Raw genomic sequence first — 288,358 nt, 5'->3', positions numbered from 1 at the left:
ACAAACAACTGCAACCCTTCTCGAATACACACAAAGAATTACAAAAATGGAGAAAAGCCTTCTAACTTGGCTTAATGATAAAGTAGCAACCAGAGTGAGGCATATTGTAACAGGTATAAAAGAGCCCCAGTAGCGTTTCTTGACACACTTCTGCTGAATAATTAATTTGTTAGAGTGACAGAGAGAGGATGTGCAGCCTTTTTCATAATGGCACTCGGTTTTGTCTTCATTCTGTCCTCCACTGCTACCTCCAGCAGGTTAAGAGGATGTCCCATAACTGAGCCTGCCTTCTTAATCAGCTTGTTGATTTGGTGGGCCTCACTTAATCTGATTTTAATAGTTCAGAGTTGTAAAACAGTTAAATGATGGTACTGCTCACATTAAAGAAACAGAGTCTAAGAAGATAGAATCTGCCTTGCCTTTTCTTTAATAGTTCCTCTGTGTTACTGGACTAGCACAGCTTGACACTGATGTGGTCCTCCAAATCACCAACTCTACATCCTCTTTCTGAACGGTGATCGGGCATAGAGGCTCCTTCATGCTGTGAAAATCTATAACCAGTTCCTTGTTTTTGCTGATGTTAACATACAGAATCATCCAGAATTTTTGTATGATGATCAGGTGGGGTCTGGCGGCTGTGGGGCATCTGTTGGTGAAGAGAGATTTACTGATCTTGACTAAGCTGATGATGCTGTGATGTTAGCAGAGTCAATGGAGTCTCTGATCGAAAGATCGAACGAGAAGTCTGAGTGTCTAGACTTGTGAGTGAGGTTACATGAGGTCACTGAAAAGGAGTGTGTGGCGCTCCTGATATCTTTGCAAAAGGTTGAAGGTCCACATCTTTAGAGTCCTGGTGTTTCCTGTTTTGCTATATGGTTGCGAGATATGGATGCTATCCAGTGACCTAAGATGAAGACTGGACTCCTTCAGTACTCTGTCTCTTCGGAGAAACTTTGGGTACCGCTGGTTTGAATTTGTGTCAAATGAGTAGTTGCTGACAGAGTCCCAAATGAGGCACATTAACTGCATTTGTAGGGAGCATCAATTACAGCACTATGGCCATGTGGCGTGATTTTCTGAGGGTGATCCAGCTTGCAGGATCATTATTGTTGAGGACCTGAGCAGCTGTGTCAGGCCAAGGGGATGCACACGTTACACCTGGCTGCGGCAGATAGATGGTCATTTCCAGAGTGTGGGAATGGACCACGTGTCAGACTGAGGGGTTGACAACCAGGATCCCAAGCTGTTCTGTCATGTGGTGGGTGAAGCAATGTGCTGTACCCGTGCATGCTTCCCAACCTGACCTAACCCAAGATACAGACAATTCTCTTTGTATCAAGAAACAAAGTTCTCCACCTGACCTCTACACTTTGTCTCATCTCCTTTATCTATTCACACAATAGTATATATATATATATATATATATATATATATATATATAGATTGCAGAATCGCCAGAAAATTTCTTAGATAGGCCATTATCTAGGACACTTTTAGTTGATCCACCTGCATTTTCCTTACTCCAAAACAGTGATGGTTGTCTCAAAAGACACTGGAGAAATCAGAAAACATAATCCTCACTGTGCTGCCAGATTTGTCTAGATGAAAATAAGCCTTATGGAGTGCATAATTAATGGCATCTTCCACTGCATTCTTTACCTGACAGGCAAACTGCAGTGGTCCCAAGTGGACTTTCACAAAGGAACACATATAGTCCAGGATCAGCTCCTTGAAGATCTTTATGATGTGTGATGTAAGTGCCATTGCTCTTAAGTGATTAGGTGAAGAGGCATCTGCATTCTTTGTAACTGGAACAATGCAGGAAGTTTTCCATAATGTTGGCATTTTCTAAGCCTTAGTGACAAACTGAACAGGTGAAAGAAGACACCACAAAGTTGTTCAGCTCAGGACTTAAGAACTGAAGGACTTTCCTACCCAGTTTATCATGAGTTAATGGACAGCCCATGTTGATGCAATAAAAATGGCATGGAAGAGACTGGTCATTAGAAGAGGAAATTATGGTAGGAAGGAAAATCTGTTACAAAATTGGTTTAGGCTGCTAGCTTTGTTCTCATTCCCTTCCAGCACCTGATCACTAGATTGCTCAAGTTCAGTAATTAAGTATATTCAATTCCAAACATCCTTCATGCTATGCTGAGTGTGTTTGCTTTCTATTTTAGCTAAGTAAGCTGCCTTCCTTTCACTCAGCTTTTTCTTCAGCAGTCGCTGTGTGCCCTTTAGAGCCTCTATGTCACCAGATTTGAAAGCTTTTTTCTTATCATTCAGAAGACATTTGAGCTCCTTAGTAATCCAGGGTTTGCTGTTTGAAAAGCTGTGCAGTTTTTACAGGTATGATAAAAACACCAACAGCTACAATAGCACTAAATATGACTATGAAAGATACATAAGTCCATTAGTATTGGATATTTATTAGAAATATTAATTAAACAGTAAATGCATTTCAAATGTTTGGAATAGAATTTGTGTGGATACAACTGCCAAAGATCTCAAGGGATTCAATCTTCATAGGCTGAAAAGAATAAATAAATCACTTTATATGGGGATTACTTTTAGCAAGGTGCCAGGGTTCTCATTCTGGCTCAGAGATCCAAATTAAGTGCTAAGTAGAATAGAATTTTAAATTAAATAAAGTTTGTTATACTTTGTAAATGCACATAAATTGAATATTGTTTTTACATTTTTAGCAATAAGTCAGACATTTTATTTTTTCTTATTGTTTATGGTGAAGTATAAGCTGGCATGTTATACAAGAAATCACTCCAAGAATGAAGCATAATCTAATCAAACATTATTAAGGTCACAAATCTGTCTATAATATGTATGGCAGGAGAAGACCTTTTTTTAACATTTTTTTTTACATTTTCAGTATTTGCTGCGATAGAATTCTTGACACATTTCACCACTTTAATGCTCATACTGTATGTTCTTAGAGGTTTTTGCAGTAGTTGTGAAGAGATATAGTATTAATTTACTATATTTCCTAATTCTGATGCGTCATAGATCAATTTTGTTTGCTAATGTCAAGTCAAATGTGATGATTACATAATGAATCACTTAAATGAAATAAACTCCTTTAAACACAAATAACTTACACATTGCAAAATATAAATGTAACTTGTGTCTAACAAATTGAAAAATTGAAATAATTGCAAAAATGTTTTTTTAAGTTACCTTTAGGAGTTCTTCAATAAGACTCATGCATTAATCAATCTAACATTCACACTACCATTCTTAGAAAGATAGCAGTGATTTACAGTTAACTACTAGCCTAACATGCACATGTTTGCAAAGCAGAAGGAAAACAAATGAACTCAGAGATAAACCACTTCCGACACTCAGAGATTGAGCAAATTCCACACAGACAGTAACAAGGCTGAATCCAGACCCTGTCTAATGTGGAGAGAGTGAGAGAAAGTTTCCTTGTTTTATTTGAGAGATACAGAAAAAGAGTCAGGCAGGCAAGGTTTGATTTACTAAGACAGCAATATAAAAAATAAATAAAATAAAGGACTGTTCAAGTTATGAATCATTTAACAGGCAGAGATTCCAAAGACAATTTAACCCAATAAGAATTTAGAGTAGCAAAAAGTGAAACAGATTAGATTCTTAAATTTGCAAAGCAAAGAGAAGACTCTAAGCAAACCTGGAGTAGATCTCACATATCTTTGTTATATATCTTTTTTTTAATATCTGCAACTTACTTGTGCCTATTTTAAATGTATGCTATTTGTTTTTTGGATTTTTAAAATATATTATCATTATCACAATCACATTTATTCAACATAATTTTAGGATCTTTGGTTTTCATTGTCATTGCCAATGCATACAGTCATGTTTTTTATAGTTACAATGCCCATTGCCAGTGACGTGACACTGAAGATGCAGAATGAGCTATGTCATCACATTCTGCCTATTTAAAATAGTGGTGCACAGCTTATGGCTTGCTATTGCCAACTACTAAAAGCACATTACAACCTACACAGGCCCATGTTTACACTAATTACAATGCCCATTGCCAGTGAGAGCATGCACAGAAGACTGCACTCACCACAGCTATGCAATCATCACACCTCTGCACTACACTGAACAAACAGTGGTGCACAGCTTTATGGTTAGCTATTGCCAATCCTGCTAAAAGCACCTGAGTTTTCAACCTGCTAGGCCCAAAATTACACTTTTAAAGTCAAAGGTTGGTTGAGAGCATGCACAGATTACTGCAGAGATGAAATGTACAAAATCTGGCAATGCAAAATAAAGTATCTTTAAACATAAAGAATGTATTCAAATAATCAAAAAAGAATCCAATTAATAATATCCAAAAACAGAAGAATTGATCCAGAACCTGACTTATCAAAGAAAAGAAATACTCACAAAACTCCACTAACAATCATTAAACCCCCACTGGGACCTCCATTCTGGTTTTTACATAAAGAAGGGTTGCAACTGCGACGTCAGTGTCACTACCTCCTGGGGTTCCACCCACAAAAAAACAAGGAATGGCAGAGTATTTAAAAACACTCTACATTAATATGAAATAATAAACATAATGGAAACAACATAAAAACATGAAAATTAATAATTCAAAAATACCCTAAATAATAATAAAACAAAAATATACTTAAGCTAGTCAATAAACCTTGGCTGAAACATAATACAACCTAGCCTTTGATCACTTCTGTCAAAAAGACATTGTTAATGATGGTTAGGGACAATTTCACTGCTGGAGTGCACCGATCACAATTTTTGATGGTACCTCGGTTTCTTTCACATCATATTTTTCTGTGGAATATTTTTTTTTTCTTTAAGTGCACTTTTTTTTACACACAATGCTGCAAACAGTCATGACAGCCATGGCATCATGCATGGCATTATACACTCATGAGATCACCTCAAACAGCACACAGCATTGCAACTGAGAAAACAAAAAGGGTACCGAAGATTATGTTACTAATGTAAACTTCAGAAAATAGATAAAATCAAATAACAAAATGACTTAAATCATAAAAATATAAACTCAAAAAAGGCAAAGATAGAACTAATCCCTGCGGATGTGTGAAATATATGTAAATTGATTGTAGTGTTAAAGTGATGGATTGCCCCCATTTTTCAAAATACTATGAGTCCAATACCTTGAGGCGAGTGTGGCAGAAATGGCTAAAAAGCCCCTGTGCTGTTGGTTCAAGAGTCAGGGGTGAGGAAAGTTGTTGCTTTTGTGTATATTGCAAAGTGTTGGCTGCTTTAAAGTTATGTTTCAACCTTATTAAGCCAGGGTGCCTCCTAGTTTTAGGGAGTGCTTCAGCACTGGGGTGAGAGATAGATTTTGGCAAGTACAGAGCCATTTGATTATTTACCAGAACTACTTTTTTTTTTCTTTCCATTATTTTCCTTCTTATTTGGCAGCTTTGGACTATCTATATGTTCATCACCCTTGCTTGAAACTACAGTGAATGAAAGTTTTAGTTATTTATTTAATTTCTCCTTTTTGGATATGACTACTTTGTTTATGCTTGATTGCTGCATATTATTTTCATGGATTGTTACCTTTTTTATAGCACCTTTTTCTTGTTGATTTTTTTTGTTCTTTTTCTCACAAAAAAATGGTTTCTAAATACTTTATGCTTAATCTGTGTTTTAGGGTATCCTGAGCGCCATGCGCTTATGAACTACTGGCGGACACTGATGTATGCTAGTGAACCATGACAACCTTCAGCATCATCTTGTTTTGCAGTTTGGTGTTAGATGTTTGCACTTGAAAAATTGTCTTGCCATTCAATATTCCTAGCTCAAGCAAAAATAGTTTAATGTGTTGTCATACATGTGTATATAGGGGACATCTTAAAGACTCCTCATGTTTTGATATTTCCACCCTGGATGGTCGTGCTGATGAGGTGTTCACTGTCATTGACTGGCTGTTCTTTTTTTGCCCACAATTCTGAGTCTCGTTCCCAAGAGTACCCATGAGCCAGTTCAGTTTCCCCCAGTGGCTCCTTTTACCCAATTACATATAATTACCCATATAGCTGAAAGCCACTGGAACCATCCAGAAGGAAGTGAAAGCATACTTGAGAACCTGAAAAAAACTTTGTTTGCACCCTTGAGTTCTTGTGCTTTTGACATCTTTTCCCACAGTACTGATTGGGGTTCTCCTTTCGGAAACCCCACATCTTTTTCTTTGTAACATTCTTATTTTTGAACACTCTACATTGTATGTAAATACAAGCTTTGCCTATGTTCAAATATATATTTATAGTAAATATAGAAAATATACAGTACCTATAAAGAGTATTCAGTACTTTTATTGTCATACAGCACTGAATCAAACTTAATTTAATTTGGCTTGTTTGACACTGATCAACAGAAAAAGACTCTTTAAAGTGAAAGTGAAAACAGATATTTGCCAAGTGGTTTAAATAAGTTACAAATATAAACAACAAAATAGTCAATCACATAAGGATTTACCTTTTTTAATCTGACACACCAAAATCATCACTATTGCAGGCAATTTTAGAAGTCACATAATTAATCCTGTGGATATCACCTGGGGTTTGTTTCCTGCCTTGCACCCTGTGTTGACTGGGATTGGCTCCAGCAGACCCCCATGACCCTGTAGTTAGGATATAGCTTGTTGGATAATGGATGGATGGATATCACCTGTCTGTATTCAAGGGGTTTCAAATGATTGTGTATAAATACACCTATATCTGGAAGGTCCAGCTTGTGCTGAGTCAGTATTATGGCCTAACCTACACAGTGAAGACAACAAAACACTCCAAGCAACTTATAAGCAGACCAGGAGATGTAGACAAGAAAATCACTCGGAATGCAGTTACAGATAATTGATTGTTAAGAAGTAGGAGGCACAAATATAGTTCTGCCTAGAACAGTCTGCCCCCAAAAATGAAAGAAGACTAGTGAGGTAGGCCACTAAGAGGCCTATGATAACACTAAAGGAGTTACAAGATATGGTGGCTGTGGTTAGAGGGACTGTGCATAAAACACTGTCACACACGTGCGATTGGGAGGCAGCTAAAGGGCCTGAATAATAGTAGTGTCATGCCAGACCAAGGGGTGGCAAGCTGCATGACTTTCTCTCTAGATTCCCTGCAGACCATGGGAAATCCCACTAGGTCCCGGCGCCATTGATAAAATCACTTCCGGCACCAGCGCCTTTGATGATGTCACTTCCGACAACGCCCACAGATGATGATGTCACTTCCGGTCTTGAAGACGTCACTTCTGGGTCCAGCACTATTGATGATATCACTTTCCACTCCCGATGACATCACTTGTAGTTTCAAGCCCGATGACTTCACTTCCTGCACTGGCCTTTAAAGCTGCCGTATTTTCACCATCAAATCAGTTCTGGTTTTGACTCTAACCTGTGAGTATCTCAGCAAAATTATCCATTTGCAGCCAGAGCATTATACGGGTGGCTGCACCAAATCTTTTTTATCTCTGGTGGTTGCTTTTGTGACAAACACATAAGTAAATTGGTGTTCCATCAGTAGTAGCTTTATGGGAGAGGGGCAAAGAGAAAACCACTGTTAAAAATAATCAAATCATCAGAAGACACATGGGAGATTCTGATGTTTGCTGGAAGAAATTTCCATGCTCTGATGTGACAACAATTGAGCTTTTTGGTCATCAGACTAAATGCCATAGCTGGAGTATGCCAAACAGTGGAGTGGACATTATCAAAACACATCTGGAAAACTTATGACAGTAGAGTAAAATGAATCCTGGAAGAAAACCTCATATCATCTGCAAAGAACCTGCACCTTACAAGAAGATTTGTTTGCCAGCAAGACAACAGTCCTTAAACATAAAGGCAGGAATGGCTTAAAAGCAACAAGGATAACATGCTGGAGTGGCCAATTCAGACTCCAGATCGTAGTCCAATTGAGAATTTGTGGCTGGACTTGGCCAGGCTGCTTACTCACAACCCCCATGAAACCTGACAGAAATAACACGGTAAAACAGGATTCACAAAGATCACACACTTCTTCAGCAATTAACATTACATTTGCATTTTTTGATATAGAAAAAGCCTGGAGTACTTGAACAAAACTCATGCAGAAGTGAAAAGAATTTGTAAACTTCACCACAAGCTGTAAATACTGTGAGGCATTAGTGCTAGCCCATTGGAGTACCTAAATTATAGAATAAAAATATATTTGATTTTCCTAGGACTTAATGTTAAATATTAAGGTTAACTCATATAAACACTGCTAATGTGTATGGTATATAATAAAAAAACTAAAAATCGATAGTCATTTGGAAAAAATAATCAATTTACGACCTTCCATTACACTGATTGATTGAGCATCTGTCAGAAAAAATGTTTGGTTTTAGATAGCCAAATGTAAGTGGTGTATACTTAAGTGAGGAAAATTAGTGGGCATTGGTGATGACATCATGTGAAATGGTCCGGAATTAAAAAAAGGTTATTATTTAAGCTGTAAATGGCAAAGCACCACAACTACAATGTGCTGACTGACAGGACAACAGATTAAGCACGGAGCGTTTCATTAACCCAGCAGCTACAGTATTTTAGGAAGATGTTGACACTGTGCCAGCACATGTCTTTAAATCATTTTGCAGATTTATGGGCTTATTTTAGTGACTGGGGCAAGAGTTATTGCCCTTGCTTATATAAACAAAGATGGAAATATTAAAACAAACTGCTATAAATTTTCTATCTATAACCATGTGGTCTTGTGTTGTTGTGGTAGCTACTGAGATGACAAGCTGCTTTGGCAACATTGTTCAAGCCTTTAGCCCTTCAGCTATTTTTGTTTATTTTTTCTGTCACCTTTGTGAGGCCATAGCTGGAAGTCAGCTTTGAGTCTTTCAGGTCAAAGCACAATTTCATTCGGAGGAGTTGCATACATGACAAAATTACCAGCAGGCACTATTGACAGTTTGTTAACTGATTCCTATGTTCCATTTCCCCTGAAAATGTAAGATTTACTGATCAGCATTGAACTTTAATATATTTGCATGAATGTGGAGTGAATACTAGGACTTAACTTACATTTTTGTTGGATGTTTATCATTCAATATACTGTACAGTATATAATTTCATATTTATTTGAGTGTTTACAGTTGAAAGGGGAATTGATTACATGAAACCATATCAGTACCTCCTGAACACTTCACTAAACTGTAAAGCTTTAATAGGTGGATATCATTCCAGAGTTTCTGAAATGTTAATGCCAAAACTACATATAAATACTGAAATTTCTATTTTATGATTACTTATTTTTATCGTCAATCTTGCATTTTTGCTACGCATGTTGGTTTACTCCTTTTCTTTTCAACTGCATACATTAAAAGGACTTTTAAAGTGAAATAATTCAAAGCCTTAGCATTAAATGTTTAATTATTGTTATGGGTGGTATAGTGGTTTAGTAGCTAGGGCTGGTGCATCTTAGCTCCAGAGTCCTATGTATTAATCCTAGTTTGTTTTGTATGTTCTCCACATGTTTGTGTGAGTTTTTCCTCTAATTACCCCATTTTAAATATAAAACTTAGGTTAACAAATACTCCAAATCTTCACTAGTGTGAAACTGCATTAGATCAAGTGTCCTTCAGATGTTAAAGAGTGGAAGGTAACATCAGAAAATGAGAGCTGAGCAGAATTCAAAGTCAAAAGGGAATGTAGAGGGAAAAAACCAGGAAGTCAAAAAATGTGTCTAAAATCAAGTGGGGAAAAATTAATATTTTAAAAGGTAAAGATCAAAAAGGAAAACTACAGTAGGAAATCAATGAGTGCCTAACCAAAAATTGGTAAACCAAATGCAAGTAATCAGTTTGAATTATCCCAGAGCTGGAACACTAGAAACTATAAGTCCCCATCTTAAACAGACAGAGTGTGATGCTAAAATACATCAACGCTTCTTCCATGTCTGGACCCATTTATGGCTTCTGTTGACCTGGCATGATTGGTGGAGAGCACTTCCGGGTTGTCTGAGAACCAGGACACTCCTCCCCTGACAGTATTCTTGAAGCACCCAGGGACCCCAACAGGGTTACACTTTTGGACTCCCATTTCCCATGAACTCCTGTGGATGTCCAATCTGACATACCTCCAGTGAACCACTGCCACCAAACATATGGGGGATGGAGTCTTCTCTTCGTCCATCCCCTGGCACCTTCTATCTTGGCAAGAGGTCATTCTGTACTCTCTGACATGGCACATACAATTAATGTACTAGTAAGTAATGTATCACAGTTTTTTTGCCTTCTAGGTAGTTGCCTAAATAATAAACCCTCAAAATGAATATGACTATGTTACTTTCATTCTATATGCAGGTATAATAAATACTGTATAGGATTAACCTATGTATTTGTAATATAATTCCCCAGTACACTACACTATGAAACAACCCATTTGTGAATGTCATTAGGCATTTATGTCCATGCCTTTAAGATAATAAAGTAGGTATGTAAGAATCATTGCAGATGTTTTTCTATAAAAGGTTACATTACTACCATAGCTCAGTGACCTGCTGATAAGAAATTAGCCCTTGCTCTTGTAGTGGTGGTCATAGTGCAGTATTCTGATCATTGTATTTCTCTTGCCTGGCCTGGTTTTTCTTGTGCATCATTTGCAGAGCTAATAGATGACTTGGGATGGTAGAATTTGCCATGGTTCGAATTGTTGACAATAATTTTTAAACAATTGTGGAAAAACATCTGATCCCCAATCCTGCAGTGTTCTTGTACACAAAAGCACTCCAGACTCCTGCAATATGCAAGATTTTATTTAACTAAGGTGCATTACAGGAGCATAGCACACGTTTTACGTATATCGTGCTGCAAATTGCCATTATGCTAATATTTCTTTGCATGACCAAGGCTTTTATAGGGTATTCTAATTATACAGAGGCTTCATTAACATATACCTGATAAGCACACGGAATTCATGTATGGAATTCTAAGACAGTCTCAGCCTTGTTATATGATAAGCTTTTGGCATTACTCAAGGACAAAGACTGTACAGCTGCAGCCTAGAACAATAATAAATGACCTTGTGAGCCCAAGAGTCCAAAATGCTAAAGTATTACAAAAATATTTCTCTTACACAGCATTCCAGTAGAGTGAGGAATAGGATGCTGCTTTTTGGCTTGTGCTTTGTCTAAAATAAGAATATCACTGACAATTTCTTTCTCTCTTTATTTTTTTATTTACAGAATTCAAGCAGCTTGGGATGTGTTCAAAGTGACATGTCATTGCAGTATGTTTACACTTCAGTAGTGAATGTTGTGGGATGTTATCAGAAACAATTATTTCTGGTATTCTTTATCTTGTGAATATGGCCTTTAGCTTCAGTATTAAGGACAATGATCTCATGCTGTCACTTTCCAAATTTAAAGAGTGTACTATAGCTGTCAATATCTATAAGATAGCTGCCTCTGGGTCAGTATATTGTAGTTACCAGATTAATCTGCCCATAAATAACAAAAATAATTATGTTTTTTTCTTCAATTTTAATGTAATACTGAGTGGAAAAGCAGAGGCACTAAGACACAAAGCAGCCTTACATTTAAAACAGGAAAGATCGATAAAAAAATATGTCAGAACACGGTAGATTTAATGTATGGTCAGTAACATTCCAAATTTAAACAAAAATATCTTTATTTTTTTTTTCTGAATACTTTCTAAATAGTTTACAGTTCACTTAGAATTAACTGCTCCATGTATTTTTCAAATTCAGATAACAACATGAGAGGTTTGTTTTATTGTGTTAGAAATAGTAGTAGTATCATCTGTACAGAGTGACATAAAATTCTTACTTCATTGTCCAGCCAACATTTAACATGTCTCCACTCTCAAGTTTGGCAATAAACAAGAATACAATACTTAAATTCATTTGATTTATTAGAAAACACAATTTACTCCTTACCTCTGTTTCCATAACACTTGTTCAGTTATGCTTTGATTTCCTGAAAACTTCCTGTTTTATCAATTATCATGAAACTTACTAACCTCTTTCTTAATGTGGGGTAGAAAGAAATGTCAAAACCAGCGATTTAATGGCTATTTGTAACCTCTTACCTGTCCCGTGGTCTGGTCCCCAGATATTTTACCCTACTGACTTCTAAGTGGTGGCTGCTTGGTTAACTGGGACTGTGTTCACTTTCATTCCTGTTCTTTACACCCCAGTTTACCAATAATATAGCGCTTCACAAGAGTTTCTTCTCATGCCTTTAAGGGACCTCAATTAGACAAGGAATGAATAAATTAGGTTCTCGGGACGCTAGTGACAATCAGACAGAGACATTGATTTAAGCTTTTACTTAAAAATTGTATTTATTTGCATAAAAACCATTAACAGCAAATATATAGTGATACAAAGAATCATACAATACATGTATCTTAACTCTTCATTCATTCCAAGTAGTAATAACAAGATGCTAATGACCATTCCATTCCCAAATGCTAAATTTATTGTGGATGGTGTGTCTCAAGCAAAACAAAGACATAGAGAGTTTTTAAAAGCAGTAGAGGCAGGGGTGCTTTGGCTCTTTTGAAAAGTGTCTTCCTTGCCCAAAAATGAACAAACACACAAAACATCTGGCATAATGATTATGTTGACATGATTTTTTTCAGATTCTCACAGCATAGGAACATGATTCTGGTATCATTATCCAAGGCTCAAGGATAAATCTCTCAGATTCAAAGGTAAGTAAACAGAAAGTATGAAAAAAAAAGTGCCTTCCAGTTTTGTTTTATAACTCTCCCAGCATGCACTACATTGCTTTTCAACTTGACAAGACTTCAAACTAGAAGCAAAAGGCCTCTTACCTGAACAGTTTAAAGTATATGCTGTACATTTGTGGTGAAAAGTCCTGAGAAAAAAGAGTGATGGCTAGTCTAATGTCAATTTGCGGTACACATGCCATGTAATGATGTCACATGTCTAGCAAAAACTTTGACTACCAGAGGTCAATGACACCAATAATGGGAAGTGACTGAGAAAATAAAATGTTTTGAGCAGCATGTTTTTATTTACTTAGTATTATTCCTCATATGCAAGCATACTGCTTATAAGGTCTTCTTCTTCCTCCTCCTCTTCATCTTTTCTCACTTCTATGTGTGGTCAATGTGCTTGATCAACCTTCTCCCCAGTCAGACCCCTTACTCTGCTTTGTCCTCCTTCACATTTGCTCCCACTTTTGTTGTACCTCTGTTTGTCTCATTTCTCATTCTGTCCTTTTCTGTAATTTCTTAATGTGGGAGAAAGAAATGTCAAAACCAGTGATGTAATGGCTATTTGTAACCTCTTACCTGTCCCACGGTCTGTTGGGTATCCAAGATATTTAACCCTACTGACTTTTAAGTGGTGGCTGCTTGGCTAACTGGGACTGTGTTCACTTTCATTCCTGTTCTTTATACCCCAGTTGACCAATAATATAGCACATCCATCTCAACATTCTTATTTTTACCATATGTAACTTCTCCTGCTCTCCCTTTACTGCCCATGCCTCAGCTGCATACACCATTGCTGGTCTTATGACTGTTATAAGAACCTTAACTTTAACCTTTGCCTTAATTCTTTGATCACACAATACTCCTGATACCTTCTTCCAATTGTTCCATCCACACTGCTCTCTATAGTTTATTTATGCATCTAATTTTCCATCTGAATGGGCTGATCCTAGATATTTACCATACTTCTCACTGCAAGTTAACTTCTGAATCTGGATCATCAACAAACCTCATATGTTTTGTCTTCTTACTATTTATCTTCAACCGTCTATCTTCCAAAGCCCTTCTTCATTCTTCCAACTTCCTCTTCACTTCCTCTTTTCTGGTGTTACACAACACAATGTTACTAGCAAAAAGCATACACTAGGAATATTGGTCTTTTAACCCATGACTCAGCCCATTTATAACCATATCAAAGAGGTAAGAACTTAAAGAAGATCCCTAGTGCAAACCAACTCTGACTGGGATCTAGACTACTTCCCCAACACTACTTAGTATCCTTCATAGATATCTTGTACAATTCACTTATACTTCTCTGGCACTCCTTTCTCTCTCATGCACCTCGAGACCTCTTGACATGGCACTCTATTATAAGCCTTCTCCAAATCAATAAACACCAAATATTTCTGTTTTTCTCAATGCTTATAAGGTATCATCATAAAAAATGTTTTTTCAGATTTGAAATGAATTCAGGCTACTACAGAGATCTTGTATGTTTGGTTCCCAAATCAAGCTATTCTTACTTCTGTCCATCCTGACTGGGTGCATTTGTTTAGACAAAGGGAAGTGCCATTCTTGTTGAATTACTGTTCAATACATAGAACGTTTTTCATCACCTAGCATATTGCTAATCACAGGATGTGTTTGTGCATTCATGCCTTTACTCAAAGATATTTCAACAAAATTCACTGACTTTCCTGAGAGTGCAAAAATGTTTGCCTGGTCAATGGATGATGGTAAGGCTGCCTTTTGTAATTGCAAACATATACAGCATGTGGCACCAGAGTATTAAAAAAAGAGAATCTGTTTCTTTTCCCGAGGCATTCATATATCATCAAAAATGAAGGTGGCATGTTAAAATCAGTAGTGCATGAAGCAGAGCTGTGGGGAGGCAACAGAAAAGTTTACTAGCATTTACACAGGTTGAATGATGAAATCTAAGAGACAATGTGTGATTCGCCTTTAGAAAAATGCTTTGAAATTCCTCGGGCTTTGTGAAAGAGTATATAGGCTGTAATGTATAAGATGTGCACCAGGGCATAGGAAGATTTTAACTTGAGTCTCTTTGGTAATAAATTAGTTATTGGATTCCCTCACAGGTATAAGGTTTATTTCATAAAACATTAATTTCACTAATATGTGTTAGAGAACTACACAGATTTGTAAAATGGCTACTCTTTTCAACTGCTTTTAAAATCTTAAATATTTAAAGGGTAGTGCATGAAACTGCTGATGTAAAAGATGCTATCCTTACATCAGAAAGAAAATGCATAAAGCGTCATTTCCTTGTGACTACTTAGAGCTGTTTAGCAGGTTTAAATGAAATGATATTGAAAAAATTAATTCATATTGTAAAGTGTGAATCCCTATCTTGCACTCCAAAACATGAGGCTGAGTCTGAGTACTTTAGCAAAACCAGCTTTATTCAGCTTGAAACAGGAAGAGCAAGTTATTTATTGTAGTGGGATCTACCACTCTCCTATACACAGACACAGCAATCAGGCAGGGTCATGGCCAGGTTAGTAGCCAGGTAATACTGTTCCCTGCATTTATAATGTTCCTTGCATCACCCATCGATGACAGGTGCTTATAGCGCGACTGCGGTTGGCTCAGATTTTCTTCTGCGGTGAGCCGCTACAACGCTGGGAGCCCATGGTTGCCCTGGTGATGGGTAAACTGTCTTCCACGGACGCGCTGATTGCTCTTATGGATGCTTTTCAGTGTGTCGTCTCATTGGGGAGAGACCCAAAAGAGTTTAGAGACCTTACAATATTATAAATTACAGGTTAGACCAGTGGTTTCCAAACTCGGTCCTGGGGACCCACTGTGGCTGCAGGTTTTTGTTCCGGCCAGATTCACGATCGGTGATAACAACTGATCTAATTTAATTGCTGGTCTTTTTTACTCTTCTCTTATTCTGCATTCAGAAAAAAAACACAGCAGTATGGTTCTTACATTTATAAGACACAGCGAGAAGTAGTGTGAAACATTTTGAAAATAATGTAACATGATTGTCAATGTAATTGTTTTGTCACTGTTATGAGTGTCGCTGTGATATATATATATAGCAAAATACCCGCGCTTCGCAGCGATGTCATGTGTTAGAGAAGTTATGAAAAGAAAAGGAAACATTTTAAAAATAATGTAACATGATTGTCAAAGTAATTGTTTTGTGTATTTGGTGGCAGCGTGACTAAGTTATTTTCGTCTAGCTGCAACAGAAAATGTACCACGACGTCTGACACGCCTCCTTTTTACTGTTTTCTCACAGCTTGGATTGCTGCTGTCATATATATACACACACACACATACATACATACATACATACATACATATATATATATATATATACATACATATCTTCATATCTACATATCTATATACATATCTACATATACACACATTATATACATACCTATCTACATCATATATACAGACACATACATACATACACACACACAAATTATATAATTTAGTAATATTTCTGTTTTTTTCTAAAGCTATAAATGCTTAACTCTCTTTTATTGTTTTCCTATTATTTTCCCCTTTTCATGTGTAGTTTGCTCCCTTCATTTAACCCTAATAATGATAATTAACAACCAGCATAGAAGGCACCCAGGATGATGAGCGCTGCAACGACTTCAGTGTCAGACCCCCGAATTAAAAATAATCAATTAAATAACCAGAACACCTGGAAAAGCATAATGAAAATTTGGTTGAAAATATTGTTAAAGACTTAAAAAAAAAATCTTACATATTCCCCATATAACTGCTTATTACATTTTAATAAAAATCTACCAAACTTAGTTTGTAATTTCTACATTGACTCCAAAATACAGAAACCGCAAAATAATGACACACTTAATTAGGTTAAGAGACCAATGAAAAACGGAAGTTGGTTAGAACAAAAACCTGCAGGATTGAGTCTGGGAACCACTGGGTTAGACTATTGAAAGCAGATGACAAGGTGGTGTAGAGGTAGCACTGCTGCCTCATAATATGAAGAACAGGTCTTCCCTGCGATGAGTTTGCATGTTCTCCCTATGTCTACGTTGGGTGCTGCACTTTCCTTCCACATTCCAAAAAAATCCAGTTTAGTTGGATTGGCTATACTAAATTGTCCAGGGTGTAAGTTTACCTTGCGATGGACTGGTAGCCTGTCCAAGGTTTGTTCCTGCTTTGCACTCCATTTTAGAACCCCCTTGTGACCTAGTTCATATCTAGATGGGTTAAAAATAACTGACTGACTGTTAAAAGCTGTCATAATATTAAGTTAATTCAAATATTTTCAAGTAGGTTTTTCAAGCAATGATTTAAAGATTCTCAGTATTCTAGAGTAAGAGTCAATAAATACAGTTTCATTACAAAGTATTAATCTAATAAAATGAAAAAAAAGTCAATTGTAAGAATTAAAATGTATCATTATTCCAAATTTATTTGAAGCCACAGATATTAACTGATGTATCCCTTTTTTACTTTCCAGTTTTCTTTCACAGGGTATGGCACTTGCTAATGAATTATAGGATATTTATTCTTACTTGTAATTAATTAAGTTGTTTCTGTATAAAACTGGTGGTCATATATATTGATATTTTTATTTCTGTTGTAAACTGCACATTAAAATGGCAAAGGAAGCTTGAGAGATGTACTGTATAAGCTCCACTGTAATAATTTTCAGGCTCATTACATCAACCTATCAGTCACAGTCACATCTTAAACTGATGTTCTAAAGTCATTACCATTTTGATAACTAGATATGAGGCTGACAGAACTGATACAACAGTAAGTTTAATTACCCTAATCTAATGCAAAGTTCACCAAGGGGAAAAACTGCATGTGAATGGCTATACTTATCCTGCATATATTATGGGTTGTGTCAGAAAATGCATAAGGATGGGATGGTTTCACATCAAAATTAAACATAAAATATTGGTTATGCTATTAATCGACTAAATGAAACACATTCAGATTGGCATTAGGTTTATTTTATATGCAGTTCTAGTCTGCAAGGTATGTCCGTGGGGATTTGATTGTCATTATCTAGGACACATATTCATGGATGCCCCAATTGAAATTGTTGCTCCAATTAAGTGAGAGATGCTTTGCCATGCAATAAGTATTGGTTTGTTCTTTGCTATGCATGAAGAAATACTCAGAGGACATGAATAAAAAAAAATAAAATTATAAAATCTACATAGTAAAGAGTCAATGGAAAGCATGGTGACGTGGTGCTGAGCACTGCTAACCAGGGTTCACCTTCTAATTCAATCCCTTTTAGTGTAGTGTGTCCATATTATTCTTACATTGTTGTGCTTTTCTCTGAGTGCTTTGGCCTACATTCCTTGGTCAGGTGGAAGTAGGAAGATTCCCATTAGTAGAGAGCTTGACACCAGGAAAAGGAGATTCTCAATGTATAGTCTGATGTACAGTAGCTACTGTCATACAGATAATTTCTTATCGATGTCCCAGAATTTGAAATATAGGGATCCACTGAACTTAAGTGTGCTTTGGAGTTAAACCATATAATTCAACTTGTTGTGTGGCAGAAAGAGTTACCAATTAAACCGACTCATGGGAGTGAAAGGAAAACTGCAGTAAGTGGAGAAAATGTATTCCCAATCATCTGAAGAATGTGAAAGCAGGCTGTTCATGGGCTGAGATTTTAACTCAGGACTGTCATCTGTAGTTGCCAAGGAAAGGCATAGATTGGCTTTGACCCACTCTCAACAGGTAGCCATACAGGTGCAATTTGTTTCTTTTGGATGAGCAGATTGAATTGATATGACTTCAAGTTGTACAGAGGAAAATGTTCACTCTTATTTGCATATGAATATCAAATGACTATTCTGTTGTTTTGTCATTTTGGAGACTTTAGTATCAGTGCTTAAAACAGGAAAGTCCAACTTGGAAACTTCAACACTCACGGGGAGAATGATGGAGTTGCCTGGAGTAGTGTGACTGGGGAATGGTGTACTTGATTGAATATCAGCAGTACATTGTTTTCTGTGCTAGGCACATGTTCTCTATAGAAGACACTGTGATTGAACACAAAGTTTCTCATAAGTGTACCTGGTACTCTTATACCTTGGGATAAACATCAATGACTGACTTTACAGTCATGCCGTTTGATCTGTGGATGTATGTTCTGGACACTGAGGTAAACAGATGTGTTAATACGTCAATTGATATTATGTTGGTGGTGATCTGGTTAGGACTGATGGAGTGCTTGATGGATAGACCTGGGAGACCCAAATCTGTAATGAGGGTGTGTTCGAAATGACTAGTGGTTGCCTCTATTCTGTTACTTCTTGGGGAATTCAGGGAGATTATACCTGAACTAACCATGCTTGAGACCCATGTTGATGAGGAATGCGCAAAAATGTTGTTCGCACCTGTCATGGCAGCATCCCTGGGACTCAATGGTGAATGGCAGCATAAATATATGTTATTAGGTTAAATAAAGAAGCCTTCCATTGATTCTTAGAAGGGATATTTTCAGATTTGACTTAAGAGTGTTTATAGGCCAGAAGGGCAGCGGCTGCAATAATTAAAAAGCTCCATGGTGACAGTGGTCATGTCATGTCATTTTCTAACCCACTTAATCCTAATCTAGGTTTAGATGCAAGTCAAACAACCCCAGGACAGACACTATTCCATTGGGAATAGACACATTTTAGGGATGCCAGTCCACCTAACTTGCATGTCTTTGGACCGTGGGAAGCAGTTGGACCACCTGGAGGAAACCCATGCAGACATCGGGAGAACATGCAAACTCCACATAGGGAAGACCCAGGATGTAATCCCTGGTTTCCTTATTGTGAGGCAGCAGCATTATCACTGCAACACCATGCTGTTGTAAATAGTGGTTGAGATTCAAATGAAAATGCTGAAAAGCCCTGGATATTGTTGGGGTGATGTGTTACGTGCATAGTTATGTGCATAGTTGACAGCAAAAGAATTGTGGAATCAGATTGGCAAGATGACGGTGACAGAAGGATGTTTTCCAGGGAAAGCCAATGCCTGGACACTCCATCCAATAGTTGAACCTGAAATCCAATAGGAGTAATATGAATTCAAACTCACCATGAAGAAGTGAACAAGCTGCTGCAGAAATATTTAAGGAGTCATCAGAGTTTATAAATTCTGTCTACATTTACGTTGTGTACCAAGAATAATATTATTACTGTGTATATTGTAGAAGGTGCAATAATGGTATGGAGTTCTAGGGTCAATGCTCTGGTCTCTTTGGTCCCAGTGTTTTTATGATGAGAGCTGTTTTTTACATTCTTGCCATTATGTCAGTTATTCAGTGTGGGCATTGGAATCCATTGAAGAAACACGTTACTTGAGAGTCTTCCTAATGTATGGGCACTGGCCAGGGGCCCCAGGAGCATGGGGGCCCATGATGTTTCTGGTGCCTAAGTATGTTTTTTTTTGCTATCAAAACAGGGGCCCCAGTGCACTACTTTGCCCAGGGGCCTATGATGCTGTTAAGACGGCCCACTTATCTTCACTTTCCGTGTTCATGATTTTCAAGGGCAGGTTCTGAAGGAGTAGCCCAGGTTTAGAGGGTTTCCATTTCTGCTGTTTGCAGGTGATGCTGTCTTCTTGGTCTTATCTGAGTGTGATATCCACTGTACACTGGAATGGTGTGCAGTTATCTGTGATGTGGTTAGGGATGACAGTTAGCCTTCAGGTTTAAGGTCATGGTTCACTCTGAGGAAAAAATAGTTTTTTTTTCCTACAGGTAACAAGTGAGCAGCTACAATCAAATGGAAGAATTCAATTACAAGATCTAGCTCTTGAGACATGATGAGTTAAACAAGTAAGTTTCAATTAATGAAGCTGACCCTAAAATACTGTATTTTGGGGGGAGTTTTAAAAAAGTTTTTTAGGTGGAAAACAAAGAATATTGCTCCCTAAAGCCAAATTCATGTTTACCTCCTTTCTTTTCTACAGCAATGCAATGCATGAAATCTGTCAGACACTTGTTAAACCAATTCGCTGTATAACTCTCATTCACATCACTGTGGAGTTGCAGGGCATTTTTTTGTAAATATTACGTGCTGCATATGGGTCATGTGAAGAAACACCAAAATTTCCCATTATACACTTTATTAGTTTTTTTTTTTCATAGAAATATCTAACAGGAAGCCCCCATAGTGTCATGGCACCCCATTAACCAGAAACCACAATTTGCTATTTCTTGATTTCCCGTAAAAGAGGTTAAAAAAGATTTGGGTTTCTTTTCTGCTTCCAATGTAGCTATAGGATGAGGATCGCCAAGATTGTTATCATTATTGACAAAGTAGAGATTGTGCTACCAGAACGTGACTGTCAATGAGACGGCTGATGTCAAAAGGTCAACTGAAAATTGAGCTATTTCTGTTTTTGAAGTTTACAGAGCTGTATATAACACTTTTAGATGCTCAACATGTGTTGAGTTGGGAGTTTTAGGGAGAGGTTTATATAATGTAGTTGACATGCAAAATCCATGTCAAGACTTCATAGACAGCTTTGTGAACTTTTGTTTAATTAATACTTTGTTTAGGAACACTATTACAGACACTTCACTGCTTCATCTACAAGGCGATGATGACAGGCAAAATACTTAACCATTTTCAATAGTGTGGAAGAAATAAACTGGAAATATATTAAAGAAAAATTAGTTCCCAACTAACTTTCAGTTAGGAACCAAGCAAAAGGAAACTTGTTCAATGTGTCTTTAATTTCTTTTCATGAAGATGGAGCATCCCGTTACAGCAGTCTACTTAGGGATAGTACCCTGAGCAGTGGTTGTCAGCAAATGGTCACAGAACACATACTGAGAGAGTTATCCTTATAGATAACTGAATATGAATAACAGTGCCAAATTAATGCTTACACTGATTGGTTCACTAGCTTGCATACACCCTGATTGGTTCAATGGCTTGCATACCCAAATAAAAGTCTCATTACTACTACATTCTTGTCCTTTAATGTCTAATAGTTCAGCTCTTATTCTTTTATGGCAGACTGTGTATGTGACAACTGGAAAGTCATTCTGGGTACATGAAAGAACATTAGCCAGTTTCTTGAACCATTTCCTGGAACATTCTATTTGTTTACTTGACCATTTCAGCAGTTTCTTCATGTTATAAGACAAATTTATATATTTTTAATGTACACTGCACACCAAAATGATGATGCCTAGAGTTACTTAAGAGATAACAGAATAGTGTTTTAATTGGAGCTGCTATGTTTGGGTTAGTGTAGCTGCCTAATGGATCGAATGTTTGGGTATGAACCTTCTTTCTGGTTGTTGTCTGGGGAAGTTGCACAGTGTCTGCTTCAGTGTTTTTCTAGATATTTTGTTTTTCAAACACATGTATGTTAGTTTAATTTCTGATTCCAAACTGGACTTGTTGGTGTGTGCTTGGATAGGACCTGCAATGGACATGTCACATTAATGTGGGCCCCTACCTTGTGATCTCTGTTACTTGAATAAACTCTGGAATTAAGAGGAATTAAGAATGTTAAGCCATGTTATTTTTCTTTATCAAGTTATATTCAATGTTAAGACAATTTCAAAGAAGACTTCTTTATAGGTCACAGAAGATGGCTAAAATAGTGGTCTAGATTTGTAGATTCAATTGGCCATGCTTTTAAACCAGTTCTGGTAATCTGACAAGAATCAGTTCAGTTTTGCTAGTATTTTCATTTTCAAATATATAATTCCAGTTATTCGGGCAGTGACACCTTTGAGGCATATGGCGATATTCCATAAACCTAGTATGAGAGTAGACATCTAAATTCAGCTAACATTTGGATGTGAATATAGTTTGAAGCTGGCTAGAAAGGAACACAACTTTTGACCATTCATTTCCCAGTGTGCTTGACGTTTAGCAAATCACAAGAAGATAACATTAACATTATTAGTTATATTAAGAATGCTTCTTCTACCATAATTTTTGTGAGTGATGTCAAATAAGTTTTATTTATTATTGCTATATAAAAACAGACATACTGTTTACACAATTTAATTTTAAATTACCGTGCATTTACATTGAAACAGATGTTGGATTTGTAATTATGTCAGTTAGTTTTTCTAAACTGGTGGTTTTTGGCAGTTGGATCACACATTAATCATACGTAGTGTGTTTCAAATGTCTAGTTTACAGTATAGTAAATCTTGCTAATTATACTGTGGTCAAACTTATGCTGTAACTCAAAACTGGAATTCAGACATAATAATATAATATACTGCATGCACAGTGTAGTTCTTCCATAAATATAATAGTGATTCAAAGCAATTGACTCCTGCAGAACTATACGAGTTACTTTTGCTAAAATACTTGCAACATTTTGTTTTTTGATATATACACAAGAAAGTTTGATTTGACATTTTACTTTCTAGTTCTGTGTAAACCAATCTTTATGTTGCCACTGAGTCAGAAAGTGGATGCAGTTATTTTGTGAAAAGTATTTGCAGCCAAATATTAACTACTATTACTATACCACTTTAAATGACATCAACTGCAGAAATCGGACATGAACAGAGTAGTTAGTATTTTATTTCAAAATACTAAAGCATATACAGTGCCCTTCATTATGTTTGAGACAAAGACTTTTCCTAGATTTACTCCTCTGCTCCACAGTTTAAAATTACAAATCTAACAATTCAGATGTGATTAAGGTGCACATTGCAGACGTTACTTTAGGGGTATTTGCATACATTTCAGCATCATCAATGTAGAAATGACAACACTTTTTATACACAATTTCCCCATTTCAGGGAACCATAATATTTGAGACAATTGGTTTCACAGGTGTTTGTGATTACTCTGATGTGTTTCATTTGTTAATTAGTGTAGGTATATGACACCTAAGCTTGCTTCTACCTACAGACTACCTTTGGAGTCTGTAGCTGCCATTGTTCAACATTAGGACAGGTGCTGTGACAATGAAAGTCAAAGAAGCCATTATGAGGCTGAAAAACAAGAATAAAACCATTTGTGAGATCGGTAAAACCTTAGGATTACCTAAATCAACTGTCTGGAATATCATTAAGAAGAAAGAACTAATCGGTGAGCTCAGTGATTGCAAAAGGACTAGTAAGCCAAGGAAAACCTTGACTGCTGAGGACAGAAGCATCCTCACTATGGTAAAGAAAAAAACCCTTTATGTTCCTTTTACTTTTATGAGCAACAAAAGGTCTCTGGACTACAATTCCCAGATTCCCCTGCGCTATTACCTCATCGCAGCTTGGCAAGGCACGGGCAGGAGGGGTCAGTTCTTCAGATGCAGACATGCTAGTTAAATGGAATAATTTTACAGCATTTTTGTTAGCGTAGCATTTAGTGATTGGAGCATGGTGTTTTTTTTTTTTTTTTTGTTTTTCTCTTTTCAGGGGGACTTTGGGATGATGGTGGGAGCCTTGAGAGGTGGGACATTGGAACGAAATTTGACAACTGTCACAGATTACGGTCAGATGCTTGAGGTGTTAGATGCTTCTTCTCTTTGTTACATACTTATTCTTTTTGCTCATTTTTATTTTCTCTGTGAATAGGGTTAATCAGAACATTGTATCATGGAGCATTTGGTCCATGAACACACTGTAGAAACAATCGAGTATAGCTGACTTCCTGTTTAGGATGAAATTAGACATCTTTCTCTAAGAAACCCCCTTGTTACCCCATGATATTCTACAGACCTCTCAGTTTCATGAGTACTTAGAGCCCAAATTAGAAGAATTTATCTCCATTAATATTGCAGCTGCTCAGAATCCAACATTTCCATGCCTTGCCATCAAGAGTATCCTTTGTGATATCACAATTCATTTTGCTCATGACTTTATGCACAAGTCCCGTCAACTGATCTTAAATTTAGAAACTCGCCTTTCTCATTTAGAATGTTCTCACCCTAATGTTGTGGCTCAAAGACATGAGGGATTTTTTTTTTGCCAATACCAGAGCAGAATTGATTGACTTCATTGCATCCGGGCTCGTTATCATATTTCATGTTCTAAACCAAGTACATTTTTGGTCCTTAGACTGAAAAATTGTGACACGTCTTCTTCTATTCTGACTGTCAAAGTCAGGGTGGGACTCCTTACTAATAACTCTCATGAAATAAACAAATGTTTCTCTCAGTTTTATTCGAATTTATATAAATCAGATTCCACTCCTCCCTCTACAATTACTGACTCCTTTCTAAAGAATCTTTATGGCTTTATGGTTTTGCTTTGACATGCACGGCTGCCACAGGTACTGGCACACTTATCTTCAGTGATGATGTAACTGCTGACAATAGGTGACCAATGAGTTCTAAGGTGTACAGAAACAACTTATCTGCTCAAATTCCAGTAAATGCCTCTAAACTCATTGGATGGCACTTCATCCTACAACAAGATAATGTTCCCAAATATACTGCTAAGGCAACACAGACATTTTTGAAAGCTAAAAAAATGGCGAAGCCAGTTACTTGGTTTAAATCTACTTGCTGAAGAGAAAATGTAAAGGTACAAGCCCCCAGAACAAACAGGACATGAAGATGGATGCTAGAGCCTTGGTAGAGCATCATCAGAGAAGATACTCAGCACCTAGCGAAGTCTATGAATCACAGACTTCCTGCAGTTATTGCATGCATGGGATATGCAACAAAGTACTAAATACGGCTGCTTTAATACACCTCACATTGCTATGTCCCAAACATTATGTAGCCCTGAAATGGGGGACCATGTAGAAAAATTTCTACATGATGGGACTGAAATGTATACAATTAGCCTAAAATGAAAGTCTGCAATGTGCACAATACAGGGGGTCCTCGGGTTACGACACAGTCCCATTCCTACAACAGTAATGTAACCCAAATTTTGGTGCAAGTCGAAACACACCCTAGCCTAAGTCACTTACCTATCCTAACACATTTGCAAAATCATAATCTAGAACATAAAACATAACTAAGCCACAGTAAAAGGAAAATGACATAAATATATTTTACTGTACACTGTAGTGTAGTAACAGAAAAAATTAGTGTAAAAAAAAAAATCCTTACCTTTATTCCTTCTCACGTCTCAATTTTTTTTAAAGTATTTATTGGAGTGAGTGTTGTAAATTCGAAACGTCATATGTCGAGATGTTGTATCCCAAGGACCCCCTGTAATCACATTTGAAATGTTTGATTTGTAATTTCAAACTGTAGAGGGAAGGGGAAAATCAAAGAAAACCGTGTCTTTGTCCAAAAAATCTTGGAGGGCACTGTAGGTGTCACATCACAAAAAAGACAATACCACATGATTTCCTCGAAATGGACTGTTGTTTCCTTGTTCACCATGCTGCCAGGAGAGGTTCAGCTCTTTGTCACTGGATTTTATTAAATTTGGGAATGTTAAATTATATTACGCGGTTATGTGTTCCTATGAATGTTTTACACAAATGAGAATTTCTGTTTATACAGCAAAGCCAGCAATATTTTTTTGACTTTTTTTACTGAGCAACATAGTGGTGATGTGGTTTGTACTGCTGCCTTACAACTCTAAACTAATGGTTTTACATTCTGACACACTGCCTATGTGGAATCACAATACTAAAATATGCACATTAAGTCAACTGATGATTCTAAACTAACTGAGTGTGAGTGACTGAGGGTGCGACTAAATGTGCCTTTGTAGCAAAGTACTGTCCACCCAAGTGTTAATTCAGTCTTGGTAACCCTGCCACTGTAAAGCTAGAGCCTCCTGTGACCCAAATTCATAAAATAAATACATGAATGTCCCAATACTTATGAAAGGCCCTAAATATACTTATAGGTGGCACATTATTGGATAGGTGGCATGCAACCACTTAACTCAATGTTAATGTTCCATGTTGGGAATAATCAGAATATCTAATCTGCTAATTAAAGCAGTGACATATTTAAGTTATTTCTGATGATGTGAGAAGTTTTTTTTTTGTATAGCTCAAAATCACACAACAAATGCCCTAATGGGCTCCAACAGGCCCTGTCTCTTGACAGCCCCCCAGCCTTGACTTTCTAAGAAGACAAGGGAAAACTCCCAAAAAATTATAACCTAGTAGGGAAAAAATGGAAGAAACCTTGGGAAAGGCAGTCCAAAGAGAGACCCCTTTCCAGGTAGGTTGGGCATGCAGTGGTTGCCAAAAAGAAGGGGGTCAATCCAATACAATACACAGAGCAGAACACAAGTCATCCTCAATACAGTATAAAAATAAAAATGTTACAAGTTCGGAGCAGAAATGTTCAGAAAAATAGTCTTGGGAAAATAATAAAAGCTTTGGAGAGATCAGACATTGTTAAATTTAACTGTACTCTAAATATTACTATGTTTTATTCACCATCTGTGCTTCAGTGGCACATGCTTATGTGTGGAGTCAATGCCTGATGTACAGCAACCTCCAACTGTGCTGTGTGTGATAAGTTACATCTGCACTAAGAGATGTGCCAAGAATCACCTTAACATGCTGAAACTGACCTCTGAATGACATTTGTCTGTGTGTAAGTTTATTCAGCTTTTTAAGCAAGCAATGCCACTCCTGTACAAAATATTGTCTAGTGTAAATTTAATAAACAGACACACAGACAATGGCCTAGGTTGCTTCTGCTAAAAGAGGTGGTGTCATGGTTAAGATTCTCTGTCAGCCTATAAAAATGAAACCAAAAATGCATGACTTCTTGAAACTGTGATAAAGGTGGTTAAGAAAGCACCTTGACCATATATGCATTTCAAAGTAGTAAGTATAATATTGAGGGTATGGAATTAACAATTAATAATATAAACCTTTTGATGCATAGTAAAGACAATTAAATTAGAAAATTTAGACAATACATCTGTACCCTATATTAAGATACTCCTCTTAACAATTGAGCAAGCTGGATATATTATAGAGTATATTATTAGATTGCTTTAATTTATAGAATATGCATTTATTATTAAGTATTGTTTAACTGCAGTTCATTTTCATGGGACTGCATTTAACATTTTAGATTTTTTACAATTTATGTTATAACCTATGCTTAAATCCCATTTTGACTCAACATTTTGGTGTCACATGAGAGGAACCAAAACAGAAGTAAAATGTTTGAAGTGAAACTTAAAACCAAACTGTATATAACTGACAGACATAATATCCTTAGTGGCCTTTATACAGAATACAGTTTATCATTATTAAAACAGAAATACAAAAATTTTAACTTACTGTAACAGACAATGTTTCGTTACTTGTAGATTACAGATTTTGCCAGAAACAATTTAATAAAATTTAAATCTACACAATACATACCTCTTTAATATTAGACTACAATTTAACCAAGATTTGTCCATGGGAAGGTTAAGTGAAATACAGGTTTTGAAAACTGCATAAACATGTGGAACATGTAGGACTGGATAGTATAGTTTATGTGGAACTGATGAAAAATTTCCTCAATATAAAGGTTGTTTTGGAAGTATATTTTGTATCTTATAAATAAACAAACACTTAATGATAAAGATGTGGCCACATTACATGAAGTCTAGTATTGCCCCGAGAGCCCATTGAAAGATTCATCAGGTTCTTCAGGACAGACAGGAACCTATTGGATTAGGACAATTTGATAATTAATGAATGGACAGATGAACACCATGAACAGTGCAGAGATCTAAATGAAATGAAGCAATGATTTCTTGATCTCAAATGCTTAATTTTCATTTGACACATGAATAAGTTGGAGATATGAAACATTCATGAACAAAACAATTTATATAAATGTCATTAGTGTGCTTTTGTGGATGCAGCTTCACAATTTATACAGTATAATATGATATTGAAATGCATCATGAATGTTGTTGGTGCTCTATTAACTCTTCTGGGACCCTAAAGGTTTTCATTAATTCATGAAGTTCACAGAAACAATGCCCCATCATTTGGAGATTTTGTTTCTGTTCCATATTAAGGCCATGTCACATTACATGACTTTTCAGTCACAGACTTCATTTACATAATCTTAGTGAGTCAAAACAAATGTGTTGCTTGACATACTCAGCAGTTCAGTCCAAGCAGTCTGCGTCTTGACAAGCAAGTTTGATTTTGCCATAAGTCATAGGGTTGGGCTCTTGTGTATTTGAGATTTGACAGCCAATGAGCTCTTAACCAGAAGTACAATACAGCTATATGGAATAAGGAACATGGGTGCTTTGGACCTCTAAATCAGAAGAGAAGCTCGTCTGTCTAATGTCTTGTGTTTTATATACCACATCCTCTGTCAGGCAGCATGTCATTGACTGTCATAAAAATGGTTGACCTCACATTGTTACTGCAGCTCAGTGGTGTTGAATCCTGCATTGGTCACTGCCTGTGTGGATTTTTCACATTCTTGCCATGCCTTCTTGGGGTTTTCAAATGGTAGTCCATCTTTCATCATAACAAATTCACTTTAAATTGATTGGTATCTCTATATATCCCCAGTATGAACTAGTGTAATTGTTTTCATGGATTAGAGGGCCCTTTTGAAGACTACTGGTTAATTCATACTTTGTTCCTGCCTTACACCCAGTTGTGCTAGAGAAGGTTCTAGTACCCTGCAGTCTTTAAACTCAACTAAATGGGCTTAGTAAAAGAAGGATGGAAATATGCGCTGATATGAACAGAATCCTTATTTTTGCAAGTGATATATAATGTGCTTGCTAACAAGACCCAGTTCTCAAAAATAATCTACTGTAGTTGTCTAATCAGAAAAGTAGTCAATCAAATTATTTTAAATTACACAAATATACAAATTGTAAAAATAAAACCTGAGCAAAGCTCTTACTGACACTAAATATGGTTTGCTTTTCCAGTTCAATTATCCGTAAGACATGTAAGTTTTTTCTTCACAATGCTTACTGTGTACAGGCACGATTTCTGGTTATGTAATTTTGTAGTAAAGTAAATAAAGAGAATATTGCAGTTGTAATATGTTGGTTAGGGCACTGGACAAGCACAAATTCCTAAATTCAGTCACAATCACTGAGCAAATCCCATAATCTGCCACAGCTTCAAGCGAACAAGTACATTACCCATTGTGAAATATCAGAAAAGCACTGTTGGATGTTGATTATAATGGAAAGGCAAAGTATAAAGTGATGGCACAATATTTAGCTCCACTGCTTCACTACCTTTTTGTCTTGCATTTCATAATGCATTATCAAGTCTACAGTGTTGAATACATTCACAGCGTTTAAAGGCCACTAGACAAAGTACAGTCTGCAAGTAATTTACATTTCTTGAAGAGGTGTGTTATGTGGTTACTTCTGTACAGTACAGTCTCCTACTGAAAAAAAAAAAAAATTTTTAAGAAGTTCACTTGAAGTGACCCATCTGTGTTCACCCTGGTGGCATGGAAAACTCTGAATCCCAGGTATTCTGACCAGGAAAAACTATTGGAAATGAATGGATGGGTTATTGGATAGATATTTTAGAGCTGACCTGTGGATCAGTCTGGTGAAACTATGGAAGTCCTTTATGTTACATACAGCATGACCTCCTACTACATATTTCAGTGGATAGGCAATCTGTGGGTTACAGAGAACAACAAGGAATTGTACAAAAAATAAAAATAAAAACAATTGTATTGCTTGGCGAAAAATGACAGAGCGCCTTATATGCTTGACACCACCGTTCAAATGAAAGATAACACCCCCATAACTTCTGTTTTTCATAAACCAAAAAACAGACAGGCATACCTGAGAAGGCATAGCTTCCAACCCAAGCATATAAAGCAATCCATCACTAAATAATGATGGCACACTGAGAGATGTATTCCCAGAACCTCACCTCCTGGCATATAGACAACCAACAAATCTGCAGCAACTAATTGTCTGAAGGTCCCTGAGTGCCATGATGCGATAATGGTACATCTTCCTGCCTAAAAAACATGTAAAACGTGTGCTCACATTTTTAATATAGATCGTGTAGTTATACCACATTGTCGACTAGAACTTCGCATAAAGGGATCATTTTCCTGCAGATCATCTAAAGTGGTCAACCTAATTCCTTCTATGAAATATCCCAACATGGCACTCTATGCGGGAGAAACTGAACAAACACTCCACCAAAGAATGAATTTACACAGGTTCCACATCAAGAATGGCAATAGGGATGTTTCTATAGGAGTTTATTCCAGCAGCCATGGACACTGTTAGAAGGACTTTAAAGCCACAGTGCTTATGGGCAAATTCAAAACACAGCAAGAGGGAAAGGTATGTGAAGTTGAACTGATGCTATAATTTAACACATTACAACATGGTTTAAATAGAGACAAGAGTCACCTCTCTGACTGACCTAAAGACCCTGACTGCAAACTCACATTGTATGGAAAACTTATCAAAATCTTCTAAAGACTTTGTTAGGACAGTTATCTTATCCAAAGATCTTGACTATACATTGTTCTCGTCTCTTGCTAAATTAATCTTAGCCTTAAGACATCTACTAATTTTTTACATTTAAGATGTCTCACTTAAAGGTTTTCCAATGTTATTTGTTCTGGTGCATACATAAACACAGGGAACTCCAGTTTCTGTATTACATCTTGCCTGAGGAAGTGGCCTGAGTTGCCTCGAAAGCTTGCATATTATAATCTTTTTAGTTAGCCAATAAAAGGTGTCATTTTGCGTGATTTCTCATTGCTTTCATAATGGCTAACACAGTCAACATCCTACTACTAGAGAACAACAGAGAAACATTATGCTCTCTGCCATACAAACAATTATTTGAAATAACAAGAATTTTTAGGAAGGTTTATATAGATTTTTATAGCAACAGATGCAAAAGTCAATAGTGAAAAACATATTACAGAATTTTCTTTTTCTTTCTTTCTTTCTTTCTTTCATGCATGTGCAAACCAGTGACACACCTTGAATTCCTACTGCTTTGTTAATGGTACTTTCCACTGAAAAATGTTCATCTTTAAAACCATTTAGTAAAGATGACAAGTCATATGTGCTTCACTGCTGTCTTGTTATAGTATTCAAATAATCTCACACATTATAGTTTTTGGAACTTGCTAGCTTTTGTATGACTAAGATTGTGGAATTCTGATTGACAAATTAATTTAAGGAAAACTGTTCACTGAATTTCATGTTGTCAAGTATAAAAAGAGTACAAGCTCCAAGAAACTCAGCTATCACCGTGCCAACTTGCTGAAGCTTTCTGCGCTCTGAGCCAGCATTGCTAAATTCACTCAAACAAAAGTCAGAATGTGAATAATGAAGCAGGCCAGGCTGTGCTGCTCTCTTTTGAAAGATATCTATAATTATGATCAATCAAACAAGCACACTTAAAGGAGGAATATTTGGATTTTCAAACCCTGCTGAGGCTGGCTAGTGTTTTCGTAACAATTTCTGCAATCAAGATAGTTAATAATAATCTTTAGCACATGCATATCACAATGCACAAATGTATCTGGTGTATTTAGACTTCATTGTGACAAACATTGACATCAGACTACATGTATATGGAAGCTACAACTTATATGGGTCCCTGAGTCTTAACAGTTATTCTATTTATTTTAATAATGTGCACTTTAGTGAAAGATTTGATCTTTGGCTTTTTCAGCATTACTAAAATAAACATTGACATCAAAGTATTCATTTTCCCTGCTGCTGAATGTCATGTTGTATTTTATCAACATGAAACATAAAGAGTTCTTTGCAATATATGCTTTTAGATATTTGACAGACTATTCTGATTGAAAACCCTTTTTCTCTGAATTCATTATATATGATATTTAATGTTCATGAATATGTACCTGCGTGACTATCAATCTGACTACATTCTAAATAATGTAAATTCCATTTTTTCGGATGTGCATAAATGTAATCCTATAGTAATATACATATCTGTTATTTTTTCATTTAATGTTTATAGGTACATCTCCTCATTATTGATCCTGCAAACAGCCAATTATTTGCCTAAAATTCAATCTACTTAGCATGCAGAAATTATCAACAGGTTTAATTGTTTCAAATACAGTACATAGCGGAAGATGTGTAATCTAAGCAATCTAGACCATGGCAGGATTGTTGGTTACAGAAGTGTTATTCAGAACACACCATTCTGGGATTTATATGCACTAAAATCTCTAGATATTACAGAAAATAGCACAATAAGCAAAAGATATTCAGTGAGCATTAATTCTGTTGGTGATAACACCTTTTTAATGAGATCAGATAGAGGACTCATTCAAGATAAAAATGAGACCACAACTACTCAGATTGTAGCTCTTTACAACAGGGGTGTAAGTTACCGGCCTCAGGCCTACGGGAACCTGGGCCAGGTACAAGCCATCATTGCTACAGGGTGTAGCCACAGCGATATGGTGAAAAAGCATAAAAGAAACAGACAGCAGTGACAAGTCTCAGATCATACTTCTGTGTTCTACTTTATTCTCATTTACCTAAAAATATATAAATGCGTCAATCTCTGCATAGATCAAAATGATGATCAGTTGAACAATGGTGCATGACAATTTCCTCTGCAGAACAAATAGTGTAAACACGTTTACTTTGGTTGAACAATGGTATTGTGATCAGCTATCAAAAAGTACCTGTCCCCAGGACTCATTAGGGTATACACAATTTAATCTCATAACACTATGCACCTTTAAGTTGACAGACTACAGCACCATGAAACATTCATTATCTCTGGCTATCTCTACAGGATGACGATGGCCTGTGTGCCTTTGAATTGAGGAAGAACACCGGAGCACCTGGAGGAAAAACACGTATACAAAGAGAGAACATGCACTCTCCACACAGAGAGCGCCTGGGGCTTGAACCTAAAACAATAACTTTCAAAAAAGGAATACATTCCTGAGGTATATCACTGCCTGTGGAAACGCTTAATGTAAAATTTAATAAAGATGAAAGAAATTTGTGGGGTGCAACTCGAGGATATGAAGATTTTTGAAAGGATACTATGAAAGGTCTCTCAATTTAGTCACTTGACATATGGTGCTGGATAAAGTAGTTCAAAAATTACTTAATTAATGCATCTCATTTATCTTGTCTTAAGAAAGCATTTTTCGAATAACGTTTTTAAAATAAGCTCTACCATTGTGGGATATTGAAAAACAAATTTTAACTTGGATAATTAATTATCAGTGTTGCCTTTGGCAATACCGGTAATTAATCAAATAATTCCACAAGGCTCCTACTTTATTTACTGTATCTCACCTTTCTCTGTTGTAGGAGAGGGTCTTCATCCTTTAGACTTATATATACTCAGTTATATAACTGAGGCACAGTATTTTTAAAGAACAGAATAATACAATGTATTAATAAACACAAAGAACAGAATAATACAATGTATTAATTAAATACAAGGGATATAAAAGTGTTATAAATGCATATATATATATATATATATATATATATATATATATATATATATATATATATATACTGTATATATATAGTTGTTTAAGTTTATTGATTTTATTATAATCATTACATACAAATAGATCAATTTTTACAAAAAATAGGATTGAAAACAAATCATCCCCCACCCATGAGAAACAGAGCATGACCTACAGAGTAAAACTTAAAGCTAGTAAAAATAAATAAATTGATGAGTTTAATGAGCGGATAAAGATAAATGGAGAAGAAAAAGAAATGGGAAGAGAATCTGCTTCCTAAAGTGCTTTAAGAGCTTATTCTAAAATAGTATTGATTAGATCCTGCCAGGTTTTGAAAAAGTTCTGCACAGATCTTCTAAGTGAGAATTTGATTTTTTTCCAATTTCAAATAATAGAAAACATCATTTACCCACTGACTTAAAAGAGGAGCGTTAGGATTCTTCCAGTTTAGCAAAATACATCTGTGTGCCAATAGTGTAGTGAAGGTAATCACAGTTTGTTTGTCCTTCTCCACTTTAAGCCCATCTGGAAGAACAATAAACACAGCTGTTAATGGGTTAGGTTGTTAGATTGTGACACCAGGCTGTCTGAAAGGCATTTAAAAACTTTGGTTTAGAATGATGTTAATTTGGTGCAGGCCCAAAACATGTGACCCATTGAGACTGGAACTTGATTGCTGGATCTTGCCCTGGAAACATTTTGGACAGTTTTAAGCAAGACAGATGTGCATAATATATCATTTTGAGTTGAATAATTGTATGCTTTGCACATATGCAAAGAATTATTATTATTATTATTATTATTATTATTATTATATGGAGCTTGAGTGAATTCTCTGCATTGCTACCTTCCACTCTTTTTCTTTTTCTGGTCTCAGAATGAATTGTAATAAAAGTGTACTCTTTCTAGTGAATTCTCGAGCATATAATATTAGATTAGATACCCTACCTTTTATCATTGCAGAACAGTTTAAATACCTGGGGTAAACATCATAAGTAAACATAAAGCTCTTTATCAAAAAAATTTCGCCATTTGAATGGAAAAAATTAAGCAAGACTTGCATAGATGGTCAACCCTTCATCTCACTCTAGCTGGAAGAATTAACACTGTTAAGATGAATACTCTTCCTAAGCTCCTTTTTTTATTTCTAAACATTCCAATATACATCAATAAATAATTTTTTAAGCAATTAGATTCAACAATAACCTCATTTATTTGGAACTCAAAACATCCACATATCTAAAGAGCGACCCTACAAAGACAAAAGGCAGAAGGTGGCATGACTCTACCTAACTTCCAGTTTTATTACTGGGCAGCAAACATACAAGCTATAAAAACCTGGACACAAATAGATGAACATACACAGGCCTGGTCCGCAAATGGAACAAAAATTTTGCAGTACTTCTTTATATTTCCTGCTCTGTGCCCCAATAAATGCAAGTTTTCGGCAATATACTAATAACCCAATTGTGCTTCACTCACTTAGAATATGGAAACAATGTAGCATTTTAAGATAGAGAAGGTTTTATCTGTGGCACCTCTGCAAGAGAACCACCTGTTTCAACCTTCGCAAACATATGCAGTTTTTAATATGTGGAAAAATTTGGGATTAACTTGCTTAGAGGTCTTCATATAGACAACGTCTTTGCATACTATGAACAATTACATTCCAAATTTAACATTCCAGCTACACATTTCTTTCACTATCTTCAAATAAGGAACTTTGTTAAACAGAACCTGCCCAATTTTCCTTATCTTGCACCCTCATCCATGCTGGAAAAAATATTGCTCAATTTCAAGGACACTATCTCTGCAATATATAAAATTATTTTACAGTCCCTCCCTTTCAAAGATCCAATAGGAGACTGGGAACAAGATCTCTCAATTAATATATCAGAAAAGGAGTGGAAAATAGCAATGCAGAGAATTCACTCGAGCTTGGCAGGATACAAGAGGCTGTATCTGATATCGGCTTTCCGTAACCACTGTTTAATGTTGTAAAAAGTGGCACGTTTAGGAGCTGTTGACGGCGAGAAATCAAGGAAAATATGAATGTGGTTATTTTCATATATAATCCCTTTTTTCTGTCTGAGCAGTGACATTACATTAAACCTAAATTGTAATCTCTCGAAGCGAACAATTGGAGTCCTAGATTTAGAGGTATTTGATCCACGTATGCAATAAGCTGACGCTATCTCGGTATCTGATTTAAAGCCCTCTCCAAATATTTTTGAGAATAGTTCAGCTACGAGTTTCACTGGGTTTGGACTTTCACGATTCTCAGGTAGACCTTCGATTCTAATATTACTCCTTTTGCATCCATCTTCCAGAGCTGCAAGTCTGTCTCCAAGTTTTTTGCATTCGGAATTCACAGCTGTAGTTTTTCCATCAGCGGTAGATGTTGTTTCAATTCGAGTCGTGAATGACTACTTAATGTCTTCCAGCTGAACAGCAAGTGCTCTCAATTTGGACGCATTTTCCTGAATGTGTTCCTTAATTTTTCCCAGCATACCTTTAAAGGCTGCATCAAAGCAATTATATATACGTTATTCCAAGGCTTTATTATCCTGCCGCAGCTCTTGCAGCTCCAGCCGCAGCTTCTCGTTTGTCTTCTCTCTTATCTTGAGCAAATCATTTATTTCTTTATATTTTTCTGAATGTTTTTCTTGAGCTCATTCTTAAGGTCATTTATGACTGTGACAGTTGCAGTGGCAGTGTTGTAATCACCTTCAGTTCTGACAGATCGTTTCGGCTTTCGTGCTCCGTGGGTGAAGTGGCAATCCCCATTACAGCCGATGCTCTCTGGCTTGCAAGGAATAGATTAAGGCGTGGAGTGCAAGGCCATTTCCAGTTTCAAGTGATCTTCTGGAATTGGCAAGCTTTCGTGACCTGCATCACTTGCACCTTTGCGCCCATTTTCACTCTCGACTGGAGATGATGGAGTGGAGCGGGGTCCTGGGAAGTCTGTCCTTTCGCCTGCCTGTTCCTGGTCAGTCTCTGAAAGGTCGTACCCTGCACTTGGACTTGATGCCTGTCTAGACTTGGATGTATCTTTAGGTTTCTTTCCCGTTTCTTTCTGACCCCCTTTCTTGTTACTCATGTTTATATACTGTAGTAGAAACTCCTCGGGTTGGGTAAATACAGGAAACCTCGGGATAATAAGAAATAAGAGAAATAAGAAAAAAAAATAAAGCCGCTGCTAACAGAGCTCCGCTTCAGATGTCCATCTCCCGTAACAGACATAAAAGAATGGACACAAATGGACTAGACAGCCAAACATATAATATATAGAACACATATATGTCTTCTACTTTGTCTTGGCACAGATAAATAGTTTTACAGTACAAAGTCTTTAAAAATTATGTCTGATGTTGTGTGGAGTTGGTGCTTTGTTGTTGGTCAAGGTTCAATCATAGAATTCTTCTTCTGTGATGCTGTTTTGTCATCATTCTTTCTGTTGCTAGGCCCTTTGCTGTGCCTTCTGCAATTTAGGGAAATGCATTACTCTTTCTGGCACAAGAGTTTAGATGCTGAAATTCCCTTTTTGAAGTGATGGCTGCTTCTCAGCCTTCAGACGGCTCACTGTTTAACTTGGAAAACTGGATCTCAGCTCTCTGGTTCACAAAGAGAAGAGTCTGTACAATTCAGCTCTCCAAGAAGAGCAGCTTAGTACTTCTTAGGTTTCAGAAGGTCATTTTGCATGTTTCCCACTCCCTGAGAGAATATTCTCTTAACCTGTCATTCTTTCCCTCTGTTTTCTTCTTCATTTTGAGAAATGGGGTGCATGTTGTTTTTAAGGAAGTTTTAACCTTCTGTTCTTCTATCCATTCTAGTTGTCATCCCTTGAATTATAGGTCTTTGTTTTTACTTGAGTTGCATTTAGCACTTTCTAAATTTAACAGGGGTGGCATGGTGGCGCAGTGGTAGCGCTGGTGCCTCGCAGTTAGGAGACCCGGGTTCGCTTCAAGGGTCCTCCTTGCGTGGAGTTTGCATGTTCTCCCCGTGTCTGTGTGGGTTTCCTCCGGGCGCTCCGGTTTCCTCCCACAATCCAAAGACATGCAGGTTAGGTGGATTGGCGATTCCAAATTGGCCCTAGTGTGCGCTTGGTGTGTGGGTGTGTTTGTGTGTGTCCTGTGGTTGGTTGGCAGCCTACCCAGGATTGGTTCCTGCCTTGTGCCCTGTGTTGGCTGGGATTGGCTCCCGTGACCGTGTGTTTGGATTCAGCGGGTTAGAAAATGGATGGATGAATTTAACATTCTGCACAGGGACCTCTGGAGAGATGTCAGTGTAACTCTGATGTATGACCTTTGTTATCAGATCAAGAGCTGCAGGATCCTGGTACAAGCTGGAGTTCAGTCACTTAATTTGGAATGCAAGTAGAGCAAAGTGCAGCTGGATGTCTACATCACTTTCAAATTTGCTTTCTCAACAGACCTGATATGCGACTAAAACCCAGCAGAATGGGCAATACCCACTTTGTCCTATACCATTAACAATATATAGTATTTTTCTAAATGAGTCGGCAAATAGTTTAATACAGGTTTACCCTGGGTTTCATTTAATGGTTCAATAAACTGAGTAATAACAACAACATTTATTTATAGCACATTTTCATACAAAAAGTAGCTCAAAGTGCTTTACATAATGAAGAATAGAAAAATAAAAGACACAGTAAGAAAATAAAATAAGTCAACATTAATTAACATAGAATAAGAGTAAGGTCCAATGGCCAGGGTGGACAGAAAAAACAAAAAAAAACTCCAGACAGCTGGACAAAAAAATAAAATCTGTAGGGATTCCAGACCATTAGACTGCCCAGTCATTCTACCTAACATAAATGAAACAGTCCTCTTTGGATTTAGGGTTCTCACGGAAGGACTTGATGATGTTGGTCACGTAGACGTCTGCCTTTTAACACTAGAATTACCAGAGCCTACGAAAAAACTTGTAAATCCGTCCCACCTTAAATTGCTTCTTAAAATTGTTCACAGCTGTCCACCAGCATCTTTTGTCATCTAAATGTGCTAATAAAAATCAGGCTGCAAGCAGCCGGCTATTCTATCCCCCCACCGACTTAGAACGTGCACAAACTTCTCCCAGCTCATGCCTTGATTGATTTTCTGGGAGTGAAGTGGAGTTTTAGAGTGGAAATAATAGATCGTTGTTTGGAACACATGTATTTCATGTCTGTTCCGTTTCTACGGTAATCTGTGTAAACACATTCTTAAAACAGAAATGTTTGTTATATTCTACTAGTAGATGACAAAATGTAGGCATAAACTATATAATGTATGAAGCCTGAAGTATCAAACAAATACTTTCACAAAAGGTACAAATCTAACACAACAATTGCGCTTTTATTCAAAAATATAACTGCAGAAACAAAAAGCCGCCTTAACATGCGACATTGACACCCATTTATTATGACTGCCTCTGTGGCGCGATAGAGTCAGCTGCTGACTGGGAATAAAAAGGTCACGAGTCCGATCCTGCACCATTCCATTTTGAGAAGTAAACTGCTCTTAGTCTTACTATTTTAGAATAAAAACATACACTTGATTTCAGTCTGTAACAGCCGGTGTAATTTATGATACTTGTAAAGGTTAGCTTTGGGTTTTTTTTTTTAGTCAGTTTTATTATCTCAGCCGCGTTCACGAGCCCAAACACACCCCACCCCCACATCTGACACTGCTGTTTTCACATAGACGCACTGTAACAGAGGTAAACTCAGCTCCCTTCTACATCGGAGCAAGAATGCACATACCATTGCTTGCATACTAAAGTGTCAGCAGGCACTTTTCGTGGCATTACACACATTTTTGACCATGCCCTCTGCACACTACTTGTGACTTTAGGCTTTAGGAAGTAAGTAAATAAATAAAGGTAAATCATGTCATAAAATGATTTCTTCAAAACGTCGAATGTTATTTATTTGGCACGGACATGTCTGCATGCACTTACAGTCCTCATGTACACAGGCAGACAATACAGATGCCAAACACGAAACGATCCAGGACAAAACAGGTAACCCAACAGAAGGCAGGTAGAGAGACGGGAACTTGAAACACAAATTACAATAACTTTTTTTGCTTTTGGTCACCGTCCCCCTTTGTAAAAGCAACACTGACATCCTTTGACCCCAATAGCCCCAGAACCCTCAGCAGAAGACCAATCAGAGCTACTGCAGGGACTGCTGAGAGTCGCAGTTTCAAATTCTATTGGCTACTTTCACCATCCTAAGCCACATTTCCTCTACAATTGCTTCCTGTTCTCTCTACAGTACAGTATTGCCATGAAAAAAAGCCATAAAAATTGTGGTGGATATTTGCAGTTTCCGCTAATAATTATTAGATAGGTTCTAAGGAAAAATCCGCGAATGACTGAGGCCACGAGCTGTGAACCGCGACTTCGCGGGGGTCTACTGTATATATAAAATGTATAATATATACAGTATATATATATATATAGTAATATATATATATACTGTATGTATATATATATATATATATATATATATATATATATATATATATATATATATATATATATATATATATATATATATACTGTATGTAGAAGCAACAGTCTGTGCATATTTTATAGGTAGAAATCCATAAAGGGTGAAAATGAATCACATATCTTAAAATAGTCCTGAGCATTCGACACCTATCAGGTATTATCATTAGAGGAAAATGATTAGACATACAGGTGTCATAGGCAATATATAACAAATGCCAAGGCGATGGTAGGTGGGTATAAGAGTGGGTGGATTGTAAGGTGGGGTTCAGAGGGTCTTAGTCATAGTAAGCATTTTTTTTTTATTATTTGGCCATTCTTCTTTTTAAGCCAGCATATGCTGGGTTCATGTCCAAGTGTATGTTAGTGGCCTTTTCATTTGATAGCCACAATTCAGCCAGTTCTCTGGCACTCTTAGTATTTACAAAGGGGTGGGGGAGGGTTTGTTCCCCATGGAGTCTATAGCACATTGGAGAGTGCAAAAACAAAGAGCTCAGCAAAATGGCTTTCAAAACTATTGTTTATTTCCAGTACAGAAATTCAACATGTTGGTAACATAGCTTTTTAAAAATGTATTTTTTCAGTACTGGTATACCATGCAACCCTAGAGCAGACAGAGCATTGAAGTTCCATTGACAAAAATGGAATATCATAAAGCAAAAATTGGATTTTAACACGTAGTCCTTTATGTATTTTGTGAGTTGAAGTCCCACCAACAAAAGGACACTGATATAGACTTAAAAAACATAGTGTGATCAAGAGGAAGTACAGGTAGCCCCCAGGTTATAGACATCCGACCTTTGACTTATGAACGGGGCTTCAGCTGCGACACATGCGCCTCAGTAACTGCTGCTCCGTCATCTTCGGCCTGGGGACGCTGCAAGCGGTGGCTGGATGGAGGCTGGAGGGGGGCAATTTCATTGCTCACACAGTGTAGTGTTCCTCGGGCGGCTGCCATTGGCAAGCGGTTTCACTGCCCGTTCACCACAAACGGCTGCCCCTTTTGTTCTCAGTGGGTGGCTGGTAATGCTGCAAGCGGTGACCCGGTTGTTGCTGAACGGAGGCCATTGCGGGTGAACGGGGCAGCGGGGGGTAGCATTGTAGTGTGCCTCGGATGGCTACCTGTTGAATGGGGGTGATGGTGGGCGATTCTTTGTTTCAGTTAGCGGATGCTGCAGGAACCATACTGTAGTGGAGGTGAATGTGAGGTGGGCTGGTGATGAACCACCCCTCACCATCCCCATTCATTCTCAATAGCAAGCCTGCTTGTTCTGTTACGCACATAGCAGGAAGTTGTCTCTTGTCAGTACATCAGACGTGTTGACGATGGGTGCCTTCCTGCTGTGATAGTGTGTACAGTGCTTTGCAGAAGAGCTGACCTTAACCTTTTGTCTTCACCCTTCAAGAATGTCTCTGAAAAACAAATCTGATGCAAGTGCTGGTGATATAGTAAAGAAGAGAAAAAATATCACCATTGAAAATAAAGTAGAAAGAATAAAAAGGTCAGAGAGACTCCATCATTTATTGGCAGAGCATTTGGTTACAGTCAGTCAACAATAGCATTTATTAAAATAATGTACCTGTTCCGACTTACATACAAGTTCAACTTAAGTACAAACCTACTGTCCCTATTTTGTACGTAACCCGGGAACTGCCTGTAATATGTATAAGAAAAGCATGCTGGGAGGTGATGCTCAACCAATTCCTAGAAGCTGACATAATAGGAAAATAAAAGCAGAGAGTAAATGAAAATTCACAGGAAAATAGCATTGTGCCAGAAGAATGGAAAATATATATAATGCATGGAAGGCCTTCAGTGTCCAGTCCATATCATTATTTTCATCAACAACAAACAGACATGTAAATGCATGTTCAACCTAGATGGCCAGTCTAAACAAATCTAAACATACCCCTGGTAGCGTTATAATAAGGGTACTGATATACTGATATATTTTATGATAGTACAGTACATCTACAATAAACCTAGGATACAATGTTAATCTTTTGGAAAAAGGAAAATTCAACCCTTTCTGTGATGTAACCATAAGCAACCAAAAATTAAAGTAATTTCATACACATGTATTTATAGAAATTATACACATGTAAATTCATGCATGTGCATGTGCCTATAAACATACGTGATCCCATGCAAACTTGTATTAAGACTAATGGTTACACAAATACACATACAGTATATTTAATATATTAAATTTCAATATATTAGCTGAAAAAGTGACCAGAAAGAAAATAAAATATATAGTCTCAGCAAACATGCAACAAGACCAAGTTACAAAATGAGTCTTCTTTACATTGCCAAGACATTATATAACTCATGTTCATGTTTTAAAGAATGTCATGATTAGTATTTTTAGCTCTTTTTCTCCCTCTTCAGGATAACTAATGTATAGAATTAGCCATTAACTATTACTTTCAGTTTAACTGGAAATCTGATTTCAGCTTTGTGCAAGCTTTGTTTGATGCTGTAAAATGCAGCTCATTTTGCAGCAGTTGAAAGAGAGAAATCTGGGAATATGTTCCTTCTATATCTATCTTCAAACACTGCTAAGTTATCACAAAGAACTTTGCATGCAGATTCTAAAGCACTTGCTTTAAGTCAGCAGCATTCTCCGTTTTGTTCATATGTTCCGTTTAACTCCATCAATTTCTGCTAGATTTTCTTGTAGATTTACATCAGAGTTATTGCTTAATACTAGAATTACCAGAGCCTACGAAAAAACTCGTAGATCCTTCCCTCCTTAAAACGCTTCGCACCTCTCCATCAGTGTCTTTTGTCCTTTAAATGTCTTGATAAGCAGCAAACAGCAAGCAGCCTGCTATAACATCCCCCACCCTGCACAGTTTTCTCAGCTCAAGTCTGTTTACCTGCATGTCAGTTGCTTAGAGTTGTATCGAGTGAGAAGTCAAGCAAAATGACACCTTTTATAAATACTATATCGTTATTTGGAACACTTGCATTTCGTGTGTGTTCCGTGTAAATAACGTTCTATATAAACACATCAATAAAACAGAGACGTTTTCATGTTTTAGTAATAATTGACAAAATGTAGACATGAAGTGTATAATGTGTGAAGCCTGAATTCCAAATATCAAAAAGAAACACTTTCACAAAAGGTACAAATATAACAGAACAAATGCACTTCCATTCAAAAATATACTATAACTGCAGAAAAACAACCCGCGTTAGATGCAACATTGACACACAGTTGCTATGACAGCTTCGGTGGTGTAATGGTATCAACTATTGACTGGTAATCAAAGCTTCATGGGTTCGATCCTGGACGAGTCTGTTTTGAGAAGTGAGCTGCTCATATTCTTACTATTTTAGAATAAAAACATACATTTGATTCCAGTCTGTAACAGCCGGTGTAATTTATGGGTCTTGTAAAGGTTAGCTTTGTTTTTTTTTTTTTTTCAGTTTTATTCTCTCAGCCGCGTTCATGATCCCAACTCCCACCCCCCGGCATTTGACACTGCTGTTTTCACATAGACATGCTATAACAGAGGTAAACTCAATTCATGACAACGGTTCTACATCGGATCAAAAATGCACTTTTGCCATCGCTGTACTTTGTATATGAACATGGGAAGCTCTGCATTCTACTTGTGACAGTAGGAAGTAAGTAAATAAATAAAGGTAAATGGGAAAATAACATTTGATCTGGCTTTTATGTAAGTAACATATAAATGTTAATGTTTTGGGCACATGCACCGTCCTTTGTATGTAAGAGCCAGATCGAACTGGACATTCTCTGATCTGGAGGGATAAAAGCTGACACACAAACACTGGTGAATCTACCTTCTTCGGATCTCACCATCACTTTATTTTTTTTTATTCAGTTTTATTGAGTGTTCCTGCTGCACTGAATAAGCTCACGCTTTCTGGTGCACGATATCGAAGCAGCACAGAGAAAAAAAAGAAAGAGACAAATATATGAGACAATGGGTATAAAATTAATCAGAAAACACCATCGCACTAATGCCATATTATTTGAAAACGAACAGTGTCAGATCGGGTGTGAATTTAAGCTGGCACTGTTACTTAGAGTCAGATCAGGAGGCGGGGGTGTTAGAGCGTGATCATCATTGAGAGAATAATACTGGAGCGTAATCAGTACAGCCCCCCAGTATTATTGTCTGAATCACGTTCAAGTTTCCAGACACACATCCCCCCTTCTGATCTGACGCCGTTTTCATATAAAGACGTGGTACAAACTTGTTTTGTTACACCCCCTCTTTATTTGAAAACCGTGTCAGATCTTCTGCGCGAATAAGACTGGGAAAACTGTGGACATAGATGTGAGTGTTGTGCGTGACCGAGAATGACTGTGGATGTGAATTTTTTTTATTCAGTTTTATTCTTGAGTGTCCCTGCTCACACTGAATTAATAAGCGCTTTCTGATCCATGATGTCAAAGCTGTATTGACAAAAAAAGAGAGACTTAGGTATATATGACATTTGAGAATTCCCTGTAAAACAGTGTCAAATTTTGCCAGGGAGGTGTTGTGGGAGCGTGAACGTGAGTGAGAATAAAACTAAAAAAGAGAGGCAAACTTTAACAAGTACTATGCATTTACAGCGGCTGTTACAGACGCAAATCAAATGTATGTTTTTATTGTATAATATTAACAATAAGAGCAGCTCTAAACTCAAAACGGTAAACATGAGAAGCTGCCAGCATCCATCCCACAAGCTCTTGATTGGGAATCAGCAGTTCTTAGCATTGCACCATGGATCATAAGGTGCATACTAATTCAGTGTGAGCAGGGAACCTCAAGAATAAAACTGAATAACAAAAATTGACATCCATAGTCATTCTCAGTCACACACAACACTCACATCTATGTCCACAGTTTTCCCAGTCTTGTTCACGCACAAGATCTGACACGGTTTTCAAATAAAGAGGGGGTGCAACAAAACAAGTATGTACCACATCTTTATATGAAAACGGTGTCAGATCGGAAGGGGGGCGGTGTGTGTTTCTGGAAGCTTGAACGTGAATCAGACAATAAAACTGGGGGGCTGAACTAAATAAGCTCCAGTTTTATTTTATCAATGACTATCATGCTCTAACACCCTTCTGCCGCCTCTCCTGATCTGACTCTAAGTAAAAGCGCCAACGTAAATTCACACCTGATCTGACGCTGTTCGTTTTCAAATAATATTGCATTAGTACGATGATGTTTTCTGATTAATTTTATACCCAATGTCCCATATATTTGTCTCTTTCTTTTTTTTCTCTGTGCTGCTTCGATATCGTGCACCAGAAAGCGTGAGCTTATTCAGTGCAGCAGGAACACTCAATAAAAACTGAATAAAAAAAAATAAAGTAACAGTGAGATATGAAGAAGGCAGATTCACCAGTGTTTGTGTGTCAGCTTTTAACCCTCCAGATCAGAGAATGTCTAGTTCGATCTGGCTCTTAGATACAAAGGACAGTGCATGTGCCCAAAACATTAACATTTATATATTACTTACATAAAAGCCAGATTGAATGTTATTTACCCATTTACCTTTATTTATTTACTTACTTCCTACAGTCACAAGTACAGTGCAGAGCTTTCCATGTACATATACAAAGTACAGCGATGTCAAAAGTGCATTGTTGATCCGATGTAGAACCGTTGTCATGAGTTGAGTTTACCTCTGTTATAGCATGTCTATGTGAAAACAGCAGTGTCAAATGCAGGGGAGAGGAGTTGGAATCGTGAACGCAGCTGAGAGAATAAAAATGAATAAAAAAAACAAAACAAAGCTAACCTTTACAAGTATCATAAATTACACTGGCTGTTACAGACTGGAATCAAATGTATGTTTTTATTCTAAAATAATAAGAATACGAACAGCTCACTTCTCAAAACAGACTCGTCCAGGATCGAACCCGTGAAGCTTTGATTTTATTCTAGACTATACTGCGTGGTGCAATGCTAAGAACTGCTGATTTTCGATCCGTGCTATATAAAATCATCACATTCAAATATTAACAATTCCCACACACCCTTTCTACATTCACGACATGTGTACTTGTTGCAGTGTACACATCTCTCTGTGCTATGGTTTCTATTACACTGAATGAGCACCTGACATTGTACTTTCTTCCTTATATAAATAACATTCGAGTATAGCGCGTCTCAAAATAAATCACATTCGAGTATAGCGCGTCTCCAAATAAATCACATTTGAGTTATAGCGCGTCTCCAAATAAATCACATTTGAGTTATAGTGCGTCTTTATGTGAAAACAGCATTGACAGATTGGGGGGGGGATCGTGAACGCGACTGAGAGAATGGAACTGAATTTAAAAAAAGCTAACCTTTACAATTATCATGCATTTACACTGGCCTTACAGACTGACTGAAATCAAATGTATGTTTTTATTCTAAAATAGTTAAGTACATGCAATATTATTTGAAAACAAACAGCGTCAGATCGGGTTTGAATACACGCTGACGCTGTTGCAGAAGGCATCAGCTTATTCAGTGCAGCAGTTTCAACGCACAGTACATGCAATATTATTTGAAAACGAACAGCGTCAGATCGGGCGCATATTCAAGCCCGATCTGACGCTGTTCGTTTTCAAATAATATTGCATTAGTGCGATGATGTTTTTACATATATTGTCTCTTTCATTCATCTTGCTGTTTGTAATCAGTGACCGCGTGTTTTTTCCCCGATCTTGCCAGTTCGCACATGTTGCTGTATGGTGCTGTTTCTTTTGTACTCCAGGACATGCAGAGGACAGAATAGTACAGAGCAGTAAGTTCAGCGTTATATGCAATCAGACAGACAAACAGGCAGAGAAGGCACTAGATCTATAAATAAACAGGGAAGGCACTGTATAATAGATATATAAAAAACAGCTAAGGGGATAGATATATAGATAGGTAGGAAGGAAAGGCACTATATGATAGGCAGACAGGGAAGCTCCTATATAATAATAAAATTACTGTTATTACTATATAGATAGACAGGGAGTTCAGGCAGGCAGAACGGCGAAGGTTAAAAATAAATAAATTTTATCCCCAGAGGGGAACCTTTACAAGTATCATAAATTATACCGGCTGTTGCAGACTGAAATCAAATGTATGTTTTTATTCTAAAATAGTAAGACTAAGAGCAGTTTACTTCTCAAAAAGGAGCGGTGCAGGATCGAACTCGCAACCTTTTGATTCCCAGTCAGGAGCTGATTCTATTGCGCTACACAGGCAGTCATAATAAATGGGTGTCAATGTTGCATGTTAAGACAGCTTTTTGTTTCTGCAGTTATATTTTTGAATAAAAGTGCAATTTTTGTGTTAGATTTGTATCTTTTATGAAATTATTTCTTTGATACTTCAGGCTTCAATATCACAAGACCAAACTGGATTTATTAGGGGCCGACACTTATCTTCAAATCTTCGACGCCTGTTTAATGTAATATACTCACCAACTAAATCAAACACCCCAGAAATATTATTATCATTGGATGCAGAAAAAGCATTCGACATGATTGAATGGAAATACCCTTTTACTATTTTGGAGAAGTTTGGGTTTGGCCCGAACATTTGTGCATGGATTAAATTACTGTATACTAACCCAGAAGCTTCAGTTTGCATCAATAACATTTGCTCAGACTACTTTAAACTAGAACGTGGCACAAGACAAGGATGCCCTTTGTCACCACTGCTGTTTGCAATTGCCATTGAACCACTGGCAATACATTGTCGAAATACTGATCAGATAAAGGGGATTAGCAGAGAAGGACTGGAACAGAAAATCTCATTATATGCAGATGACATGGTACTGTATATATCGGATCCAGAAAATTCTGTGCCTGCAGTCTTAGCAGCACTCACAGAATTTCAAAAGCTCTCTGGTCTCAGAATTAATCTGATTAAAAGTGTACTCTTTCCGGTGAATTCTCAAGCATATAATATTAGATTAGACACCTTACCTTTTATCATTGCAGAACAGTTTAAATACCTAGGGGTAAACATCACAAGTAAACATAAAGCTCTATATCAACAAAATTTCGTCGCCTGCATGGAAAAAATTAAACAAGACTTGCATAGATGGTCAACTCTTCATCTCACACTAGCTGGAAGAATTAACACTGTTAAGATGAATATTCTTCCTAAGCTCCTTTTTATTTCAAAACATACCAATATACATTAATAAATCGTTCTTTAAGCAATTAGATTCAACAATAACCTCATTTATTTGGAATTCTAAACATCCACGCATCAAAAGAGTGACCCTACAAAGACAAAAGGCAGAAGGCGGCATGGCTCTACCTAACTTCCAGTTTTATTACTGGGCGGCAAATATACAGTCGATAAGTACCTGGACACAAATAGAAGAACATACACAGGCATGGACCGCAATAGAAGTAAAATCCTGCAGTACTTCTTTGTATTCCTGCTCTGTGCTCCAATAAACACACGCTATCGGCAATACACTAATAACCCAATTGTGCTCCACTCACTTAGAATCTGGAACCAATGTAGAAAGCATTTTAAGACGGAGAAGCTTCTTTCTGTGGCACCCTGCAAAGAACCACCTCTTTCAACCTTCACAAACATATGCAGTTTTAATATCTGGAAAAATTTTGGAATTAACTTGGTTAGAGATCTTTATATAGACAACGTCTTTGCATCCTATGAACAATTACATTCCAAATTTAACATTCCAGCTACAAATTTCTTTCACTATCTTCAAATCAGGAACTTTGTTAAACAGAACCTTCCAGATTTTCCTCATCTTGCACCCTCATCCACGCTGGAAAAATATTGCTCAATTTCAAGGATTAGACTCCATCTCTACAATATATAAAATCATTTTACAATCCCTTCCTTTCAAAGATCCAAGAGGACACTGGGAAAATGACCTCTCAATTAATATATCAGAAAAGGAGTGGAAAGTAGCAATGCAGAGAATTCACTCGAGCTCCATATGCGCAAAGCATACAATTATACAACTCAAAATTATATATCGAGCATATCTGTCTCGACTAAAACTCTCCAAAATGTTTCCAGGGCATGATCCAACCTGCGAACTGCAACCAAGTCCCAGCCTCACTGGGTCACATGTTCTGGGCCTGCACCAAATTAACATTATTCTGGACAAAAATTTTTAATTACCTTTCAGACAGCCTTGGACTCACAATCCCTCCTAACCCATTAACAGCTGTGTTTGGGGTTCTTCCAGAGGGCTTAAAGTGGAGAAGACAAACAAATTGTGATTGCATTCACTACACTGTTGGCACGCAGACTTATTCTGATAAACTGGAAGAACCCAAACTCTCCTCTTTAAGTCAGTGGGAAACTGATGTGTTATATTATTTAAAATTGGAAAAAATCAAATACTCAGTTAGAGGATCTGTACAGACTTTTTTCAAAACATGGCAGGATCTAATCAGTAATATTTTAAAATAAGTTTATAAAGCACAGAGAATTTATTAATTTAGGTATTTTACAAGCCTTAAATTTTACACGTTTGGCTTGCTCTCTCTCTCAGGGTGGGGATCGATCTGTTCTTAACTAATTTTTTTTGTAAAAACTTGATTGCTATGTATTGATTGTAATAAAATTAATAAATAAAAAAAAAAAAACTATTACAAAATTGAAAAAAAAAAAAAAAAGATACTTCAGGCTTCATACATTATATAGTTTATGCCTACATTTTGTCATCTACTAGTAGAATATAAAAAACGTTTCTGTTTTAACAATGTGTTTACACAGATTACTGTAGAAACGGAACAGACATGAAATGCGTGTGTTCCAAATAACAATCTCTTATTTCCACTCTAAAACTCCACTTCACTCCCAGACACTCAATCAAGGCATGAGCTGAGAGAAGTTCGTGCATGTTCTAAATTGGTGAGGGAATGGAATAGCCGGCTGCTCCTAGCTTCTCTTTATCAGCACATTTAGAGGACAAAGGACACTGGCGGAGAGGTGTGAAGGGATTTAAGAAGCGATTTAAGGTGGGACAGAATTCTAGTGTTAATACCATTGCACCACCGAACCTGTCGTAGCAACAGTGTATCAATGTTGCACCCTAACGCGGGTTGATTTTCTGCTGTTATAGTTTTGAATGGAAGCGCATTTGTTCTATTATATATGTACCTTTTGTGAAAGTGTTTCTTTGATATTTGGAATTCAGGCTTCACAAATTATACACTTCATGTCTACATTTTGTCAATTATTACTAAAACATGAAAAACGTTTCTGTTTTAACGATGTGTTTACATAAATCGTTGTAGACAAGGAACACACATGAAATGCAAGTGTTCCAAATAACAATATAGTATTTATAAAAGGTGTCATTTTGCTTGACTTCTCACTCTATACAACTCTAAGCAACTGACACGCAGGTAAACAGACTTGAGCTGAGAAAACTGTGCGTGGTGGGGGATGTGATGTGATAGCAGACTGCTTGCTGTTTGCTGCTTATCAACACATTTAAAGTACAAAAGACACAGGTGCGAAGTGTTTTAAGGTGGGACGGATCTACGAGTTTTTTCCGTAGGCTCTGGTAATTCTAGTGTTAAAGTACCCCCTGATTTTTTTATGTCTTGGTTCAGATAATCTGTTCTGCTATGTCTTCCTGCTATATCCTTCTTTATATCCTTTGTGGACTATGGCCGGACATTCATCCTGGCCAATACCCCCAGGCCGCCAGATGGAGCCCTTCCTGCAGCATGGAGGTGCACTGAATTCTAGCAGTGCATCATGGACAGTGGAGTTTTCCTATACAGCCCTGTTGGATAACGTTGGGGCCGCCAGGGAATGCAGCAGGGAGAACCAGAGATCTGTATTTTCCTTACAACCCGGAAGTACGTCCCAGTCACATGGACATGACGTACTTCTAGGTTAAAGCAGAGGAGTTTTTACCTGACCCGGACTATAAAGGACTCTGGGAAATCCCAGACGACAAGCTGAGTCGGGTGGCAGGGTGACAACGCATCTGGGAGAGTGGAGGATTGATTATTGTTATTGTGTATTGTTATTGATTTATGCATATAGTGGAGTAGAAGGTGCTTTGTTCACTGTACTGTCCTAATAAATATATTTGGACTTTTACCTGGTGTCTAGCATCTGATCTGAGGGTTCAAGGGGACGACAGCGCCCCCTATCTGTCACACCTTTATCATCATTCATATTATGGTATGGTAGTAATGGGTAATCAATACCTTCAACTCATATAGCTTGACTTCATTTCCACCTTCTTCATGCACTGAGGTCAGAGTTTTGTTTCCAGTTGACTCACAGGGGGTGTTGATAGCAGGGATAAAGTGGCCATGCTCGATTCAGATATGCCACTCACTTCCATTTGTTGTCAGCCAGAATGAATGCTGCATTGTGAGGTCCTGGCTGATCCATTCCTTTTCTTGTCTCTTCAAGTCCATGCTTTGGCAGGCTGAATTTTGAACTTGGGATCCCATGGACACAATTCTAATGTGTTTACATTGCTTGTATTGGATTCTCATTTTTTTATTGTTTGCAAATTTTATCATTTTATGTGTATGTTATTCAAAAGGTATTCTTGTGTTATGTGAATTCTGGACTTCCATTTTGGTCATTTTGGCAAATGGTCACTAGGCACATGATGCACATCCTATCAGACACAATACATCACTTCAGTTAGGATATACAAGACGGCCATTTATATGGCAACAATGTTCGTACATATATACAGTATATACATAACATGAAAAAAGTTTCTGTTTTAGTTATGTGTTCAACATTTCTTCTTTGCATTTCCTGTCATCCTACATTTATCCAGATCATTGTAGACACAGAACACAAATGAAATGCACGTATTCCAGATAAAAAATACATTATTTGCCCTATACAATTACCTGACACCTCACATTGAGATAAACAAACTTGGGCTGGGAGAACTTTACGACTGACTTCAGCTGTGTCAGTGGGGGAAGGGATAGCAGGCTGCTTGCTGCTTGTGCTGATTAACACATTTGCAAAACAAAGATGCTGATGAAAAGGTGCAAAGGAATTTTAGGTAGCCCAACATTGCCATTTTTTCGTAGGCTTCAGTGATGCTAATGTTAAATACCTTCTGCATATCGTATCGCAGAATCAGGCTCTGACCTGTCAAATTTGTAGGGCATGAAAATGAAAGGGGGGACCAGCATCAGCCGTTCGAAGTGCTGAACATGTTTGTATAGCTGATGTGCCTACGCCAGTGTTCACCATTGAGGACTGCCACTTACGATGACAAGAGGTACAAACTAGATTTTGTCACACTGCGACTGCTACTGCTGCGTGAAGTCAGCCAGGCAGTTGGTCCATCACGTATTCATCGAGCTTCCCCCGCTCCTGCTAGGGACACCGAACAGGCGCCAACAACAGCCACGGCACACAGCAAAAGACGTTTTATATTGATTCATGTGTGAAACCATTGCTTTGTGTGCTTTTCAGAAAATTGAGTTTTTCGGAAAAAATATTCAGCCCTCAAAGAGTTAAAGAAGAAGACTGCAAGTGCAATTGGCCAAAATGAGTTTACTCTGCAGGGTGGCTGGGCTCTTCCTGAGAGACAGGGTGAGAGGCTTGGAGTAGAGCTGCTGACCCTCTGAAATTGAGAAGAGCAAACCAAGGTGGTTTGGGCATGTTATACAGATGCCTCCAGGGTGCTACTCTGTGGTGGTTTGACAGGTATGACAAGCTGGGACGATACCGCGGGAAAGATCCTTGACGTGCTGGGAGGATTATATCTCCTAGATGGCCAGGAAACAGCTTTGGATTCCACAGTATGAGTTGGCAAGTGTGGCTGAGGTCAAGGGTTGAATGAATGTGTTATGTTCTACCAAAAATATGGTGGACAACAAAAATGGACTAATATGGAAAATAAAATAACAAACATAGACAAAATGCTGTCTGAAAATCACAACATTTTTTATTCATATTTTTGGTACATATTATAACACACAGAAAAAGTCAGTATTGAATGCTTCATATTAATTACCAGTGGACATTCCTTATGTATATATGTTCCAGGATATCTGAAGAGGTTTGTTCATTAATATTTTGTGGTCCTGAAGATTAACAGCCAATACCTGAAAAAAATGGAATGCTTCATAGGATATACTCCATTGCTCTGAATGTACAGTACAGTGTAAATAAAATATAATGAAAAAATCCGTCTTAATAAAAATTTACTGTAAATCAGTGTACAAAGTTATAATAAAAGCAACATTATAATTACTTTAGGTAAATGGTAGTTAAACAACAGGCAGAAATGAGGCCAGCTAAACAAAAAAGCAAGTGTCTGTACTAGGCAAAAAGGTAATATGTACAAGATTTGATGATTTTCATGATATAAGTGGTGAAACATAAGCTGTAGCTGGTAATCTCTAGTTGCAAAATAAAATGTGGTTGCTGCTACATTCTTCTTTTAATATGACACAAGGAAAAGGAGTTAAGAAGTCACTGCATAGTTGCAGGTACAATAACCGAATCAATAATACTGTGGTCTAATCACCAGAGGATATAAAACAAAACAGAGACAGTATTGACATTAGCCAAGTTATTGCTGTGAAAAAATCACTATTAATTGCATCAGAGCTATATCCAAACTCTAAGATTTAACTTTTGCTGGATCTGATGCTCAGGCTTTCCATTGGAGTTGCTTAGCTAGAAATGCAAACAGGTCATTAATCTTATCCTAAAAGGATTACAGTCATTTTACTTACCTCTGTATCAATATTATGGGTGAAATTGAGACTACGTATTTCTCTTCCATCATAAACTGCATTCACCTCCTTGATGAGAACGTTTCCTGAGCCCCAAACATTAAGATGTCCTAATTGTAACTGTCCTGCAGTGTTGCTTCCACTGTCATGTTGGATATTATTAAACAGAATGTTCTAAAATAAAGAACAGAAGAAGAGGACCATATTCAAAGATCATGAAAATAATTAAATGAGAACACTAAAGAGAAAATTGCTCATTAGACATACAGTACCTTGTTCACGGCAAAATCGGCAAGAAAGTAGTCTCCTTTTTCATAGGTATCTGCACAGAAAAATGCAAAGTTATACAAAATATTTTAACTTTTCTAATTACTTAAGTATGAATTGTCTTTAAAGCCTCCACCATTTTGCAGTTTTTCTTCTACGTAAAACCGTGGTTTGTTTTCTGTCTTTATGTGCTTTACAAACTTTAAAACAAAAAAGCTTTATTACTGCACTTACTATGAAGTAGAAATGGTGGTTTATTATATGAAAGTTTGGTAGAGGCCATATATACAAGGGGAACTGGAATAAGGAAGAAAAAGACTGAGAGATAGTAAGCATAAACGGAGCTACAAAAAATATAAAGAAATCAATAACCGAGAATGTGTCTGAACCAAATTACAAAAACCAAATCACAAAACCAGAATCAAAGTCAATATGAACAATGTAAAGTTCTTACACTAGCTTGTTATGGTTGCCTCATGTAAACATGTCAGATAAAGTCTGTTATGATCACAAAGGCACATGACTACATGACAACATACAGTTAGGTCCATAAATATTTGGACAGTGACACAATTTTCATAATTTTTGCTCTGTACGACTTCACAGTGGCTTTGAAATAAAGCAATCAAGATGTGATCGAAATGTAGACTTTCAACTTTAATTTAAGTAGTTTAACAAAAATATTCTATTAGACTTTTAGGAGTGACAGACATTTTTCTGAGTACACCCCCAATTTCCAGGGGCTCAAAAGTATTTGGACAATTAACTGACAAGTTGTTCTATATCCAGAGAAGAGCAGTTCCCTCATTATATCAATAACTATTAAGCAGGTAGAAAGTCTTCAGTTGATTCTAAAGTGTGGAATTACATTTGGAAGCTGTCACTGTGAACTCATGATATGAAGTCCAAAGAGCTGTCCATGCAAGTAAAAACAGTTCATCATTAGGCTGAGAAAACAAAACAAACCCATTAGAGAGATAGCAGAAACATGAGGAGTGGTCATATCAACCATCTGGTACATTCTTAAAAAGAAGGAACACACTGGTGAACTCAGTAACACCAGAAGGCCTTGGCAACCATGAAGATAACTGTGCTGGATGATTGCAGAATTCTCTCTTTGGTGAAGAAGAACCCCTTCACAATATTTAGCCAAACTAAGAACACTCTCCAGGAGGTAAACCTGTCATTGCCAAAGTGCACAATTAAGAGAAGAGTTCATGAAAGTAAAGACAGAGGGTTTACCACAAGGTGCAAAACACTTGTAAACATCAAACATAGGATGGACAGATTAGACTTTACCATATTTTTTTTTTAAAGTCTTTCCAAGTCTGGAACAAATTTCTTTTTGGACAAAGGAAACTAAGATCAATATGTACAGTATAAGAATGAAGGAAAGAAAAGGCTATTGAGAAGAAAAGGAATGGCTCATGATCTGATGAGTATCACATCATCTGTGAAACATGGTGGAGACAGTTTTATGGCATGATTGTGCATGGCTATGAATGGAAGTCAGTCACTGGTATTAATTAATGATATGACTGCTGGCAGAACTATCAGGATGATTTCTGAAGTGAACAAGGCTGTACTGTTTGCTCAGAAACAGCCAAATGCTGCAAAACTGATAGGACAACGCTTCACAGTACAGATGGACAATGAGCCAAAACATACACACTGTGACAGTAAACCAAGTGCGTTTCAACACAAAGTGGATTATTCTTCAAAGGCCAAGTCATTTAACTGACTTTAACCCAATTGGACATGCATTTCAGTTGCTGAAGATAAAACTAAAGGCAGAAAGTATAACGAAAAAGCAGCACCTGAAAACAGCTACCGTAAAGGCCTGGCAAAGCAACAGTAGGGTGGAAACCCAATGCTTGGAGATGGCCATGGATTCAGACTTCAGGCAGTTATTGACTGTAAAGGATTTACACCCAAATATTGAAAATGATCATTATATTTATGATTATGTTAGTTTGTCCAAATACTTTTGAACCCCTGGAAATCGGAGGGCTATGCAGAAAAATGGCTGTCATTCCTAGATGGTTTATATATTTTTACTCAACCCTTTAAATTAAAGCTGAAAGTCTACACTTCAATCACATCTTGATTACTTCGTTTCTAATCCATGTGATGGCAATACAGAGCCAAAATTATGAAATTGTGCCATTGTTGTGTCACAAATACTTAGGGACCTGACTGTATATGACCCTTGTCTGGCCATCAGAAACAATCATAAAGCAGCAGTAACCTGATAAAAGAAAAAATAAACAGAAAGAAAATATGTCCAGAAATTTTGGAAATGGGATCAACCACAACAAACAATACAATTTTAGGATGACTAACAGATTTAAAAACGTGTGGCAGAAAATTAACTTTTGCTTTAAATAAAGTATAGAAACTTCATCCATTCCTCTTTCAAAAATTTTCAAACAAGTTATGGCAAATTATATTTGACGATTAATGTGATTATTTTTTGCCCTGTTTTATATTCTATGAGTTTTTAGTTATTTGACTAATTTCAAAACATAACTCTGGCAATTAAATCAAATGGCTAATAGATTCTTGAAATTCAAGGGTGGATAGCCTCACATTTTACACCTCTTAAAGGCTCCATGTTATTTGAACAGAGATAGCTGTCTCTCCACTGTTAACTGATAGGTATTGCTTTATAACTCAATTAGTTTGCTTTCATGATACTGTACAATACAATGAAAAGCATTTGCTGTTAGTCCTGCTGCAACACAGGCTCAAAAAGTTAATGATATGATACATAGCACCATGAAATAATGCAGCAGGGCAAAGATTATTAAGCAAGCAATAGCAATGAAAAATATTTTAGCATGGCAGAGTGCCTACCAGCATTGACTCAACAGACTTTTGCTCATTTCATTGCACTTTAAGGTAGTTCGCTATCCATAGAAGGACAGCTTGCTTTAGCTACACTAGAATGGTGACAGTGTGACTGTAGCAGGATTGCACTCTTTAAAGGCTGGCAGTAAAGCTGTCCATGTGAATAACTGAATGCCAGGTCATACTGCTGCTGAATCAGCACTAATGTCATTCCCATTCATTGTATACAATTTTACACTACTGAATTAATACAACTAAAATCTTGTTGTCCACATTGGTAATCAACAAAAATACAAATGAAAGAGGATTAGAATGTGGTGTCAACTTCGTACTAGATGTTTAGTCAAAGCTAGGTCTCTAAATATTGATTTGAATTATTTTGCTAAAAAGGATTCTTCCCATTGGCTTATTTAATACTCTACTCCTGGCTTTATAGGGAGGCAAGGTCCTTTTGTGCATTGTGTAAGGTTAAAAGTAGCTTCAGTGCTGTTTTCACAGTTATTGAGTGCACTGCATATCATAATGACATTGAGTGATGCCTTCTTCCATCCCACAAATAGTACATACAACTGCTAACTGTAGTAAATGAAAAAACATAATGTAGAAGGGTGCTATGGACAGAGCAGCTACATCATACAATTGGAGCATTATGTAAGGCAAAGTATAAATGCGTGTTTGAAATCTGTTATCACTTATATACAAAGTGATGAAGTTTTTAATTATTATTTTGTCGAAATAATTGGGGCAAATTTAAGATGTATGGCTTGTTCTTGAACATCAACATACAAATGAACTTAGTTTACTGTAACTTATTATGTGACCTCTGAAGAAAATTAATTGAACCAGGACCTATTTAGTTGCATTATAGCAAAAAAGTGAGTACTTATCTACTCTGTATATATGAAATCCAATTTTGTAGCACAATTTTATGTGACATTTCTATGTCACTTTTTGTCATGCTTTAAATCTGGCTTATTTTAAAACCTATTTATGTTTGGTATCATTCTTTTCAGAATTTATCAAACTTTAATGTGATGTTGTTAGATTTTCAGATTCTTATTCCATTTTTAAATTATAAACTAAAATATCAAGAACTCACGTGTACGGGCTTTTAAATGTTCGAAGCGCTGCTCGAGATGCAGATCACACAATTAATTTTGCACTATCTGCAAAATGTTCTCACATTGAAATTATATATATTGTAGCAATGGACACTTCTTCCTGATTGGATGCTAGTGACATGAAAGTGCGAACTGTGATGTCACAACAGTAACCACCTGCAGCACAGTTTTGAGTGGTGCCCCTTAAAAACACAAGGATGCTTTAGTGCTTAATGGTAGTTAATTTATGAGCTACCTTGCTTTTTCTCCCTTTTTGCAAATGTGCTATCCATAAGGTGTCAAATGTTCTTTCATATACCCTCTCAGGTATTTAAGTAATAACAATGCTCATTTCATGACATGCTAGTTGATATTGGTTTGACAATGTTAGACCTGTGAAGACTTTGGCACAGCTTCATAGCAAAGGTCAAATGCTGGTCAAATCACAGCCAATGTTCTTCTTTTACTAACATCTATCAACACCACCTTTCCTTCACTTTAAGGTCAGACTTTGTGAAGATCCTGGGTTTCTGTTACGGAGAGGGTGTGGCATGAAGATTCTGTGTCCTCAGAAAAACAAATTCTCCAAGTAACTTTATATGGCTTTAACTGGAGCTTGATAAAGTATAGAGTAAAACAGGCAGTAATTTACAAGGAGCTGTACTGGGGCAAGACTAAACTGGTTGAGAATTTAGATATTGCTAACATTGTTTAAGGAACACCACCTGCAATGAGATCAATCCTAACTACAGGCACCAAAGACTATCCACAAACTCATCAGAGCCAAGAATCTTTATATATAATATGCTACTGTGGCTATCCATTCGTCTGTCCAGGATTTTAAATCACCAGTAGCTTGCACACCGTTTGAACTATTGACCTGAAATCTGGTACACATATACTATGTGACATCTGCTATCCACTTTTGGGGAGATGATTGACCTCCAAGGTTATTCTTTTTATTTTATTTTATTGTATAATTAACTCTTGGCAGCGGCCAGCTGGGTGGCCATGCGGCGCATGCGTATGGGCGCCGTTCTCATCCCTACCACCTTCACTGTCACTTCCCCTACCTCTTCATATCTTAAATCATTCTTGAGACAGATTGAAGACTTAAGTGCCAGCTTAAGTGAAAAATTAAAGAAAATCTACTAAGTAACTGCAACACAAACACTGACTTAATCAGTTTTAACATGAAAAGATGCTGATGGAAGAAGAGAAGAAGCACTAGAGTGGAGAAAAGAAAAGCTGCCCAGGAATTAGCAAGCGCATCAAAATCTGAGCAAATGAATGCTAAACATACTGAGACAGAGTATGAAAACTATGAATGCTCAAGTTAAGTGTATTCACTGCATATTATCATGCAGTGTGCCATCACTGGTACTACATAATGTGTTAGCATAATCACTGCTACCAAAGATAAAAAATCTTTGTGAAAACATAGCTTTTGGAAGACACAACTACAGACAAAAAGATCTAGCATGGGTAGTTTCCAGTGAATGATTTCCCTTCAGTATTTTCATATCAATGCAACTAAAGATATGGCCCAGGGTGCATTACACAGTAAGAAACATCTCTGTACCAAATTTTGGAATGTTACTTTGCACAGGCCCTGTTGGACACCCTGGAACAAGAACCAAAAAGAACATGTGTCAAGGAATGATATAGTGCACAAAGTTTTATTGTCTAATGAATAGTTTTTGATATATGTATATATTCTATGCATTTTGTATAAATATTATTCCCTAAAGTTAGTGTTAATATTCCTTCAAAAGATATTTTTGATACTCCTCCAGGTGTCTTCTTTACAAGTGACTAGGAGCTCGATAAGGCAGGGCATTTCCTGTTTCAGACAGGAAGCTGGCATGAAATGTCAGCATAGTGGGAAAAATGTATAATGGGTGGAGTATCCTGTCCAGTACGGTTGGTGTTCCCTTTTCCAATAAGGAAGACAAAAGAAGTCAGGGGCAGTGGGAGACTGCACTCCATCTGCATGTCATTTCTCAGTACACTTTATGGTACCCTTGGTGAGCCCTATTTAGACACCCACAGGGCAACATGGGCATTATGGTTCCATAGGGATGCCCTGTTGGGTTCCATCGGTGCCACTGTGGTAGGTGTGACAAGAAGGATCCCCTATCTTCAGGTGATTCTGCCCAACCTGAAAGTTCTTTCTGAAGACTATGGTAGTACTCTGAACCCCAGTAATACTCAAGTATTAGGTTTAAAGGGAGTCCTCCATGTTGCCTGGGGAGTAAGGTGTGGAAGAGAGACAAAACTCACTGGAGAGACGTGAGAAGAAAGAAAGAAGAAAAGAAAGAAGTATGTTATATAGTAGAAGAATCCTGTGATAAAAGTATTTTCTTTTTAATAAACATGGTGATTTGAACCCCGGACTCATGTTTTGGTTACAAGGGTTTGGGGCTCAGGCAGCCTCCTGGTGGCTGCAGTATATAAAGTATATTATTGACAACTATTATTATATTATTGGCACTAATGGATACAATGAGGCTATTAGAAATACACTGAATACATTAGAATTAAAAGTCAAGACGGAGGTAAAAAGCTTAGGGGTAACTGTTGACTGCAACCTGAATTTTAAATCGCATATTAATCACATCACTAGGACAGCATTTTTTCACTTAAGAAACATAGCTAAAGTTAGACCTCTTATATCATTGAAAGATGCTTAGAAATTAGTTCATGCGTTTGTTTTCAGTCAACTAGATTACTGTAACGCACTCCTCTCAGGACTACCCAAAAAAGACATAAATCATTTACAACTAGTGCAGAATGCTGCTGTTAGAATCCTAACTAGGAAAAGAAAATCCAAGCACATTTCTCCAGTTTTGATGTCACTACACTGGTTACCTGTGTCATGCAGGATTTACTTTAAAATTCTGCTTATGGTTTATAAAGCCTTAAATAATCTTGCCCCATCTTATACTGTATATCGGAATGTCTGACACCTTATATTCCAAATCGTAACCTTAGATCTTCAAATGAGTGTCTCCTTAGAATTCCAAGAGCAAAACTTAAAAGGAGTGGTGAGGCGGCCTTCTGCTGCTATGCACCTAAAATCTGAAATAGCCTGCCAATAGGAATTCGCCAGGCTAATACAGTTGAGCACTTTACAACACTGCTGAAAACACACTATTTTAACATGGCCTTTTTATAACTTCACTTTAACTTAATCCTGATACTCTGTATGTTCAATTCATCATAATAACTATTCATGGTGGCTCTAAAATCCGTACTGACCCCTACTTTCTCTTCTGTTTCTTTTTTCGGTTTCTCTGTGGTGGTGGCCTACTCAAAGCTTCATGATGCTCCAACAATGATGGATGGATTAAAAGTCAGAAGTCTACAGGACCATCATCATCAAGTCCTTCCGTGAGAATCCTAAATCCAAAGAGGACTGTTTCATTTATGTTAGGTAGAATGCCCAGAGGGGAATGGGCAGTCTCATGGTCTGGAATCCCTACAGATTTTATTTTTTTCTCCAGTCGTCTGGAGTTTTTTTTTTTTTTTTCTGTCCACCCTCTGCCATTGGACCTTACTCTTATTCTATGTTAATTAATGTTGACTTTTTTTATTTTCTTACTGTGTCTTTTATTTTTCTATTCTTCATTATGTAAAGCACTTTGAGCTACATTTTGTATGAAAATGTGCTATATAAATATATGTTGTTGTTGTTGTTATGTTGTAGCATTGGACAATTACATCAGCCAGAGATGAGTCACCCATAGTAAGAGCTAGAATTCCATCACCAGCGGCAGGGGCACCTCTTAAAATTGCAAGACTACAAAATTGCATTCTTTTTCTATTTTTGTGTGGCTTAGGTTAGTGGTACCTTTAATGATAGCATGCTATTAAAAGAACATAAAATGAAAATACATCCATTGGATCAGCGCTGGCAGGTGCAGTACAGCGCTACTGTATATACTGTATATTGAAGTAGGACAGGATGTTGTACAGATGCCTCAAGAATTTAACTGATGAAATTTAGGTACAGATTTAATTCAGCAAGGTAAATGCATCATAACACAGATGTGCTTGAGAGGCAGGCTAAGAGCTTAACCAAAGACGGAAAACAAGAGCAGGTTTATTTGAAGTGCACTAACCTTTCCTCTCCCTCTCCTACAGATCTCCCAAAGAGAAACCAGCATAAAGCTCCACTCCGTGTTTCCCTTTCCTAACCACGCCTTCTACCAAGGTCACTTCCAGCCTCAATTACTGGACCTCACCTCTTCCTTCCTGGCTACTATAAAAGCCTAGCACCTTTCCTTTTTAGTTGTCCCTTTTTGGACACTGAACCAGGTGTTATTCTGGAGCCATTTATTGCATTTGTGAATTTTGTTGCATTGTACGCTGTACAATATATGGGGCAGTTCCACAAACCTTTTTCTGCCTTCTTTGTGTCTTTACAGCATGTATGCAAAAGCTGTAGCTGAAAACTGATCCATATGAAGAACGCAGGTTAATTTAGAAAACAATTCTTATACATACCAATGCTGTTTCCATCATCCCAATAAAGAGAACCTTGAGCAAATCCATTATCGTCCAATGCAACTGTCAGACCCATCAAATTCTTTCGACTATAAAACAAAATAATACATTTTATTTTGAATTTTAGATAAAATTTTGATACCAAAAAGTAAACATTAGTTTCAATAAATAATTTCTATTAGGAATTTATTGAAGAGTTGGGTTTACTTATATAATTCTATTGCAGATTCTCATTCTGCTTAGCTTACTTTCCATGTAGGTTTTTTTTCAGTCCACAGATATGATTTCATGCTTATTGGTACTCATAAATAGTCCTGTTGTAATTGGAAATGCATAAACTATATGCATGCATCATACAATAAAGTGGCAGTTTATCCACAGAAGGTTCTTGCTTTTCATTTTTTGCTTTCTCATTAAGTTGTGTCCCCTTATATACATGACTTTAACTAAGTGGGGAAATAAATAGATTAATAAGCTTATTAATACAATATTTGTGCAAACTGAACATATTTGCCTTCCTCAACCTTTCCTTATTAAGTTACCATTCAACAGTTGTTCTACTTGGTTCTTGCCATGGAATGACATAGCCCCCCCGGATATGAAGATTGATGTGATCCAAAGGTGTTGGCATGTCTACCCATTGACCTCTAATTCCAGTGGAACTTCCCTGAAAAAAAATAATATGAAAAAAAGAATAGGTATTAATATTAACAGTATTAATTTTCTAAATAAATGTCTTCACTAAGTACAGTAGTTGATTAGCCAGTATAAAGACATAAAAATATATAAACATATTAATAAATGCCACAAATCTAAGGACAATATTTTAAAACAAATGTAGTAAAACTTAATTTAAATCAATAAGATGAATAAATCTTATATGTATTAAAACAGGAGAAATAGCATGAAATTAAAATTTAACCTCGGCCAAAAACCATTTCACACAAGAAGATTGATAGTCTTTCACATGGCAAATTTAGAAGATTTTTCAGTAAGTTAAGAGAAAATGATGTGACTCCTAATAAGCTATGAGTAAAGACAAGAAGAAAGGCAATCAGTCATGAGGAACTATCAGTTGATTGGTATTATCCTGTTAAAAATTAAGTGACTTTAGATTTACTTCTAACAAAATATAATGCCTTCTTCTGCATAGAAGTTTGAAACCACTGTTTAATCTTTCCAGTGAAAATACTTATTTCAATATTATATCTATTTTCTACAAGTCACATCAGTTGACTTTATTGTGAAACATTAATGTTAACAGTTTTCTGAACTGTTCTCTGATTGTGGCAGTGTGGTGCATCGGTTACCACTGCTGCATGCCAAAACATCTATACTTAAATCACATGGCTGATCACCATCTATGTGGAATGTGAATGTTCTCCCTGATTCAGCATGGGGTTTTCTGTGGTTATTCATTATTCAAGTTTTACTTTACACACCAAAGACTTTAATGTTAAATTTTGTTTGAGTATAAGTGTGGAAATATATGTGCCCCGAAATCGAATGCTGCCTATAGTCCTACACAACCCAGGGTTGGATAAAGTAGATTTGAGAATGGTATGGTTTGGGGCAATACACATTAAATATAAAAAATGGTCATAGAACTTTCTATTTATTTATTTATCCTGTAATCCAGTATATATGAAGAAGTGTGTCCTCAATCTTCTTCTTTCCAGCCAATTTAATATTTAAAAAAAAACACTACGCAGCCCTATTCTGGGAACAAATTTATTTCAATACAGGTACTTATTTGTGGAATATGAAAAAAAAATAGTTAATCACAAACCTTCATCCACCCATTTTCTATTTCACTTATCTAGTTAAGGGCTGTGGAGATTTGGTGCACACACTGGCGACATTCGTGGCATAATAGGAATCGTTCTTGGATACAGTGCCACTATACACATGCTCACACTTACTCACACAGAACTCAGACGAGAATGATCTTTTCAATTGAAGACTTGCATCCTCCTCATTCATTGATCAGAAGTCCAAGAAACTAATAGCTCACTAATTGACTACCATGGTACTTCATTTCATATCAAAATGCAGTGAGTGATCTGAGTGACATGAACAATTAAGAAAGAAAAACGAGTGAAAACATGAAGTGCTTTATCATCAGAAATATGGTGCTGTGACTTAATAACCAATGAATGGGAGAAAAGGCAGCTCTTAGATTCAAAAGATATTTTGAACAATCACCCCAGTCATTTACAAGAGGATTTCCCAGAAGTCATTAATTTAACATTTCAGGCCAAAATGCATGTGTTTGGAATACTATGAGTATATGACTAGATATCTCACATTTTCATTATGCGACACAAGTAAATCTTTTTTAAATGGCTATTTTGATATTGCTTGTTGTTTGTTCATTGTTGGTCCCCACAGAAGCCTATGATATCCAGATACATATTATTGCCATTCTGTGTAAAAACATGACATAAAATGTTTTTTCTAGTCATCACTGCAAACAACACTGGGTATGTTACAGAATAAAAAGTATTATATCTGAGTGGAATATCCTTTTAAAGACTGAAAAACAACAGATTATGCATTATGAGGTAAATATATAAACAAACAATTTACAAATTGCTTCCAGGCTGCCAAATTGGGGTTATGTATGTGAAAAGACAGTTAAATGATACGTAGGAACTTATTCTTGTCTAAATTAGCCTGATTTATGTTTTTGGGTCCAAACCTAACAAACTATTAACACTTTGGTTTGGGAAATGACACCTCTTTGTTTCCATTCCCCCTGTGAAACTACCCACTAACAATGCTAGCAAGATTAACAAAGCTTCATAATATTTTATTCTGAAAAAAATCAGGAGTTTGCAGATATCTATACACATCTTTTTTTTGAAGCAGTGTGGGTTTTCACAGGCTCACTGAGGTAGATCGTTCTTTTCTAAATTGTCCTCTCTCACTGAAACAACTTTTATTAGTCTGAGGAAGCAGAAAATGTAAAGCCCTGATGGAATTTCTCTAGAAATTCTTTGGAGCTTTTATAAGCAGAGGTTTCATCCTCAATTCTTAATGTTGAGTTCAGTGATTGCCACCACACTGGTCCTGATTAAACCATTTGATGTAAGTAGGGTGAAAAGGAAAGAGAATGTCCATTGATTCAGGAAATCGTATTATTAAAAACTGGAATTTGGTATTGTCAGTTGAGGTGGGGCCCATGGACCCCTCCATCTGACCTTTTATTTGTTATACTTTTAATGCATATAATTTGATTGCTCTTAAACTGCATTAAAGTAACTTAACCTTAAATGAAGTGTAGTAGATGGATGAGTAGGTAAGGAATGTGGGGGAGTTGCAACCAAACTATGTTCAATGGAGAGACCCCCAGTCTCTACCAATTAGGGTAGAATGCTTGATACATGACCATCTTTCATTACATGGGAAACAAAAAAGTAGGGTAATTTTAGATAATATTTGATGCCTTGTACAGAAATAATGACCATGCCAATATTTTAAAAGAATTATTGAAGGAATGGACCAGAGGAAAGTGGATTGCTGGCAAGAAGGTTTTAAGGGGTATATGATACACTGACTTTAATTAATTTTGTATCTTAAAACATGTTCATTAGAGTCAAATCACCTAAAGGACTCGAGGGCAGATCATATGGGGAACTGACAAATAAAAAGTAAAATATCAGTATACAGTGACAGGAGATAGCATGTACGACCTGTGCAGGGGGATAGCCAAGACATTAAGGAGAGGCTGAATGGAACAGGAGGTAGTGTACAATCTTGTGTGGTTCCTTTACAGATTTTGAAAGGATTGGAAATGTCATAATTGGCAGGAATAATAGCAGCTGGGTAAGAATAAAGAGTTGCAATCATGTTAATGAATTCTGTTCCCAATCCTATAAAATCCAGTACCTTCCAAAAATTGTCCAGTTGAAATGGCCAAATTCCTTTTTACCATTTAAGAAAGTAAGTACAGCAGGTGAAGACAGAGCTGAAGCAATGCCTATTATATAGAGGAAGCAAAAAGTAATGAGACCTGATAAATGGAGTCTAATCTATGTGGAATAATTTATGTAGAACCATTTGGAGGCAAGAATTTATTCAGTGCATTCATGAAAGAAACTGTGTGGATGTTTGAACCTGTTTCTTCAAAAGAGTAATAAGGGTCATGTTAATTGAAGTGTTCATATCTGTGGTGGCAGGCTGGTTTATTACATGAGCTTACATGGACTTAAGTCCAGGAGGCTAAGAAAGAGGGGGGTGTGGGTTTGGGGCACATGGCTATGACAGAAAAAATAATGACCTAAACACAAAGGTTTTCATATTCTTCTATTGTGTATCAATTGAATGTGTTCAATAACAATTTGATTGCAAAAAAGACATAAGTTCTTGGCAAATTTTGTAATGTATTTCTAAGTATGTAAAGTTTTTTAAAAATCATATCACTTTCATTTATAAGAAACAATGAAAAATAAATGCCTGGAACTCAGTGGATTTTAAAGTGTGTTGAGCAAGGGAAATTATAAGGGTCTCCTGAAGTGGTTCACTGTTCTGTAAAAGCATGTGTAGTAGTGGAATATAATGACACACAGTGCTTCAGTAACACGTTGTCACTCTAACACTTCTATTCTGATATTAGGTTCAATACACACATTCGTTTTTTCAGATTTGTGCCCTCACTCATTCTTTCAATTATCTTTAGACATATACTTGTTATGCGTATGCCTTATTATCAATAAAATTATAATAATCATAAGGCTAAAAGTATGCACTTTTTTAAAAAAAAATGAAATAGAACAATAATAAGCTGATTTTCTAAAGTATGGATTTACATGCTTGCTTATTGAAGATGTGATCTCAATTATTCTTTTACATATACTTGGCATGTATATATCTTATTATAAATAAAATGATAATAAACCTAAGGCAAACAGCGTGCACTTTTTAAAAAAGTGAGAAAGATCAAATAACAGGCAAATTTTGTAAAGTATGGATTTACATGTCTGCTTATTGAAGGTGAGCCCTATTCACTGTTTGTTTTGTGCTGAGAATCTCTGGCCCATGGCAGCTTAAAACCTGTTAAACTTAAATGACTTTAGAAACAAGGCATACCACACATGCTAAGAAAAATAATTGAATTCTTTTGTTGTAAGAACAGCAAATTACATGATCAGCAGGAAATCTTAACTAAAGAAAGGAAAATTTCTGATAAAGAACAAATGGTGAACAAAATTTACAATTGCAGAAACCCTCAGACAACTGTCGAGAGCCTTGTTCGTCTAGCTGCCGTTGCAATAAACAAAGTCATGCAAGGTGATAAGATGAAAAAAAATCTCCTTTTCTGTGATATGTTTGATGATCTGGCACAAGACATTAAAGGTCAGCCGATTGGATGTGTCTTGCAGTGCGAAACATTTGCTAAAGGAAGAAATTAAGCAAGTGTTATCTTTTCTGCCAAGCTATACAAAAATACCTAAAAAAGATAAGAGATTTCTTTTACCTTTCAGTTTTCTCACTTTCACCACACCACTCATTGAAAAGCTGGGACAAAATCATGATGTACTTTTTAGCTTTTACTGTTTTTTTTTTTGCTTTGATTTAGATTATGAACTGCTCTTTTTGTTTTCATGCTTCCCAAGTTGTTTATGCAGTTGTCATTTTGTTTGCATGCTGCTCCATTTCTATTTGTTATTGCACATGCAATTTGTTTTTGTGCTTTCTGATGTGATTTTTACATTTTCTGATTTGTTTTTGAAGTTTAATTTTTTTGATTTGCTTTTGCGTTTCCTATTTGTTTTTGCACATTGCAATTCAGGGCCACTGCAGGAGTGCCATATATGACCTTCATGATACAAGGGAGTGCAGAAGTAAAAAAGAATTCCTGGCCTAATTGGCCAATTTGAGATTAGTTCCCAAAGTTTTTTGGTTTTTATTTTTCCTTGTGTTTTGAAATTGTGAGGCTGTATGTAGTTTATAAAGTGGAATATGTTTTGTTTAGGTTTGCGCTCAACAATTACTTTGTTTCAATTTCACTTGTCATATCAATAGTATATGCTTGATTTTCTTCATCCTATTCTGTTATCCCCTCCAGTTGTGTTATCAAATGGATTTGGTGTAAGGGGCACAGGAACTTCATAGCCCTTTCCTTTTCACCCTACTTACATCAGAGTATTAACACTCTTGGAGATGCATTTGAGGACACAGGCCACTGTACATTCCAAATCCAGAGATCCAGATTATTTATTTCCTTCTCCTTTTCTTTTATCTTCGACTGAGATCAGTTCTAAAGACATATCATGTCCATTTCCCTCTTCATCCACGCATTTTGTTTGCTCATTCCATTTCTCTCATTAAGAAAACAGTAGCCACCTTATATATTGCCCTGCACGTAGCATCTGATAAATCTTTCAATTTAATTTCAATTTGGCAACATGATCTACAGTTCCATATTAACCAATCCATTAAAAAAAAAAAAATCACACTGTCGTCCAAAATCCTCAGTCATAATCATATCCAATTGCAATTTGTGCATTTGTGTGTATCTTACTCCCTAGCACATTGCTCCTGATCCCTTTTGTAAATTCCATTAACTAAAAGTTCTCAGTACTTTTCTGTACAAGTTTTGGAGCCATCCATCTATGTCTCCCCAGTGGTCCTTTGTTGCCAGTTCCCTCTATAATTTTTTATTCTTGTCACTGATTTTACCTTTTCTCTTCACATCTTTCTAATCCTGGATCTTTCATCCTTCTCTTCCATTCAGTATAGATTTTATTTTTCTACGCATCATCGATGCCGTGCTGGCTCTGCCCTTGCATGGGAGAGTGGCTAACCTTGTTTGCTTTGACTACTGGAAATCATCTCTTTACAGCTTAACTCTGCTTGAATTTTTAACCATTAAAATCAATGAGTCATTCAGCGTTAATATTAAGTGGCACTCTGATGTCAGTCTGGTATGCTGCAAATAATGAGAATATGATGTCTTTAAATCTTTCTTCTTTTATTCTTTCTAAATAATGTCCTCCTCTTTAGCTCAGCTTTGCTCCAATCTCTGTGTTTCATTAATTTTTAGCACTCACAGAATGTGGGGGTTGTCAGCATGGGGGAGTGAAAAGTAGGTGCTGTAGGTGATTTCTTCTTTCTTTTTTTGAACTGTTTAAAACAAATTCTGTCTACTTATCTTATTGAACTGGTTTATTTTATCATTGTTTTCAATAAAAAATCTGATCCTAAAAAAGAAAAGTGAAGTGGAGCCAATGACTATGTCTAAGACTCAAATCAAGACTCCTGAAACTGTAAGGTAGGTGCGTTAACCACTAAAAAAACACGCTTAGTCTAACTGCACTGTCACTCAGATCCAAAGTCTTTTCCTGCAGCATCAAAAGTTAGATATTGTGGCGGATGGCCAGGGCCCATGCCCAGCTGGGACACCCCTTCGACACTTGGTCCAGGGGAACAGCCATAGGCAGTATACTACTTCCCCCAGAACACTTGGTGGCAGCCCCTCTGGGTTGCATCGGGGCCACAGACATGGGACTTCGGAGCTTAGCCCTATTGGGCTCTGTGGCCACCGACAGGGTGAGTTGCACAGCTTCCTGAGCCTGTGTGGGCGTTAATACAGCCACATCCGGAAGTGCAGCCACATCTAGGTCATCAGTCACTATATCACTATAAAGGGAGCCAGCAGCCACCATCTGGAAGCCAGAGTCGGGGGGAGGAGGAGGAGGACAATGCTTGCCAGGAGGAGTGGTGGTGAAGACTGTATTTGCTTTGTAATTGGACTTGTGTGCTTTGTAGGACTGTGCTAGGGCTGAGGGACACAGGGAAGATGTGGCCCCCAGCTGAAGAAAAACAGTGTTTATTTTTATGTGTGCTTCCGTGTCTGTCTGTGTCGGGTTCGGCGCCTACATAGCACCTTTGTCACAATATAATGCAATTATGGAAGGGACAACTGCCCATTACTGGGTACACTCACTTATACAGGGACAGAGTAGAACTGCATGTCTTGAGGAGTGAGAGAAATGCCAGATGATCCTCATTTTTGTTCAAATAACAACAAAAAGCAAAGTAGTTTAATAACAACATTTGCAAACAAAACAAAACTCAATAAGACATTGCCCTACATTACATACTATATAATAAGGATTTTACCTGTATTAATAAGATCATTAAAAGGAATGAGATTTCAATATTTCTTGAGCTTTTCCATCTCTTTCAAAATCCATGATGCTCAGGATTAATGGCATTTCTGCATTAAGGGATACTGGGCCATAGCTGCGCCAGATGTTATATGCAAAATAACTTGTTATTAAACTTTTTAGAGCAACCCTCAGCTTTGCCTTCTGAAGTGATTTTTGATCAATTTTTGTTTCATACACACAATGTAATTACTCACCCTGAAAAGTATTGCTTCTGGTAGTATGTGAATTTTTCGTCATACAGGAAGTCTGTTTCTGGCTCAGGGAATGGGGCAATTGGTCCAACAGTGTTTTCTATACACATGGGAATGTGTGTGTGTATGAGCAATTAATTTTCCAATTTTTGTGATGGGGCTTGAAGGTTAAGTAAGGATTACCTGTGGTCATTTCTTTTGTAATCGTGTGTTTGCCTTTCCAGTTTGAGTGTTTCTTATAAATGAAAGCGATATTATTTTTTAAAAACTTTAAGCACTAAGAAATACATTACAAAACTTAAAAGAACATATGACATTTTTGCAGTCAAATTGTTATTAAATATGTTCAATTGATACACAACAGAAGAATATGAAAACCTTTTTGTTTAAGCCATTATTTTTTATGTCATAGACATCTGCCCAAAATCCACACCCTCAACACCTTGAACTTAAGTCCAAGTAAGCTCATGCAATGAACCAGCCTGCCACCACAAATATGAACACTTCAGTTAAGATGACCCTTATTACTCGTACGAAGAAACACGATAAAGCTCTTTCTGAATGTTCAAACATCCACACAGTTTCTTTCATGAATTCACTAGATAAATTCTTGCCTCCAAATGGTTTTATATAAATCGTTCCACATAGATTAGACTTGATTTACTAGGTCTCATTACTTCTTGCTTCCTCTATATAATAGGCACTGCTGCAGCTGTGTCTTCACCTGCTGTACTTATTTTCTTAAATGGCAAAAAGGAATCTGACCATTTCAACTGAACAATGTTTGGAAGGTGCTGGATTTCATGGGATTTGGAACAGAATTCATTAAATGATTACAACTCTTTATTCCTACCCTGCTGCTATTATTCCTGCCAATTTTGACATTTCCAATCCTTTCAAAATCTGTAAAGGAATCACACAAGATTGTCCATTATTCCCTTTTCCATTCAACCTCTCCTTGAAGACTTGGCTATCCATTTTGCCAGAAATCCACTCTCCTCTCCTCTATTTCTATTCTATTTTATTTTGTACATTGTAAAACAAATTCTGCTTGCTTATCTGAATGGATTGGTTAATTTTATCATTTTTTCCAATAAAAAAATATGATCCCACAAAAGAAAAGCGGAATACTTAGAGGATAGTCAATGACGGTGTCTAAGATTCAAACCAAAAACTGTGAGGTAGCTGTGTGAACCACTGAACAAACATACGTAATCTAACATTTCCAGTTTGAGTGTTTCTAAGGTACCAAACTCATATAGGCAGAAAACATCCAGTACCATTGCTCCTTTATAGGTAGCCAAATGAATTTAAAAAAGGAGATAGATATCAAGACTGTGCTAAATTTGAAAAAGCACACGAAGTAAGCCTATGTGTGCTCCTTCCACTTCATGGAAAAAGAGACAGCAGTATGATGCTACTGGTTAGAAACCTCTTGCAGAAAGAACAAGGTTTGTAGGTCGAAAATTGTTTTTCAAGTATTGGTTGGCCTTGCTCTGATCAGCAAACACCTGTCTGCATGATATTTAGATATTTATGTTGCCAGACTTTGCAGTGTACAGTTCGTGTGTTACAGTGTGTGTTGTCTACTTCAACTTCCAGGTCATTCCAAACCATTCAATATTATGTTGAAATGTTGCCATTTCAATTTGAGTAGTTCACTACAAATATGTTTTTTAGACAAGAAAATGGCTGCGAAAATCTCACTTTGCTATTACAGCATTTCATTTTATATGACTGAATTTTGTTAGATCATAGTGATAGTTAGGATGCGTCAAAACATTCCAACTCTCTCACATGATATAACCACATTCTGCATTCCAGGTGTACTTGTGCATTATTGCAGATTTTCTAGACTTGGTCTTGGTAATTGTGAAAATTAAGCTTCTTTGAAAAAGTCTTTCTTCATATACATGAATATCTGTAAAGCACTTTTTCACATGACATCTTATTATTAGGTAGAAAATTATATATGATTCACTAATACACTATTTATAGGCATTATGTTTCTCAATTAATACTTTTTATATTAAGATAAATAGTAGTACACAATAGTAAACAATAGTAGTAAAATAACATTTTTACTAATAAGGCTATTTAAATGTTACTTACAGTATAGTAGTCATACCAGCGTGCATCTGGCATGTACCCATGGACATCTCTGAGACCCTTAAATAAGGACATTAAAAAATATATGTTTATTTCTTGTGTATATCAAATATAGTGATTATAATGTTATAGTTCACAAAAACTACATGCATTTAGATGTGTTGAATTTTTAACTTAAAGAAATAGTAAGTGTAAATATTTTTAAATTTACAAAACACTACGTGAAAATTATGTTACTGCTTTACCATTAATAACCTTCTAGTATACACCATTATCACTTTAATGTATGTACTTAATACAGTGTAATAAAAGGAAACTGTTAAACCTTTTAAAAAACAGCTCTATTTGACCATTTAGCCTGTACATTACTAAATATAAATTATGCTCTCAGACACTTGTCAAATATTTATATGGGTAACTGAGGTTGAAGGCCATTTTTCAGTCTTTTAAAATATCTATTTGTAAACCTTCACACAATTCACACAAAAAAAATTAATTATTGCATTTATATATTGTCTTCTCTATAAAAGAAAACTAACAGCAGTCATACCTCATCCATTGCAGGGCTTATTAATAAAGCTGGACCCCACATGAACTGCTTGTATATATCCCATGTGGTTTTGTCTTTAAAAAATCTATGGACAGAAAAATATTTAAAAAACATTTGTTTGTTTATTTGGTTATGCATCACAGGTCATGATTTTATAATTGTCAGGAATGTACTGAGTTTGTGTTTTCAATTTATGTAATGTCAAGTTGAAGAGTGGCATAATAGTTATTAGGTGGCACAAAAATCTTTTTATCCTCTGAATTGCCAAAAATAAATGAGTATCACAATCAATGCATTTTTTAGTGCTGATTTTCACATTTTCATTTTAAATTTGGGCCATAGTTGATCAATTTCCCGATAAAAGCTCAATTTAATAATTTGGTTTCATACTGATGTATTATAGAGTAAAACTTTTATTCTGTCATTCAATCTGCTTGAACAGCACTATGTTTAACTGTTCTCCTAAAACACCACAATTAAAGATAATGGCTGTAGAACTTGAAACATGCAGTAGACTGGGTGAAATAAGTATATTTCAAATGTCAAGCTCAAATACAACACAATTTCAGTATTTAATATTTATAAAGTAAGAATAAAGCATATACATACTCATGAAGGACAGGTCGGATCACCGTGCTGCCTTGGCTGTGTGCTTGAAATAATAAAGTATAAAGATACGGGAGCAGAGTATATCGAATTCGAAGGACCTTCCTTGAATTGTTTGCAAAAGTTTCATCCCAGGCTACTGGATCTTGTCTCTGTTGGAAATAAAATGTAATAAAATTCTTTAAGAATTGCGCTTGTCTGTAGACAAAAGAATTTATACCAAGCTGTGTTTTATTAACTAACTGCACATGTTATGGAGGAAATCAAGAAATACAAAGATAATTTATTTAAAAGGGAATCAAAGCAATGAATCTATGCAGGACTCAGGGTATTTTTTTCTGCTTAAATGTTTTGAAAAACATTAACATTTTTCAACACTGATGAATCTTTTAAATTATTATAATTTATGGGAACATCTGCTGTCTTCCTTGTATACCATCACTGAGTTTAGGAACGGTGGTTGTCAGGTAAGTTCATTTAAAATTACTTTGCCGAGTTATACAATGCAATATTTTAAATTCCTTGAAATGCATATTATAGCAGTAGAGCTATATTGTGTCATATTTTGAATCCTTATATACTACAAGAAAAAATAATTATATTACTGTTGATGCCATGGTGGTTAGCACAGCTGCTTCACATGTTGACTTGACCCCAACTATGAAGAGTTCTTTCTAGGTAATTCAATTTCCTCCTGTATCCTACAGAGGTGCAAATTTGATTGACTGATGGTTCTAAATTGACCTATTATGAGGCAATCACTTCTATCTGCTGTTCCACAGGGAACAGGAGCCTGAACTAGAAGCAGCAAACCGTAAAGCAACCTGCATATGTCCTACTCAGGATAGGCCAAGAAAAGTGACAGTTTAAAGTGAGTAACAGTGAACTTCATATTGTGCTGTCTGAAGTAGTCTGGCCATTCACCTTTTTTAAAATCTCTATTTAGCACTGCTCAGTTTCTCTTTTGTGATGGTAAAATACATTTTTCAGAAGGGAGCTGAATAACTGTTTCCTTGCAATTTTGACAATTAGAAGAATGACAGATTGCATCCATATCGAAATATAAGAGTCAGAAAATATTTGCCTATGCCTGTGATTTTCTTTATAACATTTTTAACTTGTAGGCAAAACAAATAGTCTGAAAACTAGTCACTTGCTTGGCTGAAAAAACATTTTCTTCTAGTGTGTTCATGGTACTTTTTTACCACCTTTCTTCTGTTTGAATCCACATTTGCCCAATGCTAGTACACAATAGGTGTGTAGCTTAATGAATAAATAGACAAATGTTTACTTGCTTGTTACGTTTTATGGCTTTTTTCAGTTTCCTGATTTCAAGAAATGTGATAATGTCCTTAGGCATCATAAGTGTTACGTGATGGTTCACCCAAATCCATATTATGGACTTAATATTTTGTACATTTTCTGGATTTTTGCTGCTGTCAGTGCTAACTTAATTCCAGCTCTGAACCTATTCTCAATTGCCGGGCCATAGAGGCTAGAAGGGATTCACTAATGCGGTTTAAGATTCAAACATTCAAAGGTCAAAATTGCTAGCTAGAAAGAAGCAAGGCTTCTGTAAACTATTCTTTGAATTACACTAAGCAGAATCAATGGGATTGCGCCCTGTTATTCTCTTCAGGCAAAAAAGCAGGCATGTGTAAAATAGCTTACTGAACCTAACTAGGAAAATAAAACACATAAAACTTAAAAAGCCAGGACAGCAATCTTAATTCATGAGCAGACCTCAATAATTTCTTTTATCAACTTGAACTTGTTTCTTGAGGCTATAGCCATGTGTCCAGAAGTAAATGTATATATTTTTCATTCATTAGACGCATTTTACTTTTTTCAATGATTATACATGATCTCAAACTATAGCAGGAAATTTTTAATCCTGGATATGTCTCTGGTGCTTTCTTAGAAGTGACCATAGTAACCTATCTAAAGACCAGCTGGCAGGGTCTGTCTTTTTGTTTTTGTCATTGTCCTTCAGAACTCTCAAGGGATCTTTGGGCAGTATTATTTTGTGCCAGGTTGTGAATTTTTATTGATATGCTCATGTGTGATGAAGCCATTTTCCTCTAGGGTCCGATCCAGTTTCTGTTAGCTGTATCACTTTCTGATATTAAGTGTTAGGTGAAGCAATGTGTCCTCAATGTTGGCAAGTACTGACTTTGACTTTTTACAATATGTATGATTTTAGCTCTCTTTAACATAATTCATTTGTTGTACTTTTGAATGAATTAGTGATATTATGGTACATTATGTGTCCTTATGTTACATTTATTATAGGATACATGGACATTATCTTTCTTTCTGTATGGTTTAATTAACATCTGAATAATTTAAAAGAAGGTTTTAAAAGGTCTGTGTTTGCAGTCATAAATCTGTGAGATCACACTTTGTGCCGGAAGAGGGCAGAGCAACAGCACACTTTTTATTTCCTTAAAGTATAAACCCAAAACGGTTTTGCATACGCCGTTATCCTTAAAACACCTAACCTTGGAAAGCTAGAAAGTGTTTTAGGCCACGTAAAAGTAAAGATGCCATTCCAATTCAACTTATGTAGTTAATCAGACCATGATCTATGAGCAGTGCATACTTTACAGAGCAAGTATTTCCATTTCGTTTTGCTTCTAACTGAAAACATTAATTTGACAGTATTAGCCTTGAAACAGCTTTTGCTGCATAAATAGTCCATTAATAAAATTTAACATGTATGAGACACTGTGAGAACACTTGCAAAAGCAGCTCTAGTTACAGAATGTTACTTTGCATTTGTGTATATATACTTTTTTTTTTTTTACTTTTTCTGTAAACCCATAATCATCATTGCACATTTTTATAAAGTAGCACAACCAATGTAATGTTATGGTTGTACTGTTTACTGAAAAAGGAACAACACAATTAGATTATTATGAAATGATTAAACAGCATTTGAACTCTTAGATTAAAAAAAAGAACTTAAGCTGTATATATACACACCACAGAAAGCAATAGTGCATGAATGGTGAAGGGTATTGTGCTGTAACATTCAGAATCATGCCAGACTTGATCATGAAGTGCTGTTGATGCCCTTCTATCTGATTAAAATGCTTCCAGATCCCCTGAGGCTTTTACAACCATACTCAGCCAATTAAGCAATTAGCATGCAATTATCAGCTACCAGTGAGCTGTGCTCTGCAGGGCCCAAAGGACACTGAAATATACAGTTTTTAAGACCCTGCCGGAATTAAAACAAAAATGAACTACACAAAATCAAATTAAATATTTACAAAAATACTGTGCCTTGGAACTGCCCCTGTAGGGGAAGAATCACTCTTCTTGAGTGTTAAGTTTACTTTCACATATTATTATGATATTGAAAAGAATGTTAAATATACCTCTTTTAATGCAGTATTTGCACCCCATCTTCAATCTTTTTTTATCACCGGTAAGGACTAGAAATTATTGCTATTGTTACTTTATCACTGTCAGACTTAATTTAACTCTTAAAAAATGTTTTATTGATGTTGATTTTATGGCATATGTCTACATAAAAAGGTTCAGAAACAAGATGGACTTTAAAATTTTACACAATACTATTAAAAATATCTTATGTTAAAAGAAGGCTATCAAAAAGTAAATCAGCTGAAGTTACTAGATATGTAGGTATGGTATGACAGTGCAGGTCGGCTCCATCACCTACTCCCGTTCTGGGAGCCTCTTTTACCTGACAGCATCAATAGTCATGACCAGATGAGCCAGCAGATGGGTACACTCACACAAAGCAAGGGGATGGTGAAAAACTGCAAAAGTGTTTTTTATTAAAAATCCAAGTCCAAAACAAGGCGTGGCCATCTACTTCCTCCACTAACCATGGAGCAAAATGCACTTATGCATCCTGCATCTACACATGGCGCAATTATTTATTTAAGATCGGAACAGTGCCACAGACAACACGTTACAGTCCTGTTTGAAGGGAAATGAGAACAAAACAAGCAAGCTTTAGCAATGTCTTGACAAACAAAGATTTTAGGTTTTATTAGTGAAAGGAAATAAACAAAAATTAAATTTTTTAAGAGTCTAATGTCGGAAAAGAAAATTTTGGTGATGTCCAAATGGCAAGAGAAAACCCTAGCAAACACTGTCAATTGTAGTGATGGCGATGAAAATGCTAAAAAATCTACAATCATTCCATCGCCAAATATCGAAAGATAGGCCAAGGTCCCAGATTTGTGTGATTCACAGGTCACCATATGAATTGGTATTAACGTTTCCAACTTCTGTTATAACAGGTAAGATGAACAGCTTTGCGGCTCTTTAGTACAAAAGATACAGTATGTGGCTGGAACGCATGATATTGAAAGATGCAATTTTGGCAAATTTACTATTATCTTACAAGGAATGGTAAAAACAATAATCTGTCTGTTTGCTGTTATATAATGCAACAGGTCAAAATTCTAACAGATGTTATTTGGGTGTTTGTGCCTTGCAATGACCTCGTATCTTACACTTTTCAAAAGATGGGCAGTCATTTTAATTTCATCATTTGTAAACAGATTTAAGTTAATGTTAACAAAAATGATTCAAGTTACATATGCAAAAAAGGACAAAAAAAAAAAAAATCATGACACTGTTTACATTATGTTGTGATGTGAAATTTTTCATACAAATTGATAAATATTTTGTATGTCTTTATTTGTAACTTAGACAAAGCAATGTAATATTAGTGTTACATTATTGATAATAACAACAATGGTTTGATGGTTTAAGAACCCCTTCACCCCTTTTAGGTATTTTATGACAGGATTGGGGGAAGTGCCTGTGCCTCAAACAAGTTTGCTTAATATTTCTCTGCTATACTCTCTAAGTCAACCCCCACAGAAAAGCCAGGCTGCCTAACTTCCAAGCTTTACCTTAACATATGGTTTGAAGGGCAGTTGTGAAATTGTTCTATCCCCCCATTGGTCTGAAGTATGGCTGTTTGGAGTTTTTAAGTACCATGATGCCCTACTGGCTCTAGGGGTTGGACAGAAAACCTACAAATTTGCTTGCTTTACCTCACCCTCTCTCTCTTACCAAACTGATGAAAGACCATCACACATCATGAACTGAAAATGACAGCACAACGAAGAGCACAGCTCGGCAACCATATTGAGACAGGCATGTGGCCTGTTCTGAAGAAAGCTGACCACAAAATGATGCCTTAACTAGAGACATTTTTAAGTAAATAACAAGTCTGTGTGCTGCCTGAAACTACACATCAACATTTATCAGGTTGTATGGTTGCCAATATTCAAATGTACTTTGCATATTGTTATTATTTATTAATTTTAGCAATAATACATTATTTAAAGTGTAATTTAACTCCTGCTGGTCTTTTACAACCCCTAATCGCCTGAGCTTATGGATGTAGAAGGGAAGGTGGGGAGAAGTTATATGGTACAGTATTTTATAAACAGTGGTAAGTCTGTGAGATTTCAGGCATTCTGACAAAGGCTACATATTAATAATACAAAAAGGGGAAAGTAGAGTAATATATGAAGACAAAACCCATTAGTAATATATACTTAATAGAAAAAATTTGGACGTGAGCATCAGTAGGCTTTGTGCCATAGGAACCAAGTTACTTGAACTATTCTATAACATTTCAGTATTTACTGCTCTGATGCTGATCTTTCTGATCATAAAATATAGGGTGGTCCAGATCTATTTATGCAATTTTCATTACGCTATAACTTAAGTTTATTACATAGAAAATCACCCGAAAAATCCCGAACCATTGAGAAGTGTGCGAACTGACGACATGAAGAATCGTCTTTGCGCCGAACTGGAATAGTCCCTACATAAATCAAAGTCATCCAGACAATCTGGATCTGCATAATTAGATCTGGACCACCCTGTAGGTCATTACAACAGCAATTGACAAGAGGAATTCATAATTAATTGCAGAATTACAGTATTTGAGGGTTCCTCTAGAGTGCCTTTTTCTTTTGCACGATTTGGCTCAAAAATGAATCAGCACATCATCATCTCATAACAGGCTTAAGTCTTGAGTTTGGTATTTTTCCATCCATTTTTGACGAATCTAAAGCTTTTGCTTCTCCCCCATAGACGAATGATAGACACTTGGAATAAGCTACCAAGTACTGTGGTATACAGTAAGACTTTAGGGACTGTCAAAACAAGACTTGATGTTATTTTAGAAGAATTAAGTGGATAGGACTGAGGAGATTTGTGGGGATGAATGGACTGTTCTCCTCTAGATTGTTCTAATGTTCTAATGAAAAACATCTGTCAGTGTCTGTTGGAGGATTGAAAAAGCTCTTAAAAGTATCAGCGTGTTATTTGCTTCCACTTATTCTGCCTCCTTTAAATCATGTAGTCATATCCTCAAAATGCTTTCATTATCATCTGTTTCTTGAAAAATATTTTAATTATTATTAAACATTTGACACAGGTCTGCTACATAATACTATATCTGGTGACAAAAAAAATAATCTATTGGTTCTTGTACAATTCTACCAACATGTTGTAATAATTCTTTTTTTATGTTTTAATTTTATTGATTTTATTGTAATCATTCCATACAGATAGATCAATTTTTACAACAAATAGGATTAAAAACAAATCAACCCAGCCCCCACCCCTGAAACTCTAATAATTCAAATAGTCACAGTTGTTTTCCTTATTGCACAGTATGCACTAATCAGTTTTTGATTGTATCACATATCTGAAATACAGTTTCCATATGTGGTTTAGTATTCTATATCTTAACAATGTAGCTTGCAAAATGATAAAACAGTATATACAGTAAATGAAGAAGTACTATAGGGAGCAACCAAGGCACTGTGTTTGTACAAGCCAGAAAACCTAAGAAACCATTCTACAAACAGAAAGTTATTTAAAAACTGTTTCACTTGGCTCCTGCAGTGCAAGACATAGCATAATAATTCTGTATCTGCAAGTGGTTCACATCTGTATGGAATGTTTTGCTTCTAAAAGATAACTTACCTGGTGTTTCATGAAAACATTAGTCTTCAGAGACAGCTAATACTTTGGATGAAACCACTCGCACAAATAAATTGTTCCTTAAAATCATGACAGCGCTGCAGCTGTAGGAATCTATCAAAGCAGCATGCAGCAGTTTTCATTTTTCAGGTTTTTGATTATCATCTTGTCCCTGTTAGGAGTCTGGAAACTCTGTGTTATTCATTCCTCAACTGCAAAGCATTAAAGGACTGTTATGCTATTAATTTCTCTGTAATTATTATGCTGTGTCTATTCAATCATTCAGACTCATCAGAAAATGTAATAATTTCTTCTATTATTATAATGTGGTCCCTCCTACAGAGGGCCAATTGAAAATGTTTCATGCTCATAAACAGATGGCCTGAATGTTCTTGTCTTCAATTTATTTAGAATTTCACTTGTGAACAATTCTTTAAGTTTGGTGTGGCTTTCTTGTTTGCAATATCACTGGCAATGAACTGATAAGTTGGCATGAACTCTGCCCTCTCTCCATACTTTCAGAAAATGATCATTTGTGAATATCTGATCTGCCCAAGAACATCTGTAAATCACCAGACTTGGCTAGCAAATAACATTCATTGGACATGGATATGCATTTCTACTTTTACTCAAAGAGCACCTCTAACAGATAGAAGGGCATATGATGACAAATAATGTGAAAGAAGCAAAAACTTAGACCTGGCTTAATTAAGCAGCAGGACATTAAGTGACGATGTTTTATTTAGTGCTGGTCAGAACAAAACAAAAAAATAAAAGTCAAATCCATTGACTAAACATAATTCATGACAGACAGTTGCATTTAATGATTTGGAATGTAAATCATTTTACCTAAAATAAAATAGATGTGTGCTATGTGTCAGTGTCAGCTCTAACTGTCTCCCAAGTGAAATATAGTAGAAGATCAGTGTTTTGAAGAAAGAAATTCACAAGCATATATTTCTAGAATGATCAGAGTTATCTATCTGAATATAACATGTGTTGTTTAAAAAAAAAGACTAGAAACAAATATCATATATTTTAAATAATACATCTATACCCACAAAAGTATGACACTGGATAAGCAAAACTATATTCAATGTACTGTAATTTTCACAACATATGAAAACTAATGTTTTCTGAAAATATATATTTCTTTATACAAGAATTATGTATGTCTTCTTTGTTCAGTACCATAATTTTTGCAATACTGCAGGCCTAAATGCTATCTGCACTTTTGTAGCACCTATTTATATAAATATGTAAGAAACATGCACAGAATAAAACTATTCTCCTTGATCATCAAAGAATCCAGGAATACAATAATCCAGACAGAAAATATATATTTCATTGATTATGTCTCTGGCTTGCAGACAGGTACAAACTGAAAATGGAAATAAATATAATCTGTTACAACAGATATGAAAACACAAGTGTAACAGTAAATTAGCACAATTGTTCTCAAACCAGATTTCAGTCTTATGTTAACAAGGCTGCCACTGAATTTACTTTCAGAGAAATATAGATGACTGAGGGAAGGCTCAACTATTTAGCTTCTGCCCAAGCCTCAATTCTTTTTCCTCACTTAATTAAAAGTTATATGGTTGAGCATCCACATTTCAGCTTAGGTAGTGAAAAAAATAAATGTATTTCTGGCCTGAAATTAAATATTAAAAGGAAAAATGGTCACTAAGGACCATGTACTGTATCTCAGAATGGAGCACTGAAGATTATAACATTTTTATGGTCTGTGGTATAAGAAAAATGCACTTCTCATGAGATCCCAGATGAGTCCGCAATACCTCTTTATAGTTGAAGACTTATTTATCAAAGTTTGCATCTGTAACTGTACACTTATATATTTTGTGCACACTCAAACACGAAGCATACATACAGTAGTGCATGCCAATATTTATTCAACTTCCTTAATTATAATAAAAGCCAGTAAAAGAGATCTAAGATATTAAAAGTAAATTAAGTTATGTCAGTCTACTTCATACAGTACATTGATCGCTGCAGAAAATGACATTCTAAATGCTATTCCATATTCCCTTTTCTGCATTCAGTAACACACCATCTTAAAGGCATTTAAAAGCAGAAACATGTTTTTTCTTACCTTCACCTCAGTTGGCATTTAATAGCTAAGGCACCAGAGACATACTGTGGTCTGTTGTCATGTGTTATATATAAGAAGTGAAAATAGTCATTATTTGCCTATACTCTATTTTTCTCAGAATGAAATTAACCACCCTCAGTTTAATACCAGGTTGAAGTACAGTATATTGTCATGTTTACACACCTACTTGCAATCTTATATATAAATGTCTACGTGTGGAAGTGTGTGTCTCTGTCTGGCCCGGAAGTGAGAGGTGGAGTTGGGGTAAGGGCTCCACCTCCGAGATTACGCAACCAAGGCCAGCACGTCGTCAAAACGAAACCTCCAAAGAAAGTCACTCACTTAGCAGTGAGCACATCGGCAAAACAGTATCCCTTTTACTTTTCCTCCCACTGCTAATCCAAAAGTGAGGCGAACACGTTGGCAAAATTAAACCTCCTAGGAAAGGTGCCCAGAGTAGTTAATTTCAATTACCTGAAATCTCTACATTTACATTTTTTTTCCGATGATTTCAATAGTTTCTAGGACCCTGGGCTTTTTACAACACGGGCTTACTGAGCTAGTTATTTTATAATCCACAGGATTTGTAGTGCAATTAATCAGGATAAATTAAATCAAAATAAATGCACACACCTAACCTCACTCATGTAGGTTGAGCTTAAATTTGCCAGTCAGCCTGATATGCAATCTTTGGCATGTGAAAGGAAACATTCAAACATGAAGAGATCATGCAAACTCAACAAAGACAATACCAGGAATTGAACCCTAATCAATGAAGCTGTGAGGTAGCAGTATTAAACATTGTACAATACTTAAACATTTCTGTGATTACAATTACCTTAAACAATGTTGATAAAAATCCAGTAAAGACCTCAATGTTGCTGTGCCATCTACTTACTTTACTTCCTTTTCCATTGTGATTTCTTGAATATGGGTAGAAAGCTCCAACTTGCATCCAGCGCATGCACATTTCATAGGTTGCATCTTTGAAAAATCCACAAATGTCAGCGCCAGTCTAAAAACATTTTTAAAATAATTTTTAAGGAGTATATTTGTAGTATATATAGAAAATACCAGATAGTTATACATTCACAAGTAAAATTTTCCACTTACATAGGATATTCCAAATAAACTGAATTCCATCATACCTGAAAAGATTAAGAGAGCTGTTAACATACAATGTACAATTTTATTGATGTTTGTTAATATTATTACATCATATACTAGACTAGCAGACCACGTGCGGTTCGCTGCAGTCGCTGTAGTTGGAATAATTATATATCTACATGCGACTTATTGAGCTTCTTTATATACAACATTTTTGGTTTGTCCTCCTTGAGCCAAAATATATAAATTTTCTCTATGACTAATTCGTGAACATGCTACATAAAAAACAGAAACGGGAAAAACGGCAAAACTGCCGAGAACAACAGTAAATAAGATAAAGTAAAAGTCTACCAAACACTAAATGAGATAAAGTAAAAAAAAGGGCAACAGCGCCGAGAACAAGAGTAAAAACCAACAGTAAATGAGATAAAGTAAAGTCTACTAAACAGTAAATAGATAGATAGATAGATAGATAGATCTACTAAACACTAGATAGATAGATAGATAGATAGATAGATAGATAGATAGATACTTTATCAATTCCTAAAGTACAAAAACAAAGTAGAAAGTAACAGTAAACCACAACACCGCCGTGTCTACTAAACACTAAGAAACAGTAAGTAGAAACACTAAAGGAAAAAATACTATTCAGTAAGCACTGCGTCTAGTAAACAGTAAATCAGTAAAGGAAAGAGGACTAAACAATAAGGAAAAAGAATGGCAAGACCGTGACAGCTGCGGAGCTTAGCTTGGAGTGAAATGAAGGGAATGAAATGACGTGAATGGGAGGGGAGATGATCACGTGACTCCCCCACCCGCCTTAACTCTCCATCCCTCCACAAACACACAAACACTGTCTCTCGGATCCCAACTGTCCTTTATATAAATCAGTAAAGGAGAGAGGACTAAACACTAAGGAAAAATAACAGCAAGACAGCGTCAGCTGCGGAGCTTAGTGGAGCTCAGCTCGGAGCGAAATGAAGTGAATGAAATGACGTGAATGGGAGGGGAGATGATCACGTGACTCCCCCACCCACCTTAACTCTCCATCCCTCCACAGACACACAAACATAGTCTCTCGAATCCCAACTCTCCTTTATATGTATAGATTAGTCTCCCATTTAGGAATTAGCTTAATATGTTTTTAAATATTATAACATGAATTTCACACTGTAAGCAACAAGACAGAAGAGAAGAAATGAATGGCCTAAACTTTGTGTTTTTTTTGTGATCAGCACTTTATCAAGTAAAGACAAATTGACAGGATATATCAATAAACGGACATAGCATATAAAGTAACCCAACCCACCCACTCCCACCCAGCCTGACTCAAGGGATAAAAAAAAACAAGGAGTTACAAGCCAAGATTTACACAACTGAGCAGCAGCAGACCAGGATTCAATTAATTTGTAAACTTTGTTATATTCATATAATCATGTTCTAACAAAGAACTGCCAAATTACTATTATGTCAAATACGTCAATGTGGATGAATTGCTTTGTATGAGTGTAACATACAATAATGACAGTCAAGTTGCAGTATGATAGATAGATAGATAGATAGATAGATAGATAGATAGATAGATAGATAGATAGATAGATAGATAGATAGATAGATAGATAGATAGATAGATAGATAGATACTTTATTAATCCCAAGGGGAAATTCACATACTCCAGCAGTGATAACAATGAAGGTAAAACAGACAGACAATAATTTAGTATAATATTAACGTTTACCCCTGGATAGAATTGAAGAGTCGCATAGTGTCGGGGAGGAACGATCTCCTTAGTCTGTCAGTGGAGCAGGATAGTGACACTAGTCTGTTGCTGTAGCTGCTCCTCTGTCTGGAGATGATCCTGTTCAGTGGATGCAGTGGATTCTCCATGACTGACAGGAGCCTGCTCAGCGCCCGTCGTTCTGCCACGGATGTCAAACTGTCTAGCTCCGTGCCTACAACAGAGCCTGCCTTCCTCACCAGTTTGTCCAGGCGTGAGGCGTCCCTCTTCTTTATGCTGCCTCCCCAGCAAACCACCACGTAGAAGAGGGCGCTTGCCACAACTGTGTGATAGAACATCTGCAGCATCTTATTGCAGATGTAGAAAGATGCCAGCCTTCTAAAGAAGTATAGTCGGCTCTGTCCTTTCTTACACAGAGCATCAGTATTGGGAGTCCAGTCCAATGTATCATCCAGTTGCTCTCCCAGGTATTTATGGGTCTGCACCGTCTGCACACAGTTACCTTTGATGATCACGGGGTCCATGAGGGGCCTGTTCCTCCTAAAATCCACCACCAGCTCCTTGGTTTTGCTGGTGTTAAGTTGTAGGTGGTTTGAGTCGCACCATTTAACAAAGTCCTTGATTAGGTTCCTATACTCCTCCTCCTGCCCAATCCTGATGCAGCCCATGATAGCAGTGTCATCAGCGAACTTTTGCACATAGCAGGACTCCAAGTTGTATTGGAAGTCCAATGTATATAGGCTGAGCAGGACCGGAGAAAGTACAGTCTCCTGCGGTGCTCCTGTGTTGCTGACCACAATGTCAGACCTGCAGATCCCAAGACGCACATTCTGAGGTCTGACTGTAAGATGGTACACGATCCATGCCACCAAGTAGGAATCTACTTCCATCTCTGTCAGCTTGTCCCTAAGGAGCAGAGTTTGGATGATGTTGAAGGTGCTAGAGAAGTCCAGAAACATAATTCTTACAGCACCACTGCCTCTGTCCAAGTGGGAGAGGGATCAGTGTAGCATATAGATGATGGCATTCTACGCTCCCACCTTCTCCTGGTATGTGAACTGCAGAGGGCTGAGGGCATGGCGGACCTGTGGCCTCAGGTGGTGAAGCAGCAGCCGCTCCATGGTCTTCATCACATGTGACATCAGAGTGACAGGCCAGAAATAGGTTGTGATACCTTTGGGAATGGGGTGATGTAAGATGTTTTTCCAAAGCCTCAGGACTCTCCCCTGTTCCAGGCTCAGGTTGAAGATGCGCTGTAGAGGACTCCCCAGCTCCAACGCACAGGCCTTCAGCAGTCATGGCGATACTCCACCTGGACCCACTGCTTTGCCGGCACGAAGTCTCCTCAGCTCACTGCTTACCTGGGCTGCTGTAATTGTGGGTAGGGGGGAAACTCTCTCCTATGCTGGTATGCTGGCTCCTATGCAACCCCTCAATGTTCTCACTATAAGATCCCTGCAAGATATCCCAGTCCGTAGTTCCAAAGTAGTCTCTCAGAGCCTGCTCTGCCTCAGGGGACCACTTCCTGAATGAGCATGTGGTTGTAGGTAGCTCCCTCACTCTTGGTTTGTAGTGAGGCTAAAGCAGAACCAGGTTATGATCTGCATTCCCAAGCGCAGGCAGCGGGGTGGCACTGCATGCGTCTTTAACATTTGCATACAGTAGGTCAATAAGTCCTATTTCCCCGGGTGTTACAACCAACATACTGGGAGAAGGCAGGTACCTATGGAATGGTACCTAGATTAATCACTCTTGGATGTGTTTGATCTAAAGTGTTAACTACATTACTTTAGACTTCTCTGATATCTCATGAACTTTGAAAATCTAAAAACTAATAAAAATGGAATTCATACTGAATGTTTAAAGATTACTTGTTTAAAAAGCAAATTTGTTACTATTTAAAGGCAACCACCATCCGGGATGTTTTGTTTTCAATTTATGTTACTCAGGTACCATAAATAAGGACTTGCATCCCATTAATTAATTCTGTGATCTGAGGGTCATGATATGTTGTTTTGAATTAGCTTGTAGTATCAAGTGCATTTTTTCTCATTCGTCACCTAGTTAAGTTTTTTTGATTTGTTTTAATACTGTGCCTATGCAACACATGTCATAGAATTATGTGATTCATTTGAAAAACTCAGGGTCACGGGAGGCCAGAACCTAACTTTATAGGGTTTCTGTCCATCACAGGACTAACTCAAACAACCATATGAGTTTATAATTTTCAATTAACTTAACACACACACAACTCGATAAAACACTACATGATTAGGAAGAACAAGCAAAATCTACTTAAAGCATAATTCATGCCAGTATGCATCAAGTGTCTCAGAATTACAGTAATCATAGGAAATGCACTAAAAGTTTGATTAGGAAAAGAATTTGTCCTACCTCAAAGGGAAACATGGGAAGTTTGTAGAAAGTGTCCAACTTCCACTCCCACTGAGGAGAATGGAGTTGACGTTTGAAAATTAATGAGATCATAATTTTATGGCACCCTGTGCCACAAAATAGTGTTCATGGTGACATTTTGTAGTTTTCTGATACCAACACTAAGGCTTCACCACAACGTTAATAATAATATTCAAAACAGTGGAAGAAGAAGATTAAGAAGAAGAAAAACATAAGATGGAATACTGCACTAAGCTGCATGTAATAGTTGTAATAGTTTGATCACTACAACATCAAGAACAATACTGTAAGGAGCATTGAGATGGAAAGACTTAGACACACATACTGAATTGGACTTAATCCTGTGTGACAGATTAGGGTTTTCTCGCACCCTTGTACCCTCAGACCACACGCCAGACACCATATAAAAAGTCCAATTATTATTTATTATAATAATAATGTGCACAAAGCACGCTCCTCTCCACAATTCTCAAATAAACAAACAATACTCAAATAACCAATCCTCCACTCCCAGATGCTTAGCCACCCTGCCTCCCAACTCAGCTCGTCTGTCTGGGATTTCCCACAGTCCTTTATACTCCTCGACCCGGAAGCGTTTCACCCTCTCTGTCCATGTGACCTGGAACACTTCCGGGTCAGATAAAAAATCCTTTTTTCTTCACCCAGGAAGCACATCGTTCTCTTTGTCCATGTGACTATGATGTACTTCCTGGGCGTAAGGCAAATAGTCTCTGGGCCTCCCTGCAGTGACTCCTGGCAGCCCCCATGGTATCCAGCAGGGCTGTGAATAAAGACTCCAATTCCATAATGCCCTGCTGGTCTTCAGGGCACCTCCATACTGCAGGGAGGGCTCCACCTGGCGGCGTTGGGGTATTGGCCGGGATTAACAGTCGACCATACATCACACCTGATAACACCCACGGCACTCGGGTCTCAATCCAGGTGGTTCATAGTGTAGTGGGTGCAGCAATGTGCTATCAGCGTATGCTCCTTCTGCTATCAGGTACTTTTTTTAACAATAAATGATCCATAGTCATTACTTTCAGAAGAATCCCATTCCTGCTGTTATGGTCATAGGAAGTGCATTGTAAAGTTGCTGTTACTGAATAGTCAAAGCTATTAAGCCACATTCGCTCTTTCGGTTTTCCCAAACATCTTCTAGAGTCGTGTTCCATGTTCTTCTCCATAATCGCCTTGAATCATCTGCAAGTCTCTATTTATCTAATGCCCTAGGAGTCTCAGCCTATCTTCTTAAGCCTTCCCAGGCTTATAAAGCGTGACATGAATGCCCCAGGGGTTTGTGGAATGCAAAGCCCATTATACCTGCTTGACATTTTGCTGACAATCACCCATTCTGCTCCACTTATCTTCAGGATAATATGCTGACTCCTACAATGTAGTTTCCATCAATGACCACCTATGTATTGATACTGTGAACCCGCTTGTGATTCACATATGAGGGCTCATCCATGCTAGGGAAAATGTTCTTTATTTGCATGCTGATTAGCATTAATGCAGCTTACTTTAATATTAATTCACACAGAATCATGAGAATTGTATGAATCTGCGTATTGCCTCGCACATTATTAGGTCGTTTGAAGTTTAGTGCAAAAATGGAAAAATGGTTAAAATGGTAGATACCCAAATCACACCTATTACAAACCTGTATTTCCTCTTTGGCTAAAAGAATACTGTTACTAACAGTTTCTTTTTTGTATTACAGCACATGGCTTTTCTGCATTGATGTAGCCAATTGCATGTAGATACATAGGTATGTTACAAATTCTATGCCATCTCTGTTAAATTGATATCTTTTTATGAATTCATTGTTATTCAACATTTCCAAAACATCTAGCAGTTCCTAAAAAGTTTGTTCACTAAATTAGGACAAATAATAAAATGCTTTTATTCCTACTCCTAAGAGTGAGACCAAATTTACGTACATCACTTTGCGATTTTTGAGCCAGTTAGGACTGTTTTCCTACTCTGAGATGCTTAGAACCATATTGATTGGCTGCAGCACAGCATTCAATAGAGCTCTATAATCTGTACGATATAATAACAACACACTTGTGTGTTTTACTTCTTTAAGAAATGCACATAGCTGTGTTAAAAGAATCTATTCTTTTATTACCTTTCATCTTTCTACTATATTTCAATGTACTTTATTGCTTTTCATTTTATTCATTAACTGCTTAAATATACTGTAGTAGCAATAACAAGTGAGCAGACCTACAGTACATGAAAACAAAAGTGCACCCTATTGTTTAGGACAAACTTATTCTTTGTCATCAACAATTGTAATTTGTTCACCTTTAAGTCACGTTGTTTGAAAAGAATTTTAAAGAAATAACATTCCAAAACTAATTTAATTTTTCAGAAGATACGTTCTTCTTCTTTGTAAATGAAATACTTCTCAGGTGCTTCTGAAAAAAAAGTACACTTCCTAGTATTGCAGAATAGACAGCAAAAAGAACCTAATTACAAAGGGAATTCATGTATAGGTAAGAATTGGCCTTGTGTAAGAAAACCGGTTAATTGACTACTCTAAACTGGACTGGTGTGAGTGAGGGCATAGGTTTGCCCAGAAGATGACCGAAGCTTCATCCAGAGGTAGTTCCTGCATTATGTCTAATGCTGTTTTGATAAGCACCCTGCAAATGTACCCTCAGATTAAGCAGGTATGCCAAATGGTATTTTCTGCACATCAGTTGTGATGATGTAGATACTGGATATGATATAAACTATCTGGAATATTAATGTGCCCCAGGACCACTTTATTACAGCATTTCATCACACCTGTTTTTAATCTTTAAGACAGTCTGCTTTGGTTTTCTTTGACTCCTGGATAATGGCTTTATTTTTAAAATGGGTGGGAACCTTACATTCTATGAAGGAAGTATTAAACATGTAAATAGAAATGCAAAGAAATTGATCACTATGGGTTTTTCAAACACACCTTGACTCTCCATCTGAATCAGCTTTTACATGAACATTTACTCATTAAACAGACTTTTCTGTGCCATCCATTGGGAAAACTAAATGCAATGCAACAGGAACTTATGTCTTGTGCTTTTACAATCAAGTGAGTTTAGAAAGCATTAAGTTTATTCAGGGGACAAAATGCATCAGTGACATCTCTGCATTAAGGGCAACTTGAGAAGCAGATGGCATTATTGTACAAAAATTAAATAAGAAGTGAATCGTTTCAGTATAGCATATCATTAACACGTTTATAGTGAATTCAGCCATCATCGTCCCATTTTTTCCAATTTTCCGTGAAATTCTACTTGCTGCATGTGATTTTTTTTGTGCTTGCCACCAACAATCTCTGTTCTAGACCTTTGCTCATATGTGCTTATGTTTAGTTCCACCATGAAGCCTGAAGATTACAGCCCTGATTGACTTTTTGTGACACAATTTATGAGGTACATGTATTTGCACAACTCACTATTCTGGAGTAGTCATCATCATTATTCTCTATAACATTTATTAATTATGTACAATACTATTTAGAACTTTGCTCAATGATGAAAGTTCAATTTTTATAAATATTTATTGACATTTCTGACTTTGGTGTTTAATATATGAAGGTGATATTGAGATATCTTTTAAAATTGTATAGCAAAGATCTTCATTAAAAGATCTTTATTTCATGTGATATTTATGGCAGTATTTGGCTGATATTTTATTATCACTGGTGGATGCTTGTAGCATATATACAGTATGAAACACACCCTCTCATATGAAACACTCCCTCACTCTCTCATGATGCTGTAATGTTATATGGTTTCTTTCATGCAGCTCCAGTGATTCATCAGTACCATCAGTACTCATTACTCAACTTGGTCATCTAAACCAAGGCAGGATCCTTCCAGAGACATGCTGGATCCACTATTTCTTTTACTCTCTGTCTCTCATACACATGCACACACACACACACACACACACACACACACACACACACATGCACACATACAGTACAGACACATGCATATGCACTTCACCCCATCCAACAGTGTCTCATTCTCCCTCTACCTTCCAGATCAATCCAAAAATGCAACTGGTAAACATCTGTATAAGGTCTCATATTCTATGTGTTTCATCGTTTCTTTTTAGGATATGATATGATTGTTTTCAAAGGCACACAGTTGTCCACTCATTTCTTCATAAGTCTGGCTAAAACTTGAAAAGGTTTAGGAAACATCACTTGTAACACTAGATCAAAAGTCCCCAAATATAACAATCATGAGAATTAATGGCAAAGACAAAACTTGTAAAAAGGCTACTTAAATATTTTGGGCAAATAAAGCAGAGATGGTGCAGTGTTCATTTATACCATCTAATAACTGCAGGAGACTGGACTCAAATCTTAGCTCAGTCACTTTCTGTGAAGGGTTTGTGTATCCGTTCAGTGCCTGTGTGAAGGTGGGTTCAGTAATGAATGGAATGAAGCAAAAACAGGTTCATACCTGTATATTGCAGAAGCAAGGCTCACTTGATAGATAGATAGATAGATAGATAGATAGATAGATAGATAGATAGATAGATAGATAGATAGATAGATAGATAGATAGATAGAGAGATAAACCATGTTGAAAACAGAGTTGCTTAGTATATCAAATAATGGAAATGATTTCATTCTGAATAACTGAAGATTCTGAATAACAGCAGGAATTGTTAGTAATATGAATTTCCAGGGTCAGAAAAAAGCACCTGTGATGGACAGCCGGGTCCCATGCCCGGCCAGGATGCCCCTGCTGCATATGTTCCGGGGGAGCCACCATGGACAGCTCAATACCTCCCCCGGGACGCTTGGTGGCAGCCTCCCTGGCCGATGTTCGTTTCTCAGTCTCCTGCATGGCTCCATGGGACATGGAGTCCTTCACAACCTGGGAGGGAGCTGGGGTGGCCGCTAGGGGGTGCTGCAGAGACTCGAGAACCTGGCTGGACGAGTCATCAGCCCCACCTGGAGGTGCAATTGGGACCAGGTGGTCAAGCACCTGGATCACTTCCGGGTGGGCTATAAAACGGGCCAGCCTCCACCACTGAAGAGCCAGAATCGGGAGGAAGAGGACGAGGTTGCCTGAGAGGAGTGGTGGTGCCAGCAGAAGGATTGCCGTGTTTAAAGTAAGGTGCTTTGGGACTGTTTTAAACCTGTGGGGTTCACGGGGAAGACGTGCCCCACAGGGGAAGAGTGTTTGAACTGTGTTTAAGTGTTTGGGACTGTGTTGGGCCTGTGGGACACGGGGAAGACGTGCGCCCACGGGTGAAGAGAAAATAAAAAGATTTCTGTTCAATTTACACGTGTCTCAGTGTGAATCTGTCCCGGGTCGGGCGCTTTATATAGCGCCTTATTCACACACCAAATAACAAAATTACAACATATCCAAAAAGCCTGTATACAGGTGCTGGTCATAAAATTAGAATAGCATGACAAAGTTGATTTATTTCAGTAATTCCATTCAAAAAGTGAAACTTGTATATTAGATTCATTCATTACACACAGACTGATGTATTTCAAATGTTTATTTCTTTTAATTTTGATGATTATAACTGACAACTAATGAAAGTCCCAAATTCAATATCTCGGAAAATTTGAATATAAATTAAGACCAATGCAAAAAAAGGATTTTTAGAAATGTTGGCCAACTGAAAGGTATGAACATGAAATGTATGAGCATGTACAGCACTCAATATTTAGTTGGGGCTCCTTTGGCCTGGATTACTGCAGCAATGCGGCGTGGCATGGAGTCGATCAGTCTGTGGCACTGCTCAGGTGTTATGAGAGCCCATGTTGCTCTGATAGTGGCCTTCAGCTCTTCTGAATTGTTGGGTCTGGCGTATTGCATCTTCCTCTTCACAATACCCCATAGATTTTCTATGGGGTTAAGGTCAGACGAGTTTGCTGGCCAATCAAGAACAGGATACCATGGTCCTTAAACCAGGTACTGGTAGTTTTGGCACTTTGTGCAGGTGCCTGGTCCTGTTGGAAAATGAAATCTGCATCTCCATAAATTTTCGTCAGCAGCAGGAAGCATAAAGTGCTCTAAAACTTCCTGGTAGACGGCTACATTGACCTTGGACCTCAAAAAACACAATGGACCAAACACCAGCAGATGACATGGCACCCAAACCATCACTGACTGTGGAAACTTTACACTGGACCTCAAGCAACGTGGATTCTGTGCCTCTCTTCCTCCAGACTCTGGGACCTTGATTTCCAAAGAAAATGTAAAATTTACTTTCATCAGAGAACATAACTTTGGACCACTCAGCCGCAGTTCAGTCAAGACGCTTCTGACGCTGTCTCTTGTTCAAGAGTGGCTTGACACAAGGAATGCGACAGCTGAAACCCATGTCTTGCATACGTCTGTGCGTGGTGGTTCTTGAAGCACTGACTCCAGCTGCAGTCCACTCTTTGTGAATCTCCCCCACAGTTTTGAATGGGTTTTGTTTCACAATCCTCTCCAGGGTGCGGTTATCCCTATTGCTTGTACACTTTTTCTACCACATCTTGTCCTCTTCGCCTCTCTGTTAATGTGCTTGGACACAGAGCTCTGTGAACAGCCAGCCTCTTTAGCAATGACCTTTTGTGTCTTGCCCTCCTTGTGCAAGGTGTCAATGGTCGTCTTTTGGAAAACTGTCAAGTCAGCAGTCTTCCCCATGATTGTGTAGCCTACAGAACTAGACTGAGAGACCATTTAAAGGCTTTTGCAGGTGTTTTGAGTTAATTAGCTGATTAGAGTGTGGCACCAGGTGTCTTCAATATTGAATCTTTTCACAATATTCCAGTTTTCCGAGATACCAAATTTGGGACTTTCATTAGTTGTCAGTTATAATCATCAAAACTGAAAAGAAATAAACATTTGAAATACATCAGTCTGTGTGTAATGAATGAATCTAATATTGTTACGCCTGTTTATTGCCCCCTTTGCTGGCTTTGCATGAAGTGAAATCGCTGGCTGGGCAACAGGTGATATTAATCACTGATTAAGCCTCTGCGAGTGGTCCCGGGTTCAAATCCCGGACAAGCCCCCAATTTTATGTTACGGCTGGCTCGTAAGTCGCAACATAAAACTGGCACAACACCACATTTTTGGGGAAAACTCCATTTATTTACCCAAAATAAGAAAAGTTTACATAACAATATACAAGTTTCACTTTTTGAATGGAATTACTGAAATAAATCAACTTTGTCATGACATTCTAATTTTATGATCGGTACCTGTAATTTATAACCTTACAGAAAATAATATCTGCATCTGTTTGATTATACATAAAGATAGAAATGGAAAAATTCTGGATGTGGTCTATTGCAGATATGAATAGGTTACTTTCAGAAAATGAAAACATATTAGAAATGTCTGTCAAGCTCATAATCCCAGAAAAAAAATATTTGCAATTTTGTTTGATTATAAGAATGATTAATCTTTATATGATAGAATAATACAACAAAGCCTTAAGAAGTATTCCAAAGAGGCTTAATACTTTTCTATGAGCTGCAATTGTAAATAAATTTTACCTCTTGAAAAGGCCAACCCCTGGTCACACATGTACGCACATTGAGCACTCATACTAGAATTCAGGGATTAGATAATTTGGGGGTAGCTAGGCTTAGCACATACTGTATTGTATCACATGTCATGATATTATAGCACCTCATACAACACTGAATGAAATGTATTTATTTTTTGCCTTTTCCTGTATTTTATTCTGCGATCACTTTGGGAAATGAACAAGCTCATGAATAATAAAAAAAAAAAAATGATGGCTGAAATTCTCCCTTAATAGAAAAGTACATGATGGTGAAATAGTAAACAAGAAGCGGAATGTGGGAAAAATTCCCTAAATATCAAAAGCTATGGAAAATTTAAATAGCTTAGCAGGTGATTGATTATTTTGCCATGAGCAGAAGATGATGGGGAAGAGATTAAATTAGTCACAACATACTCAGAAAAAGTTCAAAAAAATATCATGTGGCTGTAGTTTGTTGTTTGTCCCATTTAAAAATGTGGGTTGAAGAGGGATGCAAGAATGCCGCACAGCTTTAGTTATGGATAACACTGAGGCCATTTACAGACTTTTTGGGGCCACTGATTATCAGAACTGGAACCAAAAAAGTTTCATAACAGACAAAATTGTGATTTATTGTTAATTGATATATAGCTTACGTAACTTACCTGAATTATATACAGTATAACATGCTTTAGTGTATTGATAAAATGAACACATGACATATTGCTCAAAACTGAATCTTGCAAACTGCAAGATATTTAGCTCTGGTTGACATATTATCTTAAAATCATGAAAACTTAATTGAGCAATGTCTGAATGTAAGCATTCACCTCACCATATTCTTGCTCCATTTCCGTGTAAGATCATACAAACTACTTTTGTAAAACTGTACAAAGCATATGATATGTTTGTCGTATTTTCCTAGTATGTAAATGTTAAAAAATTGGTGAGAATTCTGCCTTCCCAGTATTGTGATTATGACATAGTGGGAGGCCTAATGTACCTCAATAATCCTTACTGATAGGGATCCTGTTAAGACTGGTCTAATGAGAGATACCAGACACGGAATATTCCATTCTTGGCCCACCTGATAATATCAACAGAATGCAAAGACATTCTTGCCCGAAAAAGGAATACGACAACCTAATAATGGAGTTTGAATGTGAGGGCTGAGTAGCCAGGTGAACTATATAGTCTGGCCAGGCCTAATCCAAATAAAAGTTGCATGTAGTCACAGGTACAATATTAGGCAATAGGCAACAGTGGGACGGAGCCAAGCATACTTGACTTTGGGATGTGGAAAAATTTCTCTGTTAGGCAGGGAGGTGAAGGTCTTGCAGGAGGGTAATTTGGGCAACATATTGTCAGACTAACCTTTGCATATGATATTGGTTTTCAACTATACATCATAACCAAAGGTTGCTTGTCTCCAACTCTGGAGATAATATACAGGAGAGGACCCAGCCAGGTGTAGGATACTCACAAGCCCTAGTTTGGTGCCAAACACTTGGATTTGCAAGCATGCATCAAAGAACTATTCTGAGTGTTTTAAATAGTTTTTAGAAACTCTGGATTCTGTGCTTGACAAAGTGCTATACACTGTAATCCTACTAGGAGACATAAACACTCATTCTAACTATTAATAAAAATGTCTGGGTAGGCTTGATTGGCAGGAACAACTTACCTGATTTGTATCCAAGTGGTGAACTATTCTTAGATTTATGTGAAAGTCTTGGATCCTTCACAATGAACACCATATTCAAGCACAAGGAAGCTAAAACGTGTACCTGATACTAAAGTACATTGGACCAAAAGTCTTTATGACCAGAGGCTTTATATTCTGGACACTCACATAAAACAGTGATGTTGAGCTGTGAGTGTCAACGAATAACCTCTTGCTTCTGATCTGGCTCAGACAGAAGGAGAACTAAACATATATGGAAAATGCAGCTAGTGAGTGTTTGTTAGAAACAACTAGCAGATACTTCTGGTTGGGATGAGTCAAGCTTTCACCTCTGGAAGAGAATCTTGCCTGCATTTTGGGAGAGGTGAGGGAAACAGAGTGACTAAAAGATTATTGGTGCCTGTTATGGTGACTGACTGCCCTAAGACCTGTTGGTGAACACCAGTCATAAGGTATTCTGACTTGTTGAAGAAATAAGAGTTGCATGCAGTCGTAGCACATGGGTCTCCAGAACAGGACAGAGACACACTGGCACACGGAAATGAAGAAATTACAGCAGTGGCAAAAGTGAAATTCAGAATGTGGGTGAGTTTGGTTAGGTCGTGAAGAATGATGTTAAGACATCCTCAAAAGGATTCTGGCAAACCATTTAAAGACCCACGAAGTGTAGGCAGGACATCACCTAGATAGCTCTTTGCAATGTTAGGGAAACATTATCCTCGACTATTGTTGAGAGTTAGAAGGAGCACTTAAGTAACTCCTGTACCTGGTGGTTATGCCCTTCTTAGATGAGGCAGTGTGAGAATCCGAAGATGGGGCTAGCTCCATCTCAATGGTGAAGGTCAATGCAGTGAATACAAAAACACTGTATTGATAAGTGATAAATGTAGTGTGAAATCTGACCATAACTGCAGAAAGCACTGGATACTGTTGGGGTGTTTTAACTACCAGATCTCTTCAGTGTTGTTTGGAAGGTGAAGACAGTGACATGGCAGACAAGAATGTTGATCTCCATTTTTAAAAACAGGGACAAGGGGGTGTGTTCATTTTACCAAGGGATCATACACCTCGGCTACCCTGAGAAATGCCTGAGTACTGGAACAGAGGTTCCAGTTTATGGGGCCTCTGGTTTGCATCTGTTCAGTCTAGAGAATATGTTCCCCTATTGGATTTATTAGACTGTAATCTCCAGCATGCACTGGAACAGTGTGCAGCGGATAGTGATGCATCTTGGGTGTGAATCAGCATATCCAAATCAATATCATGGAAAACAGTTGCTTGTTCCCTTCTGTTAAAGGGCGAAAAGCTGCAACAAGTTGAAAAGTTCATGTAAGTTTAGATTTTAAGGTTAATTGATAAATCACTGTAGTTGCAGGTGTTTACAGATAGTTTCCAGAAAGTAGAAATTAAGACCTTGAACAAAATCTTTGATTTGTCAGTCAGTCTGGATCCCTATCCTCACCACAAGTTCTGCATAGTGATCAAAAGAATGAAAAAATGAGTCTAAGTAAATGAAACGAGGTTCCTTTACAGGAATGCTTAGCTCACTTTTTGTGTGATACTTATCACACAGGAGGACCTGTGATAAGTCAAGTTCATTGGCTGTTGAAATAAAGAAAATGTAGAAACAATCACTCAGCTTATCACGGACACGGGAAAAAAAATATTACAAATAGTTTTCATTTACTTGTTTTAGCGCCCCTTTATAGATAAGAATGGCAGCAGCACAAAGTTTCACCAACAGTTTGCGGGCCACAATGCTCAAAGGGCTGCTTTGGGGCCTACAGATGATCCAAGAGCAAGTCATGGGGCTTGAACTAGCCGACGCCATGGCACACGTCTGAGGCCATTTTTCGAGCATGCTCACAGTTTCTATTGGCAGAAAGTGGAGGCACTCTTCCATAACTGCTGCAGGAGAGTAGGCGAAAGTGTTACATTTAAAATCAGAGGAACAGGTCAGAAAGACAAAGAGCTCAGTTTCAGAGTAGCTGGTAAAGGGAATTCACACATGTGGTAAAGAATGGAAATGAAAGCGAGTGGAAGTACACAGCACTCACCTAACAGAGGCTGAACGGATAGCCATCACTTCACCAAGACAGACAGGTACGCATGCGCGAGTGCAGGAACTTTTAAATAGGGTGGACTGCACCTGAGTAAGTGTTCACGTACTGTGCACGTCCTGACAGGGGTCATCATTTGACCAGGTCTTCAGGTTTAAGTGTAGATCTGTGCTACTGATTTTCTTAGTTTAGTAGTAGGGATACATTACCGACCTTTGTGCATGTAGTAGGTGCTTAGTTTTCCATTTTTTAGATAAATTTTTCAGTCTGTCCTTTGTGAACTATCTTGTAGTTGGACAAAGGAGGAGGAAGAGTTTGTTTTTTTCCGTTGTTGTACTCACTGTAAATATTACAAGCAGCACTAAATTTTCTTTTTGGAACTGTCTTTGCATTGAACTTTGTAAATATTTTTGCAAGGCATTTGTTTCTAAAATAGTTTAGACATTGCTGGAATAAAACAGAATCTTGTTATTGAATAGTCTTTTTCAGTTTGAGTCTCTCTTACTCCATCCCCTGGTTGCTCAGTTTTGTCTACTGACACCCCAAGTCAGGAGTTGCACAACAGTGTCCTTACCCAAAGTGTCACAGGACCCTGGGGCAGAACATCCTACCTTCAGTTCAAGATGAGTCAGATGAAGTGTTTTGGGCAAATACTTAGAATATCCCTTTGCACCTCCCACAACAGATGTAAGGGCAAGGCCCACTAGGGCAGAAAACATAGGGACAGACCCAGCAGATGCTGGATAACATCTCTCAGTTGGCACACATGTTTCTAGAAATTCCCCAGAAGATATTAATAGAAGAAGATGAGGATAGGGTTTATTGTTAGGCATGTTTTTAACACAGTCCTCATCAGGATAAGCAGAGTGAAAAGGATGAAGATGAAAGTGAATTAACACAATTATGCTTATTTCTTTAACTTTAGTTGTACTTGTTATGTGTTTATAAATAAAATAAACTTGAGGTTAAAAGGCCATTGTATACCACTGCATCTAAAAAGGTTCAGGATATGCTCTTTCTTCTCGGATAAAAAAATGCATTTTTTTATCTTTGTTTGATTGCACTATCCTTGAGTTATGGAGTGTGATGACCTTGTTGTATTTCCTGTACCTGAATTTCTGTATTCTGTAAATCAAATCAGAACTTCTACACCAGAAATAATATGGTATTACTGTGATACTTGTATTATGACACTGCCAATGTGCCAATCCAATTTGCACTTATAGCTACTGTGATAACAATTTAATGAGCCTCATGTGTTTAGGAAACTGATATTCAATGGCAGAAAAATGATGGGAATTGCCTTTATTTCTTAAAAAAATTATATTTTATTATTAGTTTTCACATATTATACTTCACAGATCACTATTGCAACTCCTCATCCAACTAACGTCACATGATTTTTATTTATTTGATACATCTTTAATATGGCAGAAATAGTATGATTTAAATACAATTTTAAATCATGAAAATATCCATATTACTGTGAAAAAGTACTTAATGCAGGAAAAATGTGACTGCTTTAAATTTACCTAGTTTACATATCATTTTTTTTCTTTTATAGCAATAAATTGTACTTAGAATAGAAACCTAAAAAAAAATTAATACCTGTCTTTAAGATCCTGAAATGCAGTGAGGTGACATTTATATATAAACTATAAAAAAAGTTTCTCCTTGAGCTCTTCCTTGATTTTAGCACTTTTTTCATATGTTTCCCTAACACATTCACTGCCACTCATTCCTGACCTCCTCCTGATACAATTGTCCATGTTGATGTTTTCACAATAACATGACAGCAGAAATTTGGCAGGTATGTCACTCTTGTAATTTAATGAACGGAAACCCCGAAATTCACAGTTATATTCTCATGATGATATCTTTATTGTGAAGCAAATTCTATATTCCGTTTTGACAGGGAATGTTATATGTGCAATGCATTTTTGAAAAAGCTGTATTTTATCTGGGGTAAAGAAATTATGAACTTGAGGAGATAAATCATTCCTCATTGTAAAACAAAGAGCCATATTTTATGTGTGTCTACATTTGGTGCTTAGTCTATTTTTTAGAAGCTTGCCGAAAGCAAACACTAATACACCTGTAATTATTCTGATCCAAATATATTGCATTCAGATTAAAAGCACATATTTTACAGTGGTATGCTCATTTTTTAAACATGATATTGGTAAAGTTACAGGGGCAATGATCCAGTGAAATGGTTTCTGAATGAATTACCAAGCAGCAGGAGAGTCTGTGACTCATTCATTTGGCAAGGTGATTAACAATTCAATGTCAAAGCAAACAAATAGAATCTGGAAACAACTGCTTTGTTGACGGTGTCATGATGCAAATTGTTATTGTAATATATTAAAATTAGAAAAAAAGGACATACCAATAACAGATTTGTAGATCTGATCCCAAGCCGCTGTGTTATCACCAAGCCAGTGACCTACCCACTTTCCACTAGATGGAAAAGTTGATCGGGTGACAACTATTCCTCTCTGTCCTGTCACCATGTGCACAGCACTGTTTCAGTAAGGACGAATAAAAAAGAAAATTTGTAATGAGATGACCATGGCATCCTCTATCATTTTTATTAATAAAGCCTAGTGAAAAAACAAGTCAACTGCCCAGATTACCTGTACATTTACAGAATTAAAAAAAACCCTCAAGGAAACGTCAGTGCTTACTCATATGTTGGCTTTGCGTGGGACCAGCCATAAAGGTTATGTACATCGTAGTGTCGAACTGGAGTTCCGTCTTGTAAAGTCTGTTCACTTTCCATGCACAATGTTTTATGGGATAGTCCTAAATGTTTTGATTCTAGAGCTAAAATAAACATTATAATGTCAGAAAATACAAATATGTAAAATCAAAATACACTATATACTGTCGTTCTACTATTCACTTACGTGGCATGTAAGGTGGGTTATTTAAAAGATTATTACTGCAACCACTGGTTGATCCATGCACAAAACTCGCTGGCTCATTCATGTCCTGAAAATAAAAAGCAATAACTGCAATCAAGTTTTGGCCCACATCTTTGCAGAATTGTTGTAATTCAGCTTTATTTGAGGGTTTTCTAGCATGAACCGCCTTTTTAAGGTCATGCCATAGCATCTCAATTGGAAGGTCAGGACTTTGACTAGGCCACTCCAAAGTCTTCATTTTGTTTTTCTTCAGCCATTCAGAGGTGGATTTGCTGGTGTGTTTTGGGTCATTGTCCTGTTGCATCGCTTCAGCTTGAGTTGACGAACAGATGGCGGACATTCTCCTTCAGGATTTTTGGTAGACAGTAGAATTCATGGTTCCATCTATCACAGCAAGCCTTCCAGGTCCTGAAGCAGCATCACACTACCACCACCATATTTTACTGTTGGTATGATGTTCTTTTTCTGAAATGCTGTGTTCCTTTTAGATGTAACGGGACATTTGTTCCAAAAGTTCAACTTTTGTCTCATCAGTCCACAAGGTATTTTCCCAAAAGTCTTGTCAATCATTGAGATGTTTCTTAGCTATAATGTTCTTTTGCTTAACAGTTGCCCAGTCTCTTTCTTATGTGGAGTCGTGAACACTGACCTTAATTGAGGCATGAGGCCTGCAGTAGATGTTGTCCTGGGGTCTTTGTGACCTCTCGGATGAGTCGCCTCTGCGCTCTTGGGGTAATTTTGGTCGGCCGCCACTCCTGGGAAGGTTCACCACTGTTCCATGTTTTGCATTTGTGGATAATACTGTGGTTCGCTGGAGTCCCAAAGCTTTAGAAATGGCTTTATAACCTTTACCAGACTGATAGATCTTTTAACAGTAATTTATTTCTGTGCCAGTCATAACCTGTTGAAGACAAGTAACAGAAAACATTTAAAATGTTTGCTATCTCTTGCCCTGGCTGTTCTTTCAGTGTCTTTCATCAGTATTCTTGTGTGTCCGAACCTCTATTGCCCACTACATCCTCTCATTTGCATTCCTGTAAATTTCTGCTTCTCAGACTCTGTCTTTTGGAAGCACCTTGTCTTGTGCTAACAAGAAAAAAAAAGCATGTATCCTCTTATTGTTATAGTTTGAATCTTGTATTCACAGTCCATTATTCCCTTCTTCAATAACCATCTTTTCAGTGGCGAAGCCAGCACGGAAGCAGATAGGTTAGTGTGTATTCATCTCAGGCTGAACTGAGACGGACATGACAAAAAAAATTATATTTAACAACACTCTGGTACATCCTAATATAAAGCATCATAAATAATATAAGACAATTCAGATTTGAAGTTTAAAAAGGACACATGTAAACACATCACATCAGCATAACACTATTTTCCGTCATACTCTCCTGCTAGAAAATATGAGAGCACACATCAGGCACATTGAAGTGCACAAAACAGAGAGAAAGAGTTTTCTTTGCTTTAACTTTGATTCCACTCACATACAGTACTTATTTACTTCAAGCCAACTGAACACTACACCTGGTCAAGCTTGAAATGGCAAAATACATGAAGAAGAGCAAAGTAACTAGGTGGAGAGAGACAGATCAGCCGGTTAAGAAAGCAACTCTGCAAATAATACAGAAAACAGTGCGATCGATGCAGATGAAAACTGTAATAACAACAGAGAAATAAACATTGCAGCAAATAATTAAAAATTAAACTGTCAGTGGCCCATAACAACTTAACAGTAGTGACAATGCTAACTTAGCACACTCGTTCAGATTTAACACTCAACAAAGGTACTCCACCGATCTACGCAGGTTTTAAAATCAGATTCACACGCCTATGTCATAACAGCTTTCAAAGATCATATGCTAAATCTCTCAAACTTGTGTGTTTTATGTGGTGAGTGTGGATTACGATTGTGTGGTGGTAAGGGTGTGCTGCTTGAGGCGAGTCCAATAATGAGTGTTCCCCCCCAAGTTCAAAAGCCTTGCTTTATCATTGTTTCTCATCACTACCAAACCTTTCTTTCAGATGGCATCCTTCACGGCTCTAAAAACCGAACAATATGAGGAAGTAAAATCTGGGCTGTAGTGTGCATGGGGAAGAACATTTAAATTGTGATGTTTTCATACTTGTGTGTGTTTGTTCACTGTTGAGCTAAAGGAAGGTTTCAACAACATTTTTTGTGATGTCAATCTCTTGTAACATTTTTAAGAGATTGTATTTACAGACTCGGCAGTTTTGATCATGTGGCAAAATGTCTACAAAACCATGTCTTCAGCAACCAAAAAAAACAGTATCCATAAAAGTCAGCGTCAATGGACTTTCCCAGCTGAAGGGGAAACCTTAGAATTCTTATAAAAGAATTTTTTTGATAATGCCTTACTATCTTTTGATATCTAGCTGAAAATGATAAATGTGTTTTGTTCTATGATGAGAAATCTAAATCCTCTTAAAGACAGCGAACATCTCAACCCACCTCTTTCCACCAAGTTGAGCCCAACTTGCAAAAACTTTATCGAATATCCTTGAGGCAAACAGGACATTTTAAATTAACAAAAAGAATATGTTTAAAATATCTTGTTACTTTTGATTGAAGTGTATAGAAAGTGTAGCAAAATGTTACAGGAAACCCTACTACACATTAACAACGAATACCTTTAATTTCAAAATGAAGGATAAAAGTGTCAAAAAGAGTATTTTTTACTTATTCAAACATTCACTATTCACTCAAATGATTTAAAATGTGAGTTAGCAATACTAAAAACACAAAGAATACTGCTAGGTTTATTTACTGATACTGTACATGTTCCATTTGGCTATGAGCCCTACTGTGCTGTACCCTCTGCTCACTCCAGATTATCTCTGAAATTCACACCTTAACTTGATTTTGGTCAATTTTCAAGTAATTAGATGAACTGTGTTTGTGTACACATTGAAAGGAATGCATTTAGCAGCCATACCACAGGCACTTTAGAACACGTAATCCACCTGAAGTTAAGCATGTTCATTCCTGACCAGTACTGCACTTGGATGGGAGACCAGCTATGAAAAGCTTGGGTTTCTACCAGAAGAATTGTTGGCCCTGTGATCTGTGAGTGGATCTCAATGCCTTAGTAGAGTGATGGGAACACAGTGCTATAAATATGGTGCCGTCCTTCGGTTGAGATATAAAATGGAGGTCCTGACTCTTTTTGGGTATTAAAGATCCCTGGGCATCCTTCATAAAAAGCTATGTGTATTTCGATTTCCAGGCTAAATTGCCCACTATGGCCCAGTCGTTCTGGCTCCCCAATCATTCGCTGTCTCTAATTGACCACCTCTCTCATGTCTTAATCAGATATTGTAATAGCTAATGTGTGGCAAGCATACTGGCAGAAAATTACAGCCACTGCATTATCCAGTTGGATGCTGCACATTGGTGGCGGATGAAGTGGCTCCTCACTCTCTATGTAATGTGCTAGTAGTAAAGAATGTAAAGAATTATAATTATTCATGAACATTTTATGTTTTTTTTCTAATAGTATTGTATAGGTAAAACAAAAGGTAGCTGCTCTCTGTTTTCTTAAGTGTATTAGTGGGCAGGATCTTCATAAAAGATGATTATTAAAATTGTCCCATTCCTACATTGATCAGATATAAAGAAATCAGTGAAAACAGCATATTCTATGCTATTCTTTAAAATAAATGTTTCAGTTAGAAGGTGAAATTTATCAAATAGTTTGAATCACATCTAAATATTTATAATGCTTACAATCCATAGGCCATCAAACTTAAGGGTTTTGTTGTAGTAGTCTTCAATTTCTTTGTGCCACCACTGAGCAGTTATATTCCGGAAAAAGTCTGGAAAGGCTGCGTAGGCTCTATAAAGCTGTACAAAGAGATTTGAAAATGATATACATTTAATGTTGAATTTCATTATGGATATAGACTCTAGCAATGTTAAACAGTACATGATATTTACATTCCTACCTGCACCTGCATTTCCCAGTCTAAAGATTCATCAACCACAACACCGGGTATATCTGGCCAAACCTAAATATTCAGAAAAGAGCATGCTTTAATTAAAACTTACATTATAGTGACTAAAAGTAAAAACATATGTTATGCATCATGTTTTAATTCAAGACTATTTTTTGACTGTGAGAACATTGAGCTGTCAAGCTGCCTAATTTTTCTCACAATGCTATTGAAAATGCACCATCTTCAACAATCATTTAATAATCAACACAGGCACTTCATTAGTAATACAATTAGAATCTAAAGACAGGGTATCTTTCAAGATGCCAAACTCGCTGCATTTAACTGTACTGCCACCAAATCAGCCCAGTCAAGTATTATGTATCAGGAAATCACTTTCCTAATGTTGAAAAGCTTGTTGTTGACATAAACTATATTGATTGCCACAAATAAGTGATGGTTAAACATTGAAATTTAGACAAAAACTATTTAACTGCCTGGTAGGAAAAAACTGAAATCAGATCCATGACTAAAGTAAACTTTAACTTGCAGAAAATCCAGTATCACCTTCCTAACATTCACATCTAATATTTACTTGTATAACATGACATTAATAAGTACCAATGAGGACCATACCCTTTAAGCACTGGAGGCAATTATAGCTCTTTATCTTATAGTATATGCTTATAATAGGCTATTCAATCTCCATAACCTAAAGCCACTTTACACTCAACAGACTACTAACAGCCTTTATCATCAAACTGCCTATTTTTCTGACATAATGAGGAACCCTTTTCTTCCAAGGGCAACTTCCAACTTATCTCATACCAAAAACAAAAACGAGGAATTTAACATTAGTGAGCCTCTTAACATCACCAAACTGCTGAAATTTTTACTAAACAAATATGAGATCATGAAAAGGTATGAGAAAATATCAAATCTAGCATTAGCCTTATTTTTGCACAGCATACCTTTCCCCAAACTATGTTATTAGTGCCCGGAAATTTGATGAAGACATCGTCCTGAATACCTCTGGAAAATGGCAAATATGGTTTTGTTTCATTGCCAGAAATTGCTGGATCCTGATGAGACAATGTAGCAAAAAGATTAGATCAGTCATTTGTTAAAACCAAATTAAACAATGAAACATTTTTTAAATATGAAATAAACTAATTAATGTTTTGTCTAAACCAGGGGTGGGCAAAGTCAGTCCTGGAGAGCTGCAGTGGCTACAGGTTTTTGTTCCAAACCAGTTGCTTAATTAAAATACAATCCTTGTCCATTATTCAATTTCATAGCTTGTTAGTGCTTTAACTCTGCCATGTCAAGTCATTCTCATATCCTACATTTTTTTCCTTTCTAAGGATATCATTCAAATGATTTGAAGTCTAAAACAGATGAGTAATTCTTAGTCCTTCACTTTTATCTCTTCACTTTCCTTCCAAGTATTTAATTAAGCCAAATAGTGCACACTAATAAATACACACAGGTGTACAGTAAATGGAAAAAAGATAAATGGAGAAATGCTGGTCTTTGTTGTCATTTGCATGTTATTGCAAATTAGATGCAATAAAAAAGCAAGACAACAGCAGTCCTTCTATATAAAAGCAGTCGGGATTGTCCTTCCGTCCCGTGAGTGCTACGCAGGCGCGGAGTTTCACACACGCCCCGTCCATTTTGCAATGCACAATGGGATTTGTAGTTTCGTTTTTCCAGGTAAAAGATGATTTTCTACTCCAGACTGTACGATATCTTCTTCTTATTTCTTACTATATAAAAGCGGTCGGGATTGTCCTTCCGTCCCGTGAGTGGAAAGCGTAGCGGTATTCCGCTTATCACAGACTTACTACTTGCAGCTTGCGGTACGAAGCGACATGATGTGAGCAGAGTTCTGGTGCTCCCATCGTTCCCTTGCTTTTGTGCGCGATGTGCTGGAAAAATAGACAAAATTATGTCTCTGGAAATAATTAATGAGTGAGACAACTAAAATGAAGCAGAAGTGTTACTTGAGCAATAGGTGCTTCTTATTAAGAAACTGGGTTGGAACAAAAACCTGCTGCCACTGTGGCTCTCCAGGAATGACTTTGCCCACCTTTGGTTTTTGAAATAACTATTTTAGTAACACGTCTGACTTTTTCTGAATTATACAGTGATAAGTGTTCCATGCAACTGTGCTGATTTTAAATAAATAATTGTGCCCAAGCGTGCTGGTTGGGAATGAGGTTTAGATATGTGTCAACAAGCTTTGTTCTGGTGACGGTTTGACTGCCTTGCTGATTGCGTATACACATGCGAATACGAGTGTCAGTCAGGTGTTTCTTTAATGCCTCAGGGGGAGCACCGTCTCACACTCGCGCCCATTAGGTAGGTGATATACTGTAAAATAGCCATCACTGCAGAGAAGAGGATCAAAAAGAAGTAAAAGAACAGAGAAGGAAAAGGTCAGAGGTTAAATGAGGGAGTTGAAGGCTGGAACACGAGAGTGCCAGTGCAGAGGAAAGCAGGCAGGCAGCTGGGAGGAGAGCCCCTCAGAGGACTGTAGAGCCGATACTTGAGCTGAAGTGGATCGTTTCTGCTGAGCGTGTTCAGGGAGCTGGAGTGCGTGCATCCTTTCGTGCAAGACTGAGAAGGGCAACAAGATTTGGATAAGGGAGGCTCAGTGGGTACACCCTGCAGGGACTACATATGGCAGTAGGGACCCAAGCCTAGAAGAAATGAGGTTCGGCACGGCACCCTGCTAGGGCCACAGATGGCTGAAGGGACCTGAACCTGGAATTGAAGGCTTGCTGTGCCTGTCACTTGACGGTCTCCTCTGCTGCTAGGTCCTGTGCGGGGTAAGCAGAGGAGATGTCAATTTTACAGGAATACACTGGGGACTGAGATTCTAGAAAAGTTTCCCGCCCTACAGATTTTAACCTTGCCCTTAGCGATTATTTATTTAAACTGATTTTAACCACCACTGTTTAACATTTTTTTTATTCATTGAAGATTGCACTGAACTGTTTTGAACACTGTTTATTTGGAATTGTTATTAATGAAAGTACTATTCACTTTTCCACCTACCCCTTGCTGCATGAGACTGTGTCCTCATTTACCCGGCTCATCTCGGTTATGATTATCAACGGTGGCAGATTCAAGAGGCTCCCAAACAGAAGTGGAAGTGTGTTTTCTGCGACCCGACATTTGCGCGATAGACATGAGCGCCGACAAAATAGCGCAGATTAAAACGTGGCGTCAAAATCGCGCCGACAAAATCACGCAGACAAAATCGCGAAAGTTTAATTAAATATGAATTACTAGTTTAAAGCATATATAATAATGTTAATTTTAGAAGTCAATATTATGAGATGCAGCATGCCATCAGCACGGCATGCAGATAGTCCTTAAGATCATGCCCTGCATATGTAGGAAGAATTGCAGCAAGACGTCTTGATAGTTGAGTGTATTTAGACTTGCTGGATGCCTGACTGCTGGTAATTCCACTTTGTATACGACGCGTTATGCCAATCCTCGACTGAGTTATTTGTTTGCGGCATGCCATCAGCAGTTATAACAGTTATAACCTAGCACATAATGTGTACATAATGTGCACGTACGCGTCCCACTCTCTTGGCCTCTCTCGCGATTTTGTCGTGGCAATTTTGTTGGTGTGCATTTGTCGAAAACCAGTTAGCGGGTTTGTCGGAGCTCATTTTTCCGTCGTGGTTTTGTCGGGGTGCATATGTGTGCGCTTTTGTCTGTGAACCGTGTTGCCAACCCACACCGTCACATAAATAAGGAATTTAGTTAATCAATTAGCCATAATGTTATCCTCAATTTACATGAGATCTACTGGTAAAAAATGTAGATGGTGAGTCATGTAAGTATGTTCTGATTCAGGTAATATTTCAATGCATTTTCATCAGAAATAGGAATACCAATGGAAAACGTGGTTCTAGGTGAAAGCAAAAGCAACTGTCACATATAAAGAAGAGCCTACAGTACACTAATAAATCTCAAGTTATGCTTAGGATAATTTCCTTATATTGATCTATAAAATAATATAAAAAGGAACTGTTGATTTCTACTTCGCAAAAGTTATCATCAACAACAATATTTTTATAGCATTTTTGCTGGTGGGGTTCACAGCAGTATCTTACAGAGTTGGAAAGGCCAAATTTTACAAACACTAACCTCAGTTCTATTTAATCAGTTCTCAAGACCAGCTTGCCCAGATGAGAGATATAATCCCTCCAGTGTATCCTGAGGCTACATTCGCATCTCCTACAAGGTTCAGATTGAAATGCCACAGCCACTTCAACTACCCAATTTGATCTGTAAAAGTGGTTGCTTTTTATATTTCTGTGGGCTATAGGCATCATTGTAAAGCTTTAAAAGACTGTGAAACCCTAGCTGTACAAACACTTGCAGATACTTTACTTTTCCCTCATCAGGTTTTTCCCTCACATTTTGGTTTATATACACAGATTAAAAATGCTTTTGTTCAGATAAAAATGAAAGATTACTCTTCCATGTATAACACCAACATATGTTATAGTATTTTTCTTATAGATCATGTGGCAGATGTTAAAGGATTTAAGCCATAAAATAGGCAAGGGGTAATCAATTGTGTGAATATTGTTAAAAAGTACAAAGTTAAATTTGTAATCATGAGGAAAGTTGTAAAGCTGAAATTCAAAAGACTTTTTGAAGTAAACTCAAAGTGTAGACTGAAAAGCACCTGCATTTCTTCATTCTTAAATAGAATGGCAATCAGAAAGTCACAAATTGGCTCATGGTCATTGAAACTGGTGCACTATTAAATTAAACTGTGCCAGTGCAATGGAAAAGCAGAAAACGTCATCAGAGGTGTGACAAAAATAAACACAAGGAATCTAAACATGAAAATATTCACAACATGCGCATATTACTTAATGTTTTTAGGTCCTTTTTCTGTATCACACTTGATTGTTCAAAATGAGAAGATAATCTTAACATACTATGATAATTGTTTTCTAATTTTTTACACTCTCCATCTTGGCTCATCAGGCAAGTAGAAACTTTACATATAGGCATCTGAGCTTCTGTTTTACCTCGCATAATCGATACTAATAAAAGGCAAATCCCTCACTGACTGACTGACTGACTGACTCACTCACTCACTCACTGACTCATCACTAATTCTCCAACTTCCCGTGTAGGTAGAAGGCTGACATTTGGCAGGCTCATTCCTTACAGCTTACTTACAAAAGTTGGCAGGTTTCATTTCGAAATTCTACTCGTAACGGTCATAACTGGAACCTACTTATGTACATATATACCAGCCATAGCCTGCAGCTCGGTCGCCGTGTGAGGCAGTGTTGCGTCCCTCATAGTCACGCCTCCCACGTAATTGAGTGCCTGCCCATATAAGGCCGTTTGTCAGCGGCAATCCAATAGAAACACTATGCCGCTCACGTGAACTGACTGTGAACGCAGTACGCAGACAAAAAGCAACGGCTCCAAAGAGCGCTGATCAAAAAACGCATTACACAATTGAGAAGGCAGCAAAAGAATATGAAGCAAGTGACGCATACAAGCATATTCATAAGTGCAGCTACTGCGGAAACAAAGCACAGTGTAAATCGTAAGTTTAAATTAAGTTTATAGACACGCTCATGCTGCCGTTTCTCATGCCTACGACAAATACCATATTTGCGAGATACAAGTTTAATGAGAAGACACAAGGTATAAACGAGATTTTGGATCACTTTGTAACGGAGTTAAAATTGCTGCAGCTCGAAACCTTTAAGTGCCGGGTCTTAGCTAACAATAAATAAAGCCGTGGACATCGCAAGATCACACAAGAGAGAGGCTCACGTGAACTGACTGTGAATGCAGTATGAGTGATCACTTCAATGAATGAAACCTGTTCAAAAAACGCATTACACAATTGAGAAGGCAGCAAAAGAATATGAAGCGAGTGACGCATACAAGCATATTCATGAGTGCAGCTACTTCGGAAACAAAGCACGGTGTAAACCTAAAGTTTAAATTAAGTTCATAGGCAGGCTGCCGCTGGCATTTGTCATGCCCACAACGAATACGATATTCACAAGATACAAGTTTAATGAGAAGACGCAGGGTTTAAACGAGACTTTTGATCACTTTCTAACAGAGTTAAAATTGCTGTAACAAAGTTTAAATTGCTGGTATGCCAGGACCAGCTAACATTAAATAAAGCCATGGACATCGCGAGATCGCATGAGATAGCAAAAGCACAGCTGAGAAGCTTTGATGCATGTACTCCGAGCGGCTCACGTGAACTGACTTTGCAGGACTGGGTAAGGTTAAATTAAGTTCATAGACACGCTACCGCTAAATATTCGCAGGCAAATCCACAACTTAATACCGGGAATGCCTGTTAAACATCTTAGATTCATAAGTACCGATTTGGGTAGTTCAATGAATGAAACCTGTTATCTTTACCACGTTTGACAAACACGGAATATAACTTGAACACAACACATCCTCCAAATACGAACCTGATTGAAAGAAATAATGATAATCAAATCCTTGATGACTGCAACACTCATAACAGTGACAAAACTATTACATTGGTATATATACTGTATATATATATATATATGTAGATATGTATATATATACAGTATATGTAGATATGTATATGTATATATGTGTGTGTGTGTATGTATGTGTGTATATGTATGTATGTGTGTATGTATGTGTGTATATGTATGTGTGTATATATGTAGATATGTATATATATGTGTATATGTATATATATGTAGATGTATGTGTATATATATATGTATATATGTATATGTACTGTATATGTGTATATGTGTATATGTATATATATGTTTATATGTGTGTGTGTCTTTATATATATATATATATATATATATATATATATATATATATATATATATATATATATATATATGACAGTAACACTCATAATAGTGACAAAATAATTACATTGTCAATCATGTTACGTTATTTTTAAAATGTTTCCTTTTCTTTTTCATTACTTCTTTAACACACTACTTCTCCGCTGCGAAGCGCGGGTATTTTGCTAGTATGTTATTATAAGTAAAATACTGATAATGTGTTATTATAAGCAAGAGTTCCGATTTTTTTTAGATAATGCTTTCAAATCATCAGTTACTTCTTTAGTAGTGGCAAGTGAGTTGTGGTAATGGCACAACAGACATGGAAGAAGAATAAGCTTCTGCACAAATAATTAGATAAAGCCACTGTAACCAACAGTCATGTATGACTTTACAGGCAGGTATAGGGGCCAAGTAGGCATTGTTTTATGTTCCTTTTTATATTTTGTGTTCTTATAAATCATACCTTCATATTATGTTTGCATTAATAAACCAGTATTTTTGATACAGCTGAGTTTGGTGCCACTTTTTTCCATTAACAGTTATCAGACATTAATAGGGCACTTAATATGCATTTGAAAATTACATGCAACCCTTAACACTTTATGACTTAATGCACTGATAATAAAGTGCAACAGTAATAAAACAAAACTATGGAAAACACAATAAAAGAATACAGACTATTGTAATGTTTTAAATATGTGAAAAACAAATCTTCATATCAAAACATCTCATTTTTCCAGAAAAGGACAAAAAAGATATTAATAAAAGCTTACCAATATAATAATTATTCTCATTCCCTCACCCCTCATTTTATTGATCAGATCAGGAAAACCTTTAAAATCTTCACTAAGAGTAAAATCCAGTTGTCTCTCCATGTAATCAATGTCAGCATATTGCACATCCTGAATAATACAGGCAAGAAAAAAATGCAGTGATGCAGTTAATCATGAACACATTATCTTTTCAAGACCTTTAAAAGTTGACTAAAGGCTTGACTCAATTTCTTAAGCAAAAGACAATTTTGGAAAGGGAACAATTATGTAAGATTAGGATAAAAAAAACTTTTTCTGTATAATACAGTGGCATGAATAAGGTGGATCTGACTAAATTGAAATAAGAGTGAAAAACAGCCAATTGTCATTGTTAAATTTTGAACTGTAGTGTCTGATTCTACATGTGGTTGTTGGAGAGTGCAACAGTGGTCAGTACTGCTGTGTCCAAGATCCTGCCTTGGAAATAGTAATAAATGTTTTGTATTTCACAGGGTCTCATGTGTTTTCTGACTCACAGAGGAGAAGGTGAGGAATCTTTTAAGGTTGATTTTGACTCGCAGCTGTGGAACATGGCTAATTACGCATCTGTTTGGTTGCCATACAAAATTAGTCTTGTGGCACAGTGGCGAGTGAGTGCACAGGGACCAGTGTTATATATTCAGTTACAGTACTCATAATTTTGTCATTATGGTAAGTTAATCTACCCCTCAAATGAAAATACCGCAAGTTTTTTTAAACACACGTGGGGTGTAAATACAGACAGGTTAGTGACATCAAACATGAGCAAAGCAGATTGTGCAGCAAAGTAAAATGTGAAGGGGAGTACAAAGTCATGTGTTAAAGTTCTACACATAGCTGCTACAGCTCTGTGATGCCTTACTGGCCTCACAAAGCATCATGTGGTAGTAGTAAAAAAATGTTCACTTTAAGCTGGCCACAACAAATTTGCTGTAAAAAACACTTTGGCAAATTCTGCAGATCAACACTAGTGTGTAGCTTGTATGTTCTCCCTGTGCCTGTGTAAGCCTTCTTCTGACACCCTGAAAGACATGTAACTAAGGTTAACTGGTGGGTCTGATTTAGCACCTGATTGGGTGACCATATGTGTGCACCCTGCTTAGGGTGTTTGCTGCCTAGATAGACATAAGCCCGCAGCCTCTCTGAGTTGGATTACGCAGACCTGAGAATTTTTGCACACTATGAATGTAAAAACTATTTTGGACAAATGTCCTAAAAAATATTGTGTATTTCCTTAGAAAAATGTTTAATGTATTTACTATGCTTTTTGTTTAGACTAATCTAGTTATAACTTGCTGTATTATTGTTTGAAATTATCCTTTCTTTTGTTGATAACTTAAAAATTAAAAAGTATATGAAAGAAGGCACACCAGCATTTCCACTTCCTCTGGCAGCTATAGAAGGCGATCTTTTCTTCACCCCAATCTCACCACACCATTGAGAGTGTTCTGATCAGCTGCATCACTGTCTGTTTTGGTAACTATTATGTATCTGACTGCAAGGTCCTACACATGGATAGTGCACACAGCAGAAATGACCATTGGGACCTCTCCATCCTCCATTAAAGACACCTTTACATAGCAAGGAATTTTCAACAAATACAGTATTGTGGTTTCTTTGTCCTACTTCCTTCTTGCAGAAGATACTGTAGTATCCAAACTAATTCTTCTACCTTTTGGCTGTCTCCACTCTGTACAGTTCCCCTGTCTTTAAATCTGCTCCTAGTAGCTTATTTATATGCAGTACATTTGTTACACTTGTCATTACTGTTGTTTTTTTATACAGTAATCCCTTGCTATATCGTGCTTTGACTTTCGCGGCTTCACTCTATCGCGGATTTTACATGTAAGCATATCTAAATATATATCACGGATTTTTCGCTGGTTCGCGGATTTCTGGCGGACAATGGGTCTTTTAATTTATGGTACTTGCTTCCTCAGTTTGTTTGCCCAGTTGATTTTATACAAGGGACGCTATTGGCGGATGGCTTAGAAGTTACCCAATCAGAGCATGTATTACATATTAACTAAAAATCCTCAAAGCTATAAGATATGCTTCCCGTGCGGTGCTCGATTGTTTGCTTGTCTCTGCCTCACTCTCACCCTCTCTGACATTCTCTGCGCCTGACGGAGGGGGTGTGAGCAGAGGTGCTGTTTGCACAGAAGCTGTTTGCCTAGTGGATACGAACGCACCTCTAAAAAATGCCGGACGCTTTATCGCGGTGCTTCCAAAAACACACTTATTGATTTTTTGATCAAAAAAGCTGTTTGCTTTAATCTCGCTCTCTCTCTGACGTTCTCTGCGCCTGACGAGGAGATGTGAGCAGAGGGTCTGTTTGCTTAGAAGATACTGACGCTCCTCTAAAAAATGCCACGGCAAACTTAAAAGCACACATATTGATTTTTTGATTGTTTGCTTTTCTTTGCGAGCACTCTCTCTCTGAAATTCTCTGCTCCTGAAGAGAAGAAGATATATTTGCATTCTTTTAATTGTGAGAAAGAACTGTCATCTCTGTCTTGTCATGGAGCACAGTTTAAACTTTTGACTAAAATGTGTTATTTCATGTCTAGAGGGCTCTAATAATGTTAACAGTGTGGGAGAGTTTCTAAGGGCTTAAAATATATAAAAAGAACCATACAAACATATGGTTTCTACTTCGCGGATTTTCATCTATTGCGGGGGGTTCTGGAACGCAACCCCCGCGATCGAGGAGGGATTACTGTAATTGTTATTATTTATTACTGTCTATTTCAAATTATTACTGTCTATTGACTTATCTATTATTTAAATATCTATTTATGGCAGAGCATAGTTCTTTACTCGTCTTACACTTGTCTTGTGTTAATGTATATATTGCACCATGGTCCTGGGAACTGCTGCTGTGTATTTATGACATGACAATAAGGCCACTTGGCTTGAATTGATAAAGTCTTTATAAAATTAATATTTTTGTTTAGTTAAAATATTTATAATTAGTAATTAATCTTTCAGCTGTGTATCAAATAAATTTACATAAAAATAAAAATAAGAAACAAAAAATTGTGGTTATTACAAGTGCTACAGTACTACAAAGCTATACACATCATTTCTATTCTGACAGTTATTTCATTCATTTACGTAAAAACAAAATTTTAACAAATTTTATTGGCAGTTTTTAAATTGTAGAAGTTAACAAATAAATCCATATTTGGTTAAAATGTAATATATTTAATAATCCTTAACTATTTATTTAAAACCTAAATAAACTATTAATAAATCACTTACATATGGAATGTCAGCTTTTTTCATGTCTTCATAAAGCTCTGAAATTTCAGAATCATTCTGATATCCATAGCGGCAAAGTTGGAATCCCAAAGACCAATAAGCTGGAAGAACTGGTCGTCCAACAAGCTATTAATGAAAGAAACATTTGTTTATGTTAAAATGTTAACTTTTTATTGTATTTGTTTTTTTCCCCCAAAGCATTTTAATAATGTATTGTATATTGCTCCCGTGGGCTACTTACTGCTGTGTATTCCTGTACAACCATTTCTGGGGTTGGTCCCAAGACCAAGTAAAAATCTAGTATACCTCCAAGTGTGCGGTATGTCAAGGCGGGTGTAGGCTGGAGTGTTACATCTAATAATTAAAAAAATACGAAAAGACAGAAAAAATAATGAAATTACACAGTGAAAGAACTGAAGGCAATACAGAATATTCCATCCATTCATTTTAACCCAAATAGTTGTATATAGGGTCATAAGGCAGAAATTACACCTATTCTAGATGCTAGTCTACTGTAGGTCACAAATGCTTATACTGGGCTAACATATGCTGTAAGTATTAATCAATTAAAATTGCACTGAGTGATATGTGGGAATATAAGTGCAGTAATGTAGCAATAAGCTGGAGCGCTCTGAAAAGACCTCACGCAAAAACATGCAAAATGTGCACACTCCGTACAGACATTGCCTGGGACTCTTGAACTATGAGACAGTAGTGTTAACTATTAAACATCTGTGTCAAATAAAAACAGCACATTACCTGTATATATAAAACAGAATGTCTGTCTGTTTGTTCCTTATACAATCCTATACCCTTTAACTAATCTGGACCAAATTTAGCATAGTTGTCCTGTAGTATCATATGGATAAGATAGACTACTTTAAAAAAAATGGTACACCCGGAGTCCCAATGTGTCTTTTTTTCCTTGTATGCTACAGTTTGCAGACCAGTGACATGAGCAAGTGAAACCTTTGAATAGACTGCAGCCAGACTATCAGACAAAACAATTAGAGCTTAACATTACTTACCTGGGCAACAGCGCATGCTGCTTCAATCTACTATAATATAAAAAGTAGTATTGACCGCTTTTGCAGGGGGGTGTTGAGTAAGGCTTGGTCAAGAATGAAAGTGCAACACAACACAAAGGAGAATCAAAGGGCTGTTGCTGTCATTTCTTCATAATTTGAGCACTACGAACTGTCCTCTTTAAACTAAGATGACGAGAAAGACGTGACATTATTTATGGTTAGAACCCAGCAAAGAGTTACTACAAATTTGGAATCCAAGTGGACCTGAAAACCTGAAAAGAACAAATTCTCGACTCTCTGAATACATCACTGGATGTGCACTTCCTAACTTTCAAGATATCTACACTAAGTAATGTTAAACAAGGGCAAAGGAAATTCTCAGTGATACCAACCATCCCAGCAATTGCCTCTTTTCTATGCTGTGGTTAGGTAAACACTCCCATTTCCTAAAGCCTGGTCTAGAGAGTCTGGGAAGGAGCTTTTTCTCACCATGTGAGAAACCGTTGTCATCCTATTTTTCATGAGAAACTGTTGCACACTCTATACTGTGTGGGCAGGAGTGTTGTGAGGCAGAAGCCACTTGCCTGATCGCCACAATTTGGGTTGTTTTCTCTGCATTGCATCACGTAATCGCTTGAGCACTTCTAGGATGCCGCTTGGTCAAATGATGCAGAGGGCAGTCTACTACACACACCTTTAGGCAAATGTTGGAACTAACACCCCTCCAGACTCCAGAAAAAAATTCTCATTATTTTTGGGTGCCCCCTCATATTTATAATTCTATATAATATAATTTGTACAAGATACTCCTTTTAATATTACAGCAGACAGAAGCTGAAAGTGGGAAGTTGAGTATTTGTTCTTTTTGGGTCCAATTGGATTCCATAATTGCTTTGCTGTAATTGGTTGCTGGGTTTTAACCATGAATGGTGTAATTTCTGACTCGTCCTCTTAGTTCAAGGTGGACATTTCATGGTGCCTAAATTATTAAGAAAAGACAGCAAAGAAGGAATTAAACACTTCAATTTTCCTTTGCATTGCTCTGCACTTCCACTCTCGATCAAGCCTCACCCATCACCCCCCATGCAAATGCGTACAATACTAGTTTTTATATTACAGTACATAGAAGCAGTACATGACATTATTGTTAAGGTTTAGTAATTTTGTCTGCTAGCATGGCTTTAGTCTGTTGGAGGTTTCACTTGCTCAACGCCAGCAGGTGGCACTGGTATACAAACTGTAACAACACAGGTTAACAAAAAAAAACAAAAAAACATTCAGACTCCAGGGCTCACATTTTAAGTTCCAATGTAGTCTGTCATTTACTGTATGGTTCTTGATTAAAACAAAGCAACATTTTGCCCAGATTGATCAAACGGAGTAGAACTGTACAACTTGCCATGAGTCAGCAGGTGGCACTAGTCTGCAAATTGTAGCACACCAGAAAAAAAAGTAAGTTTTGTCTAGAAAAGTTTTAATGTCCTTAATTTTTCTTTCCAACTGGGCACTCAGATCCTTGTCAATAAATTTCATTCACTGTTCAGTGTGACTGTCTGATGCATTCGAAAACGAGATCTACTCTCAACAGTAGACATGCAAATGCCTTTAATCATGCAGTCCTTCAACATTGTCCTTCTCTAAGATGCCTACTGTGTTTTGTGAATTTTTATGACAAGATGTAACTTGCTTAAAAGTGTGTTCTCTTGAGTGGTTAACTGACAAATAAAAATGTGCTGATGACTCTAAATTTGGGGCTTGCATAGATAGCTATTTTTTCCTTTCCTGTGTAGACAAGTTGCTAGCATAATTAGCATGCTTATTTATGAAGTTCTTTCCAATGTTGTTCTCTTTGAAGATGCTCCCCTAACATACAAGCTACACTGTTGTAGAGCCAACTAAATGAAACAATTATTTCTGTTTGAAAGAATGACAATGCTTATGGAGGAATGAATGTGCTTACACTACATAAAAGAGGCCACATAGTGGAAATTTACTGAACCTAATGGAATTTACTAAAGGATAGTACTCTACAGGGACCGAATGAAAGATATTTTAAGGAAAAAATGTCCAGTAAGCTTGGTTAATATTTTAAATGACAACAAGCCCAATTAACCCATGGAGAAGGCTGGATCCATTCCAAGGGCCATAGCTTGTGTCCTAGATTGTGGCTCCACTTATTTCACTCCATGCAGCATCATTTCACTGACCTGAACTTTCCAAAATTGCTATCTTCTCTTATTCAGTTGGGATGCAGCATAACTAAATAGACTTTAACTGATCCTTAAAATGTTTTTATGTGCCAAAACAGAATAAAACATTTACAATTACTACTCAAAAGCATCTTTAGAAAATTACAAAATCAGTCAGTCAATTATTTTTTTTTTAACCAATAAACTACACTTTGAGGAAATGCCATTCATTAAGTATTTGCTCCTTACCCAAACCTTATTGTTGATGCAATTAGCAAAACATAATAAAACAGAGATTTGCTGTACTAGATATGCTGAAAAATAAAGTAAGGCCATTGCAACATATCCTACATATCCTGAGAGAACCTAATACTGCACACTGTATAATAGAAAAAAGCTACGCTAAACTGTAAAGCATTGATCAATTTTATAGCCATTGTACAAAGTGTCTGGTGCCAGTGCTACTCTCATAACAGCAGTTGAGTCTCAGGGAAACACATGGTTCCTCCCTGACAGATCATACTGTTAAATTCAACCTCATCTGCGGCTAGCAGATGTGAGCACTTGTTTTACTGTGTGAGCTCAGAAGTGAAAGCAATTTTTTATTCCATTCCCCAACAATATTGCTTCTTTTATGATGAAAGCAAATGCTAAATCTGATAGAGCACACATTTATTTCCCTCACTTCGATTAAAAAGAATAAAGGATCTCTAGGAGATGCTTTCTCACTTTGTATGACCCATTTGAACATCAGTAAAATAAAGCTGAACGTGTTTCAAATGGCACACAACCATTGTTCCTTTGCAGCTCTTGAAAGCATCTCAGCTTACTATTTGGCACACTAAAGGGCTTATACATTATATGCTACAAATGTAGAATACATAATCTTTTAATCATTAACGATACTGAGAAACTGGCATCATTTCACTATAGATAATGTAAAGCTGGATTATTTGACAAGCTATACAAACCTGAATGCAGACAAACTACATGTGTTGATTTTAAATTGGCAATTACTAAGCAAAAGGCAAAGCAAATTATACTATTTACCAATTAATAGTAATAAAAAATAATCAAAATACACTGTAAACTCCACACTCAACTGTAACTAAATGTTGATTCATCCAATATTCTAGCACAGCAAAGATGCATGGAATCTTCTATTCAAGTATCACCATGAACAATGGGATTGAAGCCCATTACAGAAAAAAAAAAAAAACAAACTCTTTGGACGTACACAGGTCTGCATTAACCACACTTGTAATACAAATCTCTGCCAATGTGCCTTTTTTTTTACTGCATATCAGCAGCCAGACCTTGGTTTCATGTAGTCTTACAGAGCTCCACATTCTCTTTCCATAGTAATATGGGCATGAGCTTGTCAGAGAGAGAAAATTCAGATAAAGGTACGACTCTACTAAAGGATCCTCCATCCATCCATTTATCCATCCATTCATTCATTTTCTAACCAACAGAGAAATACCCAATAAAAAAGCAACTTGCTTTTATCATAGTGGATCGTAGAGCTCACCTTTTCTCTACAGCAGAAGATTTCCAATATTCAATGAGCCATTTACAAAAAAATGTGTAAATGCCTTACAGATTTGCACGTTCACTACAGCTTTAATTAGCTGTATCAAAAAATAAGAACAATTTAAAATCAAACTCACAAAATAAATATTTTGCTCCCTTAATTACTATGAAAAAATATATTGAGTGGATTAAACTATCTTAATATTGGTATTAGTCATTCATAACTAAAACAAAATCTGAAACACATGAAGACGTCGAAAAAGCAGTTTTTATGTGATTCAGTGATGCTCATTCAAGAAACATTCCTATTAATGCGGCACTCATTCAAAAAAATTGAGGTTTGTAAACTCTCTTGGGACCTCCCCCAACTAGACAGCACGCCGAAGAGCATCCCGAAATGTGATCTCCGCGTTTGTATGGGGCAACAACAGGCTCACAGCTATGCTGCGTCTCTCTGCCAAAGTAAACAGAAAAGATCTCGATGGGTGATGCAAGGTTAGGAGGATGTACATTGTAAATGCAGATAACAGGATTACTTGGTCACTGACCTGGCCACAACCCTGCCTGACTGCTGTGTCTGTGTATAGCAAAGTGGCAGATCACGCTACAATAAATAACTTTGCATTTCCTGTTTCAAGCTGAATAAAGCTGGTTTTGCTAAAGTAATAAGACTAAGCCTTGTGTTTTGGGGTGCAAGACAGGGACTTATAGAGCAACCCTGATTTTATATGATTTGCTTCTGTGGCGCTTCACTGCACCTCTGTGAGCCTGCTTTTGCCCTGCCCCAGCAATGGACAAACAATCTTCCACAGACGCTGCAATCGGACTTCGGGACGCACTTCAGGGTGTCGTTCCCGTTGAGTGGGTAGTGGAGGTGGGGGATCCCCAAAGAGTTCAGAACCCTCACAATATGAACAAGAAGAAAAGGATGATTTGGCTTCTGATTGATAACTATGCTGCACAGAACATGCTTCCACGTTTAGATAATGTTTGTGTTCAATTCCTCCCACCCAATTGCACAGCAGTGCTTCAGCCATTGGATTTGGGCATCATTCGCACCCTGAAAGTGTATGATGGCAAGGAAATGCTGAGAAACATTCTCATCAGCATAACTTGTAGGCAGGAGGAGATTAAAATTAATGTGAAAGAAGCTATTGAAATGATTGCAAATGCCTGGACACAAGTTAAAGAAAGCACTATAATAACAAATACAGATTCTCATTACAACGAAATTTTCGTTACAACGATATATTTTTTAGGTCCCTGGGAGTTCATTGTAACGGAATTTTACCTGTATATTCATTCAAGATAACTGTCTAGTCTTCACCACACAAATAAAAAAAAAATATATAGTAGTTTTAACCCACCTTTAAATAATTTTCAACCATTTTAATAACATCACAGATCAGAATTGTGGGTGCTGTGTCCCGTTGTTGAAGCAGTCGCAACACATGAAACACCGTTTCCTGTGTCTATGAATCGCATAAAACTTATTGATTGATTGATTGATGTGAGAGGCTGCTATGAAATATATAATGCACAGGTAATATTGTCACTTCAAACATTTTTAAAACAAACAAAAAGTATCCTTGCAGAATCAAGGTTGTATGGATGGAACATTTGCTGTTATGGCATAGTCTTACTAGCAAATAACAAGAACTATTTTAACATAGTTCATGCTAGACAAGAAAAATACACATGCAAACTTTACTTTATACAGTAAATATAGCTATGTGTTTTGGTTGGTGTTGCTGTTTTGCAGCCTGGGATGAAATCTTAGCTTGATCATTGTCTTTTTGTAGTTTATGTATTCTCTCCATGGCTTACAGTAGACTGGCACCTAATGCTGCAGTCAATGCTCAAACATAACGTTATATAACACCTATAGCAGTACAGAAACTGCTACCTTATTTTTAGATCATAGTCTTTATTTGTGTAATAAGAATGCCGGTTCAATGCTTAGAAATGCTGCCTGATGGATCAAGTGTCCTGCATTACAGTCCTGCATCTGCAAAATGTACATGGATTTTACTCCAGGTACTGAGATGATCTCCCCATATACCAAAGGTATCTTCATTGTCAACTGTAAATTGATCCTGTGTGGGTGTGTGTGAGTGAGAAATTACAATCTTTCTGGACTAGATTCCTGCTCTATACTAAATGCAGCCAGAATAGGGTCTGGTCCCCATGACCACTATGTGCGTTGAGTTGCTTGAGAATGGCAAGCTGACAAGATGGCTGATAGTGTGCAACACAGAAACAGTCATTTGATGCTGTAGAGAAGCACTGTAGACTCCAGAGAAGATTCATCAGCTCCTCATTTGCCATAAGGAACTTAAAGAAGAGAAAGCACATTTGCACATCGTTCAAGAAATTTCTCCTGCTTCAATTTATTTTAGTTGTACTAAATTTGAGCTAGTGACACTATGTTGTAACCACGTCCTTGTTTTACATGCTCCCATTCACAAAGCTGCAGTACCCCGAAAAGAGAACGCCTTTGCAGTTGACCTGTATTTTCCTGCCATGATCAGACTGATCCACTCAGTTCTGCTACAATCTTTGCTGACCAGCAGTGGGTGATATTGTAGCCCATTAAAATCAACTAGAAAATAAACCAGACTTGTAATACTGTGGAAAACAGCAGCAGTTTGGAAACATAATAGACAGTGCTGTATTGTTGAGCATAAACAGAGAAAAATTTAATGAATCCACTATGAAATACTGAAGGCTCACCTTAAATACACAATATTAAAGTTCGATGGTCCTACTTCTCCAAAGTTAGAAATAATAAATCCAAGAATCTTACTTTCATCCATTTACCACTTTTGACACCTGGGCTCAGTTAATGGAATGCATGTTTTAACCATCCCTTTTCTCAAACTAGCCCCAGTAACTTTCCATCCCCCATGATGCCTCAGTGATTCTCCCTCATTGACAGCTAGGATTAGTCCAATCCTCACCCAGCTAAATAGTGCAAACATTTACACGGTACAATGTAAAATACCTACTAAATTGAACAATGCAACAACTACAAAAATAGGTCAAAATAATAAATTGCCCAGAGTGTTCCAGTGCTCATTTGTCTTATCCAAGAGTAATGGAGAAACCCTACTGACAATCTTACAGCAGCATGATGCTGAAACTCTTTTTCCCTGTTTAAGTGAACTCTTCAAAATGTATGCCACATTACCTGTCACAACAGCCTTAGCAAAGTGCCCATTTTCAAAGTTGAAACAGGTGAAATCAAAACTTTGCAATAGCTGTGGTGAGGACAGGCTTTCTGACCACCATTGACCAATCTGAAGTTATTGATATATTCAAACAGATGTCCATGAGGTATGTCTATGTTGATACCAATCCAGAAACAGCTTAAAAAATGAGCAGAAAAGAAAAAAAAAGTTCTTTCCATACTATTATGTAGGGTACATAACAATCTGCTTTATGTTTTGTAAGCTTAAAATTATTATTTTTTTTCATTTTAGTTAGAGACAAGCTTTTAGGTTTTTTAAAAAAGTTACTTTTTGATGCATTGAATCATTGGTAAGATTGGTTACTACACTGACCAGAATGATTAGACTTGAGTGTAATTATATTGTAGTCCAAGAAATTATTTTGGTATGGACTTTTGTTAAAATTCTGGAATGTGCCCAAGAGTTTTGCATCTGCCCCTGTGTAAGTCTCTGCACGCCTCTGCTCCTCAAATTTTACAGAGGCACCATCAAGAGTGTTCTGACCAGCTGAATCACTGCCTGGTTTGGGAACTGCAGTGTCTCTGAGTGAAAAGTCGTACATGGCATAATGCACACAGCAGAAAAGATCTTTGGAACCTCTCTACCATCCATTAAAGACATCCTTATCAAGTATCTAAACTAGCTCTGCCAGGTTTTATAACAGTTTCTACCCCTTGGCTGTCTGGACCCTGAACTCTATGCTGCCTACATTCCTTCAGATCTCCTCCTAGTTGTTTACCTATATACAGTACATCTATTACTACTGTTATCTTTATTATTGTTATTAGTGTTATCGTTAATTTATTTATTACTTTCTATTTTAATTTATTATTATCTATTAATTTACCTACGCAAGATTGCATGTGTTTGCAGAAGAGAGTTGCTGAGTATATTGGGAGAAGGATGCAAAGGATAGAGCTGCCAGGGAAAAGGAAAAGAGGAAGGCCTAAGCAAAGGTTTATGGATGTGGTGAGAGAGGAAATGCAGGTGGTGGATGTAACAGAACAAGATGCTGAGGACAGAAAGATATGGAAGAAGATGATCCGCAGTGGCAAACCCTTACAGGAGCAGCCGAAAGAATATGATTATCTATTAATTTACCTATTATTTATCTATTTATAGTATAGTATACTGTAGTATAGTACAGTATAACATAGTTCTCTATTTGTCTTGGACAGTGTTTATCTATAGTCCTGGGAAAGATTATTTTGTGCCACTGTATGGTACAATACTGTGTATGGATGGTATGACAATAAAGCCACTCGACACTATAGAAACTGCTCTCATTAAAGGAGTTCATGACTTATACAGTACCTTAATACGGAGGCAGATAATAATGTACATTAGTTCTTGTTCTTTTAAATTTGACTGTCTTACACAGTCTTTCTGGCAGTGGATTGAGTTGATTACATTTTTATGTAACAATAGAAATTATATGTCAGAAATCCATGATAGTAGGTATGGTGTGGCACATGGACCTACTTTGGGTCCCTTATTAGACTTAATTTATATGCTCTTATTAGGCCCAATCATCTTGAAACATAAAGTGTATTGTCACAGTTATGCAGATGACACACATATTTATCAATAGTGCCAGATGACACTTGGGCTCTAAATTCTCTGATTCAGTGTCTTACTAGCATCACTGAATGTATTATAATTTCCATTATTATTCACTTCAGACTGTTGCTAAAAACAATTCACAGATGTCAACTTTCTTTGTAAATTTAATTTACTTGACATGACATAACTAAACAGTACATCAATAGGCACAGAGCATTTAAATATTCAAAGAGATATTCATAGGATATGTTTGATAAATGTAATATACATATGAGACAGAAGAATTATTAACAATTATAAAACAAGGCAAGACAAATCGCTCTCAAAAATAAAAGAAAGGAAAACCTTTAGAGAAACCAGAGAACTTATTCTTACTAAATAAACTTTCTAATTGCAATCTAAACGTTCTCAGGTTTTCAGTTCACTTTTGGTAAAATGTCATGTTATTTGACAATTCTCTTTTTAAAAAAATCACACTACGTGCTGCTTCTTTCCTACTTGCCCCACAATCATCTATAGGGAGCATATGACTTTGACTCTGACCCTGAGTGTGTCATAGCCAATTTCTTACATAATGTCAATTGCATAAATCATGGACAAGTTACTGCCCACAAAACAGTTTGTAAAGAAGTATTGAAACAGTAGAACAAAATAATATCCTAAAACCTGCTTAAACCAACTCATAAGGCAGAAGCTTTTGTTGTCTTAAGCTCTAGAGTGAAGCCAGGCCTTTCACTGTAAACATACAACTTTAATTTTTGCCATTTGTGCACATTGAGTTTAATGATCTCATGTATTAATGTAATGTAATGTTAATGCATGTATCACTTAAAACTATAACCCAATTTCAGTTCATAAAACTACTTACAAAGTCCTAAATCTGAGCTCTTCAACCATTAGTGTCTTAATTATAAAATACTTGCCATCTTTTATTGGCTCAGTTACCAATTTATTCTTTATATTGGTGGGTTTCAAATTTAATGTAGTGTGTGTTTTGCTTCCACACTTTACTCTTTATTAGAATTTTGTATTAAAAGAACTGTATGTATACAAAAACCCTCTACTTCTCTTCATCAAGGGGAGGGGATCAAGTACTGCATACAATACCCTCCATGAATTTATGAAAAAATAAGCATATTATCCTGTTGGTTGAAAGTTGTTAATTCCTTATTTGTTTGCTTTCTATTGGGCAAAGTGATTTTATTGCATCAGTTTCATTCTGAACTTTTAAGTGATAAATTTGTATTCCAGCGTATAATGTTAAATGAAATAGAGTGGTTCCAGTTTTCCTCCCAGAATTTAAAAATTTCAGACCCTTATGACATTTTCTAATGCAGTTGTCAATGTTTACTTCATGAAATGTTAGCTTCTTAAGACAAATTAATAATATAGTGCATTTAAGATTTACATTTTAGCTGCTAGTATTGTAGCTCTCACCACAGTGGTATCTATAAGTATCACTATTAGCTCTCCACACATTATTTAAAGGAGCCATACAGTATAATGAGTTTGGCATTTCTGGTTATTTGCCCTAACTTCCTTTTAATTTTAATTAGGTGTATTACTTTCTATGTGTTGTTGTCAAGTGTTAAATGTAAATATTCTATTTACATATTTTTTAAATTAATTGCTTATTTGGGAATGGTGGTGTTGTGCAGTTTGCCAAATTACAATTACAAACTAGTTTGATTCTACATTGGATTATCCTTGGTTAACACTTTGCATTTTTGTTAGTTTCTTCAAGGCCTTTCCATTTCCACTCACAATACAAAGACATGCTGTTATGTTGGACACAGAGTCTAAAACTGACGATGTATGTGTGTCAGAGTATCTGTGTGTGAGAGTATCTGTGAGTCTGTCCCAAAATGGACTTTCATACCAACCAAAGCTACTGCTACCAACCACCACTACTGCTAGAATATCTTGTGGTCCCTCCAACCCTGTATTCAGATAATGGTGAGAGAAATAGGAAATATAAATCACGTCTCTTAATTAATTAATCAATCAAATTCCAAAATCTTCACTGAGCTCAGCGTGGGCATATTTAAATGTAAAATCCCATTTTATTTAAATTGCTTTGGATTCCCATAGTGCCTGGTTTGCCCACTTTTCACATAAAATGCAGAAATTTCTAAAAGCAGTTGTAAATAAATAGTTCTAATGCTAATGTTGAATTGCCAGCAGCACACTATTTTATAGCTTCCAAGACAACAAATACCACTAAAACAGTGTTTCAAACTTTTTGGCAACATACATGAACAAAAAGAACATCTAGAGCTTAGAATCTTATTCCGAGGGATGCAGGAATTTGATATCAGTGTGGAAGAAGCAATACTGGCAATTCAAATATATGGAAGGAAGTCCAAAATTCAGGTATAGATGATGCTACTAAGTCCCACATCTTGGAGCTTGATAATCAACTTTGATGGAAATTAGTATTAAAGGAATACCCCATCCAAATATTATATTTTTTTTAAATGTTTCTTACCACATGTGGTTTGTAGTGATGGCAAAGAAAAAAATGTAATATCATGTTTTCATGTAGAGCTTGTACTTTATTGGAAGCAAGTGGTGACCAACACAGGAAAACAGCAAATAATATCAAAACATTCATGAAAACATTTTCACATTACTCGAGTGGCATAATTCAAACCAAGTTATCCAATCATATTCTTGAAAGTTAAGGCAGGACTTTTGGACAATGCATCTGTATCTGGAAGAGAGGCGTGACTTCAGATCAAAAGTGTGAGTTAATTTGACTGTCATTTTTACAATATTTAAGCAAAATATGCATGCATTTTGCATGTTTTGAGTATACAACCAGAGGACTTATGCATCACAAGTAATGTGAGTTTTTTTTCATGGATGTTTTGATATTATTTTCTGTTATCTGGCTTTGGTTAATATCTATTTCTGTTCAAGCATAAACTTTGTTAGCTCCATTCTAAATCAAAATATGAGATTAAATTTTTTTACAGTCATCATTACAAAGGACATGAAGTAACACTTCATTTTTGGGTGGAGTATTCCTTGAAATGCTAAGCTGTAGTCTGCAAACAGGATTTTGCATAGCAGTTTTTATTATCAAGGTGTGCCAGGATAACATGAAATAAAACAGATATGGCACCCTTTGTGTAACACGCTACCTGGAATGTTATGTTTAATCATAATATGTTTAATGTTATCTTTCTGAAGAAGGAGACCATAGATTTTTTAATGACATATAAAAAACCTATTCTACAATGCCAGCTCAGGGTATTCAACTAGTAATGTTATACTGTAATGTTTACTCCTATATGGTGATGCCTCTGAATAATTCAGGCCCAGCTTTAACTTCCTCACTCATTCAAAATATATGTAGAATTAACACTGTCACTGTACAGTAGTTTTCATAAACTAGAAAAAGCACTTTGATATAAAAAGCACTACTAAAAAAAGGACAAGTAACTGATATATTAAATTTCAGCATTGTTGTCCACAACAAAAAGGCTCTTATGATTTCCTCATTTGAATGTCTGATGTGAAAAATGTACAGCTTTAGCATTAATTTAGTGGTTGTTACCTAAATTCTACTCTCTACTTGAACATAATCTTTCCGAACCAAGTTAGTTTCCCCCGCCCCCTACACATGAATCTAAAATATGTTCATTTTTGTGATGCTGTGAAGTGTTGCCAGTAGTTATCAAGGATATGAGAAGCATTGTTTTAGTTCACATTTTGTAACACAGTGAGGAGTCTTTTGATATTCACTGCTAAAATGCATTCATTTATTGATTGGATATGTTTTTGATTCTACTAAATTAACATGCATTTGGAGGCAAATAACATCTTCTTAGAATTATGGAACCAGATCTGGCTTGAGGAGATCCTCACAGAATTCAGCACGTGAGAAAACCAGTGAGGGCTGACACACTTTTGCTACAACAGGACCCAAATGAGAGAAAATATACTGTTGAATGCCTCTGCTACTTAAAGATGCAAATGAAACAGCCTAAAAAAGTCTTTTAGGATCTTATATGATACAGAAGTAAATAATTAAACTGAGCACAGTGGTTTGCATTAGAGACATATTTATAGTTTAAACATTTTTAACATCCTCATTTATACTAGGTGCAGAAAGGTCTCTTACCCATTGCATTACTGTTTAGTAATAGAACTCCATGTGCGTTTGCATCTTCTTCCAGTGCCATGTAAAATGGATGACTACCATAGCAATTCATTTGATACTAAATAAGAGAAAAATGATAGAATTAATACATTTTGTAGGTAGTTTAAATTGTTTTACCACAACTAAGGCAAAACAAAACTTTTTTATTTAATTTGTTTCTTTGTTAGAACCTTTTCAGCTCCTAATCAGTACAAGTTCTACTAGCTTTATAATAACAATGGTATTTGTCTCCTTTGAATGATCATAAGCCTTACATATTAAATATCTTGAAGAAAATGTATGATAATTACACTGGACATTTTTAGCTATCTCCCTTAGCTATGCCCTTTGAACACTTCTTTTGGAATGCTCGGAGAAGGAACTTATGTTCTTCTGGCAGTGGTGTAGCGTGGGTGTCAGCTGCCCGGGGCGGAGGAAAATTTCGCCGCCCTCTTATTTAGGTATTTCAATTTAAAAGACTAAAATATACAGTAATTCTTTGCCGGCCCCTAAAGTGCCGCCCGGGGCGGGCCACCCCTGCCGCCCCCCCTACGCTACGCCACTGTATTCTGGGTATCTAAAAAAATGCAGAATAGCGAAATAAGATCTTCTATAGATTCCATCTATGTTCAGATTCAAAACATTCTTACCTGAGTTACCAAAGCACTGAGAAGAAAATTAATTCAAGCCATCAACAGAAACAAAGGATACATTTGGTTTTATACTGTGGAAGTGAAATGATTGATACTATCAGAGGTACAACAAAAGTGGGAAAGATATCTAAGAAAGTACAAGAAAGTAGGTTGAAGTGGTAAGGACGTGTGATGAGGAGAGACAATGACCATGTTATCAAAAGAGTGATGTGAATGAAGTTACAGGGGTAGAGAAAATGAGTGAGGCATAAATTGGAGGTGGATGGATAAAGTAAAAGAAGGTCTAAAGGAAAAGGAATTGACTGGTAAGGAGGTACAGGACCGAGCTGTTTGGAGAAGATCGATCAAGCACATCAACCAAGAAGAAGCTTTGGAAGTGAAATGATCAAGGAGGAATAAACATAATCTGACTATGGAAGAAGGTTTAACAATACTGGGAGGTCCAGATCTAATTATGCAATTATGAAAAGGCGAACACATTGCACCCACTGTTAAACTGACAACCGTCTCCCCGACATTTTGGAATGCAGGGCAGGTGCTGCCATCTATCGGCAACAAAAATCATTTTTTTGTGAATTCTCTATGTAATAAACTTAATAAGTTATAGCGTAATGAAAATGGCATAATTAGATCTGGACCACCCTATACATGCGTCAATTCTGAATTTTGTGAAAAAGTTTAATTAACTTGATATATGAACTCAGGAATTGTAATGCCAAGTGGATTTTTCTAGTTGAAATAAAGCCACCAAATATTCTGACAGCCTCCGAAAAGTTGTTCTAAAGAGCCTGAATTAATTACTTTTTTCTGTCCCTGTATCTGTTATGCCACCATATTATTTTTTTTATGGTTTTATGGGTGACTTCTGTATAAAGGGCTTTGTTCATATTCTCTTTGATAGTGAAGAAAGAACTTCATCATTCTGCACAACATGTATTTAGACAGTACAGTATTTAGGTCATGAACCTTATAAAACTAAATAAAAAAGTACTATTGAATAGTATCATGTGAATTAATCAACAATGTAAACCTAGGTAAGTATAAATGTAAGTATCACATGCCCTGAGATGTAGCTCAAGTTCAAGTTTACTGTCACATGCACACAATACATAGTGCACATGTACACAGTACAATGAAATCCTTACTTGTGTATTTCCAGTTGACAATATTTCAAAACAAAATGACACACACCAAAAATGTATAGGTAGCCTGCAATACAATATGTATAATATATACAGTACTTGTATTTGTTTCTACATATATCAATATATATTGCGTGTGCACATTGCTTTTTATGTTATATTATTTCTTATAATATTTTAATACTACTGGCTGTTTTGTAACCTTATGAACTATTAACAGATACTTTCCAAAATGTAATGGTGCGAGTGTCAATTGCCCTGTACCATTTATCAGATTGAAGGAGCGAGAAAGGCAATTATCCATATTTAATTATATTGTGTCTTTCTTAGGCAGTGGATGTTGTGCATGTCCTGAGCAGAAGGCAGCTGTGTGCTTATATTATTATGTGCCACCTTCATCATCCTCTGAAGGGCTTTACAATCTTGATTCAAAAAGAAGCCATACCAGGATATGATGTCGATTAACAAGCACAGATTTCACTGAGAAATGATAGAAAAATGTGAGACATCTGAGTATACAGAGGCACTGGCGAGTCTTTTTGAGGTGTTGTGTCCACTTGAATTCATTACTGATGGTCACCGCAAGAAGTTTAACACTGCTCCGCCTTTCAACGGAATTTCCTTCTAAACAGATGTCAGTGTGGTCTGCCTTCTGCATTCTAAAATCTATGACTGGCTCCTTGGCTTTGCTTCTATTAAGGATGTGATTGTTGCCCTTGTACCACTGATTCAGTAGGTAAACCTCTTCTCTGTAAGCTGTCCCATTGTAGTTTGTGAACAGGCCTATGATGGTTGACTCCTTGGCATATTTAATGATGGGATTGGAACTGTGTCTAGCCACATAGTTGGATGTGAACAATAAGAATATAAGGAGATTCAGCACGCTACTCTGTTGAGCACCTTTGTTAAAGACCTTTGTTGGAATTACTCAAACCATACATGCTAAAGGATGCTTGCTATTAAGTCCAAAATCCAAAAGAATGATGCTTGGTTTTCAGCTTTCCTGGAACAACAGTGTTAAATGCTTAGCTGAAGTCTATAAGAAGTACTTTAGAAAAACTTTTTATTATCCCAATGTACCAAGATGTTATGAACTGTAAGGGAGATGGCATCTTCTGTGGAGCAGTTCTGACAATATGAAAGCTACAAGTAATCATTGCTATCTGGAATTCTGTGCAATGTGTTCCAGCATCTGTCAAATCACCTCACCATGATGAAAGTGAGTGCCACTGGTCTGTAGTAATTCACTCAGTTCACTTTTATGACCTAAGGTGCAGGGATAATTGTTGTCCTTTTGAAGCAGGCAGTTAACACATATTATCTCAGAAAAATGTTCAAAATGTCACTGAAGATGTCAGATAATTGATTGTTGCAGGTTTTTAAAACATCTTATGAAATTCCACCCATGCTTAGGACTACATCTACAAGCAAGAAGGGACATATCCTAAAACCCAATACTTAATTTTCAAAATTTGGATTGTTTCTGAGCACCTGGTGCAAACAACACTTTTTTTTTTTGCTATTTTTCTATAACTGAGACATGCTAAACCTGCTATTCAAAAGGTATAACGCCGAAACAACCTTTGGAGTCAACATTGGCATTTGTCATAATTTACTCAACCTACCAGTGCAAAGTGTGCTGAGGGCACAGGTCTTAATACTAACAAATAATTAATCTAACTGCCTCTGAAAATCTTTTTTTTTTTTCAAGTGCAATGGGCACTACCTACCTTTTAAGGTCTACTGGAAGTTCCAGGAAGCCTAGCCATCCCAGAAAAGATGGATGGCAAAACATAGTGCTGTCCCATCCAGTTACATGAACCTTCCAGAAGAGTATAAAAGGGAGCAAGGAAGAAGGAAGGGCAATTTGATTTTATGTAAAATAACTGTGCACTTTCACTGGAATGGCTGCCTCAGGTGGGAAACTGAAATAAAATTATTTATAAATAGTCTAGTTTAATGATCACAAATTATAAAATATGCAGTGTTACTCAAATTAACCTGAGTACGGTCTGCTCATGAACAGTGGAAAAAGGAGGTAGAGAACAAAAAGAGGACTGCCAGAATTATCAGTGTGGACAACAGAGATCACACATTGAACAGTGAATAAACATTCAATTTTTCAATACATTGAAATGTTTTTGGATTATACAGTTAAAAATGTTTTACTCACACCAGGTGGCTGATCTTTAGCAAACATGCCCCATGTAAGCCAGTTCAGATCATGACGAAATGAAGTATGTTCTGTTTCACCAAAGCCATAGACGTACTTGGAAGGAAATCGAGTTGAAATCTGAATGAACATGTCAGTGAAAATAAACCCTGGAAGAACGGAATCCCATCTGGAGTAGTAAAGCACAAAATATTTTACACAAACAAGCACACACATACTATAGGCATTTATTCATCACCATTTATAGTGAATATTATTTTATGTCTAAAAATGGAAAACAACTGAAGATTTTTTTTCTACGCACATGACTGTTCCAGTGCTCTTGCGTTTCACTTTAATTCCAAATGTTTCGTTGCTGATGGAGACATCATAAAGCTGGTCTACTGTATTGACTTCAATGCTGGGCACATTAAGCGGGATGGGTACCTCATATCTTTTATTTTTTGGATCTGATATCTAAAGAGAAAGAAAAAGAATCCTCCATTTCCTGGATCTCTCAGCTCTAATTAAAAACATTAGCACTAAGGCATAATTCATTTCTTGAGGTACAATACAGGCATGTGATCCGCAAGATGTCCAAATTATAACCTTACTCCTTTAGTCCAGCTATATTGGTGGCTAATGTACTTTCAACCCTAGGAAAGATACTGATCAACATCACAGAACATTCTCAAATGTAGCTCATAAAGACATTAGTGACTCATGTCTGTACTGATATAGCATTAATATTTTTTTCAAAAGTTGCTACAGGCGTTAGCCAGCAGTGCAACAGGTCATATCCAGTTATCAGAAAAGGAACCAGTTCATTAGCCATGGTGTTCTGACACTTGTTGTTTCTCTTTTGCAGTAAAAAGTAAAAAAAAAATTGACTGTGGTTCATGGGGAGACCCAACTTGAAATTTGATTCTTTTTACAGGAGAACAATATTGCTTTACTACCTAGGGTTTTAAAGGATATTCAATGGTTTTACTTTATTTATCACAAGTATACCTTGTGATATATGTGAACAAGTCACCAGACTTACAGAGCCCAAATTAGAGGGGAGACTGGGAAAATATGCTGACGTGACACCTCAGACTCACTGATTGTAGTCTAATTATACAACTGGGAGGACTGTGATCCAGAATACTTCCTCTGAGCCCACCACTGATCAGTCAGTATCACACCTCGATCTCTAGGGTATTTTGCTCCAAAGAAATGTCATCAGCATAAAACAGGGAGTGTAACTGATGCACCAGCTGTTCGGTTTTCATTGTTTCCATTACCTATGCTATTATACATGGTTGTCTGAGGCAGACCCATTACAATTTTTGAGCCTTATGCTGTCTTCTCTTTGCAGTCAGAGACCTAAAAATGTAATCCACTGTTTTATAAAAGTAATAAAAAAAAGTTTATAATATTACCTTAAATTGTAACATATAGTTGGATAGATACTTTATATCAACTTGAAGTACATCTATAGGTGGTGAGGAACTGCCATATGGTGACGCATATGCAGTATTTCTTGTAATTGTGGCACGAATTCCTTGGGGAATGTGTTCTGCTTTACTTACAATATACCCATAGTCTTCTGGATAAAAGCACCATGGGACTTTTGGAGTTACTGCAGGCTGCAAAATTAGAAAAAAAATTACATTGAAAGATAACAGAAACAAAACACATTTTAAACAAGTCACTTATTAATGCATAAATGACTTTATATAGTGCTGGTCAAAATATCCACTATCTAGAGTCTCATAGTGCTTGAATTCATAGTGAAAACATACTTTATACGCAATAGTATGGTGCCTGAAAAGAAGTACTTTAGTGTAAATCCTACTTACACATTTGCATTTTGGCCTTAAAAGGCAAATAATCATTTTATTTTATACACATTAAATTGTATTTTTTCATTGCTGTTTTGTCTTTTTGAAGAATAATGCTAGTAACGAATTTGATTGACTCCACTGTATAGATGTTAACTACTATACTATATAAGCTGGGTATTTTTAGCTTTGTCAATTATCTTAACTTTTATTATTAGCAAGGCAAGGTGAGCTATGTTCTACTTGCATTGCTCCTTCCTGTTGTAAATACTTTAGTACTAGCAAGGAAATGTTGACTCATCACAAACCTTAACTGATTTTAGAAACTTCATTCATAAATATAGTGTCTTCATAAAAATGTGAACTATTCATTCCCACTTTTTCACATTTAAAAATCTCTCGGCATTGTTGCTGAATGCACCAGACAGCAATGTTGCCAGTGTTAAATAAACTGTTACCTTATCAAACTAGCCCATAAAAGTGGATAGATGGAAAGAATTGACCTATACATATACTCAAAGTATCAATATAACACTTGTGCTTTTGCTATGCAGGATGCAAAATTTCACTTGTGAGTCACACATTACTAGCCCTTTCCATAAAGACAAAAACAGTACAGTTAAGCAATTCTTTCAGCATGCATTCTCCTGGATTAAGTACTTTGTTGAACCACTTCAGGCGTCTATAATAGCTGGTAATCTTTCTGGAGTAGTTTTTATTAACTTTATAAAATATATTGTACCCTTTTTTCTGTTAGTGTCAAGTGATGGACAGTATCTTTTGAAGTGGTATCAAAGACTTTTGAATGAATTAATGTCACGACTATGACACAGCTTCTCAAGGACTTCGGTTTTGTTTAATTTAAAGCATTAAAGTGCTGCACTATTGAAAGAAAATCAATAAACAAGTTTGCAACTGGTAATATTGTCTATGCAATCACCAATCCATTTTGGGCCATTTTTTTCTTTAATTAAAAGCACGTAAGAAGATGGATTCTAAGCCAGCAACAGTGATGTGATACTAGTCTTTTTCAGAAGATACTGACAAACACATCCAAATTGTCTTAATTCTGTGTTCAAGCGACAAGGAAATATCATGGAAATTTATTACTAAATGAAAAGGAAGGGAACTTTCAAGACAAGCAAATGACAAAATACACTTAATTTAACTAATGTACTCTACAAACAAGTATATCATTATGTTTTCTTCTCTAAAATATATTTCTAATTCATTTAGTATGTTATTTTTTTAAGCAGGTTTGTATTTGGAAACCTCAAGAATGCAACATTATTTTAATTTCGTCAGCAAAAAAAAAATGGTCACTTCATTCTATGCAATACAGACTGATATTAGCAGACAGTCTGAGTTATGATCGTTGCTATTTTTAACAAGTAATGTTCTTTTATGTTGTAAACATATCACCTTCAGTAAATAAGTGTTTAGATTGGAGAATATTTTGGGGAAATCAGCATCAGTGTAGCATGGGTAATATTTGATGATGCTGTGAGCAGGCATAATAGCCTTAGATTACAATGTAAGACCCCCTCCTGTGTATGTGCACACACACACACATATATATGTACTATCTTATATATAAACGTCTATGTGTGAAAGTCTGTCTGTCTGACCCGGAAGTGAGAGGTTGAGTCTGGGTAAGGGCTCCACCTCCGAGGAAACAGAAAACGTGCTTAGCCACTAATAATACAAGGGAGGCGAACACGTCAGCAAAAACAAACCTCAGAAAAAAGACAAAGTCGCTTAGCTGCTAACATCGGTAAAATGGTCTTCCGTTTAATTTTCCACCAGCCACTAATATACAAGCGAGGTGAGCATGTCGGCAAAACAAAACCTCAGAAGAAAGACAGTCGCTTAGCCGCTAACATTGGCAAAATGGCATCTCTTTTACTTTTCCTCCTAACCGCTAATGCACAAGCGATGTAAGCACGTCGGCAAAACAAATCCTTATAGGAGAGAGTTGCCCATGGTAGTTCCTTTACAATTACAGTGATCCCTCGCTATATCGCGCTTCGACTTTCGCGGCTTCACTCCATCGCGGATTTTACATGTAAGCATATCTAAATATATATCACAGATTTTTTGCTGGATTTCTGCGGACAATGGGTCTTTTAATTTATGGTACATGCTTCCTCAGTTTGTTTGCCCAGTTGATTTCATACAAGGGACGCTATTGGTGGATGGCTGAGAAGCTACCCAATCAGAGCACGTATTGCGTATTAAATAAAACTCCTCAATGATATACGATATGCTTCCCTCTCGGTGCTTCGCACACTTAAAAGCTCTAACAGAATGTATTGATTTTTGATTGTTTACTTTTCTCTCTCTCTCTGACATTCTCTGCTCTTGATGCGCACTTCTTTGAAGAGGAAGATATGTTTGCATTCTTTTAATTGTGAGAAAGAACTGCCATCTCCGTCTTGTCGTGGAGAACAGTTTAAACTTTTGACTAAAGGGTGTTATTTCATGTCTAGAGGGCTCTAATAATGTTAAAAAACGTATTTAGAAGGTCATAAACAGGTTTTCTATTCTCTAACTGCGAAAATATTAGATTTATAAATAAAGAATCTTACTTCGCGGAAATTCATTTATCGCAGTAGAGTCTGGAATGGATTAACCGCGATAAACGAGGGTTTTCTGTACCTGACACTTCTACATTTCAATTTTTTTTTCTGACGATTTCAAAAGTTTCTAGCAGCACAGGCTAGAATTTATATAATATATACAGTATACTAGCCGAGGTACCAGGTTATTTTAAATAGTGACCCTGTTGTTATGGTCATCCACACTGCCTCTCCATGAATGTGTCTTCTCTCTTTAGTTCTGAATATATTCCTGAGTTCCTTGCTGGGATATAACCATGAACTATAACCATGTATGACTCAACATTACTTCAAGGTGGACAGTTTATAGCTAGTGTTAAATTAACATTTGAAGTGTATATATGGACACACCCTTTCCATTTATACATTTTAAAGAATACGATCACGATAATAGTTAATTTAAAATTGGCAATTTTGCTGAAGTTTGCAAAAACAAAAATTAGTAATTTGATTTTTTTTACAAATCACCAAATTTTCAACATTGAAAATTATGTAGGAATTTCATTGTGTATAATGTAGCACATATATTCCATGCTTGTAAAGGTCATGCCAATGTGCTTGCCAGTCAGTTAAGCTGCTTTAATCATTTATACATACATTTTTTTAAACATATTACCTTTATGTAACATATATTAGAATATCTGCGGTGGGCTGGCGCCCTGCCTGGGGTTTGTTTCCTGCCTTGCGCCTTATGTTGGCTGGGAATGGTTCCAGCAGACCACTATGACCCTGTAGTTAGGATATAGCGGGTTGGATAATGGATGGATGGATATTAGAATGTAGGCAGTTATTGAGATACTTGTAATTTGATAAATATACTTTAGTATCACAAGAAGCCAATAATTTGCATATTTTAAAACATTGCAGTATACTGCAAGATGTATTAATATATTTCTAAAGGTATATTTTAAAATACTGCATATTCTTTTAAAATAAGGTATGTAAAAACAGAAAAACATATACATTTCCATCTGGGGAAGAAGCTCCTGCTATGCTCATGTGAAGATAGCCTTCTATGGAAGTCATCCCACTTGTTGTCTAGTATATCATTGGTTACATGATTTAACAGTTATCCTTCCAGATCAAAGGAATGATTTCTTTCCTTTCTGAGAGGTGAGAGGGTTCAATATTCCAGATGTATACTAGAAGCAACTTGCAGCAGAATCACTAGGCGTGTGAACCAAACCCAGTTGCAGTCATATGTGTTAAGCCAAGCAGAAGTTGTATTTGATAATAAACGTTAGGGTTGAGTTTACCTTCCAGATGCAGTTACGAGCCTTGCAAGCTGCTTCATTTGCATTTTCTTCTGGGTGACAATCAAATCTTTCCAGTTCATTAGGATTTACATTCCATTCAATGACATAATTCTGGCCTAGTTCCAATTGAAGTCCAGTTACTATTACAGTCTGCAAAAACAACAAAACAACATTAAATATATTGAACAAGGTAGCTGCATTCTGTTGAATAATTTTCAAGTCTCTTTGCAATTATTTTTTATTTGCAATTAATTACATTTTTCAATTCAGTTAATTAATTTGAAGAGTCAAAAAGTAAACAGAGCATTATGGGATGCCCCAGATGCACACTGGCTTGAGAGACAGATGGGTTAGAGTGTGCTTCAACAATACTTCTCAGAGATCTGAATAGTTTGTAATTCAGCCTATACTGCTGGAATAAGACATATTTAGCTTAAAAACATGGCCTAAGCAATATCTAAAAAGTGCACTAGTAAATGTCACAGGATGAATAGTATTGAAATATAACTTTTAGACTTACTTTCACTACCCATTTTTGTCTTTGTTAACAAAAATGTAAAATTACACAATTCTAGAAGGATTATTAATTCAAATTATAGCAAGTTCTATGTACCTATGATATTTTTGTGATATAATCTATAAAAAAAGTCTCCACATTTTTAAGACCCTAGATAATACACTACCTCACTAAGCAAAAAGCTTTTTTATTCCAAGAAGACTGGCTGAGGCATCTTTGACACTCTTACTAATGGAGCCAAAGCTATCTGTTTAATTTGACCGTGTACTAATAAAGCTTTTAATTATCTCCTCCTATGTTTGTGGGGTTATAAATGATTATTTTAGTAACATGTTAAAAGAGAAAAGAAACATCCATACATCTTCTGTTCAGCACACTTTTCATTTCAAAAGGAAAACTGCAATTCATTCCTAGCTGTTAATTCACACCTTCCTAATCACTAAAACAGTGGCCAGTTTTCATCGGTATCTGAAACCCTCTTATTCCATGGCAGAACATGGAGTTATAGATTATTCAGGTAAGCACTGGGTGCAAAAAAAGCAGAGATGAACCCTCAAAAGTGCTGCCACTTAGTCTATCAAAAGACAGAAATTAAAAAATCAGACCACCCATTCATTAGCAAAACCTTTATGTAAATTTCCATGCAAAAGTCAGGATCTATTAAAGAAAACTTGATGGGAATACTTGCATATATTTATGGTAACTCTGACCCATCCACAACTTGGAAATGACAACACCGGGGAAATGCAGCCAAACCAGCTAAATTAGGACGCACGTGTATAATTTATATCACCAAGACATTATTATAATTTGTGTTGATTTGACAAACATTTCATTTTAGAAGTGATGAATATGATGTGCAGACTAGTTTACTACCCTTAAAAGAGGGCCAATGCTGCATATTTGCATAATTTATCATTAGTTTATGCAACCTACCTGTTGTCACTTCTCAGGGTTAGAAACAAAAGTACAGTGAAAATACAAGTGTAACTCACTTCCTGTATAGAGAAAGTTTGAAATTTTTGTCCTACAGCCTATTCATAGCCTAAAGCTTTGATACAACATACTTTGCCTTGCACTACTTGAAGACTATGCAACTGGTCAAATATGAAGAGAACAAGCTTTCAGGAATCCATGGTTGATAAGCTGATTTAGACTATCGAGAACAATTTTCTTGTAACTATGTCCTGAGAAACACAGACTGTATGACATCAGGCTGTACTTGTTGATTTCCAGGTTTTAAGAATAGGTGTCATTATTTCAACAGCAACTATGTGAGGGAATTGGCTAACAGGTCAGGAATATCTCAGCCAAGTTTCAGGGCCATCATTGCCATTGAGTTGACTCGATGAGGCAGTATAGTTAGTTGTTGTATGGTGCAAGTGTGCAGGCCAACATAAAAGAGCAATTTGCAGACATGTATGCAAATATGGTTTGGTGGCATGGGTCAACCCATGGTTCACTTATAGTGAGGCAAAGTGGCATGGACAGAAGTGAAGGAGCTCTAAGTGATTACTGGCTTGTTGGGAAGGTAACTGGCTGAACACTCAGTGTTAATATGGGGTGTGCTGTTTGATGTAACAGTAATCACATTATTATATGGTGATGGTGGCTACCTCCTCAGACACTGGCACCTTATGTCTTTCCTTGATCCCAAGAGTGCAGAGGAGAACTGCTTTAGTGCACCATAGGACTCCTCAAATGCAAGTGAAAATGTCTAGACAAATTAGGTGCTCTAGCCAATAAACGTCTGCAGCATCGTGATTGAATATGTATGAAGTTCATTAGCATAGTACATACATGGTTGTTTCTGGGTAGCAACTGAGATGTTTTCATGGTGCATTCACATACACAGATTTAAAAGAAGATTGTCATATATTAAGAGTAAATTGCATAGAAATGTGCGTACACCAGGTTTTATAAATCAGATTTTTTTAATGGTGTACTGTATGTATTTCCTGTTTTTTCATTTGTGCCTATTTTCACACTCAAATCCATGCAAAATTTTATAAAACACATCCCATGTGTCCTTCCTGCCTTGACCCAGCGATTGCTGTGATAGGCTCCAGCTGCCTAGTAACCCTACCCTGGATTAGCTGGTTAAGAAAATGAATGGATGAATTGACTAAACATTGTAAAATCACAACGACTTCAAAAGGAGGTTAAAAAGATGCTATAAAAAGAGCTGTTAAAGAAGAGATAATTTTCAGTCTTCAGTACCCTTTGAAAAACAAATTCGCTGAACAACTCTGACAGATCCCACGATGAAGCTGCACAGCACCAGACATCTCACTGCATGTCAAAATGAATAACTAAAGTCTAATTGGAAATGCCAAACATGCCATAACTGAATGTGGTCACAGTGTTTCATGTATACCCATAGACGGTCAGTTGACAAATAATTAGGAATGTTATACTAATGCTGAATAGGGCCTCCTTTTGCTCTCTAAACAGCCTCAATTCATCATGGCATGGATTCTACATGTTGTTAAAAACATTTGTTTGAGATTGTGATCTATGTTAACAAGACTGTGACTAACAAGCCCACTGAAGACTTCTAAACTCTCATGTTCACAAAACCAGCTTGAGATAACTTTTGCTTTGTTACATGATGCATTATCATGCTGGAAGTAGCCATCAGACGATGGGTAAATTCTGGCCATGAAGGGATGTACATGATCAGAATCTATACTCAAATAGGCTGTGACATTCAAGTGATGAGTGATTGGTATTAATGAGTCCACAGTGTGATAAGAAAACACTGTCCACCAGTAACACCAGCCTAGACTATTGACACAAGGCAGGTTGGGTACATGAATTGGTACCAAATTCTGACAATCATCTATGTGCCTCGGTAGAAATCAAGATTCATTTTTCCAGTCTTTAACTGTCCAGTTTTGGTGAGCATGTGTCCACTGCAGCATCTGTTCTTGGCTGACAGGAGTGCAACCTGATGTGGTCTTTGTCTGTTGTGGCCCATCCATCCGTTGGTTTGACATGTCCATTATGAGATGCTTTCCTGCTCCCCACAGTTGTACAGAGTGGTTATCCGAGTTACCATAGCTTTTCTGACAACACAAGCCATTCTGGTTATTCTCCTTTGACCTCTCTCGTTAACAAAGTGATGTCATCCACAGAATTTTCTGGTCATTGGACATTTTTATTTTTCGCACCATTCTCAGTAAATTGTACATACCATTGCATTTGAAAATCCCAGGAGATCAGGAGTGTCACAAATATTTAGATCAGGCCTATCAATCATGCCACAGTGAAAATCACTAAAATAACCTTTATTCCCTATTCTGCCATTTGATATCAACATTAATTGAACCACCTGACTTGTGTCTGCATGATTTTGTGCTTTGCATTGCTGCCTCATCGTTGACTGATAATTGCATGAATACAGAGGTGTACAGGTGTTCCTAATAATTTGTCCAATGAGTACATGCTAACTTGCAATTTAAAAATGGAAATAGCATGTAATGAAATACACATATTATAAAGTCTTATACAACTCATAACGACTTAAGCATTTGATCAAGGTAATGAAAATATTGTTTCATTTAACTCTAAACACAAGATGCTGCAATTTATTCAATATGGTATAAAAATAGTTCAACAACAGTAAGAAGTATTTTTCATTTGTGTATATGTGGCTCAAATTAAATGCCAACGTTCTGAATTCAGATATCACCAATGAACTTTTTTTAATTGCGTTTCTTAAACAACAAACACACACCATGGATGTTGTCTTCTTATTATAGAAACTGTAGCATGGGACTGAAATGAATACAATTGTAATGGAGCTTTTTACAGGATAATAAAATTAAGAGCCGAACATTTTCACTGAGTTAATGTGTTATGTGCTGTAGATATAAATACAATGTATTTACAGAAGTTTGAGGATATGCAACATATAGAGTAACATAGCATAAAGTCTAAATATGGATATTGTTGTGCTACAAATGCAGTATACAGATAGTCAATGTTTAAGATACAGCTCTAATTGCAACATTCTGTTAATTTGTTTAGTAAGATTTTAAGTCAGAAATACCCTGCTTTTTACTATATTTCATGAACTATTCAAGAACATTATAAATTGTCTCAGTAGAGTTTTCAAAAGTCAAAAAAAGTTTATGTTATCTTGAAACGTAAATGACTATGATAAATGCATTCTTCACATTTGGAAGTCATTAACATTGTTTTTAGCTATTAATACTATAAATTAATTTTCAGTGTTTTCCATACTGTAAAGATATGAATGCAATTAAAAACACTTTTAATAAAAAAAAAATATGCTGAAAAAAATATATACATATTTTAAATGATATAAGGAATAAGGCAATTTAACATTAAACAGGGTATTTTTGCCATAGAATGAACTTCCTACAGTATACAACAATCTATACAGCAATTATTTGAATAAAACACAAAAAATAAACTTTTTGACCTGGCACCTACCTATAATCCATGTTAGTTATGTTAAATATTCACAGTGAGTCAAAGCATATTACATTAGTCTTTGGGATATATATTAATTTTTGTTTTAAACAGCTAAAACTTTTATGAAGACTGTTCATACAGTTCCAAAATTATAGAGCAAGAAAGGTATTTTGTATGTCAAGTGTACAAACTCTTTAAAAGGAGACAGTTAAAGTGGAGGTAAACTATTTAAAATGTGCTATCCCACTTCCATCTGAATATCTAGGATACCATATGGAGAATTGTGTTTATGAGAGTTGAGAACATGCCTAACCATATTTTTAACATACTGTATATAGCAAAATATATATTGTATTTTAATATGCTTCTTTGGCCTTTTAAAAGTTAAAACCTTTTCATTAATTCCATGCAGAATTCTAGAAGTTATCATATACTGAAATCAGCATAGTATGAAATAAAACATTCAGATTTCTAAGTATTCACAGTTTATGTGAATTACTTTACTAAATAATAAAGTACATTCTGATACAGAACTGGGTTTCATACCACCAATATAAACAAATAAAAGTAATATTCTTAAATTCATATCAATTTTGCTAGAAGCCTGAGTCAGAACACACTGAAAAACAGATAATTAATGAGGGAATGGTTAAAAATTGACGGACGGAGAAATATCTTAACAGTTTCCCTCAAACAGAATAATCAATAGATAAACATGAAGCTAGCAGCAGTAAGTAGGCAACAGCAAAGCTATTGTAAGTCTCAAGAGTTACTTTAGAGAGTTATGTCGACTGCCTATGTATGAATGCAGCTGCAACCAGTAACGTTGCCTGCATTCATTCAGAAGTAATTCATGCTAAAGGTTCAGCTTTTAAGTTATTCATTACAAGGAAGTACCAGAAGAAGCCATGCAGAATGTAATGATTAAATTCAGGAGTAAACAAAAAGTCTGCCTAGAAAAGAATACACATGACCAGATATTCAGGAGTAACAAATGACCTAAGCTAGTTCACATACTGGAAGTGACCTAACAAATATGCCACTTTATGCTGTTGTAACAGGGCTCAATGATGCCCTGTTACAGCAGTTAAAAGCAGGACATACCTTTAGTTTGACAAGATCAGTGCTTGCTTTTGCAATATACAAGACAGACAGACAGACATATATATTCTGTCCTTCTGCAGCTTACTGGAATGCACTGTAATAGTGTCTACCATAAGTTAGTGCTATATTAAAGAAGGCCTAATTGAATTATACCTTTATGAAAAGGAAAATATGCCTTTATAAAGATATGCAAAGGCATAACTTTTTAAATTTACTTGTATCTTGTAAGTTTCTTGATACATTTTATGCAGAAAGTATTAGCTTGTGTTAGGCCATTACTGTAAAAGGACATATATAAATATTTATTTGCTGTTAAACATCAAAATAAAAAATTAAACTGACTAGATCATTAATAATAAATAAGCAAAGCTACATTTTGCTTATCATTCCTGTACATTATGTCAAGTTTAATTTATAATGTTATTAATGATGACAAAAGAGTACAGAGCCATGATGCACAAAGGAATCACACAGCTGCCATACCATATGCACTTCAGAACATGTCTTCCACCTTTTAGCTAAGCATGTCTGGGCCTGGCCAGTAGTTCGATGTAAGACCCTCTAAGAAAAGCTAGGGTTACTGCTGAAAAAGGTGTAGGTGAAGCCCGCAGGGGGAACTTACCTTGTGGTCTGAATGTGGAGCCCAATGCTCCAGTGCAGTGACACTGTGCTGAACAAATGGCACTGTCCTTCGGATGTGATGTAAAATTTATGTCCCAACTCTTTGTGGTCATTAAAGATCCCTAGGCTCCCTTTGTAAAGAGTAGGGTGTATATCAATGTCCTAGCTAAACTGCCCATCATGGCCTAGTCATACTAGCTCCCTATTCTTCTCATATCTTTAGCTGGCTATTTATCTCTTACCTCTTCACCACCAGAGCATACTGGTGCAAAATGACTGCTGTCACATCATCCAGTTGGATGCTGTGCATTAGTGCTGGATGAAGTGGCTCCCTACTCAATATGCAAATATCTTTGAGTAGTGAGAAAAGTGCTACATAAATGTAAATAATTATTAAAGGATATTTAAAGCATGAAAATAATTTTAAAATTAGAATATCATTGCAATTTACAGTACAATGGTCAGCTTATGTTTAAAGTAACATATATCATTGTATATGACAATCATTTCTATGAAAAAACAAAGTTACCTAATTCTTTTAATTTGAAAAAAAAAAACAACTTTTTAATCCACTGATTCATTTGTCAGAAATTTAAAAATATACTTTTAACCAAACAGAAGCAAACAGCTTTGTGCTTACAGTTAATATTAGCAATGTTCCACCATGAAATGTAAACAAGCTGATCTGTCAACACTATTTCTGGTCAAAGTAAATTGAACAAAAGGTCACTCCATAGAAGAAAGTGGTAATCACCAGCCAGGGGACCTTTTCTTTTGTGTAAAACAACATCATTTTTGAAATTGTATAACCTTTATAAAATAAATAAAGCTTCTAGTAAAGACCCACATTAATACACAATGCCCATAAATATACATTATTACATTTCTATTAGCATCAGGATGAAAATGTAGAAGACCTTTAACACACAGTACAAAACAATAATTTCAGACAGTTAGAAAAAGAGAAGTGCACTGTAGCATTAATGTCTTAAAATGATTTGAACTTTAATTAGCTCCACAGATGACTTGCCAGTGGCACAGAAAACAAAGCCTGTTTTGTATATCACCTTAATGTATAAAATTAATAAAATCTTACCTTGGTGTTTTTGTTGTAACTGATATTTGTTGATGGAACAGAAATATTTCCTAAGTCACTTCTTATAATAACAGTTAATGGCTGAAAAGACATTCCGAGGACTTTAATTTCTTCAAATGTTATGTTGTTTGGATCCTTGTATCCATTAGTTAAAGGCTTTATTTTTAATATGCCCTGTTTGAAGAAAATAGTGTAATTATATTTTGATAAAGTAAACTGTTAATATCCATAAGAAATGCAACCCTAAACAGTAATGAGCAGTATATAAAGTTAATAGTACTGTATATAAAGTTGAGGTGGTATATGGTGGCTCTTAGGCTCAAGATCTGTGTTGGTAACTGGAAGGATGTCGGTTTAAATCCTGTTACTGTCAGAAGGGATCTCACTATGCTGGACCCTTGAGCTAGGCCCTTAACCTGAAAATTGCTCTGGGACACTGTACAGTGGCTGACCATGATTTCTGACCTCCAAAGTTCATGCGAAAAAACAGTTTCCCCTTGAGGATTAATACAGTGTACAAATATATTTATATATGACATAAACATACTGTATATATAAAATTAACATTCTTGCTGTTGTTGGATGGAAAAGTGCACTACTGCCTGTTGGGAATACAATGTATGTAAATTCACCCCTAAGCAAACTAGAATATTTTAGATTGATGAATAACCATAACTTTGTGTATTATAGCACTGGTAAATTTTAACATTTAACCAGCTTGAACGGGCTACTATTATTTTCTGGTTATTATTCTTAATTTGGGATGATTACAAAAATAAAGCATTAAGGTGTAACCACTGCTTCAACATATCAGGAAAAATGTAATAGTAATTGTAAAAAATGCATTAATAATTAAAATAATTTTACTGCATATAGAATTACTATGTAATCATACAGTAAAATTGCATTATTAGTATAGAAATCTGTAGAGTTAAGTTTTGTATGAAAATATAAATTCTTTGTAAGTCAAAAGCTAGAGACTATGATTTGGGAGTCTCATCATAGGAATGTGGTACCTGCTGGAAAACACTTCAATAGAAAAATGAAGCCTTTACTTTTATACAGGCATGCTCTGAGTCTTAAAAAATCCATTTAGGATGCCTATACTTCATGAATAAATAAGATGACTACTCAGATCAATGTAATGTATAAACTCTGAGACCATGCTAAGAAATCATATAAATTAGAGAAGAAAATCAGAAACCAGGAAAATTAGTCCTAATCCTAAATTTTCACTCTTGTTAACAATATTTTTTACTGCTGACAGTATGTACTGCATACGCATAATTTTAAGGCCTTAATTGTCTAATTTAAAAAAAAAAAACTACTGTGTAACCCCAAAGGTTTTGACATACTGTAAAATCTAAAGGAAGGAAAAAAAAACTGGGGAAGTTTTTCAGTGGTATAAACAGGAAATATAAAATATATATAGGGCAAACCAGAAATGGTTATGGCTACTACATATAGTACTTTGATTCAGGGCAAGTTTTGGAGAAAATTCTATTTTTCCCCTTTCAGTTGTATTTTGTAGTGAGCTGAAAAATTACATTGTTCTTTTTGATCTATATGCTTCCTTTAGGTCAGATTATCTCAAAGCACATGGTGAGCTACCACATCTATGCAGACAACACACAGTTGTATTTATCAATAGCACCTGATGACCCTGACACTCTTGTCTCTTTGATCCTGTATCTTACTTGTATTTCCAAATGGATAAGCATCAACTTTCTCAAATTAAATGAGGGGAAAACAGAAATCTTAATGAAAAATGGATATAGCAAGGGTTTTAGAAATAAACTTTGTCCTTCAGGTTTAAAAGTCAAGTTGGAGTTAAAGAATTTAGGGGTAACTATTGACTCTGACCTAAATTTTAAATCACATATTTATCAGATTACTAGGTCTGAATTTTTTCACTTAAGGAATATAGCTAAAGTTAGACCTCATAACTTTACAAAATGCTGAAAAATTAGTTCACACTTTTGTCAGTGTGTCAGTCAAATAGACTTCTGTAATGCACTCCTTACAGGACAACTTAAGAAAGACATCAGTTGGTTACAGTTAGTGCAGAATGCAGCAGCCGGAATCTTAACTAGAAAAAGAAATTCTGAACATGTTTCACCAGTCTGAGTGTTGTTGTATTGGTTACCTGTGTCACTTAGAATTGACTTTAAAATACTACTACTGGTTTACAAAGCCTTAAAACATCTCACCCGCCCCAATATTTTGGAATGTTTGCCCCCTTACTCTCCAAGTCATAAATTAATTAAGTTCTGCTTATAATTCCAAGAGTGGTGAGGTGGCTTTTTGCTGTTATGCAGCTAAAATTTGGAATATTTTACCAATAGAAATTCACCAGGCTAATACAGTAGAACTATTTTAAAAAACTGCTAAAAACCCTTTATTTTAAAATTATGTTTTCGCAGCTACATTTTTATTGCATTACTGTTAGTCTATATGGGCTTTGAATTATCATTTTCCTCTGGGTTCTGCAACTCTATACTAATCTGTACTATTCTCAGCTGTCTTTTCCGGGTCTTTTGTGGTGGCGATCTGCACTACCACCACCTGATCAAGGTACCATGTCCTGTGCCCTGTGTTTATGGATTGAATGGTGGGTGTTCCCGATGTCCACATGACCACCATCATCTTCAATTTCTTCCATGTGAAGCCTGAAAATCATGACTGATTTAGAACATCTAAGTTAGGTAGAATGCCCAGAAGGGCTGAGCAGTCTTTTTGCCTTGGAACCACCGCAGATTTTGTTTTTTTCTCCAGCCTATGTTTTTTTGTTTGTATGTTTTTTCTGTCCTCCTGGCTATTCAACCTTATCTTTATTACATACTGTATAACATTATTTTCTAATCTTGTTTGTTTATGTTTTATATTAACTTCCTTTTATTTAATTTTGTAAACTACAGTTTGTATGAAATCGGGCTATGTAAATCAGTACTGCAATACACAGTACTAGTGAATCATTAAAGTGGCCGTTGTTCATATCTTTGCTTTTTCATTTATTACGTAAAAATAAACTATATTAACATAAACCAGTTATAATAAATATGTTACAAAAATGATGAAAATGTATTCTGTACTTACAGAGTCATACAAGAAGTGATAATGAATATAGACGCCATTTTCTATTGTATCTGAAAATCAAAAGAACTTTATGAATTTAAGCTTATTCAAGTCTGTATCCCCAATCCTAAATTCTATAAACTGTGTATTTGTGTTTGTTTCATTAAAAACATACACAAAGATCTATCTATATGTCTGTCTGTCTATCTATCTCTTAGAATAACAAATACAAGGGGTTTAATGAATATATCATACATATCTTGAATTATAAGATTAAAAGTACAACAAATGTTAATATATATTCTCCTGTAATAAATTACTTTTTCATTGTCTTATGCATTAATTAATATTTAAGTTTTCAACTTTATAATATTGCAGGAATAAGTGATAATATAAAAAATAACATATTACCAAAAATGTAGAATTTAATTTTATTAGCAACACACCTCTGGATTCTCCATCATCCCAAAAGAATTCTCCACTTGCAGCATCATTGTCATCCAGTGCTATGATAAGCCCCAGTGGATTCCTACGACTGAACAGTAAGATAACAGTATTTATTTATCCTAACTCTGACAGTGTTCTCATATGCTGACCTATTATTGTGCCTTACAGGTCATCTTGCCTCAGTTGCAACACTAATTTTAGTGCCTTTGCACATAAACTCTTACGCCCCAAACCTAGTTTGGATTGATTTACCATCTTAACCTATAATACTGATGATCCTGACTTTTAGAATTGATGACATTTAGGATATTATCATCAGTTATAAACAAACAAATACATTAGATGCTTCTGAAAATCCATTCAAGTCAACGGTGGGTCAAAAATTACCCAAAGCATATGGCAATTTTTTATGTGAAGCTGCTGTACAAAAATATATTTAGAAATCATTTTGCTTTTTGTAAAGTTAAGTCACTTAACTAAAGCCCTTCACATTTCTGAGCTGAAAAGATGCTATTTAGGATGCTTGTATATGTTATAAACAAACTGTAAATGAAGAGTAAAATTCATTAAAGTATATTGTGTGTCAAAATTGACCCAAAGGACATGAGAGTTTTTATAATGTTTAGTAGTTCAACAAAAATGTCACATGTGGAAACATTTTTGCCTATTTAATGTTAGGGCATTTTACTAAAAGCCTTCATGTTACCCAGCTTAAAAAAATACTTTCAGGATGTGAGCAAACAATCTACTATTAATGAAGAGTAAAACCCAATAAAGTCAATAATGGGTTAAACTTGACTCGAAAGACATGCTAGTGTTCAAAATGTGTAGCAGTCACACACAAATCTAGCATTTGGAATCATTTTTGCTTTTTGGAAAATTAGGTCACTTTGCTAAAAGCCTTCACATTTTTTGAGGGGAACAAACATGCTACCCTAAATAGTAAAATTTAGTAAAGTCAGTAGGGAGTCAAAACTGACCCAAAAGGCATTGCAAGTTAAAGATTTTGTAGAAGCTGTATAACATATGTAACATTTAAATGTTTTTACTGTTTGTCATTTTAGGGAAACGTAGAAAAATGAAGAAAAAGTTACAAAGTTTCATCATGTACAAAAAGAAAACTGGGTCAAATTTGACCCAAAGATGTTGTAAGGGTTAAAGTATGATTTCTCATAGTAAATATGATTTTTTGAATATTTGCATTTGTCAATAACAAATATAGTGTGTGAGCAACTTTTTCTTTCTATGATCCAAACAAAAAAGACAAATGTTGCTTTCATATATTGACGTTTACTATCTAGCTGATGATGATAGAGCTTTGGCACAAAGTATGCAGACATATGAGAGGCACAAATATTTCATTGTTCATACAAAATTATACATAACTGGTCAATTTCATTCGAAGGTTTTAACCAAATATAATAATTTATTAACTCATTGAGGGCTGATGTCGACTTTTGTCCAAATTCACGGGTAAAGGACGGTAATCGGCTGTAAACTGCGACAAACCTTGCCCTTCTGTTTTAGTTTGTCTCTCCTTGCTAGAAGGAAAGTTAAATAGCATTTTGATTTGACAGAGATTCCCTGCGTGAGTAGCGAAGAGCAAACAATTTCTAAAATGGCATCTACATCTGGCGAGTGACTAAAGCTGATATGCAAATTAAAATACTCCATGGACGTTTTACGTATTATCGCTGAATCAGAATCTGACATGTCAGACTTGAAATTTGATGCAAGTGATCAGGAGATGGAGATCGAAAAAGAAAGTGAAGTACCAGCATCAGCCGATCAGTTCCCAGCTGATCTTGTAGTGCTGAACACGTTTGGGTAGCTGATGCGCCATGGTAGCATTCGCCTGGGAGGACCACCACTTATGATGACGAGAGGTACAAACTGTATTGCATCACACTGTGACTGCCACCGCTGTCCACCTGCTGTGCAAAGACAGCCAGTCCACCGTGCATTCCTGATGGCCATCGTGGTGCCCCTGCGCAGCCACAGAGATGCCAAACATGTGCCAACAGCAGCCACAGCATGTAGCCACAGACATTTTAGGTTGATTTATGTGTGAAACCATTGCTTTGTGTGCTTTTCAGAAAACTGATTTTTTTGGAAAAAATGTTCAGCCCTCAAAGAGTTAAACAACGAGCTGTGTAAGCCCATGCGGTAAAAAGCCTGGGTTCCTAGAAACCATGGATTCTGGCACTTCAGTCAATCAGTTGGATCGGTTGTGTATTAACGGCTTTGTGGGGTTCTCTTTCCTCAGCGGTTTCGCTTTGCTGATGTGCTCGTCTCTGTTGTCTGTCAGCGGCTAAGCGAGTTTCTCTCTCCTCAGAGGTTTTGTTTTGCCGATGTGCTCGCCTCGCTTGTGTATTAGCAGCTAAGTGAGTTTCTCTTTTCTCAGAGGTTTCATTTTGGCGACAGTCGATTTCTTTGAGCTTCATGCTGTAGCCTTGCACTTCTGGGGAGGACAGACACACTTCCCCTTGTAGACGTTTATATATAAGACTAGGCTGACCCGCCTTTTAAGCCGACCGACTTTTAAGTTGACCACTTCTTAAGGCAATTCAATATGTAGATCAATTTGACATTTTATACAAACTCATTAATTTGGTTATATTGCATTTGAGCGGTATTACTTTAATACTCGTAGTTTCTGTTATTTTTGTGATAAAATTTTTACTTTTTTTCTATATTGAGGTCGCCCTTTTGAACCCCCCTGATATTTACTACGCGGTGAGGCATTTGTACTCCATCAACATTAATTATTTCCAGAGACATAATTTTGTCTATTTTTCCAGCGCATCGCGCACAAAAGCAAGGGAATGATGGGAGCACCAGAACTCTGCTCACATCATGTCGCTTCGTACCACAAGCTGCAAGTAATAAGTCTGTGATAAGCGGAATACCGCTACGCTTTCCACTCACGGAACGGAAGGACAATCCCGACCGCTTTTATATAGTAAGAAAGAAGAAGAAGATATCGCACAGTCTGGAGTAGAAAATCATCTTTTACCTGAAAACGAAACTACAAATCCCATCGTGCATTGCAAAATGGACGGAGCGTGTGTGAAACTCCGCGCCTGCATAGCACTCACGGGACGGAAGGACACCCGACCGCTTTTATATAGAAGGATTCTCCGAAGAATAATAAAAAACTACTGTAGTGTACAGTAGTGTAATGTACTTTAAAGGGTATAGACTCACTTCAGATAAACCAAACCAGTTACTACACTATATTTTAGTACAGAGAAAAAATATACATATATTGCAATAGAAACATTTTTCATCTTATTCCAAAGTTGGAAAAGTGAACTTTTATTTGCAGATGTTTTGATTTATATATGTAAATAAACAAGTGTAATTCAATTATAGTAATATTTTTTATTTATTTTTCACAAGATTCCTGCAGTCTGAAAACTGACAAGAAAAGGTATAACAACTTTGAGAGGAAAATCAAGGCTTGAAATAATTGACATTATTTATGATTCTATAATCCATCCATCCATTTTCTAACCCGCTGAATCCGAATACAGGGTCACGGGGGTCCACTGGAGCCAATCCTGATTCTATAATAGTAAATTCTATTTATTTTGAATTTAAATTATATTGTAGTAATCATTTTATGAAGATAAACAAATTAATATGTAAACTGGCACAACATAGGCTGAAACACATGTGATTTAGAAATCCTCTTATACCTTAGTTTGAAAAAAATCAGGGCAATCTCATTTCATGCCACAATATAGCTGCTTTCCAAAAATATCATCATGTAAACTATTTGTGTTCTATTTTATTGTAATTTTTCATAACATCCAAAAAAAGGTTTAAGATACTGAAATTTGTTTTATAGCTTGGTTTTGACACATTTCAATCTACTGATTCTTTCTGCTTCATAATTAGCTAAAAGAACAATGGATTTGTTTTATTATTCCATTTTTAGCTTTTATATTGGCATTGCTAAAAAGGGAAACAGTCCTTGCAGATTAATTAGAGCACCTTGGGGGTGATATAATTGAATTGTACTGCACATGCTACATTTTTCTAGGTTGCAGGAGTTATTAATTTTGATATAAGACCTTGGAATTACATAAGCAGAGATACTATTGAGTTAATAACTAAAATGTATATATGCTTAACAAGCAAAATATATGGAAAACACACCTTAAAAAAATTCACTGTGCTCTAAAGTGATCAACATTTAGCATAATAGTTAGCAAATAAAAAAATAATAAATCCATGTTAAAAAAATCATATTTAAATAGGCCACCAATGGTGTCATGGCCTTATTTGCTTTGATAATTTTAAACAAATGTGGCAAATATATGAATATATAAAATATTAATCTATAAAAAGATCTCAAAATTATTTGTCTCATGGTAAAAATATTCCATAAAAAGAAGACTAAATGAATCCATATTGTGTACAAACTGTATAAAAACTGTATAACTCATTTTAAATGAGAAGTGGGTATATTGCTAGAGATGGATAGTTAAATTTCATTGCGACGTACCATAATTCATAGCCACTAGATAATACCCCTAATTAAAATATTATTTTGCTTAGCTAGGGCTTTTGCATTAGTAATCTACATTGTTTCAAATGCCCACTACATTCTAGACAGGGATCTATTGCAACCAAAATTTTCCACAAAAAATGTCAAGCAAGATTTAAAACCAGACAAAACCCCAGACAACATAAACTGACATTTAAAATGAAAATAATTATTTAAAATTTAAAGAAAATACAGAAATCTGGAGTAATTGCTGGTACACCAAATCACATTTTGAAAACGATTTTAATAAATATTGACCAAAACGAATATACTGTTCCACACTCAACAGTATATGATATTTCTCCCATATCCCAAAAATATGCATGTTAGGCTGACTGGCCCCTTCTCTGTGATTGAGTGTGAGTTAGTGACAGTTTATAAAGAACTGGAACCCGGTATGTGGCTGGTTTCTAGCTTGCATATTATGTTGTTTAGATTGGCGTCAGCATTCTTGGAACAGTATTGAAATGAGGGGGTTCACGTGTTTCCAGTAAGAAGCAGGTCAAGGTCTTTGTATTGTTACATGTACTATGTACTATGAAATTCTTACTTGCGTAATGTCCCTTACAGAAACAAAAACCAACATAAAATATTAGGTTCACAAAAAAAAAAACGATTGTTCACAGTTGAATCTGATACTAATAATAATAATCACAGTAACCAACACTAAACCCAACAAGAATCATAGAAAATATGTCACTTAATACGTTCATTTGATTGCAGTTTATCACATATGGTTCTGTTCTTAAATCTCACTGTTCAGAGGTTAATAGTTCCAAAACAATATCAAAGCAAGTAACAGATAACTCCTGCATCATTACCCTCCCAGCTGTTTCATCCAACCTGCCTGCACACACGCATGCTGCCCAGGTCATAGGCAACCCAACTGCCTCACTTTCCCCTGTTTCCACCAGGGTCTGTCCTAAGCTCAAAGGCTCAAAGGACTCAGGAACTGGGAAACACGTAAGAAAGTACTTCCACCATATCTTCAATCCTGTGTCTCCTGGATGATATGCCCCTCTAACGTTCCCCTTGGAGTTTTAAAAGTGCTGCTATATATATATATACATATAGCTTATATGAAAATTGTCCCTCACTTGAAGTTTTGAGTGCACTGATAAAAAACATATTACAATGTTGTCTCCTATTTGATTTTTGAGCATGCTGCAATAGAAACATTGATTCAAATGAGGTCTGCAGACAAGATCATCTTTGGATTTTCAAGCACAATGATGTTTTGAGCACAGTTTACATTTATATTTACTTACTGATGCCTTTATCCAAGTTGACTTACAACGTTTGAAATACAACTGGGTACGCTTCTTTTGTTTTTTCATTTGGAGTACAGGCAGGGGAAGTGACTTGCTCACGTCACACAATGTTAGTAGCGAGTATTGCTTCAAAGAGCTTTGTCCCCTTTGGTTGTCTGAGCATGAGGTGCACAGGAATATAAAAATGCAGGTAGTAGGATGATCAAACTGTACATAATCCTGGTAAAGTACAATTTTTAAAACAGCACAGTTTGGTACTTTTTAGTACCAGTACACATCACAACACTACTAAAAACTACAATTTCAACAGCAACAACAAGTACACAAATAAAAGTAGCCTCTTATTGCAATTGTGTGTTCTTTAAAACCCTACCAGGAAGCACATGTATGCTCATTTCCTTTAAACAGACAATACTATAAACATTCAAATCTGTGAATGTTGAGCTGCTGTGAGTGATGAAGCATGCCATGCCGAGATAAAAGTTATGAGCTGCTGATCAAATTGAAAGTGAGAATAATGTACTGAACAGCACAAATTGCTGTTGTTAAAGCAGTGAGTGATGAGAAAGTTATTATAAAGTTCAAGAAGGCATAGTGTAAATCAGCAAAGAATTGTAAAAGACCCTCTCCATATATTGTCCTCGTGTCTCTCTTCATGAAAGACTAGTCACTTATCAAGTTCTTATTTTAATTCAGGGCATTTTTCAGAAATTAAGAGCTTATTTGAAACCTGATAAGCCACCAAGTCTCCCCTCCTTTACTCTAAGACTTCCTTGTTCCCATACCAAATCTAATCCAAATAGTTTTACATAAATAAAAGAGAGGAAACAGATCTATTTTAAAACATTACTGGGAAGTTCAGTTTTTCATGTTGAATAATGAATTTTAATATCAGTTATTGAGTTTTTTTACCTGTAGACAGTAGTGACAGCTGGCTTTTGAGTGGGAAAGATGACACCGCCTCTTAGGTGAAGTCCAATTTTGTCAGCTGGAAGCAACATCTTTGTTTCTTGTTTACGCTCTGTTATCCTAATGTCCTGTTTCGAAAGAAAACATATAGGAAGGCTCTAGTAAACGCCAGCCATACAGTACCAATGATATGAAAGACATCCCGTCAGAAGGAATGCAAATGAAACATATATTATTTCTGGTAATTGTGCTCATATTTTAAATCTTGCTCACAGAACATTTTTACTTATAGCAGCTCTCTTAATCATTTACCTGAACATTAAACAATGATAATTTGGTTTGATATAGCATTCTTTGAAAATTCATAGTCATTACAAATGAACAAGCCACCGATTCAAAAACAACCAATCAGAATATCAAATTACAAACATTTAGCATATGGTATTATGCTATGTTAAAAGCTTGTTTGCAATGGAAAGATCAGAGCCATCTCTCTCAGCTGCCTTACATGTGATGCTCTCTAATCATTGCATTACATAACCTTCTTACCGGTATTTTGTTTCCAGTTGCAGCTACCATCACCGTTCACGCTTATCAGAACCCAAACTATTAAACCAATATCCAGTTTTTGAAAAATGTTCAAAACTCTTTTTTTTCACAGTTCATTACATTTGGGATACATGACATGTTTACTTTGATTGTTTGTTACCTTTTCATGTGATATTAATCGGTGCTTTAAAAAATGCTTTTTCAATAGCATGTATTTTCTGTTATGTTTTCCTTTGAATTTGTTCCATACTGTGTAACCTTCACTTCCAGTAAATGACACCTTTACCTTCATCAGATATGTAACACTACAGTTGTAGTTGTCTTCGTTATTTAATTATTTATGAAATGTTTGGTAAAGATGCACCTGCTAAACAAACTAAAGTAAACCTAGAAACTCCACCATGTTTTGATCTCTTGAGATTGCGGTATACTTTTCCCTTCCTGATATGGTTGCATTGTAACTAAGTGCATGTTTTTTATCACACAGACCTGACACTTTCACAGAACTAACATGCAGTGGTAAGTAGTTCTAACAGCTTGGACACTCTCTTAAAGGCATTTTGGCACGTGTTCTTAATGTTAAAATATAAAATTGTCTCAGGGACAATTCAACACTAAAGCACAACTACAGTTCATTTCAAACTCTAAAAGAACAAGTTCATACAGCAAAAACTACTGAAGCATCTCAAAAACAATTAAAGATCAAAACATGCTTATCGATAGTCAAAGTTAAACTATTTTTTGTTTCTTTTCAGTCTGAAAAATGTGAATTGTCCCCAGTTGTTAAAGAGGTGTTTATCTAATCCACAAATCTTTTATGAGAATATGCAATTTAAGAGAATACATTCAAATTAGTTATTTAATCTAATCTGCTCTCTTATTAATATTTTACCCGCCTTTATGGTGTGAGACTTTGCACTAGTCTTTTGACCTGCTGCTCCTCTAAATACACAGATATTTAACTTTGTACTTTTTAATATATCTAAAGCAGTTCAAGATGATTCTCACCTTGAAATGGACTATACAGTATTATACTGTATATTATATGGGTTACAAAATAACATGACAATTATTTCACCATTCAATACTACAATTCAACAACCACCCATTCTCTTAAAAACCAACACAATAAAAAATCAAATATAGGGAGGATTAAATTTTAGAAAGATTTGCCATCTAATGTATTCCCAGTTCCATTATTCAAAACAAGGATGAAGGGTCTTACGTTAGGGTACATCATGCATAATTATTTTCTGCATTTTTAAATTCCTAAATGAAAGAAACCTCAGATAACAACTGACTTAGACACAGAGCAGATGAGAGAAATAGCATCAGTATAATCCAAGTACACATTTCCACATCCTCTGTAGTATTAAATACTTGACTGTAGAATCTGTTCTGTATATTATTACTGACTGCTTAAGAAAAGATTTTGTAAATCACACTTACTGTGCTTTAGACCATTTGTTCTTTTTGTATGACAACTGCGTGCCCATAATGTTTTTGTTTATCCAATATTCTTGATATACACTGTATGATTTTATTTTGTAAGTTTTTTTTTATTTTGAACTAAATGATAATGGGTGGCGCAGTGGTAGCGCTGCTGCCTTGCAGTAAGGAGACCTGGGTTTGTTTCCCGGATCCTGCCTGCGTGGAGTTTGCATGTTCTCCCCGGGTGTTCCGGTTTTCTCCCACAGTCCAAAGACATGCAGGTTAGGTGCATTGGCAATCCTAAATTGTGCTTGGTGACTGGGTGTGTGTGTGCCCTGCGGTGGGCTGGCACCCTGTCTGGGATTTGTTCCTGCCTTGTGCCCTGTGCTGGCTGGGATTGGCTCCAGCAGACCCCTGTGACCCTGTGTTAGGATATAGCAGGTTGGAAAATGACTGACTAACTGATAATATTGCATTTGACAAGCAGTATGAGCCTTTAAATAATCCATATACAGTTAGATAAAAATAATATTGTGTCACATACAATATATTGCACTATAGGCTAGTAAAGATACAAAAAGCAGGCATTAGCTTACGCTGTATCATTTGGTTTCACCACTTGATGACTTAATAAATATCCTCAGCCATAACCCTGTACAGGCTATAGATACCATGTAAACAATATATCAAATTGTTTGAATAAATGTTTTATTAAAATTTTAGAATGAATCAATATCACTTTATTTAATTTTGAAATTCAAGCCTTACCGTTTCATATTCGTACCACACTGCATCCGGAATATAGGCTGTTACAGTGTCTGTACCCTAGAAAATGTGAAAGAAAATGCACAAAAAGAATATGGTTAAATTACACAGAAAACATCCAGTACATTTTTCTAAAAATAAGATTTAAAACATATTTAAAGATAACTGTAAAAATTAATGCATGTTAAATACTGCCTTAACATCATTATGAATAATTTTCAGATACTTTATGGCTCTCTTTTTAGAACATGCTAATGTGAGAAAGCAATGACTGATTTCTTCAAATAAATGTTTGCCTTTAAGACAATATAATTTTTTCACATTCTGCTTATATCAGCCTCCAAAGGCCAAGCACATAACATTCTGCTTTGTGAAAAAATGTGGCAAGTGTAAGTTTAACACCACATATTATATTATATTATAATGCATTACGCTGTATATTCAAATTGGTCTTTCACCAAAGTACAGTAGGTGAGTGTATAATTTACACAATAGCACTGTCATTATTTTCCTTACAGCGTTGTTTTTCTCCTCATTTTCAAGCAGGTTTGCAATTAAAACTGCCTTTTATATATATATATATATTGCTTTGCAAAATGGTGTTTGACATTTGCTGTTGGATATTATGAAATCTTTACTGCCAATGGCAATAGTTATGGTCATGTACAGAACATTTTTTCTATGCAAGATTTTAGCCAGTAAAGTTAATGAAATCCAAGATCTAACAAAAGATCAGAGAACTGTAAACCTTGATCTTATCTTACAAGATTGGCTAAGGAAATCTCACCAGGCTCTAGTTTAGATAACAAGAATGTGAGAGTAAGCCTCATTTAAATTCACCTAATTATTTTCTAATGTAAGCCTTAGTGGCCATCAAAGAATGGTTAGTTTTACTTTTACACAAAAAAGGGAAAAAAGAGACCATGATTGCCTGACCTGTCTCTTTAGGGCTTCTTAATTAGAATAGATTTGCTATGGTTTATATAACTTTCGAATACAGACCTCACCCTGAACTTGGAATAAAACACACAGAATAAATTGGAAACTTTTCCTTTATACGCACAAGAGCTATTTCTTTGTAGTTTAAATGAATGAATATAATAATGAACAAATGAATTATAATAAAGCTGACAGAATACAAACTAATCAAAAAATAAAAAAAACAAGAAAGTTTTTAATTATTTTTATAGGTTATTGCTAAATAAAATTGAAAATGTGGTTCATTCCAATAAAATAAAGCAAATGCATTATATCACAATTAATAGTAAAAAGTTAATATTTAAAAAATAATTCTTAATAAATAAATATGGGCATGATTGTGAAAGGGACTTTTTGATCTTAATAATGGCTTTCGATACTTTTTTGTCTGTTAAAATTTCACTTGAAAGTTTTTTTCCATATGTACCTTTAATGTTAATGCATGTACAGTACAATGAAGTTACATACTTTTTGCTGTATTATTATCTCAGTAAGCCTATGCATTTTACATTTGCAAAATTATGTGTTAGAGTGAAATAAATGATTTCTTGTATTGCATACAAAATAGCGGTTCATTTTAAATACATTTTTACATTACTTAAACCATTATGTTCTAATACCTTCAACGCTAACTGATAAAGCATGTTCTCACATGAACGCTTCTGATCTGTAGGGCTAAAATTGTGACTGTAAGTTCAAAGTTGGTGCCGTTCATTCTATGACCTATCCACTCTTACTGTGCTCATCCATCCATTATGGAAGCCTTTCTGTCTAATTTTTGAGTCTGTCTGAGTTATCTGGATGATAATTAGCTTCAAGGAACTGATACGTACATCAATATAATGTTGTTGAACATTGACTTTATTTTCAGTTCAACCTTTTGCTTTGCATTCATACTTAAAATAATGCTCCTACAAACTCAATGCTATTAAATACATATAACCCCCACTACGGGGGTACATGTAGTCTGGACTGCACCGGTTGACATTATCAGAAGGGGTAAGCTTGATGAAACGATTGAGAGTCTGCAAGCCTTCAGTAGTGAGAATGACCACGCTGCATTATACGACCGGGTGTCCACGCACTGTATTGTGTAAAGTATGAACAACTCTCTGTTACGGAGCGCTATTCACCAAGTTACTCAGGGACATGTGGAGGTCTTCATCCACAATGGGTGACACTAACTCTAAGTGACACCACTGCTTTAGTTTTATGACTGACAAGGTAAAAGCATCTTTTGCTACCAGTTCATTCATGTGTTAAGGTCGCTGCAATGAAAAAAAGTCTGAAGTAGTATAAGCCTCCGTAATTCTGAGTTTTTATAAGAAATCTATTAATTTATTCCATAAGGTAGAAGTAGTAAATAGCTGTGTCAAATATTTCAAATATTAATATGTGTGCTTCATTTTGAATGCTTAAAGTTTAAATATTCTTAGGACAATGCCTCTAGCACTCTCCAAGTGGTCAAAGACAATTCCTAGGAATACCAATATTGCATTGTGCTTTGCCAGGAGCTTCCATCGACTGATTACTATTTAAAATGTAAGCCAACATTAAAAGAAGCTAAGTGTACACTTTCTTGAGAGTTATTTTTATTCTTTCATACATCTGCAGAGCCATATGATGGATTTCAGGTAATCCTGATGAACCACCTGGAGTACTTGTAGGTGCTGAATAAAAGGAGCCACCTCACTCCAGTCTGGGAGGCAGAGTTGGGAGGAGGTGGACGAAGCTTGCTGGGAGAGGAGTGGAGGCGGCAGAGAAAGAAGGCAAGAAAGAAGGAAGAAGAAGAAGATGATGACAATGAAGAAGAAGAAGGGACTGAGCATTATGTGAGGTGGGGAACAAGGGAAAATCGCTGCCCCACAAGAAAAAAACATGTGTTGCCTTGGACCTGCATCTCTGCGCCTGTCTGTGTTCGGGTTTAAGGCGGCTGCACACCCTGGTATTCTGCAATATATATATATATATATATATACACACTGTGTATAAAGCTGCAGTTTCTAAAAGAACATATATTCTCAGGGACCATGTACCCACTGCTAGATACATTTAATCTTTATCATAAGTGTTTAATTTTCTGCACAAATTAAGATCCAAAATTGCATTTTTTGTGGGGTAGGGTCTAGAATGGAACTCCAAAAAGCCCAAAAATTATGCAAACAGTATACAGCATGTGGGGTTTTCCTCATACTGGTGAGTCAGGGGCGCTGCAAAAAAAAAAAAACTGATTTCAAAGCATTCATAAGTAATTCTTATAAACACATTATTTTACTCAAAACTTGATTGATTTTGGAAGACAATTATTACTTTTAAAAAATATTTTAAATCGGTACCCCGTTTTTTAAAAATGTAAGACTATGAAAGGCTCACATTCCATTGCAAACAATATACCAGCTTTGGTAATTTGTTCAAAATGTCTCTTATATTTTTTTTCTCTTTAATTAAAGCATTGACTTCAAGATCAATACAATTAATAAATTTTAGATCAATAAACTGTATTGTACAATAATATCTCCCTACACTCATTTAGATAGGAGAGAAAGTATTTAATGTAAAATAATCATTCTGAGATACTAATATATCCAAAAAAATCAGCAATGGTTTATCTTGATCAGTTTTTCTGAGGACAGTTAGACTGGTTAAGGTTCTTTTGGCTGAGCAGAATAAAACAGATTATCAGATTATTAACTAAACAGTAATGTCCCATTAGGTGTTTCCCAAAACAAAGCTGCCAGAGGGATTATTGTAATCTCATGATTATCTAATAAATAAGAAAAAGATACAACCAATGGACTTTTTTAGAACATCCAAGTCCAAGTGAAGCATGGAACCTGAAAAAACTCTTATTAGTAGGGCCTTGATCAGGATACATTTAGGATATTCTGAGATGAGAAAGATATGAGTGATCCACATTTTAGAATTAGAATTAAAGCATATTTTACACAGATTGAGGAAGAGTATATTTTATTGAATCCTTACTTAGTTTCACTAAACGAAAATCTTAATAAAAGGTCCTGTTCCCAATGGCTTTTCAATTTGCAATGTACCATAATTCTTAGCCACTAGATAATGTCCCTAATTAAAATATTATTTTGCTTAGCTAGGACTTTTGCATCAGTAATCTACATTGTTTCATATGTCCACTACATTCTAGACAGAGATCTATTACAACCAAAGCTTAAATTTGCAGCAAAAAATGTCAAACAAGACATAAAACCAGACAAAACCCCAGACAACATAAACGGATATTTAAAATGAAAAGAATTATTCAAACATTTAAAGAAAATACAGAAATTTGAAGCAATTGCTGGTAAGAGTACATTTTATTAAATCCTTACTTTCATTAACTGAAAATCTTAATAAAAGGTCCCGTTACCAATACCTTTTCAAACTGGCAGTTTTTCTTTTTTATAATAGCTAAAAAGTATAATCATGCATTACATTTGTAAATCAAGTAAGATGCTAATTTTATTTAACTCTTCACGTTATCATTAAAAATGCCTGGTGTAATGTAAAAATAGAACTTTGACATATATTGATTAAAGCAGTGCCTCAAGAACCAGTATTTGTTTTTTTATTTTTTTTGTTTCTAATTTTGAAGTCAAAGGCTTATGCTGCCTTTTCCTAAACTCCAAAAACATGATTTTATTTCCTAAATTGATGGTTTATACATTTCTCCATCTACAAAAAGTAATAACACTTTGTGGATGTTGCTTTTAAATGGGTTCAAAGTGTTATTTGTGTTTAGAAAGCTTGGTAAACACTGTTCAGTTTGTTGTGAAAAACTTATGCTTGTCTGTTAAGAGTGTTTATTCCACATATTACTACAAAATATTTTCATAATTACTTAAAACTAATCACACTTGTGAGAGATCCTGTGGTTTCTGAGAGGCTGAATTCTGTAAACCAATGATTTGCTTACTGTATCCAATCATTTAATCATGTAATAATTGTTTTTTGCACTTTGTAGTACCTAGGACAATGCCTCCAGCACTCTCAGAGTGGTAAAAACCATACTACTGCATCGTGTTTAGCTAGAAGCTTCCTTCAACTTATTATTTTATGAAGTGTTAGTCAATATAAAAAGATTAAAAGAAAATTTATTTTGTGTAATTTTTTCTTCGTCTTCATCTTATATGCTGTACTAGAAGGGAAGGATGTATTTTTTTACACACACACACACACGCACACACACACACACACACACACACATATATATATATATATATATATATATATATATATATATATATATATATATATATATTATTGCAGATAAGCCCTTGCCCAGCCAGAACCCCTATATAGTGGAAGGAGTGTGGGAAAGATCATATTCAGGGCACTACCACCCCCGGAGTGTTAGATGGCACCCCCCCAGGTTACAGCGATTACTACGATTCCCACAGGGCTCCATGGGAGTTGAAGTTTGAAGCAGCCCTGTTAGGTGTTGTGGGCTCTGTCAGGTCTGAGCCTTTTGTATCAGAACTTCTGCCACACCTGGAATTGCTACCCGAAGCAGATCACAGAAAACCTGTAGCTCTATAAACTGAGCCAGCCGCCTCTACACTGGGAGCCAGAGTAGGGAGGGAGGTAGACAAAGATTGCTGGAAGAGGAGTGGGGGTGAAGAGAGAGACAGAGAGGGATGAAACAGAAGAAGAAAGGTAATGTGTTGTGTTGTGCCATTGGCACTTAACTATAATGTGCTGCTGTGGGGAGTGAGGGAGAGCGCTTCCCCACATGAATAAAATGTGCACTGTGATTAAAACTTGTGCCTTGTGTCTGCTTGTGACGGGTTTGGGCAGCTGGAGCGCACAGGTCTGGTCACAATATACATATATTACTGAATTTGATCTTATATTTCATATTATACCTGCTTTTTTATTTTATTCTGATGAGTAGCTGACTTGCAATTGACTGACTTTACATCTGGGTAGCTTCTCCTTCCCTTGTGCTTTACAGCACCATAACAGACTGGTTTTTCACAGTTTTGAATTGGACTAAGCAGGCTATAAATAAATGGATGAGTTTATAGGTATAAAATGTCATTATGCAATACAAATATATTCTCGTTCCATTATTTTTTACTTATTTCCCTTATTTATGCTCATGAGGTTCTGAAGCCTATCCCTACAACAAGGAATAGAGGAACATGGCCAGGGTAGTTTCAACTTGCTCGTTAATAACAGTACAGTGAAAAGACATTGGGAATCGTGTAGAGTTGGCACTTATCCTAAACAAAAATTAGGAGCACCCTAGGGCAATGGTGGAAGTTTCGAAGGGGGGAATGAAGAATTTGTTTTTTCCAAAAATGATTGTCTATGCAAAATGCATTCACTACAGTTATTGACAACAGTTTCACCGTAGACATAGCAATAAATACATTGGTGCAACCATACCACCAATAGTAAGTGCAAACGTTAGTGTTTTAAGTGCAAACTATATTCATTGACAACATTAAAAAAACACATAGCTCCTAAAATATTGCTGCAATAGTTTCAGCTTGCAGCAACATCTGTCTTTAGTCTTTCCTTTTCCATATATATTTAAAGTTGCTTTAAAGGTTTAAATTCAGAGCACAATCTATGTTATTATAACTTTGATCGTGCTTCACTGTGTGGTAAATATATGCCACCTCAGCTGCTGTCACCTATAATATCAATAATCATAAGTAATAGGCTACTACTTTATATATATCTTTTTATTATTAGAACTCAAGAGGATGTTTTTCCTATTAGCTAATATTATTACCCAACTCTGTGCTATCCATGATATTGGTTATATGTAGTTCTGTCTGAATTATTATTTAGTTATCATTAACAGTTATTATTAATCAAATTAGTAAATTCAAAATATCACTGTTGCATCATTACCATGTCTGGGGTGATTTGTGAGGCAGGAGTAATTGTGCAACACTTCTTTCCATTAGCCAGCTTCTTGACATCACATACACCAACATGTGCAACAGAAAATGCTCTATGTCACAATTTACAGTGTGCTCTTTAGGTATCTCTGTAATGGATTCAAGCCATGGATAATGGCTTTCACAATACAGGCAATAATGCTGTAAACACCTCTATTTTGTGGCAGGTCCTGGATTCACATTAGAAGCAGAAGCCATTCTCTAACACACTAGCACTAACTAACTGCCATTAACAGCCTAACTAACTAACAGCCCAACTAACTAACAGCCATTGGCACACAACAAACATGACACAGGCAAAGCAGAGTGATAAAGAGCTCATATTGCTTCCTAATTTATTTATTTAGCTAACATACCTTAATATGTTTTCTTAAGAAAAAAATGAATATAGCTGTATTATAGATCATTTTCATAAACTAAGTCATGTATGAAATATGGAACAAATATCATTCAGTATTGATTTGTTAAGAAGTGCAACATGTCATTTTTAAACACGAAATGATTCTATAAAACAAGGAATGGGTGGTAACCCTAGAATCATGGTATAACTTGAGATTATAAATGAAATATGGCCTAAACACTATGAGGTGGTATGAATTAAAAATGTGCAGTTAAAAAGCTGTCAAAAATATTTATTTATTCAACTTTATTGTTGAAGAGATGCTAAAACTAGACAATGTGATATAAAGGCTGGGCCATTGGACTTTAAGCCACAAGTTGTCAGCTCAGCCCCTTCCTAAATCTGACTGTATGACTCAAAGCAATTTAATGTGTACTATTCTTAAGTCTCCTTCAGCAAAAGCATATAATCAATATACAAAAAAAGAAATAAGAATGAAAAATATGAGCTGGGTAACTGGACAGAACCTTAGTTTTAAACATACTATATGTTAAAAGTAAATGAAAGTAGAATATTAAGAAAAAAAAGAGATGATACTGACTGCAGTGCAATAATCCTCACAATAGTGAGAGCTTTGATAAATTGCATTTTGCAGAATCTGGAACACAAGATACTAATTAAACTAGCAGTTCACTTGGAAAAGTGAATTCATTTCTGTTTAAGAGATTAGTTGCAATAGAAACCTCAATCCACTGCAGCTTTCATAAGTCTGGTCTTGGCTCCACTAATTGAAACTGTACTGTGCCCACTTTTAATAACTTAAAATCCAGAAGCAGTATGTTATTCTACTGAATCACATTTTACAGTAAGTCCTCATTTACATTTAAATGAAAATCTGAAAATAAACTTGTATTACAGTATTTTAAAAGTCATCTTACAGGATCCAGGACTGGGGTGATAAGGAGACCAGATCCCCACATAAACTGCCGATCAACATTCCATGTCATGTTGTCTTTGGGAAACCTGTTAAAAAAAAAAAGTAAAAATCTTACTTTAGCAATGAATGTATTCAACATGGAAAGCTTTTAATTATAATAGCAAAAAGAATAAATTATTTTCAGTAAAACAAAGCAATAACTTGGACAAGGCTTATAGAACACCCTTGAATGAACTTTATGGAGCAGCTGGAAGGTTAGTCTTGGGTACTTGAGGAGAAGTGCACAGTATACATGAGGTATTCAGCTAACTGTTACCAGTGACCTTTAGGACAACAATGGACAAACATAACAGCACAGGCCATTTTCTAATCTATGAGATTTCATTTTGCTGCAGATTATCTGTTGCTCTGGGTTTGAATTCTAAGCAAGAACATCTTACATTGGGTCACACTCTCTTGTGCCTCTTTGTCAAGGAGGTTTAGAGTTATATTGTTGTCTTTTGGTGGAACTCCTCAGCACATAAATACAAGATGACTTCTCAGAAAGTATATAAAGATAAGTAGATAGTCCTGCAGTAATATCATTTCTTTCATCATGGTCTCTTTAAATGTTCTCTAAATTGTTTTCTAAACAGTAAAAATAAAAAGTAAAAAATGTAAACATAACCTGAACTATTATAACAACTTACTCATGCATCATTGGTCGTACAACTGTGGACCCTTTCACATGGGCCTGATAGAAGAGGGTGTAGAGATATGGCAGCAGAGTGTAGCGAATGTTAAGGTAGTTTATAGATGTCTTCACTAAAAGAGAATCTGCACCAAAATAAGCAGGATCTTGAGGCTGTCATAAACACACAGCAAATAGAGAATTTTTAATACTTAATATTTGATCATTAATATTTTATTAGACAAAATTAGATTTTGAAAATCAAAAGGTCATTCTGCACACTTGGAAAATGAAGAGGCTATGCATGCCGCAAACTTTTGTTCCAGCGTTTTTGAGTCACATGTTGATATAGGTAACAATAAGAACAGCAATGACAGCAGTAAACTATAATATTGGCAACAACTGATAGTGCCACTTGTCTTCTGAAATACCTCTGCTAGTATTATTATGTAGAGGCCATTCCCTTTCATGGTTTAATTGATTTAGATTTGGTAATGGTAAAGCAGTTATCAGAATTACAAATATGATTCACACTTTATCATGGTCGCATGCAGAATTTCTTGAAAAGATGTAATGATTTTTTTTTCTAAGCACATCATTAAACATAATTTGTATTAAAGAAACAGAAATGTGCTCAGAATGACTGATACCAGTTCTTACACAATCATTAACACATTTTCTAGCATCAAATTTTAAAAGTAATTACCCACACTTTTTAGATGTTTTCATTTTCTGATATTATAGTTCGACATTATTTTGAACATGTTCACCAACCTCTTTCAGGTTTGAGAGCTTGAGGTTACATTGAGTTGGTGTTCTTTAAGACTAATCCTGGCATACAGCTTAAATAACGCAACACTAGATGGGGTGCCAGACCAACGCTGGTGATACTCATACATAAACTCATGAGCAATTTAGATTCATCAATCTATCTAGTCCTCCAGGATGTCTTCTTTACAAGAATAAGTAATCACTGATAATGGATTGGATGGATAAATTCCAGCTATTTAAGAGCCCGATATATCTCATCCATATTGCATGGTTTCCATTACACATTGCCATAATATTTAAACGGTAAGGTTTTTCCATCTTAGCAAGAATAACTAACTTTATATCCTTCTGCATTGTGATTTCTTGCATATGGATAAAATGCTCCAACTTGCATCCAGCGCCTGCACAACTCTTCAGTGGTATCATCAAAAAATCCACAAATGTCTGCTCCAATCTAAAAGAAAGATAAAAGGACAGATAAATATCAGACAATGTAGTGTCACTGTTAAACCATTCTGGAAATCTATATTCTGATATTCTCACATTTTCATCTGACACATGTGCCTTGGACAATGGATGAAGGGCAATAACCTTTTTTGAAGTGGACATCATTACATTATAAAGCACAACCACATGCATATTTACATTTATCTAAACTGGGACAACTATATGGCATATTTTTCAAGTTTAGAAAATAACTGTTTTTAGCTACACTTTTACATGTGCAATAGCAGTAGTAATAGCACTGTGCATATATAGTACATTACATTTCAAGCTTATCACTTTCTTAAAATCTTGTAGAAGTTACTTTAAACATTAGGGTGGAGTTTCAGCCAGGAAATAAAGCATTGCAGATTGGACAAAGAATGGTTGTCACACATAAGAAACAGAAAAGGATGATCTGCTGCATGACTTTACACATTAAATACTGTAGACATCATAATAAATGTGACTAGATGGATGGAAGGGTGGCACGGTGGCGCAGTGGGTAGTGCTGCTGCCTCACAGTTAAGAGATCTGGGTTCACTTCCCAGGTCCACCCTGCGTGGGGCTTGGGTGTTCTCCCCAAGATTCATTGGCAATTCTAAATTGTGCTTGGTGTGTGCGTCCCCTGTGGTAGGCTGGTTTCCTGCCTTGTGCCCTTTGTTGGCTGGGATTGGCTCCTGTGATCATGAATAATCCACTGCATCCACTTAACAGTGTCATCTCCAGACAGAGGAGTAGCTTCAGTGACAGTCTTTTGTCACTGTCCTGCTCCACTGACAGACTGAGGAGATCGTTCCTCCCCCACACTATGCGACTCTTCAATTCCACCTGGGGGAGTAAATGCTAACATTAATTTTATTTCAATTTTTTTCATTTTTATTACTATTTAATTTAATATTGTTTCTTTGTATCAGTATACTGCTGCTGGATTATGTGAATTTCCCCTTGGGATTAATAAAGTATCTATCTATCTATCTATCTATCTATCTATCTATCTATCTATCTATCTATCTATCTATCTATCTATCTATCTATCTAGTTAGCATATAGCGGGTTGGAAAATGGATGGAAGCTAAAAATTGCAATGTGGTAACAAAAATTGCTTCTGGTTGCATTATTTTGTACCTTATTATTTCCACTCTGTATACATGGACCTTGGGAAGGCCTTGGGAGCCTTCTCATCTATTTTGGGAAACACACCACTTAAAACTTATAGTAATGTCACATAAACATATATTGGAATATAGCAATAACATTCATTGATATCATTTTCAATATTTCATAAAAGGTTAATTTGAAAGGCAACATATGATACCATTGGCTTTAAAGGTCATTCTCCTTTTGTTTTTAAACAATTAATTAATATTTAACCTATAATAAACTGAACTTACATAAGGCATTCCGAAAAGGTTAAATTCCAGCATTCCAGGAATCGCCCATTTGATATCATTCCAGTTTGCTGCATTGTCACCTAACCAGTGTCCAGAATGTTTGCCTGATCCCGCAAATGAGGACCTGGAGAGAATAAGGCTTCTTTTTCCTGGAAAAACACGTCTTATAGCTCTGCCAAAAAAAAAAACAAAACAAAAAAAAAAATCAGTCTGTGCTATTAAATATGTGTACCATTGTATTTCCATTTATCTATACAGTTCAATAAAGGAACACTGGTGCAAAACAGCATTGGATGCAAAGTAGAAATTTCCATCACATTGCAGAGCACTATCATACCACATTCAAATTTACTTTTAATAGGCAAACTGAGAGTTGATAACTACCTTAGCATTCACATCTTTGGAATATGGGGGGAAATGGACTACACAGAGGAAACGCAGACTAACATGGTGAAAATGTATAAAATTCATAGACAACAGCTAAGCTAGGGACAAGAACCTTTGACGCACTAGTGCTGACCACTACTTTTTATACTGCCTTTCATTGCAATGCCAATTAAATTAATTCACACTTTTGAACCCTGCATCGTCCCCTAGATAGATAGATAGATAGATAGATAGATAGATAGATAGATAGATAGATAGATAGATAGATAGATAGATACTTTACTGATCCTGAGGGAAATTTAAAGTATATATGTTCTTGAGCAAAACAGCTAAATTGATGCTTTGAGTATATTACTGAAACTCTGCTAGCTGTTCATTTAGGAAAATATGCAACTTAGGATAATTCAACCTTAAAACAACTTGTTTCATAGCAGTGCAAGCTGATTTCTTAAGGCTTTTTTTACATAAATTTAAAATAAAACAAATAAATTGAAATACTTTTGGTAATCCATGGATCTGCATAACATCATCTAGAAAAAGGATGCAGTACAAAGTTGTTTTACTTTTCTCAGCAGCATCTTGTATGCTAGTCATGACATATTCATAGAAATAGGAAGGACATTTCCAGTAAAGCAATCACCAATCTTCTTTAATATTGATAACTTTCATAAGAGTAGCTTTATTGAAAAGAATGCATGGCTTTAAAAAGAAAATATCAGAGGTCAATTCACTGAGCAGATTTCTTACTTACCTCTTTAGTTTCTGCTCCAGCATTATAAAAATTATGTACAGTAATGATCACTGCAGTATTTTAGATAGAAATGTATATTGGTTAAACCTCCAGATTTTATGTTGTAACTATACTGAATTATTAATTTTTCAGGCACATGATGAATCAGTTCATGTACTGTAATAATAACCACTTTCTGTCTACTTCACTTATCATCAATCATTCTGTTTGTCCTAAAGCTACCTATGGCATCATTGCAATTGGTTAATGGTGACCTTGAGAACAGATTTGAAAGTCTGTATGTGACACGGTGCCGTGCATTTGCTTTACAAAACATATTTTCTAATGAACATGTAATAAAGATGGCTACCATCATCTGTCTTATTCGTTTATTGCTTATGTTTTTCTGTTTTGGCTTGTGCTTTATTTCTTTTACCAAATAAGGAAATGCACATATTGCTTGACAATATTTAAGTTCTATGATTTGAGCTCATCTAGCCATAAATAAGGATGTAGAGAAAAGGATCTGGAGAATTTTGCGATTTCAAGTGAGATCTAAAATTGACCAGTTTTTGTGGACATCTTGTGGGCATCATAGACTGCACTTGGTGGCAACTGTGTTTCTAGAATATACAGTGCATCTGGAAAGTATTCACAGGGCATCACTTTTTCCACATTTTGTTATGTTACAGCCTTATTCTAAAATGGATTAATTAATTTTTTTCCTCCAAACGTGACGCCTGGCATTCACACCAAGGAGTTCAATCTTTGTCTCATCAGACTAGAGAATTTTGTTTCTCATGGTCTGAGAGTCCTTCAGGTGCCTGTTGGCAAACTCCAGGTGGGCTGCCATGTGCCCTTTACTAAGGAGTGGCTTCTGTCTGGCCACTCTACCATACAGGCCTGATTGGTGGATTGCTGCAGAGATGGTTGTCCTTCTGGAAATGTCTCCTTTCTCCACAGAAGACCTCTGGAGCTCTGACAGAGTGACCGTCGGGTTCTTGGTCACCTCCCTGACTAAGGCCCTTCTCTCCCGATCGCTCAGTTTAGATGGCCGGCCAGCTCTAGGAAGAGTCCTGGTGGTTTCGAACTTCTTCCACTTATGGATGATGGAGGCCACTGTGCTCATTGGGACCTTCAAAGCAGCAGAAATTCTTCTGTAACCATTCCCAGATTTGTGCCTTGAGCCAATCCTGTCTTGGAGGTCTACAGACAATTCCTTTGACTTCATGCTTGGTTTGTGCTTTGACATGAACTGTCAACTGTGGGACCTTCTATAGACAGGTGTGTGCCTTTCCAAATCATGTCCAATCAACTGAATTTACCACAGGTGGACTCCAATCAAGCTGCAGAAACATCTGAAGGATGATCAGGGGAAACAGGATGCACCTGAGCTCAATTTTGAGCTTCATGGCAAAGGCTGTGAATACTTATGTACATGTGCTTTCTCAATTTTTTATTTTTAATAAATTTGCAAAACCTCAACTAAACTTTTTCATGTTGTCATTATGGGGTGTTGTGTGTAGAATTCTGTGGAAAAAAATGAATTTAATCCATTTTGGAATAAGGCTGTAACATAACAAAATGTTATTTCCGGATACACTGTACTAAAGGTATACATGGAAGCTTATGTATACTCTATGATACGATATGACTTCTATTAAAGATCTTTGGGACTATACAGAATCCTGAAGTGCACTTCAGAGAATATAACAAAACAAAGTCAACAAATAGGTTATTAATGTGGGATGCTTAGAAAAAGGTTTTAACATAGCTACTATTACTTGGGACTACTTGGGAAAAGGCTTCTGGTTGCTTAGATTACAGACTTAGTTATATGAACACACCTACATATTGGGAGTGCTATGAAGATGCAGCCTGCTCATTGTCATGTATTATATTTAATACAGTTTTCTGTACATTGCAGCCTGATAGTTTTGTTTTTTGCCTTAACCAGTGAATATACCTGGACGCAGAGCCATCTCCAATACCAACCCCTCTTCATACACCCAAAAATATAGTATTTATAGATTCATGTTTAAAAATTTTAATAAGGACAATAAGCTTCATTTTACTCATGATTAAGTCTAAAATTAGTTGGGGAGCAGATGCATTATTCAGAAATGGAGGCACACCTATCCTGCACTGACTGTGTCATCAATTGCCAGCTAAAAGTGGAATGCAGCAACTAAACTAGCTGGAAGAAAAGTGTGGCTGTTGGAAAAATGGTGGCTACAAGAAATGATAAGAACAAATGAATACAGTAGATGTGGGAAAAGAATAGGCAGCAGAAGAGTCAAGATAGAAATGAAGCATTCAAAGGGTCTTTTAAAAGATATGTTGTAACAACAAAGAGCGACATGGGTGGTGATCTAATATGCTAGTGAGACATCTGACAGTACTGACAACATTAGCAACAACTGTACAGGCCACTTAGGTGTTTATTTACTCCTCTCTCCAATACTCACTACCACTACCACTCCACATAAGAATCCTGTTAACACTTGTCCTATGACAACACAACACTCCCACCCCACCCTGCTCCCAGGAGACACCATTCCCACCTTTGGACCAGCTGACACCTTGTCAAAACTCTGCCTGGACCCTCTATGATGATAGTGTATCCTATTGTTGGCACAGCTGTGCAGTGACCAAAAAGTTGCATTATATGTTCTTTTTCCCCTTGTTATACTTTATGCAGTGAGTATCACCTTGCTGTTTCATAACCTTCCATTGGTGGTAGAAACCAAAATAAAGGATTTGCAGACTTGCAGTGTCATCTTTTACAGAAATGTTTTCAAGCCATACTTTGGATGATTCATTTGTGATGGTAATTAATGATAATAATAACCACTTTGTAAACCTCAACACTAATGCTGCCTTATAACTATAATAAATAGTTTGAAAAAATGGTAACTATTACAGTGTGCATCTAAAGCCATTAACTGAGAGGCCTATATAATATATTGATTGTGCTATCTGAGCAATTTTTAACATGACCTTCCAAGAAAGTATGAAATCCATTTATGAAGAGAAATGACTGACAGTACACCCATTGAGAAGATTTTCTTGACAAAGATGAAAAGACATTTCAGGGGTATGTTAAGATAAATGAAAATGCATTATGTTGCACTGGGCTTACTACTGCAAACATTTGTACTTTATGTTCATCGAAGGTTCAGAATCTTCCTTTTTGCACTGCAATTTAATTATTTCAATTTAATTATTATTTCATATTTCAAAATACTTTCATGTAATTGGTTTAATGAGAAATGTATACATGTTTGTATTAATCAGGTTAATTACTGTGTCCAAACATTCATACATTCATCAGTTTTCAAATACAGGAAGAAGAGGAACAATTACTGGTCCATTTTAGAATACATTCATAGAGTCCCCACTGTCCCACATAGAAAACCCACACAGAAATCCATATAAACATGTAGAATAGTGGAAACTCTACATAGAGAATGTTCTTCAATCAGAAACTGAATTGAGGTGCAAATATTATAAAGTGTCACTATTACATGCTGTGTATTTCAAAGCATTACCTTGCTTATTTGCTAAGTACAAAACAAACAATTTACTTAATTTTCATAAAAGAAGCAGATTTTGAAAGCAATTCCCTATTGCATAAACACATCCTTGAAGTTACTTTAAAATCAACAGTAAGTATTTGTACAGTTGCAGCTTTTGATCTAATCTTGTATAAGCCTACTGAGATGTAAATTAATTCTTAAATGGTCACACCAGGAGTTGCTCTTTCTGAGGATGGAGCAAGTGATCCAGTAAAAACTCACTGCCATTTCCTGCGTACTGAAGAAATACATTTTCAAAAATGTGATGGAGTGCCGCACAACCAAAAAATAATAAAACTGCATATCTAACCCTAAAGACAAAGAAATTAAAAAAGAGCAGTGGACAGTATTCCAGCGACATACTGAGATCCAAGATGAAGGGATATGAAATGGAAAATAGAATGTTAAAGGGAATTACAAGGACAAGCACATACAGTATCTGTCAGAGATAACATGTGGCAAAAGGATTTTTATGGGACTGGTGAAGACAAGCCAGCATCTGTATAGTAAATTGTGGATCTAAGTATGTAATGGATCATCATATTAGGTGTAATGCAGGAAAATTAGTTTTAACAGGTTATTACAATAGAAATGGCAAGGTGGTGGATATACTATAAGTCCAACCCTGACTAGGAGCAGAACTCTGGCCAAGTCATTAAATACTCACAATATCTCTGTGTTATTTAGTTTGTGTTATCTTGTATCAGTGTTATCCTATATGTGTGTAACTATCTGAGATGATGTTCAGGGTGATATGCTTTATGTGAAAAGGTATACTTTGAAAGAGGTATGTGTCACATCATATGCCAATCATAAGAATTTGTCCTCTGGATTTGAAATAAAAAATGCATTATTATAATTAGGCACATTATTGTCAGTTGGGATATATAAATAAAAAATAATGACTGAGTTATATTAAACAATAGTTTTTATTCTACTTATTTTAATGAATTAAATTTTCACTGAACAAGTTAAGGTGAAGGTTTTGTGGCTAAAAATCAAAACATAGTAGAACAAATAAAGCCAATTGTGCCCACTTAATTTAAGATTTAATATAGTTATCTCTCCATGAGTATTGGAATTTGTGCAGTATTTATGTATACCATTATCATTTTAGGTGTGCTAAACATTGTAATTTGTTACTGCTATTTAACTTCACATGCAATCATTTTCACTTCAAAAATCACACATTCATTTACACCGCTTAGCATATAATTATAACCTTTAAATAAATTAAACTGTTTACAGTATTTTTTAGCAGAATATCCTAATTATTCTTACTTGTCAGTGGAGAGTATCATTGAGTAGCCATACAAGCTGTGAACATCATACTGAGAGCCCCATTTTTGCTTTGCATCCATGCAGAGAGTCTTGGAATACATCAAATTATCAAGAATTTCTTTAAAGAAATAAAATAGTATAAATGTTAGTTTTAAGGAAACACCAAAAATATTTAATAAAAAAAAGATTTTTATGATTTTTAAAAAGCTGAAGTTTCAAAGATCTTTGTAGGAATCTTCTTTTTGTTTTAGTTTATTTAACTAATCACTACAAAAATTAGTGCTGCAGCCTTAAAGTTTTAGGTGCTGGGGTTCATTTTCTGGCAACTCCACAACGTGTTTGGAGTTTGCACTAGTGATGGCTGGTGAAAAAAATTTGGGCAGGCGCTCAGCTTTCAGGGGGGACAAACTGAAGCAGTGCTTATCTAGTATATAGTGCCTTTCATATCTATCTATCTATTATATAGTGCCTTTCATATCTATCTACCTATCTGTCTATCTAGCCATTCCACAAGCACTCGAGGTCCTCATTATAGTGTCAATGCACATTTTGGCCTGTCCAGTTCCAGACCCAATCCTCTGTCAAATTGCCCAGTTCCCCATAATGTCTGCACCCACACCTCCATAATATTTCAATAACATGAACTTCTGTCTGTCCTATAACACTTCCATAGCATAAGTCCAATCCAAATTATATTCTGCCTCTGCTAATAGAATGCTCAGTATATGGCAACTATATTTTTTTCACTGTATTTTTCAATAAATCCACATCATACAATCACTAGTCCTTTGATTTTTTCATCCCAGTTTATCATTTACCACAATCACAGAGTAATTCCCGCTCTAATATTATTCTACACTTGGCTGCCAGTCTGCTCAGTCTTATGCAAGTTTGCCAGGCTTACCTCCCTTGGGCACAAATTCAACCTGTTAGATCCACAGAATCCATCTTAAAACACAACTAGGTGTCCAATCTGTTTTGTACTACACCCACAGGACAAGTATAACCTAAATCTTATTCTGGCTTTATGATCAGGACACCTATATTTCCTTGAACATAAATTTTGCCCTCCATTCCTTTAGGTATAAAAATTTCTCAGTTACTTAAATAGAGTCATTTCACCAAGCCTGACAAAAAAATTACCTTCATGCTATTGTCTACAGCAATGTTTCCCACCCGTTGTTTCAGTGGCACACTTTTTATTGCCAAAATCATCCCAAGGCACACCGCTCTTCTACTAACCACAAACACAGATGTATCTCATCCATTACTCTGGACAGGATGTGTCAATTTTTGTTCACTTCTTTGTTGTCCCTTTTGATGCCAATCATGTAGCCTTCATCTAGGTGTTCAGCAATACTAAGCCTGCCTCATGCTATTGTCTGGTTGACTGCGGGTACTTCCATACCACTTGCATTTTTCAGAACAATGTTTATCTGTCTCGTACTTCCTTTAGTATGCTTCAACGCTTTAGTACCAACACTCTGAATCAGCAAACAAGGAAAGTGAAAAAAGGCATTACATACACTACACTCAGTTAGCCAACTCCATTTGTCATAACAAGAGTTGGAAAAAGTCTGCGCATAATTTGAATTCTTAAGTCAGGTTGGTCAGGTCCAAGGCCCTTTATCTTCTTTTTTTCTTCAAGTGAACGATTTAGGAAGGGGTGTTTCATTAAAGAAATAACTGAATTTTCTTTCATTTCTGAAGTTCTGCTTGAAGTTGCCATCATAGTCATGCTCACTCATCTATAGTCATGTAACATTAAAGGTGGGTGTGAACTGTGAAACATTGACATCAACATCATATAGTGAGTCGACGATTGTCCGATTGTCACATTAGATTAAAAAAAAAATTAAAACAATACTAATTCACTGCCATCAAATGTGGGAATGTCTGGGGCACAGAGAGCTGCATCCATGGAATATTTGAAAGCAGCTAATTAAAGGGCAGCCTCAGGTCACCTACTTGCCAAAGAAACAAGGACTTACATAGACACTAATTTGGTCGCCGTCCCTCATTCCAGAAATATTGGTATTTACACAGATTTTTTTTTTTTTATTCACAAGCAGAACCAATTTTCATGAATGTTGACATGCAAATAAACAAATTTATTTAATGATTATTCCACATCTCCTAATTAACTGAAGTACAGGTTTACATTTTTTTCAGTGCCCCAGAACCACTGGTTTGCTACTTTTTCTTTGCCTGTGTGTGCTTTCCCTATATTTTCATTGACACATATAATGTGTACATTTGACTGGCTGGTAATGGTAAATTTTTCCAGTTTAAGCTAGTGCAGATACATTTCAACATGCACTGCAAGAGTGGCACATACAAGGCATTAAGCAGGTTCAGAAAAGGTATGCATGCTATTAGACAGACAGCTCATGTTAATGTCCTTGACTGTTTTACATTAATATACCGAACTGAACCATACTGTGTATGTTAATGTCATATTTAAAACTCACTTAAAACAAAAATATCAGCAGAAAACGCCTGGTGAATTAAGTGAGATTTGGAAATCTGCTTTTCATTTAACCAGCCCATTTCAATGAAAAAGTTTTTATTTATTTACATTTTATCTTTTAAAACAGAAGCATACACATTCATCTCTGTTTATTTTACTTTTGTAAGTAATTTATGAAGGATTTGTATTCTCCTTTGTGAGAACACACTAAGTTTCCTAAGCTTGTTAGGATTTCTCTTTCTTATTTCCTTCTGAATTCAGGTACTTGGTGAAAAATATACAAGCATGAATGGAAGTGAATTAGCAGTTTCGGTTTTGGATGTGTGACTATTTACACTGGTGCTTGTTACTTATTATTTTTTTATTTAAACAGTAACTATTTACAAGTAGTTAAGGAAGCAAAAGGTTAAACAAGAAACTTAACTCTTAAAATTAAAACAGAATGATTACAGAATTTAAAGATTGTCTTGGATACTGTGATAGAAATACACTGACCTAACCATGGTCAAAATCCACTAACCCTAGTTAGAGTATTGGGAGTTTGAAATTTCTTACTAATTTCTTGAAAAATGCTTATCCTGGGGTTTATTTGTCACTGTACAGAGCAAGAGGAGAACCAAATTGACAGACAAAGATAGCAATGGTGAATTTGTGAATGATGAAACTGACAGACAGAGACCATAAACTTTCTGAAAAAGAAGTCTTGGGGCCACTAATCTACAATTACAAAGTTGAAAACAAATTTAAAAAAATATACTGAATAGAAATGTGCAGTAATTCTAAGTGTTTTCATCTTTACTTAGTAAAGCTTAACAGATAATCTTACCATTATGAAAGTTTTCTTTCCATTTGAAGCAACCCCACAACTTCTAGCAGTGGTATGGGGATTATAACTGTCCACATTTTAAGCTTCACTTTAGAATGGAAATAAATTTCTAGAGAACCAAGCATTATCCAAAAAGACAGAAAACAAATATCTCCTCCAAAAACAGACAAAAGGTAATTTCGTAAAACTAATCAGACAAACACTAGATGTTAGATTTCTAGAATATGGCTTAGCTAATTAAATGGTCACAATGCTCAAGCAAAGTCAAGCCAAGCTCCTCCATTTTAATTCTCTTGACACTCCCATTGTGTCACTTTCAAATGATATGTGTTACATACAGTAGCTACAAATAAAAAGTACAGGACCCTGTGGCAAACTGCAGGTGAAACAATAGGAACTTCTGCCACCCTTTCATCTAAATTGCTGGAGAAAGGAGTGTCTGGGTTAAATCTTGAGCCATCTCTTGGTACCATGTGATTGTTTTAAATATTGTTTATTTCATTATTCCTTCAACCAGTATAGATTATAACCTACACCAAAAAATCCCTATTCTTCTTTTTCTTCATCAAGGCATGTTTGATAGCTGTTTCCCACTTTTAAATTCAGTTTACAATTTTGGCTTCACAATGTCATGGAATATACAGTAGGTATTACAGCCAAGTTCTTTTGCTTGAAACAGACAATGCTAAAAGAATCTGAGTTGTATGATGTATATGGCCAAATTCTATAGCTGTCACAAGCTATGCAAGTACGAATTTTACAGTGCATGCGACAAGAATGACTCTATAAACCTATAAATATCCACATGAACCAGAAGCAATAAAGAAAAACACATTACAGGGAAAACAAAGCTTTTGAAAATTTTCAAATAACAAATTAAGAGGGCAGTATTAAATAAAATAATTAACCATTTTAAATATGGAATATAAACAGCAGTTATAGTCTAAGGCAAGAGTTCCCAAAGTGGTCAATATCGACCCCCTGGGGTCGATTTGAACTTTCTAGGAGTCGATAATTTCAATAAAAAAATCTGGGGGTCGACAAAAGCAAAAATAGACCCCCTTACTATTGCTATTTGTTTGTTACTTCAAAATATCTATAATTCCAATAGGTACCTAATTAAGAAGTAAAATAATTCAAAAAAACGCTTTTTTAATAAAAATACATTACATACCAAACTTGCGAACGAAAAGGTAAAATGTGTCACTAAAAGAGTCACAAGTAAGAATGCATGAAAATACATTTAGCACAAACATGTCTGTGCATTGTCTTATCGAATGTATCAAAGCAAGTGCGGACATGAAAAATCGTTGCATGTCCACACTTGCCCAAGGTGGGACAAGACGACAGATATTCGATATTAGCAGAATCTATCAGTCTTGTATGGTCATGTTTTCATAAAACACTATAAATTGGTTCGTTTGATTTGAACTTTGAATATAATTATTTATTAAGGAGCAGAACTACGAAAAAGAAAATCAGAGGGCACAGTTTATTTATTCGAGTTTGAACAAAAATCTTCTGTTTCAAGTAAGTACATACTTTAATTTTTGTTTTTTTTTATCACAGGGGCTGCCGACATTGTTTGTTAATAAAAGTTTTTATTTCTTCAGATAATAATATGACTGAACCAAAAAAGAAATGCAGACAGTACAGCTTGGACTATTTGTACTTGTTTTGAATTTACATATTTATTTCCTAAATGTCAAAAATGTAAAAAAAACTCTGCTTGTATTTTTTTGCTTTAATTTTTGTTAGTGTAGGTTTCAATATTAAATGTTGCACAAGATAATGCCATATTCCGTAATCCTTTTATCTTTTTCAATCATTAATTACAAGTGATTAATATGAAAAGTTTGATATCTAGTAAAATATTTCATATCGAGTACTGTACAAATGTATTAATTTGAGTAAGTAAAGTAAATGACTAGGGGGTCGACGGTTTTAAAAGTTTTTAGTAAAGGGGTCTGTGGCTGAAAAAAGTTTAAGAACTCTTGGTCTAAGGGAACAAAGCTATCTAAGGGATAGCTGTCACTTAATATAAAGGGAAAGAACTGCAAATGGATATTTACATTTTTTTCACTTTTCATATTTTTGTTTAGTGTGAAAAGCTAGTATTGCTGTAGCCTGCCATTTATCTAAAAATAAACTTACTAGGTGTATATGGAGGGTAATTTAATGAATTTCTTTCACAACCCTTTATTGATCCTGGTTGGAAACTTGAAACTTCATTCATGTCCTATAATTGAACAGAACATAATTAGGCAGTGGTAAAATTAAAAAAAGGCACTGTATGTAAAAATAAAGGAAATAAGCTCTTACTATCCACAATGCATCATACTTCACGTCCTGGTAGAAAGACTCACATTCTTCAACCCACCAGTTAGTACATTCAGGATTGGTATAGTCAGGGAAGACAGTTTGACCTGGCCAAACCTGAAAAAGTTCAAAGATGGCAAAGATTATGTGCATCAGTGACAGAATTAAAGTTGATGATGAAACAATATAGAAAACAAAAGCTCACATACATTTCCTATTCTGAGATACCTGCAAAGAATGATGAACAAAATATACAGCCTAGTGTGTCTGAGAATAGACTACAACCTATCAAGAAGACCTATAAATTTTAAAATAAGAGGTAGCTTTTTTCCTCAGTAAACTATACCCATTTATTGCCGCTAAACCTGGCTGCTGCAACTGAAACTTAAAGAGGAGGTTGCTTTTCCCAAAAGGGAACGTTAACCTCATAGAGTCGGAGAAATGCTCCATGCCTGGCTTGCTGCAAGTAAGTAGAACCACAGGAGGAGTGTGCTGTGTACCCATGTGTCACCTTATCTCAAGTATCGGGTCTGAATGAGGATTTTCTAGAAAGCTCTACATTTTTTCAGACTCTCTAAAGAGAAAGTTAGCCTGTAGGGCTTACAGAGTAAAGGAGATACATGGTATAGAAGACCATATTTTCATGGATGATGGCATCTGTCAATATGCTAGATGAGTGTAAGAGGATGTTACAAAGTTACAGGGACTAAGCTTATAATTTATAGGTTATGGCTGTGGCACACCGAGTGGAAGTGCCAAGTTGCTGCACAGAAATTTAAAACATTTACTATCAATGTTTTTCTAAGACAATACGTTGATAGATATTCAAACAGTTGTGTGCATTGACAGTAATAAATGTTTTAAAATAACATTAGGTACTCCAGGCTGTGAGCTGACTAAATACTGTATGTCAAAATATGGTACCAAAGAGACACCATATGTGCAGTAATTAGTAAAAGAATGTTACCAGTTCAAACAATGCACTGTCCATGTGTGTTGGGGCGATGGTTGCAGTAAACAGACAAGATATATACACTTTATTTGACATTATTTTTAAATAATATAGACAAATATATTTTGAGTAATGGCAAGAACATTTTGCATATAAAAAATGCATCACATGTTATTGGAAATCCCTTGGATATTTACTTCAAAATATAATAATGTGGTTAGGCAATTAACCAACTTATGTTTAAGTATCCAATTGATGACTGAGTATTGTGAAGAGAGAGTACACATATAGTACCTTTTACATAATAAAATCTTTCCTCTATTGTTACTGTTTATTTTTTGAAGGATGAATATAGTGGTATAATACATAAAGTATGACTTTCCACTAAATTGTATACATATATCTGTAAGTCAAAACACATACAGTAATTGAACATCACTGGATGATTTGGTCAGCACAATTATACAGTGTTGTTTTACAGTAATAAATATCTGAAGGTGATATTAAGTCAAACAAATTAAAGGAAATAAAAAGCTGTAAAATGTGTTTTTTTCAACAGATAAGATGCTAATGGTAAAATTCCTCCAAACCACTTTTCCAAGTGATGTTATGCTTCCTAATATTTTATGTTTATATTTAACTGTCAGGTGACAGTGCTTGTTCTTCCTCTTGAGAAAAGAATTGATGTTTATAGACCCGAACTCCGAGCTGATAGATACTTAAATAGTGCTATATACAGATTAATTTACACAATAATGGGACAATGACAAGAATGATCAACGATGATTACACTGTGCGTATGGTTTCCATTTACAAAGCCTCAGCGGAAAGCAAGTTCATTTTTCAAGTACACAGTATATATAGAAACTTTGCAAAGCAGTGAAAATTAACAAATACTGTACTGATAGCTAAGGTTAGCTGCAATACTTTACTGGCATTCCTGGGGGAACCCAGGTCAAAAGACAGGCACCTTTCCACATAAAGTTATAATAAGGACAATTGTATTTATTCCTATTACTCAAAGTGTAAAATAAATACATTGTGCTGAAATTGAATTTTCCTTGGTACTATTTAACATTTATATACTATTATTTTAAAGCCTTGCATTGCATTAACTAACTGCTTACTTTCTTTAAATAAAAACTGAAAATCTGAAAACACGTACCTCTCCAACAATAGGTGTTCTTCCATCAGATTCATTTACCCAGACACCCCTTGCAGTTCCTGATTGATACGGTTTGTATGGGCCACTTACACGAGGAGATGTAGCAATAGCTGGATCCTTTTAAAAATATTATATGGACAGAAAATTATACAAAGCAATACATATTATTTCTAAGGAACTAGAAACATTTTGTAGATGTTTAAAATCCAAAACAATTGATATAATTTCCAGTTCATAGTTAAATGTACTGTATCTGAAAATATATATTTACTATGGCGTACTTTTAATGTTGTACTGTATAGTTTAATATATGTGCGTGTGTGTGTGTGTTTTTCAACTGTAACTGGAGGTATGCTAACTTTGAGTTTAACAAATATTTCTTGATTTCTTTATCTTGAAGAAGAAGCTGACTGGAATGTATGAGTACACAAAATGTATGACCATCATTTACTCTGAAATGCAAATCATATCAGATAGTAAAAATTAAGGTAAGAAATATGTACGATATAGAAAGTTGGTTAAACTGCATGTCCATAATGATCTTTGGAACATTTATAATTTTCAAATGAATAATTCAGAGAGAGTATTTTTCTAACAATGTGTGCATTCCTTAGTAATAAGGGTATACTGTATACAAAACCTTCCACTTTAATGGACTGCAAATGAATTCCGTGTTGTTGAACTGATTTGGATATAAAACAAATCTTTGTAAATATATAAATACAGTCAAGGCATATAGTAAGTTATGGTCAACACTATTACAGTGGAACCTCGGTTCACGAATGTTTTGGTACACGTACAACTTGGTTCATGACCAAAAAGTTCGCCAAACTTTTGCCTCGGTTCACGACCACACACTCGGTATACAAACAAGCCAGTTTTCCTTTCGGTTTGTGCGTGCCGATGATTTCCGCACATGTTGTATTGTTCTCGGTCAGATGTGCCTGCCCGCCTGCACGTGCGTGCCTGCCTGAGCCGATTAATGTATTTAAGCACTTGTTGAGCCACTCCCTGTACATTGTTCTCGGTCAGACATGCGTGCTTTACCTGTGATCTCTTCGTGCTCTACAGTATTTTGTGTGCTTTTGCAGTTAACCATGGCTTCTAAGCAAGTGAAGAGTGAGAGAGAGAGAGAGAGAGAAAGCGCATGCTGCTAAGAGAGAGGGGGAGGGTGCGTGCTGCTGAGAGAGAGAGAGAGTGAGCGAGCCAGCTCATGCAGCTGAGAAGGGAGCCTGGGTGTTTTGTGTCAGTGTTATTCAATGTTTTTACATTAGGTTACTATTACACTGTGCATTGTATGGTGTAATTTACTATATTTGTGCTTAATCTTTAAAAAAAATATTTACACACAGTTCGTACGGTCTGGAACGGATTAATTGTATTTACATACAATTCTATGGGGGAAATTGCTTCGGTTCACGACCAACTCAGTTTACGACCAGAGTTTTGGAACGAATTATAGTCGTGAACCGAGGTTCCACTGTAATTGGTTCCAGGAGTCATGACATTATCCAGATCTCATATTACTATTACTATATTTATTATTTTTATCAAGTGCTGTAGATTTTCTGCTGGGTGTACATACTGTATCTCCTGCAGACACAGGTACAGTAGGACATCAACTAATTATATAATGAACCTGAGCAACTGAAGTATCTTTGACATCTTCTTTGGATGATACCCACAGTCAGAAAATAAGAAAAAAGTGAAAAGTGCAAAAGACAAGCCATCAAATCATTGAGTCATGTGTCTTGCATAGTCATAAGTCATGCATAGAGTACTGTAAGCTTCTTCACAGGTGGCTTTATAGATCCTTGAATTTCTAACTTAGGCCACAGATACATTGCAATTAAAAGCTTCAAGGTGTCTCTCAAAATATATGTGGTGCCTCCTTAAAGAGCCAGTCACACTGACCACCTTGGGACAGTTCCAGGTTACAATACTTGAAACAAGGAAAAATATATCAGCAGTGCAATTTAAGAAGTAAACTAAGCAGAATTTAGGTTTAATTTACTTCCTAATGGACAGTAACAGTAGTTGTTGTACTTTTATTGGCAAGGTAATAAATACAAATATTGAATACTGGATTGCTGGATTAAAATAGCAAATCTACTGATTAAGGTATCTTTTAAATGTAACCTTGCAGCCTTCACAAGTAATCTGTACAGCATGTGGTACTCAAATTAAATAGGAAAAAGAACAAATTAAGTTGCTGCAGATTTTCTATGCGTTATTAAACTATTCTGGTAGCGATATGTTGCAGTGGCAATATGTACTGTAAAATAGTCACATTTTATGAGAAAGTTTGTGTGGTTTACTGAAAGTTAATTTATTTTTATTACTGTAATGTAAGCTAAAATTACACTTTTTCATATTTTTTTACACATTCAGTTTTCAATTGTCTGGCATCTGCATTTTTTTATCCTATTTTCATTACTCTATATTAAATTATTAAAGCAGGTTTTTATTTGAAAAATGATAGCTAAGCGCAGTATCCATATTAGATTTCTTAACGTTATAAACACATGGCATAATATGACAGTTGTTTCAAACTATTGTACTTACAAGTATAATTATATATTTTTGGCCATGATTGTGTAAATCCTCAGCAAATTGTGGAAGTTCTGCAAAACGCTTCAGATCATAAGTGAAGTCCTTCTTATCCTCCATATAGTCAATGTCAGTGTACTGGATGTCCTGCACACAATAAATTAAATGTCAATATTTTCAAAGAAGTCTGTTTTATAATTTTCTTCTCAGCCATGTACTAAAATATATCAAAACAGTCTAACAAAATGAATGATTTTCAGTTTATTGTTTACTATTATAATTGAATTGTTAATAGAAATGAAACAAGAAAAAATTACTGCCACTCAAAATATAAAAACAAGTAAAATGAAGTAAACTTACCTCCCAGATTTCATGTTAACAATTTTTCCATTCACTTCCTTTTTTTGGGGTTGGGATTTTATTGATTTTAATAACAAATAACATTCCATACAAAAAAGTCGAGTTCAAAACAAAAAAGCCCCCATCCAATTGAATTAATTCCATTCACTTTCTGATTTTTTTGTTTACATTAAAGTTTCAAGGAAGCCATATTCTGTCTCAGCAACAGTTAACCTAAGATACTCATTGTCTGGATTATGGGCAGAAAAAAGTTCCCCGAGCATCCTTCATAAAGTGCAATGTATCCCAACGTCCAGGGTAAATTTCCCTCCATAACCTAGTCATTCTGGCCCCTTAATCATCCCCTGGCTATCTCTCTCACCACTTCACTGCCTAATAGCTTGTGTGGTGAGCGTACTGGCACAAAAAATTGTGTCCATTGCATCATCCAGATGGATGCTACACATTATTGGTGGTTAAAGTGGCTTTCCACTCACTATGAAAAGCAATTTGAGTAGTGAGAAATGGCTATGTAAATGTTATGATCTGTAGGGGGAACCGCAGCTCCCCAAACTCCCAACACAACAGGCTCATACGCAGGTTCCAATGAAAAAATGTTTATTCTGTGATTACACACATAATCATTTCACACAGCACAACTGTCACTCTAGTAAACAGCACTCTTTTCCTTCTCTCCTTCACTCCTCTTAGCAAACTTTGTCCTTCTACTCCTCCTCCCGACTCTGGCTCCCAGACTGAAGTGGGGCTGCTCCTTATATGAAACACCTGGAATCACTTCCGGTGTCTCCAAGCTGTGACATGGAAGCACTTCCAGGTGAGGCTGGACCCTGACAAAGTAGGGCTCGCTAGTCTCGTCAGCACCTGATGGCAGAACACAGGGAACCCAACAGGGCTGAGCCGATGATGTCCAATTCCCAATTTGCCCTGTGGGAATCCTTGGTGATACTAAAACCCGGGGGAGCTGTCATCTAGCATTCCACGTGAGGCAATGTCCTGTGCAAGCTGTCTCCCCTATCCTTCCACACGGTGGAGCCTGTACTTTGGCCAGGTTTCTGAGTCCCCGCGTGACATCAAATAATGTAAAGAATTATGAAACTAGTTGGTCTTGTCCGTTGTGAGAGGACATCAAGACGGATTTCCATTAGCAGCAGAGTTACTTTACCTTTTTGTTTTACTAGAGAATAGACAGGTGAAGGACCAGATCTGCCAAGACCTGATACAACATTGGCTCCAGCCAAGAGCAAAAGTGGGAGCAAAACTACGAGTGAGGCAGGCAAGGAGAATTCATTGGTTCCAAGAGGATTATTGGAACTGAGCATGGCCTCTTTATCCCTGCAGTCAACTACAGCTAATCCCCCCCTCCCATGAGTCAGCCTCATCAACTCCAACTGCACTCACAACTCTGCCTAAGGATGGCAAAGAAGACAGAAACGAACTCTCTGAGCTAAAGGTAATGATTGTTGCACTCAGTGGGGAAATATATGATATAAAGTTATTGTCTGTTTTACCTGCATTTTTATCACTCTTTAATTTAATATTGTTTTTATCAGTATGCTGCTGCTGGAGTATGTGAATTTCCCCTTGGGATTAATAAAGTATCTATCTATCTATCTAAAAAGTGATATAAAGAAGGATATAAGAGATATACAAGAACTAAAGAAATAAATAAAGGTTATAAACAAGAAAAATGAGAAATAGCTTCAGGATATAAAAGACCTGAAGAAATGTTAAAGTACTAATTTTACTGCAACCTTTAAAAAGACTCAACAAAGAATTGATGAAAAAATACAGGAACATATGAGTAAGTTTAGGATTAAATTTGAGTACCAGTGAAATTCATAGCTGAACTATTCTCTAAACTAACTAGAGCGGACACTGAGATCTCAGCAGCTGACTGAATGCCTCAAAACTGAGAAGCCTGATTGTCCGTTTCAACAAACTACAGGTTAAAAAAAAAATGTCGTTTCTGAGACTTCATTCATATTTCTCCCTAGATTTCTCCTTTTCAACATCTGCTAAATGCGCAGCAATCTCCAGCATTAAATAATTTTATAATTATATACAGTCTCTTGTTTCCTGCCAAACTGAAAGTGGTTTTTGAAGGTCAATTCTACATTTTTAGTTCACTGGCTGAAGCAGAAAAAGAGCTAAGTAGACTGATCCCCAATTCATATCGTGTCTGTATATATACTGGCAAGGCAAAGAAGATTCTGCTTGCAACTTGGTGTATTTACATTGTGCGTGTGTGGGTTTTTTTTTTTTTTTTAACATTATACTCTTTGTTTATTGTATCAGGAATGTACTATCATATGTTATGTCAGTCTCCATGGGAACTATTTAATATCAATCCCTCTGTTTATTATACTGGAACAGTTTAAGATTATATCTTAGGTTTATTGTATTTGGACTGTACTGTCATGAGGTATGTCAATTTTAATCTTTTTTTTACTCTGCTGGGGAGTTTGTTTTGTTTTGAATGTACTCTGTCTCTTGGCATGTCAAAGGACCGAGACTTGTGTGATCTATTTTAATTATTCAGTGAACTGTAATATCACGAATATAATGGATTCCGTGTCAGAGAAAGAGAAAGCCCATAGAGCACACAGAAGATCAAATACAAAACAAAGCATTTAAAGTGCTACTTAAGTTACGATGGGATTTGACTAGTAAATTAAGCGATTTTAAGATGGTTTATGATGTTCTACTTTAATTACAAAATGAACTTGAGCTTTCGTGTTTCCTGACACTCTATGTCACTCGATCAACTTCCTTTTGTTGTTTATGCCACTGTTTAAACCAAGAGTTCCCAAAGTGGTCGATATCGACCCCTGGGGTCGATTTGAACTTTCTAGGGATCGATAGTTTCAATAAAAAAATTTGGGGGTCGACAACAGCAAAAATAGACCCCCTTACTACTGCTATTTGTTTGTTACTTCAAAATATCTATGATTCCAATAGATACCTAATTAAGAAGTTGAACAATTCAAAAAAACACTTTTTTGATAAAAACACATTACATACCAAACTTGCGAACGAAAAGGTAAAATGTGTCATTAAAAGAGTCACACGTAAGGATGCATGAAAATACATGTAGCACAAACATGTCTGTACATTGTCTTATCAAACGTATCAAAGCAAGTGCGGACATGAAAAAGCGTTGCATGTTCGCAATTGCTTGCAGTGGGACGAGACGATGGATATTCGATATTAGCAGAATCTATCAGTCTTGTATGGTCATGCTTTCATAAAACAATATAAATTGGTTCGTTTGATGTGACATGTACTTATTTGTGATTTGAACTTTTAATATAATTATTTATTGAGGAGCAGTACTACGATAAAGAAAATCAGAGGACACAGACTATTTGAGTTTGAACAAAAATCTTCTGTTTCAAGTAAGTACATACTTTGTTTTTTTATCACGGGCTGTTAAAATTGTTTGTTAACAAAAGTATTTATCTCTTTAGTTAATAATATGACTGAACCAAAAAAGAAATGCAGACAGTACAGCTTGGACTATTTGTACTTATTTTAAATCTACATGTATATTTCATAAATGTCAAAAATGTAAAAAAAACTCTACTCTGATTTTTTTGCTTTAATTTTCATTAGTGCAGGTTTCGATATCAAATGTTGCACAGGATAATGTCATATTCCATAGTCCTTTTATCTTTTTCAGTCATAATTACAAGTTTGATATCTAGTGAAATATTTAATATCGTGTACTGTACAAATGTATTAATTTGAGTAAGTATAGTAAACGACTAGGGGGTCGACGGTTTTAAAAGTTTTTGGTAAAGGGGTCTGTGGCTGAAAAAAGTTTGGGAACTCTTGGTTTAAACCAACAAATAGCACTTTTTCTTTGCCTCCACCTGGTATTTGCTGAAATTCTTCTATTTCCCCCCATGCTTTTGCCATTGCCTTTTCACAGAACGCTGAGCTTAAGGGCTATTTATATTGATTTGCATATTCAAAGAGAAAGTTTGAGGAGTGGCAGGAGGCGCGTGCACGTGCATAATGTTTCACGCTGACCCGGATTTATGGAGCAGAAGAACGAGGAAGTTGCCGTTTGCACAGATTTATGCATCTGGATTTTTTTGTGCCTACGCACATTTCCGGTTTGTCCTTACGCCATGTTTTAGTGTGAATTCTACGCACGGTGTTATGCATGAGGCCCCAGGTCTTAAGCTACAGTGGTGATAGCATCTAATGCTGCAAACAACTCCACAGTTTGTAATGGATCATAATTAAACAGATTCATTGAGATTTTTAAATCTAACTTTAAGAGAATATTCCTTCTCAACATTGTTACTCAATAATTGCTTGTTTCTTCATAGATAATTTTCTCCCTACCATGAAATCTTGCAAGAACAATGCTATTGTTATCTCCGACCATGCACCTCTGGAGCTTAAATCACTATGCCCTACGCACTCATTTCATAGCTGCCATCATAATCCCTGCCATTAGTTGATGAGAACTATGCAGAATTTCTATCCAAGCAAATTGATTATTTTCTAGAGACAAATGCATCCTCAGAGGTCTCAGCAGGAATACTCTGAGAAACTCTGCATTTTAAAGAGGGCCGATAATTTCATATCTTTCTCACAAAAATAAATTGGAAGCCAAGAAGGCATCAGAGGTAATCAGTGAAATTACCAGAATAGATCAAGAATATGCCAGGTCTCCAAATGAGGCACTTTATAGGGAAAGACAGATTTTGCAAACATAATTTTACCTCTTGACAACTAAAGAAATGGAACAACTCATCCTTAAATCGTGACATCATTACTGTGAACATGTAGGGAAAGTTAATAAGATCTTAGCTCAACAAATCCACAAGCAGGAAGTCCACAATAACAGTAATTACCAACACAGCCGGCGATAAAATCATTGACCATAAAAATATAACCCACACATTTAGAGAGTACTGTAAGTCCTTATATTCTACTCAGTCTGAAGAAGATAAGACACGATCTAATGAGTTTTTGATGCATTACAGATATCACAGCTATATACTATTAGTGCAGAGGAACTGAATAAATCTTGGACACTCTCAGAATTACTAGATGCTAAAATAGCAGCGGGCCATGATGGCTAGCCAGACAAATTTTTAAAATAAATTCAAATAAGTTAGCTACATGATTATTAACACTGTTTATTGAAGCTAGAGACGACCAAATTCGACCAAACTTTTTGCCAAGCATTAGTTACTGTCTTTCCAAAGAAAAATAAGGACTTACTACAATGTGCATCATACAGACCAATGGCTCTTCTGATCAATGATGTTAAGATACTCTGCAATGTCCTAGCTAGAAGGATTGAGAAAGTGCTTCCTTCAATAATGACACAATGACCAAACCAGATTTATTAAAGGCAGACACTTCTAATCTTTGATGCTTGTTTAATGTAATATATTCACCCAATAAATCTAACACTCCAGAAATTTTATCATCATTGAATACAGAAAAAGCATTTGATATGGTTGAATGGGACTACCTCAGCCACAGCAAATGCTTGAAAGCCTTTCCTGTAGGGACCTCGTGGTTTAAAAACAGTTTCTTCCCAAGAGCTCTAAACACACTCAATCAGTCCATCAAGTGCTCCTTATAGAACTGTTTGTACCTATAAGTACAATTACCTCACTGAGCCATTTTATAAAGCGCGTATTTACATATCATGATGATATCATTTTTTAGATGAAATGCAGCAAAATAAAAACAGATAAAATTTTCACATCATTTAACACTAGAATTACCAGAGCCTACGAAAAAACTCGTAAATCCGTCCCACCTTAAATCGCTTCTTAAAATTGTTCACAGCTCTCCACGAGCGTCTTTTGTCATCTAAATGTGCTGATAAAAATCAGGCTGCAAGCAGCCGGCTATTCCATCCCCCCACCGACTTAGAATGTGCACAAACTTCTCCCAGCTCATGCCTTGATTGATTTCCTGGGAGTGAAGTGGAGTTTTAGAGTGGAAATAATAGATTGTTGTTTAGAACACACGCATTTCATGTCTGTTCCGTTTCTACAGTAATCTGTGTAAACACATTGTTAAAACAGAAACGTTTTTCATATTCTACTAGTAGATGACAAAATGTAGGCATAAACTATATAGTGTATGAAGCCTGAAGTATCACAGAAATACTTTCACAAAAGGTACAAATCTAACACAACAATTGCGCTTTGATTCAAAAATATAACTGCAGAAACAAAAAGCCGCCCTAACATGTGACATTGACACCTGTTGATTATGACTGCCTCTGTGGTGCAATAGAATCAGCTCCCGCCTGGGAATCAAAAGGTCGAGAGTTCGATCCTGCACCACTCCATTTTGAGAAGTAAACTGCTCTTAGTCTTACTATTTTAGAATAAAACCATACATTTGATTTCAGTCTGTAACAGCCGGTGTAATTTATGATACTTGTAAAGGTTAGCTTTGTTTTTTTTTTTATTTTAGTCAGTTTTATTATCTCAGCCACTGCTGTTTTCACATAGACGCACTGTAACAGAGGTAAACTCAGCTCCCTTCTATATCGGAGCAAGAATGCACATACCATTGATTGCATACTAAAGTGTCTGCAGGCACTTTTCGTGGCATTACAAACATTTTTGAGCATGCCCTCTGCACATTACTTGTGACTTTAAGCTTTAGAAAGTAAGTAAATAAATAAAGGTAAATCGTGTCATAAAATGATTTCTTCAAAACGTCGAATGTTATTTATTTGGCACGGACATGCTCAAAAAATACATGTGTAATGCCACAAAAAGTGCATGAAGACATGTCCTTGCCAAATAAATAACATTCAACGTTTTGAAGAAATCATTTTATGACAAGCCTAAACTCACAAGTCTCATGCTTTGGGTGTTCATGCTTTGGGTTCTCACCAAATTAACATAATTTTATACAAAAATCTTTGAATTCCTCTCAGACAGCCTTGGTGTCACAGTCTCTCCTAACCCATTAACAGCTGTTGATGGGTTTAAAGTGGAGAAGGACAAACAAACTGTAATTACCTTTACCTCTCTACTAGCACATAGGCTTATCTCCACCTCTTTTAAGTCAGTGAGTATCTGATGTTCTACATCATTTGTATTTGGAAAAAATCAAATTCTTACTTAGAGAATCTGCTCAAAACTTTTTTGAAATATGGTAGGATCTAAGCAATGATGTTTTAGAATAAGCATCTACAGTATATCCAGGAAAAGGATACTCTTCCTTCCTTGTTCTGTATTTTGGCTCTCCTATCTTTCTCTTGCGTGGAGGTTGAATTCTGGTTAGTTAAGATTGTCTTGATTGTATGGAATGTTATTTGCTTAAAATAAAATCAATAAAATATTAAAAAATAATAATTATTATTATTATGATTACCAGATGAAAACACCAGAATACAAAGGGAAAGTGTTGCAGAAACCAGAAGTTGGTTTTCCAAAAGCTTCGTAGTGTTAAGAACCACATTAACTCGTACTTAAATAAAAGATGTTGTGAAAAAGGTGATTTCCAAAAACTGTTCATAACTAAAGTTTTACATTAAACTCATTGTTAGATACATCTGACTTGACTCATACATCAATACTAACATTAACTGGCTTCCTCCTGCAGTACAAACGGAGACAGACAGCAACAGACAGTTGCAGCCAAAGAGAGTTGGAAACAAATAGCTGGAAATACTGAAGGTACTACAAAAAATGAACAAAGTAAAGAAGTAAAAAGTCCTATTTCAACAAAATCAAACACATATGTACATGAAGTAATGCAATAATACATCTCTGGTTCCACCCAATCAGCAACATCTCATGCATTTTTGGGCCATTCATAGCAATTCATACACAGCCTCTTGCAGCATATCACATACACATGCTGGATAGGGCTATTGGTTGCTAATGCAGCCACCAAGGGCTCTTCACAGACATTCTGGCAAACTGCCTTGGAAGTGCTCATTGCATTTATCTGGGCCAATTCAGCATTTGGAGGTGGCTGTCTATTGGGTGACACATATCTACTTAAACCTGTAATTTCTCCAAACACTGTGGCTCAAGAGCAGTATAATGCTGCACATCAATGGATATGCAGTTTGGCTGAATACAGAATAGGAATGTAGAAAAACTGCTTCAGGTGTTTCCACAAATTTTTGTACAGCATCAGATTCTTACCAGGACGGCACTGTGCCATAATAGTAGTGTGTCATGCTACACAATATTGCTGTAAAAGTAGATGTCCCACTGCCCATTGTGGATGTGGAATGTGAGTAGTAGGAGGAGTGGACTATAGAGTCTGACAACAACCAAATGCCACATTTTATATTGCAGAATGCCCAAGGCTGGTGTAAAAGTAATGCAGGCTTTAGATTAATATAAAGAGTACAGTAATGAATAGTTACATTGAGTCACACTTAGCAGAATACAGCAAAGTGTCTGCTTAGGTGCTTATATACAGGGTTTTGCTTAATTGTTACTTTAATGTGACTGTTTCTCAATTGGCCATTCTTTTGGTACTGTTATTTTATCTTATTATAGGACTAATGGTGGCACTTTGAACTTAAAATGTACTCATTCAACTAGTTAGTCTTGTTTTTGGGGCAAGGTTACCAACATTGTACTTTAGTTTCATTCGTAGGATTCCTGTCTTAAGAAGCCTTTTGAGAAACCATCATAAAAGTTGCTTGTTCATTACCTTCGTACTTCTTTAAGTTATTCATTACTTGCTAAGTACTAACATTTTTGGGAAACTCACCCCAGGACTGGGAAAAAAAATTTAATTATTCACATTGACCCAAACAGGGATAACTTACAGTCTGAAATAAACCCATAATGTAAAGTGTTTAAGATGTGGGAGGAATATGAAGTAATTATAAAAAAAACCCGTGTAAAGATTTAAACAGTGTGACAGTAAGCAGGCTCAACAATATCCATAAAGTTGTCTGGTTGAAAAACTAATAACTGCACCATAGTGATATGTTCTAGGTTAATCTGTGGTATGCATAACACTGGTGGTACACCCGGATATGCAACAGAACACAAAAAATAATAATAATGAAAATTTGGGACCAGGGTTTTGCAACTCAGGAATGTAAAAAATGACAAAACATTAGTGCTGGGCGGCATGGTGGCGCAGTGGTAGCGCTGCTGCCTCGCAGTAAGGAGACCTGGGTTTGTTTCCCGGGTCCTCCCTGCATGCAGTTTGCATGTTTTCCCCATGTCGTTGTGGGTTTCCTCCAGGTGCTCCGGTTTCCTCCCACAGTCCAAAGACATGCAAGTTAGGTGCATTGGCAATCCTAAATTGTCCCTTGTGTGGGTGTGTGTCCCGTGGGATTTGCTCCTGCCCTGCGCTCTGTGTTGGCTGGGATTGGCTCCAGCAGACCCCCGTGACCCTGTGTTAGGACATAGCGGGTTGGTCAGTGACTGACTGACTGACATTAGTGCTGGGTGGCACTTAAAATGTCTGTTATACAGTGCCAATCCCAAGTCTTCATTAACTCATTTACTCTGTCTTACTCTGCTTCTGTTTCTCCAACTAGACCTTGTTCTTCTCTTCCATGTATGCTGCCTGCATAGGTCAAAGTCTACTCACTTGGAATCAGAGGTAACAACTCCTTCTTGCTCCTTACCTTTTTGAGCTGATCCATGCAAGGAACAAGACTCCTCAGAAACCATGTGCCAAGGCTCCTGGATTTTTTAAAGGTGAGCATCTTAAGAGTCTGTGCAGTATATCTCTCTCTGTCTTAGGTCTGGTCTGCCACTATTCCAGTATTGTTAGTTTGGGTAAAGCTGTTTGATCTATCATCTCTTTAGAACAGTTTTAAAGATTGCTGGGCTAACTGAGAAGCATGTACAACAATTAACAGTGAATTTTAACCATCATGGTGGTGCAGTGGTAGCGCTGCTGCCTCGCAGTTAGGAGACCTGGGTTCGCTTCCCGGGTCCTCCCTGCGTGGAGTTTGCATGTTCTCCCTGTGTCTGCGTGGGTTTCCTCCCACAATCCAAAGACATGCAGGTTAGGTGGATTGGCGATTCTAAATTGGCCCTAGTGTATGTTTGTGTGTGTCCTGCGGTGGTTTGGCACCTTGCCCAGAATTGGTTCCTGCCCTGTGTTGGCTGGGATTGGCTCCAGCAGACCCCCGTGACCCTGTATTCGGATTCAGCGGGTTAGAAAATGGATGGATTTTAACCATTAATACTACAAATGTCTAAAATATCATTTGAAGGTTCATTAATATTAATCAAGAGTAGAAAATTATTGTTTTGGACAGAGTCACCAATGTTCAACTACCTTCATCTTTCATTAAAAAAATAAATCTAGGAATAGCCTAAACCTAGTAGCACCTAAAGTTATCAAAACTGGAAGCCAAAATAAAGATCATCAGTGCTGTGCTATTAATTAAATTCAGACTTCACAAAGACACAGAAATATTTGCCAGTAATGTTTCCCATTTTTTTACATGAAGTCATACATTATTTGTTAATTATTTTTCTCCTTCTTTTGACCTAAATTCATATGTGACTGCATCATTTTTATAAATTAAAAGTATGGAAATGTTTTTGTTCTATATAAAACCATACTACTGTTCTTACAGTAAATAAAAGCAGAATTTTGCATGCATAAGAAAAATGTTTAAAAAATCTTAATGATGAAATATCATTTCTAGTTTTACTTGATAACACCTCAGTAATTAACCACTTAAGACCAAAAAATAGTGGTGCTTTCAAACACTACATTTTGTGAAGGAGGCATGCCAAGAAAAAGTTCAGAACTCTGCTCTAAGTGGAAGATGAATTGTTGCCGTACTTGATGTTGAACTAAACATCAAATGACTGTTTAGTTTAATTTTTTGCAGTATATCTGTTAGGTAAACTGCTCTTTGACATACCTAAAATGTTTCTTATATGCCATATCTTTATGTACAAGATTATCAGTACAATTAACAAGAACATGGTTATATTTTTTATGAGCTATCACTGATAAGGGCAATCAACAACCTTGAAAATGCAATACTGTACTTGGAGATTTATAGTATATATTATGTTTGTAAAGGTTTATTACATTCTTTTTGGCTGAAAATAGTATTCATATACTTTAGTATAAAAATATATTCATGTGTTAACTATGAATATGCAAGTACATTAGCTTGCAGAATTGTTTTGCTTACAAATAACTTTAATGACGTGTACAAAATTGCAACATTTCTACTAAATATTGTTCTATTTACCGCATGTGTGGAAAAGGTACAACAAAACAAAACATCTCTTGTTCTCCCTATTAAAGATTAAACTTCTGTTTAAAACAAAATAATCATTATTTCAGTCTTGGCAAATGTTTTACTAGTGAGATAAAGTTAAAATTTACCATAACCTTGAACAAGATTTTTGTTTTAATAAAACAGATTGTGAAAACAACAGACATTTATACTCTATCTCATAAAAAGAAAATTATAATAAGTTGCTACAAACATTTGCAATACTAATATAATAAGTAAAATAATCAAAGTAAGATCCTTACATAAGGTAAAGGTATTTCCCTGTTTCTTTGCACAGTGGCCTTTACTTCATCTAAAGTTCCATAGTTCCAGCGACTCAGTTGGAATCCAAGAGACCAATATGCTGGCATCACAGGTCTCCCAATTAACTAAAAGAAATGTAAAAAAAAAATGAAATATAAAAATTGAACTCTACCATACATACTTTATACAAACAAAGCAGAAACATATGCAATATATTGTAGCCTTAATGTAGTGGAGGGGTTGCTGACCCATTGATAACTCAAGGTATAGTATATTGATGGAGTTTTCTACTCCTGGTTATGTTAACTTTGTCAAACTACAAAAGGGGAAAGTGGATAAAGCCGGATAAAAGTGACCTAAAATGTACTTCCCATATGTTGTCTTTCCTGCTGAAACAGTTTCCATTGTGAACCTTACCAAGAAAAACAATACAAAAAAGACATGAAAGTATACATTGTAAGGGCAGCAGCAGTATCAGATATCATTCCATTATTAATAATGGAGTAATTGGAAATAGTGAGCCTGCCATAATTGCACAATCTCCATTCCAGTGTGGCTATAGTGAGCAGTCTTTGTAAGAAAACCAAAAGTGCCATGAAATGAGTAAAAATCCATTGGGTTAATATATTATATATAAAAAATGGTATATGTATGTACTGTAACTCATCTTAGAACATGTATAAGAAAAATGTCACACATAACCGTTTTTTATATGAATATGGATTAACCCAGCTGTTGTTTTGTTTTCTTCTTACCTCAAGGTATTCTTGAACAACTTCTTCTGGAGAATTTCCTAAGAAAATGTAAAAGTCCAAAATGCCACCAATTGTTCTGTAGGTGACAGCTGGAGCTGGCTGAAGAATTACATCTTAGAGAGAAAGATTCATATTTAGTTAGCATTCTTTGGTTAGTGAGCAAAAAGGAGAAAAAAACAAAAGCTTCCCTGAAACAGAATATATCTTTATTCAATCCAAGCTGCTTGGAAGAACACAAAACAAAACAGACCCATACCCATGGCATTACTGTTCATTAAGAAAACACCAAATGCTGTTCCGCTTCCATCTTCAAGGCATAAGAAGAATGTCTGGTGGCCATATAAATTGTGTGTTCCCTGAAAAGATAAAATAGTTTCACATAAATCTATAGATGTTTTTAAGCACAATTCTTTTAAAAATTTTAAAGAAGGCTGGTCAAATATATACAGAAATCTGAACATTATTTTTAAAACTTCAAAGAATAAATTTGTAACAGAGATCTACATATAGTGTCCCTTGCCCTGCTAAATTTATAATCCAGTTCTGTGTGCTTTGATTGATACAGATAGGAAAATGTGTTGACTCTTTCTGTTAAGTCTGTCTTTCTTTTCTGAGTGTTTTTATTATTGACAGTATGTTGTTAATCCCCAAGCTTTTCCAACCAACAGTGTGTAATATTTGTGTGGGACTGGTTACAGCTGATCGTTGCACACTGTATAAGAGAAAGGTGCTACATGAAAAATGTCTTCTGGATTTTGAATATGACTATATTAGAGTAGAGATGATGTACACTACTGTAGGTGGTGCTGGTGAAAAAAACACAACATTTTGTGTTGCATTTTCCAGACTCATTCCTCCCATTTGGGATATTATACATTGGGCATACTTTGGATTTAATATAATTAACAACGGCTTTTCTACATTTTTTTAAGTATTGTATGTGATGTTAATGTGCTACTAATCAATGACCACTAGCAAAAACAAATCTGCAATTAATAGCATGGCATTTCCTCTTTTACGACTGCACCATTTAATTGACAATTAGTTACTGGTTTTGCTAACATTCAGAGCATGTGCTGTATGCTGACATCATTCTTTATGGGAGATTGAGAAGAATTTCTCATCAAATGTGTATATGTTTAAGTGTATGTGCAGAATTAAGGTTTTGTACTGCTTTTTGCAGATATTTCAGAATGACTTCTTATTGCTGTCTTTTCAGTGGCGCAGCAGCAACAATGAGTGTGTGACTAAGAGCCACTAAAAGTATTTTGCATTTGCTTTGCAGTGTGTCAGGATCAAGCAGTACTGACAGATACGTAGGACCTGGCAGGATAATAAGTTAAGCAAATTAAAAAAATAAAAAAAAAATGTAAGCATGAATGTACAAAAAGAAGACAGGATGGCTCATTCACACACATGCTCTCACTCATACCTTCACAGAAGTCAATTTGGAATAACCATTTATTATAACCTGGAAGTCTTTGGTTTTACGAGAAAAACACCAATAAGTAAAATGGCCAACTCCTTAACTAAATGACTGACAGCAGGATTCAAACAGAACTCTGCAAGTGTAATTTAGCACTAACACCCACTGCACCACCATGCCATGCCACACCAATGGAACCTACAACAGTGGTTGTAATAGAGAGTAACCAGTAACAGACTGGCTTCAGAGCTAGGGTTGTTTTCTGCTTTGTATCCATTGCTGCTGCAGTTATTTCTGTCTTTCTGCAACTCCAATACCTCAGAAGACATGTACTTTGATGAACTGGTATATCACCATGAGGAACACTTTACAAAGTATTAAATTTAACTTTAGAATTTAAAAATGGATTTCAGCTACCTTAAAAGTTGGTCAATTTGAAAATTTCTCAAATTGATTTTGAGATTTGTCAAAATAATGTCCTGTTTATTTTTCACATATTCTATTTCAATTGTATTTCACGATACTCTACTTAAAGATATCTGCAAATGCACAAAAGATATTTTAAGATATCTTGAATGCATTTTGTACATCTCATAATGAAAACAAAGTAATTTTGTTTTGAGTTGGGGGGGAAATGGGTGGTCTTTTGGTCTTGGAAACATTGCAAGTTTGTTCTCTCTAGCATCTCGCCAAGTGGGATTTTTATTTTCTATCCTCCCTAGCCATCTGACCATAGCATAGGACTTAAAGTTATAATCATTAGACACTTAAAAAACAGTCTAGCAGTGTACTCCATGCTGTATTATGAATTTTTAATATTTATTTATTCTTTTATTTAACATTTTTTGTATTTCATTTTATTTATTTATCCCATTGTATTTTTTTCTTCTTTTAAAGCACCTGAGCTACATACAGTATCTTGTATTAAAGTGTTCTATAGAAACAAATCTCTTTGTTGTTAAGATGTCTTGAATTAACTTGGAGGTATCATAGTTGCCTTTCACATATTTATGTGTATTGGATGTTACTTCAGTGCGGTGGGTTGGCACCCTGCCCAGGATTGGTTCCTGCCTTGTGCCCTGTGTTGGCTGGGATTGGCTCCAGCAGACCCCCGTGACCCTGTATTCGGATTCAGCGGGTTGGAAAATGGATGGATGGATGGATGGATGTTACTTCAAGATAGCTTAAAATGCATTTGAGATATTTGAAAAAGTATTTTTATATATGTTGAAGTAACTGTTTTCAAATGTATTTAAATTACTTCAAAATGCCCTAAAATATATTTCAGGATATTTCAAAATGTAGTTAAAGTTATCTCTTAATAGTAGCTTGGCTTGCCTTGTTATCATATAACATTTATTGACTACAGCTTAAATTTCTGGATATCTCAAAATAAATTGCGAAGATGTTTGAAGTATACTTCAACATATCGAGAATTAATTTCATTTTCTCTGTGTGTTTGCCTAGTTTTCCCTCTGGATTCCTCTATTTGCTCCTGCAACACCAAATGCAGTATGTGCAAATTGAAGTTTAAGGGTAATTGCAAACTGGTCCCTGATTGATTGTGAGTGTGGAGGTGTATGTAAGTAGGCTTGTGATGGACTTGTGCTCTGCCCAGAGCTACCTCCTGCTTTGTATCCAGTGCAATCAGGAAAGGTTCTAGCCACCAGTGATCCTTAACTGGATTGCATGGATATGAGAAAGTTATGTAATTAAGTAATTTCCAGTTCTTTTCTGAGTCAGATGCATTTTGAAATGATTTGTCATTGATACACTGATTGTGTGTTACTTGATAGGGCCCATCCACCAGTTTTGGCAGGTTACAAAATATATTGTGCTTCACTTTTTTCTTTTGAGCTTTGTTTTTTATACATGAGTTAAAATTATTTGAAAAATATTTTTTTTTTGTTGTTTAAATTTGAAGTGCATCACATCGCCATTTTGGAAGCCAATTGAGTAGGTTAATGACTACAAGGAGATCCCCCCTAAATGTTAGTAATTTTCTCTATGACTCCCTAGTAAATTACAGTGCAGCACAGGGGTCCCTTTGTTTGAGACACATACTAGGTGAGACACAAAAATAACCGGACTGGGCTCTGGGTTTTTCCTGGAAAACTATCTGGAGGTCAGCCGGTAGTGAATCATAGAACTATATCCCCTCCTAAACGCCCTCTCAAACCGCTGACCAGCTAGGTATATCCTGTGAATAGCCCAGTCAGTATTTGCACAACAATCACTACGATAATCGAACAGCGAATCCACATCAAATTTCTTGCAAATTTTCTCTTTTTCTGTAAAGCAGTTTTTGACTGACAAAAACATTCCTTTCCTCAATCATCCTCCCTATTCACCCGATTTAGCTTCCTGTGATTTTTACTTGTTCCCAAAAATAAAAAGTGACCTGAAGGGAACACATTTTTTTCCAATGGCTGAAGTGAAGACAAAAACGACAAGCCTGTTAAAGATCCTCAAGTAAGAAGACTTCCAGCACTGTTTCAATTAATGGAAGATACGTATGGAGTGATGTAGAGATCGGGAGGGGGGTTATATAGAAGGTGACAATATTTAGAATGCTGTAATTAATCCATTTTTTTTTTTTACCAGCCTGGTTATTTTTGTGTCTCACCTCGTATTTGATTAGTGATATGAGTTATGATACTGTGGCTTTGACTCATTACTCTGTTGTCTAAACTCAGTTTTCATCTTAGGTTTTTTGGCTCTTGTGAATTAACAGCGCTTTGGGAAAGCTTACTTTATAGTTATTGTGTGAATATGATTACGGTTAATCACACTGGCTAGAAAAACAAGTCACTGGCTTTACAAACATCCCCCATTTTCTTCAATTCTTTTCTCAGTCTTTGGGAAAGCCTTCTTTTTGTTTCAGATTTTATTCCCAAAAGTAACATACTTCTCCTTTTTAGCTTCATTAAACATCATGGCAGATGTTTTTAAACACCCCTTTAATATCCACACTATAGAGCTGTTGAGACACATTGTGTTCTTAAACCTTTGTCATGGTGAATTAATTCCTGTTCCAGTAAAAGATGGAACCACGGCAGGACACAACTCTAGACAGAGTCAGTAAATTTCATATTCTAGAAAAACAAAATTACTTACCCCGTTTGGAAATCCATCTCTAGTAAATATTGGCCAGGTCTTCCAATTCATATCATGCAGAAAACGTTGATGAACATGTTCCCCTAGACCATAAACATTTAAGCTGGGCAACTTTGCAGTTAATTGCAAATATTGGTCTGCAAACTGGAGTGGCCCTATAGAGGTGTCAAATCTACAATCAAAACAGAAAAGATTATTCTGTCAGTAACAGGCCAAGTTTCCAGTTCACATAGTGATGTATTCTTCTGTTTTGAAAACTAAAGAAGTTTTAATAATATTGAAGCATTTTATTTTTGAAGCACCTTTACCCTGCTCAAATTACCTGCTCAGCATTTCTTTAAAACTTATCCCATGTTAATTATTTGTACATTCTGAAAGCATAGGATATGAAAAGCACTATTTGCTTGCTTGTGTTTGCATTTATGGTGCAAAACTCTTTGGGTTTGATGTTATTTTTTCATTTCTTTTTTTTTTTGTTTCTTTTCCTGTTCCTAAAATGTTTCAAATTTGCTTCTCTTTAATTTCTCTTTATTATTACTATCCATCATCGTTTAGTTTCTGAAGTTAGTGTGATTATGTTCCCTTTGTTTCTTGTTTTATTGTATTTAATGGAGGACAGGTGAGATTCCTAATTAGATTTCAGTCTCCAGGCCTCATGTATAAACAGTGCATACGCGCAACAATGTTGCATACTCCCGTTTCCACGCTCAAATTGAGATGTATAACACCTAAACTTGGTGTAAAGCCACGTACATTTTCACGCTAGCTCAAACCCTGGCGTATGCCAGTCCTCCGTTCAGTTTTGCAAACTGGCAGCACCCAGCATCAAAGCAGTGCTTTTGTTCTAGTGTGGTTTTCCTTTCTTTTTTAGATCCACATCCCTGACGAGGCTTTATCATGTACACTGAAATTAACCACATATTGTTTATTAGTTTTAGGCATCTGATTGTAATTAACCCATAACAATATAATGGTCCACAGAATGGCCAAACTATTCCGAATACCATAGCAGCTTTAGCGTTGTTACTCTCACTGCACCTTCTTCTTTCAGCTTCTCCCATTAGGGGTTGCCACAGCGTATCATCTTTTTCCATATTACTCTCATTGCACCACTCGGAGTATTTATATCACTGCATCTGAGTGTGGAATCACAGCTCAACAGCAGTTGATCGGAAAGAGAATTATCAGTATACAGCATTGAGCACACGCTGCCTCAGCCATGGTGCCTACTTGAACAGCTCCCATATGGCAAACGCTTCAGAGCCTTTTCTGTACTGACCTCGAATTCAGAAACAGTTTCATCCCCAGAACTATAAACAAAATAAATCAGTACATCAAGTGCTCCTTGTAGAACTATTTGTACTTATACGTACAATTACCTCACTGTAAACTTGTGAAACAGTTATAATATTTCACAACCTGAGCCACTTTAGTGTGTATTTACATGTGAAGACGATATAATTTTTAAGATGAAATGCAGCAAAAACATGTTTATTACATTATTCAGAAAAAATGTTAACACCATTTAAATAATCTATATTGTTAGTAATTAAGCATGTGAGGACATGGTGTTGCAGCGCTAGCAAGGACCTGTTCAGGGATTTTTCCTGCCTCGCGCTGTATTCTTGCTGGGGCTGGTGCGACACGAGACAGATAGATGGATAGAATAATTAAACATGTACTATGAAGATATTTCAATGTTCCTTAAATGTTTTAAAGAATCGGAGTTTAAGCTTACAGCTTATGGCTTAACACCTAATACAGAGCTTATTGGTTACTTGGAGAAAGAAAAGGAAGGACAAGAATTGGGCCTAGTACGTTTGAAAGAGACAGTAGTGCTGCAATAAATTATTTCATTGAAGGTCGTGCATGGCACAGCAAGCAACTTGCGGGAGGCAGGAACAGTCTCTGGACAGGGCACCAGCTCGTCACTATCACTGAGCCATCGTGTTCCCATGTTTAATACATGCTTTAATTAATATCAACATTAAAATGATATCAAGTATACATCTCAGTATTTTAATTATTCAAAGAGCTGTAATATCACGTCCTGTCAGACGAAGAGAAAGCCCGTTTAAGAAGCACATAGTGATTCACACACATAGAGCACATAGAAGAAAACATACAAAACAAAGCATTTAACGTGCTACTTTAGTTATGATGGGATTTGAGAAACTAGTAAGTTAAACGATTTTAAGATGAAGTTTATGATGTTCTACTTTAATGACAAAATAAACTACATGATTAAAGTAGAAATTTCGAGATTACAGTTGACATTTCAAGCTTTTTTTCCCCACTGTGTCCCTATTTTTTTTCTTTTCTCTGTACCCTAATAAGCTTTCATATGACACTCAGACGGTGGGCTATGACTCGCCTTTTCACGGCAACTTTGATATCTGACAACTTCTTTTTTATTTCGGGCACTGTGCGACTTTGTGAACTTGAGCTTTCGAGTTTCTCCAACACTCTAGGTCACTCAATCAACTTGCTTTTGTTGTTTATACCACTGTTTAAGCCAACAAATAGTATGTCTTTTCTTGCCTCCACTTGGTATTCGCTGAAATTCTTCTATTTTCCCCAGCGCTTTTGCCACTGCCTTTTCACGGAACGCTGAGCTTATGGGCTATTTATATCGATTTGCATATTCAAAGAGGTGTAATTCTGGGAGGAGTTGAGGAGTGGCAGCAGGCACTTTACTTTTCATGTTGACTGGGATTTATGTAGTGGAACAATATGGAAGTTGGCGAACTCATAGATTTATGCATCTGTATTTTTTCTGCATACGCACATTTCCGCTTTTGTCCATATGCCATGTTTTAGTGTGAATTATCTGCACTGCGTTATGCATGAGGCCCCAGGAGGTTAAATTAGAATTACATGATCAACTGGGAGCTATATAAGGGTTTTACAGCCACTGCTTCACGTGAAGTGTCATTAATCTTTTGTGTGCTTTAATGGTTTTGCGTAGTAGTTTGCTTGTCTTGGATTCTTGTGGTTTTTTGTTTTTTTGCCTCTATTTTTGGATATGGGCTTAAAGATTTAGGAATTTGCTTTGTCTATGAATTTGTTTCACTTTTCATTTACTTGTTTTTCTAGTTCTTTTTCCATCCTCCTAGTTTTTTTTCTTTTTCAGTTTTGAATTCTGTTTTGTTGTATTTTGAAATTTTTAATGTGTACTTTTTTACTCTAATATTAAAAACGGATATTCACACATTTTTTGTTGTTGTTACTTTTGGTAAGTAAAACATCCTTAGTCATTTCTGTCTTTTTGGCCATGGTTTGTGATGGCTTCTTAGTGTTTTTAAGCAATAATGACAATCTGACATATAGCAGGTGAAGGAGGTGTTCTTATTATATAAAATTTAGGGAGACTAATAGCTAGTTGTTGAGGTCTGTGGCTGTAGGTCTTCCATCACAGCAGCTTTTCTTCTATTACTGTAGCTTGCATTTCAATATAATTTATATTCACAAGTTGTACTAAAGAGGCAAATGTTGTGCATATACACTTACAGTGTCTTTCCACCAACCACTGCTTTCTGCCATGGGCAAAGTTTATCCATAATGTTTGTTCAGATTTATTTATTTTTTAAACTCTGAATATTGTTTTAAACTCATATAAGACTTTTAGATTTCTAAATTGTCATTTTCAAACTTTTATTTTATGTTTTAGTTTGAATCTTTGTTGTGGAGCCACCCTCTTAATATGAGGTAATAAATCACAGTGCAGAGGCATCAAAAGCCTCATAAAACAAACCCGTACCAGTGCATGCTATGATATAGACTCCTTTTCCATTTTGATGTTTTCAGTGTCAGTTTGGCATTTTCCTTTTCTTTTAAATAAAGTCATTTACAATTTTATTTTTGTATTTTCATTTATTGTAATATTTTATTTTTCTTGTGGATGCCAAAATTCTAGGAGTTCAATTCTTGGCTTCAAGGAGGTGAGGTAGATCCAAGATTGTGGATAAATCACAGGACTTTGCTCAAGAAATTTGACAATTCTAGTCTTGAGCACTTTAGCAATCATTGTGACTTTTCATTACAATTTTGGCTAAGGCAACAGTTACTCTGACTTCCTGGTTAATGACTCATTTCTGCTGTTAGACATTTGTTTAGTATCCTGGTCCATTTATTATTATTTATTTTATATTATATTTTATTATTATTATTATTATTATTAATTTCAGAAACTTCTAGTTCACTGTCACTGCAGTGGAAAACTTGGGGCAGTCAATTTAGGGAAGATATGTGTTTGGCCATTCATGGTGCAAGTTTGGATTGTTTTGTGACTGACATCATAGTATTATGCAGAAAGTAGTTTTTTCTAGGAATAATTTTTTTTTTGTTTGTTACTTTAAATTCAGCTTGTGTTTTTGGATTCTATCCTCCCGATTGATCAGTTGTAGGGGCAGCACGATTATAAACGAGATGTTAAATATACTTTGCAGGTAAGATTAAGAGTAGAGAAGGATGTATTTTAATACAGACTGACAACGTTAAATTCTACATTTTTTTAAATCTGTTGCTAAATACAAAAACTTTTGAAATAAGTTTAAATGAAACTTGTGAGAGCAAGAAGGAGAGTAAGGGTAAGTAGACATAGAGCAGAACAGGAAAAGAAACCACTCTGGGAACAAATCAATTTCATTTGTAGTACAAAACAATAGACTGAACAGTCCCTTCTATGTGCTATCATTGTTTTATATTTTATATAACATGTAACCTTCACGGTTGATCCTGATAAAATAAATAAGTACAGTAACCCCTCGCTACATCGCGCTTCGACTTTCACGGCTTCACTCCATCGCGGATTTTAAATGTAAGAATATCTAAATATATATCACAGATTTTTCGCGGATTTCTGTGGACAATGGGTCTTTCAATTTATGTTACATGCTTCCTCAGTTTGTTTGCCCAGTTGATTTCATACAAGGGACGCTATTGGCGGATGGCTTAGAAGCTACCCAATCAGAGCACGTATTACATATTAAATAAAACTCCTCAATGATATACGATATGCTTCCCGCGTGCTGCTTCGCACACTTAAAAGCTCTAATAGTCCGTATTGATTTTTCATTGTTTGCTTTTCTCTGTTTGTCACTCTCTCTGAGAAATACAGGCAGATACTTATCCATCATGCAATACCATCAGGGCGGCGTATGATTGGCCACATTATCTGCTCCTGACGGAGGAGGTTTGAGCAGAGGGGCTGTTTGCACAGTGGCTGTTTGCTTAGAAGATACTGATGTGCCTGTAAAAAAATGCTGAAAGGCTACCTTCACGTTGATCCTTTCATTGCGCTGCTTTATCGCGGTGCTTGCATACTTAAAAGCGCAACAGCCCTATTGATTTTTGATTGTTCACGTTACTCTTTCTCTGACATTCTCTGCTCCTGACGGCGCACCTTGAAGAGGAAGATATGTTTGCATACTTTTAATTGTGAGAAAGAACTGTCATCTCTGTCTTGTCATGGAGCACAGTTTAAACTTTTGACTAAAGGATGTTACTTCATGTCTAGAGGGCTCTAATAATGTTAAAAAAACGTATTTAGAAAGTTGTAAACAGGTTTTCAATGCTCTAACTGCGAAAATATTAGATTTATAAATAAAGAATCCTACTTCTTGGAAATCCATTTATCTATCTGGAGCGGATCAACCGCTATAAACGAGGGTTTACTGTATAACTGTGCGGAGAATATTTATAAACAGTGTGGGAGAGTTTCTAAGAGCTTAAAATATATAAAAATAACCATACAGACATATGGTCTCTACATTGTGGATTTTTACCTATCGCGGGGGTTCTGGAACGCAACCCCCGCGATTAAGGAGGGATTACTGTAGTTTAATTTAAAAGTATATTCTAGCAATTGTTGGCATTACAACTACTGGAAGATATCATTTTAGCTCATTCCTTTAAAACACTATAATTCTTTTGGTCACTTTACCTATTATTTTAATATGAATATTTTAAATACAGTAGTTTTGACATTCATCTCAGTCACTAATATTTTTCCACCCACTTGTTCAACTACTATGTTGGAGAACTTTTCCTTGCAGCAGTGCAAAGCATAAACACAACTTAAGAATAACCTCTGGATAGGATATAAGCAAAACAAAAATAAAAATATTGATTTTTTACCATAATATTTAATGGTTTCTTTCACCATTTCATTTTCTTAAACCTCATTTTATTTGTCATTAGATTTTCTCTTCAAGTGCACCTCTCTGATTACTGCTACTTAGGATTTCCTGATTTTTTCTTGTCACTCCCAGTGAAGTGAAAGACATGCAAGTTTATTACATAATACAGTAGAATTTGGCAAAAGAATTTATTGTCGTGATGAGGATAAAACTTTGTTGGTGCATACTCCCATACTGCTCTGCAGAAAGGACAAACTGTATTCCACACTGCAGTAACATGGAACACACAGATTTGACAAGTGCTCTGAATAAAAAATAAACTTCAACAACATTGAGTCTTTACACTGTCCTTCAGCAAGTTATTTTCCCATAACTAACCAAAATGTACTGTATGCACTGTATTGAATTAAACAAGTTTGAAAATGTTTGTTATGAGATTCTGGTTTAACAAGTATTTTTTGGGCAGTCAAGATAGCATCAATCCTAATATAATGTACAGTGGACCCTTGACTTACGAACTCAATTCGTTCGCAAGGGCTGGTTGTAACTCAAGTTGGTTGTAAGTCAAGACTATTTTTCCCCATAAGAAATAATGGAAATACCCATAATGCACTCCTAACCTGCCACAGTAACACTTACTTAAACTTTTCATAATAAAAAAGGGTTGTATAATGTGCATAAATTACCAAAACAACAATAATTTTTCTAATGTACTAACCAAAAAGTTATAAAAAGTGCCTAGCCTACCAGAAACAACACATTCATACTGTACTCACCATTTAATTTGACATCTTTGGGCTGCAGGAAGGGAGGAGGAGGAGAATGAAACGGAAGGTGGTTATTGTTTAGAAGGAGCCTCCTTATGCAAATCTTTTCTTTGCAAAATTGTTGAGATGGTGGATTTTGACATGCTGTACATATCAGCGAGATCGGTCACAAACACCACTCTCATATTTCCGCACAATTTCCTTCTTTGTTTCGATTGTGATCTCTGTTTCTCAAGTTAATAATGACAGTAGTCGAGCACTCAGTTCAAAGCTGGTTGTGTTGTGAACTGCTGTAATAATACTCTCCAAAGCAATCCGGTGCTGACTCAGCCTGATGACATCATCATGTGCCGCGCCAGCCCGCTAGCTAACATCCCTTAACATCCCTTTCTTTTCCTTTGTTACCATCTCTTCCTTCCTTAGCAATTATGCATCTTGCTTGCCATGGTCTTAGTGAATTATATATATAGATAAATCACTGCACTGACCGAAATTATGTCCACAAACACATGTATCTGGGCTCCGACTGACGCTTACGAATGCTCTCGGCTTTTTGTTTACAATCGCACAAGCGGATATACATGACCGCATTCGGGTCGTAACACAAGATGTTGGTCGTAAATCAAAACAAAAATTTTGGTCGTAAATCAAGTTGTTTGCATGTCAGGCCGGTCGTATGTCAAGGGTCAACTGTATTTGATTGGATTAGTATACATGGATGTGCCTGACATGTTTTTATTAATGCATATGGACTGTAAGTTAAACTGATTATTGTGAAGGTTCTTGCCAATCAAAGCTGTCCTCATTCCAGCTCACTCTATAATCCCTTTTGGCTGGACACCAATTTGCTCTGCCTCTTTTACCATTGCCTGTTCAAAATGGTAAAGGATCCAGGTTTTTTCAGGAAGAAATTACAAAAGCAAGAATGAAATTAAGTTAAAGATAATGTTATTTCAAATGATCGCTTTCTTTAGTTTAAAAAAAGACTTAATTTCAAATGCATGTGTAATCAATGTTCAGGACTAGATTACATTTGTAAGTCTGTCTAAGTGAATCAACAAGAGGGCAAGTAAACAATGCAAATGTTCAGGCACTCAAGACCAGTATGTACTTGAAAGTGACATTTAACTTGAGCTGGCAATGAATATTTGATGAAACAAATGTGCACCCTTGGTTTGCCAGGTGTGAAAAAGTAAGCAGGTTGAGACAGATGTCACCCAGCTGGGAACACAGTCTGAATTTGATAAGTTCTTGGTAATTTTGACAAAAATAAAGAAATAATATCAACAATATAGTATTGCCTGGAATTATCAATTAAAGAATGGTATGAGTAGACTGGAAAGAGGCATTAAAACATTTAAGATACACTGATTGTTTACTGTGATAATACAGCTGAATTTATACATCTGCATACTATTTTAAGTCAATATCTAAGGCATTCTCATATACTAGTAGTTTCAGAGCATCTGATAACACATTTGAACCAAAATGATCATGAAAATGAAACATACAAGGAAAATAAGTCATAAGAAATATTCTAATAAATAACTTACAGAACTGCCTTAGTAGTTGTTCTCCTAACTGTTAGTGCAAAAGGCTTATGAGTTAGTTCCACCTCAAAGTTAGGTCTTGAAGCTGCAGGGCCATTAAACTGTTGAACATGTTCATGAGGAACTTCAAATCTATTTTTCTCTGAATCTTTAATCTGTGAAAAACATGAAATTTACATTTATTATATATATATATATATACAGTATATATATATATATATATATATATATATATATATATATATATATATATATATATATATATATATATATATATATATATGAAAGAGCTGTAACTGTTCTAGTGGCTATTCCACTTTAAAAGTAGAATACTATACTATTAGAATACAGGGAAAATAATTTGTACTATTCTACTATAGTTTTTGAAATTCTTAAAATAGCAAGAAATACAGTAATACAATTTAATGAAATCAAGAACAAATGCAATAAACATTTAAAATCTGAACTCTGTTAGCTGAGAATATTTTAAAATGACCTTAAAATGTAAGCGATTTTGGGACTGTATCTCAATTATCAGTTGAGCGTTCTCAATCTCATTTCCAAATAGTGTTGGTGCAGGTAACCTCTTCAGCTTGGCTTCATATCCTAAAATGCAACACAGACTAAATATGTATTTTTCTTTTCTAAGGAAAAGTAGGACTGACTGTCATATAGCACTATTTCATTTTTTTGCTTACCGTTGCTGGTTTTATCTTGTTGAAGGACTTCATAACCGCGATTCTTAGAGAAGAAGCACCAAGGTATTGTTGTTGTACTGAGAGGATGCCAGCAGCAACCTCGTTCTGCGCATTTATCCTACATTCAAAAACAAAGGTTTAGACTGATGTTCAAGTAATACGTGTTTATCTTTATAATGCAATGGTAAATGAGATTACTGAATAAGCAGCATAGCATTTTATTTGTACTGTATATAAAAATCTTGCAGCTGCCCATAAAATGTTTGTGGAAATGTGTCCTAAAAATGGCAAGTATGTGCTTCTTCAGAATGTCTTTCGGATCTTAATGTTTCAGTTTTATTATACTGTAGGTTGTGTGCTCTGTTGCTACACAGACTGTATTGTTACTAATATAAATATACTATAGAAATGGATATATTTCCATAGCATTAAAGAGCAATCTACAAATCTGAAAAGTTTGTTTCCTCTTTTTCGTATATTTGGCAAAATTAATTAAATATTGCCACAGCCAGTTACTGAAATATTGTAGAAAATTCACAGACCTGTTCAATACAGTTCAGGGACAGTAAGGGTTTAAGCCTAACCCAGCAGCATGGGGCACAAGGAATCCAGTCCATTGTGGGGTTTACTTTTGACAATTTGGAATTGCCAGTTAAAATAATGTACATGTCCATGGAGACATGAGAAGAAAACCATAGTATCCTAAGGAAAACCCACACATATATACAGGGAGAACTTAGAAACTCCAAATTGGTCAGAAGTGGGATTTGAACTCAGAACATTGGATCACCGAGGGGTAAGTACTATCCACTGTACTACCATCCTGCCCAATACTAGAGGGTTATTCAAAAATAATGTCCCTGGAGTGTCACAATTTCCACTCACTGCAACACCAATATTTTTCCACCTGCATGAACAATTTTCCTTTTGGTTCATGTAAACCACATTTTTGAAAGTTTAAAACTACTAGACTACTAAGTTCATGTAAAATAGGGAGTTTCTGTTTCAAAAAACCCTTATGTTTGTGTAGATTTTACATAATAATATACTGTATTTGTGTCAGCCCGAATTTGCCTTGGTTTTCTGACCTTTCAGGTGTGTTCACATTAAATAACTCTAAATTGGCTTTGTATGGGCAAGTCTGTGCCATGTCATTGACTGGTGTTTCATCCATGTTTAGCTTCTGTTGCTGGAATAGGCTTTGGCTATTACAACCCTGTAGTTCATAAACAGGCTTTGAAATGAATGAATTAATAACATATATAATATGTTTTAAACAAATAATAGAACATCTGTTGACTGTACAATACTCAGAACTCTTGTTTAAATGCTACAAATCATAAATATTAATGAAATTTAATTACCTAGGTGTTATATTTAAGTAAAGTTAAACCTAATTTTCATAAAAGCATTAAAATATGCTTTAAGGTTTTATTTTTTTCTATAACTACACAATTATGAGTCATACAACATCTGATCTTTTTACCGATTTACTACCTTTGGAGTTTATAAATTTAATTAGAAAGGTAGAATTACTTACAAAAAGTCATTGTATCCACTACAAGGGCACAGTTTTAATGTCAGGATCACTTTATAATATTTTATGTAACCATAACAGTGTAGCTTTATAAAGATTAATTATTCCTTGTTGCACTGAAGTTTAATCTCTTTATTTCAACAACTTCCTGCGGGAATGCTTTGTGATTTTATAGAAACATAAAAACAAATATAATCAGCACTTTGACAATAGTTGTGAGTTACACAAGAAACTATTAAAAACACAAAAAATACAATATCTTCCAATCTAGAAAAAGGATTCTTCATAATAATGATGTTAATATTTATTTTTTGAAATATTAAATCTCACTTTGGAGGCCCCTCCATCTGGATAACAGTCTATTCTTTCAGAATCTGGAATTGGTGAACATTCAGGAATGTACTTAACATCTGTGAAGAAGTCTAAAAAATTCAAATAATATTTGATATTAATCAATTCCGCCAATAATTTAATTAAATATCATATATATAATCAAAACAGTAAATTATGAACTTTAAACAATAAAAAAAAACATTTCTGCAGTTATTATATTTGGTTATAAAAATGCACAAAATAGTGCCATTTATGAAAATCTCCTTTACACAGAAATGCTTTTTGGTTCAGTGTCCATTTTGCATCTGAAATAATATTACTGGCATGTAAACAGACAAAGGTCATCATATGAAAAATGTAATTCAATCAGTTTTAAATTGTTCACACATGTCACATTATTAAGATAAATGTAAATCTGCATTCTTTAGCTGAATTCCACGCACACTCATTACCTTGTTGTACATATAGACTATATTTTTTTAGAAACATAGAAAATGAAGTCAAAACTTCTGCACATAATTCATGAATATCTACCTTCGGATTTAGTTGCAGGTTCACCTGTTGCTAAGAGGACAATTAATACAACAGCAACTATAACCGCCATAGAAAACATTGCCATTAGAGATATCTCTAATCCTGAAAATTTTTTCTTCCTTCCCATCTGAAAAAAAGAGAAAATCAATATGGGGAACACTTGTTAACATGTTTTATGTTTTAAAAAATAATTTTAAACACATTGAATTATTTAGTAGGCTTAGGGGCTATCTGGAACCGGTTTTCTTAGGCAGTTTACTGCTTCACTTACCCCTGTAGTAATTCATTGATTACTTTCAGCATGCGCCTTGCACCCTCCGGTGATGTCCAAAGATTTCTAATTTTATTATCAGTTAAAATGTCTTTCTTTACTAGACCATTCAAATACTACATGTTTCAAGCAACTATCCATTCACTTGCATTAAGAAAAGATGTAAGGTATTTGTACACTAACAAATGTGTTAGCTATCCAATGTATGTTTTTGAAGATCTATCAATAGGAAATAAAAACATCGTCATGGGCATCCTTTGTGTTAGATACATTTAATCAAGAAACTCTAATAAATGTATAAAAGTAATACAACAGACATGGAATCAGAAGGAAAATAAATAGGTCTGAGTAAACTGATAGTAGATGATTACTCTAATATAATTTCATTGAAGCACAATTGTTATGACTCCTGAGAAAAAGAACAATTGGAGACTTTGGAAAACTGAAACATGTGATAAGAAATGGAGAAAAAACTATTTAGTTTTAAACAATAAATACTGCTAGGACTGAAAAGGGTAAAATATGTCCGTGTAATAATAGAACTTATAGAATAGAATAGAATTTTCATATTAAACATAATTACACATTATGTGAAACAAGGCCAACAATGTGAATATTTTGCTTGATTTCACAGGTTCTTGCATACTTGCCAGGAAAAAATCTGTTTTTCTATGCAATATCTCACACAGACAATTGGTTGAATGCATTTTGTCACCATGTGCACACAATCAAATCATAATTGTTGGATTGTAGTATGAAAGATTTTTGGGTTATCTATTGAGTCATCTCTCACAAGATGTGTTATTATATAACTTAAGTTACAGCAAGACTAGGTTAAGACCCCCATAGGGTATTACACACATTTATTTACATTCTATATTGAACATTGTCACAGACGGCTGGGATGCCTCTTCACTGAGATGACCGGGGCAACAAGCGTGGCCAGAGCAGAGGGAGACAAAGCTTGCTGGGAGGAGTGGAGGAGATAAAGCAGAAGAAGTGTATTGTGATTGTGATAGTGCTTGTGCTTATTGGGACTGTGTTGTGCCTGTGGGAAATGGGGAAGGCGTTGCCAAAAGACGAAGAAAATAAAATAAAAAGCTTATAAGTGTGCCGCTGGTATAGCACCACCTACTGCCTCAGCATAAATATAACAATAAAATGAGCCCTTTGGAGATTTCATTTTTTTATTTGCTTTCACTTTTGTTCTGCAATCACAGAGTTAAAAGTAGTAGATTCCATAAAGATACAAAACTCAAATTTTACATGAGTACATCCTCCTTGTATGGTTATGAAGATGCTCATACCTTTGCTGATATGGGTAAGTACATATTCCTGAAAAGGTTCTGCTGTTGCCCTTTGCCCTGAGTGTAAAATGTAAATATTAGGAATAAATATTTTAAGTAAGTTTCTATTACAATACCATTGCATGATAAATGAAGAACACCTACATGTATGATGCTTTCAAAGAACTTTTAATCATATTAGAAGGAGGGGCAGACATTTTGCAAATATACATGGCCATGACTGCTACTTGCCTATTTCCAAATACAGGAGGTGAAACACAACTTACTCAAACAAAGCATTTAACTACATACATGAATAACATTTGCAAGTGTTGTTTGTTTATTGCTTTGTGCTAATTGTAATGATATGTACAGTATTATACATCTAGATGTCATATGACTTATCTGGTTGTGCCAACGGCGCAGCAGTCATAGTGTATTAAATTGCCCTTCATGGATCTTGGTATTATCTAATGGTGGATAAACAAAACTCTTCCTCTCAGTTTGCCATTGCATAATTTTTCAAACAAGTTTTCATGTCTGCATTTTTTGTTTATTCTTTTGGCTCTGTTGTGGTGCTTTGTGGTTTCTTCAATAATCTTTGTCATTCACATCTGAATTTCCATAATAATGTTAGTATACCTGAGAGTTTATATCACGCAATTATCCCAAATCACACTCACAAACATGAAGGCTCAAATTTCTATTGCATTTACACACTGCTGGCCATCAAGCTCTTTGGTTTAAATTGTCTATCTGTATTTTGATAAAACTTAAACAATACAAAACATAATTACAGGTACAACGAAAAAATAATGACTTTTAATAAAAATACATATCTCCATCCTTCAGTGAATTAAAACACAGGGCATTGTATCTTTATAAGGAAAAATAAGAAACATATACTGTAATTAATGTAAGAGTTCAATTAATAACAAGAAATGTGGTCTTGGTAATAAACTGTTTGAAATAAAAAACTAGCAGCCACATAGGTATTTCATAAATAATGGAACCTCAGTACAAATTTTGGACTTGGTACAAAATGAAACATGAAATGTTTTGCATTTACATAGACTGAAAATAAAAACGAATTTACCATCCTTACATATATATATATATATATATATATATATATATATATATATATATATATATATATATATATATATATATATATATATATATATACAAAGTATGTTAATTTAATTTGGTTAATGTCAATAAAGGTGTGGTTTCAGTTATTGTGCTGAATGGAATAATTGAATTTTAGTTATAATCATTTTGCCTATTGTGAGAGGTAACATCGCAGACAATACATTCACATTGTCTTTTAATATGAAAAATACTTAGATTGTAAAAAAGTGCCGACAACACCTCAGATATTGTTTCTCAGATATTTCAAGATTTACTGCTACTTCTAAATTAAACAATGAATATATTATATTACTTCTAGTTAGCTCATCATAAATAAATGCATCAGTGCCTTAGAACCTATAAAAATCACACTTTTTTCATTTGTAAGTAATAAATATTAAGTTATATTTATAATTCAATTGCTATATTTGACATGTTAATAGAAAACAGCACTCTAGCAATTCAAGACAACTTTGCAAAACAACTATACTTAAGACAATCATCATACCTTGGTCAAATTTCTTCCTCACGTTCTGCTTGGTGTTACTCGTTTGAAATGGAATTACAGTGAGGTGTAGAGTGACTCAAGATCATTACTTTCAAAGGCTCATAGTGCATACCAAATACATAAGAGATAATAAGGAATGAATCATAAAAGAATTTTATCTGTGTCATTTTAGCTGTATGAACATATAAACTATGTCCTCCTCATGTTAATGTTTAAGCAGATTTAGTTCCTTTTTATTTGCTTATCTTTTGCTTATTCAACCATTGCTTTACATACAACCTCTGTACTTTTCTTGATACCTTTAAATTTCAAGATTATAAACATTTTCTTTACATTATTTAATATTATAAAACATAAATATGTTTTATATATTTGATAGCTAGTGCATGTTATACTTTCATTATTTTAACATTTTCATTAAAAATGTGATATTTATTATTTTAAAAATGCAGTATTGTAAAGAATCTGCAAAAAATTAAATGAACTACTATACTTGAAAATATTCAAGTTTAGATAACAAGGTACAATTTAAATATTTCTGTGGATACTGTTTATTTTTCTAGGTTCTAGTTTCTAGGTGCAGTGCATTCTGTGAATAAACATTAAGTTAAAATCTAACAGACATCAATTCAAATTAAAACTCACTTTATGACTAGTGTATAATTCACATTAGTTTATAGAAATAATTGCTTAATGGTTAGTGCTGTTGCTTTACGGCTCCAGAGTATTGGATTTGAATCCTGCTACTGTTTGTGCACAGTATGCACGTGTTCCCCTTTATTTTATTATGAAAACCTAAAGATGTGCATGTTATTTTGAATGGCAACTCTAAAGTAGCCAGTTATGAGTAAGTGTGAGACTGAGAGCGATATGCTACAATATATTAAAAACTTTCAAAAGCTGCTTTTACAAATTCTTTCTATATAATCCATCCATCCACCCATTATATCCTAACTACAGGGCCACGGAGTCAGCTGGAGCCAATCTCAGCCAACACAGGGCACAAGGCAGGAAACAAACCCTGGGCAGGGAGCCAGCCCACTGCAGGGCACACACACAGAAAAATTTAGAATCACCAATGCACCTAACCTGCTGGTCTTCAGGAGGAAACTGACGCAGAAACGGGGAGAACATGCAAACTCCACGCAGGGAGGACCCAGGAAGTGAACCCAGGTCTCCTTACTGCGAGGCAGCAGCGCTACCACTGTGCCACCGTGCCACCCTTTCTAATTAATATAAAAATTTATAAGGTATGATGAAATAAAGATAAAGATGTCCTCTCTGCCAACCCCTAAGGGGAGCAGCCGAAAGAAGAAGAATAAGGTATGGTCAAAATAAAACAAAGTATGGCATACTGTACAATAAAAAACACCAAGTGTGAGAAAACTAAAGGTGTGAAATGAAGACATGTCCAGAATATTCTGCAACTGGATTTTTTATGCATCCTTCATAAATAAAACATACTGTACAATATCATAGAGGCCTGTGAGTTTATTACTGCAGATAAATGAGACAAACTGCACACATAGATGAATATAAGACTTTCAGTATATTATGATTTGTGGGAACACAAATGTTGCACATCATAACCTCCAGGTATATATTACCATTTCCTTAAAAGTTATTCAAACTAAGTTATTAGCATGGCAGGTCATGGTCCCTGTACAGAGAAACCTACAGTTAAAAAAATACTACTTGAGTGAAGGAACAAATCACACAAAAGTGACAAGTAAATATTACAATAACATAATCTGTATCCAGTGCTTGTGATGTTTGACATTTACTATATGTTACTGTCAATTTCATCACATTTGCTTTTTATGCAGCACTAATTTCACAACCTACCAGTAAAAGTACTCAGATAAATGATATTGTGCATCTCACTCAAACCAGGTATGCTAAATCTTGCTTAGTAAACAATCAGAGAAATTTATCACAGCATACCATGACTGTTTGCATTACAACATTTAACTTTATTTTACCTTGTACGAAAGAGTAAAAGATTGTAAGTGTGCTTTCTAGGCTTCTTTTTTTTTGACCCAAGTACTATATGAACTCCCCATAAATCTGAATTGAACAAGTTATTTTGATAGATGAAACTATAAAGTATATACTGCCATCTTCAATTCTACAAGAAAATCAAAAATACAGTTTGCCTGTACACTGGTGTAATTTATTAGAAATGCACACTTTCATTCATAACAATGATGGATCAAAACCCAGGTGGTAGAGACTGGTCACCAGCTTATACTTAGGAAAGCCTAGGGAAGAATCAATTTAAGTTGATATCCAGCTGATGCAAAAAAATAATTGCTTTAATTTAAGTGCCAGTTGAATGCAATTGAATACGGATTTGTATCACATCTTGTAGAAAGTAGGATATTGCTAGAAAAAAACTTCATGTATGATTTAGAACGAAATGGCCACTGGGACACTAGGTAAACCTACAAGGTGATTATGTAATTTATGCTATTTTATTATTGTCTCTCTATATAGTTAAAGCAATAAAACATCCAGTGCCTGTGGCTAGGCATAATGTCATCTTGCAATGTCTGAAGAAAAAAAGCAACAAGATCCACAAAGAAAGGTGGATGCAAGAGCTAGCATATACAGTGAGCAGCAATTTGTAAATACACAATTTGATTAATAGAGGCGGACCATTATCCCAATAAGCCAATATTAATAAACAACCATTTTGCTATGTTAGTTCCCAGATATACTGGCTGGAGTGTTCCCCCAGTCAAGTTTCACTAAAGAGCAACCAACTCTGAATTTTAGAATTTTGATCTAATTATATTGCACAATGAATGAATAATATTTTTTCTCATGGCTGCAGATAGATAGATATAGCTTTATTTGCCCCTAGTGGGTAGAATTTAGCTTTTACAGAAGCTCAGTAAATAAATAAATATAACCAACAACAAGTACCCATCCTCAAATGCACACTAGAATTTCTACTGTACAAAGAAAGAAAACTTCTGACTTGGCTAAAGATAAAAAGAGAAGTCACAGTTACAGGTAGGCATAATCAGGCATATTGCTGTTGGTATACCAGCAGCATTTCCTGACACACACACAATAATTCATTGGCTAAAAGCTGTTCATGGTAGTGTTTTAAAGAAATAATGTGCTGCATTGTTTATATTGGCCTTCTCTGCTACTACCTTCAGTGGGTCAAGAGTGAATCCCATAACCGAGCCTGCATTATTAGTTAGTTTGTTGATGTGATGGGCCTTCATGAGGTGATGTTACTGGCCCAGCTCACCCCAGTGCAAAAAATCATGCTGACCAACACAGAACCATAGAACACATAAAGGATTTCACTACCCACAAAGGAACACAGTCTCCTAAGAAAAATCAGTCTGCTCTGCCCTTTCTTATATAGATCCTCTGTGCCACAACCATTGATGAGGACCCCCAAGTACTTGTTGCACTAGTGGTGCCCAGATAGGTATTTCTATATATTCAAATATACATTTTGTATGAACAGCTATTGCACAAAGTTAAACTTCAAAATTTTAGTAATTATTTACTATAGTAAAATATTGTTGGGCTTTTAACCTTTTACAATTCTAAGTCTGCATTAATGTTTTTATCGACTGACATTTTCTCACATTTTATAAATTTTGATTGAACTAAGAAATGATAAACAGATGACAGCAGAGTCATGAGATCAAAAAAATTAAATCTGAAATGGTTTTTTTTTTTAAGTTATTACATTACTATGTTTAGTCAATTTTCTTATTTTCATTCTTCACTGTGTCATATCATAAACAGTTGAACAAATTACATTTGGTTCATTGAACATCCACATGAGAATGGATTTAAAGGTCATCTTGTGGCAATAAATATGCTTGGAAGACACATTGAACATTTCAAATTTACTGAATAACTGCATCTACAGTAGATGTTTGGATATTTTTAGCAAAACATGATGATTAAAAACTTTTCTGAATCAGGATATGTGCGCTCAAAATTCAGCCAATAATGCTTTATTACCTTAACTACAATAAAGAAATTCAAAAAGATTCTTGAATGGAAAGTCAGGATTTTTTTAACAAATGTATTACTTTTTTTTATAATGATTAAAAACTTTTTATTTTCTTCTGTTAATCATATTTTGGGGCAGCACGGTGGCGCAGTGGGTAGCGCTGCTGCCTTGCAGTTAGGAGGCCCGGGTTTGCTTCCCGGGTCTTCCCTGCGTGGAGTCTGCATGTTTTCCCCGTGTCTGCGTGGGTTTCCTCCTGGTGCTCTGGTTTCCTCCCACAGTCCAAAGTCATGCAACTTAGGTGCATTGGATTTTCTAAATTGTCCCTAGTGTGTGTGTGTGTGTGTGTGTGTGTGTGTGCCCTGCGGTGGGCTGGCACCCTGCCAGGGTTTTGTTTTCTGCCTTGCACCCTGTGTTGGCTGGGATCGGCTCCAGCAGACCTCCGTGACCCTGTAGTTTGGATATAGTGGGTTAGATAATGGATGAACGGATGATCATATTTTACATAAAAGTGAGATCAAAATGCATTGCATCACTGTTTTATTTTTTTAATGATGTCTTCTTTAGAATGTATTATATCTAATAGAGAGTAGAGAAGATATAAACTAAGCTGACATACAACTTGAACACATATATCATAAAACACACATATTTTTATTTTATATATATATATATATATATATATATATATACACACACACACACACACATGAACTGCATATAAACAGATGCACACACTCAACGTCTAAGCCTTTTCCATTACTTTTACTGGATCAACGTCAAAGGAGAAAAGTGGCTAGTATGTGGCAGCTTTTATTATACCGCATGTTGAGAGGATAATGTTTTACTGCAGAGATGGATAAGGAAGTATTTTCAGTACAATTACATAATGCTAGTTGTGGATTGGTCTCAACTGACTGCAATATAGGCAAGCAACTTTACATTCTTGTGGATCATGGCCTGCCTGGCCTAGCCATTAGTGTAGAAGCTTTAAATTATGCATTATGGATAATTACTATGGAGACTTGTACAACTGCCTTGCTGTTTGATGCTGTGTCTGTAAAACTTTGCTGTTGTGCCCAATTGAAGGCTGCATACTTATTTTAAAAACTGTGGTTATTCCTGAAGCTTTAATTGGCAATATTATGAAATAACTATGATTTTGTAGCATTTACTTGAATTTGAAGAGAAAAACAAAGCACCTTCTAAAGATGTTCAATTTTGAATCATTTAATTCAAGCAAGTGCATTTAGTATGTAACACTGAGAGCTTTTTCCTATATGAGCAACTTATTTGTAAAGTTTTATTTTAACTATATTTTCTTCAAGGTTCCTGGGTTAGCATTTCATGTATAGCTTAATCTTTTAGTTATCAAAATTAGTTTACATTTTTCAGAAGTAAATCTGATATTTTTTCAAAAAGGAATCAGTTCTTTAAGATCACTATATAATACCTGAATTGCATTAAAAATAAATTGCTTTCAGTCTAAAATTTAGTATAAGCAGTGTGATCTAAGCAGGTGGAAGGAGTCACAGCCATTATTCCAAACTTGGGCTTGTTCCTTTTCGTAGGGAATATCAATAGACATGAACTGAGATGTACTAGGACAATGTGGACACAAACAGCAAGTCTGGTGCAAAAACTGCAAAGTAGTTCTATTCCAGCCAATTATGGTGTCTAAAGTACAATGCAAAGATCTTCAATAAATAATCCCTAAAAACAGAGATCTTGAGGGAAATTAAAGTCAGTCATATAAGTAAAGCAATAAATAGTTGAAAGGATAAAAACAGTCAGAATCATTTTCTTTCATTTCATTCCTAGTACCCTCTTTTTTACTCTCCTGTGTCACTCTGCTCACCTGAAAGGAATGCTCAGCAGTGCTGAGACACCGGAGCATGCAGTCCATCAAAAGACTGCTGCCAGCCAGTACCATCAGTATTCACTAGGATGGTGAGAACTGGATTCCATCATTCTGCCAACTTTCTGCAGCCTGGCAGGACACCTGGAGCATACAATCAGCCCTGCTCCATGACAAAAACCATAAGGATTGATCCATTCCTACAACACATCTACTTTTGCTCTTCTATGGGGCTTTCCAAACCGCTCAACTCCTTTTATCAGGACTTGCTTCAGCCGGTTTCCTTGTGTTCCACCTGGATTGTTTCCTTGATTTCTTCTTCTCTAATTTCTCTCCTTCTAACCTACTAAGAACCCTTTTATACTCTTTTGATCCACTGAGCCTCAACGAGGGATGGCTGAGCCAATCGGTCTTCTGCACGTGAATACCTAATCAATGTATTCTCCCATTAAGTGCTCTGTGGCTGCACATTGCTTCTATGCACACCCAAGCTCAAAGTGGTTTTAAAATTATTTGCACCTTATTTGGTCCACTACAGATTCTGGACATGTTTCACCTCAATCAATTATTTGTAAGTCGAATTTCTCATGGCTTCTTTTTCTTTAAGGAAAGTGCAACCATTTTTATGGCAATTGCTTAAAATATGTTATTGAAAGGGATGTCTATTGATAAAGAATATCAACAAGGTAAGACAAAGTGTTACATATATTAGCATCATAAAAGTATTTAAACATGATTATAATTTACTGTAAACTTTTCCCAAACTGATAGGTCAATATTCTAAACAGGTTATTTTAGCAAGTCAGGCATTTTATAGTTACATACATTAAAACAGGCAACAAGAGTTTCAAACAGCATAGTCATACATGCTATGATAATAAAAAATGTGTTTAATGTCAAGGTTGTCCAGCAGATGCATGAAGCTTGAATAAACCTTTTGTTGGGCTGCATCTTAGGCTTCCAATGCCATTGTGAAGAGTGCAGCTCCAGGAACCTTCCCCAGCCAGAAACCCCAAAGCATGGAAGGACAGGGGGAGACAACTTGCACAGGGCTTTGTCTTTCTCAGCGTGCTACATGGCAGCCCTCTGGGTTACAGCATCTCCATGGATTCACACAGAGCATTATGGGAATTGGAATCTGTCGACTAAGCCCTTTTGGGTTCAGTGTATGCTGCCATGGGGCACTGGGAGGACTGGTGAGACCTACTCTATTGGGCTCCAACCCTACCTGGAAGTGCTTTTCAGGCACAGCTTTGAAACATCGGAAGTACTTCCATGGATTACATAAAAGTGTCTGCCTGCCACTACTCAGGGAGCCAGACTCAAACGGAAGCAACCAAAGCTTTCTGGAAGGACCTGAGGAGGCAGCGATAAAGAGAAGAAAACAACAAAGAAACAGAGTTGCAGAGTGCTGTATTATGGAATATTACTCCGCTTCTGTAACTGTATTGCATTGGTGTTGTGGGAAATGGTTACGAGAAGCGTTTCACATCAGTCAAAATCATCTTGTTTATTTTACACTTGTGTCCGAGCTTTGTGTTGGGTGTTTGAGGAACTAGAGCGCCCCCTGGTGTCCACAGCATACAGATGGAAATCCAACAGGCTGTCAGTCCTTCTCAATGCCTTTTCAGTATGGCATGCCTTTGAGAAAAATGTTTAGTTCTCTGTAAGGAGTTTTTTTTTTAAGTGCAATACTAAAATACTGTCTAAAACAGAAAAGGTAAAGACAAGAAAATTGAACATTTTTACAGGCCTTAATTCTTGGATCGCTGTTATATGTAATATATATAGCTTTAAGCTTTAAACATTACTTCTAGTAAGTGGTGATACTGTGCATAAAATTATCTGGACTGTTGAATTTTTACTGCATAATAACGTACATTACAAGCATGTTTAGGGACAGGTGACAGAGGAGGAGATGAAAATGAAATCTTCAATACAAAGAAAAGCTGGACCCAAGGCCTATATAAACACAAAAGTCAGACTATGGTGGGCCTAAAATCGGTAGCAGCATTCAAGTGATTGTGATATCTGTTACTGTAAGTGGCCTAACACTCAGATCATTTTAAACAGTCCTTGAAAAAAAATTTACCTCACATAGCTTATTTCATAGTCAGCACTATCAAAAAATACTTTACATGGTGTCACGATGCTTTAATTCATTCACACCAATTAAAATGAAAAAGACTTCTACATATGAATATATGTTTGTTATAAATGTTTGAGCAAATTTCACCAGCATCATTACCCCCTGAAATTAACTAAATCAGCCATCATATTAACTGTATTATTAACCTGACCATGTGATAAGGGAATTACAAACAGCTGAATTGCAAAATGCTGGCTATTTGTTTATTGCTTTACTGGGCTATGGCTAATCAAATGGTTATCTTAATGATGGTGGTCAATATTTGCTTTTTATGTTGGATTTTGATCTGTGCCCTTTGTAAGTATAATTAGTCAAGTGAAACCTGTATGATGCCTTTGCCTGATGTTTCAAAAGACGTATTTGAGATCCTGGGACCTTCTCTTCAGATCCTTTATTCCAGTTATTTACAGAACATTTAACTAAAGCAATTTTCAAAAAAATCAGTTAATTAATAAACCTAACATTCATACATATGCAAAAGATCATGACAGAGGTGGACAGTTGGTGATTTAAAAGACCAATTTGTGTTTGGTACTTCAAGTGCTGTCTTGGGATTAGGTGTTTTCATTTGATCATGTTTATATTGATGAATGGAGAAATATGTGTGAGTTGATTTTACTTAAAAATTTGGGATTTCATAGCTTAAAACTGAATGCCATTGCACTCTAGATACCCTAATCACAGTGAAAATATGGTTGAACTTTTATATAGTTAATTTTTTTTAGCTCATACAAAGTGCACATGAAGGAAAATGTACTTTCTTATTGCTGTCTAGTTATCTTCATTTATTTAACATCCTGTTTAAGATTATGCATAATGAAAATACATAGAAGTGCCATTTATTTACAAATTCATTTTTGAAAAATAAGATGGTCATAGATTGTTATGAATAGCAATTTGTACATTATAATAGTAAAGAGCCTGATATTTTCAACATTCCATATAACCACTTTTAATATTAATTAGTTCTGTTTTCTTTCTATTACTTCAATATACAGTAAATTGATTCAGTAGTTAGTATAAAATGTGATTTAAACAGTATTCACTGATTTCTAAATGGTAGAACTTGTATAACTCTAAATATAATAAAATGTGTTAAAGCTGTTTCCTCTCTAATTTCTTCTAGCAAGCTTTATCTGGTAGTTTCTGACCAAGCCTTTTCAGCACTTTTGGAAAACTCTGTAAGAAGAGAGTAGATATTGTGAAAAGCACATCGTTGTGAAGACATGTCCAAAAACCTTCCCTTTAAGGCCAGGTTTATACTTAACACGATGCGGCACATGCTCCAGCGGACACTACTGCTACGCAAGCGTTGTACTGTTCATACTTGCCCGCGTACTTTATGTAAATCTGGAAGATTCCACCATTTGGCAGTGGGAGATTTCATCACGGTGACAACAGGTTCAGCTTCACTTGCCGCAATATCTCTGAAAAGGTTTAATGATTAAATCCATCAATCTAGGGATGTGCCCATTACAGCAAGCATTGGGTGCGAGAAAGAAACAATCACTAGACGAGGCATCAGCTCATCGCAAGGTAAACACAAGCATACACATACACTAGTGTAATTTTAGCATCACCGAGTCCCCAAACCTCCATTTCTTTGGAAGGAAACTGAAGCGCACTGGTGAAACCCACCAGGAAAATATGCAGACTCCAGGCATGGAACACAAGGGACGCGAATCACTGTGAGGCAGGTCGGGACGCCTCAACATGTGTATCATCATGAAAGTGATATCAAGCATAAATCTAAGGAATCTAGGAGCTGGAATATCATAAATGTAATGTGTTTTGTGTGTCAATTGCTGCTGTCAGTTCAGGAGGAAGCCCCAAAAGCACGTAGCGATTAACAACTGGGTTGGTTTTAAGATGACGTTTACGACGGTCTACTTTAATGACAAAGTAAACTATGAGGTTAAAGTGGACATTTTGAGATTAAAGCCAAAATATTCACTTTAATTACAAAATACACCTTTTCACTATGTTCTTCATTTTTTTTCTGTGGCTCAATTGCGCTGCCGTACCATTCTGATGAAAAAAAAGACAGCACAGAAGATAGTATGTGAGACTTTGAAAATGTACTGTGTCATTACGATGGGGAATTTAAAGTTTCACTAGAACATTATGATGCATAGCCTTTTTGTTTAATACATGGATATAGGCTTCATCAAAATATGTGCTGACTGGGGTCTCAGTTAATCACCTGAAAATACCAGACCTCAGGTAATGAAAGAAATGCACTATGTATGAAGAACAAGTGAAGCACTAGAAAAAAAGTGCACTTTCAAATTGCTGACAGAATGAGTGAGCTTCATCAGTGATAGTGAGTCAGAGTCAAACAACTAAAGAAGTTACTGAAGCATAGATTCAAGGAAGCTGCTTTGCAAAGTCAGTTTCGCCAGTAGTGGTTCACCAGCGTGACATCCAAAGAAGCTGCAGCAGCACAGGCACAACTAGACACTAAATAAAGGCAACTTCTTCAATTAAAAAAATTTAAAACTTAAAAAAATGTGTTTAATTTTATTTTGTCTTATGTTGTCTTATATTAAGTTAGTATAACAAATAATTAAATAATTGGAATGACAAATACATCTCCAGTTATATGAGAGAAGTTTCTTATAATGAAAGAACTGATGAGGACTCCAAACAACCCTTATGTGTGCACATGGGCTAGTGCAGGACTTGCTCAGCAATGGACTAGTATTGTATCCAAAACTACTGTAGATCGTGCCTTGCACTGATTTATAGTGTAATAGTTTTTGCCTTTCACCATCCAGTCCTTTCTCCATTTACAATGTTGCTAGCTGTATCATATGTGTTAACTAAGCAGATGACATCTGATAGCCAATGTTTCTCCACCATGAAGCACACATTCTTTCTTCGTATTAGGACACATTGGCGTCCTAATAATGAGCTTGTGATACACCTTTTTAAAGAAAGTTAGCTATGTGGCTTATCAAAGGATAGATTAGATGTGTACACTGACAATAACATCGAATCGAATTAAGTAACATATAGACTGCAACAAACCCTTAATTATTGTCTGTGTTTTTCTTTTTGTATTATGTGTTTTATATTGCAGTACCATGACTATCAGGGTTCTAAACATGTAGTATACAGACAGCAGTTATCCAAAACTATGATCGATTCTAAGGTGCATGTTTGTGGCCTTTGAAGACACTTGGGGATTAGCAACCACTTATTTCAGAAAGCTAGAAGTTTTTGACCATAACTCTCTTGCTGTAAAATTTTTTTTTCCTAATATCTGACCATTCATTATCAAATATGCCTAATGCAGGTTAAAGTTATAAAGCCAAAGTCCATCTGGCAGCATCAAGGCAGAAATCTGCCTTTGTCTGTTACAATGCATTGTCATACACATAAACAAACTCACTTATGTGGGTTTAGATTTAGAAACACTGATTAACATAATGTTTTAAAACATAATGTTTTGGGAGGGTGAATGAAACCTTTTTGTACAGACTTTACGTTATTTGCTTTATAAAAAGTCCCTTTAAGACTTTTCTGGGCTTAAGAAAAATCTACTGAATCTCAATAATTTAGAATCTGTAAATTATTAACTAATGAACATTTTATGCCAAAGTATTTAGCTTGCTTTCTGTGGTGACCATATGGGAATTATGCATACATTTCAAATTTTAGTATCCATTTATTTCCTTTTCCGTGTCAATTTTTAAACATTTTTTTATCACATAAATAAATTGCTTTTAAAGAGAATGACAAAAACTGCATTTCATGCTCAGTAATCCTTGGAAATTCTACTGACAGCTGCTTGGCATTAGAGTGAGCTGCAGTTACCTACTACATTTCTGGATCTCCATTGAAAGAAAAGAGATGGTCAGTCAGCAGCACGTTTTCAAGCATTTGTATGTTAATCTGTCTTTTTAAATGATCCACCAATCACTTGTAAGTGTGTTATAAATAAATATGGTGTTTAAAACATGTACTCTTTCGGTGTCTCCCTAGTTTTAAATTCCATCACCACAGAGTTGAAAAGCCATCAGTATATCAGCAAATGCCCATTTCTTGGCTTTCTGTATCTGTCTTGAATCAGATAAAAGACAAAAAAGAATGGAATTTAAATAGAATCTTTCTTCAATGTCTGCAACTTCTCCTGTAACTTCTCATTCCTGTTTTAACACTGAGGAGTGTGTTCATACTTATATCAAATGCCAGACTGTCCCTTCCAATGTATTATCTTATGTCCAGTTAAGGCTTCTGCTAGAGTCCTTGCTCAGTCTTGCAGCTCTAAGCATAAACAGTTGATGTGTTTACAAGTACACGCATAACCAGGGTAAGGTGAGTAAACTCGTTAAGGTAGAAATACAGTTTAAAAAAAAACTTTTTTTAAATAAAGTAATCTTCTGAAGTTATCGTTTGTCAAAGAGCCCCAACATCATCAAGAGAGTTAGAGTGTTCAGAAGCATGTGCTGATACACCCCCCACATGACAAACCACCTGAGGATCCTAAACAAAAAAAAGTTAAACGTTATCATTGGCCATCGAGAATCCATAAACAAGCATGAAGCCTGTGATAATTGTCTCGTGTTTTATAAACAAATTTAGTCCTCCATGTGCTGTGGAGTAAATAACATCCATCTCATTTGATCTGAGCTCCCAAAGTGTTGCAGTATAGGCACTGGCCACTGCATACCCGGTAACCCAATTGCACTGTTTCAGCATATCTTTATTATTTTTTCTGTTACTGGATTATACATAGCACACTGTTTTGCTTGGTTGTATGACTGAGTTCTCCAAATGACCCAGTATGTGTGCTTCTTATTCTGCTATGATAATAATAATGCAGGTATTTTTACAACAATAAAATAAGTATTGCGTTATGTTAATCGTTACTTTAAAAATTAATCAAACTACGTAATGCACATTGCTTTTAACGTGTTACTGCTCCTGAAATTGTACTGCTGTGCTTAGCACTGTACATTTTGTTTATCAACATCAAGTTAGTGATTTCTGAAATATTGAAACAGATTATTCCAACTAGAAACAAAAAAAAAAAAAAACATCGCTCGAGCATTTGCATCACGTTATTGATCTTTATGGATGATTCTCCCTGTGGCTGGTAAAAGTGTCTGGAAAGCTGAACAGACAAGCAGAGTCCAATAGACAAACAGACATACACAAAATACAAAATCCTTAACTGCAATACAGTTAATGGTTTACATGGCCACATAACTGGATTATTGGCAATGAAATCTACCTCAGTTAACCAAGTTTCTTAGAGACCAATAACCTGCTTTCTTTAACTAGAATAAGGTCTTGCATGCATTTTAGAAACTGGGTTTCTGTGAATAATTTAATTATTAAGGCAGATGTAAATGCACTGACTGGCATAATAAAAGTATTTTCTTCCTTCCTGATTTCCAGTCTAGGTGCAATTTAGTTTAAAAAATTTAAAATATATTTAAACTACCAGCACATATTTTATATATGAGTGTATAATCAGTGACTTCATCCAAAAAGTGAAAAAAAAAAACTAAATTTAACAAGAATTTTGTATTCTTACTTTTCTTGTTATCTAAAAATCATTATGAAGTGTCATTATCAAGCGTATAATAGTTGGATTTTTCTTCACTTATTCACAATATTGGTACTGTATGGTCTTGAATATATGATTTACACAGATACTAGCTAAGTTCATGCTAGATAAGAAAATCAGATGTTTAGTGATTCTTAGACTATTTTAAATTAGGGATACACTCTTTCCATTTTCATTTTATATGGCTACTCATGCATTTCTAAAAAGAGCCAAAAAGATTATTTATTTAACATAAGTTGGAGGTATAACATGAATATGGAAAGGCTTTTTAAAATATTCAGTGTCACTAATGGTTTGAAAACCTACTATTCTGCTTACACTGAAGCGTCAAAAATATAAGACTTGTAAAACAGTAATAATGACACACAAATAAACTAAAACAAAAATTAAATTAAGTTAATTTGAAATTATCTGGAAATTAATTTCATTAAATGAATAAAGGCAAGAATCCATGGAACTCATGTAAGACATATCCTGCTTATCATTTCTTATTTTATAAGTTTAGAACATAACTGTACTGTACATTGCCTTTGATGATGTACTTTAATAATGAAACATTACACTTTCATTATGTTTATTTAAATATTTGTTAACAATATCAGTTTTAAGAATTTCTGCTGTCATTGAAAAGCCATAATCAATATTTATGATATGGTAATAAATTCATTAATTAGAAATTCATCTTAAATATGATATATAAAAGTATGTATATACTGTATACAGTGCCATGCAATAGTTTTCAATTCCCTTGAAATCCATTATATTTTTCTGCATGACTTAGGATTTGTACACATATTTATCCATTCTGCATTTTTAATATGAATTTCCCAAGTCAAAATAGACAATTTTCTGTAGATATTTAACTGAAGAAGAAAAACTCAAATGTTAGAGTTTGCATTGGTATTGAAGCCCTACACATTGAGAACACGGACTGACAAGAAATTCTTAATATAAATAATTTAATCATTAAAAAATCATCATAATACAATAATCATAACTGTGAAAACTGTGATAATAGTTTGCATTCAATACTCGACAGCACTGATCCTTATGCTGGTCTGCACCTGCATTCACTGGTATTATGGTTGAGTGCTGCCTGGATCCTTTTTTTTCCCCTGCACTTTATTTGTCTTGGGCAGAAAAAAATCTGTAGAAAAATAGTTAGCAACACTATTTGAGTAAACTCAAAAACCAAAATGTATTTGTTAATTCCTTATCTTATCATAAGGAAATAGACCACAAAAAAAATTCGAAAAATGTATGATATTCACATCATTTAGTCTGTTTCCTTAAGGGGCAAGTTTAATTTTGTTTAGCTCAAAGTTATTTGTTTACAGTGAAGATATATATTAATTTGCCATGTGAAGTGGGTTCTAAAGTGAATATATATATATTGATATGATATGAGCCTAAGCATGAAAACAAAAGTCAAGTCAAGTCCATGGGATTGCACACATATTGTGTTCAGGTGTTTTTTGAAAGGGAAAAAAAGCAAAATAGTTTTGTTAGATTCACTCATTTTAGATTAGCTGCATGCTTCACCTCACTGCTTGTCCACTTCTGTGCCAGAGCTGAGGTGTGGTTTTGTCAAGCATATACAGTACATGTCACCTTGCAAATCGGCTCCAAGCATTATTATTAAATTATTAAATGTTGCTAACCAAATATCTATTTTGCTCTCTATTCTGTAGTCAAAAAATGTCATATAATTACTCAGTCTTTCAGTAAATGTGTTGAACAAAATCAGACAATTTTGAAAACCTATCCATGCTTCAGTTATTTTAGTCATGAACTATAGAAAGCATCTGCAACATGATTGTGGAATATATAGTAATGCTATAATGATTATTAAAAATATAATTTGATTTAAAAATTGCTGTGAATCAGAACTACCTCATCATATTATGGGTTTGAGAAAATGTCTACTGAGAACATTTACTTATTTGGCTGACACCTTTATCCAAGGCAACTTACATCATTTGAGATTGAATTGGTTGTATTTCATTAGTTTTCCAGTTGGAGCACATTCAAGTTGAACTGACTTGCTAATGGTCACACAGTGTCAGTAGTGGGATTATAACCCACACATTCATGGTTTGAAGTCCAAATCCTTCAACACTACATCACACTGCCTGTCTAAAATACAAACCATTAATGAAATTTTAATGCATACTGATTACTTTTACTCACTTAGAAATGTTCTCAGTTCCTTTATTACCGTGTACTGTGCTGTACAATTCAATAATAGGCCTGCAGCAAATCACTATCAAAGTAAAACTAATTTGCATAACCTGACATTATTTTTTATCTTGCATTCACATGACAAGCCACAAAGAATACATAATGCTGATAGGTGATTGACACTGTGAACTTAGTATCAATTTGAAGATGGCCATGGTTCTTTAAAAAAACTAAGGGTTTGATAAAAAATACAATGCAGTGTATTCAGTGGTGTTGCTAGAATGTTGGAGGTCTGTGGGGAAAAAAATATTGAAGGGACTCCCCCATGTAATATTAAGGAAAAGAAATATAAAGACTTCAAGAAAAAAAAAAAGTTGAATTGAATTGTGGTATTTTAAATTAAATATAGTGTTTCTTTGAAATAAGTCTTTGTTTAAGGTTTAAGGTTTGTTTATTTAGTCATGTTTACACAAGAAAACATGAAATTTGTCTTCTCAGTTGCATCTAATAACAGACCGAATGAAATAAAACAGACAAATAGAAATAAGAAAGGTTAAGGTAAAGCAGTTAGATAATACATATTTACACAAAAAAAAGGTTACAGGATATATATCAAAACCTTAATCATTATCTCCGATATTTCTTATTGAAAAGTCGTATGGCACTAGGAAGAAAGGTGTTTGTGGAGCGATTTGTGTGGGTTTTCAAAGCGACTATCCTTGCTGATTTACGGAACTTTAGTTCTACATGTACTGTAATGGATGACTGTCATCAGTTGAGATGATTTCCAGTTTCTTTAACATTGCCCTCTGACACACACTAGTCAAATCATCTACATCAGCCCCGAAAACTTTAGCTGCATACTTTGTAATCTGTGGGAGCTTTTTTGAGTTTTGGTTTGTCAGACTATTAAACCAGGTAATGAAACTGAAAGTGATCACAGACTGGATCAGACTGTGATAGAAGGACAACACGAGGTCCTTGTCTACTTTAAATAGTTGGAGTTTATGGAGTAGAAATAAGTGCTGGTTGCATTTAGAGAATATATTTTTTTTATATTTGTATTCCAGTTAAGATTGTTATCTAGGTAAAATCCTAAGTATTTATATTCAGTCACTGTTTCTACCTCCTCTCCCAGAACTTCAATTGGTGAACATACAGATTTCTGTCTCTTAAAATCAAATATTATTTCTTTGGTCTTTTTTACATTCAGAGTGAGAGAGTTTTCATATTATGTTTTTGTGCAAGAGGATAATACTGTAAATGAATTATTTGAGAAACATGAATAGGCCATTTATAATTAAAATACTGAGTAAAAATGTATTTATTCAATTATGTGGACATTTAATGTGAAGTATTTTAAAATTACTGCTGCATGGATGTATTGCTGAGTGAGCACCTCATGAGAAGTGGACTCTTTGTTGTTTTATGTGCTATTTCCATTAACGTGTATTAATATTAATAACAGAAAGCATACAGTGAATTGTGTTATGTTTTCTATATTTCACATGGTATGATTTACACTTTAAAAAATGATACTGTAATATAAACTAGAACATTCTTGTTAATCATATTCTCATGCTGAGCAGCAACTGCCCGACTATGCACATATCTCAGGGGGCTGAGCCCACTTTGCATTACTGTATGTATTGTACATTATGCTTAATGCACTGCTGACACCCTGGTCTGTTAATAGTTCAGGCATTCAGTGTGTGACTTTTTGGCATTTTTTCCAAAGTTTTTTCTTTGCCTTTACATATCGAACTTGTAGATTTTCCACAAACTTTCATATTTGCCAAGAATCTGGGTGATTTCTTGCCATGCACTTGTGCACATTTGGCTGTCTCTATGTGCTTTTAATGTTGGATTGTATAGGATTAGGTAGTGGCAAAATAGTTCATACAATTGTTTCTCGAATGAACTCATTTTTTCTTGTCTAGTGCATGCATAGTAAAAGCACACAGGACCATGCAAAAAAATTTGGAAGCATGCGTTCGACAAACTTAGGGTCCATGCACTAGGACTGCTAACGAAATTTCTAGCAGACCTTCATGGCAATGCAGATGCACTAAGTATAAATGGGCCTTAAGTATTTGAATCCTTACACTTTCAAATTACTTATCACAATACTAAACACATATGATTGATAGGATTTCCCAACATTTCATGCATTTGCTGTGTCATTGAGTATAATCAGTTCAGTTCAGATTTAGTGTTATGTGTACAAAGTACAATGGAACACTTTTGTTCATGATTCATCATCACACCACACTGCCTTTTTGAATACATTTCATTCAGTAACATAGAACAAGACAGAATGTAATAGGTGAAAAGTAGTCTCTGACACACACTTAGGAGTAATTAGCTTACAGCCTGCACCAGTTTCCACATGGTGAAACGAGAAGATGGTACAAAGCAGTTTCTTTGTTTGATTCTGACACACATCCAAGATTGCATCATGGTTGTAGCCAGGAGGGCCAATCTAAAATTGAATTTAACTAGAAATAAGGTGCCATCAAGGAAAACAAATATGATTTCAGTTCACATCAGTCAAAACCACTGTGTTTATATGTGATTCAGTATGTACACCAGAATTGCATGTAAAATATGATATGAATGCATGTGCTGCCATCACTTGTGCATGTTTTGAATCAGTCACAATGATTTGACAACATGCATACTCAAATTAGAATATTTCCTAGCATATTGATGGCTTTGCCACTGTTTCTTACAGTCTGCATTATTTTGTGAAGAGCATCATTTGTTACACACTATTGCAGTACACAACCACTGATGAGACAGACTTGGAGAGACAAAAGGAGCAGAATATGCAGTCTGAAGCTGTAGTGAGGCTTAGGACAATTGGCAATTGGTGGTACACCTATGGAAAATGCCAAAACATCTTCTATAACAGTGTCTGTGAGCTGACAAGCAAACAGGAAATGTAACCTTAATTCAAGGAAAATCAAGGATCTAAGATAAAATGTATTACTCTGGTTTACTTTTGGTGTCACAACCACGCCTCAGAAACACAAATTTTCTTAAAAGAACACCGTGAAAGTGCTGCTTGAAAGTAGGCATATTCTGAAAGTGTTAAGGTTTTTGTTTTAATGCCTTGGACCTGTGCCAATTGAGCTCCATTTTAGAACACAAGAATAGGCTAGGAATTTTTTTAAATGAATAAAAAAATGCTTCCTTTTAGAACACAATTCCATGTGTCAATTGAATACATACCATTTTTGTGAAGAAATAACTTTGACTTGTTATTTTGTTGTATAGAAGCAAAATAACATCTTTTTATTTTCATTCATTATTATGTTCAGTATGCTTTAATTTAAACTAACAACACAACCAATGCCCCTAAGAAATAACAACTACTGACAACTTTATTTATCCTGTATTGTTCTTTGTCCTGAGTAAAAAAATAAAATAATATGCACTGCACTAAGCAAGAAACCTATACTTAATAAACTGTTAAAAACTCAAATCTTGGTTACAACCTTGTTTATGGCAAGTACTAAGAAAACACAGATAATAACTTACTTAGTCCTTATACATGATATAATATTTAATGATATTGAACTTTTAATTATTTTATTCCTATAAATTAGCAGAAAACTTACTGTATTTTGTGGGTCTTCAAAAAAGACAAAATAAAATCATTTTCACAAAATAAAATAAAATAAGCAAGTTAGAAGATCCTTTGTGACTAAAGGATCGAGTGATGAGTAAAGATTGGGGAAAGGAAATGACATAACATAAGGGAGGACAAATGCAAAGGCCTGAATTAAAATATTGGAGAAATGAAAAGTGATTTTAAAATCTTAGCTGTTGATCCCTTACTTGTGGAAGCATTATAAATACATGTAAGCGTAAATGTAGCTCTTGATTTTGTTTTCTTGATAGGTGTTTATTGCATACAATGCATTTGCAAATTGTTCTTGTTTTTCCTCACTTAATTTTTTTAAATATTTGGGAAACTAAACTGAACAGCACCTCTCATCAATTGTCTATTTGGAGTTAAGTTTGGAGAAGACTTTACTGCTGAAGTTGAAAATTTGTCCTCCGTTAATCATCAATGTAATTCAATTTTGGCCTAATGGTTTGTGAAAGCTTATAACATACCCAGTGTCAAAGTGGCCTTCTAACATATTATTGATTCTACATGTCAACAGCATTCCAAATGAACAGGGGCCTCATGTATAACGCCGTGCGTAGAACTCGCACTATAACATGGTGTAAGCACAAAAGCCGAAATGTGCTTACGTACAGAAAAATCCAGATGCAGGAATCTGTGCGTACTCCAACTTCCACGTTCTTCCGTTACATAAATCCCGATCAGCGTGAAAACTAACGCTCATGCACGCGCATTATGTAACGCCTCAAATCCTCCCAGAAGTACACCTATTTGAATATGCAAATCAATATAAATTGCCCTTAAGCGCAGCCTTCTGTGAAAAGACAATGGGAAAAGCACGGGGAAAATATAAGAATTTCAGCGAATACCAAGTGGAGGCAAAGGAAAAACATACTATTTGTTCAAATAAACCGTGGTATAATCAACAAAATGAAGTTGATCGAGTGACATAGCGTGTTGGAGAAACTTGAAAGCTCACATTCACAAAATCGCACAGTGCCGGAAATAAAAAAGAAGTCACATATCAAAGTCGCTTGTTGAGTTGTAAGCCCACTGTCTGAGTGTCATATGAAAGTTTATTAGGGTACAGAGAAAAAAAGGCACACTGTGGGGAAAAAGCACGAAATGCCAACTTCAATCTCGACATTTCCACTTTAATCACGTAGTTTATTTTGTCATTTAGTAGAACATTATAAACTTCATCTTAAAATCGTTTAATTAACCAGTTTCTCAAATCACATCGTAATTAAAGTAGCACGTTAAATGCTTTGTTTTGTATTTGATCTTCTACTCGTATGTGCTCTATGTGTGTGAATCACTACTTGCTTCTTAAACTGGCTCTCTTCCTCCAACTGGACACAGAATCCATTACATTCGTGATATTACAGCTCTCTGAATAACTAAAATACTGAGATGTATACGTGATGTCATTTTCATGATGATAGGAGTTAAAGCACGTTATTAAACATGTGTTTCACTTCAATGAAATAATTTATTGTTGAAATTTGTCGCTGCGTTTTTAGCTGTGTTGTTATTTTCTTTTCTGTTTTATATTCAATATATACTGTATTGGCGTAGCCGTCACTGCAGTCAGTGCTTTTCTTTCCCCAAGTAACCGATCGCCATACAATCAGCTCTGTAATAGACGTTAAGCCATCTGTAAGCTTAGCCGATTCTTCAAAACGTTTAAAGAACATTGAAATATCTTCGTAGTACATGTTTAATTATTCTATCCTTCACGACACTCCCAGTGAAGAATATAGATTATTTAAATGAAGTTAAAGTTTTATGTGTATAATTTAACAAACATATTTTGCTGCATTTCACCTTAAAAATGCTATCGTCATCATATGTAAATACGCTTTATAAAGTGGCCCAGGTTGTGAGATATTATAACTGTAGTGCAAGTTTACAGTGGGGTGATTGTACTTATAAGTACAAACCGTTCTACAAGGAGCAATTGATTGAGTGCATTTAAAGTTCTTGGGATTAAACTGTTTCTGAACCGCGAGGTCCGTACAGGAAAGGCTTTAAAACATTTTGCAGTGGCTGAGACAGCGTGTCCTTGAAGCTGTAAACCGATAATTCTCTTTCCGATCAGCTGCTGCTGTGATTCACACTCAGATACAGTGATATAAATACTCTGAGTGGTGCAGTGAGAGAAATATTGAAAAAGATGATCCGCTGTGGCAACTCCTAACGGGAGGAGCTGAAAGAAGAAGAAGAAGAAGAAGTGAGAGCAGTTATGGTATTTGGAATACTATGGCTGTTCCCTGGACCATTATATTGTTACGAGTTAATTACAATCAGATGCATTACACTAATAAACAATATGCGGTTAGTTTCTGTGTATTTATAAAGCCGCGTCATGAAAATAATGAGTAATCACACAGGAACAGTAGCATTGCTTTGACGCTGGGTGCCGCCAGTTTGCAAAACCGAGCAGAGAACTTGTGTACGACAAGGCATGAGGTACCGTTGAAAAGTGCGTGGCTTTACGCCAAGTGTAGGTTTTATACATCGCGATTTGAACGTGGAAAAGTTCTTACGCAACATTTCTGTGCGTACGCACCGTTTATACATGAGGCCCCAGGTCCTTATAACTACTGTATATTTAGTAGATGGACCAAGCAACATTCTTCTTTTCCTTTTTTGATTAAAGCAAAATTGGGTTTGAATTTTGAATGTAGGTAAAAGTATGCCTAACCTTCTTTAAGAATTTATCCAGACTGAAAAACAATAGCCTAGTCGGTGAATATTCTAGAGGGGTGGCAAATTTGAATGTTCTGACTGTCTGCTCTAACCACATCTTGAAATCATCTTCTCAACAAGTTTTTAAGTTGAAAACAAAACAGGCACACTGATAGTGCTTTGCAGTGTTCAACGTTTAATCCAGGATATTTTATAGCTTTCATAGTTTGTATTCTGATGAAACCATACCACATTATAAGTCAAAATTATCACAATATGATAACTGAAAATATGACAGCTTGCCACATATTTATAAATGATTCTGGCCTATGTTCCTCCTTCATGAGCACCCTCCAAACTCAACAGAAACTCTTAAGTTCAAAGTAATATAGTGCACTATATTGAACAATCAGAAGAAGACAGACTTGATCTGCACGGTGTAAATACTTTCCAGGATTAGTCCATATTGGAAATTTTTCATTAAGAAATAGAAAGAAGCAATTGAAACAGTCTGAGCAGCCTGTAAAATAAAAAAGTAGCCTCCCATCTAGCAGCACGATATTTGGAAACTTCTGTAATGTTTCACTGGTGAGTCTGACAATAATTGTTAGTACGCTGCATATCTGCCCAAGAAATTGGCCAAAGTACCATGTAAACAGAAAATCACATGGAAAAAGATAGAAACAAAACCAGTTCTTCTGTGGCTTATTTAAAATGAACTAGTTTGCAAGAGTGAGCATTGAGATGAACAAATAAAAAAATTAATAAATGTTTGATTTTTTTTCTTTTGTTTTTAGATATGTGAATATGTCTTGTATAACAATTTACTGTTGGATAAATGCAAATATTTTGACACAATGATCATATATATAATTTAGGTGTATGACATTTACCTTACTATGTAACTGACTCAAGTTAGTTACAGAATATTGCATATCAAAAGTACAGTATATTAAAGATGTACTACAGTATATACTACCTGATGAGTACAGTATTCCCATTCAGATTCCAAAAATTAAGTGAGTAGCATTTCTATTTTTTTTTTTCTGCTGTTTTGCTTTATTCTGGAAATGAAGAGCACATCTTGATTTGTCAGCAGAATATTTCAGCTCCCTTGTCTGCTTTCAACAGTCCATGTACCTTCCCCTCAGAGTCTTGCAAAATATGCTGGCGGCACAGAGAGAGAGAGAGAGAGAGACTCCCAGAAAATTATGCTGACTAAAGTGCAGAAGGCTTGTTTTGTAATGAGTAAACTGTTACAATACTTTTGTCAAACATGCATGGGTTACCTTATGCAAGCATATACCCACATCTAGTTTGTTTAACAATTTACAAAAACATTTTAAATAAAATTTTGGTTCATGGCATAAATGCAGTTGATTATTATTGTAGTGTTCTCTTTCCTATCATATACATCTTGCCTGAAGAAGCAGCCTGAGTTGCCTTGAACGCTTACATATTGTAATCTTTTTAGTTAGCCAATAAAAGGTGTCATTTTGCTTGACTGTCACTACTATCATATAACATTATTATGATCTGTTCCCTTAGCCAAAAATGTTTTCAAAATCCCAAAATATAGGCCCATTTTTATTTAACTATTTAACCATTTAACTATCTTAAATTAAGAAAAGCATACAACAGTTGGTTTTAGATGTGTATCTACTCACAAGGTAGTTTTTTTTATGCTAATTATATTGAGTTAATAATTTAGTAGCATGTGTACCACGTATGCATATATACACATAATTTGTTCAAGTGTGTTTGGTATAAAGACTGTGATAATTACAGTACATGCACAATAACATCCATTCCAGAAAATTACAACATACAGCAACATCAATTCAGCCAAGACTATCATTCAATGGTAAAATCTAAAACAAACAGTGTAGACTGAAGATGTTTATATTCAGAAGGACAATTCCAGGGATTACCTATAATTGTGGTCAAGTGATATCATGCTGTTGTTGTTATTATTTTTATTACTGTGCATTGCATTAGGCATCTATATGAGTCTTCAACTTGGAGGGCTGGTTCAATAATACGTTGTATAAGAGCTCTAGGATAAATGTTGTTTAGGTGCTGGGTGACTTTAAATTCGAGAGATCAGTAGCTTTCCCCAGATACCAGTTTACAAAACAGATGGTGACCAGGATGGGTGGGTGTGATTGGCATTTTTTATTTTTTTTTGCTTCTTTCCAATGCAGCTTTGAATAATAGAAGGAAGACAGCATTTGATGACTTTGTCTGCAGAAGAGGTGACACATTGCAGTTAACTCTTGAAGGAGGCAGATACATTGTCCAAAGACGTTAACTCTGTAAAACTGGCAGAAGAAGTAGTTTTACGATTATCTCATTTTAGTGTCTTAGAGATGATTTTTTCAAGAAATGTATCTTCACCAAACTAGTTGTGGCCATGTTTACTTCCAACAGAGGAGGCGGAGGGTTTTATTAGATGAACAAAAATAAACATTTTGACTTATTTAACTATGTTGTACACAGGATGGTTTTTAGTACACCATGAAACCAGATGGTTCACCTCAGTCCTATAGACTTTCTGTTTATCACCAGCGATGAAACCAATGAGTATTGAATCATTAGCAGACTTTGGTAATTCGACTAATGGGTATCAAGAAGTACACCCATTGTTGTACATGGAGATTAGCAGAGGGAACACTGTACTGTGGAAAACCTCAGTGCTAGAGTCTAAAAAGAAGGGAAAATTTGAAAGTATTGTTCCCTGTTTGTCAACAAGTTAGGAGATGCAATGAGAAACAGTACAGCAAGAGTTAAATTAAGAATTTCTTATATTATTTTACTAAAAGTTTAAATGATATTTGCAAACATAATCTTTGCATCTGGTCCAGGGCAGTCCATATACAGCTGGCTGCAGTGGAGGATACTGTTAAGAGCATCCTCTGCTCTCATTCTATAATGTCTGTATAGGCCAGGGGTGTGCAAAGTCATTCCTGGAGGGCTTCAGTGGCTGCAGGTTTTTGTTCCAACCCAGTTGCTTAATAAAAATCACTTATTACTCTATAAACACTTCTGCTTCATTTTAGTTGTCTCCCTCACTAAGATTTTGAACCCTTATTGCTTATATAAGTCTTAAACAGCTGCAGTCTTGGTTTTTAATTGCTCCTTATTGGCAATAAGATGCAAATGACAAAAGAAACCTGCAGTTATCCATTTTGCTTGTTCCCTTTTACACCTGTGTGTATTTATCGGGCACTTTTTGGTTTAATTAAATACTTGGAAGGAAAGAGAAGCGAAAAAAGTTAAGGGTTGAGAATTACCCATGTATTTGGATGATATCCTTAGAATGGAAAAAAATCTAGGATATGAGAATGACTTGACAAATTATTAGCTTTCTCTCCATGTTCATAATAATGATTTGTAAATTAGTTGTTCGGTTTCTTTAGTTGTCAAGAGGTTTAATTCAAAAGAATTTCTGTGGGACCTATTCCTGCAGAGATTATCCATTTTGCTTGTTCCCTTTACACCTGTGTGTATTTATCGTGATTCACTTTTTCCAGGTTTAATTAAATACTTGGAAGGAAAGAGAAGAGTTGTTGCCATGCAAAAATAGTTAAGGGTTGAGAATTACCCATCCCTTTTTGCCTCCCCAGGTGAGGCTAAAACCCACTTCATGCAGTCCCAGTCCTCTGACATACCCAGTTTTTTAAGGTTATACTTCAAAGTATTTGGATGATATCCTTAGAATGGAAAAAAATCTAGGATATGAGAATGACTTGACATAGCAGAGTTAAAGCACTAACAAGCCATGAAATGTAGCTCAGCGAGCAACACTTATTGGCAAGGATTTTTTCTAATTAAGCAACTGGGCTGCACTCACGAACAAAACCGTGGTCCCGAGCAGCCACTTTAGTCCTTTCTCCAGGAATTACTTTGCCCACCCCTGGTATAGGCAAACTGAAGAGGGTTCAGAAACGCCTCTGTGATTTTAAGATATCAAGTTCTCAGATTTATTTTTTGTGATTGCAGATGTACATTAACCAGGTCTGTAATCATAAGTCCAATTATCTTATCCTTTTTGGGACAGAACAATGGTAGAGCACTTGAAACCAACAAGAACCCTAAATTTGTCCATTGACTGACTAAATAGATGAGTTAACACTGGTCCTAGCTGATAAGCACAATGTATTTGTGTAGTACAGTAGTTGAGACACTATCAGGTTCAGCAATTTTCTGGCAGACTCCGTTTCCTGAAAACCTGCAGATTTCCTGTTATTTAATCAAAAGTCTTGGAGCTAAGCACTCTTAAAACTGTGGACGTTATGAGAGGTCCCACCATATTATCCCCCTTCTCCATAATTAATACTGCTGTGATGGTTGTGGAAACCTTCACATTTCTGGAATCCATAATCTCCGCGACTTGAAATGGGAGACCAACATATGGTTCATCATAAAAAGGTACAACAGCAAATGTATGTATTTCCTACAACAGCTGAGAAAGTTCAACATTCCACAGGACCTCCTGTTTCAGTTCTGCATAGAAGTCACTGAGTCGGTTCTCAGCTCATCCATAACAGTGGTTCGGATCAGTTACTAAACATGACAAAAACAGGTTACAACAAATAGTCAGGTCAGGCGAAAATATCACTGGTGCCAGTGTGCGCACCTTACAGGACCTGTACTATCCTAGAGTCATGAGATGGGCAGGGAAAATCATCATCAACCCTTCACATCTAGGCTACAGCCTTTCATTGGTCAGACATTATAGGTTAATATGCACCAAAACAAGCAGATATAAGTGCATGGCTATGCTCACAAATGGTTAATTCAGTTTAATCAGGCTTCTTCTTCTTCTCTCGGTTGTTTACGTTACGGGTCAACACAGCAGATCATCTTTTCCATATCTTCCTGTCCTCTGCATCTTCCTCTGTTACACCCCCAACCTGCATGTCCTCTCTCACAACATTCATACACCTCCTCTTAGACCTTCCTCTTTTCCTCTTGCCTGGCAGCTCCATCCTTAACATTGTTTCCCCAATATACCCAGCATCTTTCCTCTGCACATGCACAAACCAATGCAATCTCACCTCTCTGACTTTGTCTCCAAACCATCCAACCTGAGCTGACCCTCTAATGCACTCATTTCTAATCCTGTCTATCCTTGTCACATCCAATGTAAACCTTAACATCTTTAACTCTGCCACCTTCAGCTCTGTCTTCTGTTTCTTGGTCAGTGCCACCGTCACCAACCCATATAACATAGCTGGTCTCACTACTGTCTTGTAGACCTTCCCTTTGACTCTTGCTGGTACCCGTCTGTCACAAATCACTCCTGACACTCTTCTCCACCCACTCCACCCTGCCTGCACTCTCTTTTTCACCTCTCTTCCACACTTCCTATTACTCTGTACTGTTGATTCCAGGCATTTAATCTTATCCACCTTTGCCAACTCTATTCCATGCATCCTCATCATTCCTCTGACCTCCCTATCATTAACACACATGTATTCAGTCTTGGTCCTACTGACCTTCATTCCTCTGCTCTCTAGACCATATTTCCACTTCTCCATGGTTTCCTCGACCTGGTCCAAACTCTCTCTACAGATCACAGTGTCATCCACAAACATCATAATCTCATCTGTCAACCTGTCCATCACCATTGCAAATAAGAAAGGGTTTAGAGCTGATCCCTAATGTAATCTCACCTCTACCTTGAATTCATCCATCACTCCTACCGCAGACCTCACCACTGTCACATTTCCCTCGTACATATCCTGTACAACTCTTAAATACTAATTCTGCCACTCCAGACTTCCTCATACAATACCACAGTACCTCTCTAGGCATCCTGTCATATGCTTTCTCTAAGTACACAAAGACACAGTGTAACTCCTTCTGTCCTTCTCTATACTTCTCCATCAACATCCTCAGAATACAAATCAAATCTGTAGTTCTCTTTCCCGGCATGAAATCATAGTGTTGTTCGCTAATCATCACTTACCTTCTTAACCTAGCTTCCACTACTCTTTCCCATAACTTCATGCTGTGGCTCATCAATTTTATCCCTCTTTAGTTACTACCGTTCTGCACATACCCCTTATGCTTAAAAATCAGTACTAATACACTTCTTTTCCACTCCTAAGGCATCCTCTCACTTTCCAATATTGCATTAAACAATCTAAAAAATCCCTGTCTGTAATTTACTATATTGTATGTGAGTTGTGAAAAATTTGGTTTGGCCAGAAATATTTTCAGAACCTATTCTGTCTGAAGTTAAATGTTTTGTTTTTATTGATCTCTATTCAGCTCATAACATTTTGGCACAAATGCTACCGTAATCCTAAGGGAATTTTAAAGTGATTATTTGCTGAACTCAGCTGTTTCCACTTAGGTAATTTGTGTAATAATTTTGGACCTCTGATATATAGAGATTTTTTTTTAAATGGAAGTCTAACATTCTGTTATAAGAGCAGTTTGGTTTTGCATTTGGCTGCATATTTATATTGGTCTATAGTCTAATTGATAGACTATAATACAGATCTCAAAAAAGAATATGGAGAAATTAACACAATACACATTTATTTCCAAGTACTAAAATTACATCCAATGATACTTTATCTCATATGCATGACTTACTGTATCTAACACACTTGCAATAATATATTATCTCTTAGTTTCATATGCCAATTTATTTATGCAAAATAATGTCATATGCACAACAATAAAATATTGTCCTGGGAAAGGCACATAATTATCTCATTTAAATGGATTAGTATCCCTTTTCCATACCAATTTTCTTATTTAAAGTACTTATTACTTATAGTAATTCCCATGTCATGGCCTCTGAAACATTAAACCATGAATTTGACATAGTAAGCTGTAATGACAACAACATATATCTTTAATCATTTCAGGCATGAATACAGCATAATAAGCAGTGATAATCAAAACATATATTTTTAATTATCTTATGGCCTTGACCTGTTATTTCTTCCAAGTGACTCACATTTATCATTAAGGCACAACACCTCTAGTGCAGTAAAAGTGAAAAACTGGCTGCTTGGATTTATATATAAAATCAACAAATCAAAGGCATATTATGTTTCATGAGGTATATTCATAATTTTTAAGAGAAATAAAAATATCAGCTGAACAAATTGGTTACTCCTAAAATGGGAAAACTAATATTTGCTGCACTTTTAGATTATATACTATATTTGTTCAATTGAAGTGGACTGCTTGTCTCTGACTGTATTTGTAGATTCAGATCTCCACACCTGAACATTTTTCTATGTCACAAAAATGGATTGCAGTGTTTTGTCCTTTTTAATATTTTACAAGCTTCAGTATATAAAGACAATTAAAAAATTAACTATTAAAGACTGTTGTATAAAGAATTTAAAAACATATGTTTTATTGACATAGTTCTGAAAAGGAAAATGAATGAATTTCTATATAGGGTACAAATATAATTCTACCAGTATAAGAAAATGATTATTGTAATAGAAGCAGTGGTAGAATAAGTACATTGAACTGTTAGGTTACACATTTTAGAAAAATCTATTTTTTTTATTTCTCACTGTACTTGAAAGATTTACACATATTTGCCCAGAAACCATTTCTCCTAACAATAAGTAATGCTGTGCATCAAGAGCAGAAAGGAAGTATTAATATTTTGGTGGATGATATGCCAGTTTCCATAGCAGCGAATCACTTATCCTGCAAAACCTTCTATCAATCTTGTGTCAGTGCAAGCGTTAAATTTAAACTGAGATCCAAAATGCACGGTTACTTTGAAATTGTATTCATTGCAGCCCTTGAAGGCTGAAAACCTTGAGTTTGTTCTGAAGTTTGAACACATTGCCAAGATGTGTTATATTAATAAAAAAAAAATGCCTTCACACATCTGCACTATCTGGTCATTCATATGGTTTTTCTTTCAGTAAGGAAGCAATCCTCTTGTAACCACATCCACCCCCTATTGCTTTCAAGGTTATTTAACCTAGATGGAAATGTTGTTTCAGAATAAACACCATACTGCAGTAATAAAATAAAAACAGGTGCTTCCATTATTTTGTTAAACATATGTTCAGTAGAACCTTTAATTAAAAACAATAGCTGACTGCCATATGTTGGAGCTTTACCACACCCTTCTTAATATGCTGTAATATTTTTTGTCTGCAACTTGGATTCCAGCTAGACTTAAATTATATCAAATCACCTGCTTTCAATTACTATAGAGCCATTATAGTGACACTGGAGCTATCATCTCATGTACAGTACACACTGCATTGTGATTAGTGGGCTAATGATGCTACTTAATATTGAAATATTTATATCTTTAACTATTTTATAGTATCTCATCTGTTGAAAGTCATATATTACACAACTCTTTAAAACTGCTCAAAAATATATCATATATAACATGTAATGATTTGTTTTGAAATCTAATAAAATTCACCCGTGGTGTTAGACAGTTTTTTTAGCTGCAGTTCTTAAACTAAAGAAAATACTACATCCTATTCACTTTATAAGACACACATACATACATTCATTTTAAAATGCTGTAATTATTTTTGTGCCCTTGAAAAGCCCTTGAAAAAATCTTAGAAACAAGAATAGGAAAGAATAGAACTGACATTGTTATATGGTTATTATTTCCATTTTTGTTATTACACAGCTTGACAGAGATTGTGTCACTGAAATAAAAGATGTTTTGGTTAATCTGCAGTATATGCATAAACACGGTTAGCACTTTGTATATCTAAAAAAGAAGAATGGCGTGAAGGCACAGCAGGAAACTTTGCTAAACAGCATTAGAGCACTAATGCAGAAGTGTTAAATGTAAGTTGGTGTGGCCATTGACTGGAGATTATCCTGTGATCTCTGGTTTACCCTCACAGTCTGGAAGAAGTGAATGCAGGTACATGCGAGATACTGGCACCCCCTACAGGGAATTTCTCATCTTACACTAAATTTTCCCATGGATTGACACTACAGCTCCAAATTGGAATGACAAGTGCAGAAAAGATGGCAATAAAGAGAAAAAAAAAAACAAAAAAAAAACATGGCAACCATAGAGACAGACAAACCTTTTGTCATTTTCTTGCTTTTAACCTAGGTTCTTAAAAGTTGAAATGCCATGTTTTGATAGCTCTTAGAGAACCACCTTTTCCTCTATGACTATTTATTTAATGCCTTCACAATTTGATTATAAATATTGTGACAGGTGTCTGGTCACACTTACAGGTAATCTAACCTAGACACCGTTAAAATATCCGACTACGCCACCCAGTTTTATTAAGAGACTGGGAACTCCTGAAATTTACCAATAATAGTACACAGGTTTCTTTAAATTGGGCGGTGAGTAAACACACAATGAAAGACACAACAGTAATTTCAGGAAAAGAAACAGTAACTTCTATTACACCAGACAATCATAAGTACATTAAAAAGATAAATGAACATAAACCAAATCTAACAGTATCAGGAAGAAAATTCCTTTTTTAGAACCCTTATTACCTTATTTCTCATCTGCCAGCTTTGCTCTGTCCTTTCATGCGACTTCCCTCTCTCGCTGGACCCACAACCGATGTCTCCTTGTAGAGCTGTCTCTTCCTCCCTGGAAGTAAGTGTTGCTGTCATTGTGCCTCACGTCGTGACAGCCAGGTACCCTCGTCTGCCTGCGAGCCCCTGTGCTCTGTCCGAGTGTCTTGGCAGTGTTCTCAGTGGACTGTCCCTCCTTTTGCCTTCTCCTGGCCAGAGCATAAATCTACTTCAGTCCCTGCAATTATCAGTTCTGGACAATCAGATTAAACAATGGCACATCTACATTTCTTGGGTTTGACAAATAATGAAAACACAAGTTAACAAAATGTATTGTTACCAACCATTAATGAGTACAGATCTGCTGTTTAGAAACCAATATTGTCAAACATGTTAATTTCCAAGTCAGGTAAATACAGACATCCTCCAAGGAAGGAGCAGTTCTGTTATCACAACTTTGTATTCTTTGTAATATCAACCAGCCAAAAACTTCAAAGTGGTGACTCTTTTGCAAGACAGTAAATACTGATATCCTGTAGACAGCCATCACAATAATTAGTTACAGGACAACCCAGGAAATTTGCCTTTAACTTATTGCCTCAGTCCAAAAAATGGGTGCCTATTGCCTATTCATCTGCTGGGCTTTAGATGTAATATTTGCATGTTTCTTTTCCTAAGAGAGAAATGGAATGACCCAGTGTACAACAATGTCCCCCTCTGACAATATTCTACCAAACTGTTGCTCATAAATGACACATAAACCTTTAATTTTAATAAGAGAGTTCATTATCCATGTGTGACAAGTCAGGAGCAGCATTTCTCACTGATTCAAACTATGGATTTGTCATGATGGTTCAACCACAGGACCTCAAAGTTCAAACACATTTAGCTTTATGAAGAATACCAAAAAAATATTAAAGTCATTTAATCTTATTTAGTTTTCGTTAAATTGAAGAGATATTTTTTAAGTTTAATGATTTTATGAAATATATTATGGTGAATGAGACACTGATCAGTCAAAGATACAATCATTAATACTTGTATTTATCTTTCATTTCACTTGGATGGCTATGTGAAAAGAAAGCCCAAAACGAAATGCTTTTTCATAAATACTGAGACATCAATAAAGGGTAGCAGAGGCCCAGCTTGTTTATTTTATGAGAGTGTTAAAAAATTATGCCCACAATCTTAAAATTCTTCATTTGCTTTGTTTTTTTTTTTTTAATTTTAGTTAAAAATAAGCATCCACTTCCAACTGAGTTAATGAGCGTGAAATGGGACTGATTATGATAAGGTGAGAAGTACAGATTTTTCATAATATAATGTCCCATCTCATATTATTTCAAAAAGTCATGTTAGAAGATTTGGAATAATAGTAATGTACTGTCATTGTTTTTTAGTATAACCTACTACCAGCATCCTGTTTAAACTGGGTCTGGATTAACCAGGTTAGAAAATGACATGACATGACCTGAGTGTAACATATTTCTAAAATATATGATCCTTCAAGCCAGACACTTGATGACATCATTCTCAGTTGTTGTCCTGAATATACTTTGGGTAACCTTACTTGAACACAGCAGGCATGAGTAAATGTACAATGTTGAAATTAATTACACCATGCTTTGGACAAATTGATGAAGAGAACATCTAATCAATAACTGAATTTTATCTACTGAGAATCTAATTAGAAGGTCCCATTCTCCACATCACCTTAGATCATCTAGGGCTACAATTTTTGACATAAGTTAATAGAGCCTGGAAGTGCTACCTTATCTTCATTAATAATGGTATGGTTTTATCCACTGTGATTAATAGATTAGAATAGCTGGTCAAAATTCTTTTAACAAAGTTTCTTACTTGGACATAGTAAAAGTAACTTTCTTCTAGAAGAATGTATTTGAGATGTAGTTGTTCTGAATTTAAACACATATTGTCAATATACAGTTCTTTAAATGTTTGAATACCAAGTGACTTCCATAAAATAAAACACTATTTGGGATAAGGATGACTTAAACATGATTATCATTCACTGAAACATTTGATATTAATATTTTATCCTTAGAATGTATCCTGTATTGGCAGCACATTTTGAGCAAGTGATTAACCACCAGATAATATATAAACTGATCATAACTAGCAATGGCAGAGAAGTAGAACAAAGTATACAGAGCAGATATTGAGTAGGATTGTCTTTCCATTCCTAACCAAATACGTGTAGTTTCATTACTTTATGCTTCCTTCCGTAGTCTTAAAATACTATTTTAATGTTCATGATTCAGTAATAATATTGAAAGTGAGATAGTGGCATGTCGTAGTTCACTTTAGGTCTCTGGAAAATTGTGCATTTTATGATAATATAAGAAGTCTGACAATCAAGCTTGTTTGTTTTGCTAATAGCTAAGCTGTCTCAACATTTCATCCAGGTACTTTGTATGTGGCATTTTGTTTCATTTCATATTAATGAAGTTATAATTATAGTCAATATTTGTGAAAAATACTTGTTAATATATAAAGGACATTTTTCAATTAAATTAATGGCAGCAATTCAATTAATTTACATCAGCTTAACCTCCACTTTAAGAATAACACACACTGTTCTCCATGTTTGGCATGCTTACTTTGAACCTGTGTGGCATAATGGTATAGTGTTTAAAATGCCTTTGATTAGCAAATTATTGAACTCTGAGCTGAAAAACTAGTTATCAAATGTATGAGGGACATTCAAAAAGTTTCCACACTTTTGAAACTCTATTTATTAAGAATTTCAGAAACAAATTACATCACCCTTGTACATAGTCACCTTCGTCTGTGATGCAATTTTCCCAGCGGCGTACCTACTTTTTAATGCCCAATTACTCCTCCTCCTGCCTTCACTGTTTCCAATGAAAATATAAAAGCGCAGAAACTTTTTGAACGTCCCGCATAATTAGAATCAATGAAAATTCATGTGTGTGGAGTGAATGGAAAGGCCGAAAGGGACAACAGAAAAACATGAATAAACTGGAAAGTGGAAGAAAATGTCTGTAGGTTTAGGCAACTCAATTATCACCAGTAGAAGGTGGTGGGGTAGTTCCTATAGATCAGCGTTTTTCAACCTTTAAGTATTTGCGACCTGAGTTTTCATAACAGTTTTAATCATGCCTCCTTTTTTGAAAGGAGCCCACTAATACCAATTTGTTCTTTTTAAATTAATGATATATCATACTGTAGAGGCATATTTTATTATACCTTAACTTTTATCGACATTTATCTAACGCTTTATTTATTTTTCTAGTTTCAGAACATAGTTTAAGTTAATTTGTTTTGGTTTCAATAGATGTATTTTTCATATTTTTGAATCATGTTTTCTTTGCACCCCCTTTTTGTTACTTCATGCCCCCCTAAGGGGGCCCGCCTCACAGTTTGAGAACCACTGGATTGACATTTAATTTCTCTGCAATACTCCAAAAATATTTCAAAGACTATGAGAGACAAATATAAAAGGCAAGGAAGTCAAATGATGGTGTGCTTTGCATTATATGATATTTCATGCATAGTGCAATTATGATTAATTCACTATGTGCCTCTCACCTAGACGAGCAGATTTCAATTTTTGCTCATTTGTAAACACCTGTTAAGATACCTTTTCAAGGGTGATCTATTGTGCCATTTTTAAACATCTGCTCTGCATTTATTCCTATCATTAGCATAACATTTGTTTCAAAGGTGTGGAAACAACTTTCCTCCACTACAAACACTGTATACATGGTGATAGGAAGAGTTGTTTATGTAAAGAGTTATGCAAACATAAGTCACTCAGGTCCCTTTGACAGTATTTATTATAAGTGTATTTGATGTGCTATATAAAAAAGTGTATAAATGTATACAGTATATATATATATATAATATACATGTATGTATGTGTATTTATGTATATGTGTGTTTATGTAAACATAAAGTGTCATAAATTCATTCTTTTCAATTTTACAGCAATGTAACACTACAGCATCCAGTTTTATTAATTAAGAATACATTCAATAACTATAGGTAACAGTTATTTATGAGCTTCTTTAAACACAATATTTAGCATTAGAGTGTGTGATTATGTGATCACTTTTCCAAAAACTGTGTTTTATTTACAAAGCTGTATCTATTAATGTATTTTCTGTACCTGTACCACTTATTTTTCTGTATTTTGAAGATAACCTGGCAACAGTGTTAACAAGCCATGAGCCAGCCTTGCAAGAGAGGGAATAAGAATTGTAAAACCTGTTTGGTCCATTTTTATGTTTTTTCTTATCTATCTATCTGTATGTAATCAAGCTTTGCTTACGTGTGTGTTTTAATTTTATTTTCTTGCATTAGAAAGATTTTATTACATTTTCATTTTTAAGTTCATCAAGCTACTATTTTAGAATGTAATTTAGTTACTAAAGACCTCTTCCCAGGAGGCATCATGACCCATGGTCATGCAGACTATAAATTCCAGTACTGCAACTGTAGTTCTTTGTCGAACATTATGGATTTGATCTGAGAACAATTGTAGTTTAGTGATTTATTTACTGCCATTCTGGTTCACAATTCTCATTTTGATTGAGTTCTGTGTCTTAATGTTTTGGCTTGAGTCGAATAACGCTAAAGACTCCATGTACTTTGTTTGCTACTTTAGTAACTGTAATGATTGGGTTTCTGTTAATATTTTTTGTGTTTCTTTCAACCAATTGTTATGATACTTGTATACTTGTTTTGAAGGTTTTCATTTCTGATGTTATTTATTCATGATATTATTTCCTTTAGAAGTTGTTTGATTTTTTGGTGCATTTTGGCCACCATGTTGTATTTTAACAATCATCGTTATTTTGAATACTCATCATTTGAGCAGCACCTCATGATTTCTCGGGTGTGTCATCAGAGGTTGTGATTTGTAGGTATGTGAAGAAACGGATTAAAAGATTGGGTAACTGTCACTTCCTTATCCAAGTTGTGGAATCAAAAACATTTTCTAAGTCCTTTACTTTAAGCTTTTCTCATTTGATTTTTGTGGTACTGATCATTTTGGCTGGACTGTTGTGTCTTTTGATCTCCCTGTTTTGACCCTTTCTCTGCTTCTTGTCTGTCTCGTGGTGTTCACTACACTTACTTGTCAGGTGGCTGACTTAACAATAAAGGTATAGACCTCTGGTTTTCATAGCAAATCACAGACTCTTGAAAAATCTGTTCTGTTTTTATTCTCCTTGACAAAAGACACGTATATTCTCTGGTAATTGCTAATTACTTCTTAGAAGTCGCAGTCTAGTTTTCTTGCTATAGCTGCTCTAGATTTTTTTTATTTTTGTCAGTAAACAATTTAAATGAGTCAGCTTAAAATAAAAAGGTAAACAGTGCCATGTCCTCTTGCCACCAAACCAATATGGAAATAAAAGGCACACCTATAGCAGCACAACCAAATGTAGTTACACTCACATTGTAAAACAGATTAGCCTGATCCAGGAATGGATCCCTGAATGGACCTGTTAGGCTCAGGCCCTTATGAAAATTAAACCAACCGAGTATCTGATCTTTATAATGGAACTAAAGAAGCTTTTTGATTCACCCTTTGTCTTTTGTATGTCCTACCACCAAATTCACATTTGCACCTCCTGGTCATGGTGTATAAGAGATGTGCGACAAATGTGATGCCTTGTAAAATATTTAGCTCAAAATGTTTAGGACTGACTTGGTTAGATAAGTTTTGAAGTAAGTATAACACATACATTTAGTGACCAGTTTCTGTCTCCTTACTTTCAAAGGATTTCACCCAAGCAGATGAGGTTTCACAGCACCGGCATTTACATATCAGCATACAGTATGTACAATTTCTTCATGAACAATTCACAAAAAATATACACTGACATTGAAGGGTGAGAAGTGGACTGAATCTGGAAAGCAGACACTGTCACTGCCATCATCAGTTACAGCAGAGAAGACATGACCTTAGATATTCATTTCTCCTACTGTGGCTATTGGGCTATAAAAACTTCAGGAGATAAAACTCATCTGAAATGTAATACCTGGCTGCCAGTCAGACACCTAAAACTGCATCAGTGATAGCTGTTTTGCTCCTCATAATTTACCTGTAATTTATTTGTATGCCTTTGTGACAAATGTGTTCTGAGATTAATTAAGTAAAGAAGACGTTGATTTTGAGTTAAGATAGATACAGTCACTAATGGAAAATACCAACATGTTAATTAGTACAAGCATGTAGGAATTTAGGTCTGTTCCGTATATGTGACAATAGAGACCCTATAGACCTTAATACATGCAAATGTATTCGTTGATAGTGCCACAAGTTATGAGGGAGAATCTGCCTTTAAATATAATATGGTGTTAAACATTCGCCAAACATAAACATGAAAAAGAATGGCCAAAGGAAATATTTTGCATTTGCATTAGCAACATCAAGCCCCTGCTTAAACAATGAGCAAGAGCCCTTACGGAGGGCGTGAGCAGCAGGTACAGATGTGCTGGGCAGCAGGAATAAGATATATCCCTAAGCCTCCATGGAGCACAAGCAAAAGATTAGTTAGCAAAGAAAATCTTCTAGAAAATTAAATGGTTCTGCAAAATGTACCATCAACATTTTTGCTATTTTTAATGTATCTGCAATAACAGATTAAAGAATCTTTGCAACTGGACCAAAGTCAACCTCAAACATCTTCACCACTGGCCACAGAGTTACAGGGAGAGGAGGATGACAGTTCTTGACATTAGAGTGCGAGTAACCCAGAATTTTGAAGAGATACTAAAAGAGACAGGGTGAGATGCACTGTTATTGAGAGAAGTAACGAAGCATTTCATAATTGCCGGTGTGAATATCTGGATTCAATGAGATCCAAATCTTAAGACAACTGACTTGTTATTACCATTTTTTTCAATTTATTTTTTACTGCTGTATTTAGTTCTGGTGGCAGCACATGGCCTATATTGATTATGTGAGTTATGATAGTAAACAGAGATAATGCTGATGGCTATGGTGATGTGTGTAGCGCTACAGTATCACCCTGGTACCCCAGTAGCACTCTGCATGATGCTTGTCCCGAAAATATAGTATCGCTCTATGCATTCAACTTCAGCAAGGACAGTCTCAGTTCAAGCAAACTAGTGACTAATTTTTGTGATAACTAGTGGGAATGATTGTGTAATTTCCCTTTTTGTGTAAATGTGAGATGTGTTATTGCAGGGATTATACTGTACTTATTTTATTGAAAGCAAATTGTGTATTGTGTTTTTCACCAATTGCCACCTCTTTATGTAATCATAGTTGAAGTTGTTGTGTAAATTATGTAGTATATGCTATTTATTCAGCTTCTATAGTGAAGTTATTAGATTGTGTTTGATGTGCTATTGTTTTACTCTGACTGGCAGTCGGTACTGAGGGGGTCCCAGACAACTTGTCAGGCCCTGGCCTGATCAACAAGAATAGCAAGAGGGCATAAAGAATGGTGTAGAAGATCTGATAAACACATGCCTAACCCAGTGATACAAGTCAACATCAATACAAAGACAATGCACTCTGTTGGCTGTTTCATATTTCTTGAGTTTCAGATCTGCCATGAACTGCACTTTACATGAAGCACTCTGTCAGGCTACGTCTTCCTCAAGATACTCATTGCTATCAACTATATACTTGCTCCCTGACTTCACTCACAATTTACAAGAAAGGGTCTCACAAACAAATGATGCTTTCAACTGAGTTTTACTTCTTTAGATTATTTTGTGAATGTACTGGCTCATGTTGTGTAGATTACTTTTCATCTTTTATGACTCAGTGCTTGCTTTTTTATATTTCTGTTTGGATTTCTTTCTTTGCTCCCATTTGTCTTTGATTCTGAAAAATTGTTTTTTGACTAACAATTCAGTGCTGAGCAGACATTGACTCAACAACTGCAGAATTCCAGAGTTGTAGTGCTTTAACTGCAAGTTCATTGTAGGTTGGTAGATTTCTAGATTGGAATACTCTAGTTTTTCAATTAGCAAATTTGAGTCTTTCAACATAATAAAGTCACATTGAAAAAGACATGAGAGCTTGTGGAAGCTTGTGGAAATGTGGAAGAATTTAATGGATACTCTTAAGTATCATTACAGCACAGAAGTGGTTGCTGACTGGTGACATCAGTACTTGTTTTAGCAATACAATCATACAGGATAGAATATGTATGCAGATAATTGTAATATTTGCTAACAAATCTAGAATTTGACATACCATCTATCACAGAGATCTAGGCCAGATTTTGCTAAAATATGATTTGTGTCATATGGCATACTTACAGTATATCCACCCAAGCACAAATTGTTCTCATCTCCATGTTCTGATAGATGGAACAGTGAAAGATCAAACAGACTAGCAGGTTCAAAATTTGACTTACTCACTAGTCATTTTGTCATTAAGAGGGAAAGCAATCTGATTGTGTAATTGAACTATAGAAAGTCATCCTTTAAACTTCATTTAGTAGACTGCTTTTTTCATTTTCATTAAACTGTGTTTTTATTCCACATTGAAAATACATTGATTGTGATTTTTACTTTTATTGCTTTTCATTTCTCTTTTTTTACTTGTTAATGTGAATACATTTGAATAAGAAATCCCATGTACGGGTTTCTTAAGAAGGCTTCTATAGACCAATGGTTTATGCTGCTGCCTCACAACTCCACAAACACTGTTTGCTGTTTTGCCATATGGATCACGGGGTGTGGGAAGATTCCTAAGGTCGTGTATGTTAGGGTTGATTACCAGCTATAAATGGGTTATTTGCTAGTGAATGAGAATGTGTGTGAGTGTGCTTTGTCATTCAATGGGTTGATCCCAGCCTTAAATCAGTGCCAGCTTCTGGGAAATTCTGCAACAGAAAAAGCTTTGTCAGAAAAATAATGTTTAGATGTATTGATAAAACTATTTTCCTGGACTGCTTAATACAATTAAGAATCATACAGAGCAAAGTCAAAAGTAATTCTTTAAAAAAAAATGGCAATAATAATAAAGTACAGAACAATTATTCAGATCTTTCCATATATCTGCATACTTATCTTCTTTTCTAGGCTGACCACATTTTGCTAAGCCCAACGACTATGCTTTAATTTATAGACATGATATGATATTTAAAGGTCACATGAATATACATTTAATAAGATAGCAAATAAAATGAACATAACAGTAAATAATGATAGAAAACTCATTTAATCTGACTCTTCATAATATCTGTGTCCCAACTAGAGAGAGTTGAAAGGTGTATCTATCATTTAGGCATCAAAATCTCACTCCTTAATTTCTTCTTTTACTTTTCTTTCTCCTCTTTGCCTAGCTTCAAGTATTAGTGAATCTGCTCATCTTTTTCTTAAATGAAAAAATGTAGCAGTTCTTGGATTTCATCATATGCCAGTAGCTGGCACATCAGTTTTCAATTCAAGTATTATAAATTACTGCATATTAAATTTAAGTTTAATTACACCATGTTTTCCACCCAATTAAAAAGTAGTGAGGACTGTCTTCCTGCAAATGATTGGCAGGCCTAAGGACCCAAATAGGAGAGAAATACAAACACTGTTGTTGCACCGCTGCAAGCTAACTCAGAAACAAGTAAGAAAATGTATGCATGGCGTGACATTCAGATGCTGTATTGCTGTTGACTCCCACCACAAGCGATCATAGTTGATTTGCACTGTGATAACTGCCGGTGGCCAGCAGCAAACCCACAACGTGTTTATTACAACGGCCTTCAGAAGCTATCTCTCATCAGCCTAAGCTACAGTAATAGGAGATTCCCATCCTTGACTGAGCAGATAGTACTTCTGAACATTGTGAGTAGAGCCCTTTGTGGTTACGTCAGATAAACTGTCTCTCAGTTCCCACTGTATCGTGCAGTGTTTGGGGACTTGATTAAATTTTTTGAAAGTTGGAGCATTTTTAATATTTCTAGTCATTTTCATTGAAGAGTTTGTTACTACAATGTTGTTTATTACATATTTATGTAACAGTGAATCATATCAAAAATAGCAGTGATAATCAAACATAACTAGTACAGGGTGTGCACAAAGTCCGTATACCCCTATCCTTTGGAGGATTTTGAAAGCTAAAGGTTACCTCTTAGGAATCCAAAACATCTGTATGGGTACCTCCATGATCTCTGCACAGTCGAATGCGCCGCCAGGTTCTCCTGCTCATGTTGTACAACATTTACGGGGTGACTTTTTGGAATGCTGCGCGAACCGCATGTTTCAGATGATCACGTGTGGTGGGTTATGCTCAATTTCTTCAAAGAAATGTGGATTTTTTTTCCCCCAGGAAAAACACACGTCTCGATTGCGGGAGCTGCGATAAATCGCGCACTCATCAGAGAACACAACCTTTTCCTTCTCAGCATTTATTGGAAATTGGTGCAGCATCCGATCACAAGCTTCCTGACGTCTGGCCAAGTCGGCATCTGATAACTCGTTAACGTGCAATGGACGCCAACATTTCATTTGCAAGTCCTGTTTGATGTGTTTTCGCAATGTCGATTCCGCTATTCCCAACTCAGCAGCACGTTTACGAATGGATTTCATTGGGGAACATTGGACAGGCTCTGCCACATTTGCACACGTATCGTGCCTTGTGGATGGTCTTCCACTTCGCGGCTCATCTTGGACGCTGCCCGTTGCAAAAGCCTTCTTCTTTCACTGCAACAGTGTCCTCTTTGTTGGCGATGCCTTTCCAAAACGCACAACAAAGTCATCCATGACATTATTGATTGATTTCCCAGTAAAAGACCACTCTTGAACCCACACAGTGGCCACCAAGCACTCCTCGATTGTGAAAACACTTGTGTCACCCATCGCTTCGTCTTGGAACGACCACCACGTTGTTGCGATTTCTTGAGCGGCAGCAGGTAGCAGCACCAGACAGGATATCGGAAACACACCTCGAAATACCGGGAAGACTTGGGCTGATGTCCACAGGAACCAAATTGTCATGGTTATTCGTGTAAATGCTCCTAATGATAGGGGTATACGGACTTTGTGCGCACCCTGTAGAGTACAAAAAACATTTAATAGTCAAATGCTACTTTAAAATATAATGTACCAGAAATGGCTTCCATAGACAACAGATTCTAAGATTATTGTGCTATTACAAGTTGTTGGATGTGGAGGGTCAGTGGCTAATTGTAGTTCAAATTTCTTTCTGATGGAGATTTAAATTCAGTGATGAAGTCTCAGGTTGAAATTGTTGGTTGCATCTGAACATGATAGATAGCGGATAATTGCAGCACTTTGCTGATAATTTATTGTGTCAGAAAAATATTAAATCATTTTAATTTTTACAAAACTCACCCATCAGGTTGTTTTATGTGTAATGGAATTACTGAGTTTATGTTTAGTCACTGTATCATGAAGTATCATTGAGACATCTTTCATTCATTTCTACATAAGTTAAGTTGCTTTTCTGTTTTAATTTTTCAGTGTAACAGGTGTCTGGTCACACTTACAGGTAATCTAACTAGACACCATCCAAATATCCGACTACGCCACCCAGTTTTATTAAGAGACTGGGAACTCCTGAAATTTACCAATGATAGCACACAGGTTTCTTTAAATTGGGCGGTGAGTTAACACACAATGAAAGACACAACAGCAATTTCAGGAGGTAACAGTAACTTCTATTACACTAGACAATAATAAGTACATGAAAAAGATAAATGAACATAAACCAAATCTAACAGTATCATGAAGAAAATTTCTTATCTTAGAAAGGAAAGCCCACAGTCCACACTCTAAAAGTCCATTAAAAACATGAATTGGATGATACAACCTGTAGTGGTGCAAAGTAATGTTTGTTCTCAGTGTTACCCCAACACTTAATTGTTCAACTGTCCATGGATGCACTCTGTTCACCGGACACTCGTTTTCAAGAGAATCGTGGAATCCCTGTTGGCGTCTCTTCGCTGTTCCTTTTTTTTCCACTCTGGGCTCCTTGTATTGCTGTGAATTACGCACGCCTTATTTCTTGTCTGCCAGCTTTGCTCGGTCCTTTCATGCGGCTTCCCTCTCTCGCTGGACCCACAACCGGCGTCTCCTTGTAGAGCTGTCTCTTCCTCCCTGGAAGTATTGCCGTCCTTGTGCCTCACGTCGTGCCAGCCACGTACCCTTGTCAGCCTGCGAGCCCCTGTCCTCTGTCCGAGTGCCTTAGCAGCGTTTTCTGTGGACTGTTCCCCTCCTCTTTTGCCTTCTCCTGGCCAGGGCTTAAATCTCCTTCAGTCCCTGCAATTATCAGTCCTGGACAACCAGATTAAACAAGCGGCACAGCTAAATTTCCTGGGTTTAACAAATAATGAAAACACGAGTTAACAAAATGTATTGTTACCAACCATGAATGAGTACAGATCTGCTGTTTAGAAATCAATATTGTCAAAAATGTTAATTGCCAAGTCAGGTAAATCCAGAAATCCTCCAAGGCCAGACTTCAAAGCGGCGACTCCTTTGCAAGACAGCAAATACTTACACAAACAATCCTGACACGATCAGTAACTGGATTATCCAGGATCCTCCAAGGAAGCAGCAGTTCTGTTATCACACGTGGTATTGTTTGTAAATTTCAACCAGCCATAAACTTCAAAATGGTGACTCTATGCAATCCAGCAAATACCTACAATCTGCAGACCGCCTTTTAACTTCTCACCCCCACTGCCAACAATGGGTGCCTATTGCCTGTTCATCTGCTGGCTTTAAATGTAATATTTGCATGTTTCTTTTCCTAAGAGAGAAATGGAATGACACATTCCATTCCATTGTACAAAAATGTCCCCCGTCTGACATCCACCCAGATTTAACCATTGTCAGTCCCGGACAATCGGTATAATCTTCTTATTCTCTGAAACGGGCTGGGGGTCTCCCCAAATTTTGCCTCCTCGATCTGCGCAGCTCCACAGCTCCTCTGTTTGGAACATCACCATTTCCTCTGGGAGCTGGGTTTCTCATGGTCCAAAACCCATATATGGGAAGTCCAGGTGGAGATGGTTCGGCTGTTGGGGTAGCTGTGCTACTTGGTGGAGACAAACAACAAGGCTTTAAAGCCTTACGGTGCATATTTTTCTCTCTACCACCCCCTTCTGGCCTCACCTTATACACCACCCCAGAATCCCCTACCTGGCCCAGCACCACATAGGGTTCTTGGTTCCACCAACCTATCCGCTTCCCCTGTCCTTGTCTACCTCTATTTCTCAGCCATACCCTTTCTCCAGGAAGCAATGGAATAGCCTGAGTTTCCTTATGCTGAGCTTTATTATGTCGTGCTGCCTTATCCATCTTACCCTTAGTAGTTTGACCTGTATTTGATAGATTCTGCTGATGTCCCTTCACCCATTCTTCCCTGGTACCCCCTCTGGCAGGGACCCTCACACTATGGCAGAATGCTGGTTGTACATATCTGCTGAATCCATCATTTTCCTGGTGTGCCTCAGCACGTCGACACACAGCAGAGCTGTTAGACCCTGCTTCTTGTGTACTGGGGGCTGCTTGAGACAGTACAACTGGTGATTCTGGAGCCTGAAAAACAGCATGCCAACAAGCAGAGATCACATTCATTCCAATCAGCAATGGGCTTGTTTGGACTTCATCTCGCACAATCACAACCCCTCTGGCAGGTAACTTCACTGTAGCCACCTCAAAATCCATTGTGGCATAGCCTGTATAGGGGATATCCAACCCATTGGCAGCTTTAAGGTTCAGAAGAAACGGGGCCTGCCCAACTTCAATCGTATCTGTAAAATGCTGCTTGAACAGGCTCTCTTTCATCAGTGTAACCTGGGATCCAGTGTCTAACAGTCCATTTAATGTTTTGCCTTCGATGATGACCTGTACCACAGGACACTCACTAATAAGAGGGGATATGGCCTTTCGTGTTTCACTGTCCAACCCTGCTATCTGGCCCACAGCTGCAGGGTTCACAAGTTCAAAAGTAGGGCGCCCACTAGAGGATGGACAGTTCCGCGCCAAATGACCTGCTTGTTGGCACTGATTACAAATGGGCCTACCTTGTGAATCCCAGGCATAATGGCTGTTAGTGCGAGGCCTTCTATCTGGCTGGGAGTGTACTAGTGGCTGGGCAGCATCAACCTGTGGAACTGCTGGCCTCAGTTCCTTCAGCAGCTCCTGAGTCCATTCCTTCATCTGTGTTTTCAGGTCACCCAGAATCTCTGCCTTGAATGCTAGTCTCGAGTCTGCCTGTGGATGAGAGTTAGTTGCAGAGAACTCACCAATAGCTCCGCAAGTTGCTTCCCTGTGTCCCGTATAATTACATTCCCCTTCAGGCAGCAGGGCCTCTTGATGCACTTCCCCAAAAGTTTTATCTGTATTGTGGTGCACAAATGTCCGTAGTGCTTGTCGCAGTCCAGTGTCGTGGAGGCCCAACAACAGCTGATCTCGCAGCTGTATATCGGAGGGGGCTTGGGCTGGGCTACGCCGTTGTAACCTGTAATGAAGTTCCCTCAATCTAAGAACAAAAGCCCTGAAAGGTTCATTAGTTCTTTGTGTACAACTGTAAAATTGAGACATCAGAGTAGCTAATGGGACTTGGTCACCATATAATCCATCCAGAACAAGAAAAATCTTTGTAACCCTATCTCTTTCGTCCACACTCATCACACTGACTTCCCGTTTGGCATCTCCAGTCAATGCTCCCATCACAATACTGACCTTTTGAGACTCCCCATATTCAGCTGCTTCTAATAAACCCTGCATCTGTTCTTTCCACTCGTCATATTTCAAATCACCTTTTTCCCCACTAAACTTGGCAATCCAAGGTGCACCGGCAAAAATAGGCATCATCATGATGATAATAAAAAAACACAGTAAAACTACCTCACAAAATCAATAATTAAATTAAAAATGAATAAAAATCTAACAGTATCATGAAGAAAATTTCTTATCTTAGAAAGGAAAGCCCACAGTCCACACTCTAAAAGTCCATTAAAAACATGAATTGGATGATACAACCTTTAGTGGTGCAAAGTCCCTTTTGTTCTCAGTGTTACCCCAACACTTAATTGTTCAACTGTCCACGGATGCACTCTGTTCACCGGACACTCGTTTCCAAGAGAATCGTGGAATCCCTGTTGGCGTCTCTTCGCTGTTCCTTTTTTTCCACTCTGGGCTCCTTGTATTGCTGTGAATTAGGCACGCCTTATTTCTTGTCTGCCAGCTTTGCTCGGTCCTTTCATGCGGCTTCCCTCTCTCGCTGGACCCACAACTGGCGTCTCCTTGTAGAGCTGTCTCTTCCTCCCTGGAAGTATTGCAGTCCTTGTGCCTCACGTCGTGCCAGCCACGTACCCTTGTCAGCCTGCGAGCCCCTGTCCTCTGTCCGAGTGCCTTAGCAGCGTTTTCTGTGGACTGTTCCCCTCCTCTTTTGCCTTCTCCTGGCCAGGGCTTAAATCTCCTTCAGTCCCTGCAATTATCAGTCCTGGACAACCAGATTAAACAAGCGGCACAGCTAAATTTCCTGGGTTTAACAAATAATGAAAACACGAGTTAACAAAATGTATTGTTACCAACCATGAATGAGTACAGATCTGCTGTTTAGAAATCAATATTGTCAAAAATGTTAATTGCCAAGTCAGGTAAATCCAGAAATCCTCCAAGGCCAGACTTCAAAGTGGCGACTCCTTTGCAAGACAGCAAATACTTACACAAACAATCCTGACACAATCAGTAACTGAATTATCCAGGATCCTCCAAGGAAGCAGCAGTTCTGTTATCACACGTGGTATTGTTTGTAAATTTCAACCAGCCATAAACTTCAAAATGGTGACTCCTATGCAATCCAGCAAATACCTACAATCTGCAGACCGCCTTTTAACTTCTCACCCCCACTGCCAACAATGGGTGCCTATTGCCTGTTATCTGCTGGCTTTAAATGTAATATTTGCATGTTTCTTTTCCTAAGAGAGAAATGGAATGACACAGTGTACAAAAATGTCCCCCCTCTGACATCAGACTTGAACATCATATAACTTACCTACTTCAATTTCAACAAGAAGGAAAAGTGAGCTGTGGTGACTGAGTTTTATGCAAAATGCCGCACACTTACCTGCAGAGATGAGCACAGGATAGGGCTAAGACAGACTACGAGCTTATAAAGAGACCTACCCCTGTACCCATTGGTACAGTAAGGGACGGTACTTATCTTGTATGTTGATGAATAAGTGAACAATATCATTATTAACATATTGAATTAATTAAGAATTTTATTATTATGGAATTGAATAAAAAATAAATATATCTCTAATCTAATTTTGTATTATAAATATGTAATTTTTATATTTATAAATTATAAATTATTGTATTATTAACACTCAGCCTTCCAACTCCATCTACACCTGAGCCCGTCCTGTCCCATGACTTGCAGCGAGGTACATTTACTTCAGCATACTCAATTGCAGGTGTTTCACTGTTTTGCCATCCAGAGCAGCAGTTGAAAGTGTAAAAGAAAAATTGAAGAAACCATTCTCAAGGAGAAACTGACAATTCGTAGCTATTATTTTATTTTAAGATTGATGAGTTTGCAAATTCACCAACTGCTTTTCAATGGACAATTTTGAAATTTAAAAAATATGTGTAGTGCACTGTATTCAAAATATCTTAACAATAATTTCCTTGCAGGATAAGTGTGGCAAATTTAAACAAATTGATCCACTGGGTTTTTTTTTTAATTTGGGCAGACAAATGGACAGACAGACCAACATAGCTATTGAAGAAGGTGCTTATCACATTATATGAAATGTCACTGGTAGTTAGTAGCCCTTGAAAATGTAATATGTTTCACACAAGTAATATATAGCATAGTATAAAGAAGAAAGTGACAGTAGTGCCTGAGGATGATTCAGAAGGAATTCCACTAGAAAGTTGGAGTGCAGGGAAACTAGCATGGGCCAGTAGCACTTGCCCCACTATTTTGGGGGATAATGAGTTGAAGGAGGTTTCCCAAAATTACTTCCCACTCAATAGCAGGCAGTACATGGTGTTTGGTAGGTAAAAGAAGAGATCATGATGTCATTTTATGGGTACAAGCTTGAAAGACTAGCAAGAGCCCAGTCATGACACTTTGGTCCATTATGTTGTACAATACTTTTCTAGCTTGTGAGGATGGAGACCATGTTACCTGTTTAAGAAGACACACAGCTGGGTAGCTGCCTTGGAGACTGCTTCTATTATAGGTGTTGTGAATTGTACTTTAGTTATTTAAGAATACACAGTGTTTTGAAGTATTCATAAAAAAGAAATGTAGTTGATGGGATGGGATTTTCATACTCTGACAATAAGTCTTACAAGATATTAAGCAAGAGGACTGTAAACGTTTAAATCAAAAAACAAAATGGAAAGTCATTAAATGTGCTTGCATGAAATACAACTGAAATCAAGGAGACAAAATTTGCACATGCTCTTACTTTTATGCTATAATTCAGATGAAGATCTGAATTGTTTAGTAGAGGGTTGTCATGTAGCAAAATAAAACAAGAGAGCTACCATATCATTACAAGGATAATAATGAATTTCAAACTCTTACCCTTTTTCAACATTCATTCAATCAAGTATGTTTTATTTAAAAAATTTAATTTGTTGTAAGGGAATTCTGAAAGCAAAATTCAATCTAAAATACTGTTATGAAGCGTTCCTTTTTATACATTTCTAAAAAAATCAATATTAGATATATAAATCCTTTATACATTTCACAATTAATCCGATTGACAGTAATAAATTAATAAATCTAAATGTTTTGTTATTAATGTTCTCAAAGATGAAAAAAGAAATATACATTAAGCTAATAATGGAAAAAAATATGGCAGGTTGAAAAAACAGGCAATGTAATCTAAAACTCCATTTAGCAAATTTCTCGAAAAAAATTTAACTCTAATGATCCATATTCCTTAGGTATAACTTAAGTCAAAGCCTGATTAACTTAAGCAATGGTACATGTTACTATCAATAACTGTCGCAAAATCAGACCTGATACAGAATGTATAATTACTGGTAGATACCTATGCTTTTCATTCATTCTAACATTTCATTTCATAGCCTAGGATAATATTCGTTAAACAATTCTGGTTTTAAGCATGCCAACAAAAATGAATGACACATTTAAAGTTTTTATAAATAAACATGATCGCAATGTAATTTAAAAAAAGTAAATGTAAATATGGTGCAACTGGTATCACCACATTAAATTTCTGTTTAAACACTGATATAGTATAAATAAAGTAATTTGTCTATACTTTTTGTGACTAGAGTGGGACATTACATTTATAGAATGAATCTGAAGCTATATTAGCACAAAACTCTGTCTTTCTTTAAATAGTAACAAGTTAGAAAACTCTGACTGGCACAACATGTGTTTGTTGACTGTTTAGAAAGTTGGAGTATTTAAAATTTCTCATTATTTTGTGCATCAAAACCAAAAATTTTTATTTAATAAATATTTTTGTAACAATGTGTTATATTCAAAAATAACACTGATAATACTGAAACTGTATTGATCAACATATTATTGTTTATCGTTTGTGGTGTAGTCTTTTGATGATTTAATTTATTATTACACTAACATAACATTTTTGAAAGAAGTGCTTAATGGATATCTGTATTGTTGTCCGCATATTATTTTTAAGAATAAGGGAGAAGTGCAGAACTGTAGGAACTACAGAGGGATAAAACTGATGAGTCACAAGCATGAAGTTATGGGAAAAAGTAGTGGAAGCTGGGTTAAGAAGGGAGGTGATGATTAATGAGAAGCAGTATGGTTTCATGCCAATTAAGAGCAGATGCAATGTTTGCTCTGATGGTATTGATGGAGAAGTATAGAGAAGGCCAGAAGGAGTTGCATTGAGTCTTTCTGGACTAGAGAAAGCATTTGACAGGGTGCCTAAAGAGGAGCTGTGGTACTATATGAAGAAGTCGGGAGTGGAAGAGAAGTATGTAAAAGTGGTCCAGGATATGTATGAAGGAAGTGTGACAGTGGTGAGCAATGACTGATGCATTCAAGGTAGTTGTGGGATTACATCAGGGATAAGATCTGAGACCTTTCTTATTTGCAGCGTTGATGGGCAGGTTGACAGACAAGGTTAGACAGGAGTCCCCATAGACTATGATGTTTGTGGATGACATTTTGATCTGTAGAGAGAGTAGGGAGCAGGTTGAGGTGGAGATTTGCTTTAGAGAGGAAAGGAATGAAGGTCAGCAGGAACAAGATAGAATACATGTGTGTAAATGATAGGGAGGTCAGTGGAATGGTGAGGATGCAAGGAGTAGAGTTGGCAAAGGTGGATGAGTTTAAATACTTGGGATCAACAGTACAGAGTAATGGGGATTGTGGAAGAGAGGTGAAAAAGAGAGTGCTGGCAGGGTGGAGCGGGTGGAGAAGAGTGTCAGGAATAATTTGTGACAGATGGGTATCAGCAAGAGTGAAAGGGAAGGTCTACAGGACGGTAGTGACACCAGCTATATTATATGGGTTGGAGATGGTGAGATTGTGTTGGTTTGGACATGTACAGAGGAGAGATGTTGAGTATATTGGGAGAAGAATTTTAAGGATGGAGCTGCCAGGTAAGAGGAAACGAGGAAGGTTTATGAATGTGGTGACAGAGGACATGAAGGCGGTGGGTTTAATGGAGCTAGATATACAAGACAGGAAGATATAAAAGATATGGAAAAAGGTGAAAGGCTATGGCAACCCCTAACGGAATCAGCAAAAAGAAAAAGAAGTTCAATGGAGAGTTAAAATATATGTTGAAGTCTGCCTGCTCATGTAGCTGAAGAGATGAGCCATGCAAAAAATGTTTGCTGTTTCAGTTGCTTGTATTGGTGATTTGTTCAGTTGTCAGAAGTGAATATTAAGAGTAAAAAAAAGGAAATATACAATTTGCAATTAAACCCTGCCCACAGGAATTTCAGTCATTTTCAAACCCGGTTAGTCCTGAACAAGGTTATGGCAGTGCTAGAAGCCTATCCCAGTTAAGCACATGGTGCAAGGCAGGAACAATCCCTGAACAGGGTGCCAGTCCTTCATACAGCAAACACACACACCAACCATACACTATGACCAGTTTAGTATGACCAATAACTTAACCTGCATGTCTGAGGGAGGAAACTGAAGCACCCAAAGGAAACCCACACAGACATAAGTAGAACATGCAAATTCAACACAGTTTTGTTACTGCGAGGCAGCAGTGCTAATGCTGCACCACCGTGTCACCCACAGAAATTTAACATAGTAAATTTATCAGTACTTAAAGGTACACAGAATGTTTTAAGACAAACAATTTTGGAAATTCAGCAATACTTTTAAAGACAGGTTTTGAAACATCAAAAATGTGCTCAGTACTCTTATTTCAAGGTATTTCACTAAAAAATCTAACTTTTTTGTTGAATTTCAGCAAAATAAATCCACTGGGACCTTTGTTGCTTGAAAAAGACAGACAATGGAACAGTATTTTATGGAAACAAACTTAAAAAGCTATATTTAAAAAAAAATAATAATAATGCAAAAAGTCTTAATGTTATAAGAGTATTTTGAGTCAGTTTTATAGTGTGCATATGTAACAAGGTCAAGGGTATCATTTCTCTAAACTTCAGATTCCACTTTAAGCATATTATCTATCACTGCAAGATGCTGAAAATGTAAATGTAGAGTACTGCAATGCACTCTTATCAGGATTACCACAAAAATTAAAGATAACCCAGCTGCAAGAAAAACACAGCAGCAAGAATTTTAACTATAAACGAAAAAACATATCTTACCAGTCTCAGTATCATTACACTGGCTGCCTGTATCCTTTAGGATAGATATTAAAAAACATATATTATATATAAGGCTCTAAACAATCCAGTACCTTTTTTATATTTTTGACTGCTTGTTCCCCTACATTCCTAACTGTGAATTTGATCCTCTAACACCAGCTTGCTCAGAATCCCGTGTGAAACATAAAAGAATGTTTGAGGCAGCTTTCTGCTTCTGCATACCAAAAATCTGGAATACTTTACCTTTAGAGATACCTGGGGGCCAGTACAGTTGAACATTTCAAAAAACTACTGAAAACCAATCTCTTTTAATCTGGCTTTCTTAATCACTTAAAAAAATACTAACATCATTAGTATTCCTTCACACTGAGGGCGGAGAAAAACACAATTCTTTTTGCTGTTTTAGGCTGGTACCTAATCACAACTTTTTTGTGTTTTCTTTGTTTTTTTCCTGATACTCTGTGGTGGTGCTATGTGCCACTGCTCCTGGCCCAAGTATGCTGCAGCCTCCTGAGATGTGGGGAGATGATGAAGACTCCACAAAGCCATACATAGGCTGTAGTTTATTGGCCTTGGAACTCTACAGGCTTATTTTCTCCAACATCCTACCAAACAGCGTTTTTATTTTCTTCTGTTCCTCTGCCATCTAACTGTAAGGTGTAATTAAGAAGGACATTATGATTGAATAGCATTACGATTAGCTTCTGTATTCAAAAATATGTGTTTATAATGCATCATAATGGTTGTGACTCTTACATCAGCTGGGGATGACAGTAGCAATCTGAGCTAGCATTCCATATTTAACAGAGCAGTTTCTGTGACAGCTGTAAAGATCAAGCCTGCCAATATCACACATCATCATGTTTTTCTTGTTTTAGAACCAAGACAAAATGGTTACCAAAAACCACTAAATACAGTATTGTGCTGTCACTTACTGTGACATACAATGATCTCATTTTAAAGCTACACCTTTTCAATTCAGCAAAACATTTTAAATTTATTTACATATAAGTAACATGGGTGGCGCAGTGGGTAATGCTGCTGCCTCACAGTTAGGAGACCCAGGTTCGCTTCCCAGGTTCACCCTGCCTGAGTTTGTAAGTTCTCCCTGTGTCTGTGTGGGTTTCCTCCAGGTAGTCTGGTTTCCTCCCACAGTCCAAAGACGTGCATTAGCGATCCTAAATTGTCCCTAGTGTGGGTGAGTGTATGTGCGCGCCATTGGCCCAGGGTTTGTTTCCTGCCTTGCGTTGTGTTGGCTGGGATTGGCTCCAGTAGACCCCCGTTACCCTGTGTTAGGATATAGTGGTTGGATAATGGATGGATGGATAAGTAAAATGCAGAATAGACCGTCTTCCAACATTTCCAAGGAAATACAAAATAACTGTGAAAGCTTGAGCCTTTTGACCAAACCTGTGGAAAGATTTACCCATTTGTATAAAGAATACCCTGTCATTTTCAATATTTAAATCCATACTATGTATGTCAGATCCACAAACGTCTGTACCAGTAGTCCTTAACAGACAAGCAGAATTTCAAAAGATATTGGGATTCAAAAGTAATTTCCATAAAAGTGTACTTTTTCTAGTGAAATGTCTAGCACACAATATTAGACTCTACCCCTTCCTATTTATTTTAGCAGATCAGTTTAAATACCTATGGATAAGCATCACAAGTAAATATAAAGATATTATTCAACAAAAGTTAACTATCAACATGGAAAGAATTAAACGAGTTGTGAACAGATGGTCTACCCTCCATCTTATATTAGCAGGAAGAATCAGCACTGTCAAGATGAACATCCATCCCAAGCTTCTTTTTCTATTTTACAGCATCCCCATATACATTAACAAATATTTTTTTTAAGAAATTACATTCCATAATAACCTCATTTATTTAGAATTTGAAACATCCATGCATCTAAAGGGACCTACAATGAGCTAAAGCAGCAGGGGGCATAGCACTACCTAACTTTCAATTATATTACTGGCTGGCAAATACACAACCTATAAAGACCTGGACATCAACTCAAATTGATCAGTATACACACACAAGCCTTGTCTGCAGTAGGAATAAAATCTTCCTGTACTTCTTTATATGCCCTGCTCTGTGTCCCAGTAAATACAAATAAGGAAGCACTTTAAGACAGAGAAGCTTTTATCTGTTGAACCTTTGCCTGACAATCACCTTTTTCTACCTTCTCAGACTTTTGGAAAATGATGGGAATGAAAACACATAGAAATGTATATGTATATAATGTATTTGCATCTTATTAACTATTACATTTCAAATTTAATTTTCCATCAACACAATTTTTCCACTACTTTCAAATCAGAAACTTTGCTAAAATAAATCTGCCCGATTTTCTTCTCCTCCCACCCAATTCTATTCCAGAGTAAATGCTGATCAGTCTTGAAGAATCAGACAACATCTTAATAATGTACAAAAATATTGTAAAGTCTCTGCCTTTCAAAGATCCCAGAGTACGGTGAGGAAGGGATCTTTCACTTAACGTCTCAGAAAATGAGTGGAAGGCAGGCATGCATAGAATACACTCTAGCTTCATATGTGCAAAGCACTAAATCAAGCAACGTAAAATCTTTTATCAAGCACATTTATCTCATTTAAAACTGTCCAAAATGTACTCAGGCCAAGAATCAACCTGTGAATGTTGCAATCTAACTTCATTCTCACTGGGCGACATATTTTGAGCGTGCACCAAATTAACATCATTCTCTGAATACCTGTCACAGAGCCTTGGTGTCACAATCACTCCTGGGCTTAAAGTGGAGAAGGCCAAATTGATTGTAATTGCCTATACCACACTACTAGCCCATAGACATACCTTGCTCGACTGGAAGAATCCCAGCCCACCTGTTGTAAGTCACTGGGTAACCAATGTTCTATACTATTTGAAATTTGAAAAAGTTAAATTCTCACTTGCTGGATCTGTTCAAAACTTTTCTAAAATATGGCAAGATCTATATAATAAAATTTTAGAATAAGCTTTTATATAGAGGAAAGGACATTCTCCCCTCTTTGTTGATTTGAAAGATTTGCTCTTGCTGTTGTCTCTCCCTTCTCTCTCTAGGGCAAAGGTTGAAATAATGGTTGTTAAGTTTGACTTAATTGTATGTAATGTTATTTTAATTGTTGTAAAATAAAAGTACTAAGTACTTTTATCTTAGCATACGCTGATTAGAGACACTACTTAAATGCTCATAATGCTGCTCTGTTTGCTGGTCATAAATAAAAGTTTGGCAACCATTATGAATTTTCTTATCGGCCCATTCTGATTTGTTGTCAATATCCTCCTGTACCACATTGCTAAGGTACTACTCCTGCCCATGGAAACTTACACCATACATATTGGAATATTGCAACTTATGTGCTTCTTATTACTACACTTTGTGGCAGATGGCTGGGGGGGGGCGACCTGGCCGGGACACCTTGGAGGACCAAAAGAGGGCGAACGCCCACCTCAGACCACGTGGGGACGACCACCCTGGTTGCTATGGGGACTATGGGTACAGAGCTTTGAAGCAGATCACCACCAGGGGGCGCCCCGATGCCTTGGGAGCCCTGGACCTTAGCACTTCCGCCACACCCAGTGCTTCCGGGGATACAGACAGCACTTCTGCCACACTGGGGCGTGTCGGTGGGAGATTGCCGGAGCACGCCTGGAGCACATTCGGGTGCTTATAAAAGGGGCCGCCTCCTTCCATGTGATGGCTGGAGTCGGGAGTGAGGAAGACAAGGTCTGGGAAGAGGCGGCCTGAAGAGAAGTAAAGGCATTTGTGTTGTGGCCAGGACTTTGGGGGTATTGAGGTGCACTTTATTCTTGTATATATGTATAATAAACGTGTGTTGGGTGACGTCAATGTGTCCGCCTGTCTGTGTCCGGGCCGGCTACCACAACTTATAAGTTGTATATCTGTTTAAAATACATTGTTTGGAAATAAGAATTGTCACATTTAATTAATGTAGGAATAGAATTATTTAGATAGATAACAGCTGTGGCAGACAGAGACTGGGGATGGTTGCAACAAGGGACTGTTGCAACAAGTCTTATTTCTCCAATTAGAAACATGCTAGAGTGATGATACTCATACTGCACATGCTCAGTTAGGCCCTCTCTCCACCAGAGAGAAACTATACAGTTTTATCATCTGCTGCTGCATTTATTGAAAAATAACTGTTTTGAAGGTATGAAAGTAATTTTTTTTGCAAGTTGTTTTTTTGACTTACTGTCCATAGCTTTTATTTTAATTAATCAAAACATACCTACTTCAAATCATTGTGGTGTTGACTTTTAAAAAGTATTGTTAGCATGTTTCCCTGACTCTTTGAATAGCTAGCACATGGTGTTCTGTCATGGCTGGCAGGTTATAGACGGTCAAAATTTTGGAACAAGCTTCAAACATAATTAGGAATGAGGGCAGGACAGTCAGGGCAGTCGCCAAGGACTTTTACATCTGTCATACCACCTTATTTCGATTCCATAAGAAAAGAGAGAAGCTTGCAAGTGAGGGATCAGATAAGTTACCACGTGCAGGGTACTGGACCATCAGAAGAGTGTTCTCAGAAGACCAAGAGAGGAGTCTAAAAAAGTATTTACAAAGGGCAGCAGACTTATATTATGGGTTACGTCCTAAAGAGGTAAGAGAAATTAACAGAAATGTATAAAGAGAGTAAGAGGGTGAGAGGGTTAGGGTAATATCGGTAAAAAGTGAAAGATAATAAAAACTATTTACATTTTATAACATTTTATTTCAGGTTCATAGGCTTGCATTTCAACTCGCCTCTCACTATAAGTGCAACTTTCCCTCACAGTGGAATGAGGCCTGTATGGCTGGTGTTGACTGGTTTAATGGTTTTTTAAAACGGCACCCAACTCTCTCAATAAGACGTCCTCAAGCCACAAGCCTTTCGAGGGCAACCGGTTTTAATGAAACAAATGTTAACAATTTTTTTAACAATATAAGCCAGGTTTTGGACAAACACAAGTTTCAGTCACAAGACATATGCAATATGGATGAAACTGGGATAACAACTGTTCAAACTCCCAACAGGGTTGTGGCAAGACGTGGTGAAAGGCAAGTTGGTGCAGCTACCTCAGCAGAAAGAAGCACACTAGCTTGTACAATCAATGCACTTGGTAACTCCATACCCTCAATGTTCATTTTCCCACATGTGCATTACAAATCTCATTTTGTTCGGGATGGCCCACCTGGCTGTATTGGGACAGCCAACGCATCTGGGTGGATGCAAGAGGCTGACTTTCTTGTTTACTTGAAACACTTTCAGCTACACACAAAGAGTTCCTCAGACTCCAAAGTTATTTTAATTCTTGACAATCACCCATCCCACCTGTCAATAGAAGGCATCAACTTCTGCCGCAGCCATGGAATTGTTTTGCTATCTTTCTAAGCCCACCCCAAACACTGCTCTCACAAATTACAGCCACTTGACAGGACTATACCTACAAATGGGCAGGCAGGATTTAGATGCACAGGATTTTGGCCATTTAATAGAGATATATTCCAAGAATGTGACTTTGTTCCATCAGTAGTCACTGATCGTCCTATTGCCCTATCTGCTTTGCCTTCTACTTCTGGGACACCTCCTCCATCAGGACCACCTGCTGTCCCTCCAGGGACAACTGCTAATGTGTCTCCTCCAACAGAGTCACTTGCATTTGTGCCTTCTCCAACAAGAACACCTCCTCCAACTGAGCCACCATCATTCTGTCCATCCCCATCAAGACCATCAACCTCTAGGATGAGTGAGCCTACACCTGAAGCTATACGGGCACATCCCAAAGCAGGACACAGGAAACAAAGTAGGCCTACAAAAGGCAGTAAATGACTCTCTACTGCTATTCTTACAGACACTCCTGTGAAGGAGGCATTAGAGATGGAAAAAAACAAAACTCCGCCACAGAAAGCAAAAAAAAAGAATAACAAAAAAGACAACTACGCAGAGAAGTATAAAGAAAACAAAGAGAAACAGAGAAGAATACGAATCTGAAGACGAAGATGATTTCTGCATCGTGTGTCTTGAAGGTTATTCAAAATCCAGGGAAGTGTGGCTGCAGTGCTGGATGTGCAAATCCTGGGCACATAAAGCCTGCACATCTGGAGGTGATGTTTACACATGCCACAACTGTGAATCTGACTAAAAGAGTTGCATTATTTTGTTCTTGTTGTTTGTAGAAAGTTTCACTGGAAGCCAATTCCCAAAATTGTTCTTCTAACTGCCAGATTTCTACTGTTAGTCAGTATAGATGTGGGGTACTTTATATGAGGGGTGATTAGCCACTGTTTAGGAATATTTGTTCCACTTTATTTGTATTTGATATTCTCAATATTGTACAATAAATTTATGTTTAAATACTGTTAATTAGTAAGAATTATAATTGTTCTAGTAACTGGCAGATTTATCCTGAGAGCCAGTAGAACTGTTGGGGTGACTTTAAATTCACTTTGTATTCAATATTTTTTGACATGTTTTAAAGCAGATCCATGTTTGGACAATAAATGCATTTTTAAAAAATCCTGTGTGACATAAAAATACAGAACTTTCAATATGAATAAAAATCTACTTTGATATTATTGTAAAATTGTACAAAGATTTACACAGTACTATGCAAGTTCAGAGAAAAAGCAAAGGTTAATTATTGAAATTGAATATATGTTTTACATGTTGCAACTGTCCCTTATATGTGTTGCAACATCTGACTTCTTGAGTTCAAATCAATATTGTGCAGGATATGTAAAATATAATTAACTACAAGTACTATGGGTAATTAGCAGACAGATGTAAGTTTATAGTATACAAATTTGGCTAGTGTAGTCCAAACAGTCTCTGAGTAAATGAGAGGAATGCAAAAAGTGTTTCAACCGTCCCCTACCCGTCTGTTATGTCCAGAGCACTCTGCATCCATCACGTCTCCTTAATGGATGGACTGTAAGAGAAAGTGTGCTCAAAGCATTATCGCCCCTAGATTGCTAGATAGCAGCCCTCCGGGTTGCTAGGGCTCCATGAATCCCCACAGGGCATGTTGGGAATTGGAGTTTGATGGCTCAGCCCTGTTGGATTATGGGGGTGCTTCCATGGGGACTGCAGGGACTCCTGAGCCCTACTTTATCAGGTCCCCACCTCAACCAGAAGTGCTTCCAGACCACACTAATGGGCCACTGGAAGTACTCCCTTGTACAGCATAAAAGGAGCCAGCTGCCACTGCTCCAGGACCCAGAGTTGAGAGGCTTGCTGGAAGAAGCTTGCTGCACGAAGGAGGAGGCAGAGAGAGAGGAAGAGCACTGCTGTATGCAAAGACAAAGCACTGCTGTATGCTTATTTGTGCTTATTGTACTGTGCTGGCTGGTGAGCAATGATTAAGGAAGCGTTTCCCATGCAATAAAACCTTGTGTACTGGGTCGGACTTGTGCTTTGTGTCTGTCTGCATCGGGTTTGAGAAGTTGGTATAGCCCCTGCAGGCCACACAGCTTTAAATGATTAGTTTTGCAAGTATGTAAAGTGGATTTAGGAAAGGTCAACATTCTTTTTGAAGCAGTTAAAGCAGTTTAACAATCAAATGTTCTTAAAGTAGCATGTTTAGTCAATGTGCACACTGTACATTAAAGAATAGCATGAGTGCTGATGGAATAGGCTGAGGGCACATTAGGTTATTTACAAATACAAAAAGCAACCTCAAGCATGTACTTATATAGTGCCAAGGTTAATAGTCTGTTTGAGCTTTATGCTTAAGAAAAAAAATGTGAGTATAGGTTTGCAAGATGATAAAGAATAAATGAGTGAGACTTTTTCCATTAGTATATCATTATATTATCTACAGAGTAATAAAATTTATGAATAACATGACCATTAATAAAATATCAGTTGCTCAATTTTAGCATGATGCAACTATTGTTTTGTTTGCCTAAATCTTTGTGGCCAGTCTTTAAGTTGCCATGTAAAAGAGAGAGTTGCAAAGCATCTCAAGCTCTTTGGATTTTTTTGTATTCTTTGGAATCTCCTGGTTCTTCTCCTTTTGAAACTTACCAACTTGAGAGGTTCATGTGCTCTTCTTCTGCCAACTTCAACACTCTCTGGACAACTCCTGACTTTGTAAATGTACAGTGTTCACTATGAAGCTTGCTATATGACATTGATTTGAACCAATCACTTTTATTGAATTCATCTGCTTAACTTCTAGTGTTTGATATGTCTGGTTTCTTTGCAAATAAACTTATCCAGGGTTAGATTAAATACAAGGGTCGTTCAGAAAGTTTCTGCGCTTTTATGTTTTCGTTGGAAACGATGAAGGCGGGAGGAATAGTAATAGTGTCTGAGAGTGTCATGTGACTAGTTCTGTCTGGAAAGCCATCTGCCCTTGCAGTTCAGTATAAGAGTTGTCCCCCTGTGGTGAAGATAGCTGCAAAATCGCACCAAAGAGGAATAGCGTCCTGTCATACAGTTTTTGTGGGTAGAAGGTGTGCCAGGAGCACAAATTCATCTCCGCATGTGTGCTCAGTATCAGGATAAAGTTCTCTCTCGTAGAGCCGTCTGAAATATTCGAAAATGACCATACTACTGTGATGGATGCAGAGTGCTCTGGACATAACAGCTACAACCACGACAATGAGGAATGAGCAAAGAACCCTGATGCATTAGTGGCTACACGCTCAACCTAATGGCGTTACAAAGTTGGTACAACTCTGGGAAAATTGCATTGCAAGGGAAGATGACTATGTAGAAAAGTGATGTCATTTGTTTTTGATATTCTTAATAGAGTTTAAAAAAAAGTGTAATCTTTTTGAATGCCCCTTGCAAAACTGGCTGTTATCTTAAATTAATTTGTGGAAAAACTGGGTGAAGGTGTACTCACAAAAGTGTACAGTCTGTCATTGGTGAGGTTGCTGGCGTGAATACTGCAGGTATATACAGTGGATTCAGAAAGTATTGTGTTAAAGGTTTAATTTAAAATGTATACATTTGCCAGTTTCCCCATGAATTTTAACTCATAATGACAAAGTGAAAACATATTTTCAGAAACATTTGCACATTTATTAAGAATTTAAAAGTGAAATCTCTCATTCATGTAAATATTCAGGCACTAAATTCAGTACTTTATAGAAGCTCCTCTGAGAGCCATTACAGCTTAGGATGTTCTTGGGGTTTATCTCTACAAGCTTTGTAGACCTAGATTTGGGCCATTGTTTCCCTCTAGATACTCAAAAGTTCCGTTAAATTGGATAGGAATTGTCTGTACACTGTCATCTTCTGTCCTTTCCATAGATGTTCTCTCTGGGCTTTGGCTGGACCATTCGTGTTCTTAGAGTCCAATTGGGTTGTCATATACCTTTTAATCAATAGTAGTTTCTCTCTACCCACTCTGCCATAAATACCTGATTGACGGAGTTCTGCTGAGATGGTCTTCCTTCCCCACAGGTTTTCCCATCTCATCAGAGGAATTCTGAAGCACTCTTAGACTAGCCATTGGACTCTTGCCCCGGTCCCTGTCCAGTTACTCAGTTTGGCTGTAGAGTTAACTCTAGGAAGAGTCCTGGTTGTTCCAAATTTCTTCCATTTCATAATTATTGAGGACACTGTGCTCCTGGCAACATTCAAAGCTTTAGAAATGGTTTTATGCCTTGCCCAGATCCCTGGCTCACTACAGTTTTGTAGAGGTTGTCTATGGAGAGCTTATAGTGGAGTTCATGGCTCGTTTTTTGTTCTGATATGCAGTGTGAATTGTGGAACCTTATATACACAAATGTGTGCCTTTCTAAATGATGTCTAGTCAATTCAGTTTACCACAGGTGGACCCCAATCAAGTTCTAGACACATCTCAAAGATAGTTAAAGCAAACAGGATGCACCTGACAACAATGTGGAGTGTCACAGCAAGGGGTCTGAATACTTATAGAAATGAGATTTCACTTTTTGATTTTTAACAAATTTGCAAATCTTTCTGAAAACATGTTTTCACTTTTTCACTGTGGTTAATTGAGTATAGACTTATGGACAAAAATGGCAAATGATGTATCCATTTAAAATTAAAATTTCAACACAATAAAGCATGCTGAAAGTGAAAGTGTGTAAATACTTTCGGATTCACAGTTTGTAAAAGAAGGTCAATAAGCTAGGGCACACATTTGTTCTTGTTCACTGCTAAAATGAACCTAGGAGGCTAGTGTAGTACCTTTCATGACAGTATGACAGTTTTCATGATAAGACATAAGTACAGTGTTTATGGTGTCATAGAATGCCTAGGAGGGGAAAGGCAATCAGGTGGCTTAAGTTATCAAAACTGTGAGTTCTGCTTTAACCAACCATGAATCCTCCGAAGGCAACTGATAATTATATATCTCACTTATAATCAGTTATAATATTAATGGATTTTATATGGTCATGATGTTTTTATATTAATCAATGTAATTGCTCTGTTTTACTGTGTGTTTCATTTCCATTTTTATTTTTGTAAGTTGTGTATCCTTTGCAATGTCCAGTTAAGAGTCCACTTAATAAATAAATGATATGCAAAAATGTATTTAATTGAATTGAATTTGTTAAGTAACCAAATGGTATATCCATGGCACCTGTGTAAATTTCTTCATTCATTTCTGCAGTCATGTTTCCTAGATTAAAAAAAGTAATGCAGTATAGTGAAGAATCATGAGCTTTAAAAAATTATGCAATAAAAAAAAAGAAAAATAACAAAACTTTTGAACCTGCTTAATTAAATTTATCATTACAGGGCAAAAGACTATCCAGGCAAACATTAGGGAAAAATGCCGGAACCAATGCTGGACAAGATTCTAGTCCATCGCTGGGAAGACTCACATTCCTGCACACACTAGTACAAGACCAATTTAGAGCCTAGAAGAAAGCCTATGCAGATGTGGAAAGAACATACAAGCAGGACACAGACAATGACAGGGTGTGGGCTTCCAGACATGGTGCTGAATCTATGATAAAACACCATTTAGTACTGCACTGCAGTGACTCCCATTAAGAGAAACATAAGCCCCAAAGGAGTGAATAATAACATTCGATTATTTTTCACTTAGAGTGGGTGGAACAGAATCTTCCATCATCCATGTTAAAGCTACATTATATTCAAGTTCAAACTAAGCAAAAACTTACCTTTAACATTAACTTAAAGGATTTGGCTCTTACATACACTGTACATAAAATGATTGGTATTGTGAATGGCTTTCTCAATAACTTAGAATTTCCAATACCATTGATCTTTATTACCATGTGAAACACCAAAACACCCACGGGTGCAACAGCATCCTCTGTTTCACCTGGTCTCACAAAGTAGTTTGTCACTTTTGCTGAAGAGCTTCCTTCCTTAACAGAAGTCCTCTGCTTTGTGGACTGAAGCTTCTAAGGGCTCATTTAAAATTCATGCTCAGAAACATGTATGTGCTCGCATCATGGCTGTCATGCATTCATGTGACATGTCCTCAGAAATTAATGTGACGCATGCGCGTGTTGCAGTACCAGCAAAAAGTCGGCGGGGGGGTGATCGGTGGTGCACTGTGATAAAAGTTAGAATGTGACGTCAGAGTGTCAGAGTCTCTGTTTACTATCTACATGTGACAGAAAGCCGCTTTGAGGATCCTCCGGGATCGATGTGCCTGATTTGATGTTTGATGAATGGTTCGATGTGGTGAAGCAAAATGCCAACATACATGTGGTGCTTTTATATTCAAGCGTTGCATATTCCCCAAAGTAATGACACGATACATTTTAAAAGTCTCACATACCATCTTATGTGCCTTTTTTTCTGCACCTTCACAATAGTATCAGAATGTACGGCTTGCTCCTACATTGACAGTAGAGGCAAGCAGCAATCAGCACACAGAACACAATAAATGTACGATATTCCAACTCTCTGCACAGAATCTTTGGATTTATACTTGATATCACTTTCATGATGAACTATGTATATTACATTTTACACATATGCGTGCTGCCTCGCAGGGAGTCACGTCACTGGTGTTGCCTGCCTGGAGTTTGCATGTTTTCCTGGTAGGTTTCCACAGTGTACTCCGGTTTCCTTCCAAAGACATGCAGTTTTGAGGATTTGGTGTAGCTAAGATGACCCTAGTGTATATGTATGCTTGTGTTCACCTTGTGATGAGCTGATGCCACGTCCAGGGATTTTGTTTCTTTCTCGCGCCCGATGCTTGCTGGAATGGGCGCATCTCTGGATTGATGGCTATAATCATTAAACATCCTTTTCAGAGATATTGTGGCAAGGTGTCCTCAGAATTTAATGGATGTTTCAGGCAATTCACAACACATTGAAGCCGAACATTTTCTCACCGTGATGATATCTTGCACTGCCACCTGGTGGAATCTTCCAGATTTGCATAAAGTACGAGTGCAAGTATGAACAGTAAAACGCTTGCATAGCAGTAGCTTCCGCTCAAGCGTGTGTCGCGTCACGTGAAGTATAAACCTGGCCTAAGCTGCTAGAGCTTTTATTTGCTACTGACATGTATGTGCAACTCTGCACATTGTACATTTGGCATCCCATTTATTGCATCTAAGTTGAAAACACATATTTATATTTTAACTAATCTATGTTTGGTTGAACATATTTTTTGTACCAATAATCTGGTACTCAATTGTAACTCAGCTCTCTCCATATTCTGCTAGCTGTTAAGTGAGTAAAACTGCTTTATATGCCCCTTTTAAACAAAACCCCTGTATTTCATAGTAATGTCTGGTATACAGGACAAATAGTTCAAAACATCTAATGGTGACATATGGAACTAATAAAAATATGCGGGCCTATGTTAAATTACGCAACTCTTCTATGGATAAGCAGGTTTAGACACAGGATTAAAGGATAGTTACACAGTGTCAGTAAAATCCAGACAATTATAGGAATTGTAGAAATCCTGGTTGGTCCAATATTTTAGGCCTCAAAAAAATTATATAAACTGGAAAATTAGGGCATTTGGTCACCCAGTTTAAACATGATGAAAGTAAGAAACAGTGGAACATTTGTATCAATAAAGGTGATTGATGGTAAATGGTTAAAGTATCTTACAAGAATCAGTGAACTAAATTTATGGCACTGGATATAAGAGATATCAGGTGGTTCAGTGACATATTTTAATATAGTGTTAATTTAATTTCATTCATCCATTTTCAGGAACTTCTTTTTCATCTAATGGTTTGAGAGGTCCAGAGTTACCCCAAATAAATCAGTAGCAAGGCAGAAAGCAATCTTGGACAGAAACCACTTAACTGCAAGATACACTAGTTCACACACTGGTTGATCACTACTAGGGTTTATCAGAGAAATTTTCCAAAGTGTTTTTTGCAGTAAATATACTATAATGGACAGTGACCTTGTTTGCTGAATATTTTCCATGAAATTCACATGTTTAAGTGCAATTTGTTTCTCCAAGATGCTTTCACTAGTCATGCCAGCATGACATCACAGTGCTGTACCAGCCATGCATCACCTAATCAGTACTCCACCCTTCTACTCTGTAATCCTGCAACTGAGCAGGAAGCCTTAACTTTAATTTCTAAAATGAAACCCACTACTTGTTCCCTAGATCCATTGCCAACAAAACTAGTAAAAAGTTCAATGGATGTTCTTGCAGCTCCTATTCTAAACATTATCAATAGTTCATTACTGCATGGCAAAGTACCTGATGCACTAAAAGTGTCAGTCATTAAACCATTACTTAAAAAGTCAGACCTAGACCCACACATAATAAATAATTATTGGCCTATTTCAAATATACCCTTTCTCTCTAAAATACTAGAAAAAGCAGTCGCCAATCAGCTTCAGTCACACCTTACGCATTATAATTTATTTGAGAAATTCCAGTCTGGTTTCCACACAGGTCATAGTACAGAAACGGCACTAACACGGGTTGTAAATGACATTCTGATATCCTCTGATGAAGGAAACTCCACTGTAGTTACTGTATGTTGTTAGACTTAAGCGCAGCATTTGACACCATTGACCATTCTATTTTACTGCACAGGCTAGAAAATGATGTTGGGCTTACAGGCCCCATGCTCA

The 288,358-nt window shown here is 36.1% G+C and overlaps 1 protein-coding gene across 1 annotated transcript; it reads right to left on the bottom strand.

The window, feature by feature from the left end:
- Positions 1-53,508: 53,508 nt before the first annotated feature.
- Positions 53,509-245,148, bottom strand: si (sucrase-isomaltase (alpha-glucosidase)). Its single transcript, XM_039756899.1, has 48 exons — positions 244,977-245,148; positions 218,717-218,843; positions 218,180-218,271; positions 216,313-216,430; positions 216,111-216,220; positions 215,618-215,769; positions 207,158-207,329; positions 202,871-202,970; positions 202,615-202,727; positions 201,859-201,984; positions 190,018-190,149; positions 187,453-187,569; positions 185,339-185,452; positions 185,171-185,255; positions 179,721-179,838; positions 173,745-173,916; positions 172,205-172,321; positions 171,116-171,270; positions 170,428-170,512; positions 162,251-162,307; positions 159,506-159,630; positions 152,767-152,855; positions 152,342-152,391; positions 149,246-149,419; positions 141,465-141,614; positions 137,189-137,395; positions 136,090-136,241; positions 135,786-135,954; positions 131,800-131,896; positions 118,369-118,481; positions 118,128-118,253; positions 114,846-114,974; positions 108,169-108,279; positions 107,210-107,272; positions 106,992-107,108; positions 103,226-103,310; positions 103,004-103,142; positions 102,706-102,839; positions 84,908-84,942; positions 84,693-84,809; positions 74,692-74,840; positions 74,083-74,167; positions 73,536-73,592; positions 63,598-63,722; positions 63,056-63,144; positions 54,602-54,651; positions 54,330-54,503; positions 53,509-53,693 (listed from the first exon to the last, which is right to left on the bottom strand). Exons 2-48 carry the CDS (start codon positions 218,841-218,843, stop codon positions 53,616-53,618), a joined length of 5,451 nt encoding a protein of 1,816 aa, XP_039612833.1. The 5' UTR covers positions 244,977-245,148; the 3' UTR covers positions 53,509-53,615.
- Positions 245,149-288,358: the final 43,210 nt, after the last annotated feature.

This window comes from Polypterus senegalus, chromosome 1 (assembly GCF_016835505.1).
Source record: "Polypterus senegalus isolate Bchr_013 chromosome 1, ASM1683550v1, whole genome shotgun sequence".
Taxonomy (NCBI): Eukaryota; Metazoa; Chordata; class Cladistia; order Polypteriformes; family Polypteridae; genus Polypterus; species Polypterus senegalus.
This window is presented reverse-complemented; position numbering and strand designations above follow the sequence as displayed.

Bases quoted from the DNA above. Each gene is read 5' to 3' on its own strand.
- si (XM_039756899.1), bottom strand. From the start codon at position 218,843: ATGGGAAGGAAGAAAAAATTTTCAGGATTAGAGATATCTCTAATGGCA. The intron at 185,256-185,338 runs GTAAGAGCTTAT...GTTCAATTATAG, and splicing joins AGTATGATGCATTGTGGATA to GACATGAATGAAGTTTCAAG. The intron at 53,694-54,329 runs GTAAGTAAAATG...CATTTTTTTCAG, and splicing joins CCCATAATATTGATACAGAG to GTATTGGCTGTTAATCTTCA.